The 270,856-nt window shown below is 38.5% G+C and overlaps 4 protein-coding genes and 1 long non-coding RNA gene across 7 annotated transcripts; 2 read left to right on the top strand and 3 right to left on the bottom strand.

Annotated features, from left to right (window-relative positions):
• Nucleotides 1–45,303: 45,303 nt before the first annotated feature.
• On the bottom strand, nucleotides 45,304–47,450 carry LOC110678769. 2 transcript variants are annotated; one of them, XR_002501925.1, is made up of 5 exons: nucleotides 47,381–47,450; nucleotides 46,551–47,254; nucleotides 45,856–45,952; nucleotides 45,730–45,794; nucleotides 45,304–45,669 (listed from the first exon to the last, which is right to left on the bottom strand). It is a non-coding gene; the product is annotated as an uncharacterized LOC110678769 (long non-coding RNA). The 2 variants fall into 2 exon arrangements; XR_002501924.1 differs by having other exon boundaries at nucleotides 47,324–47,397.
• Nucleotides 47,451–47,654: 204 nt separating this feature from the next.
• LOC5577412 (protein stum) lies at nucleotides 47,655–265,811 on the top strand. Its single transcript, XM_021852101.1, has 11 exons — nucleotides 47,655–47,741; nucleotides 70,846–71,299; nucleotides 128,248–128,839; nucleotides 174,196–174,660; nucleotides 174,721–177,360; nucleotides 230,104–230,443; nucleotides 264,364–264,596; nucleotides 264,664–264,778; nucleotides 264,838–264,936; nucleotides 265,002–265,224; nucleotides 265,286–265,811. The coding sequence occupies exons 3-11, from the start codon at nucleotides 128,355–128,357 to the stop codon at nucleotides 265,429–265,431; spliced, it is 4,746 nt and encodes a 1,581-aa protein (XP_021707793.1). The 5' UTR covers nucleotides 47,655–47,741; nucleotides 70,846–71,299; nucleotides 128,248–128,354; the 3' UTR covers nucleotides 265,432–265,811.
• Nucleotides 77,500–82,493, bottom strand: LOC5573843. 2 transcript variants are annotated; one of them, XM_021852103.1, is made up of 2 exons: nucleotides 82,271–82,493; nucleotides 77,500–82,170 (listed from the first exon to the last, which is right to left on the bottom strand). In XM_021852103.1, the coding sequence occupies exon 2, from the start codon at nucleotides 82,162–82,164 to the stop codon at nucleotides 77,650–77,652; it is 4,515 nt and encodes a 1,504-aa protein (XP_021707795.1). In that variant the 5' UTR covers nucleotides 82,165–82,170; nucleotides 82,271–82,493; the 3' UTR covers nucleotides 77,500–77,649. The 2 variants fall into 2 exon arrangements, with proteins under 2 accessions (XP_021707795.1, XP_021707794.1); XM_021852102.1 differs by having other exon boundaries at nucleotides 82,331–82,493.
• Nucleotides 212,118–213,455, bottom strand: LOC110678767. Its single transcript, XM_021852104.1, has 3 exons — nucleotides 213,157–213,455; nucleotides 212,474–213,103; nucleotides 212,118–212,411 (listed from the first exon to the last, which is right to left on the bottom strand). The coding sequence occupies exons 1-3, from the start codon at nucleotides 213,361–213,363 to the stop codon at nucleotides 212,193–212,195; spliced, it is 1,056 nt and encodes a 351-aa protein (XP_021707796.1). The 5' UTR covers nucleotides 213,364–213,455; the 3' UTR covers nucleotides 212,118–212,192.
• Nucleotides 226,579–227,374, top strand: LOC110678768. The gene is made up of 2 exons (XM_021852105.1): nucleotides 226,579–226,924; nucleotides 226,982–227,374. Exons 1-2 carry the CDS (start codon nucleotides 226,718–226,720, stop codon nucleotides 227,291–227,293), a joined length of 519 nt encoding a protein of 172 aa, XP_021707797.1. The 5' UTR covers nucleotides 226,579–226,717; the 3' UTR covers nucleotides 227,294–227,374.
• Nucleotides 265,812–270,856: the final 5,045 nt, after the last annotated feature.

The following is a 270,856-nucleotide window of genomic DNA, read 5'->3' as shown; positions in this document are numbered from 1 at the left end:
AATAAGGAAAACGAGATTTTTGAGACAATTTGAGATAAAATAGATACCGTAATCCGGGGTAACATTGATCAGTTTTTGAGATATTTCTTAAATTTTTCATTTGAACATTCAAATCACGCAAGTTTTATATTTTTAAAACAAGTACTGGCACCCACCGCTCGTGTCTATGTACTGTATTTTTGTTTTCAAGAGATTTAAGTATGTTTAAATAAATGATTTAGGTAAATTTTTGATTCAGCTGATATGGGGTAACATTGATCACCCCATGTAGACAATGTTCGGTAATATTGAAAATGTCGTTACTTACTTAAATCATCGCCCCTGAAGCCGAATATGAAAACCAAACTCTTACAAGTCATTTACTTTTTAAGTTATTGAAAAAATAAAAACACCTCGAACCACGGAATACGCCTAAAGGTAGGCAATTTCCTAAGAAAATTCTACATTCTTAACAGTGATTCGTCAATGTTGCCTAACTGCACATTCTTATGAATGTTTTGACAACGGAATCGTTTTTTTCGATGTCATTTTTAGTAAGAATCACAATTTTTTTGCTCATATCGCTTGCACAACTTATGTGAGACATGAGTTTTCGGTAGTGTCATCCTTAAACATTGAAATTGTTGTTTCAAAAAGTTGTTAAATTTACGCATGAAGTAAATGCAATTTCCGAAAACATCTTAATTTTCATTAGCTCATGAATATAAAAAGGAGAAGTGCAATTCATGCTTTGGAAATATTTCATCAATAAATGATGATAGGAACTTTTTACGAGATGGGTCATTCCGATCAATGTTACCCCTCTGATCAATGATACCCCGGATTACGGTACCTCAGAACCCCTAATTAAAAATACAGACCATTCTTTCTGCTATTACAACAGCTATTGCTACAAGTATGTGTATTGGTACATATGTACGCTAATCAGTTAAATATGAATTAAAATTTAGGCACATATGGAACATATAATAGTTTTTATATTACAGTGCTGCTTTAGCCTTGGTTAGCAACAGACGTGTCGCACCAAAGCGTGTATAGCAAAATAAATTTCAATAGAAACTACAACTTCTGTTGAACTGAGTATGGCTGACGATAATCTCCGTCGTCAAAGACAGTATCCTATTTCATCGCCGGGGCCATTCCTGGTAATCGCTGAATCTGAGGATGGCTCAAATTTAGCACCATCGACGCTTTCGAAAAACGTGATTCGCCTGATGGGAGATCAATTTGTGAAATCATTACCACAATCGAAACGCCGGATCAAAATATTAATGGCATCAGCTCAAGCTGCGAATACCCTGGTTGCGGCAAAGTTACCAAACGTTTCGTTCTCGATTCCGCAGCGGCTAGTGGAGACGTTAGGTGTTGGCCATGTGGAACTCGACGTTGATGATGAAGAATTGCAATATGCCATATCATTCGATAAGACAAAAGCCGAGCAAGACAATAACCCTGAAGTGTTGGAAATTCGACGTATCACGAAGCGCGCGGGTGAAGGTAGAGAGCGGTTGACTACTGTTATCGTCACATTTGCGGGCCAAACACTACCTACCCACATCGAGCTCAATAGAGCGCTCTATCCAATTAAACAGTATGTGTTTCCCCAACGCCAATGCATCAAATGTTGGCGTTTCGGACACGGAGAGAAAAACTGTAGGAGCAAAATTCGATGCAACAGGTGCACCGAGACTAACATCACGGTTGAGCCAGAACATGTATGTGAGACGGAGGAACCGAAATGCGTTAATTGCAACGGCGGTCATCTAGCAAATGAAGTCAAGAAATGCCCTTATGCTATTCGCCGCAAGGAAGCCGATCTTAACAGGAACGCAGCTTATTCCCAAGGACCTAAGGATTGGTTCTCCAACTTAGCAATTCCCACTGCAGTACCAACTATCGTTATTCCTCCAACTACAACCTTCATTCCAATTGAGAATGAAGACACCAATAATGACCATCTTGCCCCAGGACCAAGTAAGCGTAGACGTCCATCTACTTGTCTGGATGGCGAAGCAATCCCAGCTTTGGAACTTCACGTGGAATCCAGCATTCGGTCTGTCGTGGAAGAAGCCTTCAAAAGTCCGGAAATCATAGGAGCCGTCGACGACATCATCGGAGCGCCGGTGGAATACAAAGAAAGAGCTGAAGAAAATTTGCGGGCTGCTATCAGTGAAGTGGTGAGCCAAAGGGTGCAAACCTTTATGAGCTCTTTACGTTTATAATAAAACACGCCGGGCACCCCCGTTCAAAACATACCTCTACAAATTCTACAGTGGAATTGTAGGGGAGCGATCAGCAAAAAGGCAAACATCTTGCATCTCATTAACAGCCTTCAATCATCGGTAGTGTGTTTATCCGAAACACACCTAGACAACATGACCAGCTTCGACATTTCCGGTTTTCGAGTTTTTCGGAAGGATCACCAGCGAAACTCTATGGGGGTACTCGTTGCTGCTAGAAACGAGTTGCACCCTAAGGCTTTAACATTACCCTCGATCGATGGAATTGAATGGATCGGATTACAACTCCACAGCTGTGTAGGTATTATGTCCATCGTTTCGCTCTATATTCATCCACATGCATCGGTATACCAGAATCAATTAGAAATATTAATTAGGTGTGTACCACGCCCGTGTGTACTGACTGGAGATTGGAATGCTAAACATCCTATGTGGGGGAATGTTCGGCATAACTCTCGTGGCAATTATCTGCAGGCTGTTTTAGAGGACTCCGATTTAGTAATACTTAATGATGGTAGTATCACCAGATTCGACGCTACACGAACCGCTAGTGCATTGGACCTCACTTTAGTGTCTGCGGAGATCAGCTTGATGTTCAATTGGGAGGTGATTGAGGATCCTAACAGTAGTGATCATCTACCCATCTCCTGTGGATCGCTAGAACTGATTGTAGAAACACGGTTCCCTGCAATCAATTACAGAAGAATGGACTGGGAAAAATTCAACTCGAATGTGGAAAGTGCAATACTTTGTGTGGAAAGTGAAATAACATACGAACAATTCTTCAATATTCTATGGAGTGCTTTGGTAGATTCTTCACCTCCCCCTCGTCATGTTGGAAGTCTTAAGGTACCTCAACCTTTCTGGGACGATGAATTGAGCGCAGCCCGTCAGGACTCTAGATCGAAGTCTGGCGTCGTACCCTAGAATATGAAAAGTATTGTGAATATGTGGAAGCAGATAACGAATTCAAAAGACTGGTGAAAGTGAAAAAAAGGCAATCTTGGAAGCAGCTTTGTGACGGTTTCGATTCCCAAACTTCAGTCAGCTCACTTTGGACGCTTGCACGGAGATTCAAGGGCCGTGCATCCGGCGGAAATCGGCAATTACGTGATGAACAACAGATTAACATATTTCTGGACAAACTTGCACCTGCATCTACAATGGAAAATGTGATAAACTTCCCAAATTGTGACTGTAATATCCATAACCATAGTTCTTGCTTCACAACTTTGGAGCTAGAGGCGGTTATTCAGAAGGGAAAGGACACTGCTCCAGGTGTCGATGGTATATCTTACTCAGTGATTCAGAGGTTGCCATTCATAGCCAAGAAATCATTGATTAAAATTTACAACACCATTTTTGAAACAGGTGTTATCCCCGAGGTCTGGAACATCTTTCAAGTGGTTCCGATTCTGAAGCCTGGAAAACCTCCATCAGAAGCTAATTCTTTCCGCCCCATAGCCTTGGCGTCATGTCTCCGTAAAAGTTATGAGACTATGGTTAAAGAAAAAATTGAATGGTATGTTGAAAATCACAAGCTTCTTCCTGATGGAATTTGCGGATTTCGGAAAGGTAAGGGCACCCTAGACGCACTCCATCTGCTCATCGATGAAGTGCAAACGGCGTTTCAGAATAGACAACACGTGATAGCCTGTAGTATCGACATCCAAGGAGCATACGACAACGTTCAAATACATTCTCTGGTGGCACAAATGAGATCATTAGGAGTTGCTGAGTGCCTATCCATGTCGGTTTATGCACTGTTTAAAGAACGACATCTTGTTGTGTCTCTGGGAGATACGAGTAAAATTGAACGGACAACATGGAAAGGGCTGCCGCAAGGATCCCCACTGAGCCCATTATGCTTCAATCTACTGATTCACGGACTATTCAAGCCGTCTGATGGTGCTGTTATTCGGGTCGGCTTTGCTGATGATATAACAATTGCGGTACGTGGTTCGAATATGCTGGATAAATCCCAAGAAGCAATCAATGGCATGGTGCACGAAATAAACAACCTTGGCTTACAAGTATCACCTTCTAAGTGTACAGCGATTGTTTTTGCGAAAAGAATGGTAGACGATGTGCCGCAGCTGCGAGTGGAAGATCAAATTTTAGAGTACAGTCCATCGTTGAAGCTGCTAGGACTTCACTTAACACCTACATTACACTGGGGAAAACATTTCTTCTATCTTAAACATCGCGCGGGACTGTTCATCAACTTCATGAAGTCCGTTGCTGGCCAAGCATGGGGTGCCGATCCTGGCGCTCTTCTTACCATCTACAAATCTTGCGTTAGACCGATCTTGGAGTACGGGTCAATATTTTTCCGTGGCGCCTCCGAGAAAGATTCGATTACTTTAGACCGGATCCAATGGAACTGCATACGTATTTCACTTGGATCTACGAAAACAACTCATACGGGTTCTCTAGAGGTGATGGCAGGTCTAACACCTTTAGATATCAGAAGAGAAGCTGCAACTATGAAATTCATTGCACGAAGATATTCCATCAAATCTTGGAATGATAAATTTGTGAAGACGACAATCGATGGTTCTGCTTCAACCTGGATCCGTCGTAGTATTTTACAGTACACGGCTTATACAGGACGTCAAGTGGAAACATTCGAAGTACTGCCATGCTTTGAGTTCGAATTAGGCATGAGACAAAAAGTGGTAACTGTTGACAAAACGGTATCGTTCGAATTATCAAGAAACTCATCCTTGAAAGCTAACGAAGTCGTCCGAAATCTTCTCGACCATCGATATCCGAATGCATCAAATCTGGCTACAGACGGTTCCAAAACAATTGATGGAACTGCCTATGCGGTAGTAAATGCGTTTGGTCAGCCAATCAGCCAAATTAAACTTCCGCATCAAGTTTCTGTTTTTCATGCGGAGCTGCTTGCACTACGGAAAGTCACACAAATTATCGCAGCTATGCCGAGGACCGACTATGTAGTACTCACGGATAGCTTAAGTAGCCTTGAATCTCTTTCCAACATAAAAATCACCTCTTATCACCCGTCAGCGTGGTATGAAATTAAGGCATTGGTTCAATCCATCGAAGAAAAGGGATCAAGCATTACATTCCTATGGGTACCATCTCATCAAAATATTCCGTTAAACGAAGCAGTTGACGGAGCAGCAAAAGAGGCATGCCAATCGGGTGGATCGGATTACTATCGGTTCACATGTTTGGACATAGCTTATCCAACTCGGACAAGATCTATCAACTTGTGGCAATCAGCTTGGAATGCGGGCATTAAAGGCAGATTTTGTCACAGTATTCTTCCAATCGTTTCAACGCAAGCATGGTTCAATGATTTTGGTTTTTCGCGGAGAGAAATCGTTCTTCTATCCAAACTGATAAGCAACCACTCCAGACTTCCGTCACACCTCAAGCGGAATAACATCGTTGAAGACGACACTTGCCAGTGTGGCGAAGGCGTAGCTTCGCCAGATCATCTCCTATTCGACTGCAACATCTACGAGGATTGGAGACGGAATGTTTGGATCGAAATCGTCGGTGAAAGGGCATTTCCAGATCTACAGTTAATACTACGTAGCAGAGATATGAATGTACTTAAAACAATAGCAAATTTCTTTATTAATTGTAATATTGATATGTGAATTATTTGTTGACAAAGCATGGCCAAACAATGGAAACAAGAGGCCAAATAAATAAAAAAAAAAAAAAAAAAAAAAAAAAAAAAAAAAAAAAAAAAAAAAAAAAAAAAAAAAAAAAAAAAAAAAATAGTTTTTATATTATTTGGCCTGCATCATTATTTGTTCCACCTTTTGGACTCATTATAGAACTCCCCGTTTAATTTCTAACCTCGTTTCAGCCGATAAATAATTCTTTTATGGAACCCCATGAAATTGAATTCCGAATTGATTACTTCTCTTACAGTACCGGTTGATTAGGTAAGCCTGCTGACACAGTTTTGCAAAGTAATCGCACATGCCGAAGTTTCCATCGCACCGTTCCCCCCGGTACAATCCGTATAGCATTATTATTGTTACATTTTGATTGTTCCCACCCGGGAGGGACAAGGAAAAACTCCAACTCCCCTCCCCGGGCTCTCAGCCTTCGTAATAACACTTTTGTCGCTGGACCGGCCAAATGGAAGATTCAATAAATAAAACTTGTGAATCTATTAACACACTTTAGGCTCCGGCTTCACCACGCTGGGGCATGGTTCCCGACTAGCGAATCACAACAGATTCGTAACAAATTTTCCTAACAAAATGTGTTAATCAAGACTGGTAAATAGTTAAAAATTGTAACGTATAAGTAATCAGAAAACTAATGGTTATGAAATGGAATATTCAATTAATTTAAAAAAGGTGCACATTTTCAACCCAAAGAAGGTGTGTCCTATGACCAAAAAGAAGGACCATTTGGTGAGGGGCCAACAATTTTTGCGGTTTTCAAACCCCATCGTAAGACTTTTTGTATGAAAATTCAAAATAATTTGTGTGACGCGTTAGAAATCTCAAATCCTTCCTCCTCCCGTAACCCCTTACTTAGTTAATGGACGAACCCTAAACTATATTAAAACAAACTTCGTTGTAATTATATTTTATTTAAAATAAATTCAATTTTGTTATATTTGCCGCACAGAGTGCTTTGAACAAAAACGAAACAAAATTTGTTATCTATATCTTATATATATATAAATAAAAATGGAGTAGTGTTTGTATGTCACGAAATGGCTTCCGAACGGGTAAACGGATTTGAATGATTTTTTCTCAGTTTTGTTCGTTAAGGGTTCCGACGCGTTTGTGTATATAAAAACCATAGGATATTCACCGGGAAAGTCGAAAAAACGAGCGTAAACGGAACTGTCATTTTGTATGGGACGATCCATAGAGTATTTCAACAGCCTACTTGTTGGCAAGACAAAGTTTGCCGGGACCACTAGTTTCTAATAATTTTTGAAAATAATTGAGATACAATTTTGTTGTTATCCACTAATCGGATTTGCCAACAAGCTGGTCGGTCTAATGCAAAAAAAAAACCGGTGGAATGCTGTAATATAGTTTTCACCATTCGACACGGCAACCCAGACATGTGTTCCGAGTTGTAGGTGGGTGGGTGGTTGGTCGGTAAGGGTTTTGGCCTGGGTGGTAGGTCAGAAAGGGTGAATAGTAACGCGGCGCAACACGATTCAAAGAACCTCGAATGAGGTCTTGCCGGAGTGTGACTGACCGAAAAATTTCATTCTACGCTTCGTTTCCAGTGCAAAAAAAGGAAACAACATTGGGAAAGGGGATTTGGTTACCGGGTTTTGTGAGGCGGGAGGCGAGAAGTGTAACAAAGACGTTCCACATTAGGTGAAAGTAGTACTGATCCAAAAGTAGGGTAGGCTGGGTTGAAATGCTTGTTCAGGCCTTGGATTTGTATTTTTCATGCAACATAAACAGGATAGTTTAATTTTCTGACTACAATTTGTTAAAACTGTCGGAATAGACAGTTTTTTTTATTCATAACCCTTGTTTTTAGTCTTTAGATCGCACCATCTTTAGAGCTCGATATGGATTAACTTCAATTTGTTGGCCTTGAATTTATTGATGGTTATCAAGCCCCGAAGAGTTAAGGGGGTCCGTAGCCTTGAGGTTACGCTTTCGCTTCATAAGCGGAAGGTCATGGATTCAATTCCCAGCCCCTCCAAAAAATAACCCGTCCAGCCACCAGAAGCCAGAAGCCGCACGGAGGACCGCTAAGGGAGCACATCCATCCTCCGTCAGTATCAGATGGTGACTGAGACAAACTGACCCACTTCGCAGGCAGCTAGGGGGCGGTCCATTTATTACGTAAGGCAATTTTCGGGATTTTTCGACCCCCCCTCCCCCCATGATAAGATTTTTTGTATGAAAATTCAAAATAAATTGTATGCCGCGTAAGAAATCTCAAACCCCCCTCCCCCATAAAACCTTACGTAATTAATGGATCGCCCCTAGCCTCAAACAACAGTTACTCAGGAACACGGCAAAACGAACCACCGCAAGAGCAATGGACTATGGCTTATGGAAATCGATTGGACTAACAGCAGAGCACTCTCCTACCTGCTCGGTGTGAGAGCAAAAGAGCAGAAGAGAGTTAAGCAGATGTAAAAATAGAACTGTATCGGTAAGGAAGATACAGATAAACTGATTCCGGCACAGTAGTGGCCACGAGCACGGAGTCGAAGTCAAGACTTATCGTTCTTGTTGAAATTTCTGAACATTTTGGAACAAAGGTACCTGGAACTTGTTTCAGAAGAAACCTATTGAAAAAAAGGAATTGGTACAAGCCATGTGTAGAATGTCATACACAAATGATATTTCTCAAGCAATTTCACCTGGGACTCCTTCACGAATTCCACTAGGTATCCCATTGGATATTTTACCAGAGATTTCTCCAGGCATTCTCCAGCGATTCCTCTAAGATTTCCGTATGATTTTTACCAGAATCATTGGGACTCTTTCAAGAATGGTATTTCACCAGAGATACCTCTAGAAATTTATCTAGTGATTTCTACTCAATTTCATCACGAAATTCATATAGTGATGCTTGCAAATATTCCTTCAAGGATTTCATAAGGGATTCTTTCAGTTATTCCTTGGGGGTTTCTATCAGGCGTTCGTTCAGGGATTCTGCCTAGATGTCTCCAAGCTTTTTCTTCCTATAATATTCTAGAATTCCCTCCATGGATCTCTCTAAGAATACTTCTTGGAACTCCTCTAAAACTTTCGCAGGGATTTCTCCAGGGGTTCTTGCCAGTAATACGTATTGGAATTACTCAAGGGCTTCGTCCTAAATTTACTCCTGGGATGGCTCCAGGTATTTGTTCTGAGATTTTCCCAAGCATTCCCCTGAAAATTCGTACAGGTATTCTTCCGCACGGTGCTCCCCTGACCGTTATTATCAGAAAAAAATCTCCATCAAAACTGTGCTCACCTGTCGATTTCTATAGCTAAGCTGCATGTCTGGACAAAATTTAAAAAAAATCGTAGGGCCCGTTTTGAAGTTACGCCCTTTTGAATGTGTAAGTCCACTAATTCAAAGGAAATCTGAGATATTTAGACGAGTTTTCATTGGCCGTGATTATCAGAATAGATATAATATTAAAATTTGAATTAAAGTTGGTTTATATAATTATTTGTAACTTCTGGGAGGAGTTTTGAATGAGATAATAGACGAAATTTGGAGTTACGTCTTTTTGGAAACGTAACCATTGAAAACACTAGTTTTAAATAGATTAGTTAGGCATTGATTTAAGCAGGCATTCCGTTAAGTATGTTCAAATGTTTTCAATGACACATTGCACTTACATGGGCTTCGTGGCCGTGCGGTTAGCGGCGTCAGTGTTGTGCCACGGGGTGTGGGTTCGATTCCCGCTCCAGTCAGTGCAAACTTTTCGTCAAACGAAAAAATCATCACTGGGCTACTGGGTGTTCCGTGTGTTGTCCGTTGCCTAATGTTTGTAATTGTTCAGTCTGTGCAGCCTTTGGCTGAAGAAGGTGTAAATTGTCTTTTCAAAGTCTTTCACAATTGATTATTTTTTCAAAGGCTCAAGCGCTGTAAGGCATTACGGAGCAATTTTCGTATCATTATTATTATTTATAAAATATTGTTATGGCCCAACTAGCTACCTTGGGCCTTCCTTAACCGAGTGGTTAGAGTCCGCGGCTACAAAGCATAGCCATGCTGGAGATGATTGGGTTCAATTGCCAGTCGGTCCAGGATCTTTTCATAATGGAAATTTCTTTGACTTACCTGGGCATAGAGTATGATCGTACCTGCCACACGATATATGAATGCGAAAATGGCAACTTTGGCAAAGAAAGCTCTCAGTTAATAACTGTGGAAGTGCTCATTGAACATTAAGTAGAGAAGCAGGCCTTATCCCAGTGGGGACGTAATAACAATAAGAAGAAGCAGAAGCTGCCGGCTATTGCTATTATACTGCCTCAGAACATAAATTTCAATTGCAGAGTAATACACAATTGGCCAAACTATAGAACTCTAGACCACTGTCAATACTTTTGGGATCATTAGTAGCATATATTACTACATTTGTATTTTTAAAAAAATCTACAATTTTACCTTTGGGTTTCTCGGTTTTTTTTCACATACACGTAAGAGCTAAATACTAAAATGTATAAATCGATCAATCCATTATCATGCTAACTCGTGAAGAGAAAGCTTCAGTACTTGAAATATGCTTAAGAAAAGTAATAAACATTCGTTATTATTTGGTTTCATTGAATTTAAAATCATAACACTTTCAGAGTATTATGTTACATGTCTCTCTTGAAAATCAAACTCTCTTGAGAAGATTTTATACCTTAACTCCGAATTTCATTAACCCGAGGGTCATCACCCTGAACGCACTATTACACTGAATGCTATTGCCCCGAATATATAATTACCTTGCATGACATTGTCCCGTGATAATGGAATTCAAAGTAATGCCATTCTAGAAACTGGAACTTGCGGAGATGGTCTTCGGGTATTCGGGGTAATGGAATTCATAGTCAAGGGGTATAATTTTGAAAAGATATATAAAATATGGTTAAAACAGAGTTGTTCATGGATTTTACGTAAATTCCACTTTTGATTACCGGAAAATCGTAAATTGTTCTATGGCCCTGTTGATAACCTTGTGAAGTAAGGACTCAGCAGCTGCTATGACTCATCACAAACGAAAACAAAAATCATACTCTAGGAGTTTCATAAAGTTTTCCGAATTGACAAAGGCAAACATTTAAAATTAAGCTCTGTAAAAAACATTTTGTATCGCTGCTTTCTACATTGTTAATTTTATTTTATTCCATACACAGCTACCCATAACCGAAAGCTTAACTCGTTAAGTATTCCTTGACGTATACTTCGCTTTGATATACAACAGGTAACAATCAATTGCATGTAAAACAAATCTGAACCGTGAGCACATGGATTCACCAAACTAGCCAGAATATTGTTCTGCAAGAATTAATTTGGTTACATTATGAAATTAGCTCCGTAATGCCATATAACACTTGAGCCAATGGAAAATCAGTTGATTCTGAAATACTTTGGCGGCATGTAAGTGCAATGTGCCATTGAAAACATTTGAATATGCTCAAAGGTACAAGAATGCCTAATTAATCTATTGGAAACTAGTGTTTCAATGGTTACGTTTCCAAAAGGACGTAACTCCAAATTTCGTCTATCTTCTCATTCAAAACTCCTCCCAGAAGTTACAAATAACTATATAAACCAACTTTAATTCAAATTTTAATATTATATCTATTCTGATGATCACGGCCAATGAAAACTCGTTTGAATATCTCAGATTTCCTTTGAATTAGTGGACTTACACATTCAAAAGGGCGTAACTTCAAAACGGGCCCTACGATTTTTTTTTAATTTTGCCCAGACATGCAGCTTAGCTATAGAAATCGACAGGTGAGCACAGTTTTGATGGAGATTTTTTTCTGATAATAACGGTCAGGGGAGCACCGTGTTCCGGAGATGGCTCCAAAAATATATCCAGGTAATCTTTTAAATATTCCTAAAAAACTTATTTTTTAAGAATTCCTTTAGAGATTTATCTAGTATTTCTTACATGAATTCAGGTATACCTTCAGAAATTTTTAAATTTTTTTTTTCTTTTTTCCTCCAGTTCGTGTAGCTATAGTAATCTATGTCCTGGGAAGTCGAAATAATTCCCTAAATTTAAAGATCCTCAACCGATGGTATTTGAAACCACGACCCTCAGGTTGGTCTTACTGAACATCTGCGCATTTGGTGCTTATGGTTTGTCTTCGAACCGTATTTCAGAAATTTGCCCACGAATTCTTCCAGGGTTTTATCTAACTATTTATTCTGGGATTCCTTCAGGTCTTTTTTTTCTCAAAAATTCTTCACAAATCTCTCCGGAGATCCTCTAAACAATTTCTCCTGGGGTTTCTCAGGACATCCCTCCAAAAATTCCTCCAGACATTAGTCTAGGTCTTTGGATTTATTTCAGTGGCTTCTATCAAAAAATCCTCCAGATGTTGCTCTTCAATTTTCCAAAATCACCGCCCGGAATTATTCCAGGAATTTTACCTGGGATTCCACCTGAATTTCGCCCTAGCATTATTTCAAAAATTCTTCTAATTTCTGGAATTTTATTTAACCTGGAAATCTAAGGGAATTTCGATCACAATCAGGGAAATTATATCGAGGCAGTAATTCTGTCATGAAATACATATGATCTCGACAAAGAACTTTTGCGTCAAAACCCAGAGCAACCATTATTTGCAAGAAAATTCTCTTCAATCGAAAAAAATTCGGCTGCGCCGCTATCAAAACATTATTTGAGCTGTTCAGTGAGGCTCCTTTCGAGTATGGAATTTTATCGCCTTACCAAAACATGATTGACGTTTTCAATATATCTATATTTTATTAGTAAAAGATTTACATAGGACCGGTAGCAGGTTTTTTTTTAGAGAATTGGTCTTTATTTTTATGCAAGTCTATAAAAAGTATATGTTTTTGATGAAAGGTCTCTGAAGTCTCTATTTTAACCAAAATGGTCTCTAGAGTCTCGTTTTTCCTTATCTTGCTTTCAGATACAGTCACCCCACGCAGTTGAATCACCCACAATTTATGAATCAGCTGACTTCAAAAGACAAAATTATTATTAAACTTGTCACAAAACATCACAGAATTATTTTTACTGATAAGAAACTATGTGTAAAAATAATTCTGTGATGTTTTATGACAAGTTTGATAGTAATTTTGTCCTTTGAAATCAGCTGATTCATAAATTGTGGGTGATTCAACTGCGTGGGGTCACTGTAATTATGATGTTACCTTCAGTAATTTTCTCAGGGATTACTTTGAACAATGTTCCAAAGACCATACTAAGGGGTCTATTTTGTAATTCGAGCGAATTCACGTGACTCGTCTGTAGTCATTGTCGATCAAAGTAAGCATGCATATTTCAGATGTCATTCATCGACTCCCATAGTAATCCAATTACATAGAGTGACAACTGTCGATAAACTCGAGTGGCAGAGCCAAGTCGAGCGAAATTTTTGGTCGACAGTGACTCCAGTCGAGTCGTTTTTGATCGACTCGACTTATAAAATAAGGCCCTAAGACTTTCTCTAGATATTTTTCACTAACTTTTTGACCGAATTCTTCAGTCGTTATTCGTCCAATGATTTTCACAGATTTTTTTTTCCAACAAAACCCGCAAAAGTTTATTCTAGAGTTTCTGGTAAAATTTGTACAAGTTTTTTTTTACGAAACCCGACAAGAATATCTACTTTATTTCACCTACCGTTTTTCCAAAGAATTGCTACGAATATTTCTCAAGGGGTTATTCGAGTGAATCTATACGGAACATTTCAAATAATTCCTTAAATTTCACCTGTGTTTCATTTTTGAGTTTCCCTTGATTTTTTTTCTGGGAATTTCGCCAACATTTTATCAAGGGATGACTGGAGTTTTTTCAAAACATTTTTCAATTTATTACTCAAAAGTATCAATAGAATATTCAATATTCATTTAAGGTTCCACACCAGTTAACATTTTTTTCAAGAAATCCTTCGATCATTCCTACACATCTTTTTTACGGAACTGCATTTAGTTTTTACCCACGGTCCTATGTTTTTCCAGGAGTTCCTTCACAAAATCCTGCGGTATATTATCCAGAGATTCAATGGGTATTTTTTTTTCTTTTTTCTATTATCTTAGAAATAATCTAGAAAATCTTGTAAAATTTCCTCAAGCGTGAGTTTTTTGAGAAATATTTATTCATCAAGGGTGACTTAAGAACATACACAATTTTTAACAGAAGTTACCCTAATATTTGCTTGAGGAAAATGCCACGAATTTTTTTCAACAATTTCTCAGCTCCCTGGAAAATTTCATTCACATTTCCTTGGAGAGATACTCCTGGAAGAATGCTAGAATTTTTTTTCGAAAACTTCCTTGGGAAATCTCTTAGAATTATTGGATGACTTCACAAAATAATCTTAGGAGTAATCTCTGGAGTAATTCCTGAAAGTATCCTTAGAGAAATTTCTAGTTAAAATCTTAAAGAATTTCAGAAACACAATTTTGTAGAAAATCCTGGGAAATCCTTGGAGACATCTGGAGTAGTTTCTGGTTGAATATTCCAACATGTTATAAATGAGAGTCTTGAAGGATGTTCTAGAAAAAACCGATGGAAGAATCGCCGGATAAATCCTGGAGGACTAAGGGTTTCCTTGAAAAATATCAGAAATAACATATGATAGAATTTCTGTTGGAATTCTTTAGGTATTGTTAGTGGTTATTTTTTTTTTAATCCAGGTTTTATTTTCCAAAACTTTTTTTTAAAGAAATTCCTAGGAAATTTCTTGGAGAGATTTCACGGGACATAATTACAAAACAAACTTCTAAAGAAAAGAGAAAATCTCTCAAATAAAGTTATTTATCCATTCATCTAACCTGAAGAAATTATTTGTTGAAATGTCACAAGAAATTTCCAAAACAAATTTTAGAAATATTCTCTGATAAATGTCTGGTTGTATCAAACTCTTTTCTCCTGGTTACTGTTAGGATTCGTTTTGTTTTTTGATTTCCGTTTGATCTCTTTTCGGTCTATTTCGGGTTACTGTTTAACTCTTTTTTTCAGGAAAATGTTTTTTAAATTTATTATTTTCAGGACACTCAGTCGTTACCAGAACTGCTTCATGCACAATTTTTAATTTTGTGTAAAAATATTTGGTTACAGAAAAAAAAAAAAACGATTTTGGAAAAGTTATCTGGAATTCGAACAACTTTAAATTTACAATTTCGTAACAATTATGATTAGCCCTCTCCTTCCCACGACTTGACCAACTATTTTTTTACGAAATGGAAATTTACGAATGCGTTTTTATAAAAATTGCTTGGACAAATATGGTTGGAAATGGGCTAAATTACACGAAACCAGTCCAAAACAAATTACTTGTTTTTCAGTAGAAAAAATATTGTTTGGCAATAGTTTTACTATTGAAACAGTTAATTGATTGTTGGGTTAATTTGATGTATATAGAATCATATTTATGTAACTATTGCATTGTATTTAATTGATTCAATTTGTCTTAAGTTTGTCGAAAATCAATGGAGCCTCTTTTGAGATACAAGTAGTGTTTGAACCGTTGCAACGGTTGAATCTGTTGCATGCTCCAAGCAAGTAATAAAATTATGATCGTGTCTGGTTCGCGTAGTAAGGGGCTGTCCATTAATTATGTAATGGGTTATGGGGGGAGGGGGGGTTTGAGATTTCTTACGCGCCATACAGTTTATTTTGGATTTTCATACAAAAAATCTTATCATGGGGGGAGGGGGGGTTGAAAAATCCCAAAAATTGTCTTACGTAATTAATGGACCATCCCTAACCTCACTATCGGTCTATCGGTATCGGTCATCCGTGTATATGCTCAGATATTAATTTCAAATTATATTTCTATCGTTTACAAAAACGAATCCTTTCCCATATACAAACTCCCAGTGTTTTCTTGTGGAAGCACATAGGACTCCTCGGCTTCCATAAAGCAAGTAACACGGCAGGGTGGCCACCGAACCGGGAAAAACGGGAAAAGCGGGAAAAAGACGGGAATTTGAATCCATCGGGAAAAAGACGGGAAAAACCGGGAATTTGAGATGGTCACCGGGAAAATAATTTTGAACGGACATCTTCAAGCCCTAAATCTACAAACCACCAAAAATAAGTTGTAGAAAGTTTATATGGTTGATGATATTTCCATTAAGCCCTTGTAACCTTGGACAAATTACATTTAAACATTAATGATTCAACTACTAGTAGAAAAAATTTACTTTGTTACACTAAACTTCTAAGAAATGTTCCAAATTAGTTGGTAATGTTTCGTAATATTTTATGATTTTTTCTCTTACTATCAGGCCTTGATTTTTTCCCTAGTTTATCTGACTCGAAGTTTTGAATCAAAGTTTTAAAATTTCTTACAACAGTTTTAAGCACTCAAACATATTGGATTCATAATTTTCTTTAGTTACTGAATAATACATCACACAATCTGAATATTTTTGACAACAATGCTTTATTTATAAGAGCTTCTAATGTTTCAATCGCTAAAAATTAAATAAATAAGGTAAGACTCATGTTTCAACATGTGCAGCTTTGTTTCATCCTTACCTTAAATTTATTTACTTAAGTGGACACTTCATTTTAAAGGCAGGTTTGCTACTGACAAGAAAAGGAATCACCTATCTCGATGCGTGGAAAATTTCTTCCCAGAAATGGTCCAGAAAATCACATTTTTCTGATCGCAGTACGCAGTTGAGAAGAAATGTCATTTCAAATGGAGCTCTCTGTAGGAAATTTCTTGACCCATTCAATCAAGGAATTTCTTTACTTTTCTTGAGCGGAACAGCATACTTAGCTTTATGAAGAAAAAAAATTGAAATATTAGGAATTGAAATACTTTCAAATAGGGTGGTAATAAGATCTACAAAAGAGGCATATCTATATAAACTAAAATAGAATGATGTTTGTATGTCACGAGTTGGCTTGAGCACGTGACGATCGATATGAACAATGCTTTGAAAATCCTCCGAGAAAGTTGAAAAAAAAAGGGAAATGCAAATTGGACGTAAACTTCGGAATTTTTGTCAAAGCCTCTACGGCCTACTGGTCAATACAACGTTTGCCGGGACAGCTGACAGTTGATAAATATGGACTTGGTAGCTTTTAAAATAAACCCATGTCAAAATGAATAAAAAATACCAAGAGTAGAAACCGTCCTATTGGCACAATTGGGGGGATTAGGAGCAAAAGGTTGTAAGAAACAGAAACTCAATTTTGATAAAATCGACAAAGTTTTTTTGTTCCATACTAATTTAACGGGAGCCAAAAATCAAACCAATCTTCTACGAATAATATAGTTTTTCCTATTGGATGTAAATATCAGTATTTGTTTAAGTATATTCAATTAAAAAACCGGCCAAAGGGTCACCCTTTTGCGTTTGGGCCCCTCAATTAAAAACAGGGAAAATTTTTAAAATTATATCGGGAAAACCGGGAAAAAAGCGGGAATTTCAAAATGGATATTTGGTGGCCACCCTGAACACGTCAACATTTCCCTCCCATCCCAAAAGGGTTCATTCAAATATTACGTAACGCAAAATTTGTCAATTTTAGACCCCCTCCCTCCCCCACGTAACAGCTTCTGTATGGAACATTTTTATTTTTTGTATGGACCGTAACACAATCAAAGACCCCCTCCCTCCCCATGGTGCGTTACGTAATATTTGAATGATCCCAAATGGACCTGAATTCGGACGCAGCCGGCGCCGGTATTGTTTGTTATAATAATGAGAGCACCAGTACTTACACATTGAGGATGCTACTGATCTTGAGTAGCGTCTGTTGGCTGCCTGTGTATGAACAGCTGTTCTTGCATTAACGGAGTAGCATCCTGCGGGTGGTCAATCATGCTCATGTTCAATCGATGGAGCCCTTGATCTAACATGGGAAAGGGAAGGTTAATTTAGAACTCTTGAACCTTTTCGAATGAAATGTAACAATGTGACAAGTATACTGATCAAGGATGGAAAAAATCGTCTCTAGCGACAAACAACACGGTATTCGAACAGTCTAAGAGGGCCGTCGCTCTTGCAGCAAACCTCACCACGCGCGCATTGTACCGACATAAGGAGCATCCGATGCAATGTTTATCGTGGGACAAAGATTTTATCGGATGTTGTTACAAGTAACGGTCAACTTGAATCATGGCGCATTCGCGCTATTATTTTCGTTGAAACCAAGCCCGTATGATTTTAGACGGGGTTGGTGGTATAATGACTACCGCTTCTGCTTCATAAGCAGAAGGTCATGGGTTCAAGCCCAGGCCCGCCCCTTTCCTCGTACTTTGTAGTTGTATCTTTCACTTGCTTCTATCTATCACTCTAAATATATCACAGTTGATGTATCTATCACAGTTCATAGCATTTACTAGAATCCGAGACGGACAGAAATAAACCGTTTCCCTACGCTTCCATTCGTTCATCATTATAGCATGCCTTCCTTTACGCCTAATACATAGACAGTCTGCTAACCAAACCAGCAAGCCTCTCTGCCATAAAAATTACCCCACCCTTTCATCCTTCCCGCATGAACTGGCGTTGACGCAGTGGTATATACGGTCGACCGTGGGAGCCAGTTGAATGCATCATCAATTCCTTCCCCTTCCCCTCATTGGTCTGCATTCTGACGTGGCAGGCACCATTGTTACCTAAAAATAGAAGATCACCAGCACTTATACACTGAGGGTAAAACATTAAAAAGGGTAAAATTACTCCACAATGCAGTCACCCTCAGGATTCTTCCACTATTTCTTCATGCTAATGATTCAAATTCAAGAAATTCTTTCAGATGTTATACAAGGAACATTCAGAGGAAGGAACTTCTAGATGAGTAGAAACCAATCACCGATGGAACTTCTGAGGGTTTATCTTGTGGAATCCCTGGAGAAATCGCTAAAAGAATTGTTGCAAGATTAATTTGATTACATTTGCTGCATGATTTTCTAGAGGTATCCGTGTGAGAATCTTTCTTAGAATCTCTAAAGCAATTCTCGGATCCTTGGATTTCTATATATAGTGAGTAGGAATCCTCGAAAGATCTTCCGAACAAATCTCTGAAGAAAAATGGCAAGCATAATTACCGTGAGGCCCCACTTCAAGTTCTAATGCAGTTATTACACCTATCAACTGTGCCACTGTACCAAATCCAAATATAAAAATTCGCTGCTAATTACTTTAGCAATCGACCTCGTTATGTGTACAACCAACCAATGAAAACTAAAGCTTCACAGTTGAGCTAGATTCTGTTCTCGCGTGTGCGTCGCATGTCACTAAGCGAACGATTTTACTAACAATCCACCTCTCTCGGTCACCCTTTGGTCCGCAGTGTGAACCAAGAAAAAAAAAACGTATTTTTTAAACATACATCAACCACTCCGTTAAGCAGCAGGATGTAGGTCAAAGATTGATAAAAAAACACGTCTGTAACCAATGCTCAGTCCCTCAGAGAGGGTGGTTGAGCGTTACAGAAAGAAACCGCGAAACCCGAAAAAGCGCCAGATTGAGGAGTCAACCTCCTGAAGCAGAGCAAAACAAATGATTTTCTGGCATGACGCGTTCAATTTTCACGTTATTATGCTTTTGCTTTCATTCAGGCATTTCCACCTACCTACTTTCTACTAAGACATTATTCATTCGCCACTTGAAGATTGGCATTCCTTTGTCCATCGAGGCAGACAAATATTTGTAACGGTAAGTAGGGGCGTGAAGGCATTGCTGATACAGAGTGCATCATTTAACGTCTAAGAGTTTTCCAATTATTACATTAGCCTGAAACATATTGTACTTTTTCAGGATCCGTGTTTTTCTTTCACTACATTTTCTAGCATCATTGATGTTTTTGAATCGAAAATAAGAACAAACCTGGATACTTCTGTGTTATAATGTGTAGCCAGCTAGGTGTAATATTTGGTTTAATATTTTATGAGAATTTACGTTCATTCACTACAATAAATTGCATTACGCTATATTTATCATAGGGATCCAATTTTACTGGTTCAATTTCTTGGGGCATCATACTAACTTAATCATTGCTCTTCATCCATCAGCACTTTGTTCACCGCTACTAAATATATTTCGTTATTGTTAAAGATTGTGCTGAATGAGGATGAATTCATCATATTTATTGAATTTAATTAATATGAACATCTATATAAATCATATATGAACATTACTTACAATTTTACATACATCTCATTATATTTATTGTATTTCAAAATATGAGGGGAATTGGGAGGGTGCATCACGACATCATTGAAGTTGCAGCTAGACGATGGAGTGGAATGTCCGCCGGAGTCTAGGAGAATATGCCGTAACATCCTTGTAGATGGGTGCATATCTCCAACAGTTCTTATAACAAACCATCTCGTGGAATGCTGAATAAGCAATGCGATTCTCATTACTATATTCGTTGGATTATACTGTTGGAAGGAGATTCTCTTTTTCCCGCGGCCAGTTATAAACCGATTTTAGATCTTTTGATCACAAACAAACCGCATACTCTTCAAGATTTATTGTGTTTCGGAAGAAATGGGATTGGTCACTTGGTTCCGGTGTTATTAATTATTAAGTGAAAAGCTGCCAGAAGGTCGAATGACAATATTTCTCATCGATTGTGGCCATTTCGGATACCCGGCCACCTGGCATCGGTTCCTGAATGTACCCAAAGAGGACATTTCTTGAAACTTTCAGAATAGTGCCGCGCGACGGCTCAAAATACGTTTTTTTTTTTATTCTGAACATCACACAGGTATAATGCCATGGACTAATATGACGTTCTGGCCACATCCGGATACCTTGAAATCAGTTCCAGTAGGGCCTCAGTGGAACACTCTTAATCCTATTCACTCGTATCGTGCGACGGATCAAATATCATGATTGTTTTATCCTAAGCTGCAAATCAATAATACCATGGACCAGGGCCGCATTTACGGGGGGCTGTGGCCCCCACAAATCCCGACAAAATTATTTATTGTTTAATGTTACTTTCACGAATATAAGAATCAATGCAATAGTACATACTTTTCGGAAACGCTGCATATGATTTGAAAGACTATTTTTTAATAAATCCTGAATAATGGTCGAAAATTTTGGAAATTAACTCTAATATGTAAAATTACTAGTACAAAATATTCAAACATTCAGAATGGGATTTATTTGACTTTACGAGAAACAAAAAGATCTGGGAAGAATAAAAAATGGTTTGGATAAACAAGTGGAGAGCCACCCTTTTGTTTAAATTCTTAACGATTTTTCTAACATGACTTTACGAACTACAACGAAAGCTTTCTCAACGAAGTTCAAGACTAGGTTCGAATGCTAGGGTCAGTGTTCCCTTAGTAGACAGTCCCCTATAGTCGCACTAGTGGCTTTTTACGGCCGTTTCGCTATTAAACGTTTCAAAATATTTTTTGACATGAAGGTCAGGAGCTATTTATCTAAGTACCATTGATACACAGCTTGATTTTGTCCAAAAAATGATCGAAAGAATTAGTTTTGCTTAAAATTTGAGCTCCCTTGAGCCTATAGTAAACCTATTGTTCCTATAGTAGCACTACTGAGAGAAAATATTTTTATTATACGAAATCATTGATAAATTAAGAACTTTTTATACATCAAACGAAAGCTTTTGATCTACACTTTAAAGGAAAAATATAAAAGTTTTGTAAAAATACGATTTTGATTTGAATTTTGCCAACGCCGTGGTGCTAGTGCTACTATAGGAACAAAAATTAGAAATAGTGCTACTATAGGCACATTTGTTCCTTTAGTGGCACAAGCGATAATAAATACAAACATATGAGTTTTCGTAGTTTTCATATTCTTCCTACAAAACCAAGATAAAAAGTTTTCAGATGATGTAAAAATAATGACGCTAGCGCTTGGTTACTGCACGTATTACTGCATTTATTTTTACATGATTTTTTCCTATGAAATTCGTGAGAATTTAGGTATTTCCCCTAGGACTCAGAGATAATTCCGAAGATTAAGTTATTGTTTCCTGTGGTGTTCCTCCAGGAATTTTTCTAAGGATTTTTTTTTTTTGACCCGTAACGCGGGTAGATCACCTTTTCGAGGTGCGTTACGGGGTAAGATCTATCTTGCTGTATCTGTTCTTGTGAATACTTATAAGTTACGGTCGGAAGAGTATAAGAGAGTAACAAGCCACTAAGACCCACCTATTTGTCCTAGATGATGAGGAGGTCGAAGTGGAAAAATGGCTCAATCAGCATCTGAGGTTGGTTTCAACGCATGAGACAATTTCTTTCCAAGTTCAAGAGTTTATCTTTCGATATCTAGGAGGGAAACGATTCCGAATCAGTGGAGTAGCAGACCTCTCAACTTCTAAAATAAGTTTTTTTGTTTCAAGGAATCTAAATGTCTCATGAGATGAAACCTGTTCGCAGTTTCAAAAAACGGCTTTGAACCGTATAAGTAGAAGCAATAATTTGATACTCTAGAGTACCGATGCATGGTCAATATCAGTATCATTCAACCAGCTTAGTGGCCGAACCTGATTAAGGGGCGCGCTTTTGAGAGTTTAATGGTGACAAACTGTTTTCTCCAAAAGGTATAAATAGCGGTATCTTTTTCTAAAGAGGCTCTATGCAAAATGGTAAAGAATGATATTTGTATAAAAAACGACTACTTCATTATTTCTCAATAGTAATGGAGTAGAACGACATGCACTAAACAAAGGACACGGGTATACCACAAAAGATCAAAGAAAACTGGTCGCAGTGGTTCATCCCGAACAGAAACAGATGAAAGGATTTTTTTCCAAGAATTTTGTATTGGATATGTCAAGAATATAACCTGGATTTTAACAAGGGTAACAATAGAAATGACCCAGGCATTTCTCTAAAGATTTTTTAGATGTTTTTCAAGGAAAGCATAAACTTCAATGATTCAATCAAGTGATTCTTCCATCGATTTTCTTAGTAACAACTGTAGAATTCGGTTGAAGGGTTAGTGAAAAAAATATCTGGGGGAAATCCTAGTATAGTCTTTGGAAAAAAAATCAGGATAATCCCTGAGGAAATAACTGGAGGTGAATCGTTGGAGTGCTCAAGGTTTTATGAATGAAAGTCCTAAGCATCCTTTGCAAAATCGCTGAAAAGATTCTGAGAGTAATGGTAAAGGAATCTCTAGAAAAAATTCTAGAGGGATTCCGGTATGAGTCCCTGAAAGTATTTCAGATGAATTCTCTGGAAAAATCACTAGAAGATTTATTGAAGCTTTGCATTATGATTCACTGACTATGCTCAAGGATCGCACAATTTTTGCTGATCTGCTGATCGAGGTGCGCAAATATCTATAAGATCAACGAAGGGATGTCCTCAAGGAGGAGTGTTATCGCCCTTACTGTGGTCTCTTGTAGTAGACGAACTCCTTAGAAATTTAATAGATCAAGGTAATTAGATATGCCGATGATGTGGCCATCTTGGTTCGTGGAAAGTTTGATAACACGATTTCCGGTCGGTTGCAAACTGCGTTAAACATTACTCTCAAATGGTGTAGGAAAGAGGAGTTAAACGTAAACCCTTCAAAAAACTATTATCGTGCCTTTTACCAGAAGGAAAAAGGTAAAGCTTATACAGCCTTCTTTGAATTTGAAATTCAATTTTCGGAAGAAGTTAAACACCTTGGGGTTACTTTGGATAAGAAATTGAACTGGCACTCTCATCTGAGCAAGGTCATAAGTAAGGGTACTAATGCCCTATTGGTCTGCAATAAAGCCCTAGGAAAAACTTGGGGACTGCGACCTAATATGGTAAACTGGATTTATTCAGCAATAGTCCGACCAAAATTAGTTATGCTTCACTGGTATGGTGGCCCAAGACAAATGAGGTAACCGCTCAGAGGAAGCTGGCTAAGTTGCAGAGACTTGCTTGTATATCAATGACAGGGGCAATGAAAAGTACACCATCGGTTGCCTTGGATGCCCTTCTTAATATACTGCCTTTGCATCAATTCATCAAACTGCAAGCTGCAAAAAATGCCTTGCAGTTTATTCGTTATAATAAAATACTAGATGGTGATTTGATTGGTCACATGAAGATCATCAAGGAATTCAATTTGAATTCAGATATGAAAACAACACACTCAATCTGTTCGGTAAAAATAACTGGGTTTTGGAACTACCGAAAAAGTCAGTAAACTAAAAAAAATGTCAGAAATCGAAAAACAGAGATTTTTTACTGAAATTTTGCAGAGAGATTTCTTTTTATATCATACAGTGGTCCCAGCAAACTTCGTCTTGCCATCAAGTAGGCTGTTGAAAAATGTCATTCACTCCCCCATACGAATTGACAGAGAAGTTTTCTCCCGTTTTTCCAACTTTTCGAAGATTTTTTTAAATTTTTTCTTCGCACAAACACGTCGGAACCCTAGATGAATACAATAGTGAAAGAATAGTGCAAATTCGCTAACCCGTTCTCAAGCCATTTCGAGACATACAAACACCACTCCATTTTTATTTATATAGATATCGATAAAAAATAAAACATGGTGAAATTTGCTTTTCAATTACGCGTGGCGACAGTTTCCATTTTACTGACTTTTTCGGTAGTTCCAAAACCCAGTAAAATTTTACCGACCCCAGTAATTTAATCTAAGTGTGAATAGACGATTGGATGACAACGAAGACCAACTATGATGTTCCCTTTAAAGTGGTTAAACCAAGCCGCTATTCTTGGGATTCTGGTGGGCCAAGTTTATTTTATACCGACGGGTCAAAGATGGGCGACAATACCGGAGCTGGAGTTTTCGGCCCTGGTATCAGCAAGGTAATCGCTATGGGGCGCAGTCCTACTGTGTTCCAAGCTGGAATACAAGCCATCATTGACTGTACAAATGTTTGTCTCAAAAGAAACTATAGGTTTGCATAGATCTGTATTTTCTCGGACAGTCAAGCAGCTTTGAATGCTCTAAAGGCATTCACATGTAGATTAAAGTTAGTGTGGGAATGCATTCTTTCTCTGAAGCAATTGGCCAGTAGGAACGAAGTTACATTGTACTGGGTGCCCGGCCATTGTGGAATTGAGTGGAATGAAATCACCGACAATCTAACAAGACAGGGTGCACAGTGGGACGAAACTGAAAATTGACGGTCAAAACCTCTTAGAGGCGTTTTAGCCTAGTTTTAGTGTCTTCGGAACATTGTTTTGAATTGTCATCCCGAGTAATAATAATACATAATTTTTATATTATACTGAATAGGGCACCCGAGAAAAAAAAATTTTTTTGAAAAAAAAATAATTTTAGGGCGATCATCACTTTAGCAATGTTTTAGATCTTTTTATTTTGAACAACTTTGCTGAACATACATGATATATTTGACTTTATTTTCACGATGATATGTTTAAATTTCACGAATTTTACCATAAATATCAGTTTTTAACCATTTCTATGATCAATGTGCAATTTATGAACATGACATGTTCTACAGCATTTTATATATTAAAAAATACACAACTTTGTGCAATATACAAAAGCTGTGAATTCATCACATCGGAAGTTATAATGAAAATAAGGTAAAATTTATATAATTTTCGACCCTTTTTCTAGGCAAGTTTCTCTTGAATCGGCACTTTTCGGCAGCCATATTTAATATGCTTTGATGCCTTATTATATCAGTTAAAGCCCCATGGCAAACGAATGATCGGGTCTCACAGGGCATATTGGTTTAAACCATTTTTTTGACGAGCATGGAATTTCGATCTTAAATTGTTTTTGACCTTTGTATGCTCACAGTGCAATTTATAAACTTGGAATACTCTGTATTTATTATATAGCAAAACAGCATTTTAAAACAACGTCTTTGTCACACTGCACAATTTTAGCTCCAAATCGTAGTAGCCGACGATAATTCGACTTCGGTTAAAATGTGTGATAAATTTAAGAATAAATAATAATATGTATTTATGATAAAAAAGCAAATAATAATAGAGAGTAATACATAATTTCACCTGTTAAGCCCAATTCTTCTAATTTTTGAACCATTAGGTTGTTGTGCCAGCAAAAGTGAACTTGCTGATACAAGAGAAACCTACCTAGTAAATTCTCAAAAATAATAGGTCTTTATTTTAATAAAAACATTATTTTTTTTTTCGATGCAATACTTTTACAGCTTGTCGGCTTATACAGATGTCTTCAACTATGTTTTGTGATATAAAAAATTACAGAATATCTCAAGTTTATTGATTGCACTGTGGGCACACAAAAGGTCAAAAAACTAATTGATGTCAATATTCCAAGCTTGTCAAAAAAATGGTTGAAATCAATGTGCCCTGTGAGACCCGATCATTATTTTGCCATGGGGCTGTAACTGATATAATAAGGCATCAAAGCATATTAAATATGGCTGCCGAAAAGTGCCGATTCAAGAGAAACTTGCCTAGAAAAATGGTCGAAAATTATATAAATTTTACCTTAATTTCATTATATCTTCCGATGTGATGAATTCACAGCTTTTGTATATTGCACAAAGTTGTGTATTTTTGTACTATATAAAATATTATAGAATATGTTACGCTCATAAATTGCACATTGATCATAGAAATGGTCAAAAAACTGACATTTATGGTAAAAGTCGTGAAATTTAAACATATCATCGTGAAAATGAAGTCAAATATATCAAGTATGTTCAGCAAAATTGTTCAAAATAAAAAGATCTAAAACATTGCTGAAGTGATGATCCCCCTGAAATTTTTTTTTCAAAAACATATTTTTTTCTCGGGTATTCAGTATAATATAAACATTATTTTTCATTATTACTCGGGATGATAATTCAAAACAATGTCCCGAAGAAACCTATGGGCGAAAACGCCTCTAAAAGGTTTTGACCGTCAATTTTCAGTTTCGTCCCACTGTGGGGTGCAGCTTCGAGCTTTGTCGGCCCTGAACCGTTCTGTGGTGTTCCTGAGTGCACTCTCAGGATGAAACTGAAAAATTGGAAAATGTCCATGGTAGAATCCAATTGGAATGCCACAGATACATCCAAGCAAGCGAAAAGATTAAAAAAACCCAGTGTAGCTAAGGCCCGGGCTATACTGAATCCTCACGAAGGAAATCTTAGGGTAATAACTGGCCTGATGACCGGTCACTGCCCAAGTAGGTATCATCTTAAAAAGATAGGCAAAATACAATCCTCTGAGTGTCGTTTTGGCAAAGCTGAAAACGAAACTGCTGAGCATTTACTCCGCAACTGCGGAGCATTGCTTGATCAAAGAATGTTAGCATTTGGAAAAGGGTTTTAAGAGCCCTTGGAAATTTGGCATTGTAGTCCTAATAGGGTAATAGACTTTATAAAACGAGTTGTGCCCAGTTGGGACAGTGTGACACATCAACCAATGTCTATCACATCTCAATTGTGAAAGGATATTTGATGAGCACCAAATAAAATATGGGTCATACCACAATATTCCTAAATAATGGAAGCAGTGGTTAAAAGCTTCTACAGATGAGGATAAAATAACCTGTGAACATATAAATCCTACTAAGATACATTAAATCTATATAAATAAAAATGGAACAGTGTTTGTATGTCACGAAATAGCTTACGAACGGGGTTAACGGATTTGAAAGATTATTTCTCCGTTTTGTTCATCTGGGGTTCCGACGTGTTTGTGTTTGCGGGAAAGCCGGAAAAACGAGATTGGACGAAACTGTCATTTTGTATGGTACGATCCTTAGCGTATTCAACAGCCTACTTGATGGTAAGACGAAGTTTGCCGGGCCACTAGTATATAATAAAAACATTACCTACATTGATTTATATTTCAAATTGGTTTACGTTCATAGGGGATTTGAAGTATTTTTAAACGTTATAAAATAGTTTGACTCTGGTAATGAAAACCTTATAAAAAACATTACATTATACATCTTGTCTACGCTAAAGTTTCAAAATGTTTTCTGGGAAAAGGGCCCCCAGAAGATAATGGCCCCCGGGCCCCCACATTTATAAATCCGGCCCTGCCATGGACTAATATAAAATTCTGGATACTTCGGAATCGGTTGCGATAGTCTCAAAGAGCATTCTTTCTAGTCTATTAACCAGAGAATGGCAGAAAACTCGGAGCGGTGCAAAATATGCATGTGCTGCACCCGACTTTTGCGTGCGTCTCCTGTTTTTGTTGAGTGACACAAAAGAAGGTGCGAGTATTGCCGCAACTGTGTGAGAGACAAAAGATTGCTCCAGCTCTACACTGAAAAAAACTTAATAGTTTCTTAAGGAATAATTATAATTTGGCGCCACAACGATTATTGTTGAAATTTGTAAGTTTTACTTATGGGGACGGACCTGGTGTAGGGGTTAGAACACACGCCTCTCACGCCGAGGACCTGGGATCGAATCCCATCCCCGAGATAGTCACTAAAAAATTTCAGTAGTGACGACTTCCTTCGGAAGGGAAGTAAAGCCGTTGGTCCCGAGATGAACTAGCCCAGGGCTAAAAATCTCGTTAATAAAGATAGAAAAAAAAAAAAAAAAAAAAAAAAAAAGTTTTACTTATGATTTTGGTGAAGAATTTCAGTAATGAATTTCATAAGTCAATCAATGAAATTCGATAATAAACGCAATGATAATAACTCAAATCGAACTATCAATCGATAATGTTATTCGCCTTTTATTTCAGGCGTGCACAAAAATTGACATGTTTTGATAACATGTGATCTGCTTTCGATTAACTTGTAGCCAACATCGAAAGCGGAGTAGTTCTTCTAGCGATTGTTATGATAAATATTTCAAGTAATTGTTATTAAAGAATTCAAAGCTCTCACTTATGAAACTTATGATCCCATTTTCGAAATTTTTAAGCGTGCAATGAAACCATAATTTGGCTGGTTCATAAGTCTTGATTTATGGAAAACCTAAGTATTTTTGCCTCAGTGTACTCTTTAAAACTCTTGGGGTAAAGCACAATGTGCTTCGTTTGGTGCTTTTCATTGGAAATGTATTCGAGAACGAATGTGACTGACGGTGGTGTCGAATTATTTGTTGCTTGCTCTACACTTCAAAATCATTTTAGGGTTTATTCACAAATTTCATATCGCCGGAAATGGCTATTTTTGACACCCACCCCCTCGTAACGCATTTTGTATGAATATTTTTCAAATTTTAGATAATCTGTGACATCTTAAGGACACCCCCCCCCCCCCTTCAGCGTTATGAAATTTGTGAATGGGCCCTTACGTAGAAAGCACGGTGAATTTAAAACTAGGACGTAGGACATTTTTTACAATGTTCGTAAATTATTTTGTAATTAGAGGCCGTTCACTAATTAAGTAAGGAGTTATGTGTAGGATGAGTCATATGGAGGGGGCAGGAAGATATTTGTTACGTGCCAGACAAATTATTTTTAATTTCATACAACAAATCTCCCAACAAACCGACAAAACTCTTGATACTTCCGTGGAATTGCACACAGCAATAACATATGTCGAATTCGTTTTTGAATCTAGGTTGAAACTGACGCAATCCGTTCTGAATCACAGTTTCAACCCCAACCCGATTCAGGTTCGACAAAACTACAACTATGCTATGCGAACTATGCTTGAAGTTGGTTTGTTTATGTATTGATCACCGATCCAGTTCCTAAAAACAAAAACGACAATGAGGCTCTGCACTGTTTTGATTTTGTTTGGTATTTTGACGTTTACTGACCTTGTTGATAACAAATTTTATGTAAGAGTAAAAGAGAGAGTTAGATTGTTGTGCAGTGACCCATAAACACAACGATCACGCGAAAATTTTGTCAGATAGATTGAATCTAATCAAAGCAACCGTCTGTTCAGGAAATTGTCAAAACTCCTGGTCAACACGAAATGTATACCTAAGTCGTCGAAATTGTCGAAGTAGGATAAGTAATCCATTTAGTTGTGGTAAGGGCATTTTCACTTATTTTATTGCATTAACCACAGAATTGACACTGCCAATCGACATATTGGCTTTTCGATACACGAAATAGTTGAAATCAGCGTGCAAATTACTTGAAAGTTGATGAAATATCTCTAAAATTGCTGAAACATTTCTTACTTGTACCAATAGTTGCGGTAAAGTGTTCCTATAGTGGAGGATACCATAAGAAAACAACGGATACCACAACTATAGGAACGCAAATTAAAAATATACCGCAACTTAAGGAACAGTGTAGGTACTATTTTTCACTGACATGCCGTTGGCTACTGAGATGAAATCATTTTTCTCATTAAGTCAATGGTCGTGTCTTCCCGTTACAACATTAATATGTTCATTAATTGCGTTTCTTGAATTTAAGCGGTTAAATGAAGATTAATCGTTCTTAGTACCTCCATTATTGGTACATCTACCCTGTGTGTGAGGCGAAATCATGTATGATTTATAAAGTAAACAAACGTTTGTGTGGTTCGTTTGAGAGTGGCGTCCATCCGTACTCCGTCATCAAAGCAAAGTGATGTTATTTGAGAGAGCCTTGCCTAATGCTCAGAGAGATTATAAGCAACGGCACATGGGAATTTTAGCACACAAAAAAGAATGGGTGCAACACAATTCATATTGCACTAGCACGTCTCTTTCAAATTGAACGTGCTGTCTCCCGGCAGCGCGTGCTGCGCTGAAAGAGTTTTGAGTCGCACTCTATCCTTGCTATTAACTAGTACGTATCGGGTGACTGATTAAATTCATGGTATGACAAGATCATAGCTATAACGTCATGAAGAAATCCAAGAAGAAATCGTTAGAAGTATTTCTGAAAGGATGTTATAAAGAATACTATGAGTTAGAAGGAAAATCACCTCTAGCGGTTGTTCTATAGAAATTCACCAGCACTTTTATGTGAACTTTTTTACGGATTACAATTACCGTTTTGCATCGAATACCCGGACGCTTCAAAAGCCGGCACTCTGAACAATTTTAGCTTTTTGTGATGGTGAAATTCAGTCAAATATAAACGTTATTATGCCAATTAGATCAGACATAAAATTTAAACATTTTAAATGTATTGGCATCGTAGCAGGTGGTGAAAATTACAAGAAAAGCATTAAAAACATAATTGCTCGTCATCTTAGGCACTTGTTTTGACGTAGGACTACGTCTTTGTTTTCTATATTGGGGTGCACTTTAAAAGTACGGAAAATGAGACATGTAACGAAATTAGGGGAGATTTTGAACGTTAATAACTCAGTTGTTTATGAACCAATTATTACGATTTTAGTATCATTCGATCAGAAATGTATCTACGCATCGTAAGTAATATATCCGATAAGTGAATTTTGTTGTTTAACTATTGAAAATTTGATAAATTTTGACCCCTTTCTTATCCAACCAATCACGTTCGAGCATTTTTCGACGGTATCGCATCCCACTATGAAAGCAAACGGCTCCCTGCTTCTTCCCTCAGTCTTCTTTTTGCGGTCGGACTGTGAACACGATCGGGCGAGTCATTCTCGCTTTGCTTTTGCACCCACGTCACAGTCCAATTTGTGTCGTCGAAAGAGGAAGACGCAAGATTGATTTGCGGCGGCGATGACGATGGCTTGGGCGCTTCTCCGAGCGGGGGACTACTGCCGCTCGGAGAAGCGTCCAAGCCATCGTCATCGCCGCCGCAAATTTATTCGCGCTCCCAGATTTAGACTCGTGATAAATACATTCAGCATCGGTGGTCAAGATGCAAGCCCGTTAGGAGCCAATTACCAGAAGCCCCCAGAGTTGCTGATCCGAGGAGCTGCTGCTAATCGAGCATCGGACTAGTGAAATCGCTCATGATTTCAAGAGTGAGCATCGTTTCCAGATTTCGACTTGTGCCCGGGGATCCAATACCCGTTGCTGTTGTGCGCCATCCACGTAACGAACCATTCAGCTGGTTCGTCGTATAAGCAAATTCCCCGTTTGACCATGGCAATCAACTGATAACATCCCGTAGTGCTATTTATCTGTAACCATATCGAGGCTAAGAAAGCCATCGGCCCTTGTCAGGGCTATCAAATTTGTGGAAAATAGTTGAAGGAATAATATTTCCGACCTTATTACACCTTATATTCCTCAATCAATCTCGCAGCTTCGTACAAAATTTTATTTGTCATGAATAATTGATGGCACGACAATTTGAGACTATTCGTGGACGCTGCTGCAGTGCCGTAGGGGTGAGTGCTCAACATTTCACAACGATTGTGAACTAGAGTGGAATTTCCGACAGGGTCTTTGATTTGCCATATTTTATGAGAACACTTCGATTATGAAAATGATCACATGTAAAAAAATTGCGACATGTTTAGAATGCTTTTGAAAAGAAATTCCCATTGAACAAATTTCATAATTTTGGCAACATGGATCAGAAATTTACCTTCATTTTAAAGAAAACTATTGATTATCAATAGCGAACTATTGAATATTTAGTAAATATCAACCCTTTCATTCATGTTCGATCAATTTCTCACGCATAATCATTTTTCGCAATTTTCAAGTAATTCTAAGTCCAACTCATTATTGGCACATATGCATTTTCCAGATTAGTCGATTAGAAAGAGAAGAGCACGAAAGGGAGGAGCATAATCTGCTAATCTAAGGGTATATAGCATGCTTCCTTCGATGGATTCGGTTTCATTCCGTTTCTACTTCCGAGCAGGCAAGAGCTCTTCCGATCCTGCGCAGCGACGTCCGCACCTGCTGACCTTCAAGCTAGCGATCCAGCGTCCGGTGATCGGTGGTCAAGAAGCAAGCCCGTTAGGAGTCAATTTCCAGAAGCCCCAGAGTTGCTGATCCGAAGAGAAAAGAGCAGCGAATCAAGCGTCGGACTTATGAAATCGCTCAAAATTTCAAGAGTGAGCATCGTTTGCAGATTTCGCCTTGTGCCCGGTGATCCACTACCCGTTGCTGTTGTGCGCCATCCACGGACCATTGCAATCAACTGATCAATCACGCAGTGCTATTTATCTGTGACCGCATCGAGGCTAAGAAAGCCATCGGCCCTTGTCAGGGCCATCAAATTTGTGGAAAATAGTTGAAAGAATAATATTTCCGACCATATTACATCTTATATTCCTCAATCAATCTCACAGCTTCGTACAAAATTTAATTTGTCATGAATAATTGATGGCACGACAATTTGAGACTATTCTTGAACGCTCCTGCTGTGCCGTCGAGGTGAGTGCTCAACATTTCACAACGAATGTAAACTAGAGTGGCATTTCCATTCCAAAATTATCACATGTAACAAAATTGCGACATATTTAGAATGGTTTTGGAGAGAAATTCTGATAGAACAATTTTCATCATTTTGGCACGCATTAATCAGAAATTCACCTTTATACTAAAGAAAACTATTGATTATCAATAGCGAACTATAGAATATTTAGTCAATGTCAAGCATTCCAACTATTCATGTTTGATCAATTTCTCACGCATTATCATTTTTCGCAATTTTCAATTAATTCTAAGTCCAACACATTATTGGCACATACCCATTTTCCAGATTGGTCGACTAGAAGAGAAGAGCACGAATGGGAGGAGCATCATCTGCTAATCTAAGGGTTTAAAGCATGCTTCCTTCGCCGGATCCGGTTTCATTCTATTTTCGCTTTCGAGCTGGTAAGAGTTCCTCCGAACCTGCTTAGCAAGGAGCACCTCGTAGTCAGAAGCCTGCTGAGCTGTTGATCAGCATCTGGTTTATGAGATTTCGGCTCGTGATAAACTCATCTGTGGTGCAGTCAAGAATCAAGCCCGTTAGGCATCATTACTACTATTATTAGACAAATCGAGCGTCCGGCTTGTGGTATCGTTCAAGATTTCAAAATTAAGCTAAGTTTTCAGATTTCGACTTCAGCCGTATGATCTAATACCTGTTGCTGATGTGTGCCATCCACACCACGAAACATTCAACTGGTTCGTCTTATAAGCAGAGAACTTATACGAATTTCTACACTTGCGTTGTGGATAATACGTACGGGTTTTATACTATCAAACAATTATATCACCAGAGAGGGTTTACACGCGGTAAGACTTTCTAAACTATTAAAAATCGGTTGAAGAGACTTTCGGAGCTTGCACGGGAAAACGTCTTTATCGTTCGGTGTCTACAATCCAAGAGACCCGACAGATATCGGGTGATTTATTTCGAAGGCATTTACTATAAAGGTTTTTATAGTAAATGCACTCTTATTCGATTATACGAAATTCATGTACAAATTAATCATGTTTACTTTATAGCAAATGCACTCTAGAAATACTTGAAACATTTTCGAGGACATATCAGAGGATTCTTCGTTTAACCAGGGCAATCAACTGATAACATCCTGTAGTGCGATTCATCTATGACAGCAACCGAGCTAACAAAGCCTTTGGCTCTTTTCAGTGCCACCAAATGTGTGTAAGAGAGTTAACAGAGTAATATTTCCGACTTTATTTATCACATTGCCAAGCAATGAATAATATTTCTCTCAAACCATAAGATCAACAAAGCGATGACTGAAGCTTTCATTATAATCCTCGAATAACTTCGTATAGACACATTGCTGTTAAATATTCTTTAATTAGAATTACTCAGATTTTGCTTCAGCATGTTGAACAAGCCTCAATCACTACTGTTCTTTCCAATGCTACCATATATTTCATTGGAGGTTACTAAGATAATTTCAAATTGATCATACAACCTGAAGTGAAATTTCACATTTTCATAGATAAATATGACGAATTCATCGGATAAAGATAATGTATATTTGGGACATGATTAAACGTACACTTGGCTGCAAATCGTTATATGCATAAATATTTACGAAAGTTTCGAGCTCTGAAAACAATATGAAGTCAAAACGAGCAACAAGAACGACATCAAATTCAGTTAAATTAACCATCGTGGTCCTACGTCACCAGTTCGTACAACCCCATAGAGATGTACCCTTATAGTTTTTGCTCTAGTTAGCCAACTGGTTAAAATTTAGTAGAATGTATTCATCATCACTATTCAACGTTAAAAAGCTTACACACATTTTTTTTGTGTTTTCATCAGTTGATTTTGTGTTCCAATGAGTGAGACAAGTACTGGAAAGTTTAAAAAATTATAGAATCATCGTATTTTTAATGTAAACGGCTGGTGTCCGGATTTCGAGGCAAAAATAAGAGCTGTTTCAAATACCGGACATTCGTGATTAAAACTTCTGATAAGTAAAAATAATCGAGATTTGAACATCACCATTTACTAATGATATCTTTATTATAGATATCTATTACATTTCCCTTTCCCGGGTTATTTCAAACGATGTGAAGGTGTTCAATCTTAAAGCAAAGCTGGTCAGTGACGCGTCATTGAACTTCATAGCAATTTTTTTTCACGTGTTCAACAGATGAAGATTGGCTTCAGCCCTAGAAAACAATTGCCTGCTTGAAGATAAACGGAGAAGGGCTACAAGACGCATTTGATATGATAATGTTATTTTTTTAACATAAATATATCCTGTTTTTGCACTTATAATTCTTCCAAAGAATAATTTTACGCCTACCTTCATTATTGAACTCAAACTCGATTGTATTTCATAAATAATAGCAAACAACGAATAGCTTACCCATACTTCTAGAGGAAGGTACTGCGTCCAGCAATACTTAGCAATCTATTGAAAAATTCGAACTCTCTGTACAAATAATTAACATGAAAGGAAGGCCATCCCCCCGAAGTGTCTATAAATTAGAGAAACCGTTAATTCTGGACGTTTACCATTTTAACCCACTTTTAATTTTTACAAGTTCAACTTACCTCATGAAACATATATGTGATTATCGTATTGACATTCCATATAAAATTTAACTTAAACTATTACCGATTTGTCTCAGAACCACATTCATTCATGGGAGTCTGAAATTTAATTCTATTACGAATGTATATGAATAAACAATCTCAAAGTCTCTTACAGCCTTAAAACATGAATACTGTACATGTACCTATAGGTGGGAAAATGTATTTTCTCGATAAATCTGTAATGTTTTGTGAACTGTTTTAGATTTTGGCATGAATTCATATTTCTAAGCTGTAAATTGTATATCGTGCTGACATGACACCGAAGTACAGTGCCCGTTCGATTATGGCAACTTTACCGTTTGATTTTAGCAACACCATTTGTTATTGTTACAAAATTTAGCTATGATGTTCAACCGTTTTCCTCAAAATCAAAAAAAATTGGGCGCTTGGAAATAAAAATTACAAAACGTCAGGGTTTCCCACACAAATTACAATTGTAGACGGACTCTTATAAATATAGGCTGCAGTATCAAAGCAGTTTAAATTGCAAAAAAAAATTGAAAATTCTACCTCATATCTTTCTTTCAATCCTTATGAGAAATGAGCCCTTCAACAGAAAAGTAAACGCCAGAAATTTCTTTCCAGAAATGGTCGAGAACAGCACTTGTCTTCGATCGCAGTACGCAGTTGAAAAGAAATGTCATTTCAAATGGAGCTCACTGTAGAAAATTTCTTGGCCATTTCTTGCAAAGAAATTTTTACATTTCTTGAGCGGAACAGCATGCCTAGCTTTATGATGAAAATAGTCTTCATCTAAACTTTCATCCGTTTTGGTTGAAATTTAAACGAGGCCGAAAAAATTAGTAGGTTGAATAAAAATTGAATATTACGCCGTCTTCGCAGTGAAAAATACAATATACCATGCGGCTCCATTTGACGCCTTATCTGTCAACGGACTTCACCATAGCAAATTTATAAAATACTAGCTAACCTCTCAGAATTGGAAGCACAGATAGCTAGCATATTTTTCCTTTCATTTGCGTGCGAGCAAACAAGAGTGAGAGTGGGGCACGTCAAAACCTCAGAACGAAGGAGGCGAGAAAAACACCAACGGAAAAGGTGTCGAATCTCGCCTACTGCGCTTTTGGTAGCCAATGCCCGATACATAACGCCGGTAGGTTGCGGCTACCAATCGCAAACTAAAAGGAAAAGCATCGTTTTCCTAACACTTTAGATGTATTGGTTTCATCGGCTGAAGCGTGCCTTGTAGGTTCCCTTCATTTTGGGTTGCGAGGTGTTAACGATTGACTGCCGAGACTGATTCGCAAAACATGTTACTCGCACCCTCGGCCGCGTTTCCAAGGCGTTGGGTGGCGTCTGGAATGGTGCCAGGTTTTTGCGTGGTGCCGCTGTAACCGAAAAGTTCTACATTCATTGCCGCCAAACGGTAGGCCGATTTGGAAGTTTGTTTAACAATCTTTCGACCCGTTCATACGATTTTGTATGGAAATTTGAAAATTGGCACAGAATTTTTGTAGGTTGAGAATTATTGCTTTTCCCTCATTGCGTTTTTCAAGAAAAATCCACGGAATGCGATTATCTGAACGGGAACAAAATATAATCGCGAGCTCCAAAACAATTACTTATTTTTGTAGGCTCGGTGTTAAATCTTGAAATTTATCTTATAATGAATTAAAATATTATAAAAATCCAAGCCTGCTTTAATTTTGACGCTACGTATGTATTGCAGGTATATCCTTTGCGCCTTACCGCCGCCGTTTGATGAGGATTTATTATAGATAAGCGCCGCAACATGAGTGGAACGTGAAAATTTCCGTTTTATTCCGTAGATTTGAATGCCGCACTCGAATGGAACTCGCTCGGCAGCTTGGAAGTTGGGAATGGCAAATGTTGTGCACGCGGTCGTTAGCAAGTTGCTTGACTCTCCTTGACGCGGGGTAAGTAGGTACTTGGGAGCTCCATCAATCTCCACCTGCTCGATTACGGCGAACGGTGTGCCGAGAAAGTCTACATAGCCACCTCCCGGATCGAAGAGAACTTTTCTGCCACCTCGCCACGTGTGTTTCAGGTGTTGCCAACCACCCCGACCACCCAACCGTTGGACTGCATAGTGGGCAAAATGGTGTCAAAAACGCGACTACATTCAATTTCTCGGCTGGGCAGCGAACTCAGTTTAGGAAAATATTCCAACTGAAAACATTTGTTGAATAAAAGCAAGCAAGGCAGGACTCATATAGTAGTGCTAAATTTCGGCTGTGTTTTTGAGTAATATATTTCAACGTTTTCGATCATTATAAATCGTAAGACATATCTCAGGTCATCCAGTTTGCTACACGGAATACTATATTCCTGAAGATAATTTGGTAGATGAACCAGTTTACAAGTGAAATGTGATGAATCAATTTCCTGAAACAGTGCGCATCGTACCTTCGTGCTGTGCGTACACGAATTCTCTCTGCTCTTGGAAGTTTTCTTAAAAACTACCTAAAGCAATAAAACAGTACTTTTCAGTGCTAAAATTAAAAACGGTACTTTTCAGTGCTATTAAAACAGTACTTTTCAGTACTATTTTTTCTACTATTGATCCCTTTACGATCCTTGTTTGGACCCGTGCCTTCGATTTTTCGTTGGACCCGTTGGCGAAAGCTAGCGGTGGTAATCCTTCTTGGACACCGTCTTGGGAAAAAACATCTCGAAGGTCACGTCTTCTTTCGTTCATTGACTAAACATGGTATCAACAGCTAACAAAAGGAAGGGTGAATCTCTGAATTCACTACTTCCTTCCAAAAAAGTGGGTTTTAAAACTGTCACTACACGTGGCAAGAATGGAAGAAAGGACGCTTCCCCGGAATGCGAACTTTCTTCCAAGGGTGAAATGAATAATTGTATCGAAATGAGCAATCAGTTCGATGCTCTAGACAAATTTTCCGAACACCAAATCGAAGCAGCCACTAGCCCAGGCTCTTTGATTCAAGTGAGGAAGCAAAGAGTGTCGCCTATCGTAGTCAGTTGTTCCGAATTTGGGGGATTTATGCAGGAGATCTTGAACTCCATTAGGGGTATCAAGGTTTCCTTCCAAATCGCAAAGAAAGGAGACTGTCGTGAACTGCCGGAAACTCTTAAAGATCGCGAACTTCTTCTCAAACATCTTGAAAAGAAGAAGCACATTTTTTTACTTATGACGACAAAACTGAACGTTTGTTCAAAGTTGTCTTGAAAGGTCTGTCAAGTGACTATAAGTCACCTGAAGAGATCAAAAATGGAATAAATAATTTACTTGGTTTTTCCCCAGTCCAAGTAAACATTATGAAAAAGAGACCGCAATCTGGCATTGTACGGAAAGGGCTTTCTCAAGAATATACCAGAACCCCACTCAGTGCAGTCGGTGCCAAAAGTGGGGTCATGGTATAACAAAATGTCGCATGGATGCTAAATGCATGATTTGTGGAGGTTCTTCTCACGCCAAGGACGTCTGTCCAGTGAAGGAAGATACCACCAAGTTCATATGCTCTAATTGCGGGGCTAATCATAAGTCAAATTTTTGGAATTGCCCTTCACGCAAAAAAGTCATTGAGGCTCGTGCCAGGCAGATGAAAGATAACATCCGTTACGATAACGGTCGTTTCCGGAATTTGCCTGGTAGAGTATCGAACAATACTCATTTTTCATTCAACGATCGCTTGATTAGGAATCATACTAATCAGGAAGATCATAATCATGCTCATTTACAAACTAATTTTAATCCGTCGGTTAGCCGTTCGAATGTTTCAATTTTGAATGTATGTACCCACGGTAAATCCTTTGCTGATATCGTAGCAGGTAATTTGAACTCCTCCCCTATTCGTACTATGTGTACCCATTCTACTTGTTTCAAATCAAATGAAAAAAAAAAACCCTACCGCCACAGGTAACTCCTACTCGGCTGCTTCGACTACCGAAAATTCTAATGGGAAATCATCAGATAATGTACCCACTTGAAGTGTGTCACTATGTCTGCCTCTGATTTTAATTTTCTAACTGAACAATTGAATCTAATGATTGATGCAATGTTCAAAGCCACCACTATGACTGAAGCAGTCCAAGTTGGTGTAAAATTTACAAATCAAATTGTTATTGGATTACGTTTTTCTAATGGATCCAAATAATAATTTAAATATTTTAAATTGGAATGCTCGTTCTCTGAATGGTAAAGAGGGCGAGCTGTTTAATTTTCTTACAGTTAATAACGTGCATATAGCAGTTATTGCCGAAATTTGTTTAAAACCTGGATCTAAACTCAAAAGAGATCCTAACTTTTTTGTTTATCGTAACGATCGACTTGATGGGGCATGTGGGGGAGTTGCAATCATCATTCATAGGCGTATGAAACATCAACTGTTTTTGTTTTTGAAACTTTAGGTGTTTTTGTTGAAACACAGCTTGGTAAATATATTTTCATAGCTGCCTATTTGCCTTTTCAATGCTCTGGGCAGCAAGTTAATTTGCTCCAAACTGACTTGCGAAAGGTGACTTGCAATAAGTCAAAATTTTTTGTCATTGGTGTCTTTAATGCCAAACATCGGTCATTGAATAATTCTCAAAGTAATTCCAACGGCAGAATTTTATTTGATGAGTGCTCTTCAGGATATTTCTTAATTCAATACCCTGTTTTTCCTCTTCTAGAAATCCATTTACGATTGACTTGGTCTTAACCGACTCTAGTCATCTTTGTAGCCAATTAGTTACTCATGCTGATTTTGATTCTGATCATGACCCTGTTACATTTCAAATATCCCATGAAGCGATTCTCAATCCTATCAGCTCCACTTTCAATTATTTACGAGCCGACTGGAATATATATGCAACGTATGTTGACTCTAATCTTGATGTTAACATTTCTTTAGAAACTAAACTTGATATTGACAATGCTCTTGAAACATTAAAAAATTCCATTGTTGAAGCCAGGAGCATTGGAATTCCAAAATGTGAAGTAAAATTTAATCAAAGATTATAGACGATGATCTTAAACTCTTGATCCGTCTTTAAAACGTGAGGAGAAGGCAATTTCAACGCACTCGTGATCCTGCTATGCTATGCTTTCCTCAAAGCGTTCGTTTGGTAACTCGACAACATTTAAACACTATTTATTTACAGCACAAACTACATTTATTTCTACGTTACAAATAGTTCCACAATTCTACATTCATTTTAATAGTTAAGTATTCACATATATACAGGACTGTTGTTAGATGAAATTTGGTGACCGTTCACCTTATTCCTTGCAGTAGCACTAAACTCTAGCTTGCTATTCTCTTACCGAAAGTGTTGTGAAACATGTAACACACAACCCATACTTCTCTTTCATTGCATTCGTGCGGCTATGGGAAAGCATTTTGTTTGCTATTACTCGAAAATAGCCTGTGCAGTTCAATTGCTTATTAAGAACCGATAGATGTTAAATAGCAGTGCTTGTGCTGGAGCATTGCTGCTAAGCAATGAACTTGCTTCCATAGGGCAGCAAGCAAAGCAAATGCTGTTAGGAGTCTACTGCGCGGCTTATTTTAATGCTTATTGGTTACCTGGGTATCGAACCAAAGTCAATCCTCAACGGAATCACAAGTTTTACACGTTATTTCACCTTGCAATTCGACACGACAGACCCACGTTCAAAAGAATGTGGATCGAACGTGTGGATTGTTTTCAGTGTAGGAGACCCGGCTGTATATCAAAAACGTTGATAACCATTTATCAGCTGTAGTGTCATTATTATGATAGCAACATCAATCAAAAGAAGAGCCTTCTAAGCTGAGTAGCTGTCTCTGTTCCAGTTGGGACGTAATGACAAGAAGAAGAAGAAGAAGGTGTTACTCCAATAACCAACATTTAAAATAAAAATAAATCTAATTATGGAAGGGCATACATATCGCCTCGCCATCCTTAGTGGGAAAGGGAGTGGAGAATGGTGATTATTCATACATACACTGAGGCAAAAATACTTAGGTTTTCCATACATCAAGACTTATGAACCAGCCAAATTATGGTTTCATTGCACGCTTAAACATTTCGAAAATGGGATCATAAGTTTCATAAGTGAGAGCTCTGAATTCTTGAACAACAATTACTTGAAATAATTATCATAGCGATCGCTAGAAGAACTACTCCGCTTTCGATGTTGGCTACAAGTTGATCGAAAGTAGATCACATGTTATTAACACGTGTCAATTTTTGAGCACGCCTGAAATAAAAGACGAACAATATTATCGATTGATAATTCGAATTAAGATATTATTCATTGATTGACTTATGAAATTTATTACTAAAATTCTTCACCAAAATCATAAGTAAAACTTAAAAGTTTCACCAATAATCGTTGTGGCGCAAAATCATAATTATTTCTTAAGAAAATGTTAAGTTTTTTTGCCTCAGTGTATATTTCAGAGGTTTTATACCAGTGGTCCTCAGCTTAACTGATTGGGCGGGCCACTTAAATGTCTTCAAAACATGACACGGGCCGCATGTTATGTGAGGGTCAGGGTTGATAAGCTTCGCCATCAAATGAAAAAAAGCCAACGTCGAAAAAGAAAGAATCGTCTTCGTCACTTAACAGTTGAATGACTATTTGCTGCAGTAATTCTTGACATAGATTTTGCGTCATGACGATCAAATAAGCTTCCTTCGTTATTCGAATCTTTGTTCGGGAGCTCTGAGCTGACTAAATATATCAATCGTGTCGTCGAAAAAGAATGAAAATAAAACAAAAACTAAAAAACGCGTTCGTAATCGAACTAAGGATCCCTTAACCGTCAATTCAACGCGCTTACCAACAGAGCTATTGTAGAACCATGAGGATAGTGGGTTCAATTGCAAATACAAGCAATTCTGTGATGGAAATCATCGATGGTGCGTAGCAAGCGAATCAACAACAAACGCCTTCTTCTTTGAGGAAAGCAATTATTAGGAATGAAGAATTATTTGTTCGTTAACTATTTTGGAATGACGTTAGTCGTGGATTCTTTTGTCGATGACGAAAAGACGGCTTGCCAGAGTTATTCGCCCGCATTCTTGTTTACGACGGATCAAACTATCGAACGAATCGTATTTGTTCGAATCTGTGGCCCACTTAATTTTGCTGGCATAAACGAGAATGATAAATGGTTTCGAACGAAAAGGCTTTTTACGCTAACAAGAATATGGACGATTATACTGGATGAAGATGTTTTTTTTTTATTTCGTCATAGGTCGATTAATTTCAATGACTTTATTTCTAAGTAATTACAAAGATCATTTTTATGAACAGGAATATTAGATTCGTGGAATTTAAGGAAGCCTTGATGACATGCAACATCTGGAATAAACTTCAATGATTCTTTGAACTTTGTAAATCTTTAAATATTTTCAACTAAGTCAAAGCTCAAAAATTTTGTAATACATTTATGACAAATTCCTGAGGTGCCCGGTCAAGACCAAGCTTTATTTGAAGACCATAAAATGATATAAACGCTGAACATTACTGGAAAGTGAAGACATTTTCAAAAGTATGAGGAAATTCTGAAGCCTTTAGACGAATTCCATCCAGAATGAGTCGAAAAAAAAAATAAAAATCGTGTTCGATAGTCTTCGATTTGGATTAAATTTTGCACATGTTTTTGATATGGTAGAATAAGTGTTTTCCATAGAAAAATTGATCATTTTGACTCAAGTGAAACTTTTGAAAATGGCCTATACATTTTTGCATGCAACTTATTTGAAACATTCTAACTCAGAAACTGTTGATTTAAGAGAAAAATGTTCTATGAAGAAGTTGTAGGGAATCATTTTGACTATAAGAAAAAAATATACACTGAAAAAATATTTTATTAATTTTCATAAAAAATGAAAAATAAAACTTAAATTTTAAATTACACAAAAACCCCATTTTTAATATTTTTTAAATTTTCACCATAGAATCTTGATAGTAAACAGATGTTTGGGACAAAGTTTCATGATGGAGAAATTTTTAATAAAAAAGTTTTTCTGTGAACAACTTTTGGTCAATTTTCAAAATTTTGATTTTTTGTCAAAATAAATACGTTCTGATGATACAGTAAGCATCTTAAAATGATACTAAGCCATGATGATTATATGAATAATTTCTTTAGAAGTAGCCATTTTCGAATTATATCGACTTTAAAGCAAAAAATATTATTTAAATATTAAAATAGGCCATTTTCATTAGTTATTCGCGATTCTCCATTAAGAAAAATTAGTAAGTAGAAAGAAATATGGCCTTTACTCTCGAAAACGTATTATTATTAATGGAGAAACGCGAATATCTTATGAAAATGGCCTATTCTAATATTTAAACAATATTTTTTGCATTAAATTTGATATAATTCGAAAATGGCTGCTTCTAGAGAAATTATTCATATAATCATTCTGACTTAGAATCATTTTAAGATGCTTACTGTATCATCAGAACGTATTTAATTTGACAAAATATCAAAATTTTGAAGATCTACCAAAAGTTGTTCTTAGAAAAACTTTTTTATTAAAAATTTCTCCATAATGAAACTTTGTCCCAAACATCTGTTTACTATCAAGATTCTATGGTTAAAATTTAAAAAAATATTGAAAATGGGGTTTTTGTGTAATATAAAATATAAGTTTTATTTTTGATTTTTTTATGGAAATAAATAAAATATTTTTTCAGTGTATATTTTTTTCTTATAGTCAAAACGGTTCACTACAACTTCTTCATAGAACATTTTTCTCTATAATCAACAGTTTCGGAGTTAGAATTTTTCAAATAAGTTGCATGCAAAAATTTATAGGCCATTTTCAAAAGTTACACTTGAGTCAAAATAATCAGATTTTCTATGGAACACACTTATTCTACCATATCAAAAACATGTGCAAAATTTAATCCAATTCGAAGATGGTCGAGTTCTGTGATTGACCGATTTTACATGGAATTCGTCTTTAGTCTATCGATACTTTTTCTTTGGACTCGAAACAACTGCAAGATTTGAAGAACCTTGGAATGTTAGACAAAATTCCTAACATCTAAGCTATTTCTGAGCTGATAAAGGCAGTCCGTACCTCATTATTTCCTGATAGTCATTCAATTGTTAAACATGTAGAAAAGCAAACAAATAGCCCGTAATTTTAGAAGTTGGTTGCAAGAACTTAAGAATTTCAACGTTGTCATCAATAATTCAGTACTTGCGGGTCACTTGACTGACATAACTATCCAAAACTTGTTCACGGGCCGCACAAAATGCTCTCGAGGGCCGCATGCGGTCCGCGGGCCGCAGTTGGTGACCACTGTTTTATACAAACATTTTGAGACCTCCATTTATAATGATTGGAAATAGTCTTGGCGTGTCGTAACTGGTAATCCCGCATAATCATGAACCGTATATCTACTGTTTCACGAACTATCCATTACAACGTAAAACAATATCGCGATAATTCCTAATAACATCAAAAATAACAATAATCCAACCCTACCATGAACGGTTTTGCCTGTTTGGGAAATTGTAATCAGGAAAATAACAGTATGGGGAATAGGCGGTTAAGTTATGTAACCATTCAAAAACGTCGATTTTTTCAAACAAAATTTGTCGTTTACAGTTTGCCAAATGACGGATATATTGTCCATTTTTTCGTGCAATCCACCTTTTCGCAAACAGTTATAAAATAGTACAACTATAAAATAAAAATGAAAAGAAATAACGTATACGTAATTGTTTATTTATGGTAAGTTACGGTAGTTTAACAATATTCTATACTGTACTGATACGTTTATACATTAAGATAAAGAAAATTCGAATTTGGTGATAAATGTTTTTTTTATTACATTATTTCTCACTGTAAATATTTGAAACAAATTGTTTTATTATTTTTTAATTTGTAAATGAAATATAATCGAACTATGCCTGCAATAAAATATCAGGAATTATTCAAATTAAAAGTTAATAACGAGAATCACAGCTTTTTTGTCCAAAATACGTTGCTCGTAGTTTCCGCTTCCATAGGACGAATTTAAGAAGGGTTGGCATCTTCCTAGGCTGGTGGTGCTTGCTAGCAACTTCCGAGTCGAAATTGGTCCGGTTCTCGAGAAACTGCATTGTAACAGAAACGTATTAAAACTTGAGTTGACAAATATTTCTTTTAATTTTTACCTGAGAGCAGTGGGACGATGATTTGACGACGCTACTATCCTTTTCCGGCCTTTGATTTGATTGAGCTGCAATTGACGAAAATGTTCGGTATTTTGTTTTACCTATGACCCACGGTTAAGTACTTACGTTTCGTATATCCGTCAAACAGCGCGGCATTGGAAGTAGGCAGCGATACCGCTTGGCAAGTCCTCTGGAACGTGGAAACCGAACAAACTCGCGGAACCTAGAAGAGTTCAATTTGTTTTAATATTTTCGTCTTTCTTTGGCGGTTGCAAAATCTGTGCAGGAAAATGCACGCTTAAAAAACATCAACTCAGCGTTTGTATATCCTTCATACTTAGATCAAAATAAATTATTACTTTTCTATTTTTTTAAATTTTGTCTATAAATCAAATACAGTTTGAGTTTGTTTGAGTAATATGTTACAACAATTTTGTAAAAAACATGTGCTTATTTTTTCAATAAAAATATTAACATTTATTTTTGTTAGCATACAGCTACTAATAATTTTTCAAGCGTGCATAATGAAAATTACTCACAAATACCAAAGCAGGCAACTGTTTGCCAAACTGTTGGAAATAAGTTATATATAGTAAATGCAGTAAAACCATTCGACAAAAGGGAATAAAACATTTCAACAATATCGAAAGAAATTTCGTTCCAATATAGTTGAACAACATCAGCACACTAAGTTATATTTTTACTGTTTGGTATGCATTACTTAACCAACATTTTATAGTTATTCACTTTGTGCTTCATATTGTTCAACACAATGGCAACTGTTTGTGAAACATTTACCTTATCAGTTATAAGATACTTACTGTTCGGAATGTGTGGCAAATTGTATTTTTCTATGCGGGATGTGTTTTCTCAAATCGTTGCCCCGATTTTACATTGTAGATTGTTGGCACAACAGAATTCGAAAGATTTTCCTCTGTGTGATAATTCAGAAACGATTCAGAATTGACTGGCTACAGTCTCTGGTTAATTTAGCAGGCTTTATCCAATCGAGAATAGCGCAAACCGTGTACTGAATCTGTTATTCAGCCGAGAAATTAAATTTAGCCGGTTTTGGACTCCATTTTTCCCATTGTGCATTGGACGGGCAAGACTTGAAGAATCCGATTCGCGTGTTACACACACCCTTGGTAGTGGACGTCTCGGTCGGTCCAGTCTTCTTCGCTTCCCTTGTGCGATGTACTTCGCCCAAAGAAGGCCCATCTGTGTAAGTGTGTGTGTGTATGTGTGCTCCCCCCATGGGGAGGTTTCCTTTTGGGGTTCACGATGACGCCACGCTTTTCTCTTTGGGAGGTACCCGCGACTAAGAAAATCGTTACAATCGTCGATTAGTACTTGTTTTGAACTCGGACCGCGAGGATTATTCGCCTTGGAAGACTCGGAGTAGAGTAGCAGGACCGCGTTTGCGTTGTTGTTGTTGAAGTGTGGTTTAGGGGATTGGAACAATATTTGCTGGGTTTTTCCCAGTGGGTCCTCCGAGGTGAATTCTTACTGCCGGGACATTGTTCTGAAAATTAAAATTGACACATAGTGCCGCGTTGGGAAAAGTGACGGAACGGCCTAGGATTGAGCTCACCGATTGAGGCACAGTCAATCAACTCGCCTTCGGGACCGGAAGTCAGCTGAAACTTACATAATTGAATAAGTGCTGGAGCTGCCACTACTGTTGATACAGGGTTCATAACTTTGTGGATATTGAAAAGGTGGTCCAGTGAAATGCACTTTTGGCATGCAGACGGGAGGCGTCAACGCTGATATGTGCATTCCCATAGAAGAAAACGGCATGCCTTTACCGTACATCATAAATCTTACCATTGACAGTGCGCAGTGAGTTTCTGCCGGTGTGGAATCCAGGTGTCGTCGGGGGAAGAAAGTGCAAAGTGTGGCAGGCGAAGTTTGATAAACTGCAAATGGGCCTGCAATCAATATAAGATGTGTGCGGATCGCGTGGGCACTTTAATTAGCCTAATGGATTGATTTGGCGAAGCAATCAAGTGAGTGATGCCGTGAGTTGTGAGTCGTTTTGTGGCAATTTCTGAGAAAACTTGGTGCTCCGTTATTAAGGAGGATCAGCCACCTGAAGGAATAGAAAGGAACGGCGTGAGGAAGCATCTATTGCATGTAAAGTATTTTACTATCTCTGAAGTAAGTTGTGTTCTGAACAGTTTGGGCATCGGGGGCCGGGTCAGATATCATGGAGGAGGTTTTTAAATACAAAATTCAACGCGTTTTGCCATATCACCAAATAGCGTATTGAACAGCCCTTCTCCAGAATCGTACAGACCCACCCCAGAATTTAGGATTATAATAAATATAAAAATAAAAAACAACAATCAATTTACATGTCCCATAAAATTGAGTAAGGACTCTCCAAACAATCGCGAATCGCGCGACAACCTAAAGATTAACCGTTCGGCATTTTTCCAAGGAAACTTGTTCAGAAATCCTAAGAAATTCCAAGTTTTAATGATTAATTCGAACATATTTGTAGCAACTATTTGATATTACTTGAAGAGTTTCAATATTATCAAATTCCTCTAGAAATTTTGAAGAGTGGCTATCAGAACTTTTGCTATAAATCTGTTGGAAATTAGTCAAATAATATTGTAAGGTTTGTTTATACTTACAACGTGGATAAAAAGTCCTTCTGGAGGAATTCCTTCTATGTCTACTTTTTATCCACAAACTGATTCCGAAATATGATCCCGAATTCAACCTAAAAAAATGCTGAACCTTTCTGTCCGGTGGATTCTTGTATTTTCTGGCTGAAATTTAGTATTTTTGGCCGAACTAAATTTAAGCTGATTTTACATACAAAGATTTCGACCGTGATAATTATATTTTGAATTTGTTTATCGGCATATCGGTCTATTTTGCTCGAAGTAAGAGGGAGCATGGAGAAGAAAGCAATGAATACTAGATGGATAGGTATCGTAAGGGAACGGCGAGTGTAGTATGTTATGTTATAAATATGTATGTAATAATTAGATACTAAGCTACCCCAATCATAGTAGTCCATGACTTAGGATACTCTCTGACATTTGACTGACTAGACATCATTCCCGAATAAACTCTGAAACTGATAAGAAGTCGTTTTACTACAAATATCAGAAGTGGGATATCAAAATGTTCCTGCCATTTGAGATCGGACGATGAAGCACCAGAGAATCTCGGAAGTGGTCTTCCTTCTCAAGATGCCATCAATAAACCCGATATGATGAATGCAGGACCAAGTAATTCGAATATGAGAAGAGAACGTACGATTGTCGATGGAGCTGGAGATGGTCAAGTCACTGGTCAAAACTGTGATACTGAAACTGGATTGGATCAAGCTAAAAATCGTGTCGTCAAATTAGATGAACTTTCTGCTTTCTTGCCGTTCTTTTCGGGATCACCAAACGAAGATGCAAATTTTTTCATCAGTACTGTAGAACAGACAATAAAAACATTCAACGTGGAAGAAGAAGTTATGAAGTTAATGGTTTTCAAGCACCTGCAGAACAACGCAAAGGTTTGGCTGTCGTCTCAGTCAGATATTTTCACGAAGAGTTACTCAGAAGTTCTCAATCTTATTCAAGCCACCTTCACTGTAACAATAAGTTCATTTGAAATACGAAGAAAACTAGAATTACGGAAGTGGAGAACGGAGGAGACATTCCTGGAATATTTTATTGAAAAAAGAAATCTTGCCATGCCGTTGAAAATGGATGAAGTTGAGCTCGTTAAATACGTGATTGAAGGGATTCCTGATCGTCACTTGAAGAATCAAGCCAAAATGAGTGGATTTACTTCAATTTCAAGTTTACTCAAAGCCTTTCAAACGATTCGCCTGCCCAATAACATGTTTTCAACTGCTCCTGTTTGCTTCAATTGCCATTTACCTGGACATTTAGCTGCGAAATGTATGAGACCGAGAAACCACCATAGTAGAGCAACGTATAGTGGAGCTGCATCCAAATGGAGTTCTGATGATAGACGAAAGCCTGGATATGACAGACCGTCCCGGATTGCAGTTGTTCAAAATCAAGACATTGTAAACAAGACAGACGACTTAGAGCACGACGGATTGGTAGATATTACGTTGACTGATTTTGATATTGATTTAAAAGCATTGTTTGATACAGGAAGTCCAGTTTGTTTAATACGTCTTGGTTTAGCGAAATGTAGAAAAATGTATTCTTATATTAGTAGAAAAAAAATTAAGGGTATTGAAGGAACTGGACTTAAGATTGTGGGTAGATTGGTTACTAATATAAAAATTCAAAATTTGTTTTTCAGAATTAATTTTTTGGTTGTTCCTGATTCGGCAATACATCCATATGACGTAATAATTGGAAGAGACGTTATTCTTGATCCCAGAGTGAAAACAATTATCGAAAAGAGTTAAATTCGCGTATTCAAAAAATAAATTAAAAACAACACAAATGAAGCTGAATTGGAGGTAAAAGATATAGATTTAATTTGCAATTTGAAGACTGATGAGTATGTGGGTGATATAAGTGATGATCATTTGTCAACATTGAATCATATCTTAAAAATATATTACTTTAACTTTCAACGACCTATTTGTCCTGAAGTGGATTACGAAATGAAAATAGTACTGAAATCTGCTACACCATTTCATTTTAAGCCGAGAAGATTTTCCTAAAATGATAAAATTAAAGTAAATAAGAAAATTGAAGAGCTACTCAAATTGGGATTCATCAAAGAAAGTGATTCTCCATTTGCTAGTCCCATTGTTGTTATTCCTAAGAAAGACGATGACATACGATTGTGTGTTGATTATAGAAAATTAAATAAGGATACATACCGTGATAATTATCCCTTGCCGTTGATAGAAGACATTTTCGACAAATTAAAAAGTAAATCAGTTTACACAATTTTGGATCTTAAATCGGGTTTTCATCAAATCAAAATTGCTTCTGAATGTACCAAATACACCTCTTTTGTTACTCCGAATGGACAGTATGAATATTTAAGAGTTCCTTTTGGCTTGTGTAATGCACCCACTGTATTTCAAAGATTTATTAATAATATTTTGAAACCACTTATTGATGAAGGAAAAATAGTTGTCTATATTGATGACATTTTGATTGCTTCTGAAACAATAGAAGAGTACTTTGAAACTTTAAGGATGGTTCTAGAAATTTTGAGTAGGAATTTACTTGAACTTAATCTTGATAAATGTAAGTTTTGTTTTAATGAAATCGATTATTTAGGCTACACTATAGATAAATGGGGAAGGAAACCAAGTAAATCTCACATTGAGTCTATCTCCAATTTTCCATTACCAAAAACTGCGAAAGATGTTCAGAGATTCTCAGGATTAACTAGTTATTTTAGGAAAAAAGATGCAGAATTTGTTTTTAATGAAAAAGAGTTCCAAGCTTTTGAAATGTTAAGAGATAAATTACAATCATCGCCAGTTTTATCTATTTACGATTCAAAAGCGGAAACGGAAACTACATTGTGATGCAAGCTCGCATGGTTTTGGTGCGATTTTACTTCAAAAACAAAATAACGGAAATTATCACCCTGTAAGCTTCTTTAGTAAAAAAAACTGATGAATATGAAAGAAAGCTACATAGCTTCGAATTAGAAACACTTGCTGTAGTTCATGCTTTTAAACGATTTCATGTTTATTTGTCTGGAATCAAATTCAAAATTTTCACTGATTGTAATGCTTTAGCTCAAACTTTGGCTAAAAAAGAAATTAATCCTAAAATAAGTCGATGGGCATTGTTCTTAGAAAATTATAATTACAGTTTAGAGTATAGAGATGGAATGAAAATGCAACATGTTGATGCTTTAAGTAGATTACCAATAGATACGGTTGAGAAGAAATCAGAAAAATTGAAATTAGATTGCTGTCCAGAGCAGAATATATGCATTTTGAATACTGAGGACATTGAAAGAAATGTTATACTAGCACAGGAACAAGATGATAAGATTAGAAATATTAAAATTCACTTAGAATCTAATACTTTTCCAAACTTTGAAATGAAAAATGGAATATTATTTAGGAAAGACAATCATAGACTTCTATTAGTTGTACCCAAAACAATGATTGATAGTATTATACGAATTTGTCATGATAAGTTAGGGCACATTGGTATAGAAAAAACAGTGATAGAAATCAAAAAATTTTATTGGTTTTCAAGTATGAGAAAAATTGTGAAAAAGTATATAAATAATTGTTTAAGTTGTATATTTTATAGTCCATCAGATACGAAGAAAGAAGAATTTCTTAAAAATATTGATAAAGGTCAGGTTCCATTTCAGCTAAGAAAAATCCAAAAGGTCCAAAAATTTTAAATACATTCTTGTAGTTGTAGATGCATTAACAAAATTTGTTAAATTTTATCCTACTAAAACGACAAACTCTAGAGAAGTCATTGATAATTTACAATTATATATCAGCCATTCTAGCAGACCATTAAGAATTGTTTCACCTTGTAGTTGTTTCACCTCTACATGTTTCAAAAACTTCTGTAGGGATCGTTGTATTGAGCATATTAAAACAGCAGCATATACTCCTGAAGCAAACGGCCAAGCTGAACGAATTAATAGAACACTTACTCCTATGTTAGCCAAATTAATTGATGATACAAATGTTAAATGGGATATTTTACTTCCAAACTTAGAATACGTTTATAATAATACATTTAATAGAGCTATCAAAAACTTTCCAAGTATTTTATTATTTGGTACACATCAGAACAATATAAACAATGAAAGCAATAATATAGAATCTTTAGTAAAAAACAATCAACTTCTATCACAAAATCAAAATCTATTGGAAGTTTGAACTAAAGAAAGCGGAAAGCTGTTTGTAATTACAAAGAAGGTGATTTTATTGTTATAAAAACTAATGTTGATAATGAATTATCTAAAAAAATTAGAGGTTCATATATAATAAAGAAAACATTGCCAAATGATCGGTACTTTATCACAGACATAGAGGGTTTTCAAGTTTCAAATTTACCATTTAGCTCAGTTTGTTCACCGAATAATATGCGAATGTGGTTATCAGATTCCAATTTAATTTCAAATTATGACGTCGATGGGGACATTGACGAATCAGGATGACCGAATGTAGTATGTTATGTTATAAATATGTATGTAATAATTAGATACTAAGCTACCCCAATCATAGTAGTCTATGACTTAGGATACTCTCTGACATTTGACTGACTAGACATCATTCCCGAATAAACTCTGAAACTGATAAGAAGTCGTTTTACTACAGCGAGAGAAATTGGATTAGATGTTGAAGAGGGCATACCATATGAAACAGTATTACTTGAAACGTCCTTCCTTGTGGCTAACGTCCCCTATGGGAACGGCTTGGTGTGTTTTGAGAATGACACTACCAAGACAGCTTGTCTTATTTATTCAAGAAATCTGATATAAATTGCATATGAATATCGATATGGAGTGATTTGTGGGATTTGTAAAAAAAAAATCTTAAAAATTAATAAGGTATTTCTAGAGTAGTTCTTCTTCCAAAAATGGAGAGTAGACAGATGTTTATACGTTATTCATGTTGAAAATTTTCTTTTAAAAATCTCTAGAAGAAACACTAGTATTGTTTAAAAAAATCAATGAAATATACTTGTACGAATTACTGGTGAATTTTGCGGAAGAATCTAAGGACGACAACCTAAGTGAAACAGTAATATAATTCTTTCAAGAAATCCTTGAACAAATTGCTCGAATGTTTTCGAGTATTTTTGTCGAGAAGCTTTTGAAAAAATAAAAACAATTGAACTATTTTTACTTTACATATATGTTGGATTATATTTTTGTGATTTGTTTGTGATATGGTGAAAGCAATATATGTTGTTGTTGTTGTTGTTTGAGAGGGACTTTAACTCAAAAGTCATGAAAGCAATATAAGGAAACACTTATTGTGTGAAAACAATGCAGAGGACATTTTCCCTATTGAGTCATGAAAATTTCTTGGAAAATTAGGAAGAATCATTAGACGTAACACCTGGAAGAATAGTTGGCTAATTTCCGAAAGGTTTTTCTGAAAGATTCGTTGAAGGAATCTAAAACAAAATTTTAGTAAGAACCTCAGAGGCAAAGATGAGAAAACTTTTGGTGAACTCTTTGAAGAATTTGTTAAAAGAATTCTTGCGTGGTGATTCTGATGACGATTTTGATAAGATGCCTGAAATTTATTGTACTATTTCTAGGAGAAATCCTTAGTATTTCCAGAAAATCCTAAACAAATTATTAGTCATCAACTGGATTGTATTTTAAATTAATAATTGAATTTATATGTAATAAGTATATAGAGGAGGACCTTCCTGGAGTAATGTTCAAAGAATTTCTGAAAAGTTCACTGGCGGAATGACATTACTTCCAGAAACAATGATAATAATATAATAATTTTCTTAGACAAAATATTTAACAAATCTGAATAGAAATTTCCATCTTTTTCTATCGTTCTCTGTAAAACATTGTTGAATGGACTAGAAATAATTGAATTCATGGGAAATATTATCCACAATGAAACAATTTTACACAAACAACAAGAAAATCTAAAGTTTTCCAGGAATCGGGCACCATAGCTTATCCCAGAGCAGACCCACGTTCACGAAACCATCACCAATCGATTCCTGAGAAAATTTCCTTTCGAACAAGCTATAAAACTTATTTTTTATCTTTCTATTGTGTGTTATCCATTTTTTTTCCACGTTTGGGTTCGGATTTCCCCAATGTGCATCTGTAAGAATTACGACAAATCTCTGAATAAAAAAGCAGAGTTTTTGCGGAATCAGCAATGTCTATAAAAACCAAGACTCATCAATGGCGTTTCCACTGTGAATCGGCCACTTACGTGACCTGGCTGCTTGGGCACGTCAGGAGTTGATCATCACATGGCATCGCTCTTTCGCCTTTGGCGACTTTAAATAGATACCGATCTGGTTTTTTTCGTTGCTGGTCTTTTTCGTGCGGAGATTGCAAAATGCTTAATCCTGCCTAGATTGGGTAGTGGCTACGGTTAGGTTAGTTCAGATCAATCTTCAGCATAAAAGAACAGCAACAATAAATCTTTGCAGACTCCTGCTAAATGGTGCAGCCCAAGTGGCGCTAGTTCACGATCCCTACTTTCGTAGAGGAAACTTCTATCTAGGTAACCTTGTGGCCCCAGTTTTTGCTACTTTCAGCAAACTTGAAATGGCAAACTTGGGCTCCATGCCCCGCGCATCCTTGCTCGTTAATAAAGCAATCGTTGCTACACTCATTTCTGAGTTAACTACCAGAGATGTATGTGCTGACACAATCGATGTTTCTGTTGGTGACCTCAACAGGAAATATGTCTAGAGTAAAGTGGGGCATAAGTTCGAGTGGGGTAAGAGTTTCTTTTTAAGATTTCTAGCTCAATTCAAAACAAATCTTATAAATTTCATGGTGGTTTGAATGCTATTCGAGTAAGAGACTTTCACTCCAAATATCATACAAATCGATTGAGATTTGGAAAAGTTATGGCTATTTGTTGTTTTTCGACGTGAATATTGTAATTTTTGGTCAAACTTTCATTGCATGGAACCAATTGAAGATAAAATCTTTTTCAATATTTTATGTAAGGGCGTTTCTAGGCCTATTATAAGGTTGCTTTGAGGTGTATTAGTTTTTGCATAAATGCTTGAAATCAATTTTTGGCCCATAGTGGGGCAAAAGTTCGAATCAGCGGGGCAAAAGTTCGACCCATGTATAAAATCACGGAAAAATTTGCAAATTGCATAAAATCCACATATTATCTTCAAATTTAGTTAAATTTGTCTGATCGTGTGAAAATTGTCACCAAAATTTACATTTCCACTTTGTTTTGCGAAAAACTTCTAATTTTGAGTATATTACAATTAACTCGGTTTTGGGAAATTTTTTGATGAAAATTTAGTGTGTATTTTTCATTAAACTTAAGTTTACAGCTGGTGTAAGGCATGCCTGTCATAAAAGGATCGATATTTTGTGTTTTAGCCAGCGAACTTTTGCCCCACACTAGATTCGAACTCTTGCCCCACCGGTGGGGCAAAAGTTCGAATAAGACAATCAATTTTGAAACTGTTATAACTAAAAATGAGTAAATATTTTGACACAAGTTTGTTCAGCAAAATTATAGCCAATATGTTGAAGGTTCACTGTATGGTATTTGTTTTGTTTTAACTGCTATTGTTTTCCTGGAAACTTAGATTATACCACTAAGGTCGAACTTTTGCCCCACCTTACTCTATTGTTCGGTATATTTACCACATGATGAACCATCCCCAACGGATGACTTCAAACGAGTTGTCGTACACTGCGTAACAAAAGGCCTTCCGCTGATTGTGGGCAGTGATGCCAATGCTCATCACATCATCTGGGGCAGCTCAGATATCAATTTGAGAGGCTCCAGTCTGATGGAATACTTAAGTAGTACAGACCTTGGATTACTTAACATAGGCAATCACCCAACCTTCATGGTTTCTAATGGAGAAGAAGTGTTAGACATAACGCTCTGCTCGAATAGAATCAGTCACGAGTTGACGAATTGGCATGTATCAGATAAGGGATCATTATCTGATCATCGCTACATCTTCTTTGAACATTCAAATGTAACTGCGCAGACTTTGCGTTTTAGGAATCCCCGCTCAACAAACTGGGAACTCTATATTGAATTGGTTGCGACCAAATTTCATGGATATTCTCCGTCCATTGAAAATCCAAGTGATGCCGGATACTACAACATCCTACATTATGGAAGCTTTTGGAGTAGCATGTCCTCTGCGGTCTGTGAAGACTACAAGAGAGACCCCATGGTGGAATTCCGATCTGACTAGACTCAGGAAACAATGTAGACAGACGCCGTTCAGCTAGATCAGAGTTGTTCATGTCGGCTCGCAAGGCTTACAAGAAGGCTCTTCGTTCTGCTGAACAATCCGGCTGGAAAAAGCTTTGTACAAATGTTTCCAGTTTGAGTGAAGTCAGTCAGCTGAACAAAATCTTTGCAAAATCTAATGATTTCCAAGTGAACGAAATTCGCTTACCTAATGGTGACTTTACTTCTTCCGATGAAGAAGTTTTAGAATGTTTATTCAATACACACTTCCCCGGATGTGTGGACTTAGCATCTACGGATGAACCAAATGTCTTTTCATGTAGTTACGAGTCTCTGGCCTCGGCTCGCAGTATCGTAACTACTGAATCGATTCAATGGGCACTTAATAGTTTTGCTCCTTTCAAATCTCCAGGAGCGGATGGGATTTATCCTGTTCTGCTCCAAAAGGGATTTGAGTTTATCAAACATGTTTTGAAAAAGCTACTTGTAAGCAGTTTTGCTACCGGGTACATTCCCAGATCCTGGCGTGATATTACTGTAAAGTTTATCCCGAAAGGAGAACGTGCGTCGTTTGAAGGAGCGAAGATTTTTAGACCAATCAGTCTGACCTTTTTTCTTCTGAAATGTCCGAAACGCATTATCGATCATCACATCCATGATGTTTATTTGGCAAACATGCCTCTTCATGTGAATCAACATGCTTACCAATCTGGAAAGTCCACTGTGACTCTTTTACACAAAATTGTATACGATATCGAGAAAGAATTCGCTCAGAAGCAATCCTGCTTGGGTGTTTTCTTGGATATTGAGAGTGCCTTTGATTACGTGTCTTTCGATGCCACATTGGAAGCTGCACGAAACCATGGGCTACCTACAATGATTACCAATTGGATTCAACAAATGCTCAAAAACCGACATCTCTTCTCGCCATTGCGTCAAGCAGCGATTCGAAAATTTAGTGTTTGCGGATGCCCCCAAGAAGGAGTCTTGTCACCACTTTTGTGGAATTTCGTAGCAGATACGCTATTGAGGCAACTCAATAATTGCGTTTTCCCAACTTTTGGATTTGCCGACGACTATCAAGCTCTGATAGTTGGTATGTGCATAAGCACCCTATTCGATCTGATGCAAAGTGCTCTTCAGGTAGTCGAGAGTTGGTGTCGCCAATATGGCCTTTCGGTTAACCCGAATAAAACATTGTTCGAAACCGCGATGGAATTCGACCTTTACGTCTTTTTGGCACTGAGATTAATGTGACTGATCAAGTAAAGTATGTCGGAGTCATTCTAGATTCCAAACTTTTATGAACAGCTCACATTGATTTCAGAGTCAAAAAAGCTTGTATGGCCTTCGGTCAATGCCGCACGCTATGTCTGAACCAGACGATTATAAAAATCGAATGTACATCGGATTTTTTCTCGCTAGAGTTTAGTATTTGGGTTATATTTTCATATTCGGAAAGTTTTAAAATATTCCATCGGTGAAATTTTGATTTTTTCCACTTTTTAGCCATTTTTCATACAAAATCCCATGAAAATAACGTTTTCGACGCATTTCAGCCCATACAAAATGTATGAAAAAAATTTCACCGATGGAATATTTTAAAACCTTCCGATTATGAAAATATAGACCAAATACTGATCTCTAGCGAGAAAAAATCCGATGTACATTCGATTTTTATAATCGTCTGGTTCAGACATAGCGTGTGCCGGCGAACCTTTGGTAAAACTTGGGGCCTCAAACCCAAATATATCAAATGGATTTACACAACAGTTGTATGACCAATTTTGGTATATGGATGTCTTGTGTGGTGGCAAAAGGGTGAAGTGAGAACAATCCAATCAAAATTGGGCCATCTCCAAAGGATGTGCTTGATGGCGATATCTGGTGCGTTCTCTACAACTCCCACAGCAGCGCTTGAGGCCATTTTCGACGTTGCGCCACTACACATATATCTTAAACAAGAAGCACTTTCTTGCTCTTACCGTTTATGGGTACTAGATCTACTAGAGAAAAATTAAGTGAATCGTAGATCTACACACACTTCGTTGTTTCCACTTTTGGTGAATTGGGATAAAATTGTCCTTGCTTCAAGTGATCTCACAATTACTTGTCACTTTCCTTACAGGACATTTACCACACAATTCCCTTCACGGGAAGAGTGGACGTCTGGCTATTTGGAAAGAAGTATATCAAACATTATAGTGTTACACTGATGGCTCCCTTCTTGAAGGTAGAGCTGGTGCAGGAGTATATTCTCGTGAGCTAAGGCTGAATCAGTTTTACCCACTTGGTAGAAACTGCACTGTATTTCAGGCGGAAATATTTGCTCTTATGTGTGGAGTGCAATCAGCACTTCAACAGCGCGTAATGGGTAAAGGCATATACTTCTGTTCAGATAGTCAGGTTGCTATAAAAGCTCTCGCTTCGGCCAACTCAAGGTCGAAGCTTGTTATCGCATGTCGAGCTCAAATTGAGGAACTGAATTCAGTCAACTCTGTAAACTTTGTATGGGTACCTGGCCATTCTTCCATCGCTGGAAATGAATTGGCTGATGAGCTAGCTCGCGATGGAGCATCTCATGACTTCATTGGCCCTGAGCCGGCTATTCCAATTTCGAAGTGCTGGGTGAAGCTTCAGATAAACTCTTGGGTGGCAACTCAGCACAAGCAATATTGGAATAGTTTGAAGTCATGTCGTCAAACAAAATTGTACATTACTGAGCCATCGCCGAGGGTCCTCCTCCTTTCTGGTGTTTACGTCCCCACTGGGACAGAGCCTGCTTCTCAGCTTAGTGTTCTTCTGAGCACTTCCACAGTTATTAACTGAGAGCTTACTATGCCGATGACCATTTTTGCATGTGTATATCGTGTGGCAGGTACGAAGATACTCTATGCCCTGGGAAGTCGAGAAAATTTTCAACCCGAAAAGATCCTCGACCGGTGGGATTCGAACCCACGACCCTCAGCTTGGTCATGCTGAATAGCTGCGCGTTTACCGCTACGGCTATCTGGGTCCCACTAAAGCCGCCGAGGGTGGCGAAATATTTAACCAATCTGTCAAAGCAGAATTGCAGTCTCTTGGTCAGAGCGTTGATAGGCCACTGCCGACTCAACTATCACATGGCAAATGTTCAGCATGTGTGATAGTTTATGGAACTTCGTATCACCTGATATGTAACTGTCCAGTTTTTTCGCAAATGCGATTCCAATTACTTGGTAATCACTTATTAAGTGAAACTGAATTCAGAAGCCTGAATCTTCAGAACATTCTGGTATTCTTAACCCGCTGTGGTAATGAGCTATAGGCTCTCTTTACGTTTTGCAGTGCTCTTTTAAGGGCGCTGTTCGAACCCATTGGATTGTGGTATGGAGCTACATGCTCTCATTTCGCTTATGCGATCTTCCCTCTTCAAGGGACCCCACTCCTATTCCCTCCCATCTTTCCCTCCCCTTTCCTCTCCCATCGGGTAGATGATGAAATTGGCTTAGATATGGCGATGGCACAAATCTCCCAACTGGTGGGGAACGTGCCTTTGGAGCCGGCCTTCTGATACGTGACGTGGGCTTGGCTAACGGCGTCTTCCTTCTTTGTCGGAATCGACGGACCACGGACGAGACCGTATTGGCCACGCCGAGAAGGGTCCTCTTTTACTTTTAGGGCTCAACGGCCCGAGGATCTCCCATACGGTCGGTAAGAATGAGACCTGAGAGTAGTCTTTTGCGGTTAGGCGTATATCGGATACCCGATCTAGGCCGAATCGTGTGTACAGTAGGGCGGTTCAAAATTTAAAAATGTTTGAAAATTCAATCTCCCATATGCTCCTTACCATCCTTACTATAACAATAGAGTTCTGTGAAATTTTCAGCTTTCTAGGTGGTGATTTAATGGTGGCCCAAAGACAATGTAGGTTTATATGGAAATTACTATGGAGAAATTTTGAGATATGTTCCAAACACGCTAATAGGGGTACCGGGGGCAGTATAGACACCCCCTGTATCTTTGCATAGGCGAATACTTTTACACTTTCAATGCAAACAATATTTCAGTTGCCTATCGGAAGAGTAAACTATCCACTAAAATTTCAGAAAAAATGTTCAAAACATTGATTTTAAATCGAAAAATTGAGCATGATTTTATTTGGTTCGAAAATTATAACATTCACACCTCACTTAATAAGGTTTCAGAAGCAAATGACTGCAAGTTGACCGATAATGCAGCTCTTGATTGAATCTTCAATTATTTATGCTATATTCAAAAATGTATTAGATTTTTTTCTGGTACTTTAAGACATTGAAAAACTTATATGGAAATTTCTTATACTGTTGGGGCAATACGGACACCGGGTGGCAAAGTAGAGCTGGCACTTCAAAGAGGAAGAAATATATCTTCAAACACAAAATTATCCAAAAATGTTTAGCAATCAATGCAATAATTATGAAGTGGAACCACAAATCGGTTTTTTTTTCTTTTTTTTTTAATTTCTTTATTAGTATTATTTCAAACATTACATTCATTATTTCTTATATCTAGGTGTTCTGTGTTATTAGACAACACTATCATCTTAATTTGGTAAAACAAATCTAAGATTTTATTAACATTTTATTATCCACAAATCGGTTGAAAATCGTCAATTCTTGATTAAAACTAACCTGGAGGCAATATTGAAAGCATCTCTACGAAAAATGTCGTAAATTGATTTTAATCATATTTTCAGTGGCACAGTGACCTTTCACTATGGTTTCCTGAATATGTACTTCATTTTCCGAGGTTTTGAGAACGATCGCAGGACAATTTTCCTATAAACATTGAGGTGTCCATACTGCCCAATGAGGGTGTCCACTTTGCCTCGCTAGCTTGATGGCGACTACCAAATATAAGCTTTTTTTAAACCTTTTTTTGAAAACAAAATATTTTTTTCCTGATTATGTAACCATGTTTAAAAATTCTCAAGAACTTTAAAAAGTAGACTGCACATAAAAAACAGTATAATATTCATGTTTTTACAGTCAAAATAGGCAAATTCCTCAGGGTGTCCATACTGCCCCGTGTCCCCCTACTGTAATGTAAGTACAGGTCGGACTCGATTATCCGGAGTATCGATTGTTTTTTCATTCCGGATAATCGAATCCTCCGAATAATCGAATCACTAAGAAAAAATTGAAATCTTCGATAAAAGAACTTAAATATTATCTTTTTGTAGTTGTTTTATTTATATGATGCGGTGGCGTAGCCAGAAATTATTTCTGGAACAGTAGGGGTCTTTACGAAAAAAAAAAAAATTGCCATCATACACAAAAAACCACTTTTTCAAACTTAAATACGTTCAAAACTGCAAAACCATTTATATTGTATATTTCAATGCTAAATCATTTCTGATTTATGCATAAAAATTGAAAAACAAGAACATCGAAAAACAAATTCCGGATAATCGAGTCTAAAATTCCGGATAATCGAATCCCGGATAATCGAGTTCCCGGATAATCGAGTCTCCGGATAATCGAGTCCGTTCTGTACAAACTTATTAGTAAAAACTCATTTTTCAAACCATAATAAAGCAATTTGCTAAAGAGAGAAATTCAATCCGACGGATAGCAGAAGAGATATTCATGAGTTTGTTTGCTATTGTTTAACTTAAAATGGGATTATAGCCCTGCAAACATGTACAAAAATCCCTAACAAAATTAGCTCAAAAGGGGTTTGTTTCTTCAGCAACATCCTTCATTAAGATTTGAAGAATGAATTTTCAATATGGGTTGATAAGTTTCTTCTTACATTACACTACTAGCATGTTTAAAACATTTCTCAAATTTTCTCCATAGTAATTTCCATATAAACCTACATGGTCTTTGGGCCACCTTCAAATCACCACCTAGAAAGTTGAAAATTTCACAGAGCACTATTTTTATGGTAAGGATGGTAAAGAGCATATGGGAGATTGGATTTTCAAACATTTTTGAAATTTGAATCGCCCTAGTGTACAGTGAGGATGGCGTATTAATCGCTCAGTACCTAAAGACACTAACAAAAGGTCCTGCTGAAGGCATACAGGAATTAGGACACTGGTATTATCGTAGCCGATTGCTTTTCAAAGTACATCGTTAAAAGGTTTACTAACTTTATTTTACAATTGAATTCAATCACTCTACTATCAAAATTCAAGATTTTTTGCTCCGCCATCCGAAGGCACTGTACCGGAAACATTCTCGAAATACTTAACAGAAACATCTAGTTATTATTGCAAAGAAATAAGTCACATTTCTATGATGATCCTAAGCGCCATCTACGCTTTTACTAAGTACGACATTTTTTACGGAAACAGTTAATTAATTTCGGCCAGTATCGGATAAAATTACTCCACTGTGGAGCAGAATGTTGAATGTATTAAACAAAAAACTTTTTTTTTCCAAAACCTAAAAGCAACATTACCGATTTTGTCAATGAAAATAAAAAATGCTTTTTGCGTAACGTAACACCATTTGACGAATTCCATGCCAAATGGGTCAGTCGCAGAACTCGACCATCTTCGATTTGCAGCAAATTTTGCACATGTTTTTGGTATGGCACAATAAGTGTTTTCCATAGAAAAATCGATCATTTTGGCTCGAGAATAACTTTTGAATATGGCCTATAAATTTTAGCATGCAACTTATTTGAAAAATTCTAACTTCGAAACTGGTGATTTTAGAGAAAAATGTTCTATGAAGAAAGTGTACACTGAGGCAAAAATACTTAGGTTTTCCATAAATCAAGACTTATGAACCAGCCAAATTATGGTTTCATTGCACGCTTAAACATTTCTAAAATGGGATCATAAGTTTCATAAGTGAGAGCTTTGAATTCTTTAACAACAATTACTTGAAATAATTATCATAGCAATCGCTAGAAGAACTACTCCGCTTTCGATGTTGGCTACAAGTTAATCGGAAACAGATCACATGTTATCAAAACATGTCAATTTTTGTGCACGCCAGAAATAAAAGGCGAACAAAATTATCGATTGATAAAACGATTTGAGTAAATACCATTGCGTTTATTACCGAATTTCATTGATTGACTCATGAAATTCATTACTGAAATTCTTGTAAAATTCATAAGTAAAACTTACAAATTTCAACAATAATCGTTGTGGCGCCAAATCATAATTATTCCTTAAGAAATTATAAAGTTTTTTTGCCTCAGTGTACAAGAAAAAATACACACTGAAAAAATCTTTTATTTTATTTCTTTTTTCCATGAAAAAATCAAAAATAAAACTTAAATTTTAAATTACACAAAAAGTCTATTTTAATATTTTTTCAATTTTCGTCAAAGATTCTTGATGGGAACAGTTTGGGACAAAGTTTCATAATGGAGAAATTTTTAATAAAAAAGTTTTTCTAAGAACAACTTTTGGTCGATTTTCAAAATTTTGTGTTTTGCGAAAATAAATACGTTCTGATGATACAATAAGAATATTGAAATGATTCTAATTCAAAATGATTTAATGAATAATTTCTCTAGAAGAATTTCTCTAGAATGTCACAACATCAAGTACATTTAATAAGCGAAATATAATACCTGTTTAATCACATAGTCACAAGGCATATTTCCGAGAACTGGCCTCATTTGATGGTGTCGCGTTACGCTGGTATAGTAATATTGCTTAGGTTAAGTCTAGGAAACCTCCTGACCATTTAGCAACACAACACTTCTTTTTTGCTCAAACATAAATATTTTTATTGCCGGACTTGTTTCAAAATAATATTTTTCCTAATTGAAAATACAATGTATAATGGCGATTATACTACCAGCGTGCCACCCGAGCTTTTTGTTGATCTACAAAATATGCATTGGTTTACTTAATTCGAGTTAAGTAGTAGAAATAAATTTATAAAATAGTCGCAAAATTATGTAGAATTTGTTCAGAACCACCTAACAAAATTTTAATCTTGTCATTCCCTTGCGACACGTATCCACCTATTCATTTCTATCATTTGCAAAAAACTTCTAAAGACTCTCTTTACCTTTGAATCGCATGACCGATATAGCCATCACAAAATAGTGTTTAGAATATATACAATTTAGCTTCAAAATGAATAAAAATAAGTCATTAAATGACTCCTACAGTTTCTGAGTGTACGGACTAAAGAAGGTTGAGGGGGGCAGCATCCGCCATTGATTTTTTAACCTTCGAAAGCAGTTTTTGATCGTTCAAAATCAAGAAAATGTACATAAAAATGTGTTCACTGTATGGTATACCTCAGCTGAAACCAGGGAGTGAAATTATCGATCACGGCGATAATCATAAGCCTATCGCTCAAGCCGTTTTTCCGGCGAAAAACGTGCGATAATATCCTACCCGTTCAGTACTGCGAGAGTGTGCTCTCACGAGATCTGCAGTAGAGATGGTCGGGTCTCGGGTTTTCTAACCCGAAACCCGACCTGAACCCGAAACCCGACCTGAACCCGAACCCGATGGGTTCGGGTCGGGTTCGGGTTTGAAAATTTGAAATTTTCCGGGTTCGGGTTCGGGTCGGGTTTGAAGGCTACAAAATTATCGGGTACGGGTCGGGTTCGGGCTTACAAAAAGTCGGGTTTGAGTCGGGTTTAAGTCGGGTTTGGTGAGAATTGTGAACAGAGTAACAACCTAAAAGCTTCCCTCTGCATCAGAAACGATGAATTCTCGATTACTTCTTCAAATCGACGTAAGTAACTTTTATACGGTTTTGAGAAAATTAATTAGGAAAAATCACAATCTATCTTCTAAAACTGTTTTAAAATGAATCACCTTTTTAACATTTTTTTGTCGTGTACTTCGCTCAAATTTTGCATACACTCAGCTCACGTTCAAAAACTAGGTAGTTTCTATTATTTCCCACAAAAATAATTATAAGAAAATGATAAGCCGTTTTATTCAGTTACTTTCGACGTTTTTCTACCAGTGTAAAATCGGCTCAAGTACTGTTTTGTTTTGATTCGTGGTTAAGTCACCTTGTCTCTCCATACAGCGGGGCGGCGAAAGTAGTGGTTAGGTTGCAAAAGTTGAAAATCTTACTTTCGTCGTTTTGTAAATCCGGAAATTAAACGTTCTAAAAGAGAAAAGTTGAGTTGGTACAGAGCGGTACGTGTAGAATTCCGCCTGCTTAACACGTAGGATCGATAAAGTAAGTTTGTATACTTTTTTGACTTGAGTCTGTATGAATAAGTTTTCGAGAATTTACCATCTTTTCAACCTCGGGTTTTATTCGGGTTTTTCTTACAAAAAAATTTCGGGTTTCGGGTCGGGTTCGGGTTTAGACAGCGAAAAATTTGCAGGTTCGGGTCGGGTCCGGGTTTGCTTTTAAATTAATGTCTCGGGTTCGGGTCGGGTCCGGGTTTGAAGAAATAAAATAAGTCGGGTACGGGTCGGGTTCGGGTTTGAAAAATGTGAAACCCGACCATCTCTAATCTGCAGCAGTGAATTTATATTATCACCAGCAACGAAAAGTTGGCTTCCTTCTTTTCTTCTCTTGTTTCGTCGTTTGGAGTGTCCATCGCTTCTGCATGTAGCTTTTATATACCAAATTTCTATCCCTCTTCGTTCAGCTGGCGTGGCCGAGTGGTTATGGTACCGGCGCGTTTAGAAAACGTTTTTGCTCATGGGCATGGGTTCGAACCCCATCGGCGGCAAACATTTTTGTTATTTCCCGTCTGATATTTATCGCGATAAGTTTAGAGCCGATAAAGTTGGATCAGTGCATATGATCGGATCGATCTTGGCTTTTCGTCAGCACAATGATCAACAATTATAGCAGTTCACAAAATCTGTTTCTCGCAGATAAAGGTGGCAATGAATTGTCGGGTGGTTTGAAAAATGCCTATTTTCGTCTCATTTCTGGCTGAAACACAGTGAACATATTCTCATGTAACTTTTTTCGATTCTTTATGAGAAAAACTGTTTTTGGAGTTTCGATGATGATGACTGCGATGAAGGATTGAATGCAATGCTGTATATATTATTTTTGGTTTACTTAGGTAAAATATATTCTTAGTAATTGCAACTCAATTTTATGAAATATTTTTTGTTTAATCTAACTCAGATTCATATCTTTGTTCTTTTCATAACTGTGGGACGATTGTATTACTCATTGTAACAAAACGAATTTTTTCGAAAGAAATTGTTTTTGTAGACGATGCTTCACCCACCGTACTGGTCGCCTTCTGATCGACTGCAGTAGCGTAGCTAGGGGGGTGCGGTGGGTGCGGTCCGCACCGGGCCCCGAGCTCCTGGGGGCCCCAAAATCGCAGGGCGGAATTCTCATAACATTTAATATTTGACATAGCTTATTGGGAACTGACAATTTGTAAGATCCTAAACAGATAATGAACATGACAAGCATAAATTTTGGAGGAGACTAGAATGAACGATGTACAGGGGCCCCTTGATTATCACTTTTTTAATACTTCAGAGATAGGTTTAGAGTGGGTCGAGGGGCCCGAGGGACCATGGCTTTGGCCCCCCACAGTTTAGGGGCCTACACAAATATTTGTTTTGTAAGTTATTTTCCTTGATATTGTTCAATCGATTCCACTCATGAGAAAACTGAGACTTCGATAAGCGACGTCGGTGGTGTAGTGGTAAGCGTGATTGCCTCTCACCCTAGTCGGTCGGTGCCTTCGATAAGGGCCGCTTTTGCTTTACCTCCTGTAGATACTTAAGGTGAAGATGAATCGAAGCCAAACTTCAAATTTTCAAGAGCACGGATCTGGAGAGCCAAACGCCCGTTTGAACTGAAAACCTAATCGATTGGTCACCACCAGCTTGTGACCAATCGATTAAGTTTTTAGCTTAAATGGATGTTTGGTTCTCCAGATCCGTGCTCTTGAAAATTTGAAGTTTGGCTTCGATGCATCTTCACCTTAAGTAGGCTCAAATACCTAATTTGAAAATGTTGAGTCTAATTAAGTCTTTGAATTTGTAAATATTTATTTCATGAATTCTTAATTCCAATCAAATCTGCCTAAGTTTGTAGTCCTTCAAAAATCTAGAGCATTGGTGAGCTTTGAGCATGTACCCATTTCCTACGATCTGAACCATTTTCATTGTTTTTCATTTCAGAAATGATACAGATACCTTCCCAATATGATGAATGAGTAAAGGCCTAAAAGTGTACAGTTTTTTGAATTTCAAAATATTTTCAAAATCATGAATTTTGTAAAATGTGTAAGCCAAAGATTTTGATGTTGTTTTAACTATTTAGACTGATGCAAATACTAATTTTCTTTTATGTCCGAGACCACTTGGGAGGCCCAAGGCTGGGATAAATATTCAGGGTACAATGAACAGAGCAATGAATCTCTTTTGGTCTCATCTTCAAAATTTTCAATTTTTTGAAGGAAACGGTGGCGAAAGAAAAAAAAAATGTATCAGCCTTATCTCAAAATCAATCCTTCAGAAATTACGACAGATATTTCTCCAGGGTTGTGTCTGCTATAAAGTATACTGAAAATCACTGAATGGATTTCTTGGCGTACCTTTGGCCAAGCCCGTGGTTTTCGCAAGTATTTCTTTGCCATTAACTCCAAGGATTCTTCTACGAATTATTTTACTTATTTCGAATATACCCCTCATATTTTTACTGAGATTTTTTTCTGGAATTTATTATATAAATTTATGAGAATTCCTCAGATAAATGAAAATCTTTTGGGATTTGTCCTTCATTTTTCTCCAGTGAGCTATTTTTGAATTCGTTCATTACTACAAGGAGTTCTTCAAGTGGTTAAAGCAGAAGTTTTCTTAGAAACACCTTAGTGGTTGTACCTGTTTTTTTAAGCATTCTTTCAAATATGCTTGCAAAATTTCTTCTAAGACTTCGTTAAAATAAGTTTCGAAAAATTTAAGAATTTAAGGAATTTTGACAGAGTTCCAGATTTTTCCTGCAGATAAATCTGTGCATGTTTTATTTTTCATAGAATTGAAAAATTTTCTCAATAAGTTTCGCTGGAAATTCCTCATAAAATAACATAGCATAGCCTGTTAAATCTGCATAAAAAACCTCAATAAAGAATTTATCAGTGATTTGCACAATACAAGAATTTCTGAAGTTTGTCCAGCGATTTCAACACGTTTTTGTCTCCAGCATCAAAATACCTCTATTTACTTAATTAAAGGTTGCTGCTCCATTGCCGTTTACATTAATATCATAGCACGAATAGTTTTTGATATATTGGTTGTTGAAAATGCAAAAATTGACTATTTCAGCCGAATTGCATGCAAGTTTGCCACAGAGTTTAAACTTTATGTGCATAACAATACTTACCATCAAAGTTTATAATACTTTTGATGCGGAAAAGTTATTTTTTAAGTTTTAGAGAAGTATTGTATATTGCCATATAAGAGAAACGAAAAATTTTGTATGGAGACTGCAAGCATGGTAAAAAAATCTATTTAATCTAAATTTAACCGTAAAATTTCAACCAAAATATGTCTGAAACGAAAGTTTAGGTCTTTTTTTGCATGCTCGGTGGATGAGATCACAAAAAAAAAATGATAAAATATACTTCAAATTGTAGGTAATCATCAATAAAACCAATGTTTTATACAACTTTGGCGATGTGTAGCTAAAAATTGTGACGTGCTGGAAAATTTCTGAGAATGGCATCAGATTCAGCAAGTCTACTAGAGACACATAATTTGATCCTTGAGACACGCGAAAATGTCATTTTTGTTGCGCTGTGTAATTCATCCATCTTTACCACGCGTAATTAGTTAATTAATTTATGTATTGAACGCAGACATCATGTATACGCGCTTCACATCAAGAGCTTGAGATCAGCTTGCCATGAGCGCACAAAAATAACCGCGCGCTTGAGCACGTGCTATGGTGAGACACATTTTTTTAGATCTCATGTAGCAATGTACTAGCTCAAACGATCACATCTGCACTGGCTCATGCGCCGTCTCATGAGAAAATCTCAATGCGACAGTGCATTTGAGCCTCGCAGGCGGAGGTTTCAGAAACAAGGAAAAGGGATTAAAATATGAATTAAACTGCCCGTAGGCAGTTCGAAAGAACTGACGTGGTTCAACGCGGTTGAGGTTCTACACTGAGGCAAAAATACTTAGGTTTTCCATAAATCAAGACTTATGAACCAGCCAAATTATGGTTTCATTGCACGCTTAAAAATTTCGAAAATGGGATCATAAGTTTCATAAGTGAGAGCTTTGAATTCTTTAATAACAATTACTTGAAATATTTATCATAGCAATCGCTAGAAGAACTACTCCGCTTTCGATGTTGGCTACAAGTTAATCGAAAACAGATCACATGTTATCAAAACATGTCAATTTTTGAAGCACGCCTGAAATAAAAGGCGAACAACATTATCGATTGATAGTTCGATTTGAGTTATCATCATTACGTTTATTACCGAATTTCATTGATTGACTTATGAAATTCATTACTGAAATTCTTCACCAAAATCATAAGTAAAACATACAAATTTCAACAATATTCGTTGTGGTGCCAAATCATAATTATTCCTTAAGAAACTATTAAGTTTTTTTGCCTCAGTGTAGCATTTGAATTGAAAAACTTGTGCTGGCCACCGAAAAAGCATAGGCATAGACCGAAGTCGTATGCTTCCGTGGGGTTATGGATCAATGCACGAGTTCACTAATTTGACGTTTGAGCGGTGCCATATTCACTCGTTGCCATGGTCACATAAATAACACGGCACCGCTCAAACGTCAAATAATGAACTCGTGCATTGGTACTAGGTAAACATAAATGCATAAAAGTACTCCTAAAAAAATTTGAAAGTACGTGTGAGTTCGGTAATAAAAAAATTTTGCAAACCTCCTTCGTGGAGGGGCCCCCAAATCTGGCTCCGCACCGGGCCCCAAAGACTCTAGCTACGCCACTAGATCGATTTATCTGAGATACTGTGTATGCAAAAATGATGTCTTGGTTAGGGAATTACATGTCTCATGGAAATTGGTTGGGCGCTTCCGTATGGATGAAAATAGGGTCAATATTTTCCAGTTTTTTTTCAATAGTTTGCAATTAAAAATCGCGAACGCTTCAATTTCGAACAAAATGTTTATACCATTTGTAATAAATGAGTGCAAAAATTATTAAACTTCCTCGGGTATTGGGTTTAAAACGTTTGAAATCTTAAACAATTTTGATAAAGATTGTAAGTAGTTAACGTAAAAAAAACAGGTGGCTGATCCTGTTGACTTCTTAAATCCTGCTTACCTAGTTGCAATTAGGCTGAAAGGAAAATTTCAATCATTCTAACAGGTGCAGCGACAAGAAGTTACAACGCAGACCAGTAGCCTATCCTTACAGCCGAAAGTGAATGCAACACGCGATTCTGGAACCAAGTGCAGCTTAGATAGAAATAAATATTTTCCAACATTTTTCCTCCACAACCGCACATTTAATCGGGCCCTCTGGTGGTCGGTGAGCTTGTACCTATAGGGGTGCCCCCAAACGGAACGGAAGTTATCAATCAATCCCGGGGCAGGAGTGCCGTTTTGTGCAAGACGCTACTGGAGAAGAATTTTAAAACGTAAATTAGTGCAACTCTAAGTGTGCTCGCGAGTGATAACTTTTGTGCTGGTTTTGTGGTTGGAGTTTGGGGGGCATCGTTTGTGTGTTTGTGTGGGACAGAGACAGAGCTTGTCTTCCGAAAGAGAACGGTTCTCTGGTTCTGGTGGTGGTCGACAATGGATACTTAAAATAGGACTGGAAGGTAAGAAAGCTGTAGTTTTATCACAGACAAACGGACATAACAGATAACACAATTATCAATTTAAAACATTATACCGCGAACATAACAGCCATTGCTAAAAATACTGATTTTCGCTTCACGGAAACTAGGTGGCGGTAGTACGTAAACGTCAAACTCGAACAAAAGCGATACGAGCACCACGAGTAAGCCTGTGGCACACTATCAGTTATTAGAATTCAGCACTATTTGTATGATGAAAAAATCCGATTGTTATGTCTGTTTGTCTGGAGGAGGTTTTATCTAATATATTTAAAACCATCGGGGGTAGAAGCTTCACTTAGGGTGAGGTTCCGTCAAGAATTATTTGTTGCTTCTGAAGTAGAACAGTTCTATTCAGGATTAATTAGGACATGTTGCAGTACATCACTATGAACAATTATCCTAGTATCACGCGATGAACAAATACGTCGTCGTTCATTACATGGAAGAGAAAATAATGGGATTAACTGAACATATCTTGCATATGTTGATTTGTGACTTGCAAGACACTTATTTCAAAAATTTCTATCAAAATTTAAAAAGTGAAAGTAGAGAAACTCATTTGTTTTATTGATTTAGTAATGTTATTTCAAACATTACTTTCTTCTTTTACAACCAGGTCACGGCGTGTCTGGTAAAACAATATTATCAATAGGGGTATTCACTTAAAGTTGCGTAAACCTAAATCCTGCGTAACATTGCTGAAGAAATATTTCAAATGAAATGTTCCACTTCAGATTCTAATGTAATGTCAAATAAGGGAATTTTAATCTAGTTGTCCGCCGTAAATGTCAACAATATACTTCAAAATTTTGCTGCTGGAGCTTTGGAGCTGAAAACGGGTTGTTCTTGGAGGTTTGTCCTGCTTCAGTTTTGGATTTTTAATTCATATTAAAGCTAAAACGACCATTTATGATGTTTCAGGCACAGCAATTCGCGATGAACAAATAGATTTGGATTGATGATTGAAATGATCGCTTCCACCAGGATACGTGCTGGTTCCGTAGCAATACTGTTGGAAACCCAGACGCTCATGATCTAGGACAGGACGTGACAGCTCAACTAAGACTGCCCTGATGTTTTTCAGTCGATAAGCTTGACGATATAGAGGCCAGTGTTACCAGTATCCTTCTTATGCAAATCTTATGAAAAAAATCAAATATCAAAGCTCATAATTTGATTGTTTCTTGCACGCTTCATTCATTTAGTGCAATAGAGGATGCTATTCAAGAAATCGGGTGAAATTTAAAACCGGTGATACTTTTAAAGAAAATTGACAGAATTTTCACTATTTTGATCTCAATTAGGTATTTTATATTTATTTTGGCATTGTAGGAACACATGCTTTAAACTTCACATCGAATATTAATAGATTTGAAATGAAAATATTTCATGAAAAAATTCCAAACTTTTGATAAAAACTCTAGTTTATGAACTGGCAACACAGTCGAGCTAGCAACAAAGTGCCCTGTTGCAATCCAACTAAAAGATGTGGAAGTAGGCCTTTGGCAAAACGACCAATTAGAAGTGGTCTTTTTTGACAGGCAATTGGTTTCATTTTTGTACTTTGACCTGTCACGTCTTGTCTTAGCTCATGATTATTATAATATATTCTGTAAAAACATAGCAAAATATGTACCTCTCACTCTCGGTCGTAGCTCATGAGAATTGAAATAAAAACAAGTCTCGCTTACTGTGGAAAAAGATGTGATTTAAAATACCCGTTTGTTTATTCTAAAAATTTGAAAATTTGTTCCATTCTGTAAAGCTATGAAGATCAAAACAATAGTTCCACATAATCCTAATACAAGATGCTCCCTTTTTAATGGAAAGCATGTTAGTTGAGATCATGATATGACAATGAACACCGCAGCATTAATCTTTTACTCAATCTGCGCATTTACACGCAGTTTCAATCTCTTCATAAAAGGAACCAGGGTAGATTGAGAACGTCTCCAATTATCCGTTAGATAGGTACTTGTATATGTTGTCTTAGGCCTATGTTCTATTTGATATTCGTAATCCACATTTTATTTTACTTTTCTTTCTTTTCTCACCACATTCTAATCCATTTGTTTATTTTCTACCTTGACAGTTGTCAAGACCACCAGATCTTGACCGGCCAACTTTTAATGACCTGAAATGTTTCATGGCCACTTTAAGCAATTACATGAAATATTTAAGATACTCAACTTACGCAGCAATTTACGCTGTTAAGTGAATCCCCTTAATATAACTGTGGACGTGTTAGGACGTAAATGTCAAGAAAAAGAAGAATGTTTTTCCGCTAGAGTTCAGAAATTGGGTTATATTTTCATAATCGAAAGATTTTAAAATATTCCTGTCACAATTGATTTTCTTAGCGCCCCACAGAACTCGTAGTTGTTGTTTGGGAACTGCTTTAGCTAGAATTTTTATTGCAATTTAGGATTTTACAATTTATAAATAATTCAATAGTGTTACTCACAAATTTATCAGTTTTGCCGTACTATTCTCCTTTAGGTTTTATCAAATTTAAGTTAAGTAGAAAGCTGTACATAGGAACAAATTCATTTAGTTAACAAATTATCGTGATAATAAAGTATTTCACTTACTGTATAGTTTTCACTGTTCACCAGAACCAATTGTACATAATAGTAATAAATTTAGGAACAAATTGATAGATTTAAGAACTAAATTTGCATGAATTATAGAAATTTTAGACCTGCATGTGTTCAATACTGCACTAGATCTTTTTGTTCGATTATGTTTACATTTTCTTCTCTTATCACTACTCCGCTGTAGAGGGTTCATTCCCGTCTGCCGACACGCCTTCACTTCCCTGTGGTAAATCTTGATGATGTAGCGCCGGGGGGCTCTCGTCGTCACAATTCCAACGGTGAAATTTTGATTTTTTCCACATTTTAGCTATTTTTCGAAATACAGACCATGAAAATCAATAAAAATCACGTTTCCTACACCGGTAGAATATTTTGTAATCTTCCGATTATGAAATTATAGACCAAAAACTGATAGGTGTGTTTATAGCTTGCTTTCATTTTGATCAAATACTGTTAATCTCAATATACCCCATTTCTCCGTTTTGACGAAGACATCACACTAGCGCCACGATTGCATAATAGTATACTAACACACTACAAACTTAGTGGCATGAGTGTTCTTTTTCTTCTTTTTCTGGCTAACCGATATCCATTGGCATCAGTTACTTTCATCTGTTTCTGGCACTATGTCTAAACATGGACGCCCAGAGAGACCTTCTCACACACAAACCTGGGATCCTATCAAACCCCATCGTATCGATCCCATCAGCTCATGGGCCGTGACCCACGACTTTACCTCCCTTCCGAAGGAAGATATGATCAGAGATTTTATGTCTTAGAAAATTCGACGGCGTTGACTCGACCGATTGGGGAGAGAGGCAATCACGTTCTACACCATCGGCGGCGCTAGAAAAAAAAAACGGAATGTTTGTTTTGATTTTGGATGTGTGACGTTTCGTTCTTCAATGCACGCTCAATTGAAAATAGTTAAGAGTAATCGTTAATGCACTTTTTTCTCAAGAGATGGCGTTACATTTGTGTCCTTTTGGTGTTGTATGGAAACAGCAGAAGTGGGGTATATTGAGATTAATAGTATTTGATTTTGATGTAGGACTTTGCTCGGGTAGCCATTTGTCTGCACCGGCTGATAGGCACAATCTGGGAAACAGAACAGCTACCGGAGGAGTGGAAGGAAGGGCTAATATGCCCCATCCACAAGAAAGGCGATAAGTTAGATTGTGAGAACTTTCGAGCGATCACCATTCTAAATGCGGCCTACCAGATCATCTTCCGTCGTCTGTCAAGTGTAGCAAACGAGTTCGTGGGAAGTTATCAAGCCACCTTCGTTGACAGCCGATCGACAACGGACGAGATCTTAACTGTACGTCAAATCCATCAAGAATGTCATGAATACCAGGTCCCAACACATCACCTTTTCATCGATTTCAAGGCGGCACACGACAGTTTCGATCGCGTAGAGTTATGGGAAATCATGGACGAGAACAGCTTTCCCGGGAAGCTCACGAGACTGATAAGAGCGACGATGGAAGGTGCGCAAATTATGTGAAGGTTTCAGGCGAACATTCGTTTGGATCCCGCCGGGGACTACGAAAAGGTGATGGACTTTCGTGCCTGTTGTTTAACATTGCGCTAGAAGGTGTTACGCGGAGACCCGGGCTCAACAGCCGGGGTACGATTTTTACGAGATCCAGTCAATTTGTTTGCTTCGCGGATGACATGGACATTGTCGGCCGAACATTTTAAAAGGTGACAGACCTGTACACCCGCCTGAAACGCGAGGCAGCAAAAGTTGGACTGGTGGTGTCTTCAGAAACAGCGTCATTGTCCAACGGGTCACCATCGACCAAATTTCTGCACTCATCCTCGGAACTATCAGAAGCACCACAACTTTTCAAATAATCGAGAACACTTTCGCGACTTTGAATACGGACACTAAACTGTCAAAACAACAATAATTTACATGTGAAGGCCGATGCATCATAGTAAGCACTGATACTGTTGCATTTATTCTCGTACATTCAAGAGCAAATGAACGTATATCAGTCACGCGTACATTTTCCCGTATATTAACTTATTATTTGAGAAAATTAATTAACAATATGCATGTAACACTGTAATCAATAGTTCATTGCACCATTTGAGTGCAAATTTGGGTGCGAAAACATAGCATTTTCAATTTAATTGGAGTGAATAAAGCATAAAAGTGTTCATGTCTTCTATCGCGTCTTTCTTAGGTGCGTTGTTTTGATAGTGGGACTGGTATGCATTTATGGGCAGTGCACGAGTTCACTCATTGTCGTTTGGGCGGTACCGTTTTATTCATGTGACCATGGAAACGAATGAATTTGACACCGCTCACACGTTTAATGGATCATTAAAATAACTTAAACGGTCGCTATGGACAGCATAGATAGCGCCACCGTAGCCTTGTGTGTTTGACAGAACAGCAATGCTGTCACAATGTTAAATCCCATATACAGTGGCGCCTTTGTTTTGATGCGGTGAGCACTGACAAAAACCACATTCAATGATCCATTAATAAACTCGTGCATTGATCTTTGTAACTTAAAAAAGTTTAATGTTACTTGGATAGGATTGTTCTGAATCAATGAAATCTCGATTACTTTTCCAAATCGACGTAAGTAACTTTCAAACGGTTTTGGGAAAATTTAGTAAGAAGAATCACAACCTTTCTTCTAAAACTGTTTTAAAATGAATCTCCGGCGGAGCGGCGAAAGAAGCGGTTTGGTTGCTGTTAGCGACACAGCTCCACATTTGGCAACCCTTCCAACAGTGAATCGCTTAGACGAAACGGAGAGAACGGAGCCTAGATACAATACACGAAGGCGACAATAGAGTGTAGTCGACAGTGAAAGCGATAGTGCACATGCCTAGATAGTTGATAGTTATCATTGTGAATTATTGAATTATAGAAGTTAAATTCATTTCATTTATTAACCTTTAGTTTGCCCAATAAGTACTTAAGTGAAAATCAAATCAGTTGTAGCTTAGTGGCTGCTGATACTGAGATATGCTGGTCGTATGATCAAGATATGTTTAATTATAGGTTAGAATGTGAACTTCCCAATTAACTACAGTATCCTTAAGATTAAACTATATTTCTATAGTAATCCTAGGCACCAGTCTTGAACCGTTCAGAGAATCACTTGCTTAAGTCGTACGTTACCGAGAACCATAAACGGACTAAGTATACCACATATTTCGCTTTACGTTTCAGTCGTGCCTAATTTGATGTCCAATCGATTTTAGATTCAGCAACCACCCAAATAACCCCCTTTTGTTCGAGTAAAATTAGTTAAAAGGCGAACCGAATTTGTAAGCCCAAATCATTTATAAAACTAAAGATCATAACGACTAATGCAATAAATTTTCCAGCTTTAAGCGTTACGCTAAAAAGAATCGGCGTTTTTGTTATTCTCGAACAGTTGCGAAAGTGGAGAATCTTACTTTCGTCGTTTTGTAAATCGGGAAATTAAACGTTCCAAAAGTGAAAAATCGAGTTGGTTTAGAGCGAAACGTGTAGAATTTCGTCTGCGAAACACGTAGGACTGATAAAGTAAGTTTGTTAACTTTTCTGACTTGAGTCTGTTTGAATAAGTCTTCGAGAACTACTTCGGTATAAATTGTTATTCTTTTTTTATTTTCATATTCATCATCATGGAAAACAATTTTCCCTATTCCTTTTTTGGCACTTTACAATGTTTAGCGCATTCGTGTCATTAACCCCTATACCTTGGAGAGCTATAACTATCAATTGACATCGAAATGCTTTAATATATTGTATAATTCAGGATAATAACTTTGTGCTGAGCTGAGAACCGTTTCTCCTAGATACTGATCTTTCATATGGATTAGTTGCTTCATGTTTCGTATATTACGAAAACCAACGGTTTCCTCCATAAAAGCCCTTAACGCGTATGTGCAGCGGCCCTGTGCCATATAGTGGAGAGGCGTGCGACCACGTTTGTCTATGTGGTGACAAGATGCTCCTCTTTGCAGCAGGAGCTTCGTACACTCGTAATGGTTGACAAGTACCGCCAGATGAAGGGCTGATTGGCCGGTCGGTTCGTATACTGCTGAAGGGTTCGCTCCATGAAGTAGAAGTTCCTTGGCGCAGTCGATCGAACCCGGCTTGTTGACACCGATTGCGTAAACTAGCATATTTTCAGTGATTCTGGCAGATTTTTCCAGCAATAGCTGAACAACGCCTACGTGGGAATTTTTCAGGGCCAATCCTAGAGGTGATTCACCCTTGTGGTTTTTAGCATTCACTTCTGCTTTGCTGTTCAAAAGAATAGAGACACATGTGACACTTCCAACTTCAGCGGCCATATGTAATGCATCTTCTGGCATTTCGGAACTATTGTGAGTAGCCAGGATGTATTCTGCAATCTTGAAAGAACCCTCTTTTAGCGCGAGCTGGTAGGTGGAGAGTCCAGATCGATCATCCGTTTCGTTGATTGATGCCCCAGCTCGGTGAAGCGTTCGAACAACCTCGATATGATTTCGTCGAATAGCCCAGAACAGAGTTTCGTTTGTGCCGGCGTTGGACCTCACTTCGTAGGTCACTAAGAGTTCGACCATTTCACGATGTCCTCGGTTCAACAGCATTCCAAGGAATCCTGTCCACCTCTTGGCTTTGCCTGATTTGATTTTGACTTTCCTGGACAGCAATATCCGAACGACATCGGTATGGTTATTTATGGCTGCAATGTGAACAGCGCCCCATCCTCGCTTATTCAGACTATTCAAGTTAGGATGCTTTCCAATGAGCAATTGTACGATACTGCTGTGTCCTGCCAGTGCTGCCGAAAATAGGGGAGTTTGCTGTAGATTATCAAGTGCCGAAGCATTTGCTTGTCTTTCTAATAGTAGTTTCACTACCTCGTCATATCCGTTATAAGCAGCTTTATGGAGGGCCGTTTGATTATGAACGTTTTGGACGTTAACATCCAACTTGTTTTCGATAAGTAGTGTACATAGTTTGACATGGCCTTGCGCTGCTGCAAAGTGCAGAGCTGTTTCTTTGTACTTTTTGGTAGTGACGTTGACAACGTTTGGATCTTTTTTTATAAGGTGTACGGCTAGCTCTTCGAAATTTTCCTCACACGCCCACAGTAGCGGATAAGGACGCATACACCTGAGGAGCATTTCTAGTCTTTCTAGTTTGAAATTGTGTTGTCGCGCTGTGAGGAAGAAACATTTCCGTACTGTAGGGAAATTGCTCAGAACCCGATGGTACAAGTCGAATGTATCCTTGATGTATATTTTTTTGTAGACAACTCTTTTATCTACATACTTTATGAAAGTCGTCTCTATTCGATCATCGCTCATTTTGCTTAAATATTTGAACAAACATTTCGCAGCAAAAAACTCGGCTATCGATCCGTGGATAAAGTTCGGAACTTTACTGACTATGGGAGAATCCAAGAGCGAGACCTGTTTACGAAGAACTTGAAGTTGTTGCTTGTCGCGGATGACCAAGCGCATTTTTTTGTCCGTAACGAGGCTCATCAAGCCTAAGAAGTTATGCAGCTTGACAAACCCCGCGTAGAGATAATTATTTCGGTCCAACATTAGGTTCGTATGACGGTTATCTGCCGCGAGGTTCTGCTTATCGATATTTTGTCGCCGAAACGAGCTGTAAACAAACTGTTCAAACAGTTGCATGATATCCAGAGCATCTAATTCGATTTTGTTCAGAATTTCTGGGTCTTTCGTTTGGCCGTACCGCAGAACATCCGGCTTGTAAACCTCAGCTAGCATGTTGACCATCAGCGGAACACCGACAATGTTGCTAGCTATCTGCATCGTTTTGCTGTGAATTTTATCCATTAGCCGGTCAACGAATTTGAACAATGGTTGAGTATCCACGCGTGTTCCGTCGATGAAACCGCAAATGTTTCTGAAAAGATCCGTCTGTTCGGACTTACTGATGGGATTCAGGAGGAATGCCTTCACATCGAAAGCCTCTTCCAAGTCCAACTGCAGTCGTGTACGGGTGTTCACAAAGATTTGAACGGTTTGTTGCAGATGTCGAATCAGTTTGATCGCTGGACTCTGACTGGACGCTGGCAGCTCATCGAATCCATCGACGAATATAAAAACTGAATCCTGCTTGGTTAGACAATCTCCCAAAAGAGATCTATCCAGTTGCGGTAGCTCAAAGTGTTTGCCAAGAAAATCAGCGGCATTGATCTTGCCACTGGTAACCGAGTTCAAAGGAGAGTCCTGCAGCTTCAGGAAGAAAATCCACTTGGTCCTGAAGTGGGACTTTGCCAGCCAAGCCAGCTTTTTCCAGAGCGTGGTTTTACCCATTCCGGGTGTCGACGAAAGGACGAAAACCCTACGTTCGTCCAGTATTTCGGAAAGGTCTTCCAGAAATTGATGCTCACTGAAACACATCTTCTCGTTGGAGTCATCGTCCAAGGTATCGTTTGGATTTGAATCGTCAGTTTCACTCTCTTCAATATCCGACCGGGCAATTATCCGTGGAATGTAATATTCAACTCCCAAATCCGGTAAATTTGGTCCGATGGAAACGGATTTATCCTGGATCAAATTCTCGAGAGATTCGTTCCTGATAACTTCTGCAATAACCGAATCCTCTGCCAGCTCTCCGAGTTCCACCTCAATTCCTTGAAAAAGCACCGTCTTGCGTTTCAGTATGTTCTGACTGGACTCCGTTAGCTGGCCGAAGGTGATCTCTTCATCTACGAGTGTAATGAACCGTTGCCCACTGAAAAACCGAACAGCAGATTCTCGGGTTTCAGTAATCAGTACAAGTTTGATCATCCCATTGGAAGGAATAACATTGAAGATATCTGAAGCGTACTCAAAAGTCGGACAATCATCCTTGAGAAGCAGATGAAAGTCGGCATTCGGTTCTCTTAGGGCCTCACACAGCTCTCTCATGATGGAATGATGTCGAAGATCTTTGAGTGAAAAGAACCGCAATGTGTTTTCCGGCAGGATATGAAACAACTTCAGACAAGTCAATAAACCGCCTCGAGTACTGGAGACAAGAGCGGCTGGGTATTCAGGAATGCGAAGTTCAGGTTTAGCTAGCTCCATTCTCAAGTTTAACATTTCACAGCGGAAGAGATTGGTTTGCATGGAAAGCCTTGAGCTGGATATGGATCGCTGAACACTGTGAAATTCCATTTCTAGATCTTTTCTGCAAAGAGCCCTTCCGGATGGGGAGTCCAATAGGGAATGGATTTTGTGCTGTAGCGTACTGTAGGTTAGTAGAACGTAGTCGTCACCAGATCCACACCTATTTGTGGGGGAAGTCGGATGTGATCGTAATTCATTAAGGATTGTTGCTTTCATGACGGCATTGTTCGGTTGCTTGACTGCAAAAATGATCGAGTCTAGAAAGTCTTGCGCTTCTGAAAGGGTGATCATCGGTGGCAATGTGTTGCAGGACTTCGATTTCGATGTCAGGATCTTCAGTAGCTGATCATTCGACACACCATAAGACATAAGCTGTTCCAATGTTTCATCGCCATGGAAAAGTTTGTTGCGCATAATGCGTTCCACAAGATCCAATTTGTTCCTTCTTATAAAGCGTGGTGCAAACTTCACCCTTCCATCACTTACGATCAAAACTTTATTGTTCAAGGCACCCCGATACTTGTTCACTAATTCCAAGCTCGTATCTTTATCCTTATTGATAACAGCTGATCGCATCGCTTCCGTCAAATCGATAAAAGCCTTATTCGCATAATTGATCAGCTGCTCGCACTGTTCTTCCTTCGATCGTATCTTCAGAAATCGTGCACCGTTTACTCCGGATCTCAAAACTGGTTCTACGTCATGTTCGCCATCCTCGAACGAATCTTCGACGCTCTCCGCTAAACTACTGTTCGTAAAAATTACAAATTGCTTTTCACCCTCCATGTCGCTGCGGCGCATACTCTCCCAAAACGACACTAAATATTTGTACAGAGAAAAGTCCCCTTTCGCCATAAGATCCTCAGTATCTGGAAAGAGATCCTTCTCGCCAATTTGGGGGCAGCAGCCCAACTTATACTTCACTTGCACAAACAACCAATTGCGAGAATCGTCCACACCCTTCCACATTAGCACGGCATCGTCGAATTTTCCAGCAGCTTCCATTTCCGTTGCCAGTCGAAAGTCCACATATCGTTCATTGGAGATCGCCCTTTCGCCCATAAGCATCAACAGATGTACTTGGTAAGCGTCCCCATGACGAGCTCCTCCCAGATTACCGTCCTTCTTGTAAACTCCATCGCCATCCATCGTCAGCTGGAAACGAAACGAAAAACGCATCAGAACTTCTGCGCACTTGCATTATCACCAGATGACGTCATCGGTTGGAGTGCACCGGTTTCACAGCCATTCGTACCGATTGCGTTTGTTTGCAGATTTTTCACGATCGTTAGTCACAGCTTCAGCAGATACCTACCGCCGATTTTTTTTTTGTACGAATCACAGGCACACAACAGACCAAAATAAATCAACTTGATTGCAATTAGGGAATCCCCGAATTCGTTAAAGTGATTGGATACGATATGTGTTGCGTCTACTTCGCTTCGCTCGCAATTCTGAACTGCGCTCTGCGAGATTTTGCGCGCTGATTGCACACACCCAGTGAGTATTGCGAATACTAGTGCAAATCTCGCATACTCTGAGATTACGCCCTAAAAGCCATTGGTAACCACGTGCGTAGCTCATTGTTTCTGAGCAAATTAAAGAATTAGCATCCAAACCAACATCAATGACAGGTAGATATTGATCCATTCTTCCCCATAGAGTTGTTCAATAACATGAAATTCCATCCAAATGCTCAGAAACAACGAGCTACACACATGGTTACCAATGGCTTTTTGGGCGAAATCAGAAGTTATGCGAGAAATAAAGCTTGGTTTAGAGGTAGATCTGTATTGAATACCTACTGTTAGCAGTGAGCAGCGTGAACGTGACTTAATAGCAGAGCGTCAATTGTATGGGAAACGATATCTTTATCGATCACTAGCTGATATTACCCGGCTTTGCTCGGGATGTTGTTTGATGTTGGAGTTAACTCAATTTTTGGTCATAATTTCTGTAGACGCGATTCATTGCTTACACTAAATATTTCTGTTGCTTGTGAAATTTACGGCTAAGCAGTCTTGGAATGATTAAAACGAGTTTTATTTCAACCCAACGTTTCGACACGGGGATTGTGTCTTCCTCAAAAGAAAAAAAACGAAACGTTGGGTTGAAATAAAACTCGTTTTAATAATTCTAACATTGGCGTAGGAACAGGGGGGGGGGGGGGGCAGGGGGACCTGGCCCCCTCTAGAATCATCCAGCCCCCCCCCCCCCCCAGAAAATTTTGATGATAATAAAAATGAAAATTTTAACAAAAACTATTTAACATGAAGCGAAATCTTCTGATTCAATGTACATGACTCTTGTTATTGACAAAAATCTCTTCTATAGAAACGTTATTTTATGTTGAACATCTATAGTGATGAAACCTCGCTTGTCTTATACAACATCAGCGTGGCGGTTCTGACTTTGGTGAATCGCCGTCCGGCCGTCGATTGAATGGTTACCTATTTGTTAGAAATAGCTTCTTGTTGTTTGCGATAAGCGCAATTTTTCGACATTTCCGTTGCAAAAATATCGTGCTACAAAAAAAAAAGACAATATCCGGGAAATTGGATTCCCAAAATTCGTTTTTTTTTCTGAATAATCCATATAAATGCTGTTTCAGTATAAAGCAGCATATTCACTGCATTATAATTTCTCATGTTTTTGGGGGATACCGTGCTCAAGGTAATGCCCACTACGCTAACGCTAACGCTAACGCTATACCGTGCTCAAGGTAATGCCCGAAAAAAAAAGAAAAAATATACAAAATTACTAATGGAATTTCTCAGATAGTACATCGCGGGAATTTTTGTCGAAAAATAAGGCTTGACTTTCAAAAAATTTCGCCATGGCCAAGTTTTCTAAAATTTTTCAAAACACTTTTCGACATTCTTTATGAAATTTTAGTATGATGAAATTCTTGAAGAAATATTGAAAGGTGGCTTCAGAAATTTTGAAAATCTCTTGAAAATTAGTTGAGTGATATTGTGGGACTTGTTCATACTTTCGAAGCAATTTCCTCCTGATGGACATGCGTTCTATGTCTACTATTTATTAGAAAACTGATTCCAGAATATAATCCCGGATTTCCCAAAAAATGTTACCTAATCTTTTAAAAGTTTAGCATTCCTCTAAAAATAATTGATTCTGTCAAATCTTATACTGAATTATTTCGCTGAAAGTTGTATAAGAAATTCTTCTGTTCCTTCAAATAGTTTTCCCAAAAAATGATTACTTATTCTTTCACGAAGTTTATCAAAAGCCCTTGAGAAATATTTCTAAAATACACAAAAAAATTGCGTCAAAAATTCTCTTATGTTTTCCTTTTCTAGAAATTTTGCTTCAAGTCTCCGGATTATTCAAGAAATGAAAAGAAAATTGTTTTTGGAATGTCTCTTGCCTGCGAGTCTTTGGAGGAAATTAGTTGAAAAACTCTAGGAAATTTTTGCTTCCAGCTGTTCGTCAAAGTTTAACATTATTATTCGCAAATCAAAAATGTTAATTTTATGAACAAATTGTATGTTTGTATTCTTAACTATCCCACTGAAGGTATAGCTTTAAACAAATCAATTATATTCCACCATTCTCTGACATTTTTTTTTTCTATCGTTATTAACGAGAATTTTAGCCCTGGGCTAATTGATCTCGGGACCAACGGCTTTACTTCCCTTCCGAAGGAAGTCGTCACTGAAATTTTTTTAGTGACTATCTCGGGGATGGGATTCGATCCCAGGTCCTCGGCGTGAGAGGCGTGTGTTCTAACCACTACACCAGGTCCGTCCCCTTCTCTGACATTAGGTAACTTTAGTGATTTACCCATTTATGGCCAAATTTGCTGATACACCATCCTTTCATTCCCAGCAAAAGAGAAAAGTAGAAAGCGTGTTCAAAACTAGTTTGGCTTACTAAAAAAACTATATTTGTAAACCATAGTCTTAAGTACAAATTTTACTGTTTATGGTAGTTTTACTAAAAAGTCTCATACTTTTAAAATCGTGTACGCATATCGTGTACGAATTTTACCACAATATATCTTCCGTAATGTTCTTAAAAAAATACCGGTTAAATTTTCGCGTTAAATTTCTACAGTACTACAAAATAATCGATAATACACCCTTTAAAAAAGGTTGCATGGAATTTCTAAATTTTGAATTAAATTTAAGCTGCACTTATTTAAAAAAAATACCAAAAAAGTTCTTTCAAATTTTTTTGTATGTTTATTTTTTATGGAGTGATTCGTAGGAGGAGTTTGTAAAGTAATCACTGAAAAAATTTAATATGGATAGCGGATACATTTTTAAATGTTATTTATGGAAGAATCCTGAGATTACCATTTGAAAAAAATGGAGTTATTTCTAGAGCCCGAATAAATACTTGATGGAACAGTAACTTTGATGAAAACTTTCTTTGAAAATTCTCATTTGGTAAAGAAAATGTAAAGAAAAAAATACTGGAAAATACTTGGAAGAATCTCTGATAAATTTTTCGGAAGAGTCTTAGGGAAACAATAATATAATTCTTTAAGAAATTCCTGAAATAATTTGAGTATTTTCGCGGAAGAGTGAAAGAACAGTTGAACGTATTCCGCTAGAAACTTCCTAGGAATGTTAGAGTTGAAATTTTTGAAGAAATAAATAAAAATATTGAGGGGGATTACTAACTAAGTGATCTTGAAGACATTTTTGGTGAGACTTCTAGATTTTTTTTGTACTAATTTTTGGAGAAATTCTAAGTAATTTCTAACAATCCTAAACAAATTATAAATGAAATGCTGAAGGATTCTTCGAACTTACAATTGGAATGAATATGTAATAAGTACGTAGAGGACATTCCAGGAGAAATCATTAAAAGAATTTCTAATGCATTCTCTGGCGGAATTCTTCAAGAATTTTTTTAATCCAATTTGTTCGAGAAATTGTCTGGTAAGATCAGAAAGCCTAGAAATGATTTTCCGTTGGAATCCCAGGACAAAATCAGTGAAAATTAATAAATACGTTCTTTAAGAAAGCACTGGAAACTACGAAAACAATTCATGAACAAATCTCCGTAGGAATTCTCAGAGAAATCTCTTCAAAGCACATGTTTAAGTACTTGCAAAATTCGTGGAAGAATCACAAAGGACATTCTTTGTAAGCTTTCTTTTCTAGAAATCTTGACTGGATTACAAAAAGAATGAATCTTTTCCGTTGTGAAAATTGAAAATAACAAATATCACTGATGTGCCGTGAAATGAAACAAAATACGTTGAAATTACGAAATTTGTGAAAATCCTACTTATTGCTGTTGACAGTACTTTTGAAAAACAAGTATTTGCTAGGCCCCCCCCTAGGCCCCCTCCAGAAAAAAATCCTAGCTACGCCAATGAATTCTAAGACTGATTAGCCGTAAATTCCACAATTAAAATATACAGTCAATTGGTCAAAAAAAATATATATATTTCTGTTGCTTTATGGCATTACATACCTATTGAAATAGCAGCCGTTCTTTAAGTTGGTAGTAAACTAAACCTTTCGTTTTTTTTTTTTCAATTAGGGTAAATGATGGCTTCGGAAATTTTTGAGTGGAATCGAATCTGGTTTCTCTCTCCTCAAGGGACTTCACTTTTGCGCCAAGCAGACGATTCAATCGTATGCATGTGAAGCAGCAATATTTATGCCCAGCGAGACTCAGGGCGAGTCCATCAAAACCCGAAAAAGATCAAAATTCGAACCCGATCAATCTCACCACAACTCTGACCCCACACGCTAAATTTTTAAACAAACCCAAAAGCATCAAACTCGAATCAATTCCCATCAACAACCTTTCTTCATCTAGGGCAGTGGTTCTCAACCTTTCCGGAGCCGCGACCCCCTTTGAACCTTTACAAACATCTCGCGGACCCCTAAAGATTAGGGTGCCAATGGAATGTATGGGAAAAATTTTGCCATCGAATTTCAAAAAATGGTAGTGCTCAAAAGTTTTGTCTCCTCGAAAAAAGTCCCCATGCAAAATTTGAGCTCAATCGGATTTCATTAAGTAGACCCCCAAAGCGGTCAAAGTTTGGCTTTTTTGACCCATGAAAAATCTCCAAAGGGGGGGGGTTGTACATGAAATTTCCGAAATCGAATTTTTTTTTTGATGCCAGATGTCTTAGAAATGCATGGAACGTCGAGATCTGGTGTTATTTGGAAAATTTTTTTTTTTTTTAAATCGACCTTTTGGGACTGAACGATTTGAATTCAATTGCTGAGAAATTCAAGGCAATAGTATTGAAACATATCCTATATCATTGTTGGCCACTGAAAGCATATTATATGTGATATTTCATTAGGGTGGTTCATTTACTTTCCATAAGGGTGGTCCTTTTTGTTAAAAAATAAAAAAAATAAAAAATAGAATTTTAATTGAATATTGAAGACAATAGTATTGGAACATCTCTCACATTATCGTAAGCCATTTTCTACGTGTAATATGTGGTATTTTATTAGGGTGGTTTACTTATTTTCCATTACGGGGGGCCTTTCTGTCGAAAAATCATAATTTGAATGGGATATTAAAAACAATAGTATTTTATCACCTCTTTCATCATCGTAGGCCATTTCCTTCATTAGATTCGTGATATTTCATTGGGAAGGCTCACTTATATTCCATTACGGTGGTCCTTTAAAAAAAATGAGAATTTGAATGGAATAATAAATACAAGAGTAATTAAATATCTCCTTTGTCATCGTAGGCCACTGTTAACATATAATTTCATTGGGGCTATTGTCCTCAGTTTTGCATAAGGGTGATCATCTAACTTGTAAATTAAAAAAAATATATATATTTTCTCAACAGATCTAACAAATCAACTTTGTTTGTATAGTTTTGAATCATGATTCTTCATTGGCATGCAACTCTTCGTTAAGATATTTTCATTAAGGTTTTCTTTTGAATAGTTAAAATAAAACGTTCCAATAACAATAATCAGTGAATTCAGTGAAGCACAACTCTAACTGCCATAATCAAAATACAGATAAAAAAGGAATGAAATAATTTTTGACGTATTCAAATTATGACAATAGCTTGATGGGCGACGATGAAGGGCAACAAAAGTGTTTATATTTTCAAAAGAGATTCTCAGCCTTGGGCTTTTTCATTCCCGAAACCAAAGTACGTTGCTTTCTGCCTGCTATAGTACACGCAATTCGGTTGTGACAACGTTGGCAATTCCAGTTTTAACAATCAGTTCTCGTTTATTCTTCAAAGATGTAACAAAGTTCCTTATAGAAATTTCGTCGGAATTTCATATGGATTTTTTCGTTGGAGTTTTCAACGGAATTTTCTTTGGAGTTTCCTTTGGAATTTTAATCGGAATTTCCTTCGAAATTCCTTTTAAAATTTTTATTGGACTTTTCTACGAAATTTCCTTTGAAATTTTCTACGGAGTTTTCATCAAAATTGGAAATTTATCCTGAATTTGCATCGGAATACCCTGTGGAATTTTCTTCGATATCTTTAGAAGTGCCCTTTCGAATTTTCTGTGGTATTTCCTTCGAAATTTCCTATGAAGTGTCCTTCGGAATTTCATTCTGAACTTTTCATTGGAATTTTCTTCGAAATTTACTTCGGAGTTTCTTTTTGAGTTTCCTTCGAAATTTGCTTTGGAATTTTCTTTGGAGTTTCCTTCCGAATTTCTTCTAGAGTTTGTTTCGGAATTTCCTGTGTAATTATCTTTGGAGCTTCCTTCAGAATTGTATTCGAAATATTATTTGGAATTTCTTTCGAAGCATTGGAATTTACTTTGGAATTTCCTTCGAAATTTTCTTTGGAGCTTTCTTTGGAATTTCATTTGGGATTTCTCTTGGACCTTTGAAATTTAGTGCAGAATATTCTTAGAAATTTCATTTACAATTTTCTTTGGAATTTCTACAGTTTTCTTGAGAATTTCCTTACAAATTTGCTTTGGATATTCCATAGAAAAATCCTTAGAAATTTTCTACGAAATTTCCTTTTAACTTCCTTTTTTCATTGCAATTTGCTTCGGGATTTGCTTTGGAATTTTCTTTGGAATTTCCTTAGAAATTCCCTTTTGAATATGCTTTGGATATTTTTCAGAATTGTCGTCGGAATGTCGTTTGGAATGTGCTTCAGAATTTCTTTTAGAGTTTTATTCAGTTTTTTTTAATGTTTTTTTTTTCATGGGTCAAAAAAGCCAAACTTTGACCGCTTTGGGGGTCCACTTAATGAAGTCCGATTGAGCTCAAATTTTGCATAGGGACTTTTTTCGAGGAGACAAAACTTTTGAGCACTACCATTTTTTGAAATTCGAAAAATCGATTTTCATTGGCACTTTACTAAAGATGGATGTTCTTAAAACCAATGTTTATGGAAATATCGAATCTCTCAAAATGATTTATCTTTCCGGTCGTCACGCGGTTGATCATCGCTTAAAGCACCACGTTGTCGCTGAGAACAAGAAGAGAGGTTTTCTCAACTGTGTTGTACGAAATACACAATATGAATATTGAAGTGTTATCAGGTGTACTGGGCAGGCACTCCTACAAATCATGCCTGTAATCCAAAACAGATCTTAAGAAATCGTCAATGCAAGAATTCTGCTGTGATCCTTCGGAGGAGTCCACAAAGAATTGAGTAAAGGCGAAGTAGGCCGTCATTGAAATTTCGTCCCCTTAATGCTACAACTAGATAACTCGAAAATCAAAATTTTGAGATGTGCAACTTTGAAAGTATGACCGTTTAACAAGGTGATGGTTAATCGCAGAGATTATGATTGAAAAATAATCTTTAACTTGTGTATTTTGAACCACACGCTTAAGACCTGTGGATATTTTGCAGATCTAATTAAGAAAAATGTTTTGACATATTGAAGTCAAAAATTTCAAATTTCGAGTTATCTAGTTGTAGCATCAAGGGGACGATTTGTACTGGGCACCGATGATTATGGCTAATTCATTTAACGATTGCAAATCAAAGAAAATCACTTGATTTTGCACTGACATAGCTGAAAAAGTATATATCAGCATACTTTCTGCATGTAAGGACAAGTAGTGGTACTTTTTTGAATCAATACTACTTACGATGACTGAATTTTATCACTTGGAGATTGCAAGCTGAAAAATCAACATGGCTAGCAAAACGAATGACGGGCTACTTAGCCTTAAAAGTCTACCTAGTATTTTTCCAATAATACAACAATTAACTTCCACAAAAGGTTCTTGATCACATCCAACAATTCATGCTGGGCAAGTAGGAACATCAGAAAGCCGCATTTATGTACGGTTCAGAATAAAGTAAAGAACTTTAGCATTTGACGGGAGGAATTTTCTCGGCCGAATCGTCTGAAACTTGGCAATAAGAAGCGCTTGAAAACAAAGAATCTGTGACCAATATGAGCTCAACAGTTAAAAAAAACCCTGTTGAAGTGAATCAGAAATGCAAAGAATAAAATACTTCACAAATATTCCTTATTCCGCTAACAAATCGTCAAAAATATTCTCAGGAGTTAATTGCATATTTTGTAGGTTCCATTGAAGCCAACTATCTGTCGTTGGGAGAATTATCAAAAAAAAAAAATTCGGGAAATATCTGAAAACCTTGGATCCCGTCAGTAAGCTGGCAAAATCTACCAAGCATTATGCCACAAAAAATCCAGAAATTTCCTAAGGATATCTCCAGGAATTATCATTGTTTTGAATTTTCAAGAACTCACTGGATATAATTTGAATAGATGTTGAGTAATTATAGCTGACGTTCAATTTTTAACTGACAGGATCACATTGAAGGTATTTCCCAGTATTTTCACTGTTGAAAGAAACAAAATAGATTTAAATCTGAAAATACTTCACAGATCAACAATTTGAGACTCGGTTGTTTTCTTAAAACCAAATCGGATTTAAGATTTCTCACATTTATTCACCAGTCAGGAGAAACGACACTTGCAGTCAATGGATTCGCGGACCCCCTGAGAACTTTTCACGGCCCCCCAGGGGTCCGCGGACCACCGGTTGAGAAACCCTGCTTTAGGTAGTTTTTAAGAAAACTTCCAAGGGCAGAGAGAATTCGTGTACGCACAGCACGAAGGTACGATGCGCACTGTTCGAGCTGTTGTCGTTCCTCCACAACTTTCAGGTGTGCTAGGAGAACAGATCTTTCACTCGTGGCGTGGCTAGGAACATTTACTCCTCTCTTAACGGAGGATCGTGTCGACCTGTCCGTAGGACAGATTTTCCGAAGGGATGAAATCTTCAACATGCATCCATTGCAAGTGAATTTCAGATTAGCGTAGTTTTCGATAGTAGGATCCAGGGATGGCAAATGTACTGTAGCAAACATTTACCGCCTCTACATTCACATCTTTCTACACCACCATTAAAATCTAAAGCAAACCATGACAGTTCAAAACAAAAAAAAAAATGTCACGGCTCTTCAAAACTGTAATCTTCTTCTTCCCCACTTTTATTCAAATCTGAATGCGAAAAGACTCGAGCACAGTGGTAACACGATATTCCAGTTTTCGGGGTTTTGTATTTTTGCTTGATAAAGGCGGCATAAAAAAGAACTTGTTTATATATATCGCAACGGAGTGATTGTGCTTTTGTTGTTAGATTTCAATTAGTTGAAAACACAAGCGAAATATTAGCGATTGAATCATTTAACATTTATTTCAATCATTCACCTTGAAATGGCTGCCCGAAAACGGTCATAGAGGAGAGACAAAAACAGTCAAGCAGTGTGTGAATTGTTGGCAGCGCAACAGCTGATGGTATTGATGCTGCTGCTGCTTTGTGTTTTGGCTGACTGGCAGAATCGATGAACTGTGGCAAATTGTTGTCACAGTTCCCAAGCCTGGTAGGATCAACTCCGGCGCAGCTCAGATGCTGCCATTTGCGGCACACTGAGGCAAAAAAACTTAATCATTTCTTAGGGAATAATTATGATTTGGCGCAACAACGATTATTATTGAAAATTTTAAGATTATTTTTTTTTTTTGATTTTGGTGAACAATTTCAGTAATAAATTTCATAAGTCAATCAATGAAATTCGGAAATAAACGCAATGATAATAATTTAATTCGAATTATCAATCGATAATATTATTCGCCTTTTATTTCAGGCGTGCTCAAAAATTGACATGTTTAGATAACATGTGATCTGTTTTCGATTAACTTGTAGCCAACATCGAAAGCGGAGTAGTTCTTCTAGCGATTGCTATGATAATTATTTCAAGTAATTATTGTTAAATAATTCAAAGCTCTCCCTTATGAAACTAATGATCCCATTTTCGAAATGTTTAAGCGTGCAATGAAACCATAATATGGCTGGTTCATAAGTCTTGATTTATGGAAAACTCAAGTATTTTTGTCTCAGTGTGTGATAATAAGCTCCAAGCTGAATATTTTTTACATTAGTTCATAGTTTTTGGTTGTTGGTTGGTTTACTCACAAATTTTGGTGAATCTATGCAAACACAGAGTGATTCTTTCGCTTCAGCTGGTCTACTAGTTAGCCTATCTAAAATTTAGGTCCAAATTAACCTTTCGGTCGTCGCGCGAATTTTTGTAACGCGAGTAGTCGCGCGTTGTACTTTGTACAACACCCTTGGTTTTGCGAATATCCCAGGAGTCTGACCACTTAGAAAGATGACGTATGCGGCAAAATTGTTCAGTAGCTTAAGGGCTATTATTATTATAGCAAAGAAATTTGGGATATTGCCGCTAGGCGTCGCTAGTGAGCATGAAACTATTGTTTCTCAGATCTCATGACCCTGAGCACTTAGAAAGATGACGTCTTCGGCAAAGTTATTTGGTAACTCAAGGACTATCAATGTTTGAGCTCGTTGATTCAAAATTTTGCCACTAGGTGGCGCTAGTGAGCATAAAACATTCGTTTTGCAAATATCTCAGGAGCCTGATCACTTAGAAAGATGGTGTCTTCGGCAGAGTTGTTCAGTAGCTCAAATTCTTTCTTTGTTTAATCCTTAAAGTTCGAGATTTGGCAAAATAATGATAGTCCCTGAGCTTCTAAACAACTTTGCCGAAGCAGCCTGTCTAAAAAGTCGAGATCCTTCAGTATCCGCAAAACAAAAATTTCATGCTCACTAGCGCCGCCTGGTGGAAAAATACCCTATTTCTTGACTCAAATAATGATAGCCCTTGAGTTACTGAACTACTTTGCCGAAGGCACTATCTTTTCAAGTGGTCAGGCTCCTGAGATATCTGCAAACAAAAGTTTCATGCTCACTAGCGCCGCCTAGTGGCAAAATTTTGAATCAACTAGCTCAAAAAATGATAGTCCTTAACTTACTAAACAACTTTGCCGAAGACGACATCCTTCTAAATAGTCAGGATCCTGAAATATCTGCAAAACAAAAGTAAAACTTCCATGCCCACTAGTGCCACCTAGCAGTCAAATTCCGAATTAAATGAGGTACCATCAGATAGCGCTTCACCTCCAGAACAAATTTAAAAAAGACCCCAAGTTTCTATATTATCTGGATTTTAAGATATGACGATTTGAAACTATGGTTTCCTCGAACCGTACATAGTGCGTTCATTATTATGCGACTTCCATGTACATTTGTTGATTTTACTGTATTATAAAGGGCCATACTGTAAATAAAAACTGTCGAGTATTGTTCTTAAGAAGATTCTTGAGGAATACATTTTGGTTTGGTGTCAATAGATATGTTTGTTGCAAAATGATAGCATATAAATCACAACTGTTGTACAAAGTACAACAGCGCGACAGCCCGAAGGTTAAGCAAAATTTCATTGAATCTTTAAGTATCATACCTACTGTTTAACTAATTCGTTAGGAATTACAAATAGGCAGTGTTTTGGAAAGCCCAAGCAAGACACTTCGTTTTCGGGACGCCGGGAGTTTGGTTTTCGGTTCGTGGGTTTTGCTCGGCAGTGTTTTGGAAAGTCCAAACAAGACGATTCTTTTTCGGGACGCCGGGAGTTTGGTTTTCGGTTCGCGTGTTTTGGAAAGCCCAACCAAGACGGTTCGTTTTCGAGGCGCCGAGAAGTTTTGCTGTTCGCGCTGTGTGAGTGCGAAACGATATTCGTGTTCAGTCGAGGATGGATTACCAACTGGTGAGCTCGTTTCATGCTTATGATAACACATTTTTTCATGTAAACGTTACTTTTTTGTAATATTCAATCAAACTTTGTATGGTTCGTCACTACAAGTGTCGGCATTATGCCTGTTTTATGCAATTCTAATAAACATAGAAACTTTTTTACATTACCTAAAATATTTTTTGAATTGTTCGACATTATGAATGTCGACGTTTATTTTGAAACTTCTACCCGAGGAGGAACAAATAACTCCCCAATAACTTATGCATACCATATTTTGGTATCATACCATAATTAGGTATTATTCAGTTGTCAATACCTCATTTTGGTATTATAACGGTATTTGAAAAACAATTAAAAATACTTCATTTTGGTATTCGATAGCTATTGAGGACTGCTGGAGGTATTGAAAAATTTCACTTTTATATGAAAATCCATCAAGTATTATTTAGGTATTACAATACCTGATCTAGTTATCAGCTTGGTATTTGTAGAATATGCATAAGGTATTATTTGAGGTATTTTACCTCTTATGCAGGGCTCATTCATACCTTATTCAGGTTGTAAGTATTGGAAATTGTCTGGTATGGAATACCTCAATTTGGAATTCAGTAGTTATTTTCTTCTGCTCGGGTACCAAAGACTTTTCTTCTTGAGGCATAAACGTTCAGTAATACTTTTATGTAATTTTCAAACAAACTATGTATGGTTCTTCACTACAAGTGTCGGCATTATTCCTGTTTCATATAATTTAAAATATGTATACGCATATATTTTTCTCTTTTCGCCATTAATAAAAACTTCTTTTTAAAGGTTCGACATTACAGATGTTGACGTTTATTTTAAATCTTCTACCAAAAACTTTGAGACAAAACTAACAACTAGCTTTAAGTATAAACCGTATTTTTCCTCCTTATCCATGGATCGCATCACCGACCAAAGGTGACTCCCAGATCGTTTCCTTCTCCACTAATAAACACCCTTCCCGTGGTGATTGTGGAGATGCAGAGGTATTCTCGGTCTCTAGAAGCAACAATCTTTACACCCTAACATTCCTTCCCTATCCCAACTGACTGTAAGGACTTGGCTGGCGCCGTTATTGATCAATAATATTAGATCTGCTGAAATTGCACTCCGAGAGTAAGCGGAAACTCCCATCCCTTATTCATTTGGATCGCAGTGCAATTATTACCAGTTCCGATCAATCACGGAGTAGCAACCATTGACATGTACAGTTAGTCTATGCTATGCTATGCTATGCTAATTCGTTAGGAATTACAAATAAGCGAATGATGGGACACCTTTTTAGTTTATTAGTACAATTAACACAACTAAAATTTAGAAATAGGTTATCTTGTACAGTTTTAATAAGTGATTCGGTCTTTACTTATATGCTTTCGAAACTTAGGTGTGAATAAATGTATATTCCTATATATAAAAGATTTCAATTCACTGATTCAAATATAAACTAGAAAAATTCAATAATTCGGAGTCTTCACTTCATGTGGTTTTTGAGCACATCACATTCTTCTCTGTCGCCTTTCCAAACAGTTCAGCAGGATGTTTGAGTTTCGTTGGTTTGCATGTATTTGATAGAGGCGCCGCTTCTACGAGGGGTCTCATCGTAACAGGCAGTGAAGACGAATGCTGAAATCTGAGCAAAATCCGTTAATCCGGATAAAAATTACCGTTATGGCAAAAAATGTATATAAAATTTCATGATTTTATAAGACGATATGGTCGGTGTTTAGACAGACTGAACCAAGTGTTTTTTCATGGTTTCAGGAAAACATACTCCAAACATTCAAAATTTCAATATATTTGCATTATCTGCTGCAATAACGGAGCTTATCTACTTGATGATGCATCTGTTTCAAAATAGCATCGAAAAAAAAAATTGATGGAGTCTTCAATGTATCTTTAGAACGCAAAAATAACATCTAGTCCGGTCTGTCTGAACAACGACCATATGTAAGCAGATATTTGCAAGCCTCCAAGTGCCGTTGCTGATCCTGTGGCCGGTCCCGAAAACTCATAGAGAAACTTAGTAAATCCCTTGCAATCTCCCCATCTACATCGTGTATGTTGCGATTCTATCTAGAAGGAGATAAATTCGAAACTAAATTTTGTCGCAATCTCCATTCCCCCTTGGTTGCCTACTGTGCCGAACCGGCAAATGGACTACTTCCATCACTTTGTTCAGCAGTGTGAAACAGGTCCCTCTCCTTGTATGGCACCCTTTTTGGGTTAACGAACCTGGTTCACCTTTCTAGTCCGTATTGATCGTGTGTTCTGTCAGCCCCCATGAGCTCCCTGCTTGGACCGTCGATGTGAAAAACTAGCCATAGAGCATAGCTGGGGCAGTGCTCATAAAAATGACCTCGTTTCAAGCTTTCGCTCCAAAGCCACTTCAGTACGAAGAAAGCTTAGACTGACCACCACCACCACCACCGGTATGGTAGAGGGGGGTTTGCCGTTTTTGCGTCAGAACGGAAGCGAAAGGAAATGAGGATAGCGTGGGAGCGCAGTGGAAGTTTTATGGTACCGTAAACCGAAGGTAAGTTGATCAGTATAGACTATTTCATGGTATTGAAATACTTAAACCCTATACCAGCAGCATATTCTATTTTATAACAAAAAAAAAAACAATGTTTTTGATATTTTTGCTCAATTTGGAAAAAAAAATCAAAATCAAATGGTTTGCTACGTAGGCTAATATATTATTCATACTTTTCAAAGATTGTTTTCAGCAATCGTATTTATATAAAATTACATCATGATAAACATCTTGGGTAACTCTTGAAGTCAAACTTAAAATCAGACTTATGCTGAAGATCGTGCCAAAAATTATTCAGAGAATTTAGCGTTGTCTCGCCCTTCACTGGGAGATTTTTTGAAATCTCGAAAAAAAAAATCTTCAGCATTTATTTATTTATGATTTGTTTGGAATCTAATTTTGTGCCGAAGATTTTACCAGAACCCGTTCGAATGTTTTATTAACAGTCTGCAATATATCCTTAAAGGAATTTGCCAAATATCTATTATAGAAATGGTAATGCCAAAGAGCTGCTAAGTTATCTTACAACCACGGTGCTCGCTTCTTCTTCTTCTTCTTCTTCTTCTTCTTCTTTCTCTTCTTGGCATTAACGTCCTCACTGGGACAGAGTCTGTTAGCACTGCCAGATTTGGGCTTCGGGGGGCCCGGGTCAGATCTCATGAATTCAGGTCATTCAAGGTCCCTTTAAACAAAATTCAGCACGTTTTGGGATTCCACAAACTAACGCATTGAATTTGAGTTTTGAACGAGATGGTCGGTCCAAACATATGAGGGGCCCAAATTCAAAGTAGTGTAAGTCACATTTTCGTTTGTTAGCTTTCTGTTTTTGCACCGATTTTTTACACAGCTGTGCAAAAAAAGTTTCCATACATTTTTTTTCCGCCAAAACCTTATTTTTGCATGAAACGACGAGAAATGGTGTTACTTTTTTTGCACGGTTTTTGAAATTTTAAACTGAAAACTTTTTTGGAACGGTACGCATCCCTCGTGCAAAAACAGAATCGAGTGTACATTGAAAAATGCGACTGTATTTAAGCTTTCCAATAATGTTTTGATTACATTTTTGCGTGCAAAGGAAAAAATATAATATTTCGTAGGAAATTGGCTTCTATATAATTTGTATGGAGCATAGCATAGCATAGCATAGTATAGACTGACTGTACATGTCAATGGTTGCTACTCCGTGATTGATCGGAACTGGTAAGAATTGCACTATGATCCAAATGAATAAGGGATGGGAGTTTCCGCTTACTCTCGAAGTGCAATTTTAGCAGATCTAATATTATTGATCAATAACGGCGCCGGCCAAGTCCTTACAGTCAGTTGGGATGGGGAAGGAATGTTAGGGTGTAATGATTGTTGCTTCTAGAGACCGAGAATACCTCTGCATCTCCACAATCACCACGGGAAGGGTGTTTATTAGTGGAGGAGGAAAAGATCTGGGAGTCACCAGAGCATTGAAAAGGCAAATAGGCAGCTATGAAAGTATATTTACCAAACTGTGTTTCAACAGAAACACCTAAAGTTTCAAAAACTTTAGTTTCAAATGACGAAAACAGTTGATGTTTTATACGCCTATGAATGATGATTGCAACTCCCCCACATGCCCCATCAAGTCGATCATTACGATAAACAAAAAAGTTAGGATCTTTTTTAAGTTTGGATCCAGGTTTTAAATAAGTTTCGGTAATAACTGCTATATGCACGTTATTAGCTGTAAGAAAATTAAACAGCTCGTCCTCTTTACCATTCAGAGAACGAGCATTCCAATTTAAAATATTTAAATTATTATTTGGATCCATTAGAAAAACGTAATCCAATAACAATTTGATTTGTAAATTTTACACCTACTTGGACTGCTTCAGTCATAGTGGTGGCTTTGAACATTGCATCAATCATAAGATTCAATTGTTCAGTTAGAAAATTAAAATCAGAGGCAGACATATCATCTGATGATTTCCCATTGGAATTTTCGGTAGACGAAGAAGCGGGGTAGGAGTTACCTGTGGCGGTAGGGTTTTTTCCATTTGATTTGAAACAAGTAGAATGGGTACTCATGGAACGAACAGGGGAAGAGTTCAAATTACCTGCTACGATATCGGCAAAGGATTTACCGTGGGTAGATACATTCGAAATTGAAAGATTCGAACGGCTACCCGACGGATTAAAATTTGTTTGTGAATGAGCATGATTATGATCTTCATGGTGGGTATGATTCCTAATCAAGCGATCGTTAACTGAAAAATGAGCATTGTTCGATACTCTACCAGGCAAATTCCGGAAACGACCGTTATCGTAACGGATATTATCCTTCATCTGCTTGGCACGAGCCTCAACGACTCTTTTGCGTGAAATGCATTCCCAAAAGTTAGCTTTGTGAGGGCCCTTGCAATTGGCGCATTGGAACTTTCTGGTATCTTCTTTCACAGGACAGTCGTCCTTAGCGTGAGAAGAACCTCCGCAAATCATGCATTTAGCATCCATGCGACAATTTTTTGTACCATGACCCCACTTTTGGCACCGACGGCACTGAGTGGGGTTCTGGTAATTTCCTCCAGGTTTCTGGAAATGTTCCCACGTCACACGGACATCGAACATAAGTTTAGCTTTTTCTAAAGCTTTAATATTATTTAGTTCTTTTTTGTTAAAGTGAACTAAATAATATTCTTGAGAAAGCCCTTTCCGAACAATGCCAGATTGGGTTCTCTTTTTCATAATGATTACTTGGACTGGGGAAAATCCAAGTAAATCATTTATTCCATTTTTGATCTCTTCAGGTGACTTATAGTCACTTGAGAGACCTTTCAAGACGACTTTGAACAAACGTTCAGTTTTGTCGTCATAAGTAAAAAATTTGTGCTTCTTCTCTTCAAGATATCTGAGAAGAAGTTCGCGATCTTTAAGAGTTTCCGGCAAAACGCGACAGTCTCCTTTCTTTGCGATTTGGAAGGAAACCTTGATTCCCCTAATGGAGTTCAAGATCTCCTGCCTAAATCCCCCAAATTCGGAACAACTGACCACGATAGGCGGCACTCTTTGCTTCCTCACTTGAATCAAAGAGCCTGGGCTAGAGGCTGCTTCGATTTGGTGTTCGGAAAATTTGTCTAGAGCATCGAACTGATTGCTCATTTCAATACAATTATTCATTTCACCCTTGGAAGAAACTTCGCATTCCGGGGAAGCGTCCTTTCTTCCATTCTTGCCACGTGTAGTGACAGTTTTAAAACCCACTTTTTTGGAAGGAAGTAGTGAATTCAGAGATTCACCCTTCCTTTTGTTAGTTGTTGATACCATGTTTAGTTAATAAACGAGAAAGACGTGACCTTCGAGAGGTTTTTTCCCTAGACGGTGTCCAAGAAGGATTACCACCGTTAGCTTTCGCCAACGGGTCCAACGAAAAATCGAAGGCACGGGTCCAAACAAGGATCGTAAAGGGATCAATAGTAGAAAAAATAGTACTGAAAAGTACTGTTTAAGTAGCACTGAAAAGTACCGTTTTTAATTTTAGCACTGAAAAGTACTGTTTGTGTAGCACTGAAAAGTACTGTTTTATTGCTTTAGGTAGTTTTTAAGAAAACTTCCAAGAGCAGAGAGAATTCGTGTACGCACAGCACGAAGGTACGATGCGCACTGGAGCTTTTCTCTGGTGATGATGATGATTATTTAGCCACCATCAGCGCAAGGATTACCTATGGCTGCAGAATCATATCGGGATGGAATGATCTACCTGATGGTTTGATATAGCAGGGCTAGTTAATATCTTTGAAGACCTTTGGAAGACAACACTAAGGCTGTTTTCTCATGACAAAAGGTTGGCGACCCCACGCACTTTCATCCAGTCAACAGTTCAATTAACTCCCTTATGCTACCCCTCCCCAATACCCCATATATAGTAATATATCATATATAGTGTTATTAAAGTATCCTGTAGTTCAAAATTGTAAAAACTGCTTCAACCAGCTCTACCAAATTCCCACGGTAGACTAACAAGAACACATTTTCCAGTTAACAAGTTGAATTATGATCACCAGGGTAGTGAAGTAGTCATAAGTATAACTCTCGCATAATTTTTGAAATGCTCAGAAGCGAAATTGACCGCAGATTGTGCAGCTTGCCGATCTGTGTTGATTGGAACAAACCCGATCACCAATAGCCCTTAATAAAACACAGGCCATGTAAGGCCCAATTGAAACGAACTCACCGGATCCAACATTCAGCTGAAACGTTCCGTCGTCGCGGAATCGTTCAAGAGGAAACACGAGCGCGCTGACAGTCCAACGTGTAGCGGTAATCCTTAGTGGGGGTATTGCTGCACAATATCACGGTTGGCACATCACATCCCGAAATGAACGTACTTAAACCAACACGAACTAACTTGAAGATTTTAAAATGAGTACACAAACTTTTCTTCACGTGTATAAAACAAAATAAAACTTCAAATAGGACTTCAAAAAACTGACGCTGCAGAAAATTTTTGCTTCCATTTTCAGTTTCCAGTTTTTCTCTGGTTGCCACATTCTCTGAAAAAAAAAATAAATAAATAAATAAATAAATACAGTATTTACAGTAGGGGAAAAGCACCAATTTTCGGCCCATTCATACGATTTTAGCCTACTTTGAATGAAAGTCCGAAATTTGGCACAGATTTCTTGTAGGTCGATAATTGGTGCTTTTCTCCTACTAGCAAAAATAAAGTACACATTGACCTGAAATTTGAACTACATGTTGGAAATACAGTCAACTCTCCCCAATCCGATATTGAAGGGACCATCGAGTAAGTTAAAGAACACAAAACCAGTGCAACTGCGATCCAAGGGACCATCGAGTTAGTCATGAAAACCAACTTTTACTATGGTTCTCTAACTCGATATCGAGTAAGGGAGAGTTAACTGTAGCTTCAAGTTAGATTTGTAAACAAATCATCAAATTCTATGCAAATATGTCTAAGTACTTAAACTCCACACATTTTGACAAAAATGTAAAAATTTTGATACGTATATATTTTGCAAACAGAAAACATACCTTTTCCTAAATATTCAAATTTCAAATATATTCCAATTTTAAAATTTTGTATTTTTTTTTCAAAATAATATTTCTTTATTAGCGCCCAAACTCTTGAATATAATTTTATTAATTTTCAATGAATCAAATTTCAAGTTATTTATGAGACCTAGTTCAAGTTAGAAGCTCTTATACAGTTCCCTAAAAAATTTTGTAAGAAAATAGATCTTCATGTACTTTATTCATGGCAGTACTGTATATTCTAATAATTATATTCAAATTTTACTCTAAGCCTTTATTGAATTCAAAGAAAACTTCATCAACTACGAAATACAAAAAAAAGTATTTAAAAATAAGAATTTCCTTTACGCTTCAAGTTTCTGATAGAATTGCAAATATGTTAAAATTTTATGGTTCTGATAGGAACCAGATAAATTCTTCGAATTGAGCAGTGCTTTACATGTTTAGCCGTATTTCTTCAGATCCTGCAAAAACGTGAAGCGCATTTTTAATTCAAATATTTTTTGAAAACTAATTAGAGTATAATTTAGAAGATTTTGGCCCAATATTCATATTTTTTGTAATATATTAGAGCAAGATAATCGACCAAACCATACTGTGAGATTAGGCAAAAAAAAATATTCTAAAATTAAAAATTGGAAAGTTAACGTTCCTAAAACGCAAAGTTTGCGCAGTTACATTTGAATGTTCAAAGAAGATTTAGCGATGATCAGATAATGATTCCTCATCTGATACATGCCAATTCGTCAACTCGTGACTGATTCTGTTCGAGCAAAGCGTTATGTCTAAAACTTCTTCTCTATCAGAAACCATGAAGGTTGGGCGATTGCCTATGTTAAGTAATCCAAGGTCTGTACTACTTTAATATTCCATCAGACTGGAGCCTCTCAAATTGATATCTGAGCTGCCCCAGATGATGTGATGAGCATTGGCATCACTGCCCACAATCAGCGGAAGGCCTTTTGTTAGGCAGTGTACGACAACTCTTTTGAAGTCATCCGTTGGGGATGGTTCATCATGTGGTAAATATACCGAACAATAGACGTATTTCCTGTTGAGGTCACCAACAGAAACATCGACTGTGACAGCACATACATCTCTGGTAGTTAACTCAGAAATGAGTGTAGCAACGATTGCTTTACTAACGAGCACGCATGCGCGGGGCATGAAGCGCGAGTTTGCCATTTCAAGCTTGCTGAAAGTAGCAAAAACTGGGTCCACAAGGTTACCTAGATAGAAGTTCCCTCTACGAAAGTAGGGTTCTTGAACTAGCGCCACTTGGGCTGCACCATTTTGCATGAGTCTGCAAAGATTGATCGTTGCTGTTCTTTTATGCTGAAGATTGATCTGAGCTAACCTAACCGTAGCCACTACCCAAACTACACAGGATAAAGCTTTTTGCAATCTCAGCACGAAAAAGACCAGCAACGAAAAAACCAGATCGGTATCTATTTAAAGTCGCCAAAGGCGAAAGAGCACAGAATACACTATGTAAAACGCATAATGCGAATCCATATAGGTGATAATTTAAATGAAATGTCAACATATTCATAATCCCACCCTTATTAAGCCTTAGGGTAGAGACTGAAGAAGGGCAGCCGATAATCTCGGAGAAACACAAGGTCACCTGCACCATTGCTCCGGGTAGCACAGGAAGGACTCAATACTGTGGAGGGCGCCCTGGTACCCCACAGGCTCCGTTTGCGGTTAGGTTTTATTTAGACCCCCCTAACCATTCATTCCTAGGCACGGTACGCATCACACCATAAATTAGGGGTCACCTGTGAGGTGGACTTTTACCACCGGAACAGGCAGTCCGTAGTGTTAATTCTTAGCCAGATGAAACAACCGCTACCGACACTACGCGGCTATCTAGGCTGCTCGGGAAAAAGAGGTTAATATTGATGATTAACTCCTGACGTGCCCAAGCAGCCGAAAATGTCTGGAACGCATTATCGATCATCACATCCGTGATGTTTATTTGGCAAACATGCCTCTTCATGTGAATCAACATGCTTACCAATCTGGAAAGTCCACTGTGACTCTTTTACACAAAGTTGTATAGGGCAAGTGTACCATTAGTGGTGCACCTAAGGAAAAACTGCTAAAACACGGTGTTAAGATCATGAAATATATGATTTTAACGTATCATTCGATAGATCTCAAATCCTTCTATCATTCAAATGTATAAAAACCACGATTCATTTGAAATTTCCCTGCAAAAAGCCTTGCACCAATAATAGGAACACTGTTCCTTTAGTGGAGGTATATTTTAAGGATGGTTCCTTTAGTGGCGCAAACCATTGATTTCTTATGGGACCCTCCACTATGGGTACTGATGCACCACTATAGGTACAAAGGAGCAAAAAAATTAAGCAAAATAATTGTTTTAAATAGTTTTACGGTTAAATTTCATGAATATTATTCGATTACTTGTATCATTTTCGCATCGTACATAATACAAAAATATCACATAATCATTTATTAGCGCGAAACATGCCAAAACACACTACCTCCACTATTGGAGCTACCTCCACTAAGGGAGCGTTTGCCCTACGATATCGAGAAAGCATTCGCTCAGAAGCAATCCTGCTTGGGTGTTTTCTTGGATATTGAGGGTGCCTTTGATAACGTGTCTTTCAATGCCATATTGGAAGCCGCACGAAACCATGAGCTACCTACAATGATTACCAATTGGATTCATCAAATGCTCAAAAACCGACATCTCTTCTCGACATTGCGTCAAGCAGCGATTCGAAAATTGTGTGTTTGCGGATGCCCCCAAGGGGGAGTCTTGTCACCACTTTTGTGGAATCTTGTAGCAGATACGCTATTGAGGCAACTCAATAATTGCGGTTTTACAACTTATGGATTTGCCGACGACTATCCTGCCGTTATACGCATAAATGTCCCATGTTCCAAAATATGAAACCGAGAAAAACGCGATTAAAGATTTTCGCACATTTATGCTCCGTATTGGTGAAGGTTATGATAAATTTGAATAATTTCTTCATAATAATATGAGGCAATGGGTGTTTTTTTATAGTCAAGAATTGGTTTTTGCGAAAGAATTTGAATTTTGCTATAAAATTCAAAGTGGGACGGTTATGCCTAGAAATACCGCGTTTTGGGGGAATTTCTACGCATAAGAGTCCCACTAATTGTAGCAGACCGATTTTGACCAATCACATTGCTCTTGATGGTTAGTTTGACGAGAGTTTAATACCGAAAATGGGAAATTTGTATTGTAAAGCCTATATTGAGGGTCCAGACGAAGGCTCGTGTGGCATGTAGCAAAGTGGAGCCGTATATGGGTATGTGAATCAATATGGTTATACAGGTTGGTAAATGCTGGGCATGGCGTACCATTGGTACCATGTGTACATGAAGGAATAAAATAGATCCCTTTGAGTGGTTCATAGCCTCCAATTGTAAATGTTCCTGTGCTGAGGCTTGCAGAGCCTGACACAAACCCCCTAGATTTCAGGAGGACCATTCCCCCTAATGTTTGGAGGGCCATAGAGCACAGTTTAGCTCAGAGTTTTACTCTGGCACTCGGACGATGATCAGCCGCCGCCCCTGACAATGGTACGCCATGCCAGTATTTACTACCCAAACGAACCATAATGTGGCATTCAATGTTCAATTAGTTGTAGTTTCTTAGAAAAATCGTTAACACGAATACAACTTCACACCGTACAAAAATACAAACAACAGAAAAAATGTGATTAAGACATGAACGCAGAAAACCAGAAACATCAAACCAATATACATGGTCAAGCAAGCGCTGAAACTAGATAACGTCGAATGCTTCTGGATGCATCCAATTTAATTTAATTTTCAAAAAGTTTCAAGCATTTGTATCTAGGAAAAATTTCGCCTAACTCAATTATTCAGTCTATCCCCTGTACAACAGTCTTAGAACACTATTGTGTGAAACAGGCAGTGTTCCACGTGGGATGTAAAGCCAAAGAAAAAAGATGATATAAAACGATTTGACACAGCTCAATGAATCCTATAAATTATGTATTTTATTTGCAACTGATTTTGGAAAATACATAGTGGGACAGATAAGCGTAGAAATTCAGTAGCAAGACAGTTATGCGTAGAAATTCAACAGTGGGACAAATTGACTTGGTATGCTTTTCATAGAGTGTTCGAACAAAGTATATGTTTTTGAATTGTTTTATAATAATATAGGTTAAAATAGACTTTTTGGCTACAAAAACTAAAAAATGACAAAAAGTAACATGGGACAATTATGCGTATAACGGCAGTATCTAGCTCTTTTTTTTTGTTTTTTACAAGGGGGAAATCTGCAAACAGATCCCCTGAGAAGATAACTCAGGGAATGCGGGGATGATGCACCAACGACGACCCGCTAAATCCAGCCTATGCACTGTGCATGAGCAATTCATTTAGAATTGCTCAAGTGGTGAACAGTGCATCGACATGACCCTTGGACTCAGACCCTCATCTCCCCGGAACCACCTTACGGTATTTCTTCGGGAAGGGACCAGTGCATATAGCACAACACGTGTAGCAGAAGTAGCCTAGGCAAACTGCTTCTCCTAGCCGACTTAAACAATGTTACAAGGGACCAGCCTCGGCAGGGCTAATTCTCTGCAGCCAACTCTTGGTCGGCGCGCCATAGACGCTGCAATTCTAACATAATGTGAGTGACAGCCGTAGTTACTGCATTCCAGCACTCAGCATCCGCACACATTCTCTCTATAATATTGTCGGGGGACGTGTCCCCTCCGCATGTAGTGAGCATGCGACCTCTCACAACAGTGAAACGGGGGCAATCGAACACGACATGCTCCGCTGTTTCCTCTACACCAGCACAATTGGGGCACGCAGGAGATTCTGAGTGCCCGAACCTATGCAGGTACTGTCTATAGCAACCATGTCCTGACAGAAACTGCGTCAGGTGGAAGTTCACTTCCCCATGGCTTCTACCATAGCAATCTGACACATTTGGTATTAGTCGATGGGTCCATCTACCCTTAGTGGAATTATCCCATTCCTGCTGCCAGCTTCTGAGCGTTTCCTCTTTACACGTGTCGCGGACTCCTCTGGTACCCCTTTGGTTGAAGCATTGAACATCTTCCTTGATGATGAGCCCGATGGGCGTCATCCCGGCTATGATGCACACGGCCTCTTTAGATACCGTCCGGTATGCACTTGCTACTCTTAAGCACATTATCCTGTACGTGCTTTCCAACCGCTTTAGGTTTCTGCTCGTTCTAAGCGCTTTTGTCCAGATTGGACATCCATACCTCAGTAAGGATAGCGCTACGCTTGCCAGTAAGTTGCGTTTGCTGGCAATCAGAGCACAGCTGTTAGACGTCATCCTCGAAAGCGCCGCTATAGCCGTACATGCCCTTTTACAGGCATATTCAACGTGGCTAGCAAAGCTGAGCTTGTCATCGATCATTGCCCCAAGATGCCTAAGGGATCTCTTGGACTCTACGGTGCAATTACCTACCGAGATAAGCACCCGTTGCTCGGACTTGCGGTTGTTGACCACCACCACCTCAGTCTTGTGACGGGCCAGTCCTAGTTTCCTAGACTTCATCCATTCCTCAACTATGGAAATAGAGTGCGCTGCTGTGAACTCTACTTGTTCCATCCATTCACCATAGACCACTAGGGTGATATCGTCGGCGAAGCCAACAATCTTAATACCCGTCGGAAGGGGCAGCCTCAGTACGTCATCGTACATCGCATTCCATAACAGCGGGCCCAGGATTGAACCTTGAGGTACTCCCGCGGTAATTCGAACGCTTTTCTGCCCCTCCTCTGTGTCATACAGTAGAATCCTACCATCAAAAGAGCTTTCTAGAAGCTTACACAACTGCACCGGTACCTTGAGGCGGTGAAGCGCGTGTGCTATTGCTTCCCAGCTTGCGCTGTTGAACGCATTCTTCACATCCAGAGTGACAACCGCGCAGTAACGGATGCCGCTCCTTTTATGCTCGATTGCCACCTCAGCTGTTTGAACGACCGACTGGATGGCGTCCAGAGTAGATTTACCTTTTCTGAATCCAAACTGGTTGTTGGACAGGCCGTCCGCACTCTCCGTATACGGTACAAGTCTGTTGAGAATCAACCTCTCCAATAACTTGCCCGTCGTATCTAGTAGACAGATAGGTCTATACGCCGACGGGTCACCTGGTGGTTTCCCCGCCTTTGGTACCCGAGGAGGAACAAATAACTCCCCAATAACTTATGCATACCATTTTTTGGTATCATACCAAAATTAGGTATTGTTCAGTTGTCAATACCTCAATTTGGTATTATAATGGTATTGAAAAATATCTTTAAAACAATTAAAAATACTTCATTGAGGTATTAAACAGCTATTTAGGTCTGCTGGAGGTATTGAACTACAATTGAAAAATTTCATTTTTATATGAAAATCCATCAAGTATTATTGAGGTATTACAATACCTGATCTAGTTATCAGTTTGGTGTTCGTAGAATATGCTTGAGATATTATTTGAGGTATTTTACCTCTTATGCAGGGCTAATTCATACCTCATTCAGGTATTTAGTATTGGAAATCATCTGGTATGGAATACCTCAATTTGGTATTCAGTAGTTATTTTCTTCTGCTCGGGTAGTAGCACCAATTTTTGTCGCTTCCATACATCCGGGAAGATTCCTTGATCAATGCAGCTTTGCATCGTGGTTCTGAACATGTCCGGATCCGTGTTCACTGCCACTTTTAAGGCAACATTCGGGATACCATCGGGTCCCGGTGCCTTGTTTGACGCGAATGATTTCACGACTTCTGCCAGCTTTTCGTTCGTCACTCTCGCCACTTCTTCTCCTTCATCTGCCGCATACGGCGCTGGGGGCCATGGGCTTATGGGATGGTGCGGGAAGAGTACATCGATTATCGATCGCAGCAACTCGGGCGATTTCTCTTGGGGCGCTATGGCTCCTTTGGTCTTAGCCATTACCACTCTGTAGGCGTCACCCCATGGACTAGAATTGGCACTCTCGCATAGACTTTCAAAGCATGCCCGTTTTCGACTCTTGATTTCCTTTTTGAGAGCCAACTTTGCCTCTCTGAATGCTGCACCGCGTTCCTCTCTTTGTGCTTCTGTGCGTGCGCGTTGCATTCTTCGTCTAGCCCGAAGGCAGATTGCTCGAAGATTTGCAATTGATTCGCACCACCAATACACTGGCGGCCTGTTCTCTCTAGGAGGGGCTTTTCTCGGCATGGAAGCATCACACGCTCGTGATATCATAGCAACTAGCTCTTCACCGTTTAGGTCCAGAGTGTTTCGTTCGCGCCTCAGGGCTTCAGTGAATACTTCGCCGTCGAAGCGCGCTGTTTTCCATCCTCGTGCTTGGGTCGAGTTACATCGCGCTGCCTTCCGCCCGCCTGGTATTATACTATAGCGAATCGATTGATGATCGCTATGAGTATAACCGTCATCAACGCGCCAGTTCATGGTACCTAAAAGGTTAGGACTACAAAACGTCACGTCGATGATCGATTCTGCACCATTTCTGCGGAAGGTACTCACTGTACCCACATTTGCCAGCTCTACATTTAATGCGGCCAGGGATTCCAACAATAGCTGGCCTCTTTGATTGGTGCAGCGGCTACCCCACTCCACTGCCCATGCATTAAAGTCGCCAGCTATCACTACTGGCTGCCGATTAGCTAGTTCGGCCATCATCCTGTCAACCATGTGGGAAAATTCCTCAATCGACCACCTTGGGGGCGCGTAACAACTGCAATAGAACACGCCGTTGATTTTTGCTATCGCAAAACCATCATTTGAGCTATAGACTACTTCTTGGATTGGGTATCGTCCTGTCGTCCCTATAGCTGCTAGCTGTTGAGACCTATCCGCCACCCAGTTCCCGTTGTTGGCTGGTATGCGGTATGGGTCCGATAGTAACACCACGTCAGTCTTGGTTTCCGAGACTGACTGCCAAAGCAGCTGCTGGGCTGCATCACAGTGGTTTAAATTTAACTGTGTTACTTCCGTTTTGGCTGCTTTGATACTCCGCTTGTGCCCGGACATTTGGGTCCGCCCGTTAAGTGTCCGTTGTCTGCTCTGTCGACACATATTAGGCACTTAGCGATTTGCTTACAATCGCTTGCCCTATGGCCTTCAGCGCCGCATTTTCTGCACATCTTACTTCTGTCGGGACCATTGCAATTCCACGACTTATGGCCCTTCCCGAAACACTTGAAGCAAACTTCAGGAGGCTGTTGTATGCTCAGCCGGCAAACCGACCAGCCTACCTTGAGTATGCCCAAGTTCTTCGCTTTGTTGGCCTCTGCGACCGGCAGCCTGATCGCCGCCACCTGGGTGCCCTGCGGGCCCTTTCTAAGGTGGATGGCCTTACTGGCTACGTCGATGTCACACTGCTCTTTGAGGGCAGCCGAGACCTCCGCTGCATCGGTGACCTCATCCAGATTTTTACACTGGAGAGTCGCTTCAGCAGTAAGGGATCTTACATCAACCTCGTCACCAAGTACTTCTTGTGCCAGTTGCTTATAGACTGCACCCTTTTCCTTGGCGTCCTTCTTTAAGACTAGGATCATTTCACCAATCCTAGTTCGCCTTATGCTTCGCACGTCTGCGCCCAATTGCGATAGCTTCTCTGTGCTTCGCATCGCCTTCAGAACCTCGGCGTATTTTGCTTCCTCCGTTTTGATAACGAGGGCTTCGCCTAAATTCCTACGTTTCGCTGTTTTCGGTTTAGCGCTCTCCTTGGGCTCCGTTTTCGGTTTACTCTGTTCAGAGGCGCGTCCACGTTTGAAATCATGGGTAGGACAAACGTTGGCAAACATTAAAGCTAAAAAAAATAACTCTTGACTGGAAATTCAAAGTTACTATATTTAAGGGGCTCAAATGCGTAGAAGTGTAAGTTACATGCTGGTCGGTTTTGAATTGAGGAAATTCTACTGTTTAATAGCGTTCTTGTGATATCTTCAGATGATGTATCCGCTCAACAGAAAATAACATGATTCTAAGAAGACTGTTTTTGTCATTGACGCCCCTTTGCTACTAACCTTTTATGTCTTTACAGGGCTGGTAGCGATTGAGTTCCTTAAAAATAGGAAATAAGAGACCTCTTGGCAGAAAAAGAGACTAAAAGAGTAAAAGAACTAAAATATACGGAAAAAAGTTCAAACGAGAACTGAGAAAACAAAACGAAACCTAATAAGAGCCGTAAGATAAGAGTTTGATTCTTTATAGCTCTGATAGGCATTTCTTTAAGATCCAAGACTTTTTTGAGAATTCCTCGTGACATTACGACAAGTATTACTGTGTGCGTTTTTCTCTAGAAATTTCATCAGAAATTTATTTAGGTATTTGCCCTAATATTCAGATGTTACTCCGGAAATTTCTAAAGAAGTTCATTTAGTGATTATTTTTCAAGGATACTCCCCACGAGTTTTCTTGGGGAATTCAATCACGAATTTTCCTATGGAATTTTTGCACGAGTTTTCTCAGGGAATTTTTTCAAGAATTTTGTTCAAAATACCTCAAGAATTCGACTTGTTTTTTTTTTTCAAGGAGAGCAACAGAAATTAAATATATCCAAAGATTATTTCTGAAATTATCTTAATTCCTCTAAATAATCTTTGAGATTTTTTTCAAGAAAATCCTAACTTCTTCAATATGTTATCCAGCGATTTATCCATCGGTTTCTCAGGGACATCCTCTAAGATTCTCGGAGAAAACTTCTTCTGAAATTAAATCAATAACTTTTGCAGGTTTTTCTAGGGATTTCCTTTAAAATTCTTTTTCACGATTAATATATAATTTGAATTAAGGATTTCTCCAAAGATACTTTCAAAAATTGATTCAGAGATTCCTTCTTTGAAATTTTATTCTACAGAAATTCCTCCAGTAATTCTTTGCGATTTTCTTAAGTAAGCCTTGATTTTTTTAAGAATTAATCCAGGAATGTCTCTAAGGAAATGCAAAGGATTTTTTGTGAAAAATAAATCCATGAGGTATTTTTAAAGAAAATCCTAGAGTAACCTATGATAAAACTTGTGTAATTTTTGAAGTCAGCCTCAATGACCAAGGATTTCTTAAATAACTGCTGAGGAAGGGTTTCTGAAATAACTCTTGGGGAAGTTTTAGAAGATTTTCTAGATAACTTTTTAAGATAATCGTAAAAAAATCAATTAAATCCCGGGAAGGTTTTCCGCAGGATTTTCTGTAGAAATTTATTGAAAAGCATTGGACCAAATCTCTATAGAAATTTGTGTTTGAATAATCGGAGGAATTATTGAAAAAAAAATGATGCAGTACAAAATGCTGTGAAAACTTAAATTAATTTTCGAAGATTGCAAGGGATTTTTTTTTTGAGACTTTTTTGTTAGAAATGTTTGATAGAGCAGCAAGAAAAATTCCAAGAAAAAATTGATTTGTTCGAAGAATTCCTCATGAAATTTTGGATATCTGTTAGGAAAAATGGATGAATTTTTACAGGAATCCACATGAACAGGAGGAATTCTCATAGGATTTCTTGAAGAAAAACATTAAGCTATATTTTTCAAACACTCAGAAATAAACATATGCGGATTTACTCCAATGAAATTTTGTAGAAATTTTAGGAATATCTCCTGAAGTAACAATTAGAGGATTCGGTTGTAGGATTAGTGAAAGTACATCGCAGAAAATTCTAAGACAGTTTAAAAAAAATCAAAGAAATACCTGAAGAAAATACTGAAGGTAGTAGCTTTGGAGTTCTCAAGGATCTCCTGGAGCAAATTCTGGAGAAAATCTGCTAAGCACGTATAATCATCCAATGATTCTTCAATATTCTTCTGATAATTCTCCATGGATGATCCATAAACTTCTCAAGAATTACTTCCAGGAGTGTATATATTGAACAGATAATAAATTGTTTAATTTGTTTTTTTAAGTTTTCTGATAATCTTGTATTTTTTTTTGTTGAGTCGTGGGTAGGACAATCCTTTGACTGTCCTACCCAGGTATTTTTGTGCGTAGTACATGTCCTACCTGTCCTATCCACTTCCCGCGCCACTGACTCTGTTTTTTCTTATTTCCAACTCGTATCCACGGGTTGCTGTTGCCTTGCGCCCGTGGTTCCTGTGGATGCACTGCCTGGTTCCGGTTAACCCGTGGCTCCTTTTTCTTGGCTTTCTTGGCCTTAGGATTGGTGTTGGCCTCTCCTTTGTTGCCATGTCCTCTTGATCGCGGGGCTTGGCTCGTGCCAGCTTTTCCGCTTTGGAGGACGGCCGCGTAGGTCACTTTTCCCTTAGCAACCATACGTCTTTTCGCCACGTATTCATCCCCGGAAGCTTCCCTCTTCCGCATCGTGTATCGAATAATATCATCAGATATATTCGCGTTGCCTGTGAAGGAAAACACTTCGGTCGGACACGACCTAGTGTCTTTTTGGCCTTCTACCTTGCCCAGTTGTTCCTTGGCTTTCTCGTAGTCCTGCTTTGCAGCTAGGACTGATTGTCGCAATTTCAGTAGACTTGTTTTCAAGTCTTTGCTGATATTTGTTTTGCTTTTAACATATTCGATGATGACATCAAGTTACTCAGCAGCTACCTGCATTTTAGGGAGGTACTCCCTATTGCGATCCATGGCCTCGATTAGTCCCGGGCCATCGGTCACCACACATGTTGCACTGGAGCGGCCAGTGCCTGCCGTCGTCACAGTATCTAGGCTTTTGCCCACACTGTTTTCAATAAAGTTGGTCGCCTCCTTCCTTGGCGGGAACCTTAGCCGGTTACTGATAGGTCCAGAAGCCTCTCCTTCACATTCCGCTAGTTGTTTGTTTTGGTTGATCATCTCTTATGGGTCCCCCTAAGAGCCGCTATCCATCTCCGCTGGAATAGTCGCCTTTATAATCCCATGGTTATCTATGCAAGCAGGGAGGCCATGCTAGGGTTGACATAGTCCTTTATGGGGTACTATGTTCAGAGCCGGATCGGCGCAGGTCAGGTAATGGCATCTGAGCCTACTCCCGCCCAGTTGGAACAACCAGGCGACGGATTTGGAACGTACTCTAAGGCCTGCCACGGTTTTACGGGACGGGGGCAGCCTGCGCCATTAACCCACTCGCCGTTTCGGGCCAGTGTCACCCGACCCTACTAAGGGAGTAGAATGTCGCCGCTGTCAGCCTCAAAGCATATTATCCAGTACATATACCGTTACTTGTCCTTTGTCGTGCGCTGCCAGTATACATAATTGGGGCCGTACTGGTGTTGGTCCCAATGTGCTCGAAGCACTCGTACTCGTAATTCCATGCCTTGTCCGTTTGTATCGCGACCAGTATGCCATAATCAGGATCTCACTGGTATCAATCCTGATGTGCCGGTTGGCACTCCTGTTAGTTTGGGCTAGGGTACTTTAAGCGGCACCGGTCGCTGTGACAGAGTTGCATTCGGATTTTTGTGGTTTTTATGAAGGTTCATCAGAGCCCACTGCGAACTTCACCACATCCTGGGCAACTCCCCAACTCGCAGAGGTCCTGGGGGGGTCCGTTAAGCCCCTGGACTGTCGTCCCTGCTGCCCCAACAAAAAAAAACGCATAATGCGAAGCCATAAGGGTGAAAAATTTAAACTAATTTACAACATCCTTATAATCCCACCCTTATTTAGCCTCAGGTTTGAGACTGAAGAAGGGAAACCGATTGTCTCGGAGAAACACAAGGTCACCTGCACCATTGCTCCGGGTAGCACAGGAAGGGCACAATACTGTAGAGGGCGCCCTGGTACTCCACAGGCTCCGTTTGCGGTTAGGTTTTTTTTAGACCCCCCTAACCATTCATTCTTAGGCACGGTAAGCTTAAAGCGGCATGAATTAGGGGTCACCTGTGAGATGGACTTATACCACCGGAACAGGCAGTCCGTAGTGTTAATTCTTAGCCAATTGAAACAACCGCTACCGACACTACACGGCTATCTAGGCTGTTCGGGAAAAGGAAGTTAACATTGATGATCAACTCCTGACGTGCCCAAACAGCCTAGCTCTGATAGTTGGTATGTGCATAAGCACCTTATTCGACCTGATGCAAAGTGCTCTTCAGGTAGTCAAGAGTTGGTGTCACCAATATGGCCTTTCGGTTAACCCGAATAAAACAACTATTGTTCTTTTTACGGAAAGACGAAACCGCGATGGAATTCGACCTTTACGTCTTTTGGCACTGAAATTAACTCCTCTACCGGCAGCTTCTTTTTTTACCGCAAGAAAAAAATTCAAATCGCGATAACTTTTTTGTTTCTCGGTATTTTTGCACCATTTTTTCACAAGTTATCAAAAAACTCTTCTAGTTTGAGGATCCATGTCGATATTGATGATTGGTGATCTGGTTTTAAAGATATTCCAATGCTCCTTGGGGGACCGACATTTTCCATACAAAATGTCTTAGGCGGCCATTTTGTTTTACGTCAACTTATCGAAATAGTAAAATGTGGGCTATACAATGCTATGTAATAAGGAGCTACTCTGAAAAAATCATACAAATTGGTTAAGAATTCGTAGAGATATCTGAAAATTACGATATGAGGTTTTTTGAAGTTTTTAAGATCTTTATTTGGTCAGCTTGGTACCAACAACATAAATGCTCATTACTCAAAGACGGCTGCTCCAAATTGCTTCATATTTTCACAACATACTCTCATTAATGTATTGTTCCAAAGAGTGAACATCTGAATACGTTAAAAAATCTGTAGCCTAAGATATATACGTGGGATATGATTAAGCGTCGGCCCCCCAAGGAATTTTGGAATATCTCTGGATCCAGATGACCAATGATCAATATCGACACGGATCCTCAAACTAGAAGAGTTTTTTGAGAACTTGTGAAAAAATGGTGCAAAAATACCGAGAAACAAAAAAGTTATCGCGATTTGAATTATTTTCCTGCGGTAAGAAAGGAAGCTGCTGGTAGAGGGTTAATGTGACTGATCGAGTAAAGTATGTCGGAGTCATTCTAGATTCCAAACTTTCATGGACACCTCACATTGATTTCAGAGTCAAAAAAGCTTGCATGGCCTTTGGTCAATGCCGGCGAACCTTTGGTAAAACTTGGGGCCTCAAACCCAAATATATCAAATGGATTTACACAACAGTTGTTCGACCAATATTGGCATATGGATGTCTTGTGTGGTGGCAAAAGGGCGAAGTGAGGACAATCCAATCAAAATTGGGCCATCTCCAAAGGATGTGCTTGATGGCGATGTCTGGTGCGTTCTCTACAACTCCCACAGCAGCGCTCGAGGCCCTTTTCGACGTTGCGCCACTACACATATATCTTAAACAAGAAGCACTTTCTTGCTCTTACCGTTTATGGGTACTGGATCTACTGGAGAAAAATCCAGTGAATCGTAGATCTACACACACTTCGTTGTTTCCACTTTTGGTAAATTGGGACAAAATGCTCCTTGCTCCAAGTGATCTCACAATTGCTTGTCACTTTCCTTACAGGACACTTACCACACAATTCCCTTCACGGGAAGAGTGGACGTCTGGCTATTTGGAAAGAAGTATATCAAACAATATAGTATGTTACACTGATGGCTCCCTTCTTGAAGGTAGAGCTGGTACAGGAATATATTCTCGTGAGCTAAGGCTGAATCAGTTTTACTCACTTGGTAGAAACTGCACCGTTTTTCAGGCGGAAATATTTGCTCTTATGTGTGGAGTGCCATCAGCACTTCAACAGCGCGTAATGGGTAAAGTCATATGCTCTCGCTTCAGCCAACTCAAGGTCGAAGCTTGTTATCGCATGTCGAACTCAAATTGAGGAACTGAATTCAGTCAACTCTGTAAACCTTGTATGGGTACCTGGCCATTCTTCCATCGCTGGAAATCAATTGTCTGATGAGCTAGCTCGCGATGGAGCATCGCATGACTTCATTGGCCCTGAGCCGGCTATTCCAATTTCGAAGTGCTGGGTAAAGCTTTAGATAAACTCTTGGGCGGCAACTCAGCACAAGCAATATTGGAATAGTTTGGAGTCGTGTCGTCAAACAAAATTGTACATTACTGAGCCATCTCCAAGGGTGGCGAAGTATTTAACAAATCTGTCAAAGCAGAATTGCAGTCTCTTGGTCAGAGCGTTGACAGGCCACTGCCGACTTAACTATCACATGGCAAATATTCAGCGTGCTGACTCATTTGTGTGTGATAGTTGTGACTCCGATTATGGAACTTCGTATCACCTGATATGTAACTGTCCAGTTTTTGCGCAAATGCGATTCCAATTACTTGGTAAACACTTATTAAGTGAAACTGAATACAGAAGCCTGAATCTTCAGGACATTCTGTTATTCTTAACCCGCTGTAGTAATGAGCTATAGGCTCTCTTTACGCTCATGCGTTTTGCAGTGCCCTTTTTAGGGCGCTGTTCGAACCCATTGTGGTATGGAGCTACATGCTCTCATTTCGCTTATGCGATCTTCCCTCTTCAAGGGACCCCATTCCTATTTCCTCCCATGGATCTTTCCCTTCCCTTTCCTCTCCCATCGGGTAGATGATGAAACAGGCTCAAATATGGCGATGGCACAAATCTCCCAACTGGTGGGGAACGTGCCTTTGGAGCCGGCCTTCTGATACCTGATACCTGATTACGTTAGAATTATATGTCCAAATGTCTAAAGAGAAAATATTGTTAATGTTTCAAAATGTTTTTTGTTATTAATTTTGATTCCTCGGGAGGCCCCCTTCATCGGGGGGCTCGGGGCATTCGCCCCCTTAACGGGGCATTTGCCCCCTTACCTCTTAAAACAAACTAAATAAAAAGCGTTCCCAAATTTTAACCCAAATACATCAATTTTACACCTGAAGTCCAAAAAGTAGAACATTTAGAAATATTATTCATGCCTGCCTAAAATCAACGATGAACCCATTTTGCGTCGTTTTACGCTAAGAACGTGCCAACGACATGCGCCTCTTCGAGTCATCAGCTGAGAAATTCCCTTGACTCTAGCCAAGGGTTTTTGTGTTATGACTAGGAAGGTAACCAGCAGCCTTGTGGACAACCACTCGTTGACTTTCTTTCAGCTTTTCGTTTGATTTTATGCTACTCCGTACCAAACAGCATTGGATTACTCATGGTCGCAAACGTGACACGTGCAGTTTATGAGTGTATGATTATTATTTAGTGTGATACGGTGTATCTTTGATATAGAGTCATATATGACAGCATATATGCTGTATCTCAGGTTTGTTGCAACTTCTTCTCTCTTCTATACACAATGGCCGACGAGGCCGCGAAGTTTCTCAAAATGAGTTTAGAAATGACAGAGAGTTGCGCGAAGAGGCTTCTTGAATGATTGTTCTCCTTCGTCTTCGACAACAGCCTCTATTTGTTTTGCTGATCTGTTCGATAGATAGACGGTTTGACAGATCGAGATTTGGTTTCACTCTTCGCGCAACTCATCATTTATACACTCTGAGAAATTACGAAATATTATTATTGTTCACCACTTCATAGGATTACCTCGAAAAGGATCAATGGCTTCAAACCCATTCCCAAATGAATGAATCATTCAAACTTTCTAAACATTTTACGAGTGTGAGCGAACAAGTTTTGGAAATAGTATCAAGAAATACCCATATTTACTTTAATACGTTGTTATCAAGATTTCCCTGCCAGTTTAACCGATTTTCGAGATATGATATTTTGGTGGTATTAAGTAACAAACAAAATAGACCCCTTAAGGTGAAACATCTCGAAATCCAAAGATGGCCGGCACAATGGCTGACTTCTCCCCCTACTCACGTTTTCAAAGGCACAAAACTGGAGAAATAGTTAGCAAACGTTCCTGATCTTCTTATTTTAGGCTTTCTGCTAGTGCACAAAGCCAAAATAAAAAGTGCACTGTTGTGGGATGCTTTCTTCGCGAGATTTGTGCCTTTGAAGTTTTAGTGCAATCTTAGAAGTTAATTCCAAACTGTTTCACCTTAACTCTTTCAAAGTAGTTTTACTTCACGGAACAAGCCGAAAGTATAATATTTCGGCATAAATTGAATGAGTTTAGCAACATGGATAAAGTAGAAAAGATAATCCCCTAACACTCCACTTATTTTCAAAAAGAAACTTTTTCCATAAGAAATGTTAAAAGTCAAAATCTAGATAAAATTTACACAAGTTTTTGCCTGCGTTATGATCTCAAATAGAGTGATTCCAAGCAACAGCACCAAAATTTGGTAAATTTTTTAATTCATTTTTTTCTATTGAGCTGAAACTTTGCACAGTTTTCCAGTTCCATCTAAATCGTCATTTTCCGATATCAAATCTTCAAGTTGAGTCACGACTAACTTTTCAAAAGGGTGTATGTGAAAATGGTTCAAAAATATTCAAAAAGCTGCACAGCAAAAACGGTTCGTTCGATTGTTAGACAACTAAAGAAACAAAGTTAGACAACTAAATAAAGATTCCAAAAAAAATACACACAGTAAAAAAAAATTTTTTTTGCATTAAAAAACATAATTTTTGACACAAAAACTCAAATATCTCAAAACCCTATCGGAATACCAACGTAATTTTTTGAGGGAAAACGGTCCATTATATTAGCTATCTACACAAAAAATTTGGTGATGGTAAACCAATAAACAAAAAAGTTATGACATTTCAAACATGTCACAATTTTCACATTTAGTAGAAAAAAAAATTTTTTTTCGGTGTAAATTATTACGGGAACCGCAGTTTGTTGCTGATTTTATTGTTAAGGGCCTTGCGTGAATTAAACAAGTCGTTTTCATGTATTCATTAGTATTATGTATATTATATGTATAAATATTATGTATATGTATAAATATTATATGTATATGTATAGATGTATAAATTAAAATGAATTAACAGATTACACGAAAATAAAAATTATTTTTTACCAGGATATTTTTTTTTAGAGTATGATCGATGAGTTTCTAAATGTTATATATAAACTTTAAAAGTTTTGGATTTGGGTATGCGTTATGAGATCATGAAAACATTTTATTAATACTTATTTATTTATTTATTTATTGTTATTCAATTTTTTTACAATATCGAACACTTTTGCATCATTATCAGTACAGTTCGAGTATAGTTTTGCTTTAATTTTATTTTCTGACAATGGAATGAAACAGTGAAATTGTTGGGTTCCTTGGATCGTTTTCGCGTTATTATATTGCTCGCTGAGCTCTGATGCCGTTAATTCGTACTCTTCAGTAGTAGTAAAACAAAATGATAATTTTGTTAAATCTTCTTCTTTTCTGCGATTCGCCCAATCAAATAGTTCTTTTGCAGTTTTAATTGGATGCTCACGTTCTTTGGCTAAACTTGCTCTTGTGGCCATGCGCTTTATGGTTCCTCCAATAGCATCACAAGGACCTTTGCCATGTGACGTAGCAAAGAAATGTCATTCTGCATCAATTCCGTACTTTGATTTAAATTGACATAGGCTCGAAAAATTCTTACGGTTTTTGTACTGCGATGCTGCTCCATCAGACATGAAATATATCTTTCTGATTTCTTTATCCTTATCAACGCGTAAAAAGTTAATCATTTTGGCAATGAACAAATTTACAGATACTGAGTCGTGTCTTAAATCTTCGGAAATTACAATAAAACTAAAATGTTCGATTTGCGTACTTCCATTGAAATAAATAACGAATGGATGAATTGTAACTTGTTGTACGTTCCAGTGATGGGACTGCACTTCATCTTGCAATACAAAGCTATAGTTTTCAGAAAAATCACAAATGACTAAAAATTCACCATCTTGTAATGTATTTTTCGTATTTTTTAAAAAGCGGGATTGCTCTGTTTTAATAAAGTCGTGAGGAATTAAACTTTCTAATTTCAAGCAAAAAAATGACACAAACTCATCTACAGGTTTTACAATAGTTTCTAGGTCACACCTATCCGTGGTCACCCATTGCTCAAATGATAACTGATCAATATAATTTTCTTCAAACTCAGCGAATAAAGTATTTTCCAATGATGAAGAATCTGGACAATCCGAACAAGATCGTAGATAGCAATTTGATGTTGTATTTTCACACAAAAGACTACCAGTTAACATTTTAATATCCTTTGATAAATTGATTCTTTTCAAACTATGTAAGATTAGGTTAATATTTTCGTGTGTTGTGCACACACAAACATTATGTGTTCTTGAACTGGATAGAAGATTGCATTGCCTTGGACGAAGGCTTGCAAATGAGGAAAAACCTACCTTAATATTTTTGTTAATTTCCTTGAAGCGTGTATACGCTTCTTTCAAAGTAGTCATCATTAATCGTTTTTGGACTGCTTGACGCTTTCCATCTTTTTTTTACAGATACATAATCTTTTTGGCCAGGCATAGCTCTACTTACTTCATCGTCTTCAAAATATTGAATTATTTTTTCTTTTGTCTCATCTGTTAATGAAGTACTCGACCTAGCATTTTTGGTTGCAAGACAGTTATTTTTGAATTGTTTTGCCTCTTTTGCTGTATTTCTATTGGTTTTGAACTCATCAATGGCGTCTTGAATAGACCACGAGCTTGGCAGCATCGACAAAATCAATAATTTTTCTTTCCTTGTTGTGGCTAGATTCGAGAACCTTTCCTTCATATTCATAATTACCTCATCGTAGTCTGTATTTTCCACATCCTCAGGTCCTAATTTGAAGAGGTTTCTTCGTACAGCTTCGTTGATTTCACGGTATTTTTTCTCGGGATAATTGACGTAACCCATCTTCGTCCATTTAATCGGAGTCACTTTTATTCCAGCTATCCCTTCGTTGAAGCGTTCGATGTTGACCTTCTGGATGCACTCATCTTCTGATTGATTTGTTGAAACAGATGTCGCTGATGGTACCGTGGCAAGACTATCTGCACTTGGTACTTCTGGTAACTCCTCAGTTGTTGTCGGTGCATCTAGTAATTCCTCAGTTGTTGTTGTTTTCGAACTTCCTGCAACCTGATCCACCGATGATGTACAGATTGCCCGTTTGTCAACGTTTAAACGGCAGGACGTACAAATGCGTAAATTTGTATTCAATGTAGACATTGGAGCATAACCAGCCGCTTTCAGTTTATCTATGGTGCTTTCGGTGAGATTTCGTAGCTCTTTCGAACACTTTTTTTGCAAACGGCCTGCAACAGTTGAGAAAGCGACTACTCATGTTGCTCGTTAGATTTTAATAAACAAAATCACTTTTAAGTTTTTACTGACTAGTTTGGTGTCGTTTGCTTGACTGAAGAAAAATTTTACAATTAAATCTTTTATAACCATAGTGGTAGTATATTTTTAGCTTTTTCGTGAGTATGTTCATGGTATGTACCTATCATGTTTTTGATGTTGTTGAAGTTACTCGCTTTCTCCCAAATATGATTAACAAAGTCTATTCTCTACCAAGGCGGGTCAATACCCTGGTGTAATCAGATTTTAACTTTGTGGAGAAAACCAGCGCCGAGAAAACCGACCTGCTTTACGTATACTAGATCACCTGGGTATAGACCCGCCTTGTTCTCTACGAGGTAAACTTTTTGCAGGTAAACTAGTCGTATACCTGTATAGAAAACTTTTTTTGTAGCTTTTGTCTTCAATATTAGATTTCTTATAGGTTTCTTTTATCAAAAGGTTTCAACACTATTGAGAGAATTTTTCTTCAGTTACGTACAATAAAAAATATGACACTATCAAGACTTTAGATCACAACACTGGATCGCGTCTATCTTTCTAATAGATGCTATAATAGTTATGAATAATTAAATAAAATATCATGAAAACAACTTGTTAACCTCATGTGGTACCCTTAACAAAAAATTCAGCAACAAACTGCGGTCCTAAAAAAAATTAACAATGAAAAAAAAAAAATTTCACTAAGTGTCAAATTTGTGAAATATTTGAAATGTCATAACTTTTTTGTTTATTGGCTTACCATCACCAAATTTTTATGGTAGATAGCTAATATAATGGACCGTTTTCCCTCAAAAAAATACGGGTTTTGAGATATTTGAGTTTTTGTGACAAAAATGATGTTTTTTAATGCAAAAAAAAATTTTTTTACTGTGTGTATTTTTTTTGGAATCTTTATTTAGTTGTCTAACTTTGTTTCTTTAGTTGTCTAACAATCGAACGAACCGTTTTTGCTGTGCAGCTTTTTGAATATTTTTGAACCATTATCACATACACCCTTTTGAAAAGTTAGTCGTGACTCAACTTGAAGATTTGATATCGGAAAATGACGATTTAGATGGAACTGAAAAACTGTGCAAAGTTTCAGATATTTTTGAAATGGTCGATCAGAATCGACTTGCATGCCTCCGTGGAATCCCTCAATAGTAGTGCTCACAAGAACACTTAGCTAAGTAGCCGACTCTGTCCCAGTGGGAACGTTAATTCCAAGAAGTAGAAGATTTGCTAAACCAAATTCAGTGTTTTTATTCAATAGAGAAACTTAAAAGAAGATGGAGTACCATGTACCTTCTATTTCCGCTCCTAAATGCTTATCTTTGACAGTAAGGTACCGCGGGGCAAGTGGGTAAATGGGGTAAGTGAAAATAATGTGTATATTTTACTGAAAATATGAATTAACGTTTCAAAATCATGCGTAAACCGTTGAGGCCATTCAGAACATTACGGTAGGTAAGAGATTCCTGAGATTTTTCAACCATTATTGCATAATAGAGCGAAAGATTGTTAACCTGTTAACTGGTACTCCGTAACAAGTTGGCGGCGTGCAATCTTATTTTAATATTTTCAGTGGAAAAAAGTTACAGAAAAAAATATTCTGTATCACTTCAGAGTTGTCTCCTCTGACAATTTTAAACTGCAATAAAAAAAGTTTTAGAATTAATTCGACATAGACCTAAAAATAACTAAATTGAAACACCGTCAATTTTCCAATCACGTGGGGTAAGTGAAAAGTTTCTCATTAGAGATTGAATCTGTGTTTTCTCTCTAGGTAGCTATAAGTATACAAGGTTCGCAATTATCTTAGAACAACAGAACGTGCTTATAATTCAAGAAACACTATACTCAAAGCGTTAAATGCTATTATCATGGCCAAATCATGGAACATCTCTTAAAATAAGGTTGCCAAATATTACGATATTAATATGTTTACTTCGGACAGCCGATTAAAAGGAAGACGTTGATTGAAAAGTTCCAATATAAGAGTACGTACGGAAATCTCGTGGAATGTCTATGTAAAGCTAGTTCAAAACATAAAAATGGGTTATAGGTGTATCCACTTAAAAAAGTATCGAACTGAGAAGACGTGTAACTTTTTCGCAAATCTTCACATCAATTTGTCCATCTAATACAATTTCAAATTATATGTAATGTTTAGCTTTTCGGTAGGGTCGATGTACCAATAGCCGCATAGCTAAGAACAAATATTCGTATAAAATCTAAAAATAACGCTAGCGTCATTATTTTTACATCATCTGAAAGCTTTTTATCTTGGTTTTGTGGGAAAAATATGAAAACTGCGAAAACTCATATGTTTGCATTTATTATCGCTTGTGCCACTATAGGAATACATGTGCCTAGTAGCACTATTTCTAATTTCTGTTCCTATAGTAGCACTTACATCACGGCGTTGGCAAAATACTTATCAAAACCGTATTTTTACAAAACTTTTATATTTTTCCTACAAAGTGTGGATCAAAAGCTTTCGTTTGATGTAAAAAAAGTACTTAATTCATTAATTATTTCGTTTAAAAAAAATTGTTTCTCTCAGTAGTGCTACTATAGGAACAATAGGTTTACTATAGGCGCAAGGGAGCTCAAATTTTAAGCAAAACTAATTATTTCGATCATTTTTTGAACAAAATCAAGCTGTGTATCAATGGTACTTAGATAAATAGGTCCTGACCTTCATGTCAAAGAATATTTTGAAAAAAATCATAGCAAAACGGCCGTAAAAAGCCACTAGTGCGACTATAGGGGACTGTCCACTAAGGGAACACTGACCCTAGTTGTTAAACTTCCACTCGGCTGGTTGGCCGTAAACCACGATTCATAATTAAAAACAAGTATTTATCGAGCAACGGACTCATGTTCCGTAACCGGTCGTTTGAGAACATCGCGACCCATTGGAAGCCCACACAATAGAAACCTCAGCCAGCGCAGTTGCTGGCTAGTGTAGTGTGCTATTCCTATACCTAAAAAACAATGCGCTCTCGGGCTAGGCATTGGATATATATATAAAGCGTTGTGTTTGGATGGGCATCTAATTCTTCCGAAAGAGGTGCACTTTGCGAAAAAGGACCACGTGATTATTGAGCTGAAATCGAATTCAGGTTAACTTCTGCGTTCATGAGTCCTCTCATGGCGTAGTGGTAACGCGCCCCAACTAGAGATCGGGGAGTCGTGAGTTCGATTCTCACTGAGAAGACGTGTAACTTTTTCGCAAATCTTCACATCAATTTGTCCATCTAATACAATTTCAAATTATATGTAATGTTTAGCTTTTGGGTAGTTGATAGATTATTATTTTGCCGGATAGCTCAGGATCCTGACCACTTAGGGAGATGGCGTCTTCGGCAAGTTGTTCAGTAGCTCAAGCGCCTAGCCTGTGGAGTATCAGGGCGCCCTATACAGTATTATGCCCTTCCTGTTCTACCCGGAGCAATGGAGCAGGTGACCTTGTGTTTCTCCGAGATAATCTGCTGCCCTTCTTCAATCTCAAGCCTGAGGCTAAATAAGGGTGGGATTATTAATACGTTGTAATTAAGTTTAAATTTTCACCTTCATGGTTTTGCATTATGCGTTTTACACAATGTATTCTGTGCTTTTCGCTTTTGTCGACTTTTAAGAGATACCGATCTGGTTTTTTCGCTGGTGGTCTTTTTCGTGCTGAGATTGCGAAAAGCTTAATCCTGCCTAGTTTGGGTAGTGGCTACCGTTAGGATAGCTTAGTTAGACCAATCTTCAGCATAAAAATCAGCAACGATCAATCTTTGTAGACTCATGCAAATGGTACAGCTCAAGTGACACTAGTTCAAAAACCTTACTTTTGTGAACTTTTATCTAGGTAACCTTGTGGACCCAGTTTTTGCTACTTTCAGAAACATGGAATGGCAAACTCGCGTGACATGCCTAGTGCATGCGTGCTCGTAAATAGCGCTGACGTTGCTACACTCATTTCTGAGTTAAAAATCAGAGATGTATGTGCTGTCACAACTGATATTTCTGTTGGTGACCTCTATAGGAAATACGTCTTTCGTTTTGTGGTGTATTTACCACATGATGAACCATCCCCAATGGATGATTTCAAACGAGTTGTCGTTCGCTGCCTACACTGAAAATAATCTACACGTTCGATCCTAATTCTTTTCAACGTGGATCTGTCGTGTCGAATTGCAAGGTGAAATGACGTGTAAAACTTGTGATTCTGTGAAGGATTGACTTTGGTTCGATAGCAAAGTATTTTACACATGATTTGAACGTGTTTTACAATGGCGATATCCATCACTAGTAGAACTAGTTTGCCTATCATGACAAGAACTCACATTTGCCGTCCACGCGTAACATGTCAAACACACGTGAATTTTCACTAATTGTAAAACATATCGATCGATGGTGTAAAACCAGTCGCTATCGGCAATCGAAATTAAAATGTAAAACACGTTAATTTACAAATTATCGAAAACTTTGCAGTAGGATTTATTAGCGATTGCTTAATTTTCTCCAAAAATAACATGGAATTTGACATGTTACGCGTGGACGGCAAATGTGAGTCCTTGTCATGATAGGCAAACTAGTTCTACTAATGATGGATATCGCCATTGTAAAACACGTTCAAATCATGTGTAAAAGACTTTGCTATCGAACCAAAGTCAATCCTTCACAGAATCACAAGTTTTACACGTCATTTCACCTTGCAATTCGACACGACAGATCCACGTTGAAAAGAATTAGGATCGAACGTGTGGATTATTTTCAGTGTGATCATCGCTACATTTCAATATGAACATATGAATGTAAATTCGCAGACTTTGCATTTGTTATACTCCACAAACTGGGAATTGGTTGTGACCAAATACCATGTATTCTCTCAGTCCATTGGAAATCCTAGTGATTTGGATGTTTCCACTTCCGGTGAATTGGGACACAATTGTCCTTACTTCGAGTGAACTCACAATTGCTTCAGTACATTCTGTTATTCTTAACCCGCTGTGGTAATGAGCTATAGGCTCTCTTTACGCTCATGCGTTTTGCAGTGCCCTTTTTAGGGCGCTGTTTGAACCCTCTGTGGTATGGAGCTACATGCTCTCAATTCGCTTATGCGATTTTCCCTCTTCAAGGGACCCCACTCCTATTTCCTCTCATCTCTCCCTTCCCTCTTTCCTCTCCCATCGGGATCCTGAGATATCCGCAAAACAAAAGTTCCATGCTCACTATTTTGAATCTCATAACTTTTATAATGATAGTCCTTGAGCTGATGAACAACTTTGACCAAGACGCCACCTTTTTGAATATTATAATCAAGAGCTATCCGCAAAACAAAAATTCTATGCTCACTAGCGAGGCCTAGAGGCGGAATTTTGAATATCATAGCATTTATAATGTTAGCGCTTGAGCTACCGAACAACTTTGCCGAAGACACCACCTTTCTGAATAGTCATTATCCAGAGCTATCCGCAAAATAAAAATTATGTGCTCACTAGCGCCGCCTGGTGGCGGAATTTCAAATCTCAGCTTTTATAATGATAGTCCTTGAGCTACTGAACAACTCTGCCGAAGGCGACATCTTTCTAAGTGGACAGGATCCTGAGCTATCCGGAAAACAAAAAATCTTTGCTCACTAGCGCCGCCTGGTGGCAAAATTTCGAATTTCATAACTTTTATAATGATAGCGCTTGAGCTATTGAACAACATTGCCCAAGGCGCCATCTCTCTAAGTGGTCAGGAAAGGACAAACAAAAGTTCTATGCTCACTAGCGCCACCTGGTGGCGGAATTTTAAACTCATAGCTTTTATAATGATAGTCCTTGAGCTACTGAACAACTTTGTCGAAGGCGCCATCTCTCTAAGTGGTCAGGATTCTGAGCTATCCGGAAAACAAAAATTCTATGCTCACTAGCGCCACCTGGTGGCAAAATTTCGAATCCCTTGGTTAGAATAATGATAGTCCTTGAGCTACTGAACAACTTTGCCGAAGACGCCATCTTTCTAAGTGTCCAGGATCCTGAGCTATCCGCAAAACAAAAATTCTATGTTCACTAGCGCCACCTGGTGGCAAAATTTCGAATTTCATAACTTTTATAATGATAGCGCTTGAGCTTCTGAACAACTTTGCCGAAGGCGCCGTCTTTCTAAGTGGCCAGGATCCTGAGCTATCCGCAAAACAAAAGTTCTATGCTCACTAGCGCCGCCTAGTGGCAGAATTCCGCAATTGAATGGCCACCATATGTTAGCCCTTGAACTACTGAACAATTTTGCTGAACATCATGATCCTCTATTTTGAATACTTTTTAAGATTATGATCATTTATAAAAACGGTCGTTAATCTGAATTTCGGTCGTAAAAATGTGGTCAGAAAAATAACCGTCGGTAAAAAAACGGTCGTAAAAAGAGGTTGAAGTGTATAAGAGTGTGATCACCACAATAGTAATTCTTCTGATATCCTTCATTTACAGATGGCTGACGACGTCAGGGATTGACAGCGCCGCAACATACACACCAGTCCCCACCAATCGACAAACGGGCGTCATCCGCCGGTAGATTAGTGCCTCAGCGCCATGCCATGGGTATGAACATGTTCAGCCGGAACGATGAGCGCTCGAACGCAACAGCCTCAGCTGGACAGTCGCGATCGCGGTTCGACTTCTACTACAACAACAACACGATCTCATCACCGTCATCATCGGTGGAAAATCAAGCTTACTCCGACAACCAGACCAGCCTTTTCGGGGACCCGGTCCTTCCGGCAACTCGCCATGCCGATCTACTGGAGGGCGGGGATCTATACCAGAACCTCAAGAACAACATCGAACTGTACCATTCGAAGCTGTACAACGAACAGGAGAAGCAACGGCAAGCTGAACGGGATCGGATGTTCAACCAGTTCACTGGCCAGCGAGGATCGTCTTCGGCCACAACCAGCAGCAGCGGGGCAAAGGTTCCCTCGCTCAGCAATACGAACGTGACCAACTATGGGGAGGATCCGGCGGCGCAGAAGTTTCAACGGACGCGGTCCGCCAATTTAAACCTGGATGCGATTGGAAACCGGTGAGTACCAGTAGGGGATGCGTGGTTTAAATTCAGACAGTAAGATAGGACAGAAAGGAGTCTCGGGACAACTAATAACCACAATACGTATTTTACGTGCTGAACTTATCTTAACGAACAAGCTATCAAACAATTGAGGGCAGCAAATTGTTATGGACCAATGTACGAGTTCACTAATTTGACGTTTGAGCGGTGCCGAATTCACACCGCTCAAACGTCAAAGAGTGAACCCGTGCATTGGTTCATTGATAAGTCTTCATTATTGAGGTTATGTTAAGTGTGTCATGTGGATTACCACCATGACATTTGTAACATTTGTTTGCAAGGGGTTATGGGAGAGGTAAGGTCTGAGATTTCTTAAGCACCATACATTTTTTTTAATTTCCGTACAGAACATCTTATTGTAGGGGGAGGGTTGAAAACCCCCGAAAATTGCCTTACGTAATCAATGGACAGCCCTCAACGATGTTTACGTCTTCAAGAAGTCAATTTGAACTTTAGGCAAAATTTTTAAAAATTCATCAGACATTTGAAAAAAAAAATGTTTTGTAGTCTACGTAGACAATGGATGAACGCGGAAAATGACGAAATATTCACGCTAGCCCACGGGAAGTGGTGATTTTTTATCCACGTGTTATATGAACGGCAGTCTTCTTAAGGAAGGGTTACCTTAATACTTCCCATCCCAAAACAATTCCAGAAACATTCGAATCAAAGTCCACGGTTCGAAAAAACAAGAATAATTTTGAAATTGAAAATGTTTATCAAATTTGACGTCAAACACGTGTCTCGCTGCTTTGAGGAATTCGCCTAAATGTTTGTATTCACTGAAGGGTAAGGGTAACTTAACCGGTCTTCGACCGGTACATTATGTTACAGTGCATGTTCTGCCCCAACAGAAATGCCAACTTACTTTGCGTGAGAAAAATGACTTGAAATAGCCTACAATTTATAAAAAGCTTACCAAACAGACAAAAACCATTCGATGCAGAGGTATTCCACCACTGTTTATTTTAGCCCAAATTTGTTTGACATTTTCCAAAAGGCCATCCCATCAGAACCGTATGTGGGTAGTCAGGCTTTCCGGTCCTCAGTGGCTAAATGTAGCCCATTTGGTTCTCTTAACCGCTTTTGCTGATTACCCCACCGCATGCCTAATCTAACAATAGCCACCATCTGGCCTCGAGAAAAAAGTTTAACCCCAACCTAGGCAACAGCAACGGCTGCTACTGAGGAGCCACACTCAGTCGTTTTCTCTCCCCCTGTTCGTCATTGATATTGAACGTTGTCCTCCACCTTAGCCCTTTCAGGGCGACTGTTTTTTTTTCTACACAATTTTTTTTTCTCAAGAATTTAAGTTTTGCTGTTCATATGTATCATCAAAGTAATTGAAAAAGCAAAATAGGGGAATTTACCCCAGACAACCGAAATGTACATATAACGAAATCCCTTTTGAGTTATGCGAGGCTGACATGTGCAAAATTCCACGTGCACGATGTTGCGAAAAGGGCGTACAAAAGTGGAGGCGATATACGTGCATACATTAAGTGATGAAAAATGGCATACAATGCGAGTGTATAAATTTTCTACCGAACTAATCTGAGATCTTTTGCGACTTAATGATAATAAATGTTGATATGGCAGCAACTACGAATTGATTGGACTTACTTTGTACGAGTGTACGGGACGAAACAAAATGTACGACTCAGAAAATAGAGTTTTATGCGAAGAAAATCATCAATCTGACGATTTCATCCAAGATAAGATAATAACTGATTTTATCCTGGTACTTTTTTAACATAAATAGGTATATATGATAAGCATATAAAAATCAAAAAAACGAAAAACACATCATAACATTGGAGTGAAAGCTTTTTATATTTCAATAAAAACAACAAAAAAATTGGCTACCAAGACCTAACTATACGATCTGTAGGCAAGGAATGTCAAATCCCTAGCACCCCTTGTTTTATATTTGATACTTGATGGGCTACAATTCGCTACGATGCATCTGCGCCGAATGGATATGAGTCTTCTCTACTGGGTTCGGTCCTTGGCCAATCGATTCCAGTCGCCCTGAACGTTAAGTGCCCTTTAGTCCTCCTCAACTGCAAAAAGCCATCGTGTGCGATGTACCACGAAGTTCGCGGCCTCGTCCGGGTTCTCTGTTGAATATTATCTTTGCTTGTCGCTCTTCCGGCATACGGGCAACGTGACCAACCCAACGCAGCCTACCGTATTTTATGCGCTTGCAATATCCACCTCTTTATACACTTGGTACAACTCGTGATTCATGCAACGCCACCAGATGCCGTTTTCTAGTTTAAAGCCGAATATTGTATGCAGCAATCTACGTTCAAACACCCCGAAAGCTCTCCGGTCGACTTCCTTCAATGTCCATGATTCTTGGCCATATACACTGAGACAAAAAAACTTAATAATTTCTTAAGGAATAATTATGATTTGGGGCCACAACGATTATTGTTAAAAAAATTTAGTTTTACTTATGATTTTGATGAAGATTTTCAGTAATAAATTTCATAAGTCATTCAATGAAATTCGGTAATAAACGCGATGATAATAACTCAACTCGAATTATTCATCGATAGTATTGTTCGCCTTTAATTTCAGGCGTGCTCAAAAATTGACATGTTTTGATGACATGTGATCAGTTTTCGATTAACTTGTAGCCAACATCAAAAGCGGAGTAGTTCTTCTAGCGATTGCTATGATAATTATTGTTAAAGAATTCAAAGCACTCACTTATGAAACTTATGATCCCATTTTCGAAATATTTAAGCGTGTAATGAAACCATAATTTGGCTGGTTCATAAGTCTTGATTTATGGAAAACCTAAGTATTTTTGCCTCAGTGTAGGACAACCGGAAGGTTCAGTAGGGGAACTGTGGGTAAAATGAACAGGGGGGGGGGGTAAAAAGAACAGGTTTGTGTTTTACGGTAATTATGCTATAAATCTATGCAAAACATTGCACCATCCTTAATCCTCAAACAAAGGAGCTATGTCGACAACTCTAGCGCGATCTTGAACTGTCAAAAGCTATAAAAATAAACAAAACAAAGTTCTCTTCACCGTTTTTTCATATGATGTAACATTATACTCCAGGAATTTAAGGTTTTTATGACTAAAATCATCAAAAATCTATTGAACTGCGTAGCACATAATATCTTCGAAGTATTTATGATAAGTAGACGGAAATAGGAAGCATTTTTATCTTCTAAATTCTTAGAACAAATGTTTTGAATAGTTTGATTCTTTGAGGGTAAAATGAACCACTCGAGATGGGGGTAATATGAACACCATGGTAGGACGAATACTACTGGATTTTATATAAGATGCCTAGAGTTTTCCGGAGGAAATACAAAGACAGTAAAGGACAGCCATCCAAATGGTCGTAAATAAAGGTTCCATCGATTCCGGAATATCTGTGACATATGCATTGATCATGTACCAGATGCCGAGAATCATGCCGCAACCCGTTCAATTTGAATGGTGTTCATTTTACCCCCACTACATGTTCATTTTACCCCAGAATGTGTTCATTTTACCCCCAGTGTATGTTCATATTACCCTCATAGTATGATCATTTTACCCACATGTTTGGAACATTGACTTTGTAGAAAGAAATTTTCAAAATTATAGTAATGTTGATAAAATTCTATTCCCATCACAATATTTCAACTTGTTACATTGCACAAACATCCTTCTTCAATTCTGAGCAATTGAAAAACAATGTGACAGCTTCATAAGCAAGAAAACATGAAAAATGCTTAGGGTGTTCATTTTATCCCCAGTTCCCCTATCTTGTATAACGCGAGGTTTGTTTTCGTTTGCAGGCTACGGGACTTCAGCTGGTTACGGAGCTCGTAGAAAGCCCGACTCGCAGCTGCAATACGTCTTTTTACCTCACGGGTAACATCATTATCACATGTCACTAGTGTTCCAAGATACACAAATTCTTCCACCGCTTCAAGCTTTTCATCATCTAGCACCATTTCGCTACCACTAACACGTCCGAACCCACGTTGACCACCAGCTATCATGGACTTCATTTTTGTGGTGTTGATCGTGAGCCCGATCCTCGCTGTCCCCCTCTTGAAAGGCACGAACGCCTCTTCCACTGCCCAACGGCCAATCCCTATGGTGTCGATATCGTCCGCAAAGCCAAGGAGCATATGAGAATGTGTGATAGGGGTCATGCACAAATTACGTCACGCTCCAAGGGGGGGAGGGGATCGAGCCAAGCGTGACAAGCCTTACAAAATTTTCGGAGGATTCATACAAAAAGTGTGACAAAGGGGGAGGGGGTCGAAAGAGTTGAAATTTAGCGTGACATAATAGGCCAGGAGAAGTGGATGAACTTGTCATTCATTTTTCTGTCAATTCTCATACAAAATCTACTTTTTCTTTGACATAAATTCACTCTAGGTGAACCACTTCCCCTGGCCTATTTGTGTACCATCCCATAATGGTACCGCTTCTCTGCACACCGGCTCTCTTGATTCAGGAGAGCGGTACCATTATCACACGTTCTCATATGCTCCTTGGCTTTGCGGACGAGGCACCTTCGAGCGCTATTTTAAACAGCAAGTTAGAAAGAGCGTCACCCTGTTTCAATCCATCTAAGGTTACCAACGATGACGAAATCTCGTCCACTACCCGCACACTTGATTTCGATCCATCAAGCGTTGCACGAATCAGTGTAATCAGCTTCGCCGGAAAGCCATGTTCGGGCAAAATTTGCCATAACTCGTTTCTCTTCACTGAATCGTACGCTGCGTTGATATCTACAAACAAATGATGAGTCTGCAAGTTGTATTCCCGGAATTTATCTAGCATTTGACGCAGGGTAAACATTTGATCCGTCGTTGATCGGCTCTCTCGAAAACCAGCTTGGTATTCGCCGACAAAGGACTCCTCATACGGTCTCAATCTGTTGAACAGAATTCCAGATATGATTTTGTACGCCATCTAGCATTGGAGGTTCCACAGCCTGTCCATAGTCATCGATTTGGATTCTGCTACCAGATCCACTTGCGTAATCTCCGTTTAACAATGACTCAAAGTACTCTTTCCACCTGGCGGCCACCATTGTTTTATCCGTCAGCAAGTTTCCTTCACGATCGTGGGAGACGGCGCTGTTTTTATCCGTACACCATTGACGGATTCGTAGAACCGTCGCATGTCGTTCTGTGCCATAGCTTCTTGCGCCTGAGCAATTACTGCCTCTTCATGCTCCTTCTTCTTTCGGCGATGGATCCGTTTTTCAGCTGCCCTTGCTTCCTTGTACCGCTCTCTGCTCTGACGGGTACCAGACACCAGCATCCGGCTTCTAGCCAAGTTCTTCTCGTTCGTCATTCTCTGGTACTCCTCGTCGATCTAACCGTTCCTTGGTCTTCGTTGAGCAGTACCTACCACTTCTCGCGCTACTGTGCTCACCGCTCCATGGACTGACTCCCATAGAACGCTGAGGTTGACGCTTTCGTTGATTTGCCAATCCGCTCGTCGAGCTTTTGATGGCAGTCCGCTGCTACACCATCCGCTGACAGGCGTTGGATATTGAAACGCAACGATTGTCGATTCCTAGAACTCGAAACGGTTGATAATCGCGCTCGAATTTAGCTTGCAACAAGATAGTGGTCTGAGTCGATATTAGGACTCTTGAAAGTTCTAACATGGATGACATCGGAAAATCACAACAGAGTGAAGGTTCTCTGTACCAATGATAGGGCGGAAGTAGTCCTCCTTTCCGACCTGCGCATTAGCGTCGCCGATGACAATTTTCACGTCGTGTTTTGGGCATTCTCCATAGGTCTTGTTGAGACATTCGTAAAACACGTCCTTCACGTCATTGGGTTTGTCGTTAGTCGGTGCATAGACGTTGACCAGGCTGCAGTTGAAGAACTATCCCCAAATCCTCAATACGCAGATCCGCTCTTTGATCGGCCTCAACCGAATAACGCGCTTCATCTGCTTCCCGATCACTATGAAACCGACTCCGGTTTCAGCATAATCGCCTCTGAATTCACTTCTCCAAATCTTAGCCAACGCACTTCCTGAATAGCCGGCACGCGCACGCCAACTTTTCGCAATTCACGAGCTAAAAGGCCCACTCGACCAGCTCAATTTAAGGTCCTGACGTTTCAGGTACCGAGTTTCCAATCATATTTCTTATTTCGTTTCCAGTTCGGTTGCCGAAAATAACGTTCGTTTCTTCTTCTTTCTCCATTTTTCGTGGTGGATAATAATTTCGGAATGCTACCTTACCGGGGTCGCGCTACCCACATCACGTTGCCATTTTAGGTGTAGCTGACGTGATACAGCATTTTATACTCAACCGCTGGATGCCAGAACAGACGCTATTTGAGTCGCACCTCCTGGTGTACTGACGCTTTGGATGCTTCTTTCAGAAGCTTTTGAAGCTTTTCCCAGATGCTTTTGAAGCTGCTTCAAGAAGCTTAGGTAGCTTCTCCATGAAGCTTCGGAAGCTTCTCCATGAAGCTTCGGAAGCTTCTCCATGAAGCTTTGGAAGCTTCTCCATGAAGATTTGGAAACTTCTCCAGGAAGCTTAGAAAGCTTCTCCAAGAAGCTTAAGAAGATTCTCCAAGAAGGTTTGAAAGCTTCTCTAAAAGCTTTGGAAGCTTCTCCAAAAAGCTTAGGAAGCTTCTCCAAGAAGCTTAAGAAGCTTCTCCAAGAAGCTTAGGAAGGTTCTCAAAGAATCTTTGGAAACTTCTCCAAGAAGCTTTGGAAACTTCTCCAAGAAGCTTTGGAGATCGTTGGAAGCTTAGGAAGCTTCTCCATGAAGCTTTGGAAGCCTCTCCATGAAGCTTTGGAAGCTTCTCAATGAAGATTTGCAAACTTCTCCAGGAAGCTTAGAAAGCTTCTCCAAGAAGATTTGGAAACTTCTTCAAGAAGATTTGGAAACATCTCCAAGAAGCTTAGAAAGCTTCTCCAAGAAGCTTAAGAAGATTCTACAAGAAGGTTTGAAAGCTTCTCTAAAAGCTTTGGAAGCTTCTCCATGATGCTTAGGAAGCTTCTCCAAGAAGCTTAAGAAGCTTCTCCAAGAAACTTTTTATGCTTCTCCCAGAAGCTTTGGAAGCTTCTCCAAGAAGCTTTGGAAGATTCTCCATGAAGCTTTGGAAGCTTCTCCATGAAGCTTTGGAAGCTTCTCCATGAAGCTTTGGAAGCTTCTCCATGAAGCTTTGGAAGCTTCTCCATGAAGCTTTGGAAGCTTCTCCATGAAGCTTTGGAAGCTTCTCCATGAAGCTTTGGAAGCTTCTCCATGAAGCTTTGGAAGCTTCTCCATGAAGCTTTGGAAGCTTCTCCATGAAGCTTTGGAAGCTTCTCCATGAAGCTTTGGAAGCTTCTCCATGAAGCTTTGGAAGCTTCTCCATGAAGCTTTGGAAGCTTCTCCATGAAGCTTTGGAAGCTTCTCCATGAAGCTTTGGAAGCTTCTCCATGAAGCTTTGAAGCTTTGAAGCTCTCTTTGGAAGCTTCTCCAAGAGGATTTGGAAACTTCTCCAGGAAGCTTAGAAAGCTTCTCTAAGAAGATTCGGAAGCTTCTCCAAGAAGGTTTGGAAACTTCTCCAAGAAGCTTAAAAAGCTTCTCCAAGAAACTTAAGAAGATTCTCCAAGAAGATTTGGAAGCTTCTCTAAAAGCTTTGGAAGCTTCTCCAAGAAGCTTAGGAAGCTTCTCCAAGAAGCTTAGGAAGCTTCTCCAAGAAGCTTAAGAAGCTTCTCCAAGAAGTTTAGGAAGCTTCTCCAAGAAGCTTTGGAAACATTTCAAAGAAGCTTCGGAGAGCGTTGGAAGCTTTGTAAGCTTCTCAAAGAAACTATGGAAGATTCCCCCAGAAATTTTTTATGCTTCTCTAAGAAGATTTGGAAACATCTCCAAGAAGCTTAGAAAGCTTCTCCAAGAAGCTTAAGAAAATTCTACAAGAAGGTTTGAAAGCTTCTCTAAAAGCTTTGGAAGCTTCTCCATGATGCTTAGGAAGCTTCTCCAAGAAGCTTAAGAAGCTTCTCCAAGAAGCTTAGCAAGCTTCTCCAAGAAGCTTAGCAAGCTTCTCAAAGAAGCTTTGGAGAGCGTTGGAAGCTTTGTAAGCTTCTCCAAGAAGCTTTGGAAGATTCTCCCAGAAACTTTTTATGCTTCTCCCAGAAGCTTTGGAAGCTTCTCCAAGAAGCTTTGGAAGATTCTCCATGAAGCTTTGGAAGCTTCTCCATGAAGCTTTGGAAGCTTCTCCATGAAGCTTTGGAAGCTTCTCCATGAAGCTTTGGAAGCTTCTCCATGAAGCTTTGGAAGCTTCTCCATGAAGCTTTGGAAGCTTCTCCATGAAGCTTTGGAAGCTTCTCCATGAAGCTTTGGAAGCTTCTCCATGAAGCTTTGGAAGCTTCTCCATGAAGCTTTGGAAGCTTCTCCATGAAGCTTTGGAAGCTTCTCCATGAAGCTTTGGAAGCTTCTCCATGAAGCTTTGGAAGCTTCTCCATGAAGCTTTGGAAGCTTCTCCATGAAGCTTTGGAAGCTTCTCCATGAAGCTTTGAAGCTTTGAAGCTCTCTTTGGAAGCTTCTCCAAGAGGATTTGGAAACTTCTCCAGGAAGCTTAGAAAGCTTCTCTAAGAAGATTCGGAAGCTTCTCCAAGAAGGTTTGGAAACTTCTCCAAGAAGCTTAAAAAGCTTCTCCAAGAAACTTAAGAAGATTCTCCAAGAAGATTTGGAAGCTTCTCTAAAAGCTTTGGAAGCTTCTCCAAGAAGCTTAGGAAGCTTCTCCAAGAAGCTTAGGAAGCTTCTCCAAGAAGCTTAAGAAGCTTCTCCAAGAAGTTTAGGAAGCTTCTCCAAGAAGCTTTGGAAACATTTCAAAGAAGCTTCGGAGAGCGTTGGAAGCTTTGTAAGCTTCTCAAAGAAACTATGGAAGATTCCCCCAGAAATTTTTTATGCTTCTCTAAGAAGATTTGGAAACATCTCCAAGAAGCTTAGAAAGCTTCTCCAAGAAGCTTAAGAAGATTCTACAAGAAGGTTTGAAAGCTTCTCTAAAAGCTTTGGAAGCTTCTCCATGATGCTTAGGAAGCTTCTCCAAGAAGCTTAAGAAGCTTCTCCAAGAAGCTTAGCAAGCTTCTCAAAGAAGCTTTGGAGAGCGTTGGAAGCTTTGTAAGCTTCTCCAAGAAGCTTTGGAAGATTCTCCCAGAAACTTTTTATGCTTCTCCCAGAAGCTTTGGAAGCTTCTCCAAGAAGCTTTGGAAGATTCTCCATGAAGCTTTGGAAGCTTCTCCATGAAGCTTTGGAAGCTTCTCCATGAAGCTTTGAAGCTTTGAAGCTCTCTTTGGAAGCTTCTCCATGAAGCTTTGGAAGCTTCTCCATGAAGCTTTGAAAGCTTCTCCAAGAGGATTTGGAAACTTCTCCAGGAAGCTTAGAAAGCTTCTCTAAGAAGATTCGGAAGCTTCTCCAAGAAGGTTTGGAAACTTCTCCAAGAAGCTTAAAAAGCTTCTCCAAGAAACTTAAGAAGATTCTCCAAGAAGATTTGGAAGCTTCTCTAAAAGCTTAAGAAGCTTCTCCAAGAAGTTTAGGAAGCTTCTCTCAGAAGCTATGGAAGCTTCTCCCAGAAGCTTTGGAAGCTTCTCTCAGAAATTTTGGAAGCTTCTCTCAAATGCTTTGGAAGCTTCTCTCAGAAGCTTTGGAAGCTTCTCTCAGAAGCTTTGGAAGCTTCTCGCTTTGGAAGCTTCTCCAAGAAGCTTAGAAAGCATCTCCTAGAAGCTCAGAAAGCTTCTCCAAGAGGCTCATGAAGTTTCTCCAAGAGGCTCATGAAGTTTCTCTAAGAAGCATTGTAAGCTGCTCCAAGATGCACTGGAAGCTTCTCAAGGAAACATTGAAAACTACTACAACATTTTGAAAAAAAAATCGTAAGAAAAACCTTTTGAAGTTACGCTCTTTCAACTTTATTTTAATTGATTCCTCTGAAAACTCCTCCGAGAATTCTTCCAGCAATATCTCCAATATCTTTTCCATTGTTAAATCTGTAAATTCTTTCATGAATTTATCCGTAAATTCTTCCAGGATTTGTTTCAAGAATTCCTCCGGGAGTTTCTCCAGGAATTACCCTAGAAATTTCTCCCGGGGGAATTCCTCCAAAATTTACCCCAGTGATTGAAGTTCTTCAGGAACTACTCCGGGCTTGTTAAAGGGGATCATTTGTAAATTCCCTCGTGATTGATATTCTTTCAGGAAACGTTGTGGGGATTTTTCCTGGAAATATTCCAGTAATAATTCAGGGAATTACTCCAACGATTTCTTTAGGAAGCACTTCGAAAATTCTTTCAACTATTACTCAAGGCACTCCAGAATTGGGGGAACATCTGGAGGAACTCCTTCCGAATTCCTGGCAAAACTTCGGGAAGAACGTTTAGGGTAACTTTTGGAGAAACTCCTAAAGGGCTTTCTTGGGAAAACTTGCGGCGGAACTCTGAACAAAACTTACAGGAAAACTTTTAGAAAAACTTTCAGAAGAAATCTTTAAAAAAAAACTAGCGGCAGTGGAATTCCACAATTGGGGACATTTCCGCAGAAACTCCTTGGCGAACTTCCAAAACAACTCTCACATTGCCTCATTCGTTGCCGAACTCAAAGGGATTTCCGAAGAAGCAGCTACAAGAACTTCTGGATGGTTTCCTAGCGGAGCTTCCATAGCAATTCCTTGGGAAACTTCTGGAAAAAAATCCCAAAGGAGCATCCTAATGAACTCCTTCAGGAGTTTGCGGAGGAACTTGCGGAAGAATAGCTACAGATACTTTGATAGTAACTCCTGGTGGATCTTTCGGAAAAATCTTAGAGGATCTTTCGGGAAAAACTCCTAGGGGAACTTTTAAATGAATTGCTAAAGGAACTTCCGGGGGAACTTTTGCAGTAATTTCCGGAAATATCAGTTAAAGTCTCTCAGCTACTTCTGGAGAAATTCATACGAGTACTTCCAGAGAAACTCCTACTGGAACTTTAGGAGGAACCACTAGGGGAATTTCCGTAGGAACTCCTACATGAACGCCTAGAGGAACTCATGTAGGAACTTCTAGAGGAAGTCGAACAGGCATTTCTGGAGGAACTTCTGCAATAACTTTTTGAGGCACTTCTTCAGGAACTTCAGAAGGAATTTCTACAGGACCTTCCGTAGGAGCTACTACAGAAACTTTCAGAGGAATTCCCATAGAAACTTTCGGAGGGACTTCTAAAGGTAACTCCAGAGGAACTTCTACAAGAACTTCCAGAGAAACTCGTATAGAAATATCCACAGGAACTCCTATAGGAACTTCCAGAGGAACTCCAACAGGATCTTCCAAAGGAACTTCCAGAGGAACTATTACAGAGAAACTCATACAGGAGGAACTTTCAGGGGAACTCCTACAGGAACTTCCAGAGAAACTCCTACATTTGACCCGTGGAAGCGCGAGGTAGGAACTTGTGAGGACCAGAGCTGTGTTGGTCACTCCTTTCTGATTGTGGACTCACCATTTTGCAGCCCACCCCTTGTTTCATATCTAGCGTACAAAACTGGATAAAAGCCGGATCAATACGACCCGTCCGTCCTGAAAGGGTTTAGCTAAAGATTCACCACCAGCATTAACCAAACCAAACCAAATCGAAATCGAGGCTAACGTAATAATCACTAGCGAGCCGTGGCTCCACGTCACACCACTCGGACGGAATGATACAGTCATCGTCACCCCGTCATCATCATCATCATTCGCGTAGTTTTTGGTCTCCCTGAACTTCGTCGCGATCCAAGGAAACACGACGAGGGGCGTTGAGCGGTGTCCTCGAACCAGGTCAGGCTAGGTCCTCACAAAGCAAGGAGGAACCCAATGAGCTGTAGGATATTGGCGATGTACAGTGTTGGGAATATATTTGCTACTTTTTTGATTTTCCGAACGAAATTTTTAAATTTAAAGGAATAGATCTAGATCATGTTCGCAGTTCTTCGTAACTTGAATATAAATCTCTTATTGAGTGGTTTTTCTAATCACAAGTTTAAAAGCAACACGGCAAAAAATTAATTGTCTGATCACGTCGTTTTCGCTGCACATCAGTTATGTCGCTTTATCATTGCAGATCAACTATGCATGCAACTATGATCAATTATGTTTTAATTTCAGTTCAGTATCGAAGGTTATCCAAGTACTCTTTTGAATTTGGGTTTTCACCCAAACAAGCTCCAACCAATATGTGCTATCAAGATTCGAAATCAACCATTGTTAATATTTACATAAAAAAAATCGTCTTCGAGTCAAAGTCGTCAAGATTGGATATCGTCCTTCTAGGTTTTTATAAGTAATCCGTAGAGTATAGTTCTACAGATAAACAAATGTAACCAGTTATCTCCAACAAGGTTTATACTCGATTCTACCCCATTACCCCGAATCCAATTAACCCGAACGCCATTACCCCGAATTCCAAAACTCCGAACGACCCATCACCCCGAATGACATTACCCCGAAGTTCAATATCATGAGTAGATGTCATCAACATCATCATGTTAAGATGATTGTAAATTCGGGGAAATAGCATTCGGGGTGATGGAATTCGGAGTAATGGTACATTCGGGGTAATGGAATTCGGGGTGATGGCATTCGGAGAAATCATTCTTATACTCATGTGGACTCATACGTTTTCCGGTAATCATTGAACTCCTTTGAGTGAATGCATTCAGATCGACAAGCCTCACTTGTAATGGAGCTACTAGTTTCGGCGCTACAGTCTTGGGTAATCAAAACGACTGTTTTAGATTTTTCCCGACGTTTCGACTCTATTCCGAGTTTTCTTCAGGAGGAGTATTCTGTTTAGTCGTCTTTACCATGGTTTAACATATAACTGTCGGTGTCATGTTAGGCCATACGAAAGAATTCTCCCCCTGAAGAAGACTCAACTTTGTTCCTAATCCTCCGAAAGCTCACTGGTTATGCTTGCAGCTCTGAAGGCCTGTACTAAAGGAAGTTCTTGTGTAACTTGGAACGGTCGTTTAACTAAAAACCTGGTGGAATATATTTTCAAGATTCGATGGGTATAAATGTTGTTCAAACACCTCCGGGAGATCACTAGTTACGCTTGTAGATCTGAAGACCTGGTTCCCACGGAGTTCTTGGCTGACCTAGGTCACCAAGAGTTCTGGGTGTATTACTTTTGAACTTGCATCTGTAAGTTATTACCTTTGAACTCGTGGCTGAAACAATATGGGCTGGAACTGGAAGTTATGCCTGACATGATGTAAAACTTCCAATTAATGTGGTTGATCACTGTATATGGATTATCAAAAGAGTTTCAAATGTATTGTCCAGTACTGTAACTCTACCTAGCTCTAACAGTGTAGAAGCAGTTGTATAATTCTGCGGTTAGCATTAATGTTAGGCTGCTGTCTCTCCTGATGGCATGTCGGCGCCCCCCTTGGGTAGGCACGGGAGGGTGGACACAGAGCCGGTATATTATGGCCCAATTGCTCATTTGCATAAACCGAATGAAAATTGTACCGTATGGGTTGGGTTGCGTGGAAATCGGATCAGCAGAACTTGAGAGGAGTAGAGCAGAGCAAAAACAAAAAAAAAAAACGCTGCCTTACTTTCGATGCTTTAATCACCGTCGACCCCCTTTCTTGCTTTCGGTCAGTGGTTGGCCAGCAGAATTGAGAAGTTGGTACCGTAACGTGAGGTAAGTATAATGAACTTTATTGATGAGTATTGTTACACACATGTAGTGCGAATTCTGTGGCAAATTAAGCAAATAATTTGCCATATAAGTTGGCAAACGGCTGAAATGGTCAAATTTTACATTTTCAGCAGTCAATATCTTAAAAACTAGACGTGCTATGATATTTTCGAAAACAACAATGGATTCAGCAATCCTTAATAGAATAAACAGCGGTAGTTTACTGCCTGAAACAAAAACGTGTTCCACAATGCAATCTATGGACCTATGCACGAGTTCACTAATTTGACGTTTGAGCGGTGCCGAATTCACTCGTTGCTATGGTCACGTAAATAACACGGCACCGCTCAAACGTCAAATAGTGAACTCGTGCATCGGTCCATTGACTCTATTGAGTACAGGTTGCCAGTTTCTCTATGGCTCCCACATTCTTTCGTAAATGAGGGATTCCACGGAGGCATGCAAGTCGATTCTGATCGACCATTTCAAAAATATCTGAAACTTTGCACAGTTTTTCAGTTCCATCTAAATCGTCATTTTCCAATATCAAATCTTCAAGTTGAGTCACGACTAACTTTTCAAAAGGGTGTATGTGAAAATGGTTCAAAAATATTCAAAAAGCTGCACAGCAAAAACGGTTCGTTCGATTGTTAGACAACTAAAGAAACAAAGTTAGACAACTAAACAAAAATTCCAAAAAAAATACACACAGTAAAAAAATTTTTTTTTTGCATTAAAAAACATCATTTTTTGTCACAAAAACTCAAATATCTCAAAACCCTATCGGAATACCAACATAATTTTTTGAGGGAAAACGGTCCATTATATTAGCTATCTACCATAAAAATTTGGTGATGGTAAGCCAATAAACAAAAAAGTTATGACATTTCAAATATTTCACAAATTTGACACTAAGTGAAAAAAATTTTTTTTTTCATTGTTATTTTTTTTTAGGACCGCAGTTTGTTGCTGAATTTTTTGTTAAGGATACCCCATGAGGTTAACAAGTTGATTTCATGATATTTTATTTAATTATTCATAACTATTATAGCATCTATTAGAAAGTTAGACGCGATCCAGTGTTGTGATCTAAAGTCTTGATAGTGTCATATTTTTTATTGTACGTAACTGAAGAAAAATTCTCTCAATAGTGTTGAAACCTTTTGATAAAAGAAACCTATAAGAAATCTAATATTGAAGACAAAAGCTACAAAAAAAGTTTTCTATACAGGTATACGACTAGTTTACCTGCAAAAAGTTTACCTCGTAGAGAACAAGGCGGGTCTATACCCAGGTGATCTAGTATACGTAAAGCAGGTCGGTTTTTTCGGCGCTGGTTTTCTCCACAAAGTTAAAATCTGATTACACCTGGGTATAGACCCGCCTTGGTAGATAATAGACTTTGTTAATCATATTTAGGAGAAAGCGAGTAACTTCAACAACATCAAAAACATGATAGGTACATACCATGAACATACTCACGAAAAAGCTAAAAATATACTACCACTATGGTTATAAAAGATTTAATTGTAAAATTTTTCTTCAGTCAAGCAAACGACACCAAACTAGTCAGTAAAAACTTAAAAGTGATTTTGTTTATTAAAATCTAACGAGCAACATGAGTAGTCGCTTTCTCAACTGTTGCAGGCCGTTTGCAGAAAAAAAGTGTTCGAAAGAGCTACGAAATCTCACCGAAAGCACCATAGATAAACTGAAAGCGGCTGGTTATGCTCCAATGTCTACATTGAATACAAATTTACGCATTTGTTCGTCCTGCCGTTTAAACGTTGACAAACGGGCAATCTGTACATCATCGGTGGATCAGGTTGCAGGAAGTTCGAAAACAACAACAACTGAAAACCATTAGAAATACAGCAAAAGAGTCAAAAATAACTGTCTTGCAACCAAAAATGCTAGGTCGAGTACTTCATTAACAGATGAGACAAAAGAAAAAATAATTCAATATTTTGAAGACGATGAAGTAAGTAGAGCTATGCCTGGCCAAAAAGATTATGTATCTGTAAAAAAAGATGGAAAGCGTCAAGCAATCCAAAAACGATTAATGATGACTACTTTGAAAGAAGCGTATACACGCTTCAAGGAAATTAACGAAAATATTAAGGTAGGTTTTTCCTCATTTGCAAGCCTTCGTCCAAGGCAATGCAAGCTTCTATCCAATTCAGGAACACATAATGTTTGTGTGTGCACAACACACGAAAATATTAACCTAATCTTACATAGTTTGAAAAGAATCAATATATCAAAGGATATTAAAATGTTAACTGGTAGTCTTTTGTGTGAAAATACAACATCAAATTGCTATCTACGATCTTGTTCGGTTTGTGCAGATTCTTCATCATTGGAAAATACTTTATTCGCTGAGTTTGAAGAGAATTATATTGATCAGTTATCATTTGAGCAATGGGTGACCACGGATAGGTGTGACCTAGAAACTATTGTAAAACCTGTAGATGAGTTTGTGCCATTTTTTTGCTTGAAATTAGAAAGTTTAATTCCTCACGACTTTATTAAAACAGAGCAATCCCGCTTTTTAAAAAATACGAAAAATACATTACAAGATGGTGAATTTTTAGTCATTTGTGATTATTCTGAAAACTATAGCTTTGTATTGCAAGATGAAGTGCAGTCCCATCACTGGAACGTACAACAAGCTACAATTCATCCATTCGTTATTTATTTCAATGGAAATACGCAAATTGAACATTTTAGTTTTATTGTAATTTCCGAAGATTTAAGACACGACTCAGTATCTGTAAATTTGTTCATTGCCAAAATGATTAACTTTTTACGCGTTGATAAGGATAAAGAAATCAGAAAGATATATTTCATGTCTGATGGAGCAGCATCGCAGTACAAAAACCGTAAGAATTTTTCGAGCCTATGTCAATTTAAATCAAAGTACGGAATTGATGCAGAATGGCATTTCTTTGCTACGTCACATGGCAAAGGTCCTTGTGATGCTATTGGAGGAACCATAAAGCGCATGGCCACAAGAGCAAGTTTAGCCAAAGAACGTGAGCATCCAATTAAAACTGCAAAAGAACTATTTGATTGGGCGAATCGCAGAAAAGAAGAAGATTTAACAAAATTATCATTTTGTTTTACTACTACTGAAGAGTACGAATTAACGGCATCAGAGCTCAGCGAGCAATATAATAACGCGAAAACGATCCAAGGAACCCAAAAATTTCACTGTTTCATTCCATTGTCAGAAAATAAAATTAAAGCAAAACTATACTCGAACTGTACTGATAATGATGCAAAAGTGTTCGATATTGTAACAAAATTGAATAACAATAAATAAATAAATAAGTATTAATAAAATGTTTTCATGATCTCATAACGCATACCCAAATCCAAAACTTTTAAAGTTTATATATAACATTTAGAAACTCATCGATCATACTCTAAAAAAAATATCCTGGTAAAAAAAAATTATTTTCGTGTAATCTGTTAATTCATTTTAATTTATACATATATACATATACATATAATATTTATACATATACATAATATTTATACATATAATATACATAATACTAATGAATACATGAAAACGACTTGTTTAATTCACGCAAGGCTCTTAACAATAAAATCAGCAACAAACTGCGGTTCCCGTCATAATTTACACCGAAAAAAAAATTTTTTTTTCTACTAAATGTGAAAATTGTGACATGTTTGAAATGTCATAACTTTTTTGTTTATTGGTTTACCATCACCAAATTTTTATGGTAGATAGCTAATATTCCCTCAAAAAATTACGTTGGTATTCCGATAGGGTTTTTGTGTCAAAAATTATGTTTTTTAATGCAAAAATTTTTTTTTTTACTGTGTGTATTTTTTTTGGAATCTTTATTTAGTTGTCTAACTTTCTTTCTTTAGTTGTCTAACAATCGAACGAACCGTTTTTGCTGTGCAGCTTTTTGAATATTTTTGAACCATTTTCACATACACCCTTTTGAAAAGTTAGTCGTGACTCAACTTGAAGATTTGATATCGGAAAATGACGATTTAGATGGAACTGGAAAACTGTGCAAAGTTTCAGCTCAATAGAAAAAAATGAATTAAAAAATTTACCAAATTTTGGTGCTGTTGCTTGGAATCACTCAAATAGAGATAGTATCTATGGATTTTACTCGAAGTTAATTCTAAACCTTCACTAAATACAAAGAAAACTCCATCAACTACGGCAAAAAAGAAGAGAAGTACTGAAAGATACTAACTACCGCATCACAAAAGAATTTCCCTTTCTCTTAAAGTTTCTGAAAGCATTGCAAATATGCGAATTTTAGAGTTGTGATAGGAAACCAATAAACTCTTTGAATTGAGCAGTTTTAAGATCCTGCAAAAACCCTAAACGCACTTTCAATTCCAATCATTTTCAAAAACTAACTTTAGAAGAATTTTGAATATCTTGATTTAACACGATTTTTTGTAATATATTGAAGGATAATAATTAATCAACTGTGAGATTCAGGTATTAGAAAATCTACTCAAATGTTCGAAGGTCGACCTCAAAGGTGATATAATTCCAACTTAAGCGAAAATATTGAAAAGTACTTATTTCAAAATGTTATTATTCTTAATTTTGATTCCTCTGGGAGCACTGAGCCCTGAGCCCTTGTCGAATACATTATTTCATTATCAAGTCATTTCGTGACATACAAACACTACTTCATTTTTATTTATATAGAAGATAGAATACTATAGGTTGCATGTTGGGTTTTAAATTCAAACATTACAAAATGTCAGAAATCCGTATCAAATGAATTGTATCGAACACTTCTTCTTCTTCTTCTTGGATATGAGCATTTCCACAGTTATTAACTGAGAGCTTTCTTTGCCAAAGCAGCCATTTTTGCATTCGTATATCGTGTGGCAGGTACGATGATACTCCATGCCCAGGGAAGTCGAGGAAATTTCCATTACGAAAAGATCCTGGACCGACCGGGAATCGAACCCCGACACCTTCGGCATGGCTTTCCTTTGTAGCTGCGGACTCTAACCACTCGGCTAAGGAAGACCCCTATCGGCAATTGTCAATTATTGATCACAAATCAGATATTTTATGATGCTACGAGAATAATTAAGTGATTAAATCAGATATGTGGTATACACATTAGGAAATATTAAAAAATTAACTCTTTAGTACACATTTGTTGGCCCTGAAAAGGGCCGATTGAACGGTAAGATTCGAGTAACACGGACAAACATTTTGACGGCGCACAGGTGTAAATCTTCCTCGCCCGATGAGGTTAGCGGTGGTGGCTTCTTCGGGGTCTTCTTCATTGTGGCGGTTATTGAAACTTGGTGAGATTTTGTTTAGGAACTGCCTTCTTTTTATCCTCCTCCTTCTCAGATGCCAGCCACAGCTACAGTTTTCCGGGATTTCATTTCACTCTTGCCAATCTTGCAATCTTGCCGACATCGCAGTTGTAGTTTCCGTCGATGTATTTCTCAATCACCTGCAGGGAGGACCCGTTCCGTTCGTTTAGGGTAGCAATGGCGGCCACAACCATCTCATTCTCCTGTGGACTGCTTCCTCTTCTTCTTCTTGGCGGCGGCAGCGGTGGTGGCTTTTTCTTCGAACGGCATCTTCTCTCGGTCGGTGGACGGTCAGTTTGATTTGCGCGAAGCAAGACAAACGGGGGATCCTTCGCTATTGATGTCTGTGCTTGAGAAGCACGCATGGTCAGAGCAAGCCAATCTGTTGCCTGCTGAGATGCAATCGTAGCGGAGAGTAAAAAACAAATGACTTCAACTTTTCTCTAACACCTCTATTTATAGATTTGCTTGAAAACAACGTTCTCTTTTATTAAACTATATGGACAGGTATGTGGGATTCAGTAAGTAAACGACATGAACCTTTGGTGCTGTTTCTATCGGTTGAGGTGCTAATCTAGGAATTTCGTTAAGCCAGCAAAAAGTTATAAACGTTTGTTTTTGAAATTCCAATTTCACTCCTGTTTAGAGAAGAAAGGCGTAGTCCTACGTCAAAATAACATGTATTCTCAAACTTATTCACAAGTTTCTTTAAATTCAAATTAATGTAAAAATACATCATCGCTTTAAATTTGGAAATACAGTACTGACTCTTTTTGCGGAGATCTTTTTTGCTCGGTTTAATTATCAAATTTTATTCAACTCAGGTAAAGTTCCGATAAAGGGGCTGCAAAAATCAGGTTATCTATGTACAGGCAAACAGGGTAAAAATAAGGGTTATCGTAGTTTTTTTTAATTAAAAAGTTTGGATTGCAACCAAAAATTTCTATTTTTGCCTAAATATGTTAACTGGACTCCCACAATTGAATTCTGCATCGAAAATTGCATGTTATGGGGTTAAAGTTTTATTCATAGGCAAACAGGTTTTAAAAACCGTGTTTTAAGTGTGGAGTTTGATCAAAAATTTCTTTTCGTCTTCCAAACATGTTCATTGAATTTTTCAAACTATTAAAAATACCTTATTTCATCGCATGGAATTTGTGCTTGATAAATTTAAGCCAGTAAGCGTACCAGATGAAACTATAAGATCCCTTTAGTTCAATCACTTAAGGTGGACTGCCTTTTTCGAGAACTTTTAAGTGTGCGTTGATTTCGAATAGTTGTTATTGGTTCCACAGCTGTACAAATTTGTAATTGGCTCCACTAAGCGGATGCATGCATTATCAAAGTAAGTAATTGGATTTTTCCTGGATTCTTTATCGAATAAACGCTTCAAATTTAAACCTTCCTTCTAAGGGCAAATAACCAGAGGGATGGCATCATAGTTTTTTAATATGGTATTTGACAGGTCTTGTTGTGCCTTCTTATCGGGAGCATAAATTTATACTCCAGTTGCAATTTTCACGCACACTCATATATATTTTGAATGTTTACCACCCGTATAAGAGAAAATGGGACAAAATGCGCCAAACAAGACAAAAACTGCGCATAGCTGGTATGTGAGAATGTGCATTGAAAGTCTTCGGTTTTCTTAACAATTTTTCTCCGCGTTAGCAATGGCATTTAGCCATCGATCCCGCGCATCGATATTGGTTGGAAACTTATGATGCGTAATGTTATCATCGTTATACAGTCAACTCTCCATAACTCGATATTGAAGGGACCATCGAGTTAGGGAGGTATCGAGTTATAGAACACAAAACCAGTGCAAATGCGATTCAAGGGACCATCGAGGTAGCCATGAAAACCAATTTTACTATGGTTCTCTAACTCGATATCGATATACGGAATATCGAGTAACGGAGAGTTAACTGTAATTGTTCTTCAGATTATGAAAATCGACACCGCAAGAAGGAAAACAACACTTCATTGTGCTTTTCACGATGATAGAAATGCAACTTATTTTTATTTTAAACCTCGAGCTACGCTATGGAAATAATAACGAACAATATGCAAAGATTTTGTGTGCCTAGCTTCGTTTTCCCACATTCGCACCAGCTGCATTGCTTATAGCGAAGTAGTATTGGTGAGCGCTGCTTGCGTTCGATAAGAGGCAACAAAATATGGCCATCATATCGGCCCCCTGCAAATAACCCACTGGAGGTATTAATGAGTAGTGTCTTTTAATTTTATACTGGTCAAAATATGTTTTTTTTCAGTTGTTTTAAGTTGTAGAAATTTTGAGTGTAATCAACTATGTCTATTTAAATTTATTTTACAATGGATTTCTACTACAAATTTTATCTGCATAAAATTTATGCTAATAAAATTATATTCCGTCGATTGTGTGGTCAAAAAGTAAAGCTAGATATGCTGTTCTGCTCAAGAAAAGTAAAGGTTTCTGCTCAAGAAATGGACAAGAAATTTCCTACAGTGAGCTCCATTTGAAATGACATTTCTTTTCAACTGCGTACTGCGATCGAAGAAAAATGCTTTTCTTGAGCATTTCTTGCAAGAAATTTCCCACGCAACGAGATAGGCGATTACTTTTCTGTTGAAGTGCATACTTCGCTTAAGGTGAAGATGAATCGATGCCAAGCCTCAAATTTTCAAGAGCACGAATCTGGAGAACCAAACATCCGTTTAAGCTGCAAACTTAATCGATTGGTCACTAGCTGGTGGTGACCAATCGATCAAGTTTTCAGCACAAACGGGTGTTTGGCTCTCCAGATTTGTGATATTGAAAATTTGAAGTTTGGCTTCGATTCATCTTCACCTTAAACTAGAGAATTTTGTTATTTTTAAGTTAACATAAGCTTGTGTGTTCCAGAGTTCCTAGGAACCGTTCTTGTACAATCAAATTTATGTCGTGAAACTACATGTTATCGCATCGAATTTCATTGGTTCGTAAAATTTTTTAAGTACATAAATGAAATTTTGAGTGTATCCAAAAATGACTATTGCTACCCAAACATATTCCCTAGATTTCCATAAAAGATTTCATGCCACAAAACCTACATGTCATTGCTTTGCACATGGGTTTACAGGCATACGGGATGAAAATTTAGGTTTCTAACTTTTTTTTACTCTTTCAATCTAAAAAACTACACGTTATCACTTTTAGATTGGATTTATATGCAAACACATTATAACAAATTGAAATTAAAAAAAAAATAAAGCTTATTAGTTAAAATAAATTTCGACTGTAATCTGGAATTTCAATCACCATTTAAGAATGATTTTTTTTTAATAATGCGCTCAAACTAATGTCGAAAAAAATTATGTACATTATAGTGAGGCAAATTTTCAAATTTTGGCTCTTTGTCTTTGCTTTAAATTTTGGTTCATAGACAAACATTTAAGAAAGGGGTATGTTTTGGTTCTTTGCAGTAACATAAATTTTAAGTGTAATCAAAACAATATTTTCCTGCTCTAACATATGCTCTCTATCTATACAAGCTATCGAACAAATGTCAAAAATGGCTCATTGAACAACATTGCAGAAGGAAAATTTCAACTAGGACTTAGTTAAAGCTGATCTAGATCATTTACAAGTTTTCTAAATCTAAACCAAAGCGACTCTTTGCAACTTATTCAAAAATACTTTGTCGAAGATACCAAACCTCTAACATATATATCCATAGCACCAGAGGCTTTAGCATGCAAAATCATAGACCAATCCAAATTTGCCTCGTAAGGGATGCTCGAAATATATTTTTTTTTTTCAAAAACATGTTTTGTCTTTCTTATTATTCATGATTATTTGAATCTGAGAAAATTCGAAAAATAACGTTTTCGTTAAAATTTAACACGGTCCTAATGCTTTTTCAGTTAACAAAAACAAAAATGATTTCATTGCTTTCGGGAAAATTAGAACACCCCAGGGCACAGTTTTTTTTTTCAAACTGTACAAAACTTGATGATATAGACATGAGATACCTGAAAGAGTTTTATTCAATATACCGTTTTGTCTCAAATTCCGAACAGACTCATATTCCGAACACTCGGTTTTTGTATGGCGATTTGGTTGAAATGTTTCGCTGAAATATATCACCAAATAACAAGTTAATGGCAGTCAATTGCAATTCAATTTTAACCTTTCCAATATAATTTTCACCGCGGGAGTAGTGATGACTCTCGAGTTTGAGATCAGTAGAACAAGCTCAGATAAATTTATTTGCGAAATCATTCATTTGAATACGATTTACTTGTGCTGTTCGGAATTTGAATCAAGGTGTTCGGAATATGAGACAGAATAAGCACAGTGTTCGGCATTTGAATCAAAATGTTGTTCCATACTTTTACGTAAAAACAATACTAAAACTAATTAAATCAACATTATTATTGCTCCACCCAACAGCTAACAGTTAGTCTTTGCGAAGAAATTAAAATTTACACAAATATCAGCTAATTTATGCCAATCAGATGCATTTGAAGTCACTGTTGGCCTTAAGTGTTCGGAATATGAGTCAAAACGGTCTTATAATACCCAACATCCAAAACTAGTACCGTTTTGACTCATATTCCGAACACTTAAGGCCAACAATGACTTTGAATGCATCTGGTATCCATAAATTAGCTGATATTTGTGAAAATTTTAATTTCTTCATAGAGTTTAACTGTTAGCTTTTGGATGTCCTGATAAAAATGTTTATTTAAACATGTTTAGTATTGTTTTAACCTAAAAGTATGGACCAACATTTTGATTCAAATGCCGAACACTGTGTTCATTTTGTCTCATATTCCGAACACCTTGATTCAAATTCCGAACAGCTCGAATAAAACGTATGCGAATAAATAATTTCGCAAATAAATTCATCTGAGCTAGTTCTACTGGCCTTAAACTAGAGAATCATAACTGCTCCTGAGGTATAAAATAGATTGGAAGACTTTGAAAATGAATTGAAATCGATTGCCATTTCCTGGTGATTTGATGACATATTTCAGCGAAACATTTCAACCAAATCGCCATACAAAAACCGAGTGTTCGGAATATGAGTCTGTTCGGAATTTGAGACAAAACGGTATTTGTTAAAAAAGATATTTTTTAAATATGTTTTGATGTAAAACTTTTTAAATTTTGTTTAATGTAAAAATATCGATTATGTTAGAAGTTGTGTAAACTCCAAAAATATATTTGTTTTTCACATGTTTGGTCATAATACATAAACTGTTTATATTTTAACATGACGTTTATATTTTAGCATGACGGCCTTCCTTAACCGAGTGGTTAGAGTCCGCGGCTACAAAGCAAAGCCATGCTGAAGGTGTCTGGGATCGATTCCCGGTCGGTCCAGGATCTTTTCGTAATGGAAATTTCCTTGACTTCCCTGGGCATAGAGTATAATCGTACCTGCCACACGATATACGAATGCGAAAATGGCAAATTGGGTAATGAAAGCTCTCAGTTAATAACTGTGGAAGTGCTCATAAGAACACTACGCTGAGAAGCAGGCTCTGTCCCGGTGGGAACGTTAATGCCAAGAAGAAGAAGACGTTCTCTACAAAATCAGGCTCTTACTCAACAGAAGAAACTTTACTGATCTTGATAGTCCACAAACGATCTTTTCTCTTGTTTTTGTCATAATAACACTTTAGTGTTTGTGCTGTGGTTTTTTGTACACAAACAGGTGGGAAACCCTCGCTCATCGTATATAGCCAGGAGTTGAATTCGGAGAGAATTGAGTATATCTCTCCATTAGCGCTCTCTGTAACCATCATGATCCGCAACACATCATGAGAGTCTGTTTATCTTCTTCTGCTAGAGTGCTTATTTGATCGATTTGATGATCTTTTTAGAGAAAGTTTTGGAGAAATAGGGGAATTAAGGGCATAATGGACACGCTAAGCAAATGTTCGTTTTAAGACCCTTAAATGGCAATGTTTTTAATTTACCCCCGGCTAATTTTCAAGTTTGATGTTAGTACGACGTGCCGCATTCATTCATAGTGATATAAATCATATCATATGTCAGAAAAGCGAGATAGAAAATTGGGTCGAAACAAGGCTGGTAAATAGGTATCGGGGCGAAATGAACACCTGTATGAAATTTAGTTATTCCAATATATTCAATGACTGTCAATCATTCCGATATGCAAAAAGGCTCTCCCTCAATCATAATAGCTAAAAAGAACCTTTCTGGGTTCGTTACTTTGCTCAAAAATTAGATTCTTCCACGGTCTTGCTTATATGCCAATTTGAAACTGAGAAAAATTATAAGTCAAATTTTGAAGAACAATTGAAGCAAAAAATATTTTTTTTTACTGTCAATCATTTCAAATGCATTACAGATTTCATGCAGTGAATGAACTTTTGATGAAATATGTGTATTATCAAATATTGAAAGGGTGTCCATTTCGCCCCGTATGTTCATTATGCCCCTAATCCCCCTATGTTGAGTTAATCATGAAATATTTCAATAAAGAGTTTTATAAGATCTATGGAAGAATATCCGGAGAAATGACTAGATGAATATCAAAACGAGTATATAAAATAATCCAGAAGAAATGATATCCGGGGTTTATCTATGGAGGAATTTCTGGAAGAGTACCTGAATGTATCCCTAAAAAAAGGAACCCTGGAATCACTTCAAAATGCTGGTTTGATCACTTGAAGAATTATCGAATAAAAATCCCAAGACGCAATCTTGCGAAAATCACAGAAGAAATCTCTGGAAAACTCAAAAAAGTAAATACTGGAGGATCCCAGGAGAAATAAATAAAAAAAAAATGTAGCAAAAAGAAACACAAAAGTTATACGTGAAGAAACCTCTAAAGGAATTTCATGAGGAATATCTTGAAGAATCGCTGAAATTCGTGAAGGATTTTCAAGAGTTTTTTTAGGGAATCTATTGGGAAGTTCTGTGAAGGAATTTTTGAAGACATCCTGGTTTAAATAACTTAATGAGACTTTGAATCTCAGAAGGAATTGTAGATGAAAATCCTGGAGGGAATTCTGTTGGTATTCCTAGAGAAGTTTCTGGTAAAATTCGCGAAAGAATCGCTTGAACATTTTCTGAACGAAGCCCTAAACAAAATTCTGAAGAAATTTCTGAACGAATCGTGGAGAATCTTTGGTACCGGCCAGAATGGTTCCAAATGAGTTGAACGAGTCAAAATATACTCATGGCTTATGATTCAGTTACAAATACTGCAGTTTTGTTTGATTCGTATAATTATGGAAATGTACTTCGGACAGATTCCACGAGATATCCGAATAAACCCGGTACCGACCGTCCGACTTAAGTTCCAAGTATAGATCATAAAACTACAATAGTGTTGAGGTGCCGTATCATTTTTTTTAATCGACTGAAAATTGTGGGAATTAGAGCCAAATGATCACGAACATTTGGTTGTGAAAAATAGTTTGATTTTTTGGTCTTTACAATGTTTAAGAATACATAATATAAATAATATTTGTTAAGATTGAAAATCATGTTACTAGCTAAATACATAACCTAATCCTGAACATGTAGGCCAAACTCTTGCTAGTCCTGCATTATTTGTGTTATATAAAAAATAAAACCACCATTAACAATGGATAACTCCTGAAAGTAGGTAATTTCCCAAAATAATACTGCAACCCGATAGAAGTTACCCCGTTTCACGGTACTATACACTGGTTGGTCACGATGACGGGAAAGATCAACAGCGCCAGCCCGGAATGTCGAGCGGGACTGACGGAAGGTAGGCATTTCGGACTGGGCCCTGTACCGGAGGAAGAAAACAGGAAGGCGCCGGAGATTTGCCTATTTACCGATAAATTTAGATTTTGTGCTAGAAAAAGTCGGTCAGTACGGCAAAAAGGATTGTCCGCGTGAACAATCGATATTTCAAACATTAAAATTGTCGACCAGATGTGCGGTGAGATATGCTTTCCATTCGATGGGTGATTTGGTGGTGGTGTTTAAGGTAAGAAAAACCGAGGCGAATTGCCTGGACTTAGTGCAAAACTCGAAATATACTGGCCATTAAAATTAATGCAAGCCTCTTGTATCTATGATTATTCACTTCACTGACAGGAAATAGTGATCACCCTATATTACTCAAAAATGCTGAAAATAGCACTTACTCCTTTTTGATTTTGGGTCCACAATCAAATCTGGAGACAGTTGTGTAATCCACTATTTCGGAAAATGGAGAAATATTAACTTTTTTCTACTCCAAACCAGCTAATCATAACCAGGTGTGTTTGTGGATTGAATAATTCGTAGTGGCCACTTCGTGATAGACCAAAATAATCCGTGATGGACCAAAGATTTAATGGGATTCAGCTAACCATTCTCAATGTGTACAAATAAAGAGCTCACGTCCTCACGGGCATCGGGTAAGGGCAAGCATATTAGTTTAACAACTATTGTTAGTGGAGACAGAGTATACCTCTACATATTGGCTTTCTAGGGATGTTGAAATTATTTCATTTTCAAATTTGTCAATATAGACTCCAAAACCAAATTTACAACAAGTTCTGAGCGCCAGAACTATTTCAAAAATATTTCAATTTCAAAGAATGATTTCAATATGGGCAACGTGGTATTGACAAACGGCACCATGTTCGTCCAAACAACCTAGTGTTCATCCTCGCACCATGGCCTCCTTGACAATTCTCGCGATCAGTATCATACTGGCGTATCTCCATTGATCGGTTTCTCTTCTTCGATTTTCTCTTTGAGTCAGTACACGAATTTCAATCGATGAGTTATTTGGATTGAATGAGAAAGAGTAGTTGAAAACAGTCACCCGGCCAAGTAATTTGCTAAAGAGAAATTCGATGAAGAGAAATCGATCACTGCAGCTACGCCCTTATGATACTGAACGCGAAAACTCGTAAACAAACAATGCACGATAAACCGAAAACAATTAAAATTAATAAGAAAAAGTGAGCTGCCATTGAGTTATTCATCTTTCAATGAGCGAATTTTGTTTTTCTATGATTTTTCATGATTTATATGAGCAAAAAATCTGAAAAAATATACTGTTGTGCTCAAAATACAAAATTTTAGATACAAATCAAGCATTCAATGGACCATTTTTGTATGTGTACATTGTATGACAGGTACAAAGATACTTTATTCCCAAGGAAGTCGTGAAAATTTCCTTCGCGAAAAGATCATCGACCGGCGGTATTCAAATCCACGACCCTCAACTTTGGTCTTGCTGAATTGCAGCGCGTTTACCGCTATGGCTATTTGGGCCTTGGAAATGGTATACAACCAGTTGGAGTGCGTTTAATAGAAGACCATGCTTACAGAACGATGTATATTTGAGAGGAATATTTCCAGCGCCAATCTTAAATTTGTGCCACTTTAATAATCCACCGGTAGAAGCTTTTTATGCTAATGAGTATAATAAGTAGCCAACGAGATTGGCTTGGCGGTTATGAACTAGATGTGGTTAATGATGAAAAGCTAGGATTAGAAAGTAAATTGAGTGTGTCAACCGATTACAACAAAAATTGAGGACAAAATTGGCGCATTGTTTTAGGGGTGAGAAGGAAAAAGACGAAGAACTATAACCGAGTTTAATACTAGTCGCTGGGTCGTCGATCGATATGGTTAGTTGACAGAACAGCGGGAGACCTCAATAATGAGGGGGGGAGGAAACACATGTTGAGCGAAATATCGTTATGCTGAAAGTAATGAGCTGCGATTAGGGTTACCGGCGTGACATGCCATCATTGTTGATGATGGGGTCAGGAGGAAGTTTGATTTCAGTCAAGATTGGAAGTAGAAATGCTGTGTATAACATGTTTGTACTTAATCTGCGGCGTCACTTCATGACGGAAACCATTTACCGTTCAGACATTGTTGTTCGAGTAATGTGTCATTGTACATCCCTGTAGATTTTTGCATTCGAGGATATAGGGCGGTTTTATGAACCTAAGACATCATATTGAAACTGAAACTGAACACATTAGTCTGTAGACCCAGTTAAAAATTATGTAGAACTTCAAGATTATTTTCCAGCCCTTAAAAGGCGCGGCCGACTCAGTTGTACACTTTCCTCATATCTCTCGAACCAATGGATCAATTGCATCCACAAATTTCGGATACATGGCCGGAATTGTGCTGCATAGCTCCAAATCTAATGAGAATGCTGAGATAATCCTGATGATGATCTTGGATGCTCGATGCTGATGATGATCTTGGAGGGAATTTGATTGGAATCCTGTGAGGATTTTGAGAGAGAAGCTGTGTGCACTGAAAACATTCTACATGCTCGATCAATGTGTTTCACACGTGAATTTTCACTAATTGAAAAACACATCAATCGATGGTGTAAAACCAATCGCTATCGGCAATCCGAATTCAAACGTAAAACACGTTAATTTACAAATTTTTGAAAAGTTTAGTAGTTCTGATACCAGGCACCCATTACGGGCGCACAGGTTCCCAAAAAATAACATATTAATAAACATGTCACATGGCAAATGTAAGTCCTTGTCATGATAGGCAAACTAGTTATGCTAGTGATGGATAATGCAATTGTGAAACACGTTGAAATTGTATGTATAAGCCTTTGCTATCGAACCAAAGTCAAACTTTAACAGAATTACAACTTTTACACGTCATTTCACCTTGCCATTTGACACGACAGATCCTCGTTGAAAAGAATGTGGATCGAACGTGTGGATTATTTTCAGTGTGGATTCAGATAAGAATCCTGAGAGGATTCTGGTGAGAATTCAGAGAGAACTGTTCTTGCTGTCATAAGGTTTTGACGAAACACGTGTCAAACAGTGAATCAATTGTCACCAAACACGCAGCAACAAAGACATTGTCATCTCCTATTCTTGTTGCAACAATTTTATTCCGCAACATCAGTTTATCATCACTTGAACAAAATATGACAAAGATCGATCACCCCATGCGCAGCGATTTTCTGGGCTTCGCTTTGCAATTTTCGAGAACTTTCTTCGTGTTGGTAAACATTGACACATTATCAAACAGCATCCATAAAACAAATTTGGTTTGTATTTAAAATAACTGATTAATCGCGAGTTGAAAAGGTTGCAACGTTGTTGCGCTCTGTGATTGTCATGACAATTTTACTTTTGATTGTGTCCTTATCCGCAACAGTTGCGACAAACGGTTGTGAGCAAGCTTGCTTTGTTGTTTGTTTCTTGTCTATTTTGATGACAATTTGATTCACTGGTGTCAAATGTACAAATTAAAATTGAAACTGCGAAAATAAACCACGTACTCCAGTGGGGATCGAACCCACGACTCCCTATTCGCAAGATCCAAGTATCGATACACCTGGAGATCACCTCAGTAGAAAGAATCGCAAATCGACCACGTTTTGATCGATGGACGGCACTTCTCCGATATAACCGACGTCAGAACCTATCGTGGCGCTAACGTCCACACCGACCACTACCTGGTGATGGTGAAACTGTGTGATGATCTCGGACGAACACTCCAGTTCGTTCGAGTCTCGGCGGGGATTACGACAGGGCGACGGACTTTCGTGCCTGTTGTTCAATATTGCGCTTGAAGGTGTCATCCGGAGAGCCGGACTTAACAGTCGAGGCACGATTTTCACGAGATCCGGACAATTTGTTTGCTTCACGGACGACATGGATATTATTGGGAGAAAATTTGAAACGGTGGCAGATTTGTTCACCCGCCTAAAACGCGAAGCAACAAGAGTCGGGCTGATGGTGAATGCGTCGAAAACAAAGTACATGCTGGTTGGCGGAACTGAGCGCGACAGGACCCGCCTAGGAAGCAGTGTTACGATAAACGGAGATACCTTCGAGGTGGTGGACGAGTTCTTGCTGACGGCTGACAACAATGTTAGTCGGGAAATAGGAAGGTGCATCATCAGTGGAAGTCGTGCCTACTATGGGCTCCAGAAGAAACTGCTGTCAAGAAGACCAAATGCACGATGTACAAAACGCTCATAAGACCGGTAGTCCTCTATGGGCATGAGGCGTGGACTATGCTCGAGGAGGACTTGCAAGCTCTTGGGGCTTTCGAACGCCGAGTGGTAAGGACGATCTTCGTCGGCTTGCATCAGAACGGCGTGTGGCGGCGAAGGATGAACCACGAGCTCGCTCAACTCTACGGCGAACCCAGTATCTTGAAGGTAGCTAAAGCTGGAAGGATACACTGGGCAGGGCATGTTGCAAGATTGCCGGTCAACAGCCCAGTAAAAATGGTGTTCGCTATGAATCCGGTCGGAACGAGCTAGGTGGATTGAACTGGTGCACCAGGACCTGGAGAGCGTGGGTCGCAGTCGAGGATGGAGAGAAGCGGCCATGAACTGAGTGAGTTGGCGAAATATTGTTGGCGAGGTTTTATCAAGCTAATTGATGTAAAACCAAATTAGTAAATAAATAAAAGCTGTCTATAAAGCTGTCCAGAGTAAATGAATACACTGCAATGTACAGTTAACTCTCCCTTACTCGATATTCCGTATCTCGATATCGAGTTAGAGAACCAAAAAAAAAAAAGTTGGTTTTCATGGCTAACTCGATGGTCCCTTGGATGGCTGTTGCACTGGTTTTGTGTTCTGTAAGTCGATACCTCCCTTACTCGATGGTCCCTTCAATATCGAGTTAGGGAGATTTGACTGTATTTATTTAGAGCCTGTTCACAAATTTCATAACGCTGAAGGGGGTAAGTGGGTGTCCTCAAAATGTTACAACTCATAGAAAATTCATACAAAAAGCGTTACGAGGGGGTGGGTGGGTGTCCAAAATTGCCATTTTCGTCGTTATGAAATTTGTGAATGAACTCTTATGTAAAATATAGTAGTTTGATATGTCGAATGCCTGGTTTCATAACTGATCCGTTCATGGACACTTTACCGTAGGGAAACAATCGCCCAGAAGACTTGCAGAGTGTGGCCAATGTGACCAAAAAGGTTTTAAACAGTCTCCAATATACCTGATTCATAGTGTATTGAAGATTGATATGTTACTAGCCTGGGCTCATTATTTGTTGATAACCACTTTCCTTGAGCTTAACTGGCCGCCCGTGGTTGCTATTCCAGTATAGCCAGATCAGCTGCAAGCTGAAGAGGGAGGAATTGATGATCCATTTAAAACTGATCCACAGTAGCCCGGATATACCCCTGCATCTACGCCAGTTCATGCGGGAAGGTTTGGGGCTGGTAATTTCATAGCAGAGAGGATTGCTGTTTGGTTAGCAGACTGCCTATCTATCAGGCGTAAGGAAAGACCAGGGTTGTTAACGTTAATAATTGCTTCATCCCCGATCATAACGTGACTTCCATCGCCTCCATGAAGCAATCAAGCCGTTGCTAGTAAACAAATTGTGATGACGCCAATCTTCCGGATTTGTAATGAGAGCAGTGCTGCCAATTGAGCAACCTATCAAGCGAGAATATGGATTTCACTGTAAGACTTCCCGCTTTTCATTCAGTTCGGTTCCCGTGCTGTAGACTCTTAATGATATACATATATGCCGAGTGCTCAATTGAATTGACGACGATGATCTCATTTGAGTCACCTGAGTTTCCCAGACGGTGTCTCCTGTTGAAGAACAGAAATCAGACCTGGTAGAAAACATTTAGGAATCAGCATGTACATGAACGACAAACACTCTGATGATTGAGGAATATTTAATGCACCAAATTATGTACCTAGATATTCCAAGAACCAGAATTAACCCCAATCGGCTTGTAATCCAAGACATTCTATCCAACAACACTTCGTAGCACAGACAAGTCTTGTCTGTTAAGGAATATTTCTCTAAAAAGACAACGCTGGACGATGGCACCCACTCTTTATGATTGGATTTTTTTTTTCAAGCTACTCAAGAGCATTTGTTGAAAACTTTGAAAAACAACATAACTGTTATTTTACAATGCATTCCACAATAAATAATCATCATTTTTAAGCTATATCGTCTAATCTTTATTATTTCACGCATTTACCATTGAGTCGGTTGTAAAAATAGGAGAACTTTAATTATTCTTAAGCTAAGTATTACAAGAACCAGACAGCATATTGTTAACGTAAAAAGTAACGAAGCCGTTAACGTTGAATCAACGCAAAACGTTAACGTTATCGTTGATCAACCCAAATTAACGAATCAACAGAAGATTTGTTAATCGTTACAATCAACGTCAACGAAACGGCGTCAATCGTTGATTAACGTTAACAACCCTGGAAAAGGCATACTAGGGTGCCAGTGCCATTAGTGAACGACCTAACCTTTAAAAAATCATAACATAATAACCAAAAGCCGTAACAGAGATCTATTGACGTCAACAGTAAGATTTCAACATCTACTATATGGAAAAAATAAAAAAAGAGTGATATTATTATTTTTTGAGCTTAAAATCTCATGAGCCACTATTGGTACACGTGTTCCAGTAGTTGCGCTAGTGCTCCAGTATTAAACGTTCGGGAATGATACAAGGAATTTTGAACAAAATAATTTATTTTTACATAGGTTTAACATTTTTCCCTCTAAGCAGCAACTAATATCTTTCGAATGAAGCATAAAGATTATCTCTTGGGCTTTTATTTTCATTTTTATACATCCATTTTAAAAACTGCTTCCATCTGTTGATCTACTACTGCAACACGACGGCAACTACTGGTGCAGGCCTTACAAGCCAGACGCAAAAATCATCAGTACAGGAAGCATACAATGTAAATTCGTACCGGAACAATCGGCATAGACCCATGCATCGAAAAGGGACTAACGATTGGAAACTCGGATCATGGAACTGTAAGTCTCTCAATTTCTTGGGAAGTACCCGCATTCTTTCCGAATTATTGAGGGTCCGCAAGTTCGACATCATGGCGCTGCAGGAGGTTTGCTGGAAAGGGTCGACGGTACATACGTATAGGGATGGTTATACCATCTACCAGAACTGCGGCAATAGACATGAGCTGGGCACAGCTTTTATCGTGGTGGGCGAAATGCAGAGGCGCGTGATCGGGTGGTGGTCAATCGACAACAGAATGTGCAAGTTGAGGATCAAAGGCCGTTTCTTCAATATCAGCATAATCAACGTGCACAGCCCTCACCTAGCAAGTGACGATGACGATAAAGACGCTTTCTACGCGCAGCTGGAACGTGAATACGATAGCTGCCCAAGCCATGATGTCAAATTCGTTATCGGAGATCTCAACGCTCAGGTTGGCCAGGAGGAGGAATCCAGACCGATTATAGGGAAGTTCAGCGCTCACCAGCTTACGAACGAAAACGGCCTTAGACTGATTGATTTCGCCGCCTCCAAAAACATGGCCATACGTAGTACCTACTTCCAGCACAGCCACCCGTATCGGTACACCTGGAGATCACCCCAACAGACTGAATCACAAATCGACCACGTGTTGATTGATGGAAGACACTTCTCGGACACTACCGACGTCAGAACCTATCGTGGCGCTAACATCGATTCGGACCACTACCTAGTGACGGTTAAAGTGCGCCAACGTTGTGAATAACATTCGGTACCGACGCCCGCCACGGTACAATCTGGAACGACCCAAACTACCCGAAGTCGCAATTGATTACGCGCAAAGCCTTGAAGCAGCGTTGCCGGAAGAGGGAGAGCTCACCGAAGCCCCTCTTGAAGACTGCTGGAGGAAAGGAAATCGACGGAACGGTTGGTTCGACGAGGAGTGTCAGACGGTTTTGGACGAGAAGAATGTAGCGCAGGCGATGATGCTGCAGCAAGGCACCCGTCAAAACGTGGAACGATAGAAACAGAAGCGAAGACAGCAAACCCATCTATTCCGGGATAAAAAGCGCCGCCTGGAAGAGTTGGAGTGCGAAGAGATGGAGCAGCTGTATCGTTCTCAAGAAACACGTAAGCTCTTCAAGAAACTCAATGTATCCCGCAAAGGCCTTGTGCCGCGAGCCGAAATGTGCCGGGATAAGGATGGAGGTATCTTGACGGACGAACGTGAGGTGATCGAAAGGTGGAAGCAGCACTACGATGAACACCTAAATGGCACAGCGGAGGAAGGCCAAGGCAGCAAGAGGAATGGATTCATCAGTACGGTGGTTGAGGGAGACGTGCCAACTCTCACAATAGGTGAAGTTAAGGATGCTATCAAACAGCTCAAGAACAACAAAACAGCTGGAAAGGATGGTATTGGAGCTGAACTTATTGAAATGGGCCTGGACAGGTTGGCTACTTGTCTGCACCAATTGATAGCCAGGATCTGGGATACAGAACAGCAACCGGAGGAGTGGAAGGAGGGAATAATATACCCAGTATACAAAAAGGGTGACAAGTAAGAATGTGAGAACTATCGAGCGATCACAATTCTTAACGCAACCTATAAAGTGCTTTCCCAGATCATCTTCCGCCCTCTATCCCCACTGGCAAGCAGATTTGTGGGAAATTATCAAGCCGGTTTTGTGGACGGGCAATCGACAACAGACCAAACTTTTATGTTGCTGCAGATCCTGCAAAAGTGTCGCGAATAAAGACTGTTCATTTTATAAAGTGGACACTTTCTTTATGCTATATATTTTTTATTTTGTGATAAAATCGAAATCGGTTTTCTGTGCATCGTTCAACTACTATTCTACAATGCTATGAAAATATAAGATCTTAGAAAATGCTTTTGGTTGAAGAGCTAAATAGTTTTTCCAAAAACTCATAAGAAAGGCTGTTCGTCAAAGTTTAACATTATTTTTCGCAAAACACAAATCCTATTTTTTATTAACAAATTGTATGTTTGTATTCTCTACTATTCTACTAAAGGTGTATCCTTTAAAGAATCAATTATATTCCACAATTCTCTGTCATTAGGTAACTTTAGTGATTTACCCATTTATAGCCAAATTTGCTGATACACCATCATTTCACTCCCAGCAAATGAGAAAAGTAAAAAGCGTGTTCAAAACTAGTTTGGATTACTAAAGAAACTATATTTGTATAAACGAGAGCTAAATCGTGAGTTAAAACCATAGCCTTAGGTATAAATTTTACTGTTTATGGTAGTTTTACTAAAAAGTCTCATACTTTAAAAATCATGTACGCATATTTATCGATCTACAGCAAATTGTAAACGGTTTTCTCCGAATATTTCAATTGGTAATCTCAGAATAACATATTATGCAAATAATATATGGAAAATAAAATCGATTTTATAACAACAGTGTTGCCAGTTTTGATGATTGTAAATGTACTTTGAAAGTTCTTCTTAGAATAAAACAATTGTGTTTCTATTGTGCTATAAATGTGACGTGGGGACTAAATAAGTAACTCTAAGAAGGCGTCAGTTATTTTTCATATTAATACTATATTAGCACTTCCGTCAGGACTTACTTTTAATCAAAAAATACTACTCATATCAGTTCCCTTCAAATTCAAAATATCTTTCTCCAAAATATACAGGGGAAAAATAATTTTATTATATCTGTAGAATTGTTGCTCCAAAAATAACTTGATTTTTTCCATCAGCCTTCTGATTGATGATGTTTTCGAAAAACAAGCCTTTTTAAAAAATAAAAAATATAAATTGTCGAATTTTCCAGCCAATTTCTAACAATCATTGATTTTGATAATCTCAAAAAATCGATTGTTCCAATCGTTGTCCCGTATTCTTGTGAAATTTAATTATTTTGGAGAATTTTTGTTATCACAACATTGTATAATACTAGTCGAACGATGTGCAGAAAACTTATTGAAATTTCATTGATAAATTCAAGAGATACAGCATGCACAAGGTGTCCACTTTATAAAATGAACAGTCCTTATCAAGTCCCACCTATTCATCGATTTCAAAGCGGCCTATGATGCCATCGACTGCGAAGAGCTTTGGAAGATTATGGACGAGAATGGTTTTCCCGGGAAACTGACTAGACTGATCAAAGCAACGATGAATAGTGTACAGTCCTGTGTGAAGATATCGGGTGCATTATCGGACCCGTTTGAAATACGCAAAGGACTTTGACAAGACGATGGTCTTTCCTGCCTCCTGTTCAATATTGCGCTAGATGGTGTTATGAAACGGACTGGCTTCAACATGCGGGGTACGATCTTCAATAAATCCAGCCAGTTCATCTGCTTTGCTGACGACGTGGACATTGTCCGAAGAACTTTCCAGGAGCTTTCTGAACAGTATACCAGGGTGAAACGGGAAATAGATCGGGTTGGATTGAAGGTAAATACGTCGAAGACGAAATATCTGCTGGCTGGAGGAACCGAGCGCGATAGAACTTGCATTGGCAGACGCGTGATGATCGACGGGGATGAGTTCAAGGTGGTGGACGAATTTGTCTACCTCGGATCATTGATAACGTCGGATATCAGGTATCAGAAGGCCGGCTCCAAAGGCACGTTCCCCACCTGTTGGGAGATTTGTGCCATCGCCATATTTGAGCCTATTTCATCATCTACCCGATGGGAGAGGAAAGGGAAGGGAAAGATGGGAGGAAATAGGAGTGGGGTCCCTTGAAGAGGGAAGATCGCATAAGCGAAATGAGAGCATGTAGCTCCATACCACAATGGGTTCGAACAGCGCGCTAAAAAGGGCACTGCAAAACGCATGAGCGTAAAGAGAGCCTATAGCTCATTACCACAGCGGGTTAAGAATGACAGAATGTCCTGAAGATTCAGGCTTCTGTATTCAGTTTCACTTAATAAGTGTTTACCAAGTAATTGGAATCGCATTTGCGCAAAAACTGGACAGTTACATATCAGGTGATACGAAGTTCCGTAATCGGAGTCACAACTATCACACACAAATGAGTCAGCACGCTGAATAGTTACCATGTGATAGTTGAGTCGGCAGTGGCCTGTCAACGCTCTGACCAAGAGACTGCAATTCTGCTTTGACAGATTTGTTAAATACTTCGCCACGCTTGGAGATGACTCAGTAATGTACAATTTTGTTTGACGACATGACTCCAAACTATTCCAATATTGCTTGTGCTGAGTTGCCGCCCAAGAATTTATCTGAAGCTTCACCAGGGTGTCGACTACCTGGAAAAACCTGGAAAGTCAGGGAATGTCAGGGAATTTAATTTTTGACCTGGAAAGTCAGGGAAAATCAGGGAATTTCACTAGAGGTCAGGGAAAAATGTAATCACTATAACATAAACCAAGTTGATTGTCTGTAATTTAAAACGAATAACGGAAAAAGATGGTAATCCATCTTTCAAAAATGCAGTGCATCATAGAGCAAATGCTTAAATGCATTGTAGAGTGAACTATACTTTACTACTTATACTTATCCTCAAAATCTAAATTTTTCTAAAATGAATAGCATCAACAGTACCGTAAAATCGGGTGTAATTGATCAGAAGGGTGAAATTGATCATCGTATCACACGATTTTATTTATTCGTAATGGAGCACAAATATCAATGTAAGCTGCAGTAAATGAACGTTGTTTGTCGTAACTATTGTCACATTGTGTGTTGTGAAGTTTTTTGCGTTAAAAAATGTTTATTACTATGAAAATAATGTAAAATTTCAAAATCATGCGCGGTGCAGTATTGATAAACACCTATGAACTTCTATTTCTAAGCAAGGATTTGAACATGGTATAAACCTGAAAGTTTGTGAGGATGCTTGAGACACAGACAAACAGACGTCACACTCTCACCATTGTCCATCGACCACATTTTTAACGGTTGATACAAAAATATGGTAGGTGGCCAATCCGCCACCCGCAGCGCTCGCATCGTTTTTGTTCGCGTTTGACGTTTACACACTACCGCCATCTGTTGGTCCGTCGGCCAAACACACTAATTTTGGCATTGGGCGTACATGTCTTCGTGACTATGATTTAGATCGAGATTTGTTCTAAGTGTTACGTCTGTTTGTCTGTGCTTGAGATATATCCCCAAACCAGATTTCATCACCAAAACTCGTAACAATTAGCTCATATGGTTGAAATAATTGAATTTCTGTTAGATATCATTGAATTTCTTAGGAAATTGCATACATTTAGGCGTTTGCCGCGTAATTCTTGAAATTTAACTATTCGTTATTTATATAAATATTGCATTGTTAAGAATTTGACAATCATATTCGGATTCAGGGAGCTCAAATTTATCATGTAGAGTTGTTTTGAAAACTAACAACAATGGCATTGACAAGTGACCAATTTCACCCCGAAATGAGATCCCCTGATCTTTTATTTTCGAGATATTTGTTGACACTAAAATGACATTTGTTAAAAAATTTCGGTACATGAGTCGATGAGGCTCACCTTCGTACTTGTTTTCCTGCATTTAGTTGTTTGGCTTTGTTAACATTATAGAAAACAGACTAGAAAAAACGTGAAAAATTATCAATTTCACCCGAAATTACGGTACTCTTAGAAGTTGGCGTAGACCGCTCCAAAAATATTTAGTTCTAAAGTTTCCTAAATCAACTCGCTGCCTAATTCCGCTTATTTTTCTCAAAATCTTGAGAAAAATGGAGTTAACTTCATGAAATCATGTCAATTTTGACGAGTTTGCTCAATATTTTAGTAAAACTGGTAAAACCATAAATAGAGGAAAAACAATGAAGCATCTCATTTCAGGAGAACAAATCTGCAGAACAGGATATTTACTGTTTTTTTTTCTATCAGGTTGTTACTGGAAATAGTACGTATTAAGATAATATCGCAAAGTGCTCTTATACTGATATTTTTTCATTTGGCTATCTCTTTCAATTTCAATTTTTCCATTTTGCTATATTTCAAATTTCCAAAAAAATTTTAAAATTTCCGGAATTAGAATTCAAACGTTACTTCAAGATTTTTACAGCTTACTAACAAATATGTCCAGTTTGTTTTTTTTTTCTAGGATACTCATGAAATTATCCAGATATTCTTAAGATTCTTCCTCAACCGAAATTCTTATGAAATTCCAGAAAATGCTTGAAAGCTAAAATTTGCGGAATTTGTTTTCAAGGAATATGTGTCTTGACAGTTTGATAGATTACTTGGAGATACTCATAGAAAAATTCTTAGAGGAGTTCCTCCGAGCTTTGCTAAAGATACGACAAACTCAAGAAGAGTATCTGAAAACTTATTATTGGAGCGTTATTCAATCCCAAAATGCATTCTGTTAGAAATGTCTTGATGAATTCTTTAGGGAAAAAATCCGATATGATATGATCCGATCCTAAAATATTAGGTAAAATAAATAACCTGTAACGAACCGTCGTGAAAAGCTGTTGGCAGTATTCTATGAAAAAATGAAAACATTATCCAAAAAAATCTTTGCGGCTCTTGAAAAAAAAATCTTTTGACGTATTCCTGTAATAAACCTAAAAGATTAATAATGATTCATTTTTCAAATTCAGTTATCCTCGGCTAGTGTTCAAAATTTATATAAGTACGACGTGCTGCTTTCATTCACGGTAATGATAGTCACACTAAATGTCTGAAAAACTAGTTCGAAAATGGATCATTGAAGGTAGATTTTGCAAGTGCTCACCGCACAAAACAAAGGCGCCACTGTATATGGAATTTAACATTCTGACAGCATTGCTCTTCTGTCAAACACACAAGGCTACGGTGGCGCTATCTATACTTTCCATAGCGGCCGTTTCAGTTATTTCAATGATCCATTGAGACGAAATAGTATCAGGCAACATGAACACTTTCGTGAAATCTAGTGAATTTTGAATGGCTGACAATCGTTCTGATATGTAAAAGGACTCTTCCTTGATCACACTAACAAGAAAAAACTTCTCTGGTTTCGTTACATTGTACAAAAATTAGATTCTTCCACCAAAAAAAATAAGGAGTTTATGGGAGAAGTGAAGAAAAGTCCCTGAAGAAGTATTTTTTATATGAAGACACGGAGACCGTCTTCAGTTATTTAGCTGGACAGACTGTAACTTAACACTAGACAACGGACAAGCAAGCTCCTGTAGTAGTTTAGTATCCGAGTACTTCTTTTTTTTACAATTTTAAATGTATATTTTGCGCTTGAAAGTTCCAAATGATATGGTCAATACGTGACTCAGAATTTTCTGAGCTTATACTTTGTTGAAGAGCTAGTCCGCTAAGACCACGCAGATCCTAGCGAGGCTAGCCCGTCCACATCCGATTGCAAATCATAAAGAAATACAATACAGTAGATGTCTCCTTCAACTGGGCAGCTAACTGACTGATATCTCAATCAGCAGCTGCAACTCTCTTTATTCAAACCAGGTATCTATTTTTACAATTCAACATCCTACACAAATATTATACCTCACAACAAATCTTCCACACTTTTACCTACGACGACGCATGCTTCCTCAACCGACGATTCTTCTACCTGAGGTGCGACACTACCTCTATTCCAACACTCCTCCTCAGGGTCGCAACCTCTACTCCCGATCGTCTCCTCCTATCTTGGAACTCCTCCTCGTTCCGTACTTCGTACATGCTCCGTCCTCCATCCGAGCTCCTCCTGACTTCGATCCTGTCACACGAGCTCCTTTGACCAGCCAGATGCCATCCAGTGTCCTGTATCGCCTACGTTCCCGATAGATCCCGTCCTCCGTTGCAGCCAATCCATCCAGCCTGATGATCCCGTGCTGCGCCACGCGGCTTATGCGGCCAATCCTCCTCCAGAACGATACATGCTGTAAGAACACGTTCCTGGGCCCATAACCTGTTGAAGAGCTAGTCCGCTAAGACCACGCAGATCCTAGCGAGGCTAGCCCGTCCACATCCGATTGCAAATCATAAAGAAATACAATACAGTAGATGTCTCCTTCAACTGGGCAGCTAACTGACTGATACCTCAATCAGCAGCTGCATCTCTCTTTATTCAAACCAGGTATCTATTTTTACAATTCAACATCCTACACAAATATTATACCTCACAACAAATCTTCCACACTTTTACCTACGACGACGCATGCTTCCTCAACCGACGATTCTTCTACCTGAGGTGCGACACTACCTCTATACCAACATACTTAACTTTTACTGCTATGAATTATGAAGTTAAAAGTAAATAATCAATTATCATATCATCTTGAATAAACGCTCGAGAAAGTTATCTGACATGTGTATTTAAGTAAAAGCTTTTTCTCAGTTTCATACGATCTAAAACATACCAATCCAACAAATCAGCACGGTCTGGAATTTTTCTGGAAAACGACTGGAAGGTCAGGGAAAGTCAGGGAATTTTATTTTCAAAATTGAGTCGACACCCTGTTCACCCAGCACTTCGAAATTGGAATAGCTGGCTCAGGGCCAATGAAGTCATGCGATGCTCCATCGCGAGCTAGCTCATCAGCCAATTCATTTCCAACGATGGAAGAATGGCCAGGTACCCATACAAGAGTTACAGAGTTGACTGAATTCAGTTCCTCAATTTGAGTTCGACATGCGATAACAAGCTTCGACCTTAAGTTGGCCGAAGCGAGAGCTTTTATAGCAACTTGACTATCTGAACAGAAGTATATGACTTTACCCATTACGCGCTGTTGAAGTGCTGATTGCACTCCACACATAAGGGCAAATATTTCCGCCTGAAAAACGGTGCAGTTTCTACCAAGTGGGTAAAACTGATTCAGCCTTAGCTCACGAGAATATACTCCTGCACCAGCTCTACCTTCAAGAAGGGAGCCATCAGTGTAACATACTATATTGTTTGATATACTTCTTTCCAAATAGCCAGACGTCCACTCTTCCGTGAAGGGAATTGTGTGGAAAATGTCCTGTAAGGAAAGTTACAAGCAATTGTGAGATCACTTGGAGCAAGGACAATTTTGTCCCAATTCACCAAAAGTGGAAACAACGAAGTGTGTGTAGATCTACGATTCACTGGATTTTTCTCCAGTAGATCCAGTATCCATAAACGGTAAGAGCAAGAAAGTGCTTCTTGTTTAAGATATATGTGTAGTGGCGCAACGTCGAAAAAGGCCTCGAGCGCTGCTGTGGGAGTTGTAGAGAACGCACCAGACATCGCCATCAAGCACATCCTTTGAAGATGGCCCAATTTTGATTGTATTGTTCTCACTTCGCCCTTTTGCCACCACACAAGACATCCATATGCCAATATTGGTCGAACAACTGTTGTGTAAATCGATTTGATATATTTGGGTTTGAGGCCCCAAGTTTTACCAAAGGTTCGCCGGCATTGACCGAAGGCCATGCAAGCTTTTTTGACTCTGAAATCAATGTGAGGTGTCCATGAAAGTTTGGAATCTAGAATGACTCCGACATACTTTACTTGATCAGTCACGTTAATCTCAGTGCCAAAAAGACGTAAAGGTCGAATTCCATCGCGGTTTCGTCTTTCCGTAAACAGAACAATAGATGTTTTATTCGGGTTAACCGAAAGGCCATATTGGCGACACCAACTCTCGACTACCTGAAGAGCACTTTGCATCAGGTCGAATAGGGTGCTTATGCACATACCAACTATCAGAGCTAGATAGTCGTCGGCAAATCCATATGTTGGAAAACCGCTATTATTGAGTTGCCTCAATAGCGTATCTGCTACGAGATTCCACAAAAGTGGTGACAAGACTCCCTCTTGGGGGCATCCGCAAACACTCAATTTTCGAATCGCTGCTTGACGCAATGTCGAGAAGAGATGTCGGTTTTTGAGCATTTGATGAATCCAATTGGTAATCATTGTAGGTAGCCCATGGTTTCGTGCTGCTTCCAATATGGCATCAAAAGACACGTTATCAAAGGCACCCTCAATATCCAAGAAAACACCCAAGCAGGATTGCTTCTGAGCGAATGCTTTCTCGATATCGTATACAACTTTGTGTAAAAGAGTCACCGTGGACTTTCCAGATTGGTAAGCATGTTGATTCCCATAAAGAGGCATGTTTGCCAAATAAACATCACGGATGTGATGATCGTCCTGTGTGAAGATATCGGGTGCATTATCGGACCCGTTTGAAACACGCAAAGGACTTCGACAAGGCGATGGTCTTTCCTGCCACCTTTTCAATATTGCGCAAGAAGGTGTTATGAAACGGGCTGGCTTCAACATGCGGGGCACGATGTTCAATAAATCCAGCCAGTTCATCTGCTTTGCTGATGACGTGGATATTTTTGGGAGAACGTTCCAAGAGCTTTCTAAACAGTACACCAAGCTGAAACGGGAAGCAGATCGGGATGGATTGAAGATAAATACGACGAAGACGAAATATCTGCTAGCTGGAGGAACCGAGCGCGATGGAGCTCGCATTGGCAGATGCGTGATGATCGACGGGGATGAGTTCAAGGTGGTGGACGAATTTGTCTACCTCGGATCATTGATAATGTCGGATAACAACTGCAGCAGAGAAATTCGAAGACGTATCATTGCCAGAAGTCGTGCTTACTACGGACTCCACAAGACCTTGCGGTCTGGTAAACTTCACTTCCGTACTAAGTGTACCATGTACAAGACGCTGATAAGACCGGTAGTCCTCTACGGGCATGAGACGTGGATAATGCTCGAAGAGGACCTGCAAGCGCTAGGAGTTTTTGAACAACGTGTGCTTAGAACGATCTTCGGCGGAGTATGAACCCAGTATCCAGAAAGTCGCCAAAGCTGGAAGGGTACGATTGGCGGGACACGTTGTGAGAATGCCGGACAACAATCCCGCAAAAATGGTGTTCACCTCAAATCCGGCCGGTACAAGACAAAGGGGAGCGCAACCAGCAAGGTGGTTTGACCAAGTGGAGTAGGATCTTGGAAGTGTGGGACAATCGAGAAATTGGAGGTTAGCAGCCATGGACCGAGTTAGTTGGCGTAACATTGTTGCACAGGTCATGTCTTGAAGGACGTAAAGCCAGCAAAAGAAGAAGAAGTAGAAAAACTGCTTCCATCCGTTGATCTACTACTGGAACACGACGGCAACTACTGGTGCAAGGGAGCATTCCATAGTCCTATCTACTGATACATTACAACCACTGATACCGGCACCCTATAACGATGGAAGAATGGAAAAGTAGGGAAACGGTGTTTTGTCCGTCTCTGGTTCTAGCAAGGGCTATGTACTGCATGGATCAACTGTGACAGATTAAGATTGGAAGATAGAAGCAAGTGAAAGATACAACTACAAAGTATGAGGAAAGGGACAGGCCTGGGATTGAACACATGATATTCCGCTTATGAAGTAGAATCGGTAGTTATTAGACCAGCAAACCCGTCTGATTTGTTCATGGGCCCTTTCCCGGTAAAACACGGAAGACTTTTGGAATATGGTCAATGTTAACTGTTCATTGCTACTCATCCGGGGAAAACAAGGTTAACAGGTTGAGATTTTGCAAAGAATTTTTTTTTTTTTTTTTACAGTACAAATAGTTTGGCCATGAATGTTTCACATTTACTAATTAGGTCCTCTTTCCATGTACGTTTCAGACCCAACCTTCAGAACATGGACCTGCTGAAGCACAACGATTGGATCAACTTTTCCGAGTACGAGTACAGCGACAGCCTGATTCCGAAGACATCGCAAGCGGTGGTCGACATCCAGCAGTTCGCAAACAACAACCTGAACCGTACGATTGAGAATGGCGTCTTCCAGAACCCACGTGCAGCTGCCCTGAAGGCCCGTCGTAACTCCATGAGTGACAACCTGTACGCTCCCTCTTCTATCAGCGGGTACGAAATGGTGGACAAACTAAAACCTTCGACCTTCACCATCCTGGGTCATGGTGTGACGGATCCCCGGTTGTACGATGGATCGTCAATGTACTTGGGCGGATCGGACATTACCAATTCGGCGGAAGCCATGAGTGAGTACGAACGGATGTTGCGGTATCACAAGCTCGATGCAACGAAACCTATTCTCACGGATAAGATCACAACCGGGTCCAATTTTAGGTGAGTAATTCGTTAGTTTCCTCACAAACAGTTATTAACGTTTTGAACTTTCCATTTTAGAGTTCCCGAAGGACGCCAACACAAGAAGCCTGCCTTTACAATCATCAACGAAAGCCTGCCCAAATCGAACTCGTTCGACACCTCCACGGGACCGTTCCTGCCTTACTCAGCCAAACAACAGCTGCCTACGACCAGAATCCTATCTGCCAGCTCTGTTGGACATAGTGCCTTCCTCAATACCCGCGGCCGTCAGTTGAGCATGACGTCCGACGATCCGTTTCTAGCGTACCAACGTCGATTCAGTAACGCTTCACAGGTTTCACCTACGTCCACAGGGAAACGTCGAAAGTCCGTTTCGAAGAAAAGCGCCGGTCACGGCAAAAAGTCCAAAAGTAAAACCGCCACCGCTAACGTACCGAATCCCAACCGAAAGCAGAGAGGAGTGCTAGGTATATTCAACCGAGCGACTCCTTCACCTACCAAACAACCGAACCATGTCAAAAGTGCCAAACTAGAAGTTATCGCAGCTTCCGATGACGGACAATCGTCAACCACGCCGACTGAAACGACCGATATGATCGAAATCCCCGAGCATCAGCTACGAAACTTGAAGATGTTCTCCTACAAACCATTTGCTTTACGGCCGACGCTCTCTCCTGTGCAAGACAAGAGTTCTATGGAAAACTCGCAAATCGACTTGAAGGATACTTCGCCAGCCAAAGAGAAGGGTGGATATTTACGAACCCCAGTGTTCAACATCCGTGGTTTGCTGTCTCCTGGGAAGTTCAAAAGCAAAGGTGAATCACCCACTAGACCCGAAAAGACAGGTCTGTCATCTGTGGGTGCAGCAATGAATGCAGCCATGGCTGCCGCAGCTGTAGGAGACGTTAAGCGAGCGGATAGCAAAGAACGTCAAGAACCACCGAAGCGAAGGGGATTCAATCTAGCCAGAGCCATCATTGACTATGGCAAGAAATCCGATCAAGAAGAGGAGAAAAAGGCAAAACCAGAACCTCCGAAACCGAAACCGGAAGTTAAGCGGGACGGACGGCGGAAAGATTCGGAAGGCAATCGTGTGAAAGACAAGAAGGAAAGTCCAAAGAAGGCGACTCCCAAGAAGAAAGCGAAGACGAAAACCACGGCGAAGAAAGGCGGCGCCAAAGACGATTACGATGATTACTACTACGAGGAAGACGAAAAACCAAAGCGTGGGATGTTGAGAGGGGCGTTGAACCTAGCGTCGAGCTTGAGAGGTGGCAGTAAGAAAGGAACGACGAAAGAACCCCCAAAAGCCAGTCGGGTAGCGAGTGCAAAACGAGGAGGCCAGAAAAGTGCAACGATGGGTGCAGGAAGTAGGGCATCCGCAGGAGTCAAGAGTGGTAAAGCAAACGAAAGAACTAGCCAGCGTGCTGGAGATAATAGTGGGAAGGCGATGCCCAAGGCAACTCCAAAATCGGCATCTGGTCCCAAGGGAAAACCGTTGAGGCGAAGCAGTTCGACTAGCGCCCTGAATGTAGATAGCGTTAAGAAATTGAATCGATTGTACGAGAAGAATGCAAAGGCGGGCGATCGCAACGGGAAAATGCTGAAGGGAGACAAGAAAACCCGACAATCATCCGACAGTCTGCTGAAGAAGTCTGACAGTAGAGGAGAACTGAAACAAAAGACTGGAATCAAATCGGCTACGGAGAAGGAAATCGTGAAACGGGACTCGGAAAAGTCCTTGAAGAAGAGTGATAGCAACAAATCCATACTAAAATTGGGCAAGAAGAGTGACTCGAAGGGGTCCCTGCACGGCAAACGATCCGATTCGAAGACCAGTCTCCATCAGACTGAAGCAATGGCATCGATGGCAGCAGGCTCGGTAGCGGCGGCCATGGAGTTTGCAGGTAACAGCGGAGGGCCCAAATCGGATGCAGAGTCGCTGAAAGCTGCTCTGAATACGTTGAATGAGGCGACCGCTGATAGCGGAATGAGATCCACCAAGGTTACGCCCACTCCCCATAGGAAGCTGCAAAGTAAAGGATCCTTGTTAAGTTTACTAAGCATGAAAAGCACTACCCGTAAAGCGCACGATGTCGAGGCTGGAATGGGAGATTCCGGAGGAAAGGATTCACGTCCCGGTACGGCACAAACAGGTGTAGGCCGGTTGAAGTCAGCATCCGTGAGAAACATGTCCGCGAAACCGGGTACTCCTACCGGAACAGAAGGGGAGTTTGGATCGCAAGGCAGCATTCGAGAGAAGCCAGGCAGTACCAAACCTCAGCGGAGGGGTATGCTGAGTAAAACCAATAGTTCAATTTCAATGAAGAGCATCGTCCATGCTCGATCGTTTATCAACATTCGGCCATCGTCGAAGACCGATGATATGAAGAAGATCGATTCGATGCCTCAGATGAGCAAAGTGCAGGAAGGATCCCAAGAGCAAGACGATGCCGACGAAGGATTGACCATGGCAATGAGAGGAGGAGGAGGAGGAGGAACCATGACGACGGCCTCAGCAACGCATACGATGACAGTGGCCGGAGTGGGAGAGGGTGAGAAAGTTTCCAACGAGTACAACGAACAGCGAGCTAAAGGACAATCGCCGGAAACGGGTGCCGGACAGGGCGGCGGCAGTTCGAAGATGATGGGAAATGAATCAAGTGCCAACACCGACTCGATGATGATGCAGCGACATCAGGGCGAGGAGGATAACAGGTGAGTTTGGAATGGATTGTGCGGTGACTGATGATATATTTTGGCAGCTCGTCGCTTCCGGTTGAGTTGATGTCTCTTTTCTAAAAAGGCGGAGCTTATCTCCATCTCCTCGGTACATTGACCGATAAGGAGTGTATAGAGTTGATGAGGGGACTTCTACAGCAGATAAGTAACAAAAAGATTAGGCATGTAGGAGGGAATACTCTTATGCGCACACTTACATGGAGAACAGAATATATCATTTATAATCGGCTCATAGAAGCACTTTTCTCATTTGGACTTTGACGCCAACATGTTTTTTCATCGCAACATTCTCGGTTGAAGTTCGTTTGTTAAAATCTCAACAAAAGTGATGTTTGATGTCAGCGGTACCTAAATGTGCTGCTGAGCATGAGCATGATATGATTGACCGCCAGGAGTTGCTTATTACAAGAACAGCTGTACTTCCACAGGGAATCAATTAACGATATTTAGGCTGTGAACCGTTTCACTGATTCGTTTAACTTTTAGTTAAAATTTGACAGTTTGATAGTTATTTCCCTACTCTAGAGCATGGTTAAACTTGACAGTTCAAAAGTTATTTTCTGCTCCCGGTATTTTGAAGATGCTGTCAACTTTGTTCTGAAATACTACTCGACTGTCAAAACTCAAATGGGTCGAACGCGAAGTTTAATTTAATCATTTGAGGGGAAAATAACTATCGAAATGTCAAATTTTAACTAAAAGTTAAACGAATCAGTGAAACGGTTTACAGCCTTAGGATCAATAGCATCCTCAATGTGTAAATACTGGTGTTCTCATTATTATGAACAGGTTTCCTATTAAGCGCATTCCTATAACGCGCATTCCTATTACAGTCCGGTCTTCTATAAGACGCTGCAATCCACTTTCCTATCACGACAATTTCTCAACCGATTTTAATAGAATGTAGCTGATTTTTTGTTTATGACTGTTATGGGATAAATCATTGAATATTCAATCATATAAGTCTTAACATGATTAACGCTAATATAACGTTGCCCGCTAACATAACATGATTTTTTTAGTGTGTAACAAATTATCAGATTGCTTAGTAAACCCGGCATTACAACATTGCACTAATTTGACCGAAAGCCAACATTGATTGCATTACGTATGTATCTTTGAACTAATTCAATAACTGTCAAGCCATGATACAGTCAACCCTTCATGAGTCAATATTGAAGGGACCATCGACTCATAGAAATATCGAGTCATGGAACAGCAATGCTATGGAAAGCTGCTTGAAGGGACCATCATAGTTACCACGAAATTTGATTTTTAGTATGGTTCCATGAGTCGATATCCAGTAATGGAACATCGACTCATGGAGGTTTAACGGTACACTTATTCGCATCATCAATGTTTGCAACATTACTGTAATTCAACAATGCCCTTCCCATTTTGGATTAATATAGTGATATTTTATAGAGATGGTCGGGTCTCGGGTAACTTGCAACAAAAATTATTTATTATTTTCATGAAGAAAATAAAACTATAATAAAATAATAATGCCTTTTCATGTATTTTCGATGACAAACGGTAAGAAATATCAAACAATTGAGATCAAAATTGCTGTTGCAAGTTACTTTTATATTGTCAATTTGTACAATACTAAGTACTATACCTGATAGCAAGTGCCTCGAATGACATATTTCTACTGTTTGTGTGGTACGAGGAACGTTTTTCAGCATCAATTTCATACAATCCAACGTGTAATATAATTTTCACCTCCAGCAAACCAACCAACAAAGAAACAATACCCAAACCCTCGTCAAAATCTTCTGTTGTATGTATATCTAAAGTCAATAAATGGCGGAATAAATTATAATAATTCAACTCAATCCAGAACGAAATGACAATTCGGTTACATGTTGAAGTGTAGCAAGTTTCGCCCATGTTGAAAGTTCCCCGTTGGCGGTACGTCAAAGAAGCACACTGTTCCTCCGTTGTGAAAAGAAGAAGCCTAGCCTTGTGGTTGCTAGAACTCACGGTAGACACAACAAGGTATGCTACTCCCACGTGTAAACAACGATTTTCAATATAAACATGAGTCGTCATTCGTATCGCCAAGCATGGGGCTAGAACAGGGCTGCCCAACGTACGGCCCGCGTACCTCATTTTGTGCGGCCCGCGGAGGGTTCGAAGATTCTTCTCATTTTTGGCCCGAAATTAGAACATACTAAGTCTATTTAATTTTCAATTTATTTTTAACTGAAAATTTCAGCAAAGTAATTATTTAAATTGTTTTGTTTTTCAGGCTTCTAAGATACTTAGAAACTTGATTTATTCAAATTCTTAATCTCAAATTTTAGGTGTTTCAACAATGTTTCTACCATGACTTTCTTCGACATTCATCCTTGACAGGATTATAAGAAAGGCAGGCTTTTTACAAAATCTTGAACAGGATTTTTCAAAAATTCTGGACACGACTTGCTCGGATAACATTAACAAGATTCTCACAGAATTCTTACCAGGATTCCTTAGCCATAATTTTCAACGAATACATAATTTTATTAAAATCCGGGGCAAGATTACAACGTAACTTTATGTAACATTTTGCCAGAAAACTAAACGAATTTATAATAAAATTATGAGCAAGTTTGTTTTGAAATAATTTTAGGCATTTTTAAATATATCTAGGTCGCATTCCAAAATTATTATTGAGTGAGATTCCTAAGGAATCCTAGCCACGAAAGTTGTAAAATCATGGACATACTGACTAAAATTTTCGTAAACGCTTGAACTGGATTCTAGCACATTCCAGCTTATGCTAATAATATTAGGTCGGATTCTGACAGAATTCGGAGTACGATTCTAAAACATCCTGGATGTTATTCTCACTGGATTCAAAATTTGTGGGGTAAATTCTTCAAAATATTCAGGACTAGATTATTATATAATTTTCGGCAGACTTCATGGGAATACTTGTACGTTTAAAAATGTGGCCCGCGACACAAAATTATTCCTGCGATGTGGCCCGCAGTTCAAAAAGGTTGGGCAGGCCTGGGCTAGAAGGACAGTAAAAGAGAGCAGGCTTTGCTTTCTCTTGTACTCGTTCGAGATTTTTTTCATCGTGGCTAGAACTATGACATATATTACTAAGTACGATTCGAGGGATCGAAGCAACCCGATCCAGTAGAAGGACGAATCGGTCTTAAACCGTTCTAGTTACTGTCAAAAGCTAACTACAAACGCTATGCGAAAACATCTGCTGGTGGCAGTGCGCATCGTACCTTCGTGCTGTGCGTACACGAATTCTCTCTGCTCTTGGAAGTTTTCTTAAAAACTACCTAAAGCAATAAAACAGTACTTTTCAGTGCTTAAATTAAAAACGGTACTTTTCAGTGCTACTAAAACAGTACTTTTCAGTACAATTTTTCTACTATTGATCCCTTTACGATCCTTGTTTGGACCCGTGCCTTCGATTTTTCGTTGGACCCGTTGGCGAAAGTAATCCTTCTTGGACACCGTCTTGGGAAAAAACCTCTCGAAGGTCACGTCTTCTTTGATTTGTTAACTAAACATGGTAACAACAACTAACAAAAGGAAGGGTGAATCTCTGAATTCACAACTTCCTTCAAAAAAAGTGGGATTTAAAACTGTCACTAAACGTGGCAAGAATGGAAGAAAGGACGCTTCCCCGGAATGCGAACTTTCTTCCAAGGCTGAAATGAATAATTGTATCGAGATGAGTAATCAGTTAGATGCTCTAGACAAATTTTCCGAACAACAAATCGAAGCAGCTTCTAGGCCAGGCTCTTTGATTCAAGTGAGGAAGCAAAGAGTGCCGTCTATCGTGGTCAGTTGTTCCGAATTTGGGGGATTTAGGCAGGAGATACTTACTTACTTATTTGGATTTACATCAATTATCTTGATAAAGCCTCGCCAACAATATTTCGCCAATTCCCTCGGTTCATGGCCGCTTCTCTCCATCCTCGACTGTGACCCACGCTCTCCAGGTCCTGGTGCACCTGGTCAATCCACCTAGCTCGCTGCGCCCCACGCCTTCTTGTTCCGACCGGATTCGTGGCGAACACCATCTTTACAGGGTTGTTGTCCGGCATTCTTGCAACATGCCCTGCCCAGCGTATCCTTCCAGCTTTAGCTACCTTCACGATACTGGGTTCGCCGTAGAGTTGAGCGAGCTCGTGGTTCATCCTTCGCCGCCACACGCCGTTCTCCTGCACGCCGCCGAAGATCGTCCTTAGCACTCGGCGTTCGAAAACCCCAAGAGCTTGCAAGTCCTCCTCGAGCATAGTCCACGCCTCATGCCCATAGAGGACTACCGGTCTTATGAGCGTTTTGTACATCATGCATTTGGTGCGGGGGTGAATCTTTCTTGGAGCCCATAGTAGGCACGACTTCCGCTGATGATGCGCCTTCGTATTTCCCGACTAACATTGTTGTCAGCCGTCAACAAGGATCCGAGGTAGACGAACTCGTCCACCACCTCGAAGGTATCCCCGTCTATCGTAACACTGCTTCCTAGGCGGGTCCTGTCGCGCTCAGTTCCGCCAACCAGCATGTACTTTGTTTTCGACGCATTCACCATTAGCCCGACTTTTGTTGCTTCGCGTTTCAGGCGGGTGAACAAATCTGCCACCGTTTCAAATTTTCTCCCAATAATATCCATGTCGTCCGCGAAGCAAACAAATTGTCCGGATCTCGTGAAAATCGTGCCTCGACTGTTAAGTCCGGCTCTCCGCATGACACCTTCAAGCGCAATATTGAACAACAGGCACGAAAGTCCGTCGCCCTGTCGTAGTCCCCGCCGAGACTCGAACGAACTGGAGTGTTCGCCCGAGATCTTCACGCAGTTTTGCACACCGTCCATCGTTGCTCTGATCAATCTTGTGAGCTTCCCGGGAAAGCTGTTCTCGTCCATGATTTTCCATAGCTCTATGCGGTCGATACTATCGTATGCCGCCTTAAAATCGATGAACAAATGGTGCGTAGGGACCTGGTACTCACGGCATTTCTGGAGGATTTGCCGCACGGAAAAGATCTGGTCCGTTGTCGAGCGGCCGTCGATGAAACCTGCTTGATAACTTCCCACGAACTCGTTTGCTATAGGTGATAGACGACGGAAGAGAATCTGGGATAGCACTTTATAGGCGGCGTTTAGGATGGTGATTGCACGATAATTTTCACACTCCAGTTTGTCGCCCTTTTTGTAGATAGGGCATATAACGCCTTGCTTCCACTCCTCCGGTAGCTGTTCCGTTTCCCAGATTCTGACTATCAGCCGATGCAGACAAGCGGCCAACCTGTCCGGGCCCATCTTGATGAGTTCGGCTCCGATACCATCCTTGCCAGCGGCTTTGTTGTTCTTGAGCTGTTGAATGGCATCCTTAACTTCCCCCATCGTGGGAGCTGGTTGATTTCCGCTGTCCGCCGTGCTGACGTAGCCATCGCCTTCGCTGTCCTGACCTTCTGTGCCTGTGTTCTCTGCGCCATTCAGGTGTTCATCGTAGTGCTGCTTCCACCTTTCGATCACCTCGCGTCCGTCCGTCAAGATGCTCCCATCCTTATCCCGGCACATCTCAGCTCGCGGCACGAAGCCTTTGCGGGATGTGTTGAGCTTCTGATAGAACTTCCGCGTTTCTTGAGAACGGTACAGCAACTCCATCTCTTGGCATTCCACCTCTTCCAGGCGGCGCTTTTTGTCCCGGAATAGGCGGGTTTGCTGTTTCCGCTTCAGTCTGTATCGTTCCACGTTTTGCCGCGTACCATGCTGCAGCATTGCAGCCCGCGCTGCATTCTTCTCCTCTAAAACCTCTTGGCACTCCTCGTCGAACCAATCGTTTCTTGAGCTCCGTTCCACATATCCGACAACGCTTTCGGCAGCGTCGTTAATGGCTGCTTTGACTGTCCTCCAGCAGTCCTCAAGAGGGGCCCTATCGAGCTCGCCCTCATCCGGCAACGCTGCCTCAAGATGGTGCGCGTACGCATTGGCGACATCCGGTTGTTTCAGCCGCTCTAGATTGTACCGGGGCGGGCGTCGGTACCGTACATTGTTGATGACGGATAGTTTTGGGCGCAGTTTCACCATCATCAGGTAGTGGTCGGAGTCAATGTTGGCGCCACGATAGGTTCTGACGTCGGTTATGTCGGAGAAGTGCCGTCCATCGATCAAAACGTGGTCGATTTGCGATTCTGTCTGCTGAGGTGATCTCCAGGTGTACCGATACGGGAGGCTGTGCTGGAAATAGGTGCTACGAATGGCCATATTCTGGGAGGCGGCAAAATCTATCAGTCGTAGGCCGTTCTCGTTCGTCAGCCGGTGGGCGCTGAACTTTCCAATCGTCGGTCTGAACTCCTCCTCCTGGCCAACCTGAGCGTTCAAATCTCCTATAATGATCTTGACGTCGTGGCTTGGGCAGCGGTCGTACTCGCGTTCGAGCTGCGCGTAAAATGCGTCCTTGTCATCATCAGTGCTTCCGGAGTGTGGGCTATGCACGTTAATTATGCTGAAGTTAAAGAATCGGCCTTTGATTCTTAACTTGCACATTCGTTCATTGATCGGCCACCACCCGATCACGCGCCTTTGCATATCACCCATCACTATAAAAGCTGTTCCCAGCTCGCGTGTGTTGCCGCAGCTCTGGTAGATGGTATGATTACCTCTAAACGTTCGCACCAATGCTCCTGTCCAGCATACCTCCTGCAGCGCTACGATGTCGAAACCGCGGGTCTTCAGTACATCGGAGAGTATGCGAGTACTTCCAATGAAGTTGAGAGATTTGCAGTTCCACGTACCGAGTTTCCAATCGCTAGTCCATTTTCGTCGCTGTGGTCTTTGCCGATTGTTCCGGTCCGTATTCTCTCGTTGACGTTCCTGTGCTGATGTGTTTTTACGGCTGGCTCGCAGGGCCTGACACCAACCCCCTAGATTTCCGGAGGACCATTCCCCCTAAATGTTCGGAGGGCCATAGTGCGCAGTTTAGCTTAGAGTCCTTCTCTGGCACTCGGACGATGATCAGCCGCCCCTGACATGGGGAACAGACGCTGTTGTGAGCCGCTCCTAACGTGGAGTACAGACGCTCCAGGTTTGCAAATGCAAAAGCAAAAGCAAACCCCCCCTTCCCTGTCAGCATACGACCAAAGTTCCCACCGGGGGTTGGTTACCCGATCTTCCCCAAGGTTACTCGTACCCCGGCCAGTACCACGAGGAGGTAGGGATAGGAGTTGCTGGGCAAGAGGCTAAGGACCGCACAAAGGGGTCTATTTTATTCCTGCAGGTACGCGAGGTACCAATGGTACGCCATGCCCAGCCATTTACCGCGCCAGGAGATCTTGAACTCCATTAGGGGAACTCGGACGATGAGGTTTCCTTCCAAATCGCAAAGAAAGGAGACTGTCGCGTTTTGCCGGAAACTCTTAAAGATCGCGAAATTCTTCTCAGACATCTTAAAGAGAAGAAGCACATTTGACGACAAAACTGAACGTTTGTTCAAAGTTGTCTTGAAAGGTCTCTCAAGTGACTTTAAGTCACCTGAAGAGATCAAAAATGGAAAAAATGATTTACTTGGATTTTTCCCAGTCCAAGTAATCATTATAAAAAAGAGAACTCAATCTGGCATTGTTCGGAAAGGGCTTTCTCAAGAATATTATTTAGTTCACTTTAACAAAAAAGAACTAAATAATATTGAAGCGTCAGAAAAAACAAAACTTATGTTCGATGTCCGTGTGACGTGGGAACATTTCCAGAAACCTGGAGGAAATTACCAGAACCCCACTCAGTGCCGTCGGTGCCAAAAGTGGGGTCATGGTACAAAAAATTGTCGCATGGATGCTAAATGCATGATTTGCGGAGGTTCTTCTCACGCTAAGGACTACTGTCCTGTGAAAGAAGATACCAGAAAGTTTGAATGCGCCAATTGCAAGGGCCCTCACAAAGCTAACTTTTGGGAATGCCCTTCACGCAAAAGAGTCGTTGAGGCTCGTGCCAGGCAGATGAAGGATAATATCCGTTACGATAACGGTCGTTTCCGGAATTTGCCTGGTAGAGTATCGAACAATGCTCATTTTTCAGTTAACAATCGCTTGATTAGGAATCATACCCACCAGGAAGATCATAAGGGAAGTGGTTCACCCAGAGTGAATTTATAGCAGAGAAAAAGTAGATTTTGTATGAAAATTGACAGGAAAATTAATGACAAGTTCATCCACTTCTCCTGGCCTATGCGAAAACATCTGCTGGTGGCAGTATGCATCATACCTTCGTGCTGTGCGTACACAAATTCTCTCTGCTCTTGGAAATTTTCTTAAAAACTACCTAAAGCAATAAAACAGTACTTTTCAGTGCTACATAAACAGTACTTTTCAATACTAAAATTAAAAACAGTACTTTTCAGTGGAATAATTCTCAAAGTAATTCCAACGGCAGAATTTTATTTGATGAGTGCTCTTCAGGATATTTCTTAATTCAATACCCTGATAGCCCTACATGTTTTTCCTTTTCTAGAAATCCATCTACGATTTATTTGGTCTTAACCGACTCTAGTCATCTTTGTAGCCAACTGATTACTCATGCCGATTTTTATTCTGATTATGTCCCTGTTACATTTTAAATATCCCATTAAGCGATTTCCAATCCTATCAGCTCCATTTTCAATTATTTTCGAGCCGACTGGAATATGTGAAACATTTATTGACTATAAACTTAATGTTAATATTCCTTCACAAACAAAGCTTGATATTGACAATGCTCTTGAAACTTAAACAAATTCCATTGTTGAAGCCAGAAGCATTGCAATTCCAAAATGTGAAGTAAAATTTGAATCCGTGATTATAGACGATGAGCTTAAACTCTTGATCCGTCTTAAAAACGTGAGGAGAAGGCAATTTTTCAACGCACTCGCGATCCTGCTATAAAAATTATATGGTAGGATCTGCAGAAAGAAATTAAGAAACGTTTTGGACAATTAAGAAACAAAAATTTTGAAAATAAAATTTCTCAATTGGACCCTGGCTCTAAACCCTTTTGGAAATTATCTAAAATTTTGAAAAAAAAAACCTCAGAAGCCAATACCGGCATTGAGAGAGAAAAACAAATTATTACTAACTAATTGCGAAAATGCTCAAAAACTTGCCATGCAGTTTGAAAGTGCGCACAATTTTAATTTAGGACTTACTAATCCAATTGAAAATTAAGTTACTCAGGACTTCGAAAATATTCTCAATCAAGAGAACGTTTTCGAAAATGCCTGTGTAACTGTTTTGAAAGAAGTGAGAACTTTTCAAATTCAAAAATATTTTAATTAATTTTAAAACCAGACAAAAATCCTGCAGAAGCTTCTAGCTATCGTCCAATCAGTTTGCTTTCCTCCATCAGTAAACTTTTTGAAAAGGTTATTTTGAACAGAATGATGGCCCACATCAACGAAAATTCAATTTTTGCCAATGAACGGTTCGGATTCCGCCATGGACATTCGACCACTCATCAACTCTTACGTGTAACAAATTTGATCCGTTCCAACAAATCTGAAGGCTATTGTACTGGTCTTGCTCTTCTAGACATAGAAAAAGCATTCGACAGTGTTTGGCATGAAGGTTTGATCGTAAAATTAAAAAACTTTCATTTTCCAACATATTTTGTTAGAATAATTCAAAGTTATCTGTCAAATCGTACACTTTAGGTTAATTATCAGAACTCCAAATCTGAAAGACTTCCTGTAAGAGCTGGTGTTCCACAAGGCAGCATTTTGGGATCAATATTATACAATATTTTCACATCTGACTTACCTGAGTTACTTCAGGGATGTAAAAAATCTTTGTTTGCGGATGACACAGGCCTCTCCGCCAAAGGACGAAGCCTGTGTGTCATCTGTAGTCGATTGCAAAAAAGTTTGTACATATTTTTCTTCATACTTGCAAAAATGGAAGATTTCTCCTAATGCTTCCAAAACTCAACTAATAATATTCCCACATAAACCAAAGCTCTTTATTTCAAACCTTCAAGTAGACATGTTGTCACGACGAGAGGGGTTCCAATAAATTGGTCAGATGAAGTTAAGTATCTAGGGTTCATGCTAGATAAGAATTTAACTTTCAAAAATCATATTGAGGGCATTCAAGCCAAATGTAATAAATATGTAAAATGTCTCTATCCACTTATTAATAGAAAATCAAAACGTTGTCTTAAGAACAAGCTTTTCATATTCAAACAAATTTTCAGGCCAGCCATGTTGTATGCTGTACCAATATGGACTAGCTGTTGTAATACCAGGAAGAAAGCTCTGCAGAGAATTTTTTGAATAAAATTTTGAAAATGATTCTGAAGCTTCCCCCTGGTATAGTACCAATGAGTTACATAGAATATCCAATGTTGAAACATTGGAACAAATGTTAAATAAAATAAATAATAATTTCAGGCAAAAATCGTTACAATCTTCTATTGCCACGATTGATGCGTTATATGTTTAGGTTAAGTTAGGTTTAGTATATTCAAAACGTTTTTTTTTCTCTTATAAGCAGGTGAAATCAACTCACCTGTAAAAAATCTGAACTGCTACGGCAAATGAAATGTAATATGCTGTTAACAAAATGTTAATAAAATCTTAAATTTGTTTTACCAAATTAGGATGATAGTGTTGTCTAATAACACAGAACACCTAGATATAAGAATTGAATGTAATATTTGAAATGATACTAATGAAGAAATAAAAAAGAATCTGCTGGTGGCTATACCGCATATCCTTCTTTATGAATAAGATGAATAAGTTCTTACAAATTCATTATAAATCCATGCTAACTGTAGTTCACTTTTGTTTTCAATTTCGGCCAAACGGCATTCGGCCAAATGACCCGGAACACACGTACCAAGATGAATCCTGATAATGTAGCTTTTGAACCTTCCCACTTCACATCTACATCCCCGAACAAAAAGTCATGGTAAACGGAACGCAGTGTTTGTTGTTTTTCGTGATTCCGTTCCCGAAAGCGTGATTCATTGCATCTCGTTTCTATGAACGTAATCACTTATCCAAGAACACTGTTCCTGGCTATTTAATATCACAACCAATGGATCATTAAAATACCAAAACGGCCGCTATGGAAAGCATAGATAGCGCCACCGTAGCCTTGTGTGTTTGACAGAACAGCAATGATGTAACAAAGTTAAATCCAATATACAGTGGCGCCTTTGTTTTGATGCGGTGAGCACTGACAACAACTACCTTCAATGATCCATTGAGAATATCGGTACATCCCTATCGTGTTTTTTCTTCAGCTTTCACGGAGAAATCAGACTACTCAAAAAAAATTCAATGGAATAAGCCAAATTTGGGTTCTTTCGAGTTTACTCAACATTAAGTTGTTTCAACCCACTATAGGCAGACTTCGAAAGCCAACGCTGGAAAGACTTTTTTGCACTGAGTTGTTGTTTTCGCTGTTGTCAAACGAAAACTACCTAATGATATCTATATGTCAGTTAACCCAAATTTGGGCTATCCCACGGATGAGCCGAAATGAGTCCAAAGAAATTAAAGTTGAGTTGATCTGTGGATCCGTGTTGATCGAATTCGCGTCGAGCTCAAAATGGCTGACTTTGTTGATTTACTGATTATTGAATTATGATTTCGTTGCAAAAAACGACTGAAAAATAGCCAAAGTATTAAACTATCACCCATTAGGACAAGATGGTGCAGTGTATAAATATATATAAGCAGCATTATGATACTTGCTAGTGTAAAAAGCGAGAACTGTGTTCGATACTCGATGAAAACTACCAATTTCTGTTATATTTCTCTGTTGAGGTGGAAGAGCAAGAGACCACAGTTCTACAAATTATGTTATACTATCATTAGAGCCACTTTAAATATTTCGGACCCAGTAAGTGCTGTAATCATAAATAATTTATTTAAAATGTAAACTGGGGAATTTTACTTTATTAGTGCATTTTTGGTAACTTTGCCCTACTGAGGGTTGATCGTAAAATTCAGCACTTGAATAGTTTTCAGATTTGTCCGCTGAAAGCTGTAAGTGTTCTACAAGGAGTATAGAATTAGGGTTTTAATTGCACCCTGAAAGAATATTTATATATTGAGAAAATTAGCTACGTGTTGTAGATATAAATTTTGGTAAATGTCACAACTTTAAGTAAAAATGAGTGTATGTACACGAATTATCGCTTTGAATTGAAACTGTAGACTTATCTTACTTTCTCTACACTATGGTAACTTATATGTGTCATCTTCCCCTACAATTCATGGTTTACCTGAACCAAGATATTATAAAAATTGAATGTACATCGGTTTATTCTCACTAGATTATTCGGTCAATATTTTCATAATTGAAAGGTTTTAAAATATTGTATAGGTAAAAAATTGATTTTTTTTTCTCATTTTTTAGTTATTTTATATACTAAAATTCCATTTTGTGACCCATTCATGCTCAAATTTATGGAAAAAATCTTCCGATAGAATATTTTAAAACTTGATTATGCAAATGTGAACCGAATACTCAAGCGACAGAAAAATCCGATGTGCATTCGATTTTTATAATCTGCTGATTCAGACATAGCGTGCACCGCTGTGTACAATTTTGCGATAGTTTTCAAACTTACCATTACCTACAATGGCTTAGACATATAATGCTCGTAAGAACGAAAGAAGATTATAACTGATTTGCATTTGTGGAAACCAACGTAATAATCTCAGTGTGGAGGCAGCTCAAATCACCTGCGGCATTAAATGGCAACCCCGTACATGGCCCGATAAACTTGACCATAATAAGGCGCACCACATTATCTTGACGAGAAAATTGCACCACCTCTGTTCATTGTTGAAGCCCAAGCACCCGGAGATTAAGGGGTCTATTTTGTAAATCGAGTGGATTCATGTGACTCGTCTGTAGTCATTGTCGATCAAAGTAAGCATGCATATTTTAGATGTCACACGTCGACTCCCATAGTAATCCAGTCACATTGAGTGACAACTGTCGATAAACTCGAGTGACAGACCCGTGTCGAGCAAATTTTTTGGTCGACAGTGACTCCAGTCGAGTCATTTTGATCGACTCGACTTATAAAATAGACCCCTAACTTTTACTAGTTTCCGTTTTTGCGGTCATGGTTTTGGTGGCCAATGGCCATGACTTGAGCGAAATTAAGGGGCCTATGGATCAATGCACGAGTTCATTATTTGACGTTTGAGCGGTGCCGTGTTATTTATGTGTCCATGGAAACCAGTGAATTCGGCACCGCTCAAACGTCAAATTAGTGAACTCGTGCATCGGTCCATTTTGTAAATCGAGCAGATTCATGTGACTCGTCTGTATTCATTGTCGATCAAAGCAAACATGCATATTTCAGATGTCACCCATCGACTCCCATATTAATCCAGTCACATAGAGTGACAACTGTCGAAAAACTCGAGTGACAGAGCAGAGTCGAGCGAATTTTTCGGTCGACAGTGACTCAAGTCGAGTCGATTTGATCGACTCGACTTATAAAATAGACCCCTAAGGTTTTCGTTTTCGAGGGAATGTTTGATATACGAGATGTCCTGCAATTTATCATTTTTAGGTTCAACATAAGCTCTCTCTCTCTTCAACAACCCACACGTGACTCGTGTTGGAGTTTATGCCGTGCCGAGCGCCAATTAACTATAACTTAACAAAATAATTAAAATCAATATTTGAAGCGAAATTTCTCACATGTTTCAGTGATGACTTTGCCTGTGATGTTTCCTTGTGCCCTGGTGGAAATTGAAGCTTCGTCAGCTATTTGTCCGTTTTACAATGCGCTATCGATCGTGTTCAACTCCTTCGTCCATATAATATAACATATCCTTTCAGGTGGGTTAAATAAATGACCAACAATTTCTATGCAGCAATCAGGGCGACCGAGGAGGAGGTCTTTAAAGTCGTCGAAGCTTTCGTTGGCTTGCATGTGGCAAAACAAAGCTACCGAAACCAACATTTGCTGCAACATATTGTTTATGCTCGTGCTTCCTGGAGGAGGGAGGTCGACTAGTCTAGGTGGCTGGTAACTAAAGCCTCCTTACCTCCGTAAGACTTGGCGACGTGACGGAAAGTGAAGCAAAAACCATTGCCCCAAGCAGGGGTGTTTTGCTCTTTTGGGCATATGAAAGTAAGCCAAGATTTTTGACATCCTTGAGCTAATTCTGGTAAGTTAGATGTAAAAATATCATACAATATTGGTGAATCTATGACAAAAGGTCGAAAGACAAAAGGTCGAAAGGACAAAATTTCGAAAGACAAAAGGTCGAAAGGACAAAAGGTCGAAGAACAAAAAAGAAGGGACAAAAGGTCGAAAATCTTTTTTCAAAGAAGGTAAAATTTCCCTCCATGCAAATCGTTTTCGACCTTTTGTCTTTCGACCTTTTGTCCTTTCGACCTTTTGTCTTTCGATCTTTTGTCCATAAACCAATATTGGTTCAAGAATGCTGAAATGAGAAACACCAGCTCTTGCAGGAAGTTTTTCAGATTTTAAGTTTTGATAATTAACCCGTATTTCGTGATTTGTGTACCCGGAGCAACATCAACGTAGGTAGCTCCTTTCGATTTGACAAAAATACAGCGATGGGTAATTTTGTCAAATCGAAATAATCGAAATCGAAATTGTAATAATAGTGAGTAATTGTGTTTGAAGAAAGTTAGTAGCACATGAGAAAAAAAAACAAAAGAGTAAAACACCCCTGGCTTCTTGGTAGCTGTATCCATCCACTCATGCAATCCTTATGCCCGTATGAATATTTGCTCAATTTCAACAAACCGGAGGTGTTCCATTGCACTGATAAGGAGCTAGTTAGGCAATGGCTGAAGGTGAAGATAAATCGGAGCCAAACTTCAAATTTTAAAGAGCACAAATCTGGAAAACCGAACACCCGTTTAAGCTAAAAACCTTAACGATTGGTTACCACCAGCTAGCGAGCAATCGATCAATAAGATTTCAGCTTAAACGGGTACTTGGTTGTCCTGATTTATGCTCTTGAAAATTTGAAATTTGGCTTCGATTCATCTTCACCTGAAGGGGAGTATTAAAATTCGATGGAATTTGTTGAAACTTAAATAATTTCAAAAATTCCCAAGAGGCAATTTAGGGGGAGATCCCCTAGAATACTGGATAGCACCCAATACCTGACATCATCACCATGATTTTTGTGAGATAATTGTGTGTAATTTTCACTCATATATTAAGAAACTGTTTATTGGACATCTTGCAGGACAAGTAGAACTCAAATTATCTATTCATGCAAATGCTACAAATGCTTCGAATTAATAATGACTTTTACTGGTGTGAAAACATTCTTTGATATACACTTTTAAAGAAATCGAGATGTTTCTAGATTGTGCTTGGTATTGGAGGCTACCTTTTACGGTTGGTCAATTTGGTACAGATCGCATAAAACCAATCATTTTGAAATTATGAATTAAAAAATAACGGAAATTTGAACGCCATTTGTGGATACACATAGTAATATTGACTGCTTGTGTTATAAACCATCACTAATCTTGATGTGGGGTATAAATCAATAATGGCCAAATTTTCCTGACTCATCCAACACTATCAAACTAATTTTCCGCACTAGTTGGAGCAAAGTCACGCTCCGCTACTTGATTCGTAGTGGCTAAAGAGTCGGTCCAAATTACCTGGCGATTTTTCATCCTGGGGTTGCTCACAATTTCGCTATTATTTTCCCCTAATTCACAGCCCTTTCAACAACAACGACGACAAGCACCCATTCGTGCCCGCATAAATTTACTCCATCGCGTAAGTAGATAGGGGAATGTTGCTAGCAATGAGACTATCTTCAACATCTGATCAAAGCATGCAAAGTTTTTTTTTGTGTTGTGTCAAATAACTGGCAAATTAAGACGTAACGCCATGAAGATGAAGAAAAGACTTCCGTTAAATCGGGTGAAATTGATCACGGTGTCACAATTCAATTTTAATGTTACTTTTGGGACACGAGTGTAATTTGTCTTTGTTATTAACAAATTGAGGTTTATGAAGTTTATTGGGTAAAACTGTTTATTGCGTTTTAAAATTTCCGATTTCCTGAAGCCATGTTTCATATGTTAGTGGAAGATCATAAACTTTTAGTTCTAAATCGGGGTTAAGACATGGTGACAGGCTAAAAGTTTAAGAACATACCCTAAAATAGAAATACTCGAAGCAGGTTTTCTTCATTTCTGCAGAGCACTGTGACAAATATCTTGGGAACTACATTTAGGCATTTAATTGTATTATTGAATATCAAAATGGCAATAATGGGGGGGGGGGGTATTTGGGCGCCCAAGATTTAAGCATAAGCATTGATGACCATACAATTCGTAGTTGCAACTCTATAATTGACCGGACTAATCAAAATTGTACACGGAACAAACTGATGTAGCTTAAGAGTACCATCCTCAATGTACAATTTGTAGAACTCCAAACCTAGTAATGTTATAATTAGAAATATTTACAACTGACTTAACTTTCCAGAGTGGCTTCAGTATGATTTTACATGACTTAAACCAGTAAGCATAGTTTAATTTAATGAAATCTGAAAAACAAATTTCAATATACAATAGGGTCCCAAAGCCCTGTGCCAATTTTGGAACTAAACGCTTAAGTTTAGGCCAAAAATACATGTTTACTCAATTTTTAATGTTTTTCGTTTGTTTGTTGCAGTAACATGCTCCTTCGTGTTATTATATAAAAATAAGATTTCATTACACATTTTAGGATCCTATTGATGTTACGTTAGATAAACATGAAACATTCAATGTTGAATATTATTATTTAACAATTTATTTTTTGACTTTCACACCAAGTGACCAGCCCTCCAAAGTTTGCCGTATTTTTTTTGCTTAATGAAATTTGCTTCAAAGTACATCTGGTACTATTCTTTTTTTTTCTTTTTCTTTCTTTTTTTTGCGACATTTTACACCGCTATGGTGCATTCGTGTTGATTAAACTTCATCATTATATATTTCATTTATCATTCCGAAACACTATTTCTTCCTCGACCTGGTATGATATACTTTCCATTCAGACTCGAGTTTCTGGCCTCCCTTATTGCACGACCGTTTTGCTATATTCTCCTCCATCGTTCCATTCACCGTTTCAGTCGACAACCTTCTCTTCACAGTCTCTGCAGTTTCACTGGTTCACTCATCGCGCTCATCGGTGTTATTCCTTCCGTCCTCGTTGTCATCGTCATCGCTGTTGCCATCATCGTCGTCGTCGTCGATAACAGTTGCGCCTGCTGGAACCGATGAGGGATCCATGATAAGGGTTTGCTTGTCGTTGATTTTGCTTTGTTTATCTGGAGCATTTGGTGTTATTGGATTGCTTGAAGTATTTTCGTTTGGCTTCGGGTAACTCACATAGGGCAAGTGTACCATTAGTGGTGCACCAAAGGGAAAACTGCTAAAACATGGTGATAAAACCATGAAATATATGATTTTAATGTACCATTCGATAGATCTCAATTCTTCTATCACTCAAATGCACTCAAATCACGATGCATTAGAAATTTACCTGCAAAAAGCCTTGTACCAATAATAGGAACACTGTTCCTTTAGTGGAAGTATGTTTAAGGAATGGTTCCTTTAGTGGTGCAAATCATTGATTTCTTATGGGACCCTCCACTATGGGTACTGATGCACCAATATAGGTGCAAAGGAGCAAAAAAATTAAGCAAAATAATTGTTTTAATTAGTTTTACGGTTAAAATTCATGAATATTATTCGATTATTTGTATCATTTTCCCATCGTGCATCATAGAAAAATATTACATAATCATTTATTAGTACGAAACATGCCAAAACACACTGCCTCCACTATTGGAGCTACCTTCACTAAGGGAGCGTTTGCCCTATGTGCTTTCGCCGCCGACCACAATGTGGGACGGTTTCGACTTCTCCAATCTCATCCGCACTACTCTGACACCGTTGGCAGCCCCAGGAAATAATTCTTTCGTTCCTCGTTCTCGATGGAGATTACTTTGCCGTATTGCTGCATCTGGAAGATCGTGAATCCGTATGGTAGTAGTATGCCCATCTAGTGATCCTTTATAGAGAGATAAGCGGAAGTAAAATGGAATGATTTGGCAACAGACCAGCAGTGCTAATTTTGCTCGGCGTCGAGAATAATATTGTAACACGGACATGACTTCCTCATTGCTATAAAGTGTATTTTGTTTCGTTATAGATCTTTGAACTACATATCAAAACTAATAAACAGCCGAAAAAATGAAAAACTAAAAATCGCATTGACAAAAATTCAAAAAGTAAAACATTTCATTTATTTTGCTTCATGCAAAATTACTTTTACCGAAATAATTTCAAGCGGATTACATTACTTCTCAAGAAAAGTTCAAAACAAACATAACGCATGTTCATTTGGCTCACACTTTGACAGCTCTCGCTGCTCGATTGGCTCACACTTTGACAGAAATGTCAGCTTCTGCGAATCTCTCTTATAAAGGATTTCTAGGCCCATCCATAAAGATCGGGATGTGGTACGTCTTTCCGTCGTGGGTGAAGTAGTGCAGCAGATGGTGCTGCTTTTGTAGTCTTGGTGCTACACCAGTGTCATTCATTTCAACATACACACAGTTCTTAATGTTGTGTATCTGAATGTTATTGACGTCGGCCATGTCAAGTTTAACTATATTTTTCACGAAGTATTCGACCTGATCCAGTACGGGGAATCACGAATAACTTGATCAACGAGGGTTATTTGGAAAGCCTTGTGTCACACGCGACGAGCGGTTGTCAACTGGTACTACTCTTGAAGTTTACGTCTAGGTTTCAACCGAGTATTGCCCTCAGCACTGTACATAAAAAACATCGTGTTCAACATTCTAAGTCACAACAGGAGTAGGGTTTTGTTCTACTTCGTCGTAAGCGCTACTATTCGTCGTATCAAACTTTAAGGCCGCACGGGACGTCATCATAATCACCCTATCCATTTCAAGAAGCAAATCTCAAGAACCACTCCATATATCGATGCGAAAATGTATCACTATGATTCTATATGTGTAGTGCACATCCCGATAAATTTTCAGCTTCATCGGTTCACTAAAACTTGAGATTTGCTTTCACAATGTTTTGATGATTATTGTTAGAGTGAGACGAAAGATAGGGAAAATAACACGGTCTCCCGTGTCCCCTTAAATGTTCCACTACGGCGGATATTCAAACTTACCTGCAACATAGATTCATTATCCAAGTGTAATTTTGTAAAAGCTATGTCAAACGTTGATATACGGTTTCGTTTGAAAATTTTGTGATTTTTTCTCTCGTACTGATTGCAATACTCGAACCTTATTCTTACTGCATGCAATTTCCACTCCTGTGGCAAACACGGCAGCGCTGCGGAAACTTCATTTTGGTTATTTTGATTGCTTTTAAAGTACTTTAAATATGCGGTGCAGATCGATAAAAAATATTTAAATTCATAGTCCTGAAGCTAGAACAGTTACTAATCATGTTAATTGAATAAGATTGCCTCTCTGACGCGAAATTATATAAGCATATCAATTAATATGACTCAATTATTTAAGAAAGATTTTGGCACCATTGAACGCTAAGCCACCAATACTACTTCAAAACAACAAGGCAACAGTTGCCGTCGTGAATGTTTTCATTTTGCAAAAACGAAATTGAAAGCGAAAATTTAAAGTCAGTTCAACGCGATTTCGTTTGGATTTCCAAGATTTTTACCACGGTGATGGGAAGTTTAATGGCCAGAGAGTGCAGTGATTACCTTCATTTCGATTTGTGATTTGTCGGGCTGTGTAGAAATGCAGTGCAAACTATGTTACCGAAGTGGTTTTACAAAATAGAAAGAAAAAGATGGAAGAACAAGCAATTTAACAAGTGGGATAAAAATGCACGAATTATGCCTTTTTGAGTAAATTGAGCGGATTTTACAGTTCTAGTGAGAAGCTGTTTTGATTGTTGGCAAGCAGTAGCAGTTTAGCATTTCAATGTGCAGGTAAGAATGATTTAAAATATGCTTGCATATTTTTGCGCGGTTCAAATGTATGGGAAGAGTGGAGGGGAATGGGTGGCAGTGCGATAGGTGCCATTTTGGAAGCCATTTCTGGCTTCTCTTTATAATGTCCTTAAAGAGCAAGATGTTCAAACTCGCACGCAAGCGCATAAGCAAACATGAATTGCGCGTGCATCATACCAAGGCAAGATTAGTTTTAAGAGTGAAATTGAATATCTGCAAACGTACCTAGTAGATATTGGATTAAATAGTTTTCATTTCTTCTCAATCTAGTTTAACCAACGCAAATTCAGGAAGTGTTCCACATAGTGAATTTTCCCATAAATAATTCGAATACTTCCCGTTTATTGAACCTTAAAATTGACGGATGCATGTAAACATTTCTCGCGCAACGTTCCTAAAGAACCTATCTAACATTGAGAGGCTCTCTTTGTTTACTTTCTCTTTCATTAATAACTGAGTCACATTAACCTCTTCTATTGCGTTTTTTTTGTATGAAACGCTAGTCAAGTAAATTGCCTTTCGATCTATAGTGAAAAATTTCTCAAAATCTTTAGTATTCCACCGAAAAATGGCAACTTTGGCAAAGAATGCTCTCAGTTAACAACTGTGGATGTGCTCATAATAACATAATAACTCATAATAAGCTGAGAAGCCGGCTTTGTCCTAGTGAGGATGTAATGCCAAAAAGAAGAAGAAAAAGTATCACCTCAGCTCATGAGTACTTGCAACACTCGTGAGTATTCGTGAATACCTATGAAAACCCGTGACTACCAGCAAATAATCGTAAATATTCTGGAATATTCTTGTTTACGCACGTGCTCGTGAGTTCCTTTAAATATCTATGAATAATCGATAACACTCGAGAGTACTCGTGAGTACCCTTGAAAACTCATGATTTCCCGAGAATACTCGTGATAACCCAACGTTTGAAATCCATGCACTGAAAACATTCTACAAGCTCGATCAATGTGTTTCATACGTGAATTTTCACTAATTGTAAAACACATCAAACGATGATGTAAAATCAGTCGCTATCGGCAATCAAAATTCAAACGTAAAACACGTTTATTCACAAATTTTTGAAAAATTTGCTGTAGAATTTATTAGCGATTGCTTGGCTTTCTGAGTCCAGGCACCCACTACGGGCGCCTGGTTTCTCCAAAAATAACACGTTATATAACATGTCACGCGTGGATGGCAAATGTAAGTCCTTGTCATGTTACACTGAAAACATTCTACAAGCTCGATCAACGTGTTTCACACGTGAATTTTCACTAATTGTAAAACACATTAATCGATGGTGTAAAACCAGTCGCTATCGACAATCGAAATTCAAATGTAAAACACGTTAATTTACAAATAATCGAAATCTTTGCCGTACGATATATTAGCGATTGCGTGATTTTTCGATTCCAGGCACCCATTATGGGCGCCCGGTTTTCCCAAAAATAACATGTTGCTTAGCATGTCACGCGTGAATGGCGAATGTGAGTCCATGTCATGATAGGCAAACTAGATCTACTAGTGATGGATACCGCCATTGTAAAACACGTTCAAATTATGTGTAAAAGACTTTGCTATCGAACCAAAGTCAAGCCTTAACAGAATCACAAGTTTTACACGTTGTTTCACCTTGCCATTTGACACGACAGATCCACGTTGAAAAGAATTAGGATCGAACGTGTGGATTATTTTCAGTGTGGGTACCGTGAAAACCTACACTGAGGCAAAAATACTTAGGTTTACCATAAATCAAGACTTATGTACCAGCCAAATTATGGTTTCATTGCACGCTTAAACATTTCGAAAATGGGATCATAAGTTTCATAAGTGAGAGCTTTGAATTCTTTAACAACAATGACTTGAAATAATTATCATAGCAATCGCTAGAAGAACTACTCCGCTTTCGATGTTGGCTACAAGTAAATCCGATGCTATTTCACATGTTATCAAAACATGTCAAGTTTTGTGCACGCCTGAAATAAAAGGCGAACAATTCTGTCGATTGATAATTCGGATTAAGTTAGTATCATTGCGTTTATTACCGAATTTCATTGATTGACTTATGAAATTCATTACTGAAATTCTTCACCAAAATCATAAGTAAAACATATAAATTTCAACAATAATCGTTGTGGCGCCAAATCATAATTATTCCTTAAGAAACTATTAAGTTTTTTTGCCTCAGTGTATGCCTGTGAATACTACAGTCATCAATCTCACCGGTTGAGAATCATTTTGGGTTGGAAAGTTCTTCTACTTTCGAGGGCATAGAGTTAATTTGTCAATTGACGAAAAATATTCTCAGTTAATCACAGTGGGAGTACCACCGCACAGTGTCCCAAAGTTGGCCAAAAGTAAAAAAAAAAGTTTTCAAATTCCTTCCCAAATATTTTTTTTAAGATTTCTTTTGTAATGAATAACAATTCCTCAAAGTTTTGGTTCAATCGGTGTATATTTAGATTTTGCACACCGTGCAACCGCAGACAGACGTTTAAACAGGAACAAATTTATTCAAAATTCCTGTGTAAATTCTACCGTGGTGTCACCTAGGGAGCAAATTGCTGCAGTACAGTGACAGTTCGTAAAAGCACGTGGCTTCATCTTCTCGCTTACCACCAAGTCCATCACCCACTGAACAAAAATATCAAATCAATCACTTTAAAAATGATTCACACAATTGTGATATTTTCACGCCAATTTATTTTACATGAGTTACGATCATTCAAGGGTGTTATACTAGCATGAATCTGTGAGTAAATTAAATGCCAACATGTGGTAAAAATTACAATGGATTTAATTAACTTTTACATGAGAAATTAGAACCAAAAGGGAACATCACCCACCCAGCGCGAAAAAAAGGTGCATAGTTTTTAGCGTTAAGCACGTGGACTGTGGGAGCGGTTGTGTATCATGCTGTCAACGAAATGTGATCAGGATGGTGGCGGGACGCACACGCCACTAACGCCATCTGTTAGCTTATTGCCACTTGGCGATTTGTGGCGGCCATGTTTTTACACAAGTGGCTGAGTCTAACTTAAACGTCTGTCTGTGGTGCAACATATAAAGATGTCAGCTAAAATGGGTCACTGCACAAAAATCGTCCTCTCTCTTTCACTCTGCCGTAAAATTTGTAAACAACAAGGCCAGTAAATGTCAAAGTCCCATGCAAAATCAAAACAATGCAGAGCCCTATAGACGCTTTTGAATTTGCCATTTTCATGAATATTATTATACTTATCGAAATTGCAGTTTCTGTACTAAATCAAGACCAAATCTTTATCAACCGGTCGCATTCGAGAGAACATAACTTATTCTTAAATCATACCTGATTTACTTTCGGATCAATAAAGGTATACCCGAAGGCAGATCGCGGAATAAAAGCGTAAAAATCCTTCAAAAGTTATGACTTTGATTTGCGAACAATTAATCGTTAGCACACATGCCGAGCGATTCATTTTTCACGAAGCGGAGTTTGTTATTAGGTTGTTACTAATACAGCCACATTTATGCTCTCAGCAAGTTGCGAACAACTCTAAAATGCATGGAAATAGAGATTTGATGTCATTGGCAATTCATAATTTTTGATGATTTGAATTAGGAATGACAAAAAAATCGAATATTCAAAAAATTAGTATGCAAAATTTTTGTAAAAAACATACATTAAATGTTTTTTTCCACAGTTTAAACTCCAAAATATAAAAAATGGGTGTCCCGAATTTTGCTCAGCTAGAAATATTTTGTTATGGTAGTCACTGGACTTTTTTCATAAATCTCAACGGGGCAACCGCTAAACGTAATTTTTTAGAGTTTCCCCCAAACGAAATTTTTTTTGTAACATCCTCAGCTACCATTTGGAGGATGAGTCCCCAAGTTTTCTGACAAAGTGATACCGCTTTCAGGTGAAGGTGAATCGAAAATACGTCTAAAATTTCCAAGAGCATCAATTCAGACAACCAGACACCCAATTAAGCAGAAAACTTGATCGTTTGATCACTCGTTGGTGATGACCAACCACCTTAAGGATATCGTCTTGTTTCTGATAGAAAAACGAGGATTTCGTATATTTCTATCGCACAACATCAAAAATAGGGATGTTATCTATAGCAGCGACATGAATTCAGACTAAAATAGCTAAGGTTTAACATATTTTTATCGCTAGCAAAAAACGATGCAAATGTTCATTTTAACTGCACTATGTAATAAAATGAACAGCTGTTGGTGGTAATATGAACATCATGCAAAAAACGTGAACAAAACAAAAATTTCTGAAAATTTTCATTGCGATACCGAAAATATATCCATTAATGATTGTAACCCCTTCAAAAGAATTATAAAGATATCAGATTTGAAACTATACCATAACGATATTCATCTCACTGAAAAACGTGTTTGTACATCAAGACTTCCTAGCTTCAAGTTGATAATTTTCAAACATAGTTTTCTAAAATGTTAGTTTTCGTTGGTTGGTTGGTTTGACTTTATTAACGAGATTTTTAGCCCTGGGCTAGTTCATCTCGGGACCAACGGCTTTACTTCCCTTCCGAAGGAAGTCGTCACTATAACTTTTTACGTCATAAGTGACTATGTCGGGGATGGGATTCGATCCCAGGTCCTCGGCGTGAGAGGCGAGTGTTCTAACCACTACACCAGGTCCGTCCCCATTAGTTTTCGTTGATATTTTTACTTCAATTGGTCGGCGTTCAGACAGACGGGACTAGTTGATTTTTTTTTCGCCTCGCAAAGATAAGTTCAGGACTCCAGCAAATTCTGATTTTTTTCGTTGCTATGTTGATACAAATGTTTCATCAAATAGTTAGATTTCATTATCACAGCAAATAATCCAAATATTGCGTTATTCTGAGAACTTGGGACATGTTTTCCTGAAATCATTAGAACACACTTGGTTCACTCTGTCTGAACACCGACCAATTGATCTCCGTATCAACCCGAACACTCCGATTCATGCTCTCAATCGTCCGTGCGTGATAAAAAATCATCGAATTTTGTTTTTTCTCGGTAAAAGGCACGGTGTTCATTTTACCGCCCCTCCCCCTAAGAATACCCCAGGAAATGAATTCATACCCTGTGTTGGCATCAGACTACGCTATTGCCAAGCAAGCATCCTAGCGAAAGTGACAAATTGTTGACAACTGTTCCCTAAATCTGTGGATACACCGTACAGGCATATTAACATGCGACCTCCTTTCTGTGAACGAAGTCCTGCCGCGGAGTGTTTGGTTTGCCCAAACCTCACAACTAAACGAGTTGAAGCAGCACTTCCACAGGACGGGCACACCGCTGCATGAGGACACCGGCGACGGCCACTCATCGTTTGACCATCTTCGGTGCTGGCTGCAAGCGACCCGACGCTGGCTTTTCGGTTGGCCCGGGGATCGTGTAACGCCGAAAAAGTGTCACGAATCGATTTTCGTTCCCATTTCGTGTTGTCCAGCAGTTCCTTCCGTTGACCGCATTTTGCGAACACGTTATCCATTCGAGCGCGATTCATTCGGTCGGTGTAAGTGTCCAACGGCAGCGTGGCAGCGATTCTTGGCGGGGGATTGAAGTAACCTTCTCAAAACACGAGTGCTTTCTTGTAACCGGACGGAAAAAATGGCGTGTGTGCGTTTTTCGTGAATAGAAAGTAAGCTGAAATAAAAGAATCACGTGCAGTGTTGAGCAAGCAATCCTCCTACCTAGTTCAAAAATGGCCAAGTGAAAAATTCTCCATGTTCGTGTACGGACTGACCGACCATTGCTTTGCTACCATTGGTTGACTGGTTTTAAATGGGAATTTTTCATACTCACCTCGTCAGATAAGGTCGACCCGTAATTCGAAAGTTCTGCAATGCACAGTGGGATATCGGCGTGAAAACCTAAGGAACGATTCAAGAATAAGCGCTTTGAGACAGGAGGAAATTTTTAATCAAACTTAGGATCCAGTTCAACTTCAATTCAAATCACCAAATTCAAATTACCAATCCAAATCTCCAACCCGAAACTTCAATATAAATCTTCAAACTAAACTTCCTATCAAAATTTCTCAAAAATTCAAATCGATAATCCAAATGTCAGATTCAAGTTTTAAATTCAAATCTTCAATCGCAATCTTGAATCTAAAGCCTGATTCGCTGCTAACAAGTAATTTCTCGGCCTATCTTGATGCATGGAAAATTTCTGCAAGAAATCGATCAAGAATGCGCTTTTTTCTGATCGCAGTACGCAGTTAAAAAGAAATGTCAGTTCAAACGGGAGCCGCTGTAGAAAATTTCTGCAAGGAATCTGCGAGAATTTTCTTTAGCGATTCCTGTTCAGCAGCAAATTAGGCTTAAGGGGTCTATTTTGTAAATCGAGCAGATCCAAGTGACTCATCTGTGGTCACTGTCGATCAAAGTAAGCATGCATATTTCAGATGTCACCCGTCGACTCCCATAGTAATCCAGTCACTTAAAGTGACAACTGTCGAAAAACTCGAGTGACAAGGCCGTGTCGAGTGAAATTTTTGGTCGACAGTGACTCCAGTCGAGTCACTTTGGTCGACTCGACTTATAAAATAGACCCCACGAATTGAAGGGGTCTATTTTATAAGTTGAGTCGATCAAAATGACTCGACTGGAGTCACTGTCGACCGAAAAATTTGCTCGACTCAGCTCTGTCACTCGAGTTTTTCGACAGTTGTCACTCTATGTGACTGGATTACTATGGGAGTCGACGGGTGACATCTGAAATATGCATGCTTGCTTTGATCGACAATGAATACAGACGAGTCACATGAATCTGCTCGATTTATAAAATAGGCCCCGAAATCTCAAATCCAAATCTGCAATTCTAATTTCCATTCCAATCTTCAATCTAAGGGGTCTATTTTATAAGTCGAGTAGACCAAAGTGACTCGACTGGAGTCACTGTCGACCAAAAATTTCACTCGACACGGCCTTGTCACTCGAGTTTTTCGACAGTTGTCTCTTTAAGTGACTGGATTACTATGGGAGTCGACGGGTGACATCTGAAATATGCATGCTTACTTTGATCGACAATGACTATTGACGAGTCACGTGAATTCGCTCGAATTACAAAATAGACCCCTAAATCTCATTTCAATAAAAACTTCTAATTCAAATCTTCGAATCAAATCGCCTATCAAAACCTCCAATCGAAATCTGCATTTCAAATCTTCTTATCCAAATCTCCCATCCTAATTCAAAACCTATCCAACACTCACATCAATATTTTTAATTCGAAGCTCCAATCCAAATCCAATCCAAATCCAATCAAAATCCAATCCAAATCCAATCCAAATCCAATCTAAATCCAATCTAAATCCAATCCAAATCCAATCGAAATCCAATCCAATCAAAATCACATTGAAAACCATACAAAAATTCAATCCAAATCCAATCTTAATCTAAACCATCCAAGTCCAAACCTCATTCAAATTCAATCAATATCCAATGCAATCCAATCCTTATTTAAATCCAAATCCAACCCAATGCAAATCCTGCTAGGTAGAATCGAATTCAAATCTAACCCGAATCCAAACCAAATTCCAAATTCAATCCAAAACTATTCAAAACCCAATTCAATTCATATCTAAACCCAATCGGAAACAAACAAAAACTCAATTTGAATCCACTTAATATCCAATCAAAATCCAGTCCTAATCAAATCCAAATTCAATTGAAACTCAATTAGAATTCATTTCAAATGCAACCAAAATTCAGTCACAATCCAATCCAACTCCACTCTGAAATCGACATTGAAATCCACTTCAAATCTTATCCAACCCATTGCAAGACCATTATAAAATTGCCTTCACTATGTTAACCTCTCATCGAACGAACTATTCCCACTGTGCATCTGCACCGTATTCCATTCATTAGTCGCGAATAAAAATTCTCGCAACGAGGTGGACGGCACTCGACTGGAAAAACCGCCATAACGGCAAATCACGCCAAGTCGTCGTCGTCGTCGGCCAAAGAGGCCTGGCATTTGATTTCATTCTCTTCTGAAAAAAGGAATACTTTACTACCCTTCCCTTACGCAACCCGACCAGTAAATTACAACAAAATTGATCCACAACCGTATCATTTTTTCACAAAGTACATTTTTTCCGTTATTGTTGGAAGCACTTCGAATTTGTGAAAAAGTATGATACAATTAAAACTAAATCATAATAACAAAGGCTGTTTTAAATTTGTTTCAAATAAAAACAAAATTATAACACGTATGCCACAATAATGGTAAAGTGTTGCAAATAAATAATAATAATAATCAAAAGCAATAAGTTATGTTCTTGCCATTTCCCATCGTAATAGGCTGTTTTTCATCACGTCACTCTGACACGTCCTGCACTGGATTATGCAGGGCGGTAATATTCATTACGCACCTGAAATCAGTTGCGTATTGAATACTACGTAACACTTTTTCATTACGCTATGAGTTATGTAATAAATCATTACACAACTATTTTCTGAAATTGAAAAATAATGGTGAATGCATCCCGACTCGTCGTAACTATCCAACTCGGGAAGCCTCAATGAATAATTGTACCATTCGTACTGTACAAGTACAAATCATCATTCTGCAACTTGTTGCTTAATATTAATTTACGCTACAAGCTGCAGTTTAATTTCATGTAAATTAATTAACAGATTTTCGTATAATTCAGTTAGGCTGAAGTAAATATTGATTTTCTTTTCGATTTTCATCTCGGATTTCGTAATAGTAGTTTTTGCAATTTCTCATCGTAATAGGCTGTTTTTCATCACGCCAATCTGTCATGAAACGGCCTACTTTCCTGCACTGATGTAAGCAGTGCGGGAATAGTCATTACGCAACTGAAACCAGTGCTGTAATGACTTATTACGCAACGCTTTCTCATTACGCAACTGTTTTGAGTTAGGTAATGAATCATTACAGAACATTTTTTCAGAAATTGTAGAATAACGGTGAATGCATTCCGATACAATTTCTGACACCCTAAGTGCTCTTCTACGAAATTGCAAAAACTGTTGTACGTAACTCGTTGCAGAACTCGATTTTTACAGCACTCATCGTAATTATCCTACTCGGCAAGCCTCGTTGGATAATATTACCACTCGTGCTGTAAAAATCATCATTCTGCAACTTGTTCCGTAAACTACTATTACGCAACAAGTTGCAGAATGATGATTTTTACAGCACGAGTCGTACATTTATCCAACGAGGCTTGCCAAGTTGAATAATTATGACGAGTGCTGTAAAAATTGAGTTCTGTAACGAGTTGCGTACAACATTTGAGGGTATCAGAAATCATATCGGAATACATTCACCATCGTTTTACAATTTCTTAAAAATTGTTGTGTAATGATTCATTGAAAAAAGAAAGCGTTGCGGAATGCATCATTACAGCACTGGTTTCAGTTGCGTAATGCCTATTACCGCTTGAGCTAGAGCTTGATTGGCCGCCCGTGGATGCTACTCCAGTATTGTCAGATCAGCTGCACTTACACAAGAAACCAACCGAATGACTGCTTGGGACTAACAGGCATCCTCAGTGTATAAGTGCTGGTAATCTTCAATTTTTAGGCAACAATGGTGCCTGCCACGACAGAATGCAGACCAATGTGGGGAAGGGGGAGGAAATGATGTTGCACTTATACTGGCCCACTGTAGACCGTGGAGTCCGACTGCATCTACGCCAGTTCATGCGGGAGTGTATATGGATTGGGGGAAAGTCATGGCAGAGAGGTTTGCTTTTGTGGTTAGCAGACTGCCTATGAATCAGGCGTAAGGAAAGGCATGCGCGTGGAAGAATGGAAGCGTTAGGGAAACGGTCACTTGTCCGTCTCTGGTTCTAGCGTTTGCTATGAACGAATAGTTTGAAGTGTGATAGATTAAGAATGGAAGATAGAAGCAAATGAGAGGATATGCAACTACAAAGTACTCGAGGAAAGGAACGGGCCTGGGATTGAATCCATGACCTTCTGCTTACGGAGCAGAAGCGGTAGCCATTAGACCACCAACCCCGTCCTCCAGCTACAATCTTTACCAAAGTTGCCATTTTCGCATTCGTGTATGTATAGTGTGGCAGGAACGATGATACTTTATGCCCAGAGAATTCAAGGAAATTTCCATTACGGAAAGATCCTGGACCGACCAGGAATAGAACCCAGACACCTTCAGCATGGCTTTGCTTTGTAGCCGCGGACTCTAAACCACTCGGGTAAGGAAGGCCCCTAAATTGTTACTTGGGCTATTTTTATAATTCAATATTTTACATATATTTTGATATTGTTTATACTAAGGTCCTTTAAAATATATTTATCTACTATTTATACAAATTTTGACCAATCTCAATTAAATACAAACCATATTTGTGCTTTAATCAAATTTGATTGCATTTCTAATGAAATCGCGTTTAAAAAAAAACCGTTTATATGGAGATACGTATATCTATGAATAATCTCTTCTGAAACAATAAAAACACCAATTAACAGATAGCATATTTTTTGGATTGAGGCAATAAAATTAGTTTGGGCAAAATCATATTTTTTTACCATTGTGTGATGCACGAGTCCACTAATTTAAGCGGTGCCAAATTCACCGGTTACCATGGTCACGTAAATAACACGGCAAATAACAGACGTCAACGGGTGAACTTGTGCATTGGACCATTACTTTTCAACGGAGGCCTCAAAATTCAACATGAAGAAAACCTTTTTGAAACTTGATACTTTGATTTAGAAAGCTGCTCTTAAAAAAGTTTTTTCTCAGCTTTCTAATGGTGGCCTCAGAATTCAAATCGAGCGGCGTTCTAATATTTTTTTTCTGATAAAATTAGAAATGGCCGCCAAAATGGGTTTAATTTTTGACAAAAGCTTGGTTCTTTATATGTATATACGATGCCATTAAGTTTCTTATGCGTTTCAAGGGAAATGTGAAGCATATCACGTCAATAAATACCATAGATTTATAAAAAATAGGCTTTTCCGCAAACTATATAGGTAGCTGACGTACGAGGGGTCCACCAAAGCGACCCTCCTCTAGTTTTAGCATATTCTATCGAACAGCAACAAACCATGAGGGGTCTATTTTGTAATTCGAGCGAATTCACGTGACTCGCCTGAGGTCATTGTCGATCAAAGTAAGCATGCATATTTCAGATGTCACTCGTCGACTCCCATGGATCAATGCACGAGTTAATTTTTTGACGTTTGAACGGTGCCGTGTTATTTATGTACCCATGGCAACGAGTGAATACGGCACCGCTCAAACGTCAAATTAGTGAACTCGTGCATTGGTCTATGGACCGATGCACGAGTTCACTAATTTGACGTTTAAGCGGTGCCGAATTCACTGGTTTCCATGTGTGTGTGTGTGTGTGTGTGTGATACAATCCACCTCCCACTGGCCGGCAGTGCTTTTATGGAAGAAAATTGTATGCATGTATTTAATAATACCCTTCGATATCTTTATATCTGCAGACAATTTTAGCCCAGGAGATGAAAGGTGATAGCTCTACTGAAATTCCAACGACCCATTTCAAGAATGGCAGTAAATACACACACATTCTGAGGTCATTTTCATTTACAGTAAGCCCCGCATAAAAACATCCAGATATCAAATGGATATATGCAATGTTTTTACACTTCCCGAATCGAAAATTATATTTTCGACCCTGGCACGTATTTAGTTTGAATTGGTAATAAGTGAGTAAAGTAAACAATAATAAAGAACGATTTTACCAGGATGTGAAGCAGTTTTTCTCCGTCGCCGCACTGGGGTTTCCGTAAAATACTATACACTTTTTCACCGCACTCCACGCGTAACACGTTCGATCCTGACCGCATCACCCGCCCCGCAGGAGCAAGTGCCGTAGTCAAAGGATCACACACTACTGACTGCCGAATTCACTGGTTTCCATGGTCACATAAATAACACGACACCGCTAAAACGTCAAATAATGAACCCGTGCATAGGTCCATAGTAATCCAGTCACATAGAGTGACAGCTGTCGATAAACTCGAGTGACAGAGCCAAGTCGAGCGAAATTTTTGGTCGACAGTGGCTCCAGTCGCGTCGTTTTTGATCGACTCGACTTATAAAATAGGGCCCTGAAATTCACATATCATTTGGCGGCCGATGGCGGCCTTCTTTAATTGAGAAAGGCCTATTACCAGTTGAATTATAGCATATTTTGTAACTTTTTTTTTTGTAGACTAAATTTTGTTTTAATTTTTATTTTAACTACTAATCAGCCTAAATTGTATATTTTTTGTGAAGAAGAACCGTACCAACTATTTAACAAAATCTGTTACAATTCTGTTGTAACCCACTGGTCGGGACAGGCCACACAGCGCACTCCACCATCATAAAAGTTAAAGTTTGTGAGTTAGTGTTTTAAAATAAAAGAGTCCACGAGGTCGGCTGGCCGAATGCGAAACACGGTGTTCACCTCCGGCATATCGCGCACGTTCCAACAATCCACGGAGGATTTCGCGACTTCGTAGGACCAGTGAGAGGGAGTGGACGAAAAACGGACCCCAGCCACGCCATGAACAACGGCTTCAGCGAGGACGGCAGGACCGTCTACAGCATTTCGTTGCACGACAGCCAGAGCGAGTTAATTCAGGTGTGGAACAGGTAAAATCTCATCGCCGGATTTAGCACTCTCAAATATTGTTGCGATTAGTTGGTTAATTTCCCTTTCGGGTGACGGTCCTGTGAGTGTTTTTGAGGGTTTAATACATTTCGGTGTGCTCAACTGGTAGCAGCTACCAAGACTATAACTATACATTGTGTGGGAGTTTGAGAGAGTGCGTGTCCAAGAAGCGTCCCACATTCGGTAATAATAGTGAAGGGGTGGTGTTTCGGGTCTATCTACTGAATACAACATAGTTCAGCCAAAAATACACGGATGGTAAGTTAGTGGGGATCCATGGTTAGTGAGTGAAAGCTTGTAATCGTAAAAAGTTGAGTTAATGAAGGATAACAGTGAGTGCCGCACAATTAAAATAATTTGACTGAAATAATTAAGTGATGTGTCCTAGTAGTGATCATTAGCATTTTTACTGCTGCGGAAATCCTGCTGCGTGACAAATCGTATGGACCCCAAAAGTTGAGTGAAACTAGTAATGTAATGGACTGAATCACAGCAACATGAAATTACGACTACATGACAATGCCTAACGATGATAGATCTCTTTTTTTTTTATTTGGAAGCAAAGAGTATCGTCAATCGAGGTCAGTATTTTTGAATTTGGTGGATTCACGCAAGAGGTCTCGAACTTCTTTAGAGAAAGCAGATTGTCAAAGGACGAAATCTACGTGTCATCAGCAAAAATGGAAGATTTCTTCATACTTGAAAATTGGAAGATTTGCTTCCAAACCTAAACTTATAATATTCCAACCTAAACCAAAAGCACTTTATTTGAAACTTGAAGTAGACATGTTGTTACAATAAGCGGGATTTCACATGAAATCAAGTATCTAGGGCTCATGCTAGATAAAAATTCAACTTTAAAATATCATTTGAGGGAATTCAATCCAAGTGTAATAAGCTTAGCTTAGCTTAGCTTAGACTGACTACACATATCAATGGTTGCTATTCCGTGATTGACCGAGGTCAGTGAAAATGCACAAAGAATCAACTAGAAGATCGGCTGGGATTGGCCATAATCTTCTTCAGTGTGCATAATTCAGTGCCTCTATTTATACATGGTCAATAACGGCGCCGTCCACGTCCTTGCAGTTAGGTGGGATTGGGGGAAGGAATGTTAGTGTGTAACCTTTGCAATTTGGAGACCGTGTTTGCCTCTGCATCTCCACAAAGGTTACTGGGAGGGATGTTTGTTAATGGGGAGGATCGTTGGGTCATAGGATTCACTTTGATAAGCGATTAGACCATGATAAATAATTATTTGTGAGCTATAAATATGCTTATATGTAAATATAATATTTTCATTTGGTATGAACAATATCTATTAAAAAAAAAATATACCGACACTTGAGGTGACAAACCTATCAAAGTTTGTTGAATAAAGTGAACCTTTCGCAAGTCTACACTCGTAGTGTCGAACCATTCAATGTTTTTTTTTTTCAATTACAAAAATAAAAGTAAAAGGAAAAAGGTGTTTTGAGAAAAAAAATTGGACGTAAATAATTTATGAATCAGAGTTTATGTTGACACTCACAGTGATGAACCTTTCATAGTTTGTTGACTAATCATATTTAAGTCTCACCGTTGTAACGATTAGTGGTGCAATCTTACATATTTTATAGATTAGAAATAGTAGCATGAAACGAGCTCACCAATTGATCCGTCATCCTTGAGCAGCAACAATCCACTTTCAGTTTCACTCGTTTGCTCGGCTATATAAAAACACACAGAGAAAATAGGCGTGCGACCCGAGAGGGAAAACAACTGACGACTGCTCGGGCTTTCTTGACGCACTGCCCAGGATCAAGCGTCAACGTCGAAAGATCAAAAAGAACTTATCGAACGCGGCACTTTTTCACTTACCCTAACCGAACATACCGATCACGCCAAGGTCGAAGGATCAAACACAACTAAGCGATCACGGCACTTTTTCACTTTCACTCGAACGACGCGCGACATGTTTGATCCTGCCCTCATCGCCGGCCCCCGCAGGAACAAGCGTCAAGGTCGAAGGATCAAACACAACTTTGAATTCAATCCAAGTGTAATAATATATAAAATGTATGTATCCTCTTATCAACAGAGAATCAAAATGAAGAACATGGTTGCAGATAGAGTAAGAAGCAAATGACTAACTTACATTTATGTTCCATTTTTTGAAACACTACAAATTGAGTTTAGCTACTACTAAAATGACTCTTCAAAGCTACCATTTCTACTGGGCCCTTCCTGGAGCGTTGATCGCCTGGAAACCCTCCGAAGGCTTTGACGCTGAATGGTTCGTTGCCCTGTAGGTGCACTTGAAGGTCGTTTAGGGCCTGACTCCACATGCTCCAACCGCCTGTTGCACAGGGATATATATTCTTCTTTTCTGGTCAAATCGAGTGCCTGACAGTCTCGTTCAATCTTCAGAGATACTCATGTGTTAGAATGACATTGAAAGAATCATACCTTGTGACTTTACTCACCAACAAGTCATCAATACGTGTCTGCAAACACGCTCGTTTGCACTCTTCCTCTGCCAGTCGGTTCCTTATTTCCCAATATCTACATTCTCTCAACTTGGTCATCTGAAGTTGTTCCATTAAAGCCCGTTTCTGTACCTTCATCTCCTCATACGATTGCTTATAATGTCTGAGCTCGGCTTTCAGCTTCTCGCATGCCAGCGGCACCGAATCACCGCAAGCACCTTCATCGAAGCTAGCGTTCCGTTTGATCGTGTTCTTTCCACAGAACTCGTCCAGCTTCAGCTTCAGACACTTGTTCTCCTTCTCCAAGCAGTCGTACCTATCGGCTTTCTCCTTCAGTGCTAGAAGCAAGTTCCTCAAATCGATCATATCTTGATCCATCTGGTCCGGATCGAATACGGCCGAACGCTGTTGAACGAGGATCAGTTCTTCCTTCTCCTGTTCGCACGTTTCGGCCATCTGCTGCACCGACATCAGCTGTTCACCGAGATCGTTCCTTTCGGCTTCGATTTGCAGTACTTGAGACTTGATTTGCTTCAGCTCCATCATGAGACTCATCACGTAATCGATCAGCTCGTCGGTTGTTAGCTGTTGAAGGTACGCCCTCGTCAACTGATAGTCGCCACTTGGCTGAAATGAGCAACCATGAGATGTTGAAGGACCAACGGAAGAATCGTTCTTACCCGAGACAATTTCCTCTGAAAGCGCGATTTCCGGACAACGTCCAAGAGAAATTTTGAACAAACGGAGGGATCCAGAGACCACGCCCGGACATCGGAACATGATTCATAGGATTTCAGCTGACAGTCGCTACGTTTCCTGTCCGGTACGGGAGGTTCTTCGTTGCGATACGGAACATTTAAAAACGCTCTCTGGGTAGCAAACGCCATTTGAGTTGCGGTGCACGAAAAATTTTGGACGAAATTTTGGGGACACGCCTGAGATTTGATATTTACTTATGACAAATAATGTATTTTATAAAAAAAATATAGGCTACTTTGATTTTAAATAGGGCAAATGCAAGATATCTTCAAATATTGTCGCGCCGCCACCAAACAAGATCGTTTTTTGACGTTGGATAACGTCTTACGGCAACATATGGGGGTACAATTCAGAAAAACGAAAAATTGAGCATGTAACGAAAAATGGTCAGGTTTTGACCGCTAATAACTCAGTCATTTATCGATAGATTTTCAATATTTATCCATGAATCGATTGGAAATTTATCTACGCGTCGATTTAAATGGAAGACATTATTGATTATTAGCAACAAACTATTGAAATATCGTAAAACGTTGACCCCTTTCTTATCTAACCAATCACGTTCAAGCACATTTTTCGGTTCCGCTTCCCACTATAAAGGGCACCGCACCCTGCTTCTTCCCTCATTCTTCTTTTTGCCGTCAGACTGTGAACACGGTCGGCGAGCAAATTTCGAGAGTCATTCGCGTCCTCAGTTCAGTTTTCAATAGGACGCGAATACAACACGCATTAGAACCGAAGAACCACGCATTTCGGAGCCGCAGCAACTGAAGCCGCTCATTTGAGTGCACCAGCCAGCATAATCGTTTTCGGCCAGAAATCGTCGCTACCAGCCAGTGCTCCGCTGTCATTGCCATGCGGGAGGCTAGCGCGGTCATTCTGGTTCATTAGATCGAGCGGCACAGCCGTCACCGTCCGTGTAATATTCCCTAATTTGTACGAGATGGCTGAAGAAAATCGACCAAAGCCGCTTGTTGAAGCGCACATCGTCATCCGCACCGCAAATCTCATCGGGCGAGGCAGATTGAAACCAGTGCGCCGTCAAAATGTGTCCGTGTTACGTAAATTCAACAACTCAATCGGCCCTTTTGAGAGTCAACAAATGTCAACATACTTGCTATAATCTCTTAATTCATCTCATTCCATCATACAATAATTGATTTATTACGAATAATTGACAATACGGCAATTTGAGGCTGTTTCCGAGGATGCTGCTGCAGTGCTGTCGGGTTGCAATAACAGCATAATGCTAATCTGTACATCCCTTACCCAGACATCAGTTTCATATAGCCTATTTCCCAGATAAGAAAACGAAGAATATGAAAGGAGGAGCATCATCTGCTATTCTAAGGGTATAAAGCATCCCTCCTTCGTTAAATTCGGTTTCATTCTGTTTTCGCTTTCGAGCTGGTAAGAGCTTCTCCAAACCTGCTCAGCTCCTCGCTACCAGAGGCAAGCTGTTGTACGAGATGGCTGAAGAAAATCGACCAAAGCCGCTTGTTGAAGCGCACATCGTCATCCGCACCGCAAATCTCATCGGGCGAGGAGGATTGAAACCAGTGCGCCGTCAAAATGTGTCCGTGTTACGCAAATTCAACAACTCAATCGGCCCTTTTGAGAGCCAACAAATGTGTTTTAAAGAGTTATTTGTATAATATTCACTAATGTGTTTACCACATACTTGCTATAATCTCTTAATTCATCTCATTCCATCATACAATAATTGATTTATTACGAATAATTGACAATACGGCAATTTGAGGCTGTTTCCGAGGACGCAGCGTAGTTAACGTCATGCAATCGGGTCTTGTACACAGCCTCTCTGATTTTTGTATAGAAATAAAAATAAATTAAAATATAAATTGTGTGGCGCGTGAGAAATCTGAAACTCCCTCCCCCCATGAACCTTTATGTAATAAATGGATGGCCCCTAAGGATATTATTTCCATCTATTAAATGTAAGGACTAAAGAATATGATTATCTCTGGGATTATTCATAAGGAACGGTCGCATTTCCCAAGTGATCCATTTCATTCATAATTTTCTTGTCAATTATCGCAGTCATGATCATTGATTAGTTGCGAGTTTGGTGATGCATTCCCTATTACGGACATCATTTTCATACTACAAACAGATCACCCAAAACTCTTTCTCTGTTTATTTGGAGAGCAAAAGTTACCGCCCATGCTTCTTCTTCCATCGACCGGTTCTATCGGTATTGAAGTGTTAACCGAACCAACCAAATAATAACACTTAATATCCATAATAGATCAAAATTGACATGCAACAAATAGTTTGAAAATTGATTAGATTTTTAGATTTCTAGGTAAATCTTTCATAAGTTCGTGACGGTCCTAAATCAGAAAATAGAAGAAGCTAACGTTATCCAACGTCAACTTGGCGGTCGTATCTCGGAAACAGCCTCTTACTTTTTTTTGCGCTTTTTACTCTTCTCCACACCTGAGAGCTCTTGTGGTTGAACTCTCTGGTAATGGTCGCAACTGATTTATTTTTGTTGTATTGAATCATAATACATTGAATGTATGCTATACATTTGTGGGTTATTCTCTACATTGACGTCGAAACCCAGTGGAAACTAATTCCTTTTAAGGATCTCTTCTAACTTTTAACTAGCTCATATCATCGATCAGATCATATTATGGAACGTTCTAACCAACTCATGATGTGACATCTACTACTTACTAATTTGCACTGAGGCAAAAATACTTAGGTTTTCCGAAAATCAAGACTTATGAACCAGCCAAATTATGGTTTCATTGCACACTTAAAAATTTCGAAAATGGGATCATAAGTTTCATAAGTGAGAGCTTTGAATTCTTTAATAACAATTACTTGAAATATTTATCATAGCAATCGCTAGAAGAACTACTCCGCTTTCGATGTTGGCTACAAGTTAATCAAATAACAGATCACATGTTATCAAAACATGTCAATTTTTGTGCACGCCTGAAATAAAAGGCGAACAACATTATCGATTCATAGTTCGATTTGAGTTATTATCATTGTGTTTATTACCGAATTTCATTGATAGACTTATAAAATTCATTACTGATATTCTTCACCAAAATCATAAGTAAAACTTACAAATTTCAACAATAATCTTTGTGGCGCCAAATCATAATTATTCCTTAAGATACTATTAAGTTTTTTTGCCTCAGTGTGGCTTAACATCAATTAGGGGAAGGGGTGGTAAAATGAACACCTTAGGGAAATCATCTTGTTTCTGATAGAAAAACGAGGAATTTGTATAGTTCCATCCCACAACATCAAAAACAGGGATGTTATCTTTAGCAGCAACACGAATTCAGACTAAAATTGCTGAATTTTCACATATTTTTGTCGCTAGCAAAAAACGATGGAAATGTTCATTTTACCTGCACTACTCTCATTTTTACTACACGACTCTCTGTGTGAATATTTGTGACTTTCATTTGTTTTATTTTTTTGACATTTTGTTGCCTTGTTTTGTTAAGTTTCAACTTAGTATTTTACTGTATTTTTTAGTTTAAAACATCATTGGGGCTTACTGTCTGTTGGTGTATAAATAAATAAATAAATAAATAAATAACTATGTTGGTAAAATGAACAGCTGTTGATGGTAAAATGAACATCATTCGAAAAACGCGAGCAAAACAAATATTTCTGAAACTTTTTATTGCTTCACCGAAAATATATCCATTAATGATTGTAACCCATTCAAAGAGAATTCTAAAGGTATCAGATTTGACCTCATATCATAACGATACTCACCTCACTGAAAAACCTCAAGTCTTCCGAGCTAAATGTTACGTCAGTTCTAATTTTCAAACGTGGTTTTCTTAAATCTTAGTTTTTGTTGATATTTTCACTTCAATTGACCTACGTATCAACTCGAACAGTCTTATTTATGCTATAAATCGCCTGTACGTGATAAAAATTTATCGAAATTTGTTTTTTCTCGATAAAAGGCAAGGTGTTCATTTTACCACCCCTGTTCATTTTACCACCACTTCCCCTATCTTGATAAATCCTCACCAACAATGGACCAATGCACGAGTTCATCATTTGACGTTTGAGCGGTGCCGTGTTATTTACGTGACCATGGCAACTAGTGAATTTGGCACCGCTCAAACGTCAGATTAGTGAACTCGAGCATCGGTCCATAATTCGCCAATTCACTCGGTTCATGGCCGCTTCTCTCCATCCTCGACTGTGACCCACGCTCTCCAGGTCCTGGTGCACCTGGTCAATCCACCTAGCTCGCTGCGCCCACGCCTTCTTGTTCCGACCGGATTCGTAGCGCACACCATCTTTACAGGGTTGTTGTCCGGCATTCTTGTAACATGCCCTGCCCAGTGTATCCTTCCAGCTTTAGCTACCTTCACGATACTGGGTTCGCCGTAGAGTTGAGCGAGCTCGTAATTCATCCTCCGACACCACACGCCATTCTCCTGCACGCCGCCGAAGATCGTCCTTAGCACTCGGCGTTAGAAAACCCCAAGAGCTTGCAAGTCCTCCTCGAGCATAGTCCACGCCTCATGCCCATAGAGGACTACCAGTCTTATGAGCGTTTTGTACATCGTACTTTTGGTGCGGGGGTGAAGCTTTCTTGATCGCAGTTTCTTCTGGAGCCCATAGTAGGCACGACTTTCGCTGATGATGCGCCTTCGTATTTCCCGACTAACATTGTTGTCAGCCGTCAACAATGATCCGAGGTAGACGAACTTGTCCACCACCTCGAAGGTAATTCCGTCTATCGTAACACTGCTTCCTAGGCGGGTCCGGTCGCGCTCAGTTCCGCCAACCAGCATGCACTTTGTTTTCGACGCATTCACCGTTAGCCCGACTCTTATCGCGTTTTAGGGGTTTCAAATTTTCTCCCAATAATATCCATGTCGTCCGCGAAGCAAACAAATTGTCCGGATCTCGTGAAAATCGTGCCTCGACTGTTAAGTCCGGCTCTCCGCATAACACCTTCAAGCGCAATATTGAACAACAGGCACGAAAGTCCATCATCCTGTCGTAGTCCCCGCCGAGACTCGAACGAACTGGAGTGTTCGTCCGAGATCTTCACGCAGTTTTGCACACCGTCCATCGTTGCTCTAATCAATCTTGTGAGCTTCCCGGGAAATCTGTTCTCGTCCATGATTTTCCATAGCTCTACGCGGTCGATACTATCGTATGCCGCCTTGAAATCGATGAACAAATGGTGCGGGACCTGGTACTCACGGCATTTCTGGAGGATTTGCCGCACGGAAAAGATCTGGTCCGTTGTCGAGCGGCCGTCGATGAAATCTGCTTGATAACTTCCCACGAACTCGTTTGCTATTGGTGATAGACGACGGAAGAGAATCTGGGATAGCACTTTGTAGGCGGCGTTTAGGATGGTGATTGCACGATAATTTTCACACTCCAGTTTGTCGCCCTTTAAGTAGATAGGGCATATGCTTCCACTCCTCCGGTAGCTGTTCCGTTTCCCAGATTCTGACTATCAGCCGATGCAGACAAGCGGCCAACCTGTCCGGGCCCGTCTTGATGAGTTCGGCTCCGATACCATCCTTGCCAGTGGCATCCTTAACTTCCCCCATCGTGGGAGCTGGTTGGTTTCTCTGCGCCATTCAGGTGTTCATCGTAGTGCTGCTTCCACTTTTCGATCACCTCGCGTCCGTCCGTCAAGATGCTCCCATCATTATCTCGGCACATCTCAGCTCGCGGCACGAAGCCTTTGCGGGATGTGTTGAGCTCAGTGATGCATTTTAAACTGAACGCGAGCCAAAAGTGAACGGAGCCCGAGCCAAATTTGCACGAGAACGCAGTAGACAATGAACTTCCGAGCAAGAGCCAGCCGCTGCTCAAGAACGGCCCGTTCAGTTCACAATTACGATCGGAGGTCTTACGTGAAAATTGAATGAATTGATCGTCTTAAATTTTCATGAACATAAAAATCATGCTGTTGTTGCTGTTTGGAATATCTAAACATAACTTTGACATTGATTTTTGTCGTGTATCAGTCAATGTCAATTGGGTTCATTTTTTGGCTCGCACGGGTTCATATTTTTGAACTGCTCAATGTTCAAGCCTACTTGATCGCTGCGTTCAAAAAATTGAACTGGAACGCGAACTGAACGCGTTCAAATGCATCACTGGTTGAGCTTCTGATAGAACTTCCGCGTTTCTTGAGAACGGTACAGCCACTCCATCTCTTGGCATTCCACCTCTTCCAGGCGGCGCTTTTTGTCCCGGAATAGGCGGGTTTGCTGTTTCCGCTTCAGTCTGTATCGTTCCACGTTTTGCCGCGTACCATGCTGCAGCATTGCAGCCCGCGCTGCATTCTTCTCCTCTAAAACCTCCTGGCACTCCTCGTCGAACCAATCGTTTCTTGAGCTCCGTTCCACATATCCGACAATGCTTTCGGCAGCGTCGTTAATGGCTGCTTTGACTGTCCTCCAGCAGTCCTCAAGAGGGGCCCTATCGAGCTCGCCCTCATCCGGCAACGCTGCCTCAAGATGCTGCGCGTACGCATTGGCGACATCCGGTTGTTTCAGCCGCTCGAGATTGTACCAAGGCGGGCGTCGGTACCGTACATCATTGATGACGGATAGTTTTGGGCGCAGTTTCACTATCACCAGGTAGTGGTCGGAGTCAATGTTAGCGCCACGATAGGTTCTGACGTCGGTTATGTCGGAGAAGTGCCGTCCATCGATCAAAACGTGGTCGATTTGCGATTCTGTCTGCTGAGGTGATCTCCAGGTGTACCGATACGGGAGGCTGTGCTGGAAATAGGTGCTACGAATGGCCATATTCTTGGAGGCGGCAAAATCTATCAGTCGTAGGCCGTTCTCGTTCGTCAGCCGGTGGGCGCTGAACTTTCCAATCGTCGGTCTGAACTCCTCCTCCTGGCCAACCTGAGCGTTCAAATCTCCTATGATGATCTTGACGTCGTGGCTTGGGCAGCGGTCATACTCGTGTTCGAGCTGCGAGTAAAATGCGTCCTTGTCATCATCAGTGCTTCCGGAGTGTGGGCTATGCACGTTGATTATGCTGAAGTTAAAGAATCGGCCTTTGATTCTTAACTTGCACATTCGTTCATTGATCGGCCACCACCCGATCACGCGCCTTTGCATATCACCCATCACTATGAAAGCTGTTCCCAGCTCACGTGTGTTGCCGCAGCTCTGGTAGATGGTATGATTACCTCTAAACGTTCGCACCAATGCTCCTGTCCAGCACACCTCCTGCAACGCTACAATGTCGAAACCGCGGGTCTTCAGTACATCGGAGAGTATGCGAGTACTTCCAATGAAGTTGAGAGATTTGCAGTTCCACGTACCGAGTTTCCAATCGCTAGTCCTTTTTCGTCGCTGTGGTCTTTGCCTATTGTTCCGGTCCGTATTCTCTCGTTGACGTTCCTGTGCTGATGTGTTTTTACGGTTGGCTTGCAGAGCCTGACACCAACCCCCTAGATTTCCGGAGGACCATTCCCCCTAAATGTTCGGAGGGCCATAGTGCGCAGTTTAGCTTTGAGTCCTTCTCTGGCACTCGGACGATGATCAGCCGCCCCTGACATGGGGAACAGACGCTGTTGTGAGCCGCTCCTAACATGGAGTACAGACGCTCCAGGTTTGCAAAGGCAAAAGCAAAAGCAAACCCCCCCCCCCCTTCCCTGTCAGCATACGACCAAAGTTCCCACTGGGGGTTGGTTACCCGATCTTCCCCTAAGTTACTCGTACCCCGGCCAGTACCACGAGGAGGTAGGGATAGGAGTTGCTGGGCAAGAGGCTAAGGACCGCACAAAGGGGTCTATTTTATTCCTGCAGGTACGCGAGGTACCAATGGTACGCCATGCTTATCCATTTACCGCGCCACTAACTGTGACATCTAACTACCTTTTTGAATTTGAAAATACTATGTTCGGATTTCACAGTATCTGGTAAACTACACGCTCAAAAAAGAATTCAGAAAAACGTGAAATGTCAAAAATACACCATGAACTACCACAAATGGTCACATAAACATGATCTAGTTCACGGTGTATTTATGTTGTTGACGAGTTCACGTCTGCTGTTCACGGATACGAGAACGGATTTTTTTTCTGTGTATTGTACGAAATTTTCCCTCTATAGTCGAAAGCCTTTTTACCGTTTTCAGTATTCCTGCTTGTTCCAGCCAGATGAGCCTGATGACGAGTGTTATGCAAATGGTCTGGTCATTGTAGATCAAAGTTATGGTGTGCTGTTGGATTCTTGATGAGGTTTTGCATATATACTAAGGATTGTAGTTCACATAATGCTAGGATTGGGAGTGTTGATTGTTCAGCTTGTTCATACAGTAATTTTGTTGAAAACAATCGATGTTTGTCATACACGATCCTGAGGCATCGGTTTTGGGTGACATGCAGAGGTTTGATTACAGCCTTTGGAGCTGTACCCCAAATCAATACCAAGTAACACAATTTCGACTGGATAGAAGCATGATGATGTGTTTAGCTGTTTCATTGGTACAAACTTTGCAATCTTCCATAAGACTCCGCAAAAGGAACTAATATGACGTCTTAACTTCTCAACGTGTCCACGCCATGTCAGAGTTGGGCCAAACGTCATTTCATCTCATCAACCTCCTCAATTACTTGAGAGCCTATTGAAAATTCACCGTGATCGGGAATCCTCTGTCTAGTTGAGCGAAAAATCATATATTTCAAGCCTTTTAAAGTTTGTATGGGAATTACTATGGGAAAAGCAAGCAATTCAATCAATCGGTCATAGTGTTTGCCCATGTGCTCTTGGGGATTAGACTTATGTTGATTCTGTGAGATACAATAATCAGCTACAATTTTGCCGAAGACCGTTTTTAAAACGGACGTCTCGGTAATTAGTTATTGATTTTTGAGTTGTAAAACTTTGGCTATAATTAATAGGCTGTTCTGCAGGCATCACTGGATATATGCAGTAAAACATAGTATCCATGATTTGTGCGTGCTATCTTTCGCGCCAGGTGCACCAATGTTGCCTGTTCAGAAATTAAATGAGCACTGCTGAAGAATTTGTGACTGGATATAAATCAATAACTAATTACTGAGACGTCCGATTTGAAAGCGGCCTTCGGAAAAGTGGTAGCTGATGAATGTATCTCGCAGTATCAACGTAGCTCTAATCTCCAAGAACATATGGGCAAACACTATTACCGATTGAATGAATTGGTTGCTTTTCTCATAGTAATTCCCATATAAACTTTAAAGGACTTGTGCAGTCTCAGTTTTCATCCAAATGAGCTCAAATTTTGGGAGGACACTCAGAATTTGGTCTAAAACCGAATGAGCATGACCACGCTGAGGGTCGTGGGTTCGAATCCCGCTGGTCGAGGATCTTTTCGTAAAGGAAATTTTCTCGATTCCCAGGGCATAGAGTATCTTTGTACCTGCCACAAATGGTCAATCGGCAAAGAAAGCTCTCAGTTAATAACTGTGGAAGTGCTCATAAGAATACTACTGAGAAGCAGGCTTTGTCCCAGTTGGGACGTAACGCCAGAAAGAAGAAGAAGAACGGTGTGGAGCAAAAACAATTTTTTGAACCACTCTATTATTTACATTTTTTGTAGGAATATCGATTGATATTATGTTGCTAGTTTACAATTTATCATTGCTTATTCTTATCGTTCATTGCTAATTATAGCTTTGTAACAATAATTGTAACTTTGTAACAATACCTAATACGCATTTGATCAAAAGGGCACGCGGCGTTTCTCGGAGGAAAGGAACAACCGCGGTTTTGCTCCCTTTTTACTTCATTCTTATGGGAGCTAACATTGCGATGTTTCATCAAACGCGGTTGCTCCTTTCCTGGACCACTGGGCAAATGCGGGTTTTTGGAAACTTTACAACAGTCGCATGGTGTATCACATCCAGCGGACCAGACACTACAAATTGTTATATAATGTATCAAAAGAAGATATTTATGTCCATATCGATCAAAATACCGGTAAAATTTAGAGTGCAAAGAATTGTCGCTCAACTCTACGGCGAACCCAGTATCGTGAAGGTAACTAAAGCTGGAAGGATACGCTGGGCAGGGCATGTTGCAAGAATGCCGAACAACGACCCTGTAAAAATGGTGTTCGCTACAAATCCGGTCGGAACAAGAAGGCGTGGGCGCAGCGAGCTAGGTGGATTGACCAGGTGCACCAGGACCTGGAGAGCGTGGGTCACAGTCGAGGATGGAGAGAAGCGGCCATGAACCGAGTAAATTGGCGAAATATAGTTGGCGAGGCTTTATCAAGATATTTGATATAAAGCCAAATATGAAGTAAGTATCGATTCAAATATCGATACTTCGCAATATCCGAACGTTCCTACACCTGGCCACGTCCTTGAAATCGATGAGGAAGGGAAGGAATGTTAGTTCAACATCTACTTAAGATACAGGGAACCCAAACTATCTTAATAGACCACACGGGATTGGGAAATTGTATTAGTAGAGTAGGGTGTATAAAAGGATCAGCTAAATTCGACAATTTAAAGCATTAGGGTAGAAGTTCCTATTATCGCTATAGTACCAATAATGGCAATAGTGGAAAAAAGAGATTTATGTTATTGTTTCATTAGAATACAACGGCTAATTTTCACAGGATTGATAAAACTATTTGTTCCTGATGATAATTAGACCATTCGTTCAGTACTCTCCGAAAAACGAACATTACCAAACAATACATCACGCATATGCAGTTTGCTAAAGGACACCCGTACCGCACCACTTGGCGATAACCGGTACAAACAATTATGATGACCCAATTATGGCGATACTATGGAGGCAGCTTGTTTATATTTTTTGTCCAGTGAAATAAAAGAAGTAAAGCAATTTTTCTGGTGACTTCCATGGCGAGACGGTTCTGTAAAACACTTAAATTATTTCACCGACCTCAGTAAAATTTTTCGCTGAGAACCCAACAGCTGAGAATTCGATAATTTTGAACGCCGAATCTCGGTACTTATTTTACCGAGATTTCGGCAATCCGAATTTTTTGCCGAGATCTCGGCGAACATTACAGAGATTCAGTAAACGTTTACCGAGATCTCGGTAAAAGTTTTACCGAGAATCGTCAAATCATTACCGAGATATCAGCTGTTGGGTTCTCGGCGAAACCGTTTAAGTGTGCTGTTCCAATGTTAATACCAAACGCTTAAGATTAGGCCAGAAACACATGTTTACTAAATTTTTAAATCATTTGCGCCGGTTTAAGAACAAAAACATATTTTACTATTTCTGAGATTTTGTCACATCTTTTGGTTTAAACTCAAATTTTGTTTCCGTGTTTTTTTTTCGTCAGATAGGAACAACCACAGTGTTAAAACCAAAACCCCTGTGGTATTTTGGTTGACAAAGTAAACGTCAAACATGATCACTAGTGTCAAGGTTCATATTCGGAACCATTTTTCAAATTGAAGTTTAAATAAATCATAGCCGTTATTTGAGCTATGAAAAATGCTAAAGTAGTTGCAAGAACATGCTCTTTTGTATTATAAAATAAAAACAGGAATTCATTTAATGTTTTATCGCCCAATTACTAGGATCATTCATCATTATTCAAAGCGTCCGCTTGTGGCGGCTACCAATTTCATGGTAGAGAGAGGCGAATGTCGATCTTTGAATTTTCGTTTTTTGTTTTTTTCTAAAACGCGAACCGGGAAGGCAATGTTTTTTCTTAATTTTACCGAACAAAATGTGTTGTCTCGTTAGTCTAGCTAAAAGATCATTGATAGCACCACTGCGCTCAACAAATGAGTGAACTGCTGCGAAGTGACATCGGAGATGATAGATAATAAAAAGAAAAAAGAATTAGAAGCGTTCCAAGCTCACTAGATTATATTTTCATTATTTGAGTGAATTTAATACTTAATTAAAATAATTATTCTTATCAACGATTTGTAAGTTTTGTAGTTTTCGTTTGACGTTCCAATCTTGTCTAACTGGGTTGCAAATGCGTTAACACAAATTATAAAAAGGGTACTTGGCAATCATGATCAAGGTTGCCTAAAGGTTCTAAGCGAAATATAGCCAAATTTATTGCTCGGAGTTGGAAGAGGATAAAGAAAACTATTTGTGTGAATGGTAAAATTATATTAAACCGATCTACTAATTATTAAATAATTCCAGTAAAATGCTTTACTTTTAGTTTTGAGCTACACTGTTAAAGGTTGATGCAAACAGGAGTTTTGCTAGGGGAACTTACGTATTCTCGGCAGTCTAAGCCGATGCCGCGCTTCTTTTGTAATATTCTCGGACATCAGCAAATAAATTGCGTGTTTGTCTGTTTACATTTATGCGTTGCTCAATCCTCTATCGATTCACACCGACAGACTTGTCAAAATGCTTTTGGAAACGTTTTTACAACGCTGCGAACATCTCTTGTCAGTGTGACTATTGTAGGCAGCCTCATTCTGTTCGGCAACTTTCCCATAAGAACTGCTGGTGAATCACTTCGGCAGCTCCAAATCAGTCGCATTTTGAGGCGTGTTCATTTGAATTGATGACATCTCTGGCGGTATTGTTTGTTCTGTCTCGGAAATCTCGTCAGTGGGAAGCGGACAGAACAAAGAATCATCTGAATGTTTTCATTAACGTGTTTTGATAGAATAATACTGTGAATTTGGCGTTTGAAATTTGGTTGCCGATAATAGTCGAATGGTGCCGAAGCCGTAAGTCTCCCCATTACTCGTCCGAACTATCATAAATAAAGGATAGACATGTTGAAAACTGATATCAACTCAATTTTTAAGAAAATGCAGATGGGACTGACTTGCGATTCACGGCAATATAGAAATAAAACACTGAAATCAATTATGATCGTTTCGCAACAACACAACAGAAAAAAAAAAGTTTGGCCAAATAGAGACGCGTAATACGATAGATCCGGCTTCTTCTGCCTACCCCCGCAGGGTCAAGCGACACTACCGAAGGATCACTGCACTAATCATGTGCAATTTTCGTTCATTTGAATAATGAAAAAAGTCTCTATCTATCGACTGATACGTTGAAATAAGATATTTCATGATTTTTGACCGGTTTTCCTTAGTTGGTACACTTACCCCACCGAAATGTTGACTCAATTTGCATGCAATTTAGCTTTAAGCTAAGTATGCGGTTTTGCTCAAGAAAAGTAAACAAAATTCTTGACTGAATGGGTCAAGAAATTTCCTACGGAGAGCCCAATTTGAATTGATATTTCTTCTCATTTGCATACTGCGATCAGAAAAATGTGATTTTGTGAACCATTTCTGGGAAGAAATTTTCCACGCATCGAGATAGGCGATTCCTATTCTTGTCAGTAGCAAACCAGGCTTAATTATGTAATTATTATTAAATTATTTAACAACAAAGCAATCCAAATCATCCATATCGTTGAAATTGATAAGTTGTGAAAGATGCATTAGTAACTACATGTTTAAATCTCAGGTTTAGACTCGATTAAACTAAATCCTTCGTAGAGGTAATGGCGTTTTCCACCCAGAGAGAGATTCTAAATTTCCCTTTCCGTAACGAGGAACCCACCATACCGGACAGAAAACGTAGCGATTGTCAGTTGAAGTCCTATGAGTCGTGTACCGATGTGAGAGCTTGGTCTATGAACCCGAAAGTGACCGCCAAGTTCCTGTTGGACGTTGCACACAAATCTCGCTACCGGAGGAAACTTCCGCGGGTAAGACGGAAATGTCGATTTCTCAGGTAGAAAAATATCACGGAATACGTATTACAGCCTAGAAGTAGTGACGGTCAGCTAACCAAAGCGTACCTTCAACAACTGGATGTTGAAGAATTGTTGGATTATGTGATGAATCTTATGGTGGAACTCGAGGATGTGAAATCAAAAGTACAGCTACTGGAGGCTCATCAAAACCCTAGACAAGTTGGCGAAATTGATTCAACATACGATCCGGACAAAGAAGAGAAGCAGCTAATTTCAAATTTAAAGACCATAATATGTTACAAGACATTACTGATTGCTTTGATAGTCACGTTTATGATCTTAATAATTTTGAATCTAGTAATATTGGTTTGTTCGAAGTGAACGACCTGTAAGCAATTTAGCCTGTTTGACCCATTTAGATTAGTTTAGGCCTATAAATAAGATAACTATTCAGCACAACAACCTAGCTCAACTATTTATTCTTTATGGCATTAGTGCTTCTCAGATTAGTGTTCTTATGACCAATTCCACAGTTATTAACTGAAAACTTTCTTTGCCAAAGTTGCCATTTTCGCATTCGTATATCGTGTGGCAGGTACTGTGATACTCTATGCCCAGGCAAGTCAAGGAAATTTTCATTACGAAAAGATCCTGGACCGACCTGGATCGAACCCAGACACCTTCAACGTTGCTTTTAAGGTTATCTCAGAGAATTTCTCATGAATCGCTAAAGAGTTTCTTAGAGAAATGCTTAGAAAATGACCAAAAAATATTAAAAATACGTCTCGAAGTTCTTCGATAAATCTCTTTGAGAGTTTCTGAAGGTTTTACGAGAGATATTATAGGTAAGGCAAGGAATAATTTGTAAATTATTAAACTCTGTAGAAATTGTTAGGGAATACTCAATGAAAACTTTAAGAAAGATTCCCAGAAAATCTCCTAATAAATCCCTGAGTTGATTTTAGAAGGAATACCTTGAGAACTTCTAGAGGAGTAGCCTACGTGTTTTTCCTGACGACGTTTTATCAAGTTTCTTCCCAAGTGCCACTTAAGCCCAGATTGAATTTAAAGTATCATAAAGGTACGAATGTGAAGAAGGAGGGCAAACGTGCATAAAAATATTTCCAAACAAGACGGTCTCCACTTGCAATTGGTACCTGCCTCAAGTATCAGCTGCATAAGAAAACTTTCGACCACCTTGGGCCAACTGCATGCAAAAGTGTCATTAGGAAACGTGGAAATAAATCGCCAACGGTTACGAGTTCATTTCCTTTGTCCTGTTAGGTCATACGTCGTCAGCGTATATGGATCTATATACCAAATTGTTGTATATTCTACCAACATAACTGAACTCCACAAGAAAACCCAAGGAAATGCAAGGAATTTATCACGCACTTCCCGACGGGAAGTGAAAGGACACCAATACTCTGACGCAGACAAATTGTTAACAGCTGCAGAAGGATACGTCCCCATCGGATAGCGTGACAACTATGTCATTGCGAAACTTGGCAAAATAATTTCGCCACAAGAAATTGGAAGATCGACGGCGATAACTGACTCGTGTCATCATGCACCATATCGTTAGCTATTCTGCAGTTTCAAATGGAGGACTATCAAATATCAGAGGAGACTGGGTACACTTGATCCCACCTCCGTTTTTCGAATTAATCAAAAACAGTTTTTCTCCATATTTTTGTTCTTTTGTTAGTATAATTTCAAGCATTACATTCATTACTTTTATCTAGATGTTTTGTGTACGACAACACTGTCATTCGTATTTGGTAAAACTAAAATACACGATTAACTTTAAGAGCCCCGGGATTAAAACATCTAAATGGATGTCACAGTAGCGCGGTTCAATATTTAATAATGTTTGAGAATCCAATCTCCCATATGTTCCTCACCATCCTTACCATAAAAATAGTGTTCTGTGAAAACGTTAGCTTTCTAAGTGATGATTTAAAGTGGTGGTTTATATGGAAATTACTATGGAGAAATTTTGAGATATGTTCCAAACACACTAGAACTGTAATGTATGTTATTGTCCCATAGTAAAAACTCATTCCTCAAACCATAATAAAGAAATTTGCTGAAGAGAGAAATACAATCCGACGGATAGCAGAAGAAATATTTATGAGTTTGTTTGCTATTATTTAGCTAAATATGGGATTATAGCCTTGCAAACATGTACAAAAATCCTAAACAAAATTAGCTCAAAAGGGATTTGTTTCTTCAGCAACATCCTTCATTAAGGTTTGAAGAATGAGTTTTTAATATGGGATAATAAGTTTCTACTTACATTACAGTACTAGCGTATTTGGAACATATCTCAAAATTTCTCCATAGTAATTTCCATATGAACCTACATTTTCTTTGGGCCACCTTCAAATCACGACCTAGAGAGCTGAAAATTTAACAGAACACTAATTTTATGGTAAGGATGGTAAGGAGCATATGAGAGATTGAATTTTCAAACATTTTTCAAATTTGAATCGCCCTAACTAAAATGACATTTCTGCGTGTCTTAACCCTCAAGAATCAAATCATGTGTCTCTAGTAGATTCAGGGGCGCTGAATCTGATGCCGTTCTTATAAATGTACCGGCACGTCACAATTTTCAGCTACAGGTCGCCAAAGTTGTATAAAACACTGGTTTTATTGATTTTTATAAGATTTAAAGTATGATTTATCAAACTTTTTTGTGATTTAATCCACCAAGCATGCAAAATAGAGCTTTGAATTTTGTTCCAGACGTAATTTTATTGAAATTGAACGATAAAATTTAGATCACATCGATTTTTTCAACATAATTGCAACATGCAACATTGATACAACATTCTTCGTTTTTCTTATATGAAAAATTACAATACTTTTCCAAACATTAAAAAAATACTTTTGAGCATCGAAGGTATTATTAACTTCGTTGATAAGTATTGTTATACACATGAAGTTTGAATTCTGGGACAAATTAAGCAATTGAATTGCCATACAAGCTGACAAGCTGGCAGGAATCAAGACAGCTCAGTCACCCCTGCCCATAATGGAGACGCATGGTAGTTTTACTTTCAACTGGATTTGCGAAAGCGATGCCTCGCCCAATCCTAGCCTACTAAGCTGCTAATGACCATAAAATAGATTTTCAATTTCCTATCCCCTCTGTTTCTCTTGCCTCCCCGCTCTGCACCAAACAGTGACGAATTTAACGAGACTGGAAAATCGAAATGTTGTACCTGCTGTGGGCCATGCTGGACCAAGACGTGCCTTCCGTTTAAGCGCTGCTTCAGCTGTAGTTCCTGCTGTGGCCGGTGCCGGAGCAAGAAAGGCGGCGCCAACAATTCCCATCCGAAACCGAAAGTGGACGCCAAGCCCCGACCATCCTGTTGGCAACGGTTGAACTGCTGCCGTAGCTGTCGGCGGTCGAAAACGTCCCCGGCGGAAGCGCAACCCCCGGCGGCCACTCCGAAGAAATCCTGCTGGCAGTCGCTGAGTTGCTGTGCCAGCTGCCGCCGGAACAAATCCCGTGAGTTGGTGGTGAGTATCGTGAGCCTCTATGATATGTTTATTAGGGAAACGTCCATCTAAATTTATCTTTTGAGTCGAAACATTTCGTTTGATTTCTTTTGCTATAGGGTTGCATTCTACTTCGTCGTAAGCGCTATTATTCGTCGTATCAAACTTAAAATGCTCCAGTACGGCGGATATTCAAACTTACCTGCAACATAGATTATTTTTCCAAGTGTAATTTTGTAAAAGCTGTTATGGTTCGTACACTTGTACACCAAAAATACCATAAAACTACTGTATTTCACTAAAAAAAAAACTTTAGTTCAAGTATCCACTTTGCAATTTTTCACCGAAATCGCATGGACGAACAGGATTTGAGAGAAATAGTTAGCGATCGACACCAGTCGTACCACTTTATGATACAAGTTTCTTCCCGCCACCCTGTGCAACTTACTTCGCCTGGCACTTATTTTCACTATGGAAAACCTTCGTACTTCTTCACTGAAGGATTTCATTCTAATCACACGCCGTAAAACTTCTCTAATAAACGAGATTTTTTCAACGGCTGCCTATAATTGAGAATGTACACAAAGTTCAATCCGTCGTACTGAGATCAAAAGCTTGTGCGCATCAATGTGTGCGCGATGCTCGGCGTATAAAAGCGATTCATTCGATTGTGTTGTTTTCGCTGCACTGCGAGCAAATGTCATGATTGTTCGGCCGAAAGGAATTGTGTTTATATATTTAAGCTGAATTTTCATGGCGAACAATGAATTTTAAAGGAAATTTATATATTTCATCATGCTGAAGGAATGGAGGGAGATGCCCGTAGAGCTATATATTTTAGTAAAAAAATGTGTAATAGCGTTGATATGTTGTATTTTGACCAGTGAGCCACAAATTGTGAGACGAATCTGAAAACTGATTGCGACAGAAATGAAAACGGTATGACGAATTGAGAATACGGCAAAATGCAATTTCATTGCATTATTTCCAAAAAGACGATCAAAATTTATCAAAATCTTATTGTAATGCGAAAACCGTTTTGGAACAGAATTGCTTGGCATCGGTTTGTATTAGCATCATTCACTGGGAAAATTGCAGGTTCTCACTGATCAAAGCTTAATACGATGGATACTAGCACATCACCCTACCTAGTTTCTCGAAAAATTGTTGGCAAATATTCAGAGCTTACATACATTTCTTTGAGAATAATTTTGAATTCCTCATAACATTACGACAAGTATTATTGCTCGTGTTTCAGTATACATGCTTCATGATTTTCTCTAGAAAGGTATTTTAGAAGGTATTTTTCCAACAAAATCCTTCATAGGTTACTTCAAATATTTCTTCAGGAGTCCATTTAGTTATTCTTACGGACTTCCTAATGAATCCCTCCAATAGTTTGGTTTTAGATATCTTCAATAATTTTTCTAAGGATAACCAAAGAAGATACATCCTCATTTCATGAGGTATCCCTCAAAAATTTCTGTCGGATTTATTTCAAGAAAGTTTTCAGTTCTCCAGAAATTTATCCAAAGATTCTCTAGGAATTTCTCCAAAATTCTCGTTTAGAACTTTTTTAATCAGGTACTTTCTGGAAAAGTTCAGAATTTCTTCGAGATTTCAATCACAAATTTCTCTAATAATATCTGTAAAAATTTCTTCAGAGATTCCTCCTAAGTTCAGGAATTCTTACACGAATTATTTGAGAAATTTCCCAAGGAAGTCTTCAAATATTCTTTCCAGGCATTTTTCCAGGAAAATGTCAAAAGGAAATCTTATAGTAATATCTGATGAAATTTGATTAAGCTCAAAAGTAACCCTTGATAAACTCCCCCAAAGTTTTATGGTTTTAATCCTGGACTCTAGAAAAAATCTCGTAGGGTTTCCTAGACAAATTCCTTGGAAAAATTTGTGTTGGAATGACTGCTTTAGCTGATTTTTTAAATGAACTTTTAAAGAATCCATAAAGATTTTACTGTATCAACTACTATTGGAAAAACTGTTTTTGAAGAACTGCAGGAGTAATCCTTGATTGAAATGCTGGAGAAATTCCTATAGAAAATTCTGGAAGAAATCAAGAGGAACCCCAGGTCGAAAATATTGAGGAGTTCCTGGAAGAGTATTCAATAGATTTTCTCGAATTTTGAATGAATTTTTGAGCAATTCCTGGTAGTATATGTAGATGAATTCTTGTGAGAAGTCATGTAACAATACCAAATATTGACGTAGAAATTCTTGCACATCTTCCTTGAACAACCCCTAAACCAATTTCTTCAAAAACTATGAAATGAACAATTGTTTTTTTTTGGGATAAGTCTTGTAGAAATCTTTGGAAGATCTCCTTTAATAACAACTGGGGGAAATTATGGAAGAATTAGTCAAACACTATCTGAAGGAAATCCTAAGATAATCTGTGGGAAATTACTGGAGGTAGAAGCGTTGAAAGTGCTCCTGGATTTCCTGAACCAAATTCTGAATAAATTTCATTAAGCATTCCTTGAAGCACTGTTGTAACAATTTCTGGGAGAATATGCAGAGGATGCACTAGAGAAGTTTCTGGAGGGATCCTTAAACATATGATGAAGAAATCACTAGCAGAATTCCTGAAGCTTTTTCACGAGAAATCTGAGAATAATTTGCTGAAGAATCTGTGCAAAAGTCGCGTAATAGTCTCTAAAGGTTTTTTTCTGGTACCTCTAAAATTTGACAGCCATAATTTAAGAGACGTTCCGTTAAGGTGAAGATGAATCGAAGCCAAAGTTCAAATTTCCAACAGCACGGATCTGGAGAACCAAACATCCGTTTAGGCTGAAAACTTAATCGATTGGTCACTAGCTAGTGGTGACCAATCGATTAGCTTTTCAGCTCAAACGGGTGTTTGATTCTCCAGATCCGTGCTCTTGAAAATTCGAGCTTTGGCTTCAATTCATCTTCACCTTAAAAATCGAAACTTTTTGAAGACTGGCATTGAAATAGAGACCAAGTCTCTAAAAAGAGTCCTGTTACCACTTACCAGTTCTACACGTCTGGAAATAATTTGATTTTTTTTACTATTTTTACTTTTTCCGCAATTTTTGCAAAAATCTTAGTTTTTAATAGCACATAAGAAAGAGAAGCAACATTCATGCTTTGGAAATGTTTCATAAATAAATGATGATACCAACTTATTACGAGATGAGTCATTCCGATCAATGTTACCCCGCTGATCAATGCGAGGTATCACGGATTACGGTACCTGAGAAAATCTCAAAAAAATATTGGAGGAATTTTTGTAGAAATTTGTCTGAAGCAATTGCTGAAGGTATCTTTGGAGAAATCTCTAGTTGAAATCTTACATAAATTATGAAGGACAATTTTAGCGGAATATTCGCAAAAAATTTATGAAGGATCGAATTTACAAGACGTTTTGACTGGGAATTTCCCAAGAGAATCGATATAATCTTGGAGTAAATGACTTTCTTGAACAATTTCTCAAAAAAAAATCAAGTTCTTCAGATGATATAATCTTCGGAGCAGTTTTATTTCTGCAATTCTCCCTAGGAAAATCTAGGTTGAATTCTTGAGGTATCCTCAACAAAATTCTTGTAGAAATGTGGAAATGATCACTAAATGAACTTCTTGATAGAATTCCTAGATAAAATCATAAAAAAAACATACAGTAATACTTGTTATAATGTCACGAAGAAATTTCAATAAAAATCTTGGATCTTAGAGAAATATCCGCTCTGATGCAATGAAGAATCAATCTCTAATCTCCACACTCCTATTAGGTTTCTGTTCAAAGACCAAAAAGATCTAAAAAGATTATAAAATTCAAGGATGTTCATATATATATTTTTAATATGAATGATTACAAAAGTTGATCCAATGAATGATCCTGAAGCTTTTTAAGTACATATTGTGGTAACCACGGTGTACTATATTAAGAATGTGATACCGTTTTGTCTCAAATTCCGAACAGACTCATATTCCGAACACTCGGTTTTTGTACGGCGGTTTGGTTGAAATGTTTCACTGAAATATATCATTAAATTACCAGGAATTGGCAGTCAATTGCAATTCAATTTAAACGTCTTCCAATCTATTTTATATCTCGGGAGTAGTGATGATTCTCTAGTTCAAGACCAGTAGAACTCAGATTAATTTATTTGCGAAATTATTCATTTGAATATGATTTATTTGTGCTGTTCGAAATTTGAATCAAGGTGTTCGGAATATGAGACAGAATGGACACAGTGTTCGGCATTTGAATCAAAATGTTGTTCTCTACTTTTACGTAAAATCAATATTTAACAAGTTTAAATAAACAATTTTATCAGCAAACCTAACAACTAACAGTTAGACTTGGTGAAGAAATTAAAATTTTCACAAATATCAGCTAAGTTATGAAGATCAGATGCATTCGAAGTCACTGTTGGCCTTAAGTGTTCGGAATATGAGTCAAAACGGTTTATTCAGAAAACTGACAGCTACTTGACAATGTCATTCCTATCCAACTCGAAAAAATTTGCGAAAAAAATGATCTAGTGGTCCGGATGGTATATGGTACGATAGGAGTGATGTCACATGTTTACAATCAAACTTGATGTTTACATCAGTAAAGAGCCTGCCTTGTTAATTTGTTTATGCCGTCGTGGTAACGAATGGCATGACAATGAAGGGGTTATAAGCAAAGGGATATCAGTGAAAAAAACTAGTTTTGAGAAAGTGTACTTTGAAGATTTTTTATTAATTTTTCATTCTTTACAAATTGTATGGGAGTCAAAAAGCAAGCCAGTCTTCTAATAATTATGTGATTTCTTCTGTTGAGCGGAAAATCACATATCCTCAACTCAAAACCAATCAAAATGTCACTTACACCCCTTTGCGTTTGTGCCCCTCAAATATAGTCACATTCAATTCCCAATCCAGGAATATTTTTTTTCTTAGCTTCAGTATGCACAACATATTTGCCATCGTTTATCCTACCCATGGTTTCGAAAGTGGCAGTGCCTCTGAATTCTATATAGGTCCTTGGAGGAGTTCCTTTAAAGAAATTATGGAGTATTTATTGAAGGAATGCTATAATAAACTCCTCGATGAATTTCTGAAGCATTCTTGTGAATATTTATTTAGAAATCTTTTAATGAAATTCTGGAGGAATTCTTTCAAATTAAGTATCTCTTGGAAAGTCTTAAGAAAAGCTCCTGAACAAATTATTATCACTATTTTGAAGAAGTTTCTAAAGAAAACCGTTAAGAAATTCTCATATGATGAATTGTTGGGACAAAACACAATCGATGTAATGCCGGTGCTGAGCCCTACCTGCTTCTACAATACCGATACTATAGATATCTGTTTATACTATTTTTTGGAAATCAAAACTATCAAATTGTTTTAGAAAACCCACAAATTCTAAGAATTGACAGTTTTGGAACTTGGTGGCTTTTAAATGAAAATTTGATTCAACCTCAAACATGGAACTCGTGAGGCAGCTCTGTCATAATAGAGTTCATTGATTGCGATATTTTGTTGAATGAACTTATCATATTAGGATTTGGAATTAATAAACATTTTGGGGTGATCGGGACAATATGGGCCGCCTAAGTAAAACGTCATGGAATGCATAGAAAAACAGCAAAAAATATGGTTTAAATGCAAGTGACTTGTACTATAAAATGTTATCTTCCATGTTACGTCGATAATTAATGTTAACATCAACTTGCAAAATATTTCAGGAACTTTTTGGAAAACCATGTTTTTCTACGTGGTCACCAACCATATGAGGCATTACGAGCCACCCTACGGGGTAGTATGAGCCACCTCATTCAATCGAATGATTTTTATCAGTCTTTAATGTGCAGCCGCGCGCGAATGCTGAGAGAAGCTCAAACGCCGTAATGAACATTCTTTTGAAGTTCACACATGCGCTCGCAAAAATGAACATGAACACGAGCGTGTGCTCTATGTTAACGTTCTGTGCGGCGCTCGCAGCCGCGCTCACAGCGGCGCTGAAGCCAAGCTCAAAACACCGGGCTGTACACGAACAACCACAGCGGAGAAGGTTTTTTTTTAATCCATCCGACATGGAACAAAATTCAAATGGTTGCGTTTAGACAAACTCTAATGGTTTATTTTCATATTTCTTCAACTCAAATTGAATGGATGACTAGTTTTAGAAAATCCTTTAGATTATTGCTTAGGAAATCTTTCAGTTGTCAATAGTTATTTCGATATAAAATGTGCCGCACAGTGCTTCGAACGTATGGGACTTGGGGACAAAAGTCAGAACTGAATGTTTAATGCGGATTTGCCCTACTAAGTTGAGGAGAAAGTCGTTATACACAAAAAATCTCATTATTGACATGAATGACACATATTATATCAGTAATGGCATAAGTGGCTTTTACGTCACGTTTTACATTTGAACTATGGTGTCGATTTTAAATAAATGTTTAAAATAAAACGCATGAAAACGTAATTGAGTCGTTTGCATAAACGATGTATGTGGTATGCGGAAATGTAAAAGTGTCTCAATAACTAAATTTTTATAAACATATTAAAGCACGGATTATTCCAACGACTAAAATCAAACCCAATAAAAAAGGTTATATAAAATTTATATTTATTAGCAATACAATTCATTTACCAACTATTAATCATCCAAAAACATATCAATCGAATCAATATCTTCTTTTCTACAAAGATAGTTGAAATGTCGTGGTTTCTGTTTGATGATTATTAGAAACAATTTGATACATAGGATACGAACGCGAGCTCTTCAGGTTCATTATTATTGATAAGATATATAGGTTTTTTTTTAACATTCATCGAACGGTATGAAAGGCCTTCCCATGCCAGCCTTTACAGCCGAATAGGAAAACTCTGCATCGCCAATTTTCTGTTGGCGCGGAAGCAAAACTGGCTTTGCTAATCAGTCGGAGTTTTGCTTCACAAAAATATCGTATGATCTTCTATATTTACCCCATTTTTGGTGTATTTTGCAGCAATAAAATTTGCTAAATGTATTTAACTTGTTTCTAAATATCTGGGAGAAAGAATCAGTGCTATAACAACCGTACATGAAATCCACAACATGATTTTTTCGAATACGAGGATTGGCAGAATACCATTGCTTGAAACAATCTTTATTGATGATTGTGGTAGCATAACTTAAAAATCATAAAATGACATACAATCGGCAAACATATGCAGCTGGAATCACTTTCAGAATTTGAAAAATACTTTAAATTTTATTTTAAAATGGATTTCAGAAAGGTACTTTGAGGTACTTTTTTGTATGGGCTAGAAGAAGATAGGAGTTTTAATTTTCTTCTGTATTAAAGAGCTCATTGTTCAGAAGCATCTTTTTCTACAATTTTTAAAATATATCACAGAAAATTAAACGGAATGACTCCTACTTACTTGTTTCAACACGATCCTAAACGTCTTTCACTTTGAAAATGTGATTAGTATGGGAATAAAGCAAATTAAAAAGGGATTGGATTGACACAAAAATAATAAATTATATATAAATTATTATAAATTAATATAAAATAATAAATTATATATAACGTTTAACGCTACGGCTATCTGGGCCCCAACAATGTTGTTCATCGTAAAAATACCTATCCAGAATTTTTAAAGAGGATAAGGGGCGACCTCTGGCGATTTTTCTTTGCAAAAGTAATTTTTCCCATAGTGAATTCCATACAAATTTGAACGGCTGGCGCTAACAAATAGTTTCACCGATCGAGCTGAAGTTTTGCACAGTTGTTATGGGACCTAAATCCAATCCAAAAAGTGGACTGGAGCGAGAATCTAAATCTTTCATATAACTGTATCCCAGGTTAATGTGCACAGTGGAATGAACCCGCACGGCGACTGTTGACTTGATGATAGATACATTAGTTTTAAAGCTATCTTCGTTTGAATTTTCTAAGTTTAGTTTGCACAGTTTTTTATACATGTTTTAATTAACACATTCACGGCAGGTGCATCAGTTTTGGCCATAGTGGTTTCTTAATTCGTCAAACGAGGTCATTTTTTTAATTGTTTAATTGTTTTGAAAAAAAAAATTGCGTTTACGTAGTAAGATCAAATATATCATAAGATTCAAAATGTGGATATTCTCGAAATTTCACATATTATTAAACGTTGAACAACTATGGTTATAATTGGTACACCTTCCCCTTTATTAATAGTTATGTTTATTATTGAGGTTAATATTTCTTCATTTTTTATTGGGGAACTTTCAATCCGAGGTTTGCCTAGTGACCTCTGACCAGGCATCGCCGCAAAAAAGAAATACAGTGGGATTCCGTTTTTGGCATGCTCCATTTTTGGCATGCTCCGTTTTTGGCACCCCCCGATTTTGGCAACAAAACGGATCCGTTTTTGGCAACATATTTTATGTAAATTTATGTAAGTTTTTTCGTGTCTTTTGCTTAAGTTATTTAAACAGCAGATCAACTACACACCGACTATGTTCCTGAGCTCGTTTGCGATATTCCCAAATCCCACCATCTACTACGGGCTCACGTGCGCGCTAATTTTCTTCGGAATGGTCATTGATCATGCATTCGCAACGTTTCATGGATTCATTAATCTCCACCAGTATTTTAAGTAGAGACCAATCTTTTTTTCTGGCATTCATACTGTATAACCAGCCCACTTGAGTCTGCCAGTAGGTAATACACTTAATAATAATCACTTTTCTTCAGATTTGGAAACTGATCGTTTGAACAAAGCACAAGCACTTACACAAGGGCAACAATAAGTGTATGACTCACACAGAGTTTCAATCAATTTTGTTACACTTTTTTTAGCTCGCTGTTTTTATTTTTATGGAATAACACGGGAAACAATTATGTGTGTGTGTGTGTGTGTGTGTGATACAATCCACCTCCCACTGGCCGGCAGTGCTTTTATGGAAGAAAATTGTATGCATGTATTTAATGATACCCTTCGATATCTTTATATCTGCAGACAATTTTAGCCCAGGAGATGAAAGGTGATAGCTCTACTGAAATTCCAACGACCCATTTCAAGAATGGCAGTAAATACACACACATTCTGAGGTCATTTTCATTTACAGTAAGCCCCGCATAAAAACATCCAGATATCAAATGGATATATGCAATGTTTTTACACTTCCCGAATCGAAAATTATATTTTCGACCCTGGCACGTATTTAGTTTGAATTGGTAATAAGTGAGTAAAGTAAGTAAAGTAAACAGTGAGTAAAGTAAACAATAATAAAGAACGATTTTACCAGGATGTGAAGCAGTTTTTCTCCGTCGCCGCACTGAGGTTTCCGTTAAATACTGTACACTTTTTCGCTGCACTCCACGCCTAACACGTTCGATCCTGACCGCATCACCCGCCCCGCAGGAGCAAGCGTCGCAGTCAAAGGATCACACACTACTGCAAAACAGGGGAAAAAATTCTCCGGCAACGAAAATACGCGCGAACCCGTCAGCAAAATCAATCAGACGACGCAAAACCGAACTGTCATGCTTGGGCTTCACAAAGCACTACCCAGCAAAACGCTCCAAAACAGGGAGAAAAAAAATTCTCCGGCAACGAAAATACGCGCGAATCCATCAGCAAAATCAATCGGACGACGCAAAACCGAACTGTCCTGCTTGGGCTTCACAAAGCACTACTCGAATAACACGGGAAACAATTATGTGGTAAAATTTTACTATTGTAGCTGACCACTGGTTTTTACCGCACAATTGTTATGCGTATAGCGTGTGTAAAAATACACCGCAGTAATACAAACAAATAGAGCAAAAAGCCGTGCATCTTAAATTTTAGCGAATTTATTTAATATTGCGTAAATTGTGTTGTTAATGATAATGCAGTTCACTAACGAAATTTATTTTTTTAGAGATTCTGTAAGACGTTATTTTTTGGAGACCATTCAACATTCTATACAAAATTTGTAATCAAAGATACGGGTCCCATAAATTACCAAATGTTCCTTACTACTAGCTGGGACTTTCCTAACTTTATTCTGGAGAAACCTCAGGGGACTCATGGGTTTAGAGGGCATCTCAGACATTTCAACGGACTGAAGATTCCTAGTGGACACTGGGGGTTTCTTGCGGGATCCTGAGAATGTGTAATTAGTTATTGGGAATGCTGTGTGAAATCTGATGATTCTTAAAAAACTTTTACAGTTTCTAGGGCATCCTGTGAATTCCTATCGGGATATTGTAAATTTCTTACAAAATTTTGGGGATTTTTGAAAGGTTCATGGATTATGGTTTAGTTGTTTTTGCTTGTCCTTATGACTGCAGTCAATTATTCATTGAGATGCTTTACTTTGTCAGAAAGATAAATTATCAGAGCCATTGTTAACTCACCTTTTTTTTAATTTTAAGCTAATGGCTTAAACTTAAGTTTAACATTCATTAAATCAAAAAACTTATACAGTTTTGTAATATCCAGAGCATGTCTTTTCTTAAAAAGACGTAAAGAATACAGTAATATATTTCATTGTTTTTTTTTTGCATCCTTACAAAGTTTGAAGGAAATATTCAGTAATTGAATAAAGGTCACTTATGCGATTATTGATTCCACACGGACCACAAATATAAATAGTGTGCATTAAGCTTATAAAAAATCATTGAATACATTTAAGCGATTAAAATTATGTAGAACATATGTAACAATCAACATTACGGGGCAATAGATTCATAGCATAGTCCAATACTATAGAAATCTGCTTCAAAGTGGACCGTTTCGAAGTCTGGATGTTATATGAATCCAAAAGGATGCTGTAATAACATTTCCATGATGTTTTAAAAGCAATAATTGAAAAATAAAATTAAAAAAATGGGTTCCGATTTTGGCACGGTTCCGTTTTTGGCAACTGAAAATTTCGACTTTGTTGCCAAAAACGGAATCCCACTGTACAAAGTTCATGGTTACAGGGGAAATAATGAAGTATACTATCCGCGAAGAACTGCAACCCACATTAGGGTAAAAACTACTTGTGCTTGATTCACTTTTGCATGGGAGTTTCTTGGCCGAATTGTCAAAATATTTATAATAAGAATAGGATCATGATCCCAAGTTCATAAAATAAACAACATTGTTATAGTATAATACCTAAATCTCAGACAAAATTTAAACGCGGCATGGTTGATGTTCGCTGCTTATATACAGCATAAGTGTAGTGCTGTTGACGAAGGCTGAGGGTGCGCTGCAAAACCATCATCGTGTTCATCCTCATCCGCCACCATCTGTTTTGAATGCAGAGTGCACACACGAAAGCGAATGAGAAGCCATAGATCAAGCGTGTGCTAGAATAAGGGCGTAAGTCGCATGATCGATTTCTCTTTAACGATCCTCTCTTCTGTGAATAAAAGTGACAAGATGCAAGTTTGTTAGCATTTTTCCACTTCAGACCGCTTGCCAGCGATGCAATCTTGCGTCCTCAGGTGAAAAAATGCTGACAAATTTGCATCTTGTCACTTTTATTCATAGAAGAGAGGATCGATGAAGAGAAATCGATCATGCGACTTACGCCCTTATTCCAGCACACGCTTGAGATAAGGTACAAAACGATGTTTTGCGCTCAGGCTCGAGCCTGTGCTGTGAGCCTGAGCTGCACGCGCATGCTGTGCGCTCAAGCTGCGCGCTCGAGCTGTACGCTTGAGCTGCAAGCCTGAGTTCATTTGCACATCGTTCATGCTGTGCTGCCAAGTTCAGCGCTCTCGTCGAATATGAACATAAGAGAGGGCGCGTGCTTAGGTTGAACGCTCACTGCCGAAAATCGCACTCAATCTCAGCGCCGCTTATGTTTTTTTGAAGACTGATTTTTATTTAAAACAGTATAAGGTACCGCGGGGCAAGTGGGTAAATGGGGTGAAAACAATTGGTATATTTTACTGAATAAGTTAATTTACGTTTCAAACTCATGCGTAAACCTTTGAGGCCATTGAGGACATTAGGATAGGTAAGAGATTTCTGAGATTTTTCAACCATTATTGCATAATAGAGCGAAATATTGTTAACCTGTCAACTATCACTCCGTAACAAGTTGGCGGCGTGCAATCTTATTTTAATATTTTCAGTAGGAAAAAGTTGCGGAAAATAATTTTCTGTACCACTTCTAAGTTGTCCCTTCTGACAGTTTTAAACTACAGTAAAAAAAATATCAGAATTAATTTGACATAGACCTAAACATAACTAAATTGAAACACTGTTAATTTTCTAATCACGTGGGGCAAGTGAAAAGTTTCTCCTTAGAGATTGAATTTGTGTTTTCTCTTTAGGTAGCTATAATTATAAAAGGTTCGCTATTATCATAGAACAACAGTACGTGCTGATAATTTAAGAAACACTATATTCAAAGCGTTCAATGCTGTTATCATGGCCAAATCATGGAACTTCTTTAAAAAAAGGTTTCCAAATATTACGATATTAAATAATATGTTTACTTCGGACAGCCGATTAAAAGGAAGACGTTGATTGAAAAGTTCCAATATGAGAGAACGCACGGAAATCTTGTGGAATAAAGCTAGTTCAAAACATAAAAAATGGGGTATAGGTCCATCCATATAAAAAAGTTTCTAAATACTTTATTAAAGGATTCCGTTTGATTTCTCTTGAAGAGTTATCGGACGTCAACCGATTTTTTTAGAAACAAATAATGAGCAGTGGAAATTCTACAGAGCAGAAATGCAATTGCTGTCCCATGATGTAAGAACTAATATTGGAAATGTTGCAGTTATAATGTTGTCGAATCATTTCAACTAACATAACTGAACAGAAGAAAATTCAAGTAACAAGAATAAAATGTTCTTTGTTTACATGTTACTTATGTTATTGTTCATTGGGACGCCTTAACAAATGCTAAAGGTAATAGAAATCGTGAATGTAACTGTTAGTTTTTGAATTTATTGTTCAAAACGCATGTTATACTAGTACTAAATTGCGATAGTTGGTTCAACGTATTTTCTAGCAAAGTGTTCCACTTGTAATGGTGCATAAAGATGACTATGCAGTAAAAAAATAATCTGGAATATTTAGGCAATGCATTTTTATGTTAAAAACATCGTTTGTTTTGCTTAAATCTAGGTGGCTCATTTTGCCCCGCCTCTTCATCTTGTAAATAATGTATTGTTTTTCAATAATTTTGTTTACGAACAGATCTAATTTCTCTCACGAACTGTTCATCAGAAATTTCAATGGATTAGTAAAATTTCCCTCCCCATGGTTATGCGACCTTGCCGCGATGGGAGGGCACAATCCATTAGCCCATTAGGCGTAACCTGTAGTGGTGATATCATATTTTGGCATTTTTGCTTAAAGCCGCGTCATTTTTTTAATGGCATAGACGCAATAATATCTCGGATGTGATCCAACGGACGTTCTGCGTTGTTGATAGCGTTGATGCCAATTTCAAATAATTAATCTATTCGAAGTGGACATTAATACTATTCGCGACGATCAGTTTGCCTTTTGCTAACCAGAATGATCCGTAGCCACTCTTACTATTAGCTAGCTAGATACATCGTTATCATATACGACGTAGGGAATATAACTCTGAGGAAACGATTGATGCAATGTTCAAAGTCACCACTATGACTGAAGCAGTCCAAGTAGGTGTAAAATTTACAAATCAAATTGTTATTGGATTGCGTTTTTCTAATGGATCCAAATAATAATTTAAATATTTTAAATTGGAATGCTCGTTCTCTGAATGGTAAAGAACCGAAACGTATTTAAAACCTGGATCTAAACTCAAAAGAGATCCTAACTTTTTTGTTTATCGTAATGATCGACTTGATGGGGCATGATGGGGAGTTGCAATCATCATTCATAGGCGTATAAAACATCAACTGTTTTCGTCATTTGAAACTAAAGTTTTTGAAACTTTAGTTGTTTCTGTTGAAACACAGTTTGGTAAATATACTTTCATAGCTGCCTATTTGTCTTTTCAATGCTCTGGACAGCAAGTTAATTTACTCCAAACTGACTTGCGAAAATTTACTCGCAATAAGTCAAACAATTTTGTCCTTGATGACTTTAATGCCAAACATCGGTCATGGAATAATTCTCAAAGTAATTCCAACGGCAGAATTTTATTTGATGAATGCTCTTCAGGATATTTCTCAATTCAATACCCTGATAGCCCTACATGTTTTTCCTCTTCTAGAAATCCTTCTACGATTGATTTGGTCTTAACCGACTCTAGCCATCTTTGTAGCCAATTAGTTACTCATGCTGATTTTGATTCTGATCATGTCCCTGTTACATTTCAAATATCCCATGAAGCAATTCTCAATCCTATCAGCTCCACTTTCAATTATTTTCGAGCCGACTGGAATATATATGAAACATTTATTGACTCTAATCTTGATGTTAATATTCCCTTACCAACAAAACTTGATATTGACAATGCTCTTGAAACAAATTCCATTGTTGAAGCCAGGAGCATTGCAATTCCAAAATGTGAAGTAAATTTTGAATCCGTGATTATAGACGATGATCTTAAACTTTTGATCCGTCTTGAAAACGTGAGGAGAAGGCAATTTCAACGCACTCGCGATCCTGCTATGAAAATTATATGGCAAGATTTGCAGAAAGAAATCAAGAAACGTTTTTCACAATTAATAAATAAAAATTTTGAAAATAAGATTTCTCAATTGGACCCTGGCTCTAAGCCCTTTTGGAAATTATCTAAAATCTTGAAAAAACCTCAGAAGCCAATACCGACATTGAAAGAGGAAAACAAATTATTACTAACTCATTGCGAAAAAAAACTCAAAAACTTGCTATGCAGTTTGAAAGTGCGCACAATTTTAATTTAGGACTTACTACCCAAGTAACAATGAAAGCTGAACAGCAAGAGTATTTGCTGAATATTGGCTGATCAATGGTGTACAAGGCTGAACACCGTGACAGCTGAACAATAATTTGAAGAAAAGCTTATTAAACACTCTTATTCAGTAGTATACTCAAAGCTGAATATTGAGTTGAACAAACTATTTTTCATCTACAGTTTAAACTTTTGTTCAGCCAACCTGAATGATATTGATTAAAGGTTATTTAAAGCTTTAATCAAATCAACAGCCATTGTCGAAAAATTGTTCACCTGTATGTTGATAAAAATATACATACCGAAATATATACCTACATTGGGTCGAACACTAAATTAATTATTATAAAACTGTTTCATCGAACAACAAAATTTTCACATCCCGAAGCAAACATGCTGTGAACGCACACGGGCCTATCGTTTGTCGAAAAAAATCCTGAATCCGGCATCGATGACCTTGTGCAACAACAAGATAGAACACTACACTCGATGACGCAGATTTCTTTGTAACATTTTTAATTAACTTCACGAAATCGAAATCATTACCAACTTGCGTTGACAACTATTGAATAGCAGATATTGAAAATTACCGAGGATTCTATTTTGAAACAAAAATCACAGCACACTTTGACAACGAACTCAAGTGTTTTTGCATAGCGCTGTTATCACTTCTTCAGCCTCAATGCAGCCTCTAAAATAGCCCTTATTCAGACAAAACAATATGTTAGTCCCTTGCTGTTGATGATGTTCACACAGTCTCATGTGGAGCAGATATCAAGGTAAGTGGTTCTAAATCAGCGGATCCCATTTCAAATCTCAATGGCACATATTTACTAATCTTCATCTTGCCATCTGTTCTAAAAATAGAATTATGGTTATTGAAAGAGGCCTGAATAAGCACATGCTAGACCTTTATTCAGCCTTCTATATAGCTTCAATTAAGCTTAAGGCTGAATAAAATCGCCAGAATTAGATGTTTAACAGCTGAACAACAGTGAATGCAGGCTATGAACAGCTTTTGTTCAAACAAAGGCTGAATTGAATTAGCCATAAAAGCGTTTGAGTAGCTTCAATTGGAAATCAAGTTACTCAGGACTTCGAAAATATTCTCAATCAAGAGAACGTTTTCGAAAATGCCTGGAATACTGATTTGGAAGAAGTGAGAACTATTATTAAAAAATTCAAAAATATGAAAGCTCCTGGCGATGATGGAATTTTCTACATCCTCATCAAGAAACTTCCAGAAAGTAGCTTATCATTTTTAGTTGATATATTCAACAAATGTTTTCAATTAGCATATTTTCCTGACAAATGGAAAAATGCTAAGGTTGTTCCAATTTTAAAACCAGACAAAAATCCTGCAGAAGCTTTTGGCTATCGTCCAATCAGTTTGCTTTCCTCCATCAGTAAACTTTTTGAAAAGGTCATTTTGAACAGAATGATGGTCCACATCAACGAAAATTCAATTTATGCCAATGAACAGTTCGGATTCCGCCATGGACATTCGAACCACTCATCAACTTTTACGTGTAACAAATTTGATCCGTTCCAACAAATCTGAAAGCCTCTACTGGTCTTGCTCTTCTAGACATAGAAAAAGCATTCGACAGTGTTTGGCATGAAGGTTTGATCGTAAAATTTAAAAACTTTAATTTTCCAACATATGTACTATGTTAGAATAATTCAATGTTATCTGTCAAACAGTGTTGATAGACTCACACTCAAAATCTCAATCAATACGCTCTCCCGTGAGAGCAAACTCATTAGAGATCTGCTTCGCAAATCTCAGGCTTGAGATTTTGATGCAAAATCAACTCAATCAACTCAAACCGTAAAAAATGATTCAGTCGCAAAACCCGGCAAAAATTCGTGAAACCCGAATGTTGTTGTTTACGTTAGAAAGGATTAACATAATTTTACCAGACTAACAAGAAATTATTGCCGTGTGTGAGTAAACTGTGGAAATACGAGACAATGAGTTAAAAAGGTGAGCCAACTCATCCATGATTTTTTGACTGCTGAGTTGCATGATTGACAACTCACACATGAAAAATCTCAAGCGTGAGTTGTGATAAATTGAGTTTTTCACAACACTGCTGTCAAATAGTACACTTCAGGTTAATTATCAGATTTCCAGGTCTGAAAGACTTCCTGTAAGAGCAGGTGTTCCTGCAGCATTTTGGGATCAATATTATACAATATTTTCACATCTGATTTACCTGAGTTACCTCTTACTTTTACTTTTACTTTTGCTGGCGCTACGTCCTTCAAGACATGACCTGCGTCACAATGTTACGCCAACTAACTCGGTCCATGGCTGCTAACCTCCAATTCCTCGATCGCCCCACACTTCCAAGATCCTGCTCCACTTGGTCAAACCACCTAGCTCGTTGCGCTCCCCTTCGTCTTGTACCGGCCGGATTTGAGTTGAACACCATTTTTGCGGGATTGTTGTCCGGCATTCTCACAACGTGTCCCGCCCATCGTACCCTTCCAGCTTTGGCGACTTTCGTGATACTGGGTTCACCGTAGAGTTGCGCAAGCTCGTGGTTCATTCTTCTCCTCCATACGCCGTTCTCACATACTCCGCCGAAGATCGTCCTAAGCACACGTCGTTCAAAAACTCCTAGCGCTTGCAGGTCCTCTTCGAGCATTGTCCACGTCTCATGCCCGTAGAGGATTACCGGTCTTATTAGCGTCTTGTACATGGTACACTTAGTACGGAAGTGAAGTTTACCAGATCGCAAGGTCTTGTGGAGTCCATAGTAAGCACGACTTCCGGCGATGATACGTCTTCGAATTTCTCTGCTGCAGTTGTTATCCGACGTTATCAATGATCCGAGGTAGACGAATTCGTCCACCACCTCGAACTCATCCCCGTCGATCGTCACGCGTCTGCCTATGCGAGCTCTATCGCGCTCGGTTCCTCCAGCCAGCAGATATTTCGTCTTCGACGTATTTACCTTCAATCCAACCCGATCTGCTTCACGTTTCAGCCTGGTATACTGTTCAGCAACCACCTGGAACGTTCTTCCGACAATGTCCACGTCGTCAGCGAAACAAATGAACTGGCTGGATTTATTGAAGATCGTGCCCCGCATGTTGAAGCCCGCCCGTTTCATAACACCTTCAAGCGCAATATTGAACAGGAGGCAGGAAAGACCATCGCCTTGTCGAAGTCCTTTGCGTGTTTCAAACGGGTCCGATAAAGCACCCGATATCTTCACACAGCACTGTACACTATCCATCGTAGCTTTGATCAGTCTAGTCAGTTTCCCGGGAAAACCGTTCTCGTCCATAATCTTCCATAGCTCTTCGCGTTCGATGGCATCATAGGCCGCATTGAAATCGATGAATAGGTGGTGTGTAGGGACTTGGTATTCGAGACACTTTTGGAGGATCTGCCGCAACATAAAGATTTGGTCTGTCGTCGATCGACCGTCCACAAATCCGGCTTGATAACTTCCAACAAATCTGCTTGCCAGTGGCGATAGACGGCGGAAGATGATCTGGGAAAGCACTTTATAGGCTGCATTAAGAATGGTGATCGCTCGATAGTTCTCACATTCTAACTTGTCACCCTTTTTGTATATTTGGTATATTATTAAGTGACCTGAGTTACCTCAGGGATGTCAAAAATCCTTGTTTGCTGATGACACAGGCCTCTCCGCCAAAGGACGAAGCCTGCGTGCCATCTGTAGTCGATTGCAAAAAAGTTTGGATATTTTTTCTTCATACTTGCAGAAATGGAAGATTTCTCCTAATGCTTCCAAAACTCAACTAATAATATTCCCACATAAACCAAAAGCTCTTTATTTGAAACCTTCAAGTAGACATGTTGTCACGATGAGAGGGATTCCAATAAATTGGTCAGATGAAGTTAAGTATCTAGGGCTCATGCTAGATAAGAATTTAACTTTCAAAAATCACATTGAGGGCATTCAAGCCAAGTGTAATAAATATGTAAAATGTCTCTATCCCCTTATTAATAGAAAATCAAAACTTTGTCTTAAGAACAAACTTTTGATATTCAAACAAATTTTCAGGCCAGCCATGCTGTATGCTGTACCAATATGGACTAGCTGTTGTAAAACCAGGAAGAAAGCTCTGCAGAGAATTTGAAATAAAATTTTGAAAATGATTCTGAGGCTTCCACCCTGGTATAGTACCAATGAGTTACATAGAATATCCAATGTTGAAACATTGGAACAAATGTCAAATAAAATAATAAATAATTTCAGGCAAAAATCGTTACAATCTTCTATTGCCACGATTAATGCGTTATATGTTTAGGTTAAGTTAGGTTAAGTATATTTAAAGTGTTTTTTTTTTCTCTTATAAGCAGGTGAAATCAACTCACCTGTAAAAAATCTGTACTGCTACGGCAAATGAAATGTAATATGTTGTTAACAAAATGTTAATGAAATCTTAAATTTGTTTTGCCAAATTAGGATGATAGTGTTGTCTAATAACACAGAACACCTAGATATAAGAAATGAATGTAATATTTGGTATGATACTAATAAAGAATTAAAAAAACTCTGAGGAAAATGACTAGTAGATTCACTGAGTAGAAATAAGTGGCGACAATCTTATTTTATTATAGTTTTTACATTATCATAACAAAAGCATACCTCTTTTGTAACAATGGTATAAACAATCTAATTCCAGCTTCATTTTCGCAAAATTTACAAGTAGAAAGTTTGAGCGTTGTGAAGCATTGCATTTGCCACCGAAAAGTGAGTCTTGTAATAGAAGCCTAAGGTAACTTTACTCTTAAATATTCACTATAATAATGACTATTAAAAGTAAGACGCTGAGATCGATCATTGGGGTACACTTGCTAGTTTCGAGAAATTGTTGAACATACAAGGAAAGTGACTTTTTTTTAAGGATATATGAACGTAATTACCAATAAACACTTTTAACAACAAAAAAACGAAATTAACTAGAACTACTACTAAACAGCCAATTTTGTTAAGACTTGACGACAATTGACATTTAAGATTCTAATCTTACGTAAAAGACAGGAGTAATCAAAATAGCACTTAAATGACAAATTATTCAAAACCATTTCGACTAGACAGTATTAGTAATGACATTACTATTTCAAACAAATTCTGATGGAGCTGCTGATTTTCACAATGCTTCGTTTTCTCAGAACCAAGGTAATATGGATATTTTTCAAGAACTATCACGTCACAATACGAATAAAAACCAGTGTTCATGTGGGCACCATAGCCTAGTCCGTCTGAGTATTGGTCCTGCTAAAGGGGAAACTTGGCAAAAGCCAGACCGAGGGTTCAGCCTTGACAAGTTAAACTGTCAGGCAGCTCCAACTGAATACCAAACAAAAAAAAAGTTTCAATGGATTGGTAAAATTTACCAGAATTATTGATATAATTGTCTTATAGGCTTAATTAAAATATGCCAAAATTATAAGCTTTTCATGACGAAGGACAAATTTGTACATTTTTGTAAATATCTTGATGGGTAATCGTAGAGAATATAGTTGCATAATTGCAGAGAATATGATTGCATAATCTTTGAATTGTTTACTTTGAACCACACACTTATGATCTATGAATATCGGGTAGATTTAATTGAGATTTATGTTTCAACAAATTGAACTCTAAGAATCGATATTTCGAGTTATCTAGTAGTAGCAATAGGGGATAAAATGATCTGAAAATGTCTTTAATTACAACACAAAGTCAGATATAAGAAAAAAAATCGAACTTAAGGAAATAAATAACCTTTCTATTAGAATGGAATTGAGATTTATGGACATCAGCGATGCACCCGGAAAATTTCTGTGGAGGGCGTTTTGCATAGATGAAATCTTGGGGAAATCAGGGTTGGAAATGACTGGCCGTATTGGAAATAACAACTTCAGAAGCCTCTTAGCTGATTTAAATCTAACAGGACATGAGAGTTTGTTTCCTTATTTGAACACATCATCAACACATCACATATTACTACAAATATCACTTTGGAAGTATAATTTGTGATATTTTACAAGCTTTCTAAGTAATCATCTCATGATTTTTTTAGATAACCTTCATTAAACCAATCTGAAATTTTTTTAAGATTCAGGAATTCCATTAAAGTTCGTTTAATTTTTCAAGAAAAGTAAGTTCCCAGAAATTTATCCATTGTTTCTTCCATTGATTTCTTTAGGACTTTCTTTAACATTCTCGTTTGGAGCATTTTCAAGAATGCAAAATTCCTGCATGAAATCCTCCATTTTTTTTTTGATTTCCCAAGAAATTCAATCATTATTCAAGGGATGTATCCAGAAAAATGTCAAGAACATTTATCAGATTTTTTGGAGAAAATTTTGAAAAAATCCGTAGGGAATTTCTAAAGAAAATTTTATAGTAATCTCTGATGGAACTTGTGTAAGTCTAAGTATGCCTTAATGAATTCCTATGACGATCTCTGAACTATTTCCTGTATTCTTGATGAAATTCTTTCCAGGATTTTCTCAATAAATTTCTAAAGATGACTGAAAAAAAAAATCGAAAATCTAAATTATGTCCCACAAGATTTTTTGAATAAATTCTGACAGAATCCCTGAGAAAATGTATATACGAATAATCAGACCAATAACTGTATTAATTGACGTAGTATTAACTGGTGTGGGACCTCAAATAAAGTTGTGAAGAATCCATAAAGATTTTGAAATTTTATTTAAAGAAAAAAAATGCTTGAACTGCAGCAATAATATTTTAATGAAATGCTGAAGAAATGCCGATTTTTTGAGCAATTCCTTAAAGTAATCCCAGATGAATTTAAAAAAAAAAACCTCTTGAAAATGTCTTGTATGGAAGAAAAAAAATGACGTAGGAATTCATGTAAGGTTTCTAGCAATAATGCCGGAACGATTTTTTTTTAAATTTTTGGAATAAAGTTTTGTGGAAGGACTCCTATAGGATCTTTGGAAAATCTGCTAGAAGTAACAACTAAAAAAACATATGGAGGAAATCATGGGATAATCGTTAGTATCCATCCATGTGAAAATTAATGGAGGTTGTAGCTTTGGAAGGATTTTCTAGACCAAATTCTAGAGAGATTCCTCTAAGCATTCGTTGAAAAATAGCCGATAGCATCCCTGGAGAAATTCCTAAAAGTATTCAAGAAGGAATCTCTCTCTCAACCATCTTACATATGCTCATGAACAAGAACTAAATGGAACTGAGAAATTTACTTGCATTTGCCATCTTGGCAATCCTAGGTTCTACTATATTGGTTAAATATTTTTTATGTTGAATAAATAAAGATTACTATGAAATAAAAAGACAACGTTTTGATAGCGGCGCAACCGAAAAATTTTTCGATTGAAGAGATGTTGTGTCACAAAAATGGCATATTCTACCATGTAATAATAATTCAAAAAAAAATCCCTGATTGTGGCCGAAATTCCCTGAGAATTCCAGGTTTTTTCCAGGACTTTGGGGCAAGTGTGCCATAGGGGCAAGTGTGCCACCCCAGCTTTTTATAAAAACTACAATATATATTTTCTCTTTGAGCTTAACAATATGTTCCCTTATAATTCATAATACAATGATCAAAATATGATGAAAATTGCTCTATTTTTCACGTATTTACATCGACTTGTGCAAATGCAACCAAATTTGAGTGGATTTTTATAAGATTTCGTTGTTTCTAAATAGCATGGTGAAGGGTAAATTATAAACAGATTTTTCTAACGTACTGCAAATCGTTAAACTATTCAAATGTATAAGTTATTGTGGCATTTGAACGAAAAAAATATTAAGTTTTACAATCGAAATTCAGTTTGGTTGAAATGTATACTTATTGGGGCAAGTGTGCCACCTATTAAGTAAACAAAAATTGATGGGGTGAAATTTATAAAAATGTGAACATCATCAGCAGAATCATAATAATAAACCAAAATGAGGCACCATTAGTAGTTTCTAAAGTATAGTAGGGGAATAACTGACATTTTTCCCCCCAAAGTGATTTTTTCTCAAAATATTCAATAATAACATGTTTTTCGGCTTATTAAGTACCGTTTTACATATCTATATCACTATTTTACCGTTATTTAGTGCTGATCTAGTTTAATATTATACATATTCGCCGTCATGTAAGGGTAAAACATATATTGCATTAAATGAAGACAAAAATAACCATTTTAGTTATACGAATTGAGTAATAGGGAATTACGCATGTTTTGAACCTAGTTATAAAATATCCCCTTATAACGGTAAACTTAAAATTATTTTTTAAATTATCGATTAGCGTCTGCTCTGTAAGTAATATTAATAGGAAATAAAAAAAACCATTTCAAGTAGAATTACATGCGATGTTCATTCGGTGGCCGTCTTGCCCCATATGGGTGGCACACTTGCCCCAGTGTAGAAAAATCGATTATTTTGGATGACATTTGAGAAGCTCCAAAACTAATACTTTTTGAAATTATTTTCTATTTAAAAGGCACAGTGGTTATGAAAAGATGTGAAACTAACATCATGAGGCTAAATTAGTGGATTTTATAAGCTTTAGGCAAAGTTAGACAACAATTTGCTTAAGGTGGCACACTTGCCCCAAATTCCACTAATAAAATTCCCTGATAATTCCAGGTTTTCCAGGTTTTTCCAGGTAGTAGACACCCTGTAGATAAAAAAACCGAATTTAGTACTATACCATTTAATTCCAATAGAGTTTTATCCTTTGACAGATACGCGTATTTCGACCTCAACTGAAGGCGGCCTTACAGTTGAGGTCGAAATACGCGTATCTGTCAAAGGATACAAACTCTAGTGGAATTAAATGGTATAGTACTAAATTCGGTTTTTTCATCTACTTAATCATTATGATGTTTGGCAAATAATTGTTCATAAATAATAATAGGGAGTAAAATGTGAGCAGTTTCATACAACTGGGTTTACCTGGTTCACAAATTAATATTACATTGAGAACTCCATAATTCTTTTATAACGTAAATGTATCGTAAGTGAACACATTAAATTGGAGGAACGGAAATACGCTCTTCTCAAACGCATTGGAAGTCTTTTAATTTTTAAACAAAGCACTGGCCTACAATGATTGTGAATAGACAAAGTATTTTGTTTGAAGTTGGGAGCATTTTCGAAAATAAACGTTTTGATTGTTTTTACTATTGTTCTAAAGAGTCGTCAATTCAAAGTATTTCTTTTCTACAGCAGACATGCTCTTTATTAGCCGTATAATAGCCCTATAAGGCCAAAATGGCGCATTAGTGGGTTATTACAAACGCTTCTATAAAAATGGCTGATGCGCAATATACATGTACCTAATATACATGTACCTGATCTACAATCTACATACTCCTAAAACTAAAAATTCAAACCCCCCCAGAACGATTTTATGGGTATCACACTGTCCAGAAAATTTAAACAATAATCGTAGTGAATTCCAGTATTTTGTTCATGAAAATATTTGGCTTATTATATGAAGTTGAGGGTTGATCAATAATTTGCTATATTGTTCAAACGGTTCAATTTGAACTAAGACGTTTTTCAGGCTTGTTTTGTTCGTTTTGAATTGCCACTGTATTATTGAACTTATTATCTCATTTTCATTAAGAAAATCTACGAGACAGTATTCTAACGAATAAGGGAATGTACCGTAAATTCGGGTGTAATTGATCAGAAGGGTGAAATTGATCATCGTATCACACGATTTTATTTATTCGTAATGGAGCACAAATATCAATGAAAGCTGCAGTAAATGAACGTTGCTTGTCATAATGCTTGTCGTAACTATTGTCGAATTGTGTGTTGTGAAGGTTTTTACGTTAAAGAATGTTTATTACTATGAAAATATTGTAAAATTTCAAAAACATGCACACCTATGTATGAACTTCTATTTATAAGCAAGATTTGAACATGGTATAAACCTGAAAGTTTGTGAGGATGCTTGAGATATATCCCTAAACCAGATTTCATCACCAAAATTCGTACCAATTAGCTCATATGGTTGAAATAATTGAATTTCTGTTTGATATCATTGAATACCTTAGGAAACTGCATACATTTAGGCGTTTTCCGCGTAATTCTTGAAATTAAACTATTCGTTATTTATATAAATATTGCATTGTTAAGAATTTGACAAGCATATTCGGATTCAGGGAGCTCAAATTTATCATATAGAGTAGTTTTGAAAACTATCAATAATGGCATTGACAAGTGATCAATTTCACCCCGAAATGAGATCCTCTGATTTTTTATTTTAGAGATATTTGTTAACACTAAAATGACATTTGTTAGAAAATGTCGGTACACAAGCCGATGAGGCTCACTTTTGTACTTGTTTTCCTGCATTTAGTTGTTTGGAATGGTTAATATTATAGAAAACAGACTAGAAAAACCGTGAAAAATGATCAATTTCACCCGAAATTACGGTACCTATTACCTACCGAACTATCAAAATGATAATTCAACAGAATTTACTTTAATAATTAGGATCGGGATGTGCGCGCACGCACGTCCCAGCTACCAAAAATTTCGCATACGAGTTATCCACATGAGGGATAATCGCAGGGGTCAACCCGTCCGAAGTGCAATGGAAGTGTCTCACCCTGGGGGAACCGCCTTCGTGATCACGGTAACCCCTATGCCAGGTAAGTATGCTTTATCGAGCGCTCGCTTCTCCACCAAACCGTCGGCGAACGCGCTACACTAGCGATGTGGTCTACCCGGTTTTGCAACGAAGCACGTGCTTTGCTTTGCTTTCTCTCTGTCTCTTCTCTGCTCACAACAAGAGCAACAACAAGAGAAGACGAGGACGACACACGAAATTCCAATTCTATGTTGTCTCTTCTATTCTATATACCTACTTGTCCGTGTTGGTTGACTGGCTGTTGGTCACATTATTCGGCTGAATTGGCAATCAGTTTCAAGAGGATTAAGCTTCTGCTTCATTTGGCTTTATATTCACCATAGGCAATAAAGCTTTATCATGGTGGAAAATAATGGAAAATTTGTGTTGCTTTGTACGACAACATGAATATCGCTGTGAAAATGACAATAAAATAGGTGTGTAAGAAAAATTATATACATATATGTTATAATTATAATTATAATTTGTCGACTGAAGTCGCGTACCTGAGACTGACCATTGATCAAAAGCTTTTCTTCCGAACCCGTGGTAAAAATGAGAACAAAATTGAGAAAGCGCTCGTGCTATCTGTACCGTGATAAATCACAATAGCAATATGATAGGACCCTTTAACACTTTAAATTTAATTTTTATGTTCATATTTTGTGTTTGTTTTCATATGTGGTCATTAAGTGATACAAGTTTAAATTTTTCAACCTTTGTCGCTTTGTTCATACCTCTGATACCTGTTTTCTGATTCTGTGTTTGTGTGTCTGTTGACATAATTTTGCATATCATATTTGATTTTAATCTTAATCTAAACATTTGTTATCATAGTTGACCAGCACTCAGAGCGGTTGCTCTGAAATCGTTTCTTCGACTCACTCATTCATTCTCCACACTGAAAACAAGCTCGATCAACTTGTTTCACATGTGATTTTCCACTAATTGTAAAACACATCAATCGATGGTGTAAAACCAGTAGCTATCAACAATAAAAATTTAATTGTGAAACACGTTAATTTACAATTTAATTGCATGATTTAATAATTCCGGCACAAATCCCCCCCATGCTTTTCCTAAAAATAGCATGTTTCTTAACATGTTACACGTGATTAGCTAATGTGAGTCCTTGTTAATTTTTATAACTTACTTGATCTAAACATTTGTTACTCTGTACCAGCGACACGGATGAGCGGATGTCTGAAGCAGCGGCATTTGCGTTAAAGCAGTCAATCGTTTCTTCGACGCGCTCATTAATTCTCCACATGAGATTGGAAGAAAAGCTTTTGATCAATGGTCAGTCCCAGATACACGAATTCAATTTATAAATTTGTATCATTTTGCTAATACTACCTACTTAATTCATGTTCTCACTGCGATATTAATGTTGTGCTACACCATCACAATTTTTCAGAAGCAGAAGCTTCTTGAGGTTTTCCTTCTACCTGTACTCCAAACTTCATTCACTTAGTCAAACTGATTGCCAATTCAGCCGAATAATGTGGTGACCAACAGCAAGCCAACCAACACAGAACACGAGACAAAATTGAATTGAAATTTCGTGTGTCATTCTCGTCTTTACTTTTCTTCTCTCGTTGTTGTTCTTGATGTGAGCATAGAGAAGAGACAGAGAGAAAACAAAGCACGTGCTTCGTTGCAAAGCCGGGTAGACAACATCGCTAGTGTAGCGCGTTCGCCGACGGTTTGGTGGAGAAGCGAGTGCTCGACAAAGCATACTTACCTGGCATAGGGGTTACCGTGATCACGAAGGTGGTTCCCCCAGGGTGAGACCCTTCCATTGCACTTCGGACGGGTTGACCCCTGCGATTATCCCTCATGTGGATAACTCGTATGCGAAATTTTTGGTAGCCGGGACGTGCGTACGCGCACATCCCGATCCTAAATGTGAAATTGAAGTCTTAAGAATTATCATTGCGACAGTTCGGTATGTAATAGGTACATAAACTTTCTCTTATTTGTTAGAATACTGTCTCGTAGATTCCCTTAACAAAAATGCTTGAAAGCGTTGAAAATTTTGTGGTGCTCCTTTTCAGTTTTGCTGCAAACGAAGTTGTCGTCCCGAAACGTGTCCACTCCTTCGAGTTCGGCAACCATGCTGTTCATCAACTGCTGGAAGGCCCCGGGAGCGGATTTTACTCCTGGTGCTTTTAGCCGGTTGAAACGGAACAGACCTCGATGAGTGTTGATTGTGAGAAGCTGCTTTGAGTCATCGTCAACTTCCACCTGCAGATATGATAAGCATCACTCAGGTCGATGACGCTGAAATACCGGCACCCACTGAGTTTGGTGAAGATGTCATCAGGAACCGGTAGCGGGTAGTGGTTGGGCTCCACGCTCCATGGCAGCATTCAGTCCGGTTGAATAATCAGCACAGATTAGAACTTTACCTCCTGGCTTCTTCACTACGACGATCGGAGCCGCCCACTGGGAGAACTCCACTGGCGTGATGATTCGCAGCGATTGAAGTATGTCCAGCTCCGCATCAATCTTCGTCATGGACGTGGAAGGAACTGGGCACATCGGCTTAAAAACGGGTTTGGCATCGGGCTTGAGATAGAGTCCGACCTTTCATCTTTTTGCAGTGTCCGAGGCCCGAGAAGTGTTCAATTCGGAAAGATTTGTACCGTTGGATTTGATTGACTTCACCAGCGGCAACGTGGATCTGGTTGCAGATTGCAGAAAGTGGGGTGTCCCACGGCTTGAACAGTTCGATACAGTCCAGATCGAACAGGTTGATGCGTTTGTTGATTTTGGTGACTCCTCCGAACTTGATTGGCTATCGGAGCTCACCAAGTTGGTGAAGAGCGTCACCCGACGCAGTCCGGGCAGTCCGTGTCGTGGGAGTCAGCGTTGGCGAGCCCAGGTTCTTTTTCCACTGCTTCTTTGAGACGATGGTGGTGTCTGACGCGGTGTCCAACTGCAGAGTGATTTGAGATCCTTCTTGAAGTGCAGCTGACCTGGTTGATGGAAAAAAAAATCCGTTCACATTCTTCTTCTTCTTGAGTGCTGCCTTCAAAGTGTATGTAGGCACGGCTCGTTACAGAGCCCAAGAAACCACGGTTCTTATAGCAATTCATTTTTTTTTATGGAAAAGCTTTAAAGCTAAAAGTATAATATAATTGTAATACTTAGATTGCTTGATAAATAGGTAACAATACTCACAATTCTGTGACTCGTACTCAACCTTTTCAACGTCCTTACAACCGTCCTGTGATATTTTATAGTCATAGTCGTAGTTATAGTCGTAGGCATAGTCATAAGTTTACTCACAATCCGTACTTGTAAAATGTAGTTTAGATTTAAGTTCAATCAATTAAATAGAGTTTAACTACAGACAAACAGACCTAACACACAAATTATTTTCATCGTACAGCAGAATTGCGCCCAATTGGGTCCTAAAATTTTTATTGAAATCTTGTTTTTATCTAATAACACGAAAAGGCATGTTACTGTAACTACTTTAGCATTTTTTCCCGCTCAAATATTGGCTATATCATGTTTAAACTTTAATTTAAAAAAATTGGTCCATAAATGAACCTTGACACTTTTGATCATGTTTGACGTTCGCTTAGTCGACAAAAACACCACAGGAGTTTTATTTCGACCACTGGGGTTGTTCCTATCTGACATTTCGTAAGGGACACGGAAAACAAAATACACCCAAAATTTGAGTTAAAGCCAAGGGATGTGACAAAATCTAAAAAAATGTTTTTTGGGCTTAAACCAGCGGAAAACATTAGAAAATTGAGTAACCATGTGTTTTTGGCCTAAACTTAAGCGTTTGGCACTCAAATTGGGACAGGGCTTTAGGACCCTATTAAAATATTTTGTAGTTGGCCGACTGGCCACTCGTGACGCTCGCATCACTTTTGTTCGAGTTTGACGTTTGGCCACCTAGTTCACGGTTGGTCAAATGAAGTATTTTTAGCATTGGGCGTAAATGCGATTTCAATGACAAATTCAACTGCATGCCTTTCAGATCACACGTATAGCTCATCAACAATCTTCTACTTTACTCATACTAGCAGAAATAAGTTGAAGTTGACAGGCTAGCCGTCAGATTTGCAGCTTCCCTGTGGGTATTTTTGCTACATCTCCAACGGGTGTAACGCCACCCGGTACATTAACATAAAAAAATTTGTCAAGGCATTCTTTCAGAAATTTTCGTGGCATATTTCTAAAGCAAATCCGAGAGTAACCTCTGATAAAACATGTATGAATTCTTAAGTCGTTTCTGATAAATAAGAGTAGAAGAACTCTTGACAAAACATTAGAAAATTTTCTAGATTAAATTCTAAGATAATTGAAAAACAAAAACAAACCAATTTTGAATCTCTGTAGAGGAACTCCTTGAAAAACGAAATCTCTAAGAAATTGTGTAAGAATGAACGGAGGATTTTTTTGAAAAAAAAAATGTCATCAAAGAAGCCAAAAAAACAAACTACAAAGCAAGCTTGCTCACAACCGTTTAGCCCAACTGTTACGGATTGGGATACAATCAAAAGCAAAATTGTCATGACAATCGCAAAGCACAACATTGTTGCAAACTTTTCAACTTGCGATTGATCATATATTTTAAAAACATAATCAAATTTATTTTATGGATGCTGTTCAATAATGTGTCAAAGTTTACTACCACAGAGAAAGTTCTCCAAAATTGCAATGCGAAGCCCAGAAAATTGCTGCGTACGTGTTGAACGATCTTTGTCATAGTCTGTTCAAGTGGTGATAAACTGATGTAGCGGAATGAAATTGTTGCAACAAGAATAGGAGATGACAATGTCTTTGTTGCTGCGTGTTGGATGACAATTGATTCACTGAACTGGTGTGGAACTTTAAATTAACTTATAAAAATTCTATGTTTTTTTTTACAAATTTATTGAGAAATGTTTGGAAGAACTGCAATAATACTTGGATGGAATGTTGGGGAAATCCCAAGAAAAAAAATCTAGAGACACAGGTCGAATTCCAGGATTTATTTGAAATGATCTCTAATAATCATTCGCGGAATTTTTGTAACATTTAATTGGAGTAAATGCAGACAAAATGGCGTAGAAATTCATGTCCGATTCTTGAAAAAAATACCTGTACAAATTTAATTAAAAACTTACGAATTAACCTTTACGAGTCTTCTTGGAAGAAATTCTAAAAGACAACTAACACCGTCTTCAGCCAAAGGCTGCACAGACTGAACAATCACGAACATTAGGCAACGGACAACACGGAACACCCAGTAGCCCAGTGATGAATTTTTCGTTTGACGAAAAGTTTCCACCGACTGGAGCGGGAATCGAACCCACACCCCATGACACAATACGACTAAACGACTGACGCCGCTAACCGCATGGCCACGAAGCCTACTGTGTGGGAATCTTTGGACTACTATTCTGTGGGAATCTTTGGAAGATTAGAATAACAGCTGGATAATTCGGTTGAAGAGTTAGTGAAAAATATCTGGAGGAACTCTTACACTGAGGCAAAAATACTTAGTAATTTCTTAAGGAATAATTATGATTTGGCGCCACAACGATTATTGTTGAAATTTTTAAGTTTTACTTATGATTTTGGTGAAGAATTTCAGTAATAAATTTCATAAGTCAATCAATGAAATTCCTTAATTCGAACTATTAATCGATAACATTATTCGCCTTTTATTTCAGGCGAGCTCAAAAATTGACATGTTTTGATAACATGTGATCTGCTGTCGATTAAGTTTTACCCAACATCGAATGCGGAGTAGTTCTTCTAGCGATTGCTATGATAATTATGTCAAGTAATTGTTGTTAAAGAATTCAAAGCTCTCACTTATGGAACTTATGATCCCATTTTCGAAATGTTTAACCGTGCAATGAAACCATAATTTGGCTGATTCGCTTATAAGTCATGATTTATGGAAAACCTAAGTATTTTTGCCTCAGTGTAGAATACTCTTTGGAAAAAAAATCCAAAGTAGGGTAAGTGTACCAATTATGGACATAGTGGTTCCCTATTTCGCCATACGTAATTACTTTAATGTTTTCAAATTATGAAAAAAATTGTGTTTTGTAGTACTTAGATTTAAGATATATCTTGATGTTGAAACATTCAAAAATACTTGAAACACAGACAAACAGACGTCACACTCTTACCGATGTCCATCGACCACCTTTTTAACGGCCGTTTCAAATATATGGTAGGTGGCCAATCCACCACCCGCAGCGCTCGCATCGTTTTTGTTCGCGTTTGACGTTTACACACTACCGCCGTCTGTTGGTCCATCGGCCAAACACACAGATTTTAGCATTGGGCGTACATGTCCTCGTGACTATGATTTTTATCGCGATTTGTTCTAAGTGTTACGTCTGTTTGTCTGTGCTTGAAATGTGAAAGTTATCAAAATATCACATATGGCCAAATAGGGAACCACTAAGGCCATAACTGGTACACTTTCCCTAATCGCTGAGAAAATTACTGGAGGTAATAACGTTGAAGTGTTCAAGAATTTCCTGGAGTAAATTCTTGAGACATTCCTTTAAGCTTTCATTTTTGGATGAATTGGTAGAGGCATCTCTTGAAAAATTTCTGGAGAGAATCCTGTATTAGTCCGTGAAAGTATTTCAGATGAAATATCTGGAGAAACCATGAGGATAAATTTTGAAACTTTTTCTCGAGGTATATGTGAAAAAATTCTTGAATATTTAGTTGAATAGTCTCGTAACAGTCTCTGAAAGCTTCTCGAGACACTGTAGAATTTTGCATCAGAATGCACTACAAGCAAGATAAGGAAAATAGATCGTTTGGTTAAAATAAAGATATTAAAGACCTTTCATCAAAAATAGAGACTTTAGAGATTTACATAAAAATAGAGATCAAGTCTCTAAAGAGAAACCAACACCAGCCCTAGATATGTGAATCCTTTACTGATAAAGTGGGTTATAGATACGCGTCGGTCCACCCAAGAATTTCGAAATATCTCCGGAACCAGATGACCAATGATTGAAATCGACACAAATTCTAAAAGTTAGAGTTTTTTGAGAACTTGTGAATAATTGGTGCGAAAATATTGAAAAACAGTAGAGTAGTAGAGGTGTTAATGACGTGTAGGGATCATATCTATTTTTAATTTATACGCTTTTGAATAAGTTACTTCATCGGGCTTAAACTATCCTCAATATGAATTCCTTCTAAGATTACTTAAGGAATTATTCCAAAAAATCTAAGGAAAATCACTCAAGGAATATTTTGCAAAGAATTTTTCTAGAAATGTCTCCAGAATAATGAGAATTATTTTTTGGACTGCTATTGAAGCAATTAAAAAACGAATCGGGAGGTACTCCAGAAGGAAATTATAGAGCAACATCTGATGAAACTTCATTAAGTTCGTAAGTAACCCTCTGTGCCCCCTACAAGATTCCAGAAGTGGACTCTTGAGGAATTCTTGGAGGATTACAAAGATAAATAGATAAGAACAATGAAAAAAAATCAATAGATTCGCTGGAAAGGAATTCCTTGAAAACTATCGGACAAAATCCCTGAAGAAAATTGTGTTAGAATAATCGGAGGAATGATTACTGTCATATTATCTGATGTGAACCCTTAAATGCACTTATTTAAAAGGCATTGAGATTTTAGTTGAAAAAATCAAAAGTTGTATAAAAAGTTGAAGAAATTCCTTAAGAAATTAACTGGACTAACTTTATGAGAAATACCACGACGAATTTTTCGAGGTATTCCATGAAGAGTACTGAACATATTTCTTTGAATAATACTTCAAAGAATTTGTGGAGCAATTCATGGGAGTAAATGTGGACGAATTCTTGAAAAAATCTTGAAGAATATTCCTGGAAGAATAACTGGGGAAATTAACGTAAGAATTCCTGTAGATTTTTCTGGAAAAATCCCTCTACGAATTCGTAAAATAATCTCGAATGATGCGTTGTGGATTTTTTTGGTAGAACAGTAACATAATAATTGGTCACAAATATATCTGGGAAATCCTAAAGTCTCTCGGAATTATTTTCATGTGGAAATTACAGAAGGTAGAAGCATTAGAGTGCTCAAAGATTTTTTGGAGCAAATTCTGAACAAATTCCTCTAAGCATCCTTTGAAATGCCACTGGAAGAATTTCTGGGAGACTTGGTGGTGGAATCACTAGAAATTTCTGCATGGGTATGTTAGAAAAAATCTCTGTAGAAATGGCTAGAAGATTTCCGGAAGCTTTTCCTCTGAGATGGAATTCCTGAAGAACTTGTAAAGTAGTCAAGTGACGTAATAGTCTCTGAAGGCATCTTTGGAATAAATAGACTTTGCAATAGGATTCACTGCAAGAAGAAAAAAGAGACTATAAAGACCATTTTGATTAAATTAGAGACCTTTGAAGCCTTCCGTTAAAAATTGAGACTTTTTAGAGACGTGCATTAAAATAGAGATCATTTCTCTATATAAATTAATTCATAGAGTAACTGAAAAGTTCTCTAACACTAACGACAAATCCTGCTCTGCCCCTCACAGCCCCGCTCGTCGATCGACAGCGAACCGGAAGAGAAGCCCTCCCGATGCCGGTCCTGCTGGAGCCGACTGCTGTGCTGTAGCCGATTTCGCAAGGGCAACAAGGTGGTCCAACGCCACAAGATGCAGCCGGACCCGGCCGAGATGGAAACGGTCAAGTGTTGCTTCTGCTTCAAGCGGACGCGACCCAAGAAGCAGGAAAAACCAAAGAAGCCCAAGCCTAAGGTTAAGTCCAGGTAAGAGGGGTGGTCTACAGGGGAAGACGTCGGTTGGTATTGACCAAATCCTTGGTTTTCGTTACAGTTTCAACTGTCTGAGCTGTTGCATCATGTGCTGTCCGAAGAAGGGCGACAACGGAAGTCGGAGGACGAGCAACTTCAGCAAAAAGCAGAGTATAGCGCCGACGATACCTCCAGAGGTAAGCGATCACATTTGAGGAGTAAGGTTTGAGGATTTCATGTGAACGGTCATTTACAGGATCTCCGTCCGAAAATCGACATGTCCTTGGTGGAGCACTCATCCATGATGCGAGGCGCCATCCCAGTACTTCCAATTTGTTTGGCTTACTTTTGTTTGGTAAGTTGGCGTCAATATCTTAGGAATCGATCTGAACTTCTACATTTTGAATCCGAATTTCCCAGATTCTCAACGTTGTGATACCCGGCTCGGGGACCATCCTGTCCGGAGCGCTGTGTCTCTGCATTGGAAAGCCACGTTTTTCGCAGCACGACTCGATCAAGGGTCGCATCGGATCGTTCATCATCAACTGTATTGTGGGAGTGTCGCAGTGCTTCACCATCATCTTCTGCGTCGTCGGGTGGGGCTGGGCCATCTGGTGGGGAACCATTATGGTGCGATTGGCAAGTGAGTAACCCCAAGGAGAAGCCCGTATCGTGTATCTTAACAAGCTTGTCTTTTGTTCCAGAACAACACCAAAAGATTCTGGAGATGGAAGCTGCGCAGCAGGAAGGCGAAGAGCAGACGACCCTATCGCAACAAACGGGAGCTTCCAATCCACCCGTAGCACTGGTTTCACAAAATCACCGCCGAGACGTGGAAACGGGTCGATAAGTGAACCCCTCCAACCCCAACCTATGTAATTCCTAATCCTTACACCGCAATCCCACTTCCTACTAACCTGCACGAAACACCACCTTACCGAGTCTATCCACGGGAACGGGACCACATCCGCCCTCCCCCCAAGTGGATGAGTTGATCTGATTGAGCAAACATTTTTGTAACATATTTTTGAACGCGAAACAACTTGGTTGGAACCTGGTAACGATTGGCCAGAAGCAGAGCTTCGGCCGTCGGATTTTTTATGTAACTTTCTACTGTTGAGCTTACGGTGTAATGTACGTTTCCAGAACGCAGAGGACGAAACAGATGATGATTTGTTAGAAAGAATGGGAAAAATAAAGTTATGTCTTTTCACATTTTACATTGCAGAACATGGGGCAGATTCAGGATCTGATTTACTCCGAAAAGTCATTTAGACCGCCTAGTAAAGCGTACCCTCAAGTTTTGGTGCAAATAAAAAGCGCAAAGTAGAATTACGAAACTGAACAAATGATTGTTCCGATGAGGAGTGCCAGAGAGTAGCAGACTTGGAAATGCTGCCAGGAGAGAAGAAAGTAGTAGAGAAGAACTTTGAACTGCAAGAATCTCTTGAGGAATTCCTGTTCAAATCACTGAAGGATCTTCTGGAGCAATCTTTGTAATAATTCCTGGAGAAATATCTTGAAGAACTGAAGCAAGTATCCCAGAAGCAATGTAAGGAACAATCATACAGTATGGCCCATAAAAAAAATGCGAAAATTGTTTGAACGTGAATATAGCACCGACAAGCGTTATTTCCATTGTTTTTGATAGTGAATGTAATTTCTGATTATTGTAGTATTTTCTGACACAACTTAGCTATCCAGGACAATTTTTGTCATATTTTTCTTACTGTCCTAAATAATGTAATAAAGCAAATAAATTCAAAGGTTTTGTACGGCCAAAGCTAGAAACAGCGTCTGATTGTCGTATACTCTGGTGATAAACTTTCCACCTTAAAAAATCACACTTTATTGTTGAAAATTTTAGTTTGTTTGGTATCAGAGGATGGAGGAGTTCTTAGAGAACGTGTTTTCCATGATCACAATAAAACATTTTGCCAGGGTCATAGTTTTGAGGGCATTTGCGTCTTATACACTGAGGCAAAAAAACTTAATAGTTTCTTAAGGAATAATTATGATTTGGTGAAGAATTTCAGTAATGAATTTCATAAGTCAATTAATGAAATTCGGTAATAAACGCAATGATAATAACTCAAATCGAACTATCAATCGATAATGTTGTTCGACTTTTATTTCAGGCGTGCACAAAAATTGACATGTTTTGATAACATGTGATCTGTTTCCGATTAACTTGAGCCAACATCGAAAGCGGAGTAGTTCTTCTAGCGATTGCTATGATAAATATTTCAAGTAATTGTTGTTAAAGAATTCAAAGCTCTCACTTATGAAACTTAAGATCCCATTTTCGAAATGTTTAAGCGTGCAATGAAATCATAATTTGGTTCGTTCATAAGTCTTGATTTATGGAAAACCTAAGTATTTTTGCCTCAGTGTAGGTTTGATATGCCTTTATTTTTTGTTTAGGTTGAATAAAAAATAAATACGGAAGCATATAACAGATTTTTGAGGATGAAATTTGTTCCATCGGTTAGACAAAACTTATAGCATACTAGCTCATAGGTTTTAAGCAAAACGGAGCCGCTTATCACACTTATATGATGGTTCAATCAAAGCTCCCCAAAATGAGCCGTTTTTTCGAAAATATGTTTGAGTCTCCAATCACCCAGGTATAAACCAATTCTATCATTTGATATGGGCGTATGCTGGAGACAAGGCCTGTGAAAAATCCCACGTCATCGTTGATGTTTTAGAAGCTTCCATCACACAGATATTGAACTCGACGTCCGCATGATAAAATTTGAAGGTATGCTTCCAATTCCTCTCTGGTACGGTGAAAGTAACCGATAAAAATCATATCCAAAGCGAAAAACTGAGTCTAAATAGATTGAACAAAACAAGTAATGAATAATATTTATGTTTCATTAACTTTTACTTTGTAAAAACTACCATAAAACATGATATGACCATTTTCGCATTTTTTTTATGGGCCATACTGTAGGAAGTATGACTAGCGGAATTTCTGTAGGAATCCCTGGAGTATGTCCCAGATGAATTTTGGTGGAATCCTTGACGGGATCTTAGGAGAAATTTTGAAGGAATCTCTGGAAGCATACCTGACTGAAGGCATCTCTGGAGGAACAGCAGAAGATTTTTTTGAGTAATCGCGACATGAATGATTGAAGAAATTCTTAGTCCTAGATGAAACAAGGTCAAAAATATGGAGGATTACCAGGAGGAATCTATGAAGCGATTCATCGAAGAGTCCATGAAGAAATTTTTATTGGAATCTTTTGGATTTCAAATAAAAACTTTGAAATTCCAGGGGAAATTCAAGTTTTTGGTAGAAACCTAACAGATTCCAGTGCAAATCCTTAGCAGTTCGGTTAGAAGTATTTGAGAATACCGTCAAACGGGGCTTCTTTTGACATTATTTCCACATTCTTTAACTTTGAGGATTTGTAACTCTTAGAATTATGGATAGATATTGATAATTTTTGCCTATATTTAAGTTGTATATGTACGTATCAAATGTGCAAAATATGAGGCAAATCCATCAAGAAATAACAAAAATACTTGAATAGCGAAAAAAGTGTGTCCTTCAAGAGAAAAAAGGGGCTACTTTGGACATTTTCAGAATTTGCTAATGAAATGATTTTTCTTTATAACTTTCAAACTGATTCAATAGATTGTCGTCCGCTGTGATGTTATTGAACGTTTTTCATTGATAAGCTTAATGTAGAAAATCGCAAAGCTAGAATCAATTACACATATATAACAAATTTCAACGAAACATGCCATTCACTATTCTCAGTTTAAAGTATGAAACTTAAATTTTCAACTTCCTCTTAAATGGAACTAACAGTTACGAATGCTCGATTTTCAAGTTGACATAAACGAACGACGTAACTACTAGGTACTGCGATGATAAATGAGTTATGTACAAAAACTCTTTTTTTTTCTATTCTTACTGTTATATGAACGATATGTAGAAGGATCACATTAATTCCGGTAACTAGTTTACTACTAATTTTCATTAAAAACGCAATCTATGAAGTAAAATTTTGCAGGATTGTAAAGAAGTTAGTTTACTTTTGTATTATGCTTTTAGCTTCTTAGCAGTTTAGATCTGGCTTAAGAATAGTTTAATTTAAGCATTTGAAAGATGCAACTGTTCTGTACTACAAATTCATTAAAAATATGACGAAAAATAGTTTTTTAGAGATTATGTTGTGAATTTGGCATTGGTACGTATTGAAATATGTGTGTTTCATGTCTATTCACTTTAACAAACATTTATTTTATTTTTTCATGTTGTAAAATACTCAAATTAAAAGTCGCAAAAATAAGACCTTTGATCAATTATTTTAATAAAACAACAATTTTAGGCAAAACAAATCACAAAATTTTCATGAAACATGACGATTCGATAGTTTTGTGATGCTCCCAATAAGTTTCCACGACATGGGTTAAATTCAAACAATGTTTGTATAGCCAATTTTTTATACCTTGTGAATATTTATTCGAGCTTTTTTGAAATGTTTTCTTGTTTATCCTGTTATTGTTGATGTTGTTCCAAGAAAAAATCATGCCTAGTGGTAGAGCATATATTGGTTAATATAAGTGCTGCAGACACAAAATTGCTCAGATTAATATTTACGCTGCTAATAACTACAAAAGGTGAGTGTCCAAAGTAGCCCCTGGAATCAAAAGTAGCCCCGTCCGACGGTATATAAGAAATCACGGATTCCAGCGGAAACCTTCGCAATTACGATTTCAATTCTTAGATTTTTAAGTAAAAATATTTGGATTCCTAGTGGAAAACCCTACGATTTCAGTGGAAATCTTCTGGATTCAGTTGTAAATCTATGGGGTTCTGAAAGAATTCTTGGGATTTAGATAGAATTCTTAGGGATTTCCAATAAAATCCCAAATCATATTCAATTTGTAATCATTAGGAATTCCAGTAGGATACATTTGGATTTCATTGTAAATTATTAGGAGCTCGGCGAACAATCTTCGACATTCTGGTACAAATCTTTGGAATTCTTCCGTAAACTAAGGGGCTGACTTACAAATGTCAATTACTAGTATTTGAGCATAACTCAATCGTGTTTCATGAAAATTTAATGATCGCTCCATTTTAAGTTGGTGATGCATGAGTAATGGGGAAGTATATGTTTGAAGTATTGTAAACGAAGTCATTCCAGTACCAGTCTGAGTCAGGTAGGGTAAAATTAACATAGATTTCCTTTTAGAAATTTTTGTTCAACACGTGAACAAACCCGTTATTTTCGATAAGTTACGATGGACCAGGGATTGTGCAACTTTTACCCAAATGCTGTTTCCCCGAACGTCATTTCCTCGAATGACACGTTTCCCCCGAAAAGTGATGCAGTTCAAAAATGCGCAAGAATAGTTTTCAGCAATGGGATGGTGAACTAGAAAGAACGATGAGCAATCAAAAAATATTGGTCATTCTCAACTAAATACATATTGCAAAAAATGCCTTGGTCGGTCGGTTGAACTCGACAGAACCGCCAATCAAACAAAAAAGGGTGCATATCAGATGATCGATTTTTTTTGTTGGATGTATTATCACTGCGAGTCTGGCCCCTAAAAATCATATGAAGGAAAGATATGGTACTTTCATCATTTGTAAGAGTTGTCTGCGCCATTTTGCGCCGAAGCCTGTTATAGAGGCCTAAACTACCCCTTGAAAAAAGAGTAATTCATGAATAACTTTGTTACTTCAAAAGATAGAGTGATGATATGTTCAGCAAAAACACGAGTTTTTTCATGACAAACAACTTTGTAGAAAACACAAAAAATGTTAAAAATCTTGGAAAAAGTTATGATAAAAAGTATGATTATAAGGGGCCATTCACATACAACGGCATATATCTCAAAAAGTATAAGAGATAGAAAAATCGTGTCTTCGACAAAGTTGTTTCAAATTACCAATTCTACAACTTTGCCGAAGACACCATATGTCTATCTAAATGTTTTGAAAAAATAGTGTTTCTATCTCACTGCTAGGTGAATTGATCAAAAAAACTTTTTGCGTCAAAAGATGCGCTTTGATATACCAAGAAACTTCTCCGAACAAACTATATCGCTAAAATAAACGGTTTGGGCGCTATTCAAAAAGCGCATGAAACCGAGAAAATAATACACAGTGCAACGCAGTTGCTGGGCTGCATCACCGTGGTTTAAATTTGACTGTGTTACGTCCGTTTTGGCTGCTTTGATACTCCGCTTGTGTTCGGACATTTGGGTCCACCCAGGTCCGTCACACTCGGACTCAGATTGGGTAC

Source organism: Aedes aegypti, chromosome 3 (genome assembly GCF_002204515.2).
Source record: "Aedes aegypti strain LVP_AGWG chromosome 3, AaegL5.0 Primary Assembly, whole genome shotgun sequence".
Classification (NCBI taxonomy): Eukaryota; Metazoa; Arthropoda; class Insecta; order Diptera; family Culicidae; genus Aedes; species Aedes aegypti.
Note: the sequence above shows the minus strand (reverse complement) of the source record. Positions and strands in the feature narration are given on the sequence as shown.

Coding starts and splice junctions, on each gene's coding strand:
- LOC5573843 (XM_021852103.1), bottom strand. CDS start 82,164: ATGGATGGCGATGGAGTTTACAAGAAGGACGGTAATCTGGGAGGAGCT.
- LOC5577412 (XM_021852101.1), top strand. CDS start 128,355: ATGGGTATGAACATGTTCAGCCGGAACGATGAGCGCTCGAACGCAACA. Junction 128,840..174,195: donor CTGGATGCGATTGGAAACCG/GTGAGTACCAGT, acceptor TGTACGTTTCAG/ACCCAACCTTCAGAACATGG. Junction 265,225..265,285: donor CATTATGGTGCGATTGGCAA/GTGAGTAACCCC, acceptor CTTTTGTTCCAG/AACAACACCAAAAGATTCTG.
- LOC110678767 (XM_021852104.1), bottom strand. CDS start 213,363: ATGGCGTTTGCTACCCAGAGAGCGTTTTTAAATGTTCCGTATCGCAAC. Junction 213,104..213,156: donor TTCAGAGGAAATTGTCTCGG/GTAAGAACGATT, acceptor TGCTCATTTCAG/CCAAGTGGCGACTATCAGTT. Junction 212,412..212,473: donor CACGTATTGATGACTTGTTG/GTGAGTAAAGTC, acceptor GTATCTCTGAAG/ATTGAACGAGACTGTCAGGC.
- LOC110678768 (XM_021852105.1), top strand. CDS start 226,718: ATGGCGTTTTCCACCCAGAGAGAGATTCTAAATTTCCCTTTCCGTAAC. Junction 226,925..226,981: donor ACCGGAGGAAACTTCCGCGG/GTAAGACGGAAA, acceptor TACGTATTACAG/CCTAGAAGTAGTGACGGTCA.